This window comes from Trichosurus vulpecula, chromosome 4 (genome assembly GCF_011100635.1).
Source record: "Trichosurus vulpecula isolate mTriVul1 chromosome 4, mTriVul1.pri, whole genome shotgun sequence".
Taxonomy (NCBI): domain Eukaryota; kingdom Metazoa; phylum Chordata; class Mammalia; order Diprotodontia; family Phalangeridae; genus Trichosurus; species Trichosurus vulpecula.
The window spans coordinates 102,731,080-103,003,723 of NC_050576.1; the positions used below are offsets into that span (position 1 = coordinate 102,731,080).

General features: G+C 44.6%; 4 protein-coding genes across 11 annotated transcripts in view; 3 read left to right on the plus strand and 1 right to left on the minus strand.

The window, feature by feature from the left end:
- Positions 1-8,655: 8,655 nt before the first annotated feature.
- On the plus strand, positions 8,656-40,319 carry LOC118848052 (receptor-type tyrosine-protein phosphatase V-like). Its single transcript, XM_036756786.1, has 34 exons — positions 8,656-8,712; positions 9,040-9,091; positions 9,506-9,778; positions 9,988-10,257; positions 10,667-10,930; positions 11,329-11,583; positions 14,593-14,838; positions 15,249-15,521; positions 15,664-15,936; positions 16,142-16,414; positions 17,684-17,947; positions 18,557-18,823; positions 19,152-19,433; positions 20,326-20,466; positions 20,976-21,186; positions 21,492-21,559; positions 22,996-23,122; positions 23,319-23,366; positions 26,569-26,662; positions 26,813-26,903; positions 27,046-27,122; positions 27,696-27,830; positions 30,219-30,341; positions 33,110-33,270; positions 33,876-34,011; positions 34,666-34,733; positions 34,904-34,991; positions 35,128-35,206; positions 38,343-38,413; positions 38,617-38,745; positions 38,888-38,998; positions 39,191-39,354; positions 39,760-39,895; positions 40,234-40,319. The coding sequence occupies exons 1-34, from the start codon at positions 8,656-8,658 to the stop codon at positions 40,291-40,293; spliced, it is 5,367 nt and encodes a 1,788-aa protein (XP_036612681.1). The 3' UTR covers positions 40,294-40,319.
- Positions 40,320-50,899: 10,580 nt separating this feature from the next.
- Positions 50,900-210,502, plus strand: LGR6 (leucine rich repeat containing G protein-coupled receptor 6). The gene is made up of 18 exons (XM_036756744.1): positions 50,900-51,096; positions 97,130-97,201; positions 101,579-101,650; positions 119,998-120,069; positions 157,626-157,841; positions 162,087-162,158; positions 185,808-185,876; positions 187,565-187,636; positions 187,913-187,984; positions 190,885-190,953; positions 193,664-193,735; positions 194,607-194,672; positions 195,767-195,838; positions 196,594-196,665; positions 199,288-199,413; positions 201,409-201,569; positions 206,498-206,578; positions 209,262-210,502. Exons 1-18 carry the CDS (start codon positions 50,900-50,902, stop codon positions 210,500-210,502), a joined length of 2,874 nt encoding a protein of 957 aa, XP_036612639.1.
- Positions 210,503-224,745: 14,243 nt separating this feature from the next.
- On the minus strand, positions 224,746-228,774 carry UBE2T (ubiquitin conjugating enzyme E2 T). Its single transcript, XM_036757877.1, has 6 exons — positions 228,666-228,774; positions 227,926-227,995; positions 227,125-227,230; positions 226,941-227,039; positions 226,748-226,831; positions 224,746-225,013 (listed from the first exon to the last, which is right to left on the minus strand). The coding sequence occupies exons 1-6, from the start codon at positions 228,772-228,774 to the stop codon at positions 224,888-224,890; spliced, it is 594 nt and encodes a 197-aa protein (XP_036613772.1). The 3' UTR covers positions 224,746-224,887.
- Positions 228,775-258,558: 29,784 nt separating this feature from the next.
- PPP1R12B (protein phosphatase 1 regulatory subunit 12B) overlaps positions 258,559-272,644 on the plus strand; it is a 256,546-nt gene continuing 242,460 nt past the window's right edge. For all 8 annotated transcript variants that reach the window (XM_036757286.1, XM_036757291.1, XM_036757288.1 and 5 more), the window contains exon 1: positions 258,559-258,967. In XM_036757286.1, coding sequence (XP_036613181.1) covers positions 258,674-258,967 — 294 coding nt within the window. In that variant the 5' untranslated portion in view covers positions 258,559-258,673. The remainder of the gene's footprint in view (positions 258,968-272,644) is intronic.

Here is a 272,644-nt window from a genome sequence, read left to right on the forward strand (position 1 = left end):
GAGTCTATCTAATCTAGATGCTGTCACTCTGTGACCCATTTTATGGGAAAGGGAAGCACTGGCCCTCACAGGCTTCCCCAATTTCATAGGCTTTAGAGATCTCAGAGATAAGCTAGTCCAACTCTCTTGTTTAAAAAATGGGGAAATTGAGGGTCACAGTGGTGAAGTGACTTTCCCAGGGTCATACGAGGAGTAATAGCAGTGTTAGAATTCGATACCAGGTCTAATTACAAATCCTGGCTATTTCCACTGTACTTCAGTATGTTTTATCCAGCTCCTGAAGCATCTTTCCTCCCTGAAAGGCACTAATAACTTCCATTTACATGTGCTTAATAGTTTATAAAGATCTTCCCCTCTTCCTCCTTCCTGATCAATTTCATTTCTGGGCAGCGTGGACTGCACTGAACAGTCATATGACACATTTTAGCTGGACACTGCCACTCATGACCCCTCACCTTTGTCTTGCTTCCCCAACTACCCTGTTGTCTAGATCTCCCTCTGCTCACCCAGCACCCCTTGCGGGGAGCCTTCTCCCATGCATCTCTCACCCTTTCTGGCTTCCAGAATTCACAGACAACTAGAGGCCTTGTGAACTTCAGAGAGGATATGGGTTACCAGCTAAGAGTGGAACTATCTGGTCCCCTTGTTCTGCAGTTTCAAGGAGAAGACCCCAGAGTCTGGAGCAGCAAAACCTAACATAGCTTCACCAGGGTCTGAGCCTACCACAAAACTCTCCCTGACTCTCTCTCTCTCTCTCTAACCTGGAGACAGGCAATTCAGCTGATTAGCCGAAAAAGGAGAATGATCACAGGAGTGTCTTTCCCAGCCTTGCTTATGTTCCCCCCCACCCCACAACCCCTTCCCACCCCCACATACCATCTCAGAAGACTTATGGATCAAGGAAAACCTCTGGCCTGAGGGAAGGAGGTCAGCTAGCTCTCCAGTCTCCTGTCTACCCAGATGTCCAAATGGCTCCCTGAGAGTCAGACCCAGCTGTTTGTCTTCTTCCCTCCCCCCACCCAGCCCTGCCCCCACACACCTGGAGGTCTCCACCACCTTCCTGGTTCTTTTGCCGGTCAGCAGTGTAAACCTGTTCATGTTCGCTGTAGGTCTTTTTTACCTTATGCTGTCCCAGGCATCCTCCCTTCCTTCCCCAACCCTTCCTCCCGGTACCCCCACCCTCTCTTTCTTCCTCCCACTTCTCTGATTCAGCCATCAAACTGTGACAGCATCAAAGAACTGACTTACAATAGGCGCTGGAAGGGGGTGTGGGGACAACCGTGCTGGGGGGACTGCTTGGGGTTGGGAGCGATCATAAGCTCTTGGAGATAATCGTTCAGCTCCCTCATTTTACAGGAGAGGAAACTGAGTCTGAGAGAGGGGCTGCCGCCAGATAAAGATCTAGAGAAGAGAACAGAAACAGCCTTCAGAGCCAGGTGCTTTGCTTGCAAATCCAATGCTCTGTTCACAGGGACATTTAATTGTCCTTCCTTGGGACTTCCCCTTTGGAAGGACAATGTTTTCTTTACTATCTTTGTGACCTTGGGCAAGTCACTTCCCATTTAGAGATCTTCATTTCCTCATGTATAAAATGAAGGGGCTGAAAGAGGTTATCTCTGAGGTCCCTCCAGCTCTAACTGCTATGATCCCACATCTGGAGCATGGAGAAGGGCTCACCTTGGCCCGGGATTAGGTGGGAAAGAAGAGCCTCCTATCCCTGGAGGGCTGGATCTTAGGAGCCTCCCCTCCTCAAGTCTAGCTTCCTACTAGCCTGCTCCAGTCAGGCTTTTCAGAGTTGGGGAGGGGAAGGGGGAGTGGAGAAGGGGCCACCTCCTCAGGGTGCTGATTGTAATCAGGAACAGGAAGCTAGGATGCCACGGGGGGGGGGGGCGGGGAGGAGGAAGCGGCCAGTTCCCCCCATCCTCACCCCAAGGTCTCCCCTCCCCCCATGTTTCCATGGTGCTGAACCCCCAGCCTGGTCCTCACTGGCTCAGCTGGTCGGTGGTTTGTGCGTGGGCGGGCAGCTTCGGGTCCTGGGGCCTCCTGGGGAGATGGGGGCGGGATAGGTGGGAGGGAGGGAGCTGCTTAGGCAGAAGGAGAAGATCCACTCCATGCACCTGGTGTATCCTAGCTCCCTCCCCACCCCCACCCCGGGATTCTCCGTTTGTCCCTCCTGTTCCCACCCCTCAGCCTTCTTCATCCCTCCTGGGACACTTAGACACCTGGGCATGATAAATCTGCCCCTCTGTCTCTGTTGGGCTCGCCTTCCTAGGGTGGGACTTGGGTTCCAGTAGTCCTCAACTTAGAACAGTGGGGGTGGGAGCAGAGAACACTGAGCCTGGAATACTGAATAAAGTGAGTTTCAACCCCAGCACCACTATTTACTACTACTAGCAGCCTGACAGTCATGAAGTCACTTCATTTCTCGTGTCAGTTTGTTCATTGATAAAATGAAGCAAGGGTTGGATTAGATCAGGCGTCAGCAAGCTATGGCCCCTGGGCCAAATCTAGCCCACTTCTCCTTTGCTGTACAAAAACAGGCTGGATTTGGCCTAAGAGCCATAGTTTGCCTACCTTCACTTCAGGGAGTGAGTTGCCCATGGCACATTAATAAACCAGTGTTTATTAAGCACCTACTACCGTGCCCAGGCGTTGTGCTAGGCACTGGGGATACAAATGCTAAAAATGAAACAGTCCTTCCAAAGTTATCTGGGAATATTTCAGAGAGAAGAGAGTTAGAACTCTCAGTGCTCCTTGGTTCCATCTGGAGAATGGGTCTTTTAGCTCAGAAGAGATGCTCCTGGATTTGCCCAGACCAAGCTCTCTGCTTCAGAGGAGGACAGTACAGTTAGCACACAAATACTCACAAAACTCCTAGCCCTGTTGGGCCCTCAGGGGTGTGTTTCCAGAGGAGGGGATAGGCAAGGACACAGTTCCAAATCCTTGCCTGGTCTGGAGCTTGGAGGGGCTATGTCCTTTCACTCTGGCCTAGGTGAAGTTGACTCCTCCCTACCTTATCATTCCCCTTCCCCTTCCAAGGCCCTCTGGGGCTAAGACTCTCCAGTTCCCTTCCTAGGGGGTTGGAGATGGGGGGCAGGAGGATGAGAGCTTCTGCAGAGTTCCCATCATGCAAACCCCTGCTAGGATTCTGGGGCTGGGCAAGCACAGGGAGCTCTCTTTGCAGGCTGGCACCAGCCCCTCCATGAGATTGGAGGTGAGGTTAAGAAGGACAGCTCAGGGGCTGGCTCAGCTGTTGGGGCCCAGGACTGCTGGGTCCTGTATTTTTCCTCTCCCTTTCCCTTTCTGGTCCACCCCAGCCTCAATGTCTCCAATGTCTAGCTCCAGATGCCAAGAGTCCAGGCTTATTGCATCTGAACTGCACATCTACTCCCTGCTCCCTTCTCCTTCCACCAGGTCCCAGGGTGGAGAGGCTGGGCTAGCCTGGGCACAGCTGCTCCCACCCCCCTGTGCCTGCCCAGGCTTGTCTTGCCGGTATGATGGTTGGGGCAGGGAGGACCCAACCAAGCAGAGGTAGGGAGAGGACCCTCGGACAGGGACCGTGCATGTGGCTGGGCACTGGCTCATGGGGAGTTTGCTGTTCCCCAGGCCAGCTGGGCACCTCTCTGGGGCCACAGGAGGGGTGGGGTAACATGGGCCCCCAGAGGTGGGAGCTTAGGACCCCTTGGCTTGTGCTCCACACCTTCCTACGGCCGGGGGTGGTGGTGGTGTCATCTTCTCTTCTCCAAACCCCACCTCCCCTCATGGATTTGGGTATCCCCCTTCCCCCTCTTAGTGTCTGACCCTCCCCTGAACAGAGAGGGATCCTGCAAAACCAAGGGTCACCTGGGAGTTGGGCTTAGCCTAGCAGGGGCTGTGGGCAGTCTGTAGTTCTTTCCCCCCACTACTGGGCTGAGGCAGTGCCCAAGCTCTTTGGTACCCTCTGCTGGTCTTGTGTGACTCAGCTGGAGGGCTGAAGCAGGAGCAGCAGCAGCAACAGCCTCAGCATCCCCTCTTTTTTCCCCCTAAGGCTGAGACCCCTGACCCAGACAACACCATCATTCAGGCAAGCCTGTCATCTCCAGAATTTGGCACTTTATTATCCATGGCCTCAACACTTAGAGACATACATATACACACCTTGGAATCAGTCAGTCAGTCGGCAGCTGCTATTGGCCAGGTACTGGCCTATGTTCTGGGGATCCAAGACAAAAAATGAAATAGTCCCTACTCCCAAGAAGTTCCCATTCTAATAGGGAAGACAATATGTGCACATTCTAATAAGAACATAAAGAACACATGCGAAGTAGTTTGAGAGGGAGGGCCACTAACTGTTTTGGGGGTGGGTCAGGAAAGACTTCGGGTAGAAGGTAGTGCTGGAATTGAGTCCTGAAGGAATGAGGAGAGTCTGTGAAACAAGGGTGAGAAGGCAGGCCTTCCAGGATCAGAGATTGGCCAGGGCAAAGGGAGATGGAGGGAGGAACGCTGAAAAGGCCACTTGGGCTGGATTGTAGCGAGTGGGAAGAGGGGGGATGTGAAGCAAGGCTGGAAAGATCAGTTGGGACCATCTTGTGAAATGGAAGCATTTATATTTGATAAATATAAGGCAGTTATATAAATATAAGGAGGTGCTGGAGTTTATGGTGGAGGACAGTGGTAAAGGAAAGATTGGGATGGGGAGAGACTAGAGAGATGGGGGAACACTGAAGGAGGAGGCCATCAGAAGGGTTCAAATGGGGAGGGATGGGGGCTTGGACTAAGGGGGGGGCTGTCAAGGTTTGATGAGGACAGTGGGGAGAGGGATAATGCTGATATTCTGAGCCTGGCAGGCAGAAAGATGGGCCCTGCCTTCCATAGAAACAGAGAAGTTTGGTAGAGGGGTGGATTCTGGGGGGAAAGATTATGAGTTCTGTTTTGGACATGGTGAATTTGAGATAACTTTGGGACAGAAATGTCCGACACACGTATACAGTAATCTCACCTACACCATAAAACATATATTCACACTTATATGAGCATAGACTCATATTAGACCAACAAGCACTTATTAAGCACCTACTGGGTGCCAGGCACTGTACTAGGTGCTACGGCTGTAAGGACATGCAAAGAGCACACAGGGATATACTATGTACACGTAAAATGCAGAAAATCACAATGCTCAGTATATACATGCACATATCCATGCTTATAGACACGTACATTCAGTGTTGTCACATGCACACATTATCAGACATACGTACTGCACACTTATAGCATGTACATTCAATGCTCTCCTCACACATATAATACACACATATATAAATATGTATGCAAGCATAGCACAGGGATACACACAAATCTCAGGTCCCTTTTTCTCTCTAGCCCCAGGTCAAAGTGGCAACTTGAACCTTTCCTCCTCTCCTTTGCTAGAGGAAGAAGGCCCAGAGAGTATGGGACCTTGCTACTGCAAGCCCCTCTAGCCTTCTCACTCACTGTTCTCACCCTCTTCCTGTGTGTGTGCGGTGCCTGAATCACCAGATCAAGGATATGAGGAAGGACCCCTGGACAGACCTGCAAGAACCAAGGCTGGACAGCTGGTGGGGAGCGGTAAGGTCAGACTTGTGTTTGGGAGCCAGGACCCCTGGCTACCTAAGGAGCTAGACCCTATCCCTTACATGCTGGCTGTTTTTCATTGAAAGGTAGCTGGCAAAGTGCTTTGAGATCCTAGAAAGACTCATGGGAAAGATTCAAAGTTGAGGGGGATAGCTTCTGGTCCCTTAAGGACCTTGTTTGCTGAATGAATGGGAGGGGGTCTATTTTCTGTCTCTTGTCACCTTCTTTTTTGCTCTCTGTTGGGGTCTGGTCTCCTGAGGCTCACAGGCTGGCATTGGGTCCAGGCTCTGGCACCATTTCCCCCACCACCTCCCCCCACCATGAGGGCAGTGCTAGAGATACCAAGAGGGGCAGCAGGAACAGCACAATGAGCCAGGTGCCTATGTCAGGCAGGGAGAGAGAGATGGGGTGGGGGGAGAGAGAGAGGCAGAGAGACGAGAGAGAGAGAGAGAGGGAGGGAGGGAGGGAGGGAGAGAGAGATGTCACAGGATTTGGGCTTGGCATTTATTTATGCTGCCCCTCATCAGTCTCCTCTTTCCCTGCTCAGATGAGGGGCCTTTTCCAATGTGGCCTGGAGACCCCAGCCCTGGGTCCCATTCAAGCCTGCTCTTTTGTCCAAATACAGTTGCTGTCATCCTCTTTCCCCATTACTTTCCTTCTCTTTTTAAAGTCCTGTTTAAAAAAAAGGGTGAGAGAACCGAGGTCTGGCTGGGTATGGGGGCCCCAAGCACGGGATGAGGTTAGCAGGCTTCCTCTTTGGCCATTCGGCGGCCTCCCTGCCTGTCTCCCCCTTCACCAGCCCCATTCCCCTGAGCCCGGAGCCTGGAAAATCTGATGAGTCTGCAACTCCTAAGTTTCCAGGCCCTTATCCAGGGGCCTGGCGGCAGCGGCTCTGAGGTTTGGGGCCAGACTGGGGGGGAGGGAGCATCCCCCCAGCTTAGTTGGTAGTGGGAGGGGAGCCTGAAGGCCAAGGCAAAACCACTGTGGAGCTATCTCTAGTCTTCCTTTAGGATGCCCTGGTTCTTGCAGAATGTCCATGTCCCAGGGGATATGAATCTTGTTCCCTACCCCTTTCCTTTTCCTGTCCTCCCCTATCCCCGCTTTCCCCATCTCAAAGTCAATATATCCATCCCCTGGCACCCATTCCCACTTCGGCTGTTGGAGAGCTAACCCCACTTCTCCATGACCCCATCTTTCCCGTACACTGACATGCTTCTGGTTCCAGGGTGGGGTTGGGGCCCCCCCAGCTGTGTGTCACCCTGGTCTGGCCTCTGCTGGCGCCAGCCAGATGGGGGCTCTGTGTTGCAGGAAGAACCAGTTTGAGCAGCAGTGATGAGGGGAGGAGAATGTGTGAGAGGGTGCTGGGCCCCAGCAGGTCAAATACACTCCCTTTCTTGTGTAGCCTGTCCCCAAGTTGAAGGGCTCCTCAGTTCTGGAAGGGTGGAGAGCAAAGTGTACTGACTCCCCGGCTTCTTTTCAGTTCCCCCCACTAGGGAACATGCTGCTTCCCTTGATTTCCACACCAAATCAACTTAATTTTGTAACTGGTCTTCATTTCCTCAGCGCAGGAGTATACAGTGGAAACAAGCACTGACTTTGGAACCAGATATCTGTGTTCAAATCTTGCCTTTGTATCCACATCACCTTGGGCCAGTCATTTAACTTACACGGGCTTCAATTTCTTTTTCTGTAAAATGAAGAGGCGGACCAGATGGCCTCGAAGGTCCCATTCACCTCTATAATTATATTTATATTTATATTATAATTATAATTCTATGATTCTATGATCATAACCACAGCTATATAGCCTAGTGCATAGAGTTATAAGTCTGAAGTCAGGAAGACCTGAGTTCAAATCTAGCCTCAGATACTAGCCCAGGCAAACCACTTAACCTCTGTCTGCCTCAATTTCCATATCTGTAAAATGGGGATAATAATAGCACTTGTCTCTCCCAGGGTTGTTGTTCGGGTTAAAGGAGATAATTTTTGTAAAGCACTTAGCACAGGGCCTGGTATACAGTAGGTGCTTAATAAATGCTTGTTTCCTTCCCTGCCACACCTCGACCTAGATTCCAATCCCAGCCCTGCCACTTAACCTCGGTAAAATGAAGAAGTAAATTAGATGGCTTCTAAAAGAGTTACTTCTGTGACCCGATATTCCACCTGCCCACCGAAGCACGCGTGCACACACATACACACAGGCTGAAGCCTGTGCACATTCTGGACAATGAAGAGGAAAATGACAGCACGCCCTGCCGGTCTCCTCTGCCATCACTCGCCCACGTGGGACACTCACACTGTGCTCATGCATCTACATCCCCGTTGTTTCCACGATACACTAAGGTCAAAAGAGGGCCTTCCCCCCAACAGCTCTATGGAAAAGCCACGAGTTATCAGCCTGCTTTTAGCAATGACAAAGCGGAGGGTCACAGAGCCTGGCCTGCCCACAATCATCCCGCCAGTCACCTTTGGAACAGGGTCTTGAACTTAGGTTGTTTGACTCAGAGGATGCTAGATTGAGAACTGGAAGAGGCCTCAGAGGTCATAGAACCCATTTCACAGATGAGAAAACTGAGGCCTCCAGAGGCTAAATGACTGGCCTAGAGTAAGATTTCAGCCCAGGTCTTCCTAACTCTTATGTAGGCATCTCTTCTCCAGCTCTCCTCCACAGGGATGGAAAATTGCAAGCCTTTCCAGCAAGCTTACCCTACCCCACCGAGCGAAAGAGAGATAGGGAAAGGGAGGAGGAAGGAATTGGGGAAAGGGATGGGGTTGGCATTAGGGACGGACTTGGGGTTCAGGTTGGAAATGAGGCTAGACATGGGGGAGCTCAGGCCTGCCTGACCCCATTGGGTCCCACACCCTCTCCACCGTCCCGACCTCAGGCTGCAGCCCTGCTGCCCTCCTCTCAAAGCCAGGCCTTAGGTAGGCAAAGCTCCTCTGTTCCTGGCTCTTGCAGCCTCCTGATCTCGGCCAACAGGCTGGGCGGGGAGGCGGGTATGTGGGTGGATGGGAGGGGCGGGCTCCACCCCCACTGCCTCCTAACTATCCCTTTCAGGCTCGATTATGAGGCCCCTGCTCTTCTTCACTGTCCTCCTCTGGCTCAGGGGAACCTTAGAAGAGGTAAGGTGGGCATGGCTGGGGTGGCAGGGGTGGCTCGGACCATCGGGGCAATTCTGGACTTGCCTCCTTCCCTGCGGCCCCACAGCTGGTCTGCATTAGTTTAGCCCAGTCGATGTTCTGTGTTGGCTGCTGCCAGACCAGACCAGCCTTCCAATGCCTTTTTGCTGCCACCTTAGAATCCCTGGATGCTCCTTTGGGAGATGGAGTGATTGTGCTCAGGGGCATCAGAGACAACCGAGAGCTTCTTCCTTGCCTCTGGAGTTTCTCTTTTGCCCTTGAGAAGTCTGGGCACTGGGCCACTTGTCCCAATGATTCTCCTTCCTACAGGACGATGATGGATGCAACCAGGTAGAGGTGCCTGCAGAAAGTGAGCTCGGAGGTAGGTGCTCAGATAAGCCCCTGGAAAGGACCGTGAGACAGTTTCCCACATCGACTGCTATTCTCCATGTATTCTGGGCCCTCTACTCCACCTACCCTGTCCCACGATTGTATTTTCTCCCTCTTGGTTTCTTTCCTGCATGGACATTAGCCTCCCCTAGGCAGTGGGAGAAATGAGGCTGGAGGGGCACACCCCCTTTTTTTGCGCATAAAGGCAGGAAATCTGGGTTCCTCTGCCAGCAGCCATGTGATCCCAGGCAAATCAATTTTTTCCTCTGGGCCAGAGTTTTCTCTTGTGTAAAATGTGGGAGTGGGATGAGTTGACTTCTAAGGTTTCTTCTACCTCTGAATCCTATGGTGCCATGATCCTTCCTGCTCTAACATTCTGTGATCCTGTGGACCTATTCTCTCCTAGAACAGCCCCTGCAGGTGAACGTCAGTAATAAAGGTCAGCCTGCCAGCTTGGTCCTGAATTGGGGGACGCCAATCCCCGCTGGGCTGGGCTATGTTCTCCATCTTACCCAGCTGGGCCTCTCTGCCCCCCTTGAAAGATTGCGGCTCCAGGCTGGCCCCAATGCCAGTAGCTTCCAGTTCCAGGACCTGGTCCCTGGGAGCCACTACCAGCTTGAGGTGACAGTGCTGCTGCCCTGCTCCCAGAATTCCACTGTCACCCTCACAGTTCAGACAAGTGAGTAGCATCAGGCAAAAGGGTACCTTCATGTAAATTGGCAGAGGGTAGGAACTGGGCACAGGTGGGCAGTTTTTTAGGGATCAGATTCAGTAGGATGAAATAATTTAGGGTCTGGACAGAATTTTGGAAATTGAGGGGAGATGGTTACATTCCCCCTCACTCCCTTAGCTGCTCACTGGACATCTCCTTTTCTGTCCCTGGAACAGCCCCTTCACCTGTCCTCAACCTGAGACTCAACAACTCTGGGAGCCCATCCAGGCTAGAGGCCAATTGGGAGTCTGCTCCTGGGGAACAAGATGGCTACCAGCTTTGCCTTTACCACTTGGAGTCCCAGACATTGGCATGGAACATCTCGGTGGCTCCAGGAATTCTCTCCTACCATTTTGACAGTCTCCTGCCAGGCAGTGAATATGCCTTATGGATCACTACCTGGGCTGGTGCCCTCCATGCCAAGACCAGCATTCGCCAGTGGACAGGTAAATAGAGTATCCTGAGTTACCTTTGTTGGAGTTATGTTCTCAGGGACCTGGCACCCTGGAGGTTGGGGTGGGGAAAGGGCAGGTAGGGCACAACCTCATAGACGGGGTATTCAAGAGAGAGGCTAGTTTCTTGGTTCTCCCATGTTTAGCTACCCATCACGCCTAGTTCCGTGCTCCTTTCCTCACTTTCTAACCCTTAAAGCATCTAGGTGGCATAGTGGATAGAGTCCTGAATTTGAAATCACAAAGAACCAAGTTTGAATCCTGCTTCAGACGTTAGGTGTGTGATCCTGGGCCAGTCATTTAAAATCTCAGGACCTTAAGAGGGAATTGGACTTGCTAGCTGTGATGATACGGGATCCTCCGATCTTTCTTTAGATTAACCATTTTTCTCTCTGCCCCTCAGCTCCAATACCCCCAGAACATTTAGTATTGTTTGCCATGGGTACCAATGCCCTTCAAGCCTCTTGGAACAGGGCTGAGGGGGCAGCTTGGTTCCACCTGACCCTTTTGGACCTCTTGGATGGTACTATACTCACAGCCGTGGCCAAGCGGGGCAACACCAGCCACACCTTCTATCACCTCTCCCCGGGCACTCCCTACCAGCTGTCACTCAATGCTATTGCCGGCCTCTTGCAGATTGGAGGACCCAATGCCACTTCGCAGACTTGTGAGTACTGTTGGGGGAGCAGGGCAAGAAAGGCAAATTGGCAATTCTTCTCTGGGGAAGCATCTCTGGGGCAAGTTGCCAGGCTGTCTCTGGAAGTGGGCACCTAGGTACCCCACAATGAAAGGGCCTACAGTTGTATGGCCTCCCTTTCCATGTAACCAGGTATTCTTCACTTGCACTAGCAGTAAGAGCCAACTTCTTCTTCTCTAACATATGCCATGTGGTAACTGCCAACATCTGGAGGGGTCACTGGACATAGAAAGAATGGGGCACTCACGTGGGAGGTTAGCCAGTACCCCACCTAAAAGATAGTACCTGCCTTCTAGCCCTCTACCTCCCTTCCATCTCTTTCTCTTCCTCCATGCTTTTCCTTCTCCCCCTGTAATTTCTCCCAACAGATCCTTCTGTCCCTTTTGACTTGATGCTGACTCCTTGGCCCCCCGGGCTCTTGGCAAGCTGGCGGGCAGGGCCAGGGCACCGGGATGGTTACCTGTTGCAGCTGACTGGGCAAGCTGAGAGGAACAGTACCTTGGGACCTGAGGCTCTCAACACCACCTTCCCAGGCCCTCTTCCTGCTGGCCACTACACTTTGGAACTCACAGCCCTAGCTGGACCCCATGGTGCCTCAGCTCAGGCTCATACCTGGCTGGAGTGTAAGTTTATGTCTGTGGGCACAGGGTAGAGGTTGAGGCATGATTTCTTTCTAGGCACTGCTCATGGGCATTAGCATTACTATCTGGGGTTATCCGGGGCCTCTTGGGTCCCCACTCCCTGGGATCCTCTTGGCAAGGGGTGGAGAACCTGCAGCCTCGAGGCCACATGGGGCCTTCTAGGTCCTTGGGTGTAGTCTTCTGACTGAGTCCAAGTTTTACAGAACAAATCCTTTTATTAAGGGGATTTGTTCTGTGAGGTTTAGATTCAGTCCAAGGACTATGCTTGAGGACCTAGAGGGCCACTTGTGTCCTTGAGGCCACAGGTTTTCCATCACCCCTGCTCTTGGTCTATGCCTGTGGGTCATATATAGACAGGAAGGCTATAACCTGCCAGGTTCCTCCAGGAAGGAAAGGGGTAACAGCTGAACCCTGGATCATCTTCCCTGAGCTTTTCACCTTTCTGATAGAACCAGCACCTCAGACTGGACTGAACAATACTTGTCTCTTGTTAGATATGAAAATATGACAGTTCAAATCTTTGTAAATTAAATACCTAGAGGGGAGGGGTGGAGAGAGGGAAGGAAATTTACTAAACCATTGCTACGTGCCTGGCACCGTGCTAAACACTTTATAAGTATTATCTCATTTGATCCTCGCAACAACCCTGGGAAGTGGGTGCTATTATGATCTCCATTTTACAGATGAGGAAACTGAGGCAGACAGGAAGTGTTTGAGGCTGGATTTAAACTCGGGTCTCCATCCACTGTGCCCCTTCCCCCCATCCCCAGCTATCTAGAAGAAGCCTGGCGTAAAGCAAAGAGCTCATGTACTTGGAGCCAGAAGAGCTGAGTTCAAATTCTGTCAGTGTCACTAGCTAATCTCAGGTTCATTATTGGTACAAAAAAGATATCTTTGTCAATGTGGGAAACTGCAGGTGCAGAAATTCCCTTCACTAATTCAGAACTAGCCAGACTATGACTTAGTAGATAAGTCCTAGGGAGCTGCTTGAGGCTCAGAGAGCTCAGTGACTTACCAATTAGTGATTATGTGGGATGGGATTTTAACTCTGGTCTTCATGACTCCAAGCCCAGTATCCTTTCTATCCTAGAATGCTGCCTCTCCTTAAAAAAATATTGATACCTCTTTTTTTACATCCCCTTCATTTCCAAATATATTCTTCCCCCTCTTCCTAGAGGACCTTCCCCTTTAATAATTTTTTTTAAAAAGAGGGAAACAAAATTAACCAACACATCACTCCAATCTGAAAGCATATGCACTGTTCCATACCCATAGTCCCCCACCTCTGTGAAGAACAGGAGAAGAAACATGTTTTCATCTCTTCTTTGGGGCCAGACTTAGGCATTATAATTATGCAACTTTGTTTCTTCTTCTTCTATTTGTTATTTCTATTTGTACCATTTACAGACATTGTAGATTGATTTCCTGGTTCTGCTTGCCATCACTCTTCATCAGTTCATATAAGTCCTCCCATGCCAATCTGAATTCTTCATATTCATTTCTTACCAGACACTACTCTCCATTACATTCATATAGCACAATTTGTTTAACCATTCCCCAGTTGATGGGCATTCCTTTTGTTTCTAGTTCTTTACAAAGCCCCAAAGTACTGGCTCTACTTTTTCATCTGTGAAATAAGGAGATTACTTACCTCACTAGACAGTTTCAGTTTCCTCTTCTGTAAAATGGAGACTGTAATATTTGTGCTAGTTATCTCATAGGCTTGTAAGGAAAGCCTTTTGGACTATGAAACCCTGTGTGTGTATATACATATAATTTTTATTATTATTGCTGTTGGTCCCTCAGTCTTTGATTTGTCAAATAACTTTCAGAAAGAATCAATTGGGAAAAATTAGTCTATAATTTCCCCCTTAGACTCACAGAAGGGAGCAGACAACTTACTCCAAACTGTCACTTCTCTTTGGGCAGGGCAGACATTGGGGAGTAAGGGTTAAAAAGAGAGGGGCTTTGTCCCAAGGGTAGACAGCCAGACAAGAGTTAACTAATGAACAATTCTACCCCTTGTACTTAATTCTCTAGGGTTATATATTAATTTCCTAATTCAATTCAACATGTTTATTTAATGTTTCCTATGTCCAGGGCCCTCCTCTAGGCACTGGGGACACAAAAGATTGGGGGAGAAAAGTCGCTGTCTTCAGGGAACTTACTTTCTATTGTTTGGGGTGAGGGGAGGGATGGAAATGAAATGTTCACAGATAAGGAAAATCAAGTTGCTTTAAGGCTGGAGAGAGCACTAACAACTGAGAAGATTAGACAAGTTTTTCATTTGGTAAAGTTTTGTTGTTTTTAAACCAACTTCGTGTTGGTTTGGAGTGTGGGGGTTTTGGTTGGTCACCTAGGTAAGTTGTACTGGTGATACCCAGGTACCCCAAGAGAGCCAGGGAGGGACAGGGAGCCCCAACCCGGACAGTCTGGGATTCAGTGCCAGTAGATTGTAAAGTAACCACATGCTCTGCTTTTCTTCTGGACATTTCTTTGTATTTCCTGCGTGATACTCTCAAGCAGCATGGCACGGTATACAGAGCATTAGGTTTGGGGATGAGCAAACTTGGGTTCTATTTATGCCTCTTAATCACACTTAGCTGTGTGACTTTGAGCAGATCACTTCTTCTAAAACTCAAATTCATTGTCTGAAATAGGGATAAAATAGCTCACAGGGTCAGGTGGTTATAACCGTGAAATTGCTATGCAAGCATGAGCTGTTGTTTGCTGTTCTGGCCAAGGTATAGACAAGCCCTCTTTTTCCCTTAGTTCAGCAGAGACAAAGATGTTTTTCCACCAGAAAGGGCTTTGGTAAGTAGCTAAGGGAAAAGTGAAATGAAGCCAAATACTAAACTATAGGAACTCTACAGAGGGAAGAGATCTTATCCTGAATTTCATAGCTAGCCACAGCTTGGCTTGGCTGGCACTATATCCAGCCCACTACTTTTCTCCATCTTAACTCTGCCTGGGGGTTTTTTCTTAATGCAGCCTTTCCAGATTCCAAGACCAGGCCCCAGCCTGGGGTTCTCCAGCTAGCTGGGCTGCAGGCATCGAGGGAGCCAGGCCGCAGGGTACTGCTCTACCCCGAGGGCTCCCCAGATGTCATCGCCAATGTTTCTGTGCTGCCCAATGCCACCCATGTCACTTTCCGAGGGCTGGTGCCAGGTGCCCAATACCGAGTCGATATTATCTTACCCTCAGGGGCCACCACTCAGAGGCTGGTAGGGCATACCTGTGAGTATCAGGGTAAGGTGGGATCAGAGGGAAGGGTGGCATAATGTGATGGATTATGGTGACATCTGTGGACAAGGAAGGGTGGCTGCTCAGTTATGCTATGTTGTGGTAGAATAGAAATCAGGAACTCAGGGTTCAGGAATTTGCATTTAATCCTTTATCCTCAGAGGTCACCACTCAGCCTGGTGGGGCATACCTGTGAGTATCAGGATACAGTGGGATCAGAGGGAAGGGTGGCATAATGTGATGGATTGCAGTGACAAGAAAGGTTGGCTGCTCAGTTTTGCTGTGTTGTGGTAAGGCAGAGATCAGGAACCCAAGTTCCTGAGACGTGCAGGGTGAGATCTCAGTGGTTATGTGGCTAGGGGATGTGTCTCTAGTCTTCATCATTAGGTCTTCCATCTTTTCAGGGCCCCGGGCTCCACAGTCACTGCAAGTCACAGGCAGGGGCAGCTCCACCAACCTGGATGTCCGATGGGTATCTCCAGAAGGAAGGCGAGATGGGTACGGGGTTTCCTGGCAGGAAGAAGGGACCCAGAAGACCCTAGGTTTCCTTGGTGTGGGCAGCAAGCAAACTAATCTGACTCTTGAGGGACTCACCCCTGGTTCCTGCTTCATTGTGTCAGCTTGGGCCTGGGCTGGGCGCCTTAATTCTACCACCCAGAAGGCTCAGACTTGCACGTGTGAGTTTCTAGCTCTTCATTGTCCTGGTGTCTACTATAGGATTTCTAGTGTGTTCTCTTTATTGCCTGGTTTTCTGTCTGCTCTATAATAGTGGCCATGGCAAGGAGACATTCTGAATCTGTTTCATCTCTGTGTTGGTAGTTCCTGCTTCCCCTGTCAACCTGAGCCTGGGAAGTGAAGGCAACCCTTCTACCCTGACTGCCCACTGGAGCCCACCTCCTGGGGCCTTGGATGGTTACCGGTTACGGCTGCTCCACCTAGCACCCCTGAAACTGAAGGAAGAAGCAGTGCTGTCCTCTGAGATTCAGAGCTTCTCCTGGACCCAGCTACCCCCAGGCATGGAGTTCATGGTACAGCTGGTGGCCCTGCGAGGTGTAGATGAGAGTGACATTATAAATGCCACAGCCTGGACGTGTGAGTGAGCTTGGGTACCCCAGCTTCCCACCCCCACTCCAGCATTCTTTCTGGGTACCACATTCCCATCCTAACTACTCTTGATATACCTTCCTATACTTTCTTTGCCATCTGCAAGAGTCCCTGTGGGGCTTCCTGGGGATGTTGCATCATTCTTATTACAGGGCATTGTCCATGGACGCTCACCACACTGGTTATTTCCTAGATCCTGAGGCACCAGCTAACCTGACTCTCTTCAATGTGGGCAGTCCTGAGGCCTCAGCCCTGCTGGCATCCTGGAAACCAAGTGGAGCACAGAGTTTTGAGCTTACTTTGTACCAGCTGCCAATGGGCAACGCCACTCACCATGTTATCCTCATGGGCAATGTCACCAGCTATGCCTTCTGGGGGTTGGAGCCAGGGACAGCTTACAGTTTAAGGGCTGGTAGCATCGGGGGACCTTACCAGGCCTGGGCCCCCAACATTACTTCATGGACTTGTGAGTAGCCATATTTCTAGACCAATATACTCTGGGGTATATTGGGAAGTGGAGAGTAATTCTTATTGTGATGGCAGAGAGGCACTGAGGAGATGGAGAGAGTATCATAGAATTTTAGAGTTGGTGGGGGATTTCAGAGGTCATCCAGGCCATTCCCTGGGTTCTAAGTCCCTAGCCTGACTTAGACTGCTGTGGCAAGACTTTGGGTATAATACATGTACACACATACACATACACGCACACGTACACACACACGCACACACATGTACACACAATATGCACATGCACACAATACACACATATGTATACATGCACATATACATACACATGCAACACACATACACATATATGCTCATACACACATACATATACGCAATACACATATACATGCACACATATCCATGTAATACACATATACATACACATGCACATGCAATGCACACACATATGCACATACAATATACACACATACACACAGTCACACATACATATACACAGACACATATACACACATGCAAGGCACATGCACATACACATATACAATGCATAAACACACACGCACATATACATACATACACACAGACACATATACATACATATACACATGCACCTGCACATATACACACATACACATGCACACATATGCACATGCACATATAATATACACATATACACGCACACACAATGCACATATACACACATAATGCACACACATATACACAAACACATATACATACACATGTACACACATACACACATACACATATACACAGACACACAATGCAACATACATACACGTGCACAAACACATGCACACACATGCCCATGCACATCCACACAATACATATACACACACGCACATGCACACATATACACATACACATGCACACACACACACATGCACACATACACATACACATTCCCATGGCCTACTAGGGAGGAGGAGAACAGAGACAGTTCGTCAGCCCCACTGGGACTCTTGTCCCTTTCTGGACCAAATCTAAATCTTCCCTTGCCTGTGGGAGACTTTGATGACAGGAACAAAGATCTCTCTGCCTAATCTAGTTCTAGCCATGATGGGGAAAGAAGTGTAACAGACCTGATGATCACTCTCTTTGCTTGAGTTTCTTCTGACCTTAAGCTGATTTTTTTTTGAGGAGTGGGGAGAAGGGATAGGCTTTTGTGAAGGGGATCTAAGATCATTGCTTACAGCTTGAGTCTCCTTCCCTGCTCTCTGTGGCCTCTGACCCTATTCCGCTTTCTTCACAGTTCCCTTGACTCCAGCCATGGTAAATGTGACCAATAGGGACCCGACCAGGGTATGTGTATCCTGGGACCATGCATCCGGGAGCCAGGATGGCTACCGAGTCACCCTTCACCAGGAAGGCTCTACGGTGAGCACCACTGCTGTTGGACCTGAGGTGAACAATATAAGTTTTTCCAATCTGACTCCAGGCACCGAGTACTGGGTGGAGATTGTCTCTTTAGCTGGGCCCCACCATTCTGCGGCAGCCAACATCACCAGCTGGACCCGTGAGTGGAGGGAATCAGAGATTATGAAGGGGAGGAGGGGACCCAAGTCAAGTCCAGTCAACAAGCATTTATTAAGCGCTTACTGTATGCCAGGCAGTGTGCTGAGTATACTAAGAAAAGAAACCAAAAAGACAGTCCCTACCCTCAAGAACCTTAATGGGGGAGACAACATGTAAGCAATTAGGTAAACAAGATATAAGCAAAATGGATGGAAGACGCTCTGAGAGAAGGCAATAGCATCTCGGCCTTGCTGTGCCCAAAGGGCCCCCAGGATCATTCCTTCTTTGCCTAAATATTTGTCCATATCTTTGGTTCAGTGTGGGAAGTGACTACCACAAGTGATTCCAGTCTGGGTCAGAAAGGGCGGGTGGCTGAGGCAGAGATAGGATGCTTTTGTCTCATCTTAAAATTAGTTGTGGCTTTCTTTCTCTTTCTTGCTGGGCCTCCCAAGATTCCCTGGGGCTGGAGTGAGCCAGAGGCTGCAGTGGACGTTGGAGCTCTCAGGGTAGCCTGGTCCCAGGCTATGTTTGGATGACTTCTTCTCTCTCTCTGTTTCTCTCTCCCTGTCCCCATCCCTATCTCTGTCGCTCTCCCTCTCTCTCCCCACAGCCCCACTGGTGCCCAAGGAGCTGTCAGTGACCATGCAAGGGGACAATGCCATGGTGGCTTTGACTTGGGCTGCTGCCCCAAAGGGGCAGGGGAAATGCCAGGCCCAGCTCTTAGAGTCTGGGCAGTTACTCCGCAGGCAACCTGTGTCCTTGGGCCAAACCCGCCTCATCCTAAGAGGCCTGATTCCTGGGCATACCTTCTTCTTCTCTGTGCTGTGTCAAGCTGGACCTCTCCAAGCTTCCACCAGTCCAATAGCGCTGCTTGTCGGTAGGTTGTATTTCTTGGAGGCTGGGCAGGGGCAGCTGAGTATTAGTCCAAGTTAACACTGATGCCCACTCTGGGTCCTATGCAGGTTCATGCTAATGCCTCTCAGACTGGCATTGTCCTCTGTGCTCTTCAAGGTAGGCAGTGATGCCCAATTTAGAATTTTTTTCTCTTTGTGGGATGCACCTATTGATGTGGTAACAGGTATTTAATCTCTCTATTCCTTTTGATGGAAAGATCTATCACCCCCCTGTACATGGATATCCAGTTCTTTGGGGGATGCCACTTAGGCATCAGTGGCCACAAGATGATGAGCATCTGGTCCCTACAGAGCCCAGGCCAGTGGAAGATGTGCAGTGCCAACCTGAGGCCACCCATCTGGCGCTCAACTGGACAGTTCCTGTAGGAGAAGTGGGCACCTGTCTGGTAATGGCAGAGCAGCTGGAGACTGGAGGGAAAGCACAACCCATCTTCAGTGCCAACACCTCCAGGAATTCCCTCTGGCTCCCTGGCTTGACACCTGCCACTTCTTACCGCCTTAGCCTCACCTTGCTGGGGAGAAATGGGCTGTGGAGTCAGACGGTTACTCTGCTGTGTACCACCTCTCCAGAAGGTAAGCGTATGTTACCTGCACTACCCAGACTCCTCCTTGCCGCCTGCTCCCAGTGCCAGGCCATTGGACATCATCATAGAAATCAATGTGTATATACATACATACATACATATGTATATATACATATACATACATACATACATGTGTATATACATACATACATACACACACACACACAGAGTGCAGAAAGTGTTGGATTTGGAGTCAGAGGTTTAATTATCAGCTATTTTACTATAGCCTCCCTAGGCCTCAATTTCCTCATCTGTAAAATTAGGACCATGGCCAAAATTTTTTTCCTTTTAATATATTTTTATTTATTTCATTAAATATTTCCCAATTACACATAAAAAATTTTAACATTCATTTTTTAAAATTTTGAGTTTCAATTCTCTCCCTCCCTTCCACCCTTCCTTTCTCCTTGAGAAGGCAAGCAATTTGATATTGATTATACATGTGAAGTCATGCAAAACATACTTCCATATTAGCGTGGTCTAGTTTTTTTTTAAATTAAATTAATTTTATTTTCAAATGAAGATCCACTTCTTCTGCCTACTTCCTCCCTTCCCTTCCCCTCCCTCCCCCTATCCCCATTGAGAAAACAAGAAAAACAAAAGCCCTGTTACAAATATATATAGTCAAACAAAAAAATTTCTGGTCTAGATTTTGAAGATCCCTTATATCCATAGGGCCTGTGAACTCAAATTCTTTCCACTGGCTGTCTACCTTTTGTCTTAGGATCCAGCTTTTAAGACTCTTGCCAACGGTTTCCAAGTTAGGCACTGTCTTGGTGTTAGTATTCTGCCCCTTCCCCCACTGCCCTGCCCCGCACCCTCTCCCCCTCCCCCCCCACCACTGTGGTTGAGTTTTGACCCTTTCCCACTTTTGCCCTTAGCCTGGCGCCCCCCAGAGATGGCAGCTGCCCCTCACTTGGAGTCTGAGGCAGGCGCTGGGGTTGTGATTACAAGGGACATGTTTGGGGAGGATAATGGACAGATCCAATGGTATGGTGTTATTGCCACCACCAATGCCTCATGTGAGTGCCCGGGTATGAGGTGGAGCCCTGGAGACATTGTCTAAATTTGGGGGTGGGGTAGGGTCGGTGGGACTGTGATCCAAGGGCTGGGACATGCAGGATGGAAGGAAGGGACTATACAAGACCAGGGAACTTCATCTTTGGAATTAGCATTCAGTGGTGGGTACTAGCAGGCTTATACTAGGCTGAAGGACCTCAGAACCTCTTAAGGACAGGAAGAGAGGCAGACACCAAAGAAATGTGGACATAGCTATGGGAAAGAATATGAGATATGGGTTGAAGGAGAGCGTCTAAAACTCGTAGAGTTGGTCAGTCTAGCTACATGCTTGTCTCGTGTGCTTCTGGACACAGCATGGTGAGTTTCCTTTGGGTGGGTGGGGTAATAGGTTGAAAAAGGAAAGGAGGAGAGGGTCTAGGGAGAGGAAAACAACCCCTTTGTGGAAAGTAGTGTGTGTTCCTATGCATTGATCACTAGACTCCCTCTCTCTTCCTTCTTTTCCATTTCCCAGTGGTACAGCCATCCCGAGAAGCCATTTCCCACACTTGGTATGACCATTACTACAGAGGACTTGACTCTTATTTGGCTGTCTTGCTGCCCTCCCCCTTCCGCCCAGGCCCATGGGCAATGCCCCGCTCTTGGACAGTGCCTGTGGGCACTGAGGATTGTGGCCAGACCCAGCAGACCTGTAATGGGAAGCTCAAGCCAGATGCCCAGTATAGGTGAGGGCTGATGCTGAATGCGGCTGGGTGGTCATGGAGAGAGCCTGGTTTAGCCCATCAGGTTGGGCTGATTCACAAACACCACAGGTCTGCCTTTTTCTTTGGGCTCTGGGAGTTTGCTAGCTGCTCCTGCCCTCCTGGGAAGAGATGATGGAAACAAAGTTAGGGGGAAACCTGAGCCAAGAAAGCAGAGGACAGGTAGCATCCCGTGGCTCTGGGAAATCCTGAGTTCTCAGTATCTCCTAGTTCGAGACTCCTGGTTGGGTAATTTCAACTCTCCTCTTGAACCTTGAATGAATCCCCAGGTTCAGTGTTGCAGCCTTTACCAGCTCTGACCCGGTCAATCCTACTGTCTCCTTTACAGCCTTCTCAGGTAAGCAGCAAGTGAGAACATCTCATATGTTACAGCTGGATTTGGGAACTAGGAAAGGGAAGGAGGGTATCTGTAGATTCTCCTTACGTAGCTCATTTCTATCATGAGGGGATAATATTGAGATTAGAGGCTATGACGAACATTTCCCACATATGATTATTACCAATATATATTATTACATAGATGAAGGGATAAAAAGGAAGGGAGGAAGAGAGACAGACAGATAAGAGAATGAATGGAGGGAGAAAGAAAAAGAGGGAAAGATGAGGAAGAAGAAAGCAAAATGGAGAGAGTGAAAGAGAGAGACAGACAAGAGAGTGAATGGAAGGAGAGAAAAATGGAGGGAGAGAGAGGGAAAGAGGAGAAAGTGAAAAAGGGAGGGAGAGAGAAAGGGAGACAGACAAGAGAGTGAATGGAAGGAGAGAAAAAAAATAGAAGGAGAAAGAATAAATGGAGGAGAAAGGGAGAGGAATAAGGGAAGAAAGGAGGGAGGAGAAGAGAGACTAGTATTATATATATGTTTATATATATGTCTATATTATACACAAAAAGTCTTATTATAGTTTTACACTCTAATAGGTTAAGGGGAGGGAGAGATCAGGAAGGCATAGTTTCAAATCCTGTAAGTCTTTTTATAACTTTTCTGTGACTTAGTTTCCTCATCTGCAAAATAGTAAAATGGTGATGGTGGTGGGGGCTTGGACTTGATGGCCCTGAAGATCTATTCCAGCTCAAAATCTATGATCCAATGATCCCATGACTGTGGTCGCTCTCCCCTCTATGATCCAATGATCCCATGACTGTGGTTGCTCTCCCCTCTGTGATCCAATGATCCCATGGCTATGGTTGCTCTTCCCCCCATGATCCAATGATCCCATGACTGTGGTCACTCTTTCCACTATGATCCAATGATCCCATGACTGTGGTCGCTCTCCCCTCTATGATCCAATGATCCCATGACTGTGGTTGCTCTCCCTGCAACGATCCAATGATCCCATGATTATGGTCGCTCTCTCCCCCCCACCCCCCGCCCCATCCCTCCAGGTCTGAGTATTTCATGGTCTCTGAGTGTTCTAGAATCCCTGGCTCAGATGGGACTGTTTACCCTGTTACTTATTTTGTGGTTGGTTGCCAGTGGAGGAGAGGGCACATACCCACGAGTTGAGGACAGGACAGAAGTGAGCTCTTGAGCTCCCATTCAGTATGTCGTCTAGCCTCCACTGTAGAGAGGAAGACAGGAAGGAACCTTAGTAACTGAAGCTGGTAGGGTAGCCTGCTGATTTATTTAAAAGTTTCTGAGCTTCAGGTGTTGGCATGACTCCAGTAAGGGGACTGGGGGTAACCCACAGGGTGAGCTAATTGAAAATGCCTAGATTTTGGTGGTTGGCTGGGCACACTGTCTTAGGCAGCTCTGTTCTTTCCTTCATCCTCCCCAGAGCCTCGGGCCAGTGTCTCGGGGTCATCAATGCCACTCCTGGTGGCATCAGGCATTGTATCAGGTTGCCTCTTTACCCTGTGTGCCGTGCTAGGCCTGCTGTGCTGTAGACGTGTGCGCGTTGAAAGGTAGGCCTTGTGGCAGGGGGTGCGGAAGGGGAGACAGGGAGAGGGGCTCCCCGTGGACTCCAACTGTAGTTCCAGAGATTGAGGACTTTGTGATGGGTGTTGGGATCAGGTGATTGAAGAAGAATGAAATCTCCTTTGGTGGGGGTGGGGGTTACTCCAGCTATCTGGTCCTCTCTCAACTGACTTCCTTTTTTAGGTTAGAAAAGAATCATTTCTCCCAAGAGATGACACCCTACAAGGAAATGTAAGTGTTATTTCCAGGTCCCTTCCTTCCCGGGTGAGGCTGAGATTTCCAGATAAGTCTGCCTGGATAGATGAAGTATCTTATTTAATTCTTATGGAAAAGATGAGGAGATGTGGGATAGATCACAGGATCACAGCCTCAGAGCTGAGAGAGACCTTAGAGGTCCTTAAGTCCAATCTCCTCATTTGATAGATGACGAGACTCAGAGTAATTAAATGACAAGCCTGTGGTCACACAACTAGGAAGTAACAGAGTTGAGCTTTGAACTCAGATCTTTCCCAATGACAAGTCCAATGCGCTATCCACACTGCCTTTGGATGGAGTCATAACTGATTGGTTACTCAAGACTCAAAGAGTATTCATCAAGAGTTCCCTGTCAACTTAGAAGATCCACTGTGGAGTACACCATGGATGCATGTTAGAACTTTTCCTGCTCGTTTAGGCTTTCCATCGGTGACTTGGATAAAGACATGTAAGGGATCCTCATCTTATTTGCTGATGACACAAAGTTGGGAGAGATAGTTAACATGTTAGATGTTAGAGTTTAAAGATCCCCAAAGATCTTGGACTGAATCGAATAAGATGAAATTTAAAAGAGAAAAAGGTAAAGTCTTATATTTAGGTCCAAAAAAACCAACTTCACAAATACAAGATGGGAAAAGACAAGGTTAGATGTTAATTTATCTGAAATTGATTGAGAGTTTTATACTGTCAACTCAGTACAAGTTGGACAGTTTAGTAGGACAAAATGTTTGGTAGGACAGAAGAAAACGCATTAATGCAAAGCAAAAGATGTTTATTTCATCGTACAGCGGAGCAAGATAAGAGAGAAGAAAGACTCCTCCCGTGCACATGCAGGCATATCCTTTGCCACATCATAAGTAGGTGTGGGGACATAGACAGGGAATACACATGACCATCGAATATGCATAGAAGAACACAGATGGCCATTGAACATGGGTGCTTAGGATAATTCACAATTAAATTCTAAGAGGCTGCTTAATGTCCTCAACGTACCCCATCCATCAAACTGAATCCCTACTGAATGATTATTGCTCTCTGTTGCCATCTGCTGGTTCTTCAGCTTTGACTTGGAGAGAGGATTTTGGCAGCTCTTTTAACTTAAAATCCCAGTGTTTTCTTGCATCTTTTGTGATGTAGACCCCATTAAACTGTACCCATCCTTGACTTAGGGAAGTCCTTGGACATTTTTTCAGGTTTTTAATCTTAATTTTTTGTCACAAACTTGACACACATCAACAAAAGTGAACATTTATTTCCCTATGTAAAGAACGGAAAGGGTTGTATGTGTAACTGTGAATGTCTTTTATGTGCAACTTACTTAAAATTAGTTCTAAACCTATCCTGCTTGTTTTCATCCTTCTCTGATGCAAACTCTGTTCTCTTTAGTGCATTAAAATGCTTCGTTGACCCACTCTTTTTCTTTTTTGGCACCATTATTGTTAACCCTTCTCCCCTCCCACAACTCTTCTCCCTTCCCCTTCCCAAAGAAGCTCTCTTGTAAAAGTTAACATTGACAAGCAAAAGAAATCCACAGACTGGCCCACATTTGAAAATGTGTGTCTCACTCTATACCTCGAGTCCACCACTTCTGTCAAGAGGCGGGTAGCTTGCTTCATCTTTTCTCCTCTGAAGTCATTCTTAGTCACTGGATTGGGCAGAGTTCTTAAGTCTTAAAGTCTTAAGAGTTCTTAAGTCTTAAAGCTGTTTTTCTTTACAATGTCATAGTCATATAAATTGTTCTCCTAGTCCTGCTTACATCCCTCTGCATTAGTTCATATAAGTCTCCCCAGATTTCTCTAAATCCATCCCTTTAGTCATGTCTTATAGTACAATAATATTCTATTACATTCACATACCACAATTTGTCCAACCATCCCCTAATTAATAGTCAGTCCCTTAACTCCCAGTATTTTGCTATAACAAAAAGTTCTTCTATGGATATTTTTGTATATAGGTCCTGCCCTCTTTCTTTCATCTCTTTGGGGTATATTCCTGGTAGTGGTGTTACTGGGTCTAAGGGTACCCACAGTTGAGTGATTTCTTGAACATAGTTCTGGAGTGGTCCTACCCATTAGTGCCTACTCTCCCATATGCTCTCCCAAAACTGTTATTTTCCTTTTTCATCATCTTTGTCAATCTGATGGGTAAGAGGTGGAACCTCAGGCTTGTTTTAATTTGCAGTTCTTTTGTTAATGATTTAGAGAATTATTATATGATTCTTAAAAACTTGCGTGTCTTCTCTTGAGAAATGCTTGGTCATGTCCTTTGATCATTTATCTGTTGGTGAATGATCCTTGTTCTTATGTATCTGAATCAATTCTTTCTGTGTCTTGAATATCAGATCTTTATCAGAGAAATTTGATGCAAAGAATTTCCCAGTTTAATTTTTACTATATTGATTTTGTTTAAAAAACTTTTCAATTTTAAGTAATCAAACTTACCTAATTTATCTCCTGTGATCTTCTCTATCTCTTGGTTGATCAAGAACTCTTCCCTTAGAGAACTAGATAGTGTAATGGTTAGAGCACTGGGTCTGAAGTTAGGGAGACATGAGTTCAAGTTTGACCTCAGACTAGAGGCCAGAGTTATGTGGTCTTGTAAAAGTCATTTAACATCTGCCTATCTCAGTTTCCTCAATTGTAAAATAGTGATTATAATAGCACGTACATCCTAGGATTGTTGTGAGGTTCAACTTAGATACATTTTTAAAGTGCTAAGCATTGTTCCTGGCACATAGTAGGTGCTTAATAAATCCTTTCTTCCTTCCTTCCTTTTCTCCTCTCCTTCCTTCCTCCTCTCCATCCCTCCCTCCCTTCCTTCTTCCTCCTCCCTTTCCTTTCTTTGTTCCCTACTTCCTTCTTCCCTTCCTTCCTTCCTCCCCTGCCTCCCTCTTCTCCCTTTCTTCCTTCCCTCCCTCCCTCCTTTCCTTCCTCACTCTCTCCTTCCTTCCTTCCTTCCTTCCTTCCTTCCTTCCTTCCTTCCTTCCTTCCTTCCTTCCTTCCTTCCTTCCTTCCTTCCCTTCTCCTTCCTTTTCTCCTCTCCTTCCCTCTTTATCCATAAGATTGGGAGTGTTCTAACAATAAGGACCTTGCTTAGGATTCTAATCTTCCCCTAGTGTCCAAGACAGGACCTTGCAAGGTTGCCATGTGGTTGACTCACTGATTCCCTCTGCCCTCAGGAACATCCGCCGGCCAATTCTTAGTCGGAACTTCCAACAGAACTATGAGGCCAAGAAAGCCAATGCCCATCAGGCTTTCTTCCAGGAGTTTGAGGTAAGGCCCTTACTCTGCTCAGAGCCTATGGCAGCTCACAGTTCCAGGTGGAAGGACAGGTTTACCTCCTCCTTTTCCCAACAACCATTCTTCTGAAGGATGATGTCAGGTGATATCTGGTTCACCTCCTTGACCACCTGTTATCCACAGGAGCTAAAGGAAGTTGGCAAGGAGCTGTCCAAACTGGAGGCAGAGAACCCTGCCAATGCCATCAAGAATCGCTACCCACATGTGCTGCCCTGTGAGTGCCAGGCAGGCATTAGAAGTGGGCAAGGGGGAGAGGCTAAAAGGCTTGGGTTAGGGTCTGAAGTAGATGATGGTAAAGGGGCAAGATGGGTGTGCTCGTTGTCCTACCACTAAATGTCCAAAGTTTGTCCCTGTAGATGATCACTCTCGAGTGAGGTTGACTTATGTGGACGGTGAGCCTCATTCTGACTACATCAATGCCAACTTCATCCCGGTTAGTGCCTTCTGTAGGGGCTGTCTATCTATCTGTGTGGAAGGTCCATCTGTGAGGGCTTCTGTCCCTGCAGCATGCCTGCTTGACTGATCTTTGTTGAGATAGGCTTCTCTGCTCATGGGCGTTTGTGGACTATGTGTTTTGGTTGCCTGTGTTCAATTGAATATTTTTATCCATGTGGCACATTCATATGTTTGCCTGTATTATTTATGCATGTGTCCTTGCGGCATATATTTATATTCTGATTATCTGTGGGATACTCCTGTCCTTGCTATTACCCTCTCATGAATGATGCTCATTCTATCCCAGTGAGGTATAAAAATATGTATGTATGTGGGCAACTAGGTTTAAAAAATGGTTCTATGATGCTACCCTTCCATGTTTGAGTCTTGTGTCTTCATATGTATTATGTGTGTGTATACACACATATATCTATACATTTATGTCTTCACATATTCACACACATATACCTATAAATGTTATTGGGGGATACACATAGGGAAACCAGTGTTGTATTTATGGAAGGGTGCACCATAACAAAGGTGTTCATGTGGCCCTGTTCTCACCCCTCAGGGCTATACCAGATCAAAAGAGTTCATTGCCACTCAGGGCCCACTCAGGAAGACAATAGAAGATTTCTGGCGGCTGGTGTGGGAGCAGCAGATCCACACAATTGTCATGTTGACCGTAGGCATGGAGAATGGGCGGGTAAGAAGGCATACCTTGTAGTTGCCTGAAATCACCACTGGGTGTCAGTGCAGACACCTTTCTCTTAGGAAGCTTGACCTATATATCATGCCTGTGGATGGAAGTCCTCCACAGATCTTCCCTATAGCCAGAGTGGAAGACACGGGCACCTGGAGCAAGTCTCCCCATTTCATGGAATGGAAAGACTGAGGCTAAAAGAAGGGCAAGGTCTTTCCTGAAGCTGCCCAGAAGATCTGGAAGTAGGTCCCAGAGATCTTCATTTCCAGACTGATGCTCTCCACTCCCCTTTTACCTGTTCCCATGTTCTTTTTACCCATATCATCTCCACCTTTGGGCACAAAAGGGGCAGAGAAGGCATACAGGTCAGGAGAAATAGATTAGGTCAGGGGGAAGGATTGGTGTAGATAGAGTCGCTTATTCATTCTTAGAATTCTCGAGCGTCAAAGTCAGAAGCGGCCTTAGGGACCATTTAATTTCCCCCTGCTCCCACCATTTTAGAGGAGTAAACTGGGGGCTAGAGGCATGAAATAGCTTTTCTAAGGTCACCCAGATAGTTAATGGTGGAATCCAGGTCTCTTGCTTACGAGGCTGCCTCTCACTTAGTCAGTCAACAATGTAGAGAAGTCAGCCTTCATGTCTCGAAACCCTCAAGTTTTTCATTCTCCATACCAGACCCTCCTAATTCTTTTAACCAGTCCTGAATTTGAATCCCAGTCAGACAAGACAACAGACATTTATCAAGTGTATACCATGTACGAGGCACTATGCTAAACCCTGGGAACAGAAAGAAAGGCAAAACCAGGGTCCCTGCCCCCAGTGAGCTCATGTTCTAATGGGGTAAACGACATACAAAAACTTGAATGTGCAAGATCTATCCAGTGTAAATGGAAGGCCCCAGCAGTAGAGCACTGGTCAGGGGAGCTCCTACAGAAGAAGAGATTTGGTCTGAGTCTTGAAGGGAGCCAGGGAAGTCAGTAAGCAGAAGTGAGGAGAGAGAGCATTCCAGGCATGGAGAACAACCAGTAAAAAGGCAGAGAGGTGGAAGATGAAGTGTCATGGCCGAGGAATGGCAAGTAGGTCAATGGAGTGTCCAGTATGTGGAGGAAAGACTGGAAAAATAGGAAAGGTACAGTTTGTAAAGGACTTTAAAAGCCAAACAGGGGATTTTCTATTTGATCCTAGAGGTAACAGGGAGCCTTTGGCATTTGTTGAGTAGGGGAATGGCATGGTCAGAACTGTACTTTAAGAAAATCCTTTTGGCAGCTGAATGGAGACAAGGAGAGCATTGCACGCTGTTGCTATGGTCCAGGAGGGAGTTGATGAGGGGCTGCACCAGGGTGGTGGCAGTGTTGAAGAAGAGAAGGGGGCATATAGGAGTGATCTTGTGAAGGTAGAAATGCAAGATTTGGCAAAAGATTGGGTATCTGGGGTGAGTACAAGTAAGGAGTTGAGGTTGACACCCAAGTGTGTGACCCTGGCTAACTGGAAAAATGGTGCTTCCTTCCCCATGAGAGGGATGTTTGGAAGAGGGGAGGGATATTTTGGGAAGACTAAATCCTGTTTAGGACATTTTAAGCCTTAGGTATCTTATAGGTAGTTGGTAATACGAGACTGGAGCAGAGAGAAGTTAGTGTTGTCTATATAGATCTGGGTGGGAATCATCTATGTAGAAATGATTGGTCAACCCATGGGGTCCAATAATATCATTAATCAGGGTAGTGTAGAGGGAGAAGAAAAGAGGGCCCAAGACAGATCCTTGGGGAGCACCCAAAATTAATGGCCTTGACCCGGATGAAGAAACTGAGAAGGAGCAGTTGAATAAGAGGAAGGAGAAACAGAAGACAGTAATGTCATGAAAGCCCAGGGAGAAGAGGGCATCCAGGAGACAAGAGTGACAGGCATGTCAAAGGCTACCAAGAGGCCAAGAAGGATGCAAATTTAGAGAAGATCACTGGCTTTGGCATTAAGAGAGCAGCCCTGCCACTTCCTATTTGTGGTGTTGTGGGACTGTACGGTCAGATTACTTAAAATCCCTTAACCTCAGTTTCCTCATCAGTAAAATCATGGATATTGGATGCTTGGTTTTCTAGGGCCACTTTCTGGCTGAAATCTATCATCCTTTGGTCATAGGTATTTGATAGGTGGAAAAAAGATGAGGAAGGGCATTCTAGGAAAAAGACACAGCCTGGGCAAAGGTATGGAAGGTGGAAAAGAAGTGAGGAAGGGCATTCTAGGAAAAACACAGTGCCTGGGCAAAGGTGTGGAAGGCTAGTCCTTTTTGGCAAGAGTGATAGAGATCTGGGAGATTGGAGGTAGGGTGATAGGGGGGGAGTGACTGGGTTCTTACTGTCCCTTCACCTTCCTCCTCATGTCTTCTTTGTTCCTTAGGTCCTGTGTGAGCATTACTGGCCATTAGACTCCACCCCGGTCACTCATGGCCAGATCACCATCTGCCTCTTGGGAGAGGAGAAAGGGGAAGACTGGACAAGGAGGGAACTCCAGGTGCAATATGTGAGTGTCCCCCAGGGCAGGTTGTGTGAGGGGGGAGGGGAAGGTTTAGCTTTGAGACTCTCTAGGCCCTAATTATGAGGTGAATAGTTAGGGGTCCCCTCCTTTTAAGGATCTCAAAGCACCTTGCTGCTTTATGTTTGCCCCTTAGATCCCTGGGAGGGGAGCAGGAGGAGCAATGAGGCCCAACTTGACCTCATCTTCTTCTCTGAGTTGTGACATACTGGATAAAAAGTTGGACCAAGAGTCAGGAAGACCTGAGTTCAGAACCTGCCTCAGACACATATGAGCTGTGTGATCCTGGCACTTAATCTCTCACAAACTCAGTCTCTTCCTCTGTAAAAAGTGGATGATAATAGCACCTACCTCACAAGGCTGTTGTGAGAATCAAATGAGATAATGTTTGTAAAGTGCTTTCAAATTTTAAAGAATTATAATTCCATAAATGACGTGCTAGCTATTCTTAGAGATGCCCCTCTTCCCAAAGTGTTGACACTTTCTGGGTTCCACATGCAGGAGTGTTCAGAGCCCCGTGTTGAATACCGAATAGGACAGGAGCTAGATCAGACAGGAAATCAAAGGAATAACATTGAGTTTGCCCTCAGGGAGCTTCCCATCTAGTAGACAGCTCTCAGTCCCAGTTCCCAGTCTCCTGGGGAAAGATGTAAAGGATCATTGTTGGAATAGGTCCAGGGGGTTTGCCCTTGACCCCAGATTTTCTCCTTTTAGTCTCAAAGCCCAAGTAGATGCATTGAGACTCCTGACCTTCTTGGTCCCTGAGCCCCCTGGCTCCCTGGCTTTAGTGAACTACCAGATGCTTAATTACTGCTCTCACCTCCCAACCCCCCTCCCTAACCTCTTCTTCTCTCAATATCTTGGTTTTCAGTTCTAGCATCCATCCCTCACAGTGCCACAGGCACTTTTTCCTCCCGAGGAAAGAAAGGAGGAACTCTCCTAAAAGATATTTCTAGTTGAGCCTTATGCCCAGAAAAAAAAAGAATAATTCAACTGGACATCCTTAGTTTACTCACATACAGTTCACAAAAAACCATCTTTTTCAGCACAAGAGACTGGACCTTGGCAGGGGTGGGATGGGGTGGGATGGGGGGCCGTACTCTGCTTCCTCATCCATCTTCTTTCTCCTCCTCTGCCTCCTCCCTCACATTTGTCTAGCACCTTAATAATAATAGTCACCTGTATCAGCAAGGTGATAATCACAATGTAGATGATAACTGTCAAAATGCCTGGGTGGTTCTGTATCTCAAAGTCTACGAGACTCTCCACGTAGAAGGTAGAAGAGGTAAACCAGTTATTCAGACACCAGATCCTATAAACCATCTACCCAATCTATCACAACAGTAAAACATGCAATACACAATATCACAACGTTTAGGCTCGCCATCCCAAAACCTCTCCGACTCCCTGCTGGGGTCTTCCCCAAAACAAATTCACAATACAGCTAAGTCACTCTGTTAGGTTTCCTTTGACATAAGCAGGTCACGTGGCCTATAAATGGGTGGAAAAGATCTTCAAATCTAAATTGCTACTACATCGTCACTCTAAGTTTTGCAAAATGTTTAATAATAATAAAAACTAGCATTTATCTATGGCTTTAAGGTTTGCAAAACAGTAAAAAAAAAAGCTAGCATTTATCTAGCTCTAAGAGGGTGCGTCTAGGTGGTGCTGTAGATAGACTGCTGGGTCTGGAGTCAGGAAGACCTGAGTTCAAATATGCCCTTGGACACATTAGCCGTGTGACCCTGGGCAAGTCACTTAATCTTGTTTGCCTCAGTTTCCTCATCTGTAAAGCAAGCTGGAAATGGCCGACTGCTCCAATATTTTTACAAAGAAAACCCTGAATGGGATCATGAAGATTTGGACACAACAGAAATGACTGGACGACAACTACAACAACAACAAAATATCTTGTACATTTGTTATTGAATTTGATCCTCACAACAGTCTCGTGGAGTAGATGTTATTCTCACTTTATAGATAGGAAACTGAGGCAGATTTGTCCAGGGTTACACAGCTAATAAGTGTCCGAGGTTGGATTTGAACTCAGATCTTTCCGACTTCAAGTTCAGAGCTCTTACCCAATGAACCTTGCAGCTGCCATCTATTTTTACATATCTTACCTCTTTTGATCCTTACAACAACCGAGGGAGGGTAAATAAGATGAATGAAATTGGATGGAATTAGAGGTGAAATTTGAAAAACAGAGCTGAGAGAAGACATTTCTATGGGCTTGGATAGGTTTGAAAATTGGGCTCACTATGGATTACTGTTCACTAGAGACTTTGAGATCTCAGGATGGTGCCCATTATGCAAAATAAGTAACTACCAAAGAGAAGAATTTTCTGTCCTTTAAAATGTATGTAAAAGTCACATGGAGAAATGTCTGCGACTGTCCTTCCCTGGATATTGTGCCCTTGGCATCCGTCTGCCTTGCCCCCTGCCCCAAGTCCCGCCCTCACCCTGAGAGTCCCAGCTCTGATCATCAGTATTTAGGAAGGGTATAAAGGGAGACTCATTCACCCTTTCCAGCTGCTGCCTTTCTATCCTCATCTGTACAGGCAGGGGAAGTGACCTGGAAACAGCCAGCCACTGAAGGCTTCCCAGGTTTAGGCAAATGGCCCTACCGCCCAGTGAGAGGCAGGCTTTACCTTGGCTTCCAACTCAGGCCAAGTTCAGGTTTTAACCTTTCCCTGGGGAGCAGTAGGGAAAAGAGAGAGCTGTCCTCTCCAGACCTGACTCTCCCACCTGCTCAGGGCCCCCAGCAGGAGGAACGCAGGGTCCAGCAGCTGCACTTCACGGCCTGGCCAGACCACGGTGTTCCTGAGGCTCCCGGTTCCTTGGTCAAGTTTGCAGAGCTGGTACAGGAGGAAATAAAGGCTGCTCCCAGCACGGTACCCACCTTGGTGCACTGCAGGTGAGTGATGGAGAGAAGAGTCTGGATGCCTAGTGAGGGGAATGCTGGGGGCTGTTAGGAGAGCTCCAGGCGTATTCACTTCTGTCCTTTGCCCAGACCAGCCTCCTTGTCACCATCCCTGATCTCCCTCAGTGGCTCTCCAATGCCCCCTCCTCACCATGATGTCGTCCCAGTCCCCACCCCTGACCCTAGTATCCCCAGTTCCCCAACTCTTCCTCAGTGCCTCCTCATTTCCCATCCCAATTCCTCTAGTAGCCCCTCTTTCTGCCCCTCATCCCCACTGTCCCCCCACCAATCATTCCACAACTTCCTTTCTCCTGTTGTATATTGGAGACCATGATAGGTGCTGTGTGTTTGAGTGAATATTGTATGTGTGTATGGGAGGGGTTGTACAAATCAAATAAGACGCATCATCCCTGTCCTTTCCCTGGCACCCATTATTCTCCTCCAAGTGCCCTTTTCCTACTTGCCCCTTTTGCCCCTCCCCTGTCCTGTTGAGTCAGACTAGGACAGCCCAACCAAGAGAAATGATCGGGCCGGCCCCATTGGCTGGCCTAGGGCCCTGAGGAGGGATTGGGGCTCTGCTTACCTGGGACTCCCCTCAGCGCCGGTGTGGGTCGAACTGGAACCTTTGTGGCCCTGATTCGGCTCCTACGACAGCTACAAGAGGAACAGATGGTGGATGTGTTCTACACGGTGTATGCCCTGCGGCAGAATCGGCCCCTCATGATCCAGACCCTGGTGAGCACCAGGGCTGCAGAGAGAGGATAGGAAAGGAGGGTGAATGGGGATGGAGGGAAGGCAAATAGTTGGTGGAGTGGAGGGGCTTGAGGGTGCCCAAGTAACCACCCTGGGAAAGTCTTAGGGGATTTTGAGGTGGGCAGAATCATCTTCTTCTATTTAACTACTGGTAACTTTCAACAATTTTCCAGTATTAAAACAATTAAAATTTTTTTCAGATTAGCAATAATCCATTTAATCTTTTTCCTACCTCTCCTTCTTTGAAGAAAAAAGAAAACAAAACCCTTGTAACAATTATGCATAGACAAGCAAAATAAATTCCCCTGTTGATTGTATCCAAAAAAAATTGTCTCAACGTGCACCTTGAGTCTATCACTTCTCTGTCACAAAGTTTTCCAAATATTTGCTATAGGCCTGGTTCTACAAGAGCTCACTACAGTCCCCAGTATATAAAAACCCCAGGAGTCAGAAGGCCCACATTCTAATCCTACCTCTGACTACCAGCTCTGTGGCTTTGGCCCATAGGTCATTGATAATGTCCCCGAATCCCTTATCCCTCTACTTAGAGTTCTCCTTCCCTCCAATCCTGCTAGTTGTCCCACCTGGGAAAGCACTAGTTTGGACTCTCCTTGTCACCTGCTTCTTTCCCGCCAGGCTCAGTACATTTTTCTGCACAGCTGTCTGCTGGACAAGATTATGGAGGAGCCAGCTGAGTCTCTTGTGTAAGTCCTGACCCTTCTTCCTCTCTTAGTGTCCTCAGGCTTGGGGGGGAGATGTCCAGGGATGCCTTGGGACAGAGGAAGCTTCCCACTCTGTTCCTCCATTGGGCTGCCCTGCTCAGGGGCAAAGATGGCTCTAGCTGGCATCTTATTGTATCCCCCTCTCCCGCCAGCTCCTGGCCCATCATTGTGAGGAACTTCGCACAGAAGCATGCCAAGAGGTCAGCCCACACCAACGCTGGCTTCCTAAGGGAATACGAAGTGAGATCTGGATATCCCTGGCCCTCTCTTAGCCATGTGCTGGTGCCATTGCCCAAGAACATTTTACTGTCCATCCATTTTGGTGGATATGGCCCCACTGGTGACACACGCCTTTGCTCATTGCCTTTCTCCCCAGCTCCTTCTGCAAGCCATCAAGGACCAGGATAATTCTGCCCAACACCAGCTGGGCAGTGCCACCTCCCAGCTCCTTTCCTGTAAGTCAAAGGGGTCATGCCTCTGAGAAAAGGGGATCCATCTCTGACTGCAGGGTGTGAATTGTCCATGTTATTAGTGTGGCTATAAAGTGCTAGCCAAGAGGGGACCATTCCCTTCTGGTGGGGAACCCACCTCAAAATGACTCCTCACCTTGAGACCCCAAGGAACTGGGAGAGGCACCATCAACTGGGCCTGGAGAACTGTGATGTATTCATCAGACTCTAGTTAAGTATCAGTTTAACCTCAGCTTCAAATGTTCTGAGGCCTGCCCTTTGCCACACAGTAGCAGGAATTTGGTGGGAGATGCCAGGTGTTGCTGGGTGGGTGGGGCACCAATTTTGATCCCCACCTTGCAGAAAGGCAGTTTGTTTCTTCAGCTGGGGAGGGAACCATCCCAAAGGAGACAGCGGTGCTAAAAAAAACAGGGAGGCTGGGCCTCCTGGACTGGGTGTGACATGGCAGTGTAGTCTGTTCGACTGGGTTAGAATCACTTCATGCTGGGTCTGTGGAATGAAGACATTGCACAAGAGATGATCGAAGGCCCTTTCTACCTCTAACACTTTGTGAGCCTAGCTAACAGTGAAAGAGCCAAGGAACAGCCGGCCTTTCTACATTTGCTAAGCAGGATCCTTGAGCTAGGCTGTTGGAGAACATAACTCTGGAGCCAGAGGACAGATGTGTTGTTGCTGAATTGTTTCAGTCGTGTCTGACTCTTCATGGCCCCATTTGGGGTTTTCTTGGCAAAGATACTGGGGTGATTTTCTATTTCCTTCTCTAGTTCACTTTACAGATGAGGAAACTGAGGCAAACAAGGTAAAGTGACTTACTCAGGGTCACACAACTAGTAAGCCTCTGAGGTCACATTTGAATTCAGGACTTCCTTATTCCAGGCCTGGCAGGACTTTCTTAATGATAACATCTCCCACTTATACAGCTCTTTACACTTCATAAACTGCCTTACATTTATTACCTTTTTTGATCCTCTCAGCATAAGGCCTGAGATTTCATCTGCGTGGGTGTTTTCTCTGCTAATGCAGATAACAACCTTCTCCAGGGACAGGAATCATTTTGGCTAAAAATGTTCATCACTTGATAGTCAATCTACCTTGACCCAATCTGTCTTCCTTCCTCCTTCCCTCCCTTACCATTTCCCTTCCTCCCTCCCTCACTCCCTTATTTCCTTCCTCTCTCCCTCCCTTCCTCTTTCCTTCCTTCCTTCCTTCTTTCCTTCCTTCCTTTCTTCCTCCCTTCCTTCCTTCCTTCCTCCCTTCGTCCTTCCCTTCCTCCCTTCTTTCCTCCCTCCCTCCCTCATTTCCTTCCTCCCTCCTTCTCTCCCTCCCTTCCTTATTTCCTTCCTTCCTCCCTCCTTCCCTCATTCCCTCTCTCATTTCCTTCCTTCCTCCCTTACTGCCTTCCTTTCCTCCCTCCCTCCCTTCCTTGCTCCCTCCCTACCTCTTTCCTTCCCTCTTCCTCTCCTTCCCTGTCTGGAAGTATAGCAGCTGCTCACAGGTTTGCCCCCAATGCTGATCAGCCTGGAAGCTTTCACACCCACATTTCCAGCCTCTGCTAATTTGCCTGTCCTTCAATTATTGGCCTGTTGGTTCCCTGTTCCTGTGTTACTTATTGTGCTGGTGCCAGACTTCATACTGATTCCCAATGGGCTTAGCCTGGCATAACTCACACAGTCCATCAGCCTCAGCCTCCCCTAGTAGCAGGGATTACAGGCGTGTACCACCATGCCCAGCACCTTCGACTTTCTAAGCCTCAGTCTCCTCCTCTGTGAAATGGGTTCAGTAATATCTATAGTAAATACCCAGGAATATGGTGAAGTTAAAGGGGATAACTTATATAAAGCTCTTTGCAAATTCAGAATATAAATGTTAATTATTATGGCTTTTATTTTCTTCTTATTTTATATTTGTTGTCATTTACTAAGAGTCAGCCAGGGACAGATCAGTACTTTGCCATTTTGAGTTGAATATTTGCCAGATTATTTTGCAGGGGCAGAAATGATTGTTTTTTGTAATTGAGTGAGTCTGGGGATTAGACATTCATCTTCTGGGGACTCACTGAAAACATCTCTGAGACAGCTCTGTAGCATGGACAGGAGGACCGGGCTGACACGTCCTCGGTTCCTTTCCCACAGGCTCTTGACTTCAGCTGTGTTTCTATGTTTTGAGAGCTTTTCCTCCCCTATCAGTGGGAGATTAGGTGCATTTAAGATCTCAGTCTTTATTAAAAATGGTATTCTAAGTTCTTGTGCATTCCTGTTATCCAGGAGATTGTGGGTAGCAGTTTTGTCTGTCATGATGCTCCAGTTTTAGGACAGTTTATGGGGTGAGATCGAGGCAGCTAGATGGTTCAGTGGATAGAGCACTGGGCCTGGAGTCAGGAAGACCTGAGTTCAAATCCGGCCTCAGATACTCACTAGCTGTGTGACCCTGGGCAAGTCACTTAACCGCTGTTTGCCTTAATCTGCTAGAGAAAGAAATAGCAAGCCACTCGTATCTTTGCCAAGAAAAGCCCATATAGGGTCATGAAGAGTTAGACATAACAACGTGTGGTGAGATCTCAAAGATATTTTGGAGTTTGGGTCTGTAGTACGAGGATTTGACATCTATTAGTCCATGAAGGATAGGAAGCTTCTGGTGTGGAATTCTGACCACTTAGGTTACTTCTTTCTAGGTATTGTAGGCTCTCAGCTTTGCAACTTGGGATGATAGCATAGTTTGCATCATTTCTTTGTAAAATCTATTCTTGTTAGAATAGGTCATCAGATGACAAGACATCTCCCAGATCCTTGTTCTAAGGGGACTTGGTAGGACTAAGGACCAGGCTCCTGTTAGTACTTTGAGAACTGAGGGCTGCTTTCCCCACCACAATGAAGTATTGGGGGGAACTATTGGAGGAGTTCAGACTCTATAATTTTTATTTTACAGATGAGGAAACAGGCTTAGGAAGCAGTGATTTGTTTCAGTGAAGTCTCGTAGTTAGTAAATAGGAGAGCCAGGTATAGAGCCTGGCTCTTGTCTCTTGCGGATGCCACGTTAACTCAGCTTGGTTGAGTTTTCCCTGCTTTAGTGAGCTTGGGGAGATACAGGCTCCTAACCATTCTTTTCTCTTCCTTCTTCATAGATGATCGCTGGAAAATGAAGTTTTCTCTGGAAGAGAATCCCGCCAACTCTGTTCAGGCCTGGTTCTTTCCAGTGAGATGTTGTCCTGTGTCTTCCCTTACTCTTACCTCTTGCCCTTGTCACCCTTCCTCTCTCTTCGCTCCCATGGTGCATTGTCAAGATTCATGATTAAGGGTGGGAAGGCAAGGGTGCCAAGGTTGTTGGAGGTCTCTTGGTATAGGCTTGGCAATTTCTTGGGAGTTCCAGGGAATAGCCTCAGTCAGCTTCTCCCACAGGGGGGACTTTCTGTCCGAGACCAAGTAGCACTGGCAGGTCCTGCAGAGACAGAAGAGTTCTGGCAGTTGGTGTGGGAGCATGGTGTCCGAGTTCTAGTCTCCTTGTGCCCTCTGGGTACTCAGAATGAGGTGAGGGGCTTGGTGGGGAAAGCAGAAGGAAGGGTGGTAACGTGGTGGAGGTTGGGAGCAAGGGATTTAGTTTAGCAGGGGCCTGGGTAGTGGGCATTCGGCAGCCCCATGAGTGGGCACTGGGGTGGCACTATATATGCAGAAATGGTGGCCAGTGTTGGAGTATCCCATCCACATCGAGGCATTGACTGTCCGCTGGGTGGAACAGAAAGATGTGGCAGGGTGGCTTTGTCTTCACCTGAGAGTCAAACACGTAAGTGTCTGAACGGTGGGGTTGAGGTGAGGGTCAACCTTGAGGAGCAGGGAGGAGGAGGAAGCCCAGAACTGGGTCCCAAACTTGCCCTACAGTTACCCATAGTGGGGAAGGAGGGAAGGAGTGAGAGGCCTCTAGGCAGTGGTGGCCCATCACATTCTGCCTCCCTGCCCCATTCCCTTGGGTCCCCAGGAGAAGAAAGAAAAAGAACTCAAGGTGAAGCTGTTTCAGTTTCCGTGCTGGGAAAGTGGGCAGGAGCCTCCAGCCCAGGTCTTGTTGTCCTTTCTGGCAGCTGTGGGCCAGCACCACTCACGGATCAAGAAAAAGAAGCCAAAAACAGTGCTCATGTACTCCAGGTACCAAAGAGAAACAGGGTATACGGGGAGGGCTGGAGAGGGAGATGGCAGGTCTGTATTTCTATCCTGGGTCTTCTCCCTGATCTGGGACAAATGCCCTTAATCTCTCAGGGCCTCAATTATTCTCATCTCTTAGATGGGTCCCATGTACCCAGTGTCCCCTTCTTACCTATCAATCAACAAATGTTTGTTAAGTCCTTAGTATGTGCTCAGGACTGTCCTAGGTGCCATGATATAAGGACAAAGAATGAAATAGTCCTTACTCACCTGCCTCACAGGGATACTAGTCAGTCAAACACTTAGTAAGAGCCTACTATGTGTCAGGCACTGGGCATTTGAAACCAGACAGAGTGACCAGTTCAGGTGTCCAGATTAAGGGCTTCCTCCCCTGCACCCCCATCACAGCTCAGGAATCCCCCAGTTGGGGGTTCTCTTGGCCATGGATCGGCTGCTACAGCAGGCAAAGTTCCAGAGCTCAGTGGACATCTTTGGCGTGGTCTTGCAGTTGGCACGGGCCTGTGGCTCCATGACGCCGACGCTGGTGAGAGGTGGGAGTGGGTGGGCACAATCTCTGGGATGTGGGTAAGGGCAGAGGTTTGGGCAAGAGCGGCACCAGCAGCTGAATGTGAGCACCAGGTGGCGTTGCTGCCCACCTCTGCTGCTCTTCTGATGGTGCCTTTGGAGAGAGACGCTTCTGAGGCCTGAGGAAGACCTGATGGAGGCTTAAAGCCAGCAAGGGGTTTTTAGAAATCATAGCCCAACCCCTTTCATTTTACAGATTAAGAAACTGATAGCCCCAGAGCTCTTCACCTGACCCTGGACTTTGCCCACTTAGAGATAGTTCCTACTTAGACCCTTCGCTCTCTCCCTTCCCCCCAGGAACAGTACATTTACCTCTATGACTGTGTGGGCAGTGCCCTGGCCAATGGGCTAGCCTAAGGGAAGGGGTACAGCTGCCCAGGAGCCGAAGAGTCTTGGAGCCCTTCTGCTTTGGATTCATATTGGACTTGGCTCGGCCAGTGTGGATGAGTCTCAGGGGCTTGGCCTGGTCCCCTCCCACTGTGGGGGTGGGCTCCATGTCCATTCTCCAGGACTATGAAATTGTGGGCCTCTGGAAATAAATACAGATCATCAAAAGCTAAATCTGGGTGTATTCTGTCCTGTCCTCCTCACCTCCCCTTTTTTAGCTCACACTGGGGTTAGAAGAAGGGTCAGACCAGGAACTAGTCGAATGAAAAGACAATAGGAAGGGTCCCTTATGCTTCATTCTTATTTCTAAGTAAAGGGAGAGGGGAGGGAGCTGGGGAGGGCTGGGGAAATCAGAGATTCCAAATGGGATTGCTAAAGGGAAGAATTAGTGGCTACTTGAAGGTATATAGCAATTATAAGAAATAGTATGGCCTTCTAAGAGACAAGTATGATTTAATATTTTAATATTCAGTGTATCAGCAATCTCAAAGATGTGTTATTGACTTGTAATGATTCAGGTTGAAGCTACCCATACCTGCCCATCCTGGTCCATGTCCTCCCGTAAATCCTTGTGTGTGTGTGTGTGTGTGTGTGTGTGTGTGTGTGGTTCCATCTAATATGCTGGGGCCTTCCTCAAATCCTCTTGACATTTTATTCATACCAGTGGAGTCACTGGTTATTTAAATGTTTGCATGTATCAGGTATGATTGTGATGTCTATCTATGGGACAGCTGCCAGTCTATGGACAAGCGCTCCTCCAGGGGGCTTAGGCAGGCTCTCTCTCCTCATCCCTTTGGCCCTTCTCCTTCTTCTTTCCTGTTAGTGGCATATGGCACGTTTGAATACCATCAGTACCTTGTGTTTGTGGGCTCCCGTCTATGTTGGGCCAGGGCGCTATCTGTCTATAGATATGTCTCAGTTATGACATCTCTCACTATAGTGTGTCTGGGAGACCTCTGAACCAGGCCACTGAGATGCAGCTGTCTTGTGTTCCTGTGACATGCCTCTCCCTGAAGGGGGACATTGGGGTCGCCTTTTCTAATGCTTTCTTGTCACTTGGTATGGGAAGGTGGAGGCAGTGGGTGTTGGACTTAGGGCCTGTCCTAACCTGCTGACCCCTAAACCAGCTGGTGAAGCATATTTCTCCTCCTGCTATAGCAATCCTTTCTGGGGAGGTGGGGTAGCCCTGATTCCAGCACCTCAAGCAGGTTTTCCTAGGTCCTAGTCTCTTAGCCCTGCCCACCCCCCCACCCCAGTGTTCATAGGAAGCTTATCTCACATATCAATGACATCTCTCTGTAGTTAACAAGTTCCAGTTAGTCAATTAGTAATGATTACTAATGATCGCCCCATGATAAATCCAAGAATCCAACAGCAATTACTCAAGAGTTCAGTTTCAAACACAGGCTTTGATCTGTGATCTGGAAATTCAAACAATGATGGCTTCAAACATATAAAGAAAGTAAAGGTCATTGTCGTAATGCTGGGTGTTAGCACATTGCTCCAACTCCCGGAGGCAGCTGGTGGTGCAGTGGATAGAGCCCTGGGCAGTCAGGAGGACCTGAGTTCAAATCCAGTCTGAGACACTTCTCGCTGTGTGACCCTGGGCAAGTCACCCACCCTGTGCTCAACTATAAAATAGGCATAATGATACCACCTATCTCACACGGTTGTTGCGAGGCTCAAATCAGATTGCTTTTCTTTTTAAGCACTCAGTGCCTGGCACATAGCCGTTGTTATATAAACTCTTATTCCCTTCCTAGTCCCCTACTGCCTTAGCCCCCAATCAATTAATCTCCTACAGCCCTAGCGCTTTAGTATTAAGATCATAAGTTATAGACCTGGAAGGGATCTTCAAGATCATTTAGACTAGAGGTATCGAATTCTCCACTTGCTCAACTCCCTAGTGCAACCTGAACCAGATTAAAATGTAATTGGAAAATGTTTTAATGAAATAGATAAAAATGTAATACAACTTGCTGCTGCTGTTCAAGCATTTCAGTCGTACATGATTTTTTGGTGATCCCATACGGGGTTTTCTTGGCAGAGATACTGGAGTGGGTTGCCATTTCCTTCTCCAACTCATTTTACAGGTGAGGAAACGGATAGATAGGGTTAAATGACTTGCCTAGGGTGACACAGCTAGTAAGTGTCTGAGGAAGATGCAACTTCCTGACTCCAAGCTGGGTGCACTGCTCCACCTAGCTGCCCATGCAATACAGATAATGTTAATTTGTGGTTATCTAAGTCAATATGTGGCCCACAGAGATTCAATTCTATTTGAATTTGACACCACTCCTCTCATTTTTACAGGTAAGGAATTTGGGGCTCAGAGAAGGGAAATATTTTGCCTAAAGGTGACTCGGGTAGTGAGTAGCCCTGCTAGGTTTAGACTCCAAATCTAGTTCTCTTTCTGAGGTTAGAAGAAGGTTCAGGAGTATGCTGGTAAACATTTACCAACCATCTGTAAGAAAAAGCAGGATATACTTTTAAAATTTATTCTGTATTATTAACATTATCATTAATTAAGTCTAGACCAGTGGCATCAAACTCTAGTAGAAATTAGGCCACTGAAGCTGAGTATACAAGGATCCATGAAGGCTGCAGATCGACTTAGAAAACCAGAGATTAACATTACATACGTTCCCTGGTATCTTTATTTTGTTAAATATTTTCCAATTACAGTTTAATCTGGTTTGGGCCTCACTCCACCTACAAGCCGTGGGTTTGACAGTCAACAAAACAATAAATCAAACCCTGATTTGAAGTGGATTTCTGACAATTTAACAATTGGTTCTCAGAAGCTAGTTTGAGCTGACTCTGGCAGGCACACCCTTAGAGGTGTCTACATGCCTGAACTCCCCACCTTTCTCAACTTGGTAATTTGTTCCTTTCTGAGTCCCCATCTCTCTCCCTGTTTGGCCCCCATTTATTCTGTAGGAAAGCTGCTCCCTTTCCCTTTCCCCATCTCCCTCCATTCCTCCAGTTTCATCCATCCCTCAGTCTCAGTCCCCCTATATTGCCAGCCTTCCACCCTTAGTTTCCTATTTGGCCCATTTCCCCAAGATCCCAGACCCCTGGTCTCTTAGTCTTTAGTGTTTCCTATAGGCTAGCTGTATCCCAGTGGAAGCAGAGAGGGGTACCCTCCTTGTGGAATGGGGTTTTCCACCTCTCCACAGATGTTACCAGGGGCAGAGACAATGCAGTGTGCCTTATCTACCTGCTAACATCATTGGGGATCGCCCACGGCTGTAATCACTTATCCGGACCCTCTGTTCCCTTCTGGGAGAGCCTGGGTGGAAGGGGGAGAGTCTCGTGTTGTGGTGCGAGGTCAGGAGGTGGAGGCTTGTTGCTCCTATGGGAAGATTGAGATCAGGCCAAGCTGGCCGAGTTCTCCTGACTCCTGCCCTTCTTTACCACTCTCAGCAACAAGAGCCTAACACAGAGGATACTGGAAAGAGAAAGGATTGGAAACTGAAGCAGAAGGGAAAAGAGAAAGATAAGGAAAGTGGGGAGTGGGGGAAGAGAGAGTCTAGGACACACTTACATTTCAGTAGGTCTGTCTGTGTTTCCACAATGGGGTCTGGAAAACTGGACATCAGAAAGATCCTAGGGAGGCTATCACACAGAAGCATATGAAGGGTGAAGCCTTTCTATCTGCCCCATACTATGGATGACCTAGCTGTGGATATCTCATTGAAAGAATGAATGGAAATGAATTTATTAATCACTTACTGTGTTCCAGGCACTGCGCTAAGGGCTGGGGATAGGAATACAAGAAAGCAGAGTAGGCTTTGCCTCAAGAATTTTACAATTTAATGAGATGACGACATGTGTTGGGGCGGGGTGGCCAGGGACAAATGTTCTGGACAGGAAAGTCAGAGAGAATGGAGATTGGAGCCAGTGTACGTACCTTCCAGGACTGGAAGGTTTGATTTGGTTATTGTTTGTAGAGCTAGTATTGGAAAGAGGGGAGGGGAAGAGGGTGTGGAGACCTATGGTTTGTCAACTGTGAGCTCCTTGAGGGCAGGGACCAAGCCTTACATTGCTTTGGGACCCCCTGTAGAGCCCAGAACAGTGCTGGGCACATGTTAGTTGGACAGGCTGGGAGTGAAGGCTTTGAGAGGAAAGGGCATTGCAGAGTCATAGATTCCAAACTGGAAGGAGACCTCAGAGCATCTAGTCCAATCAGAAAGCCCAGCAGAGAGACAGAGAAAATGGAGGTAAGGCCCTCATGGGTTCCCTGCTTCTTAGCCTACTGGGGGGGTGGGTAGAGATGCAAGGTTGAGGATGTAGGACTTCTTCAAAGGAGCACAAAACAGATTTATGATTGTGAGCGCATGACCCCAGTTTGCCTGCTCTGGGACAGGAGAAAAAACACACACAATTCTCAGATAGGATATTGAAGTCAGTCAGTCAATAAGCATTTATTAAGCACCTACTACAGGCCTGCACAACCTGTGGACTACCAAAGGATTTCAGGTGGCACCCAAGTGAAATCCTTTGGTGTGCCCACGGGCCACAGGTTGTGTAGGCCTGATCTCTACTACATGCCAGGCACTGTGCTAAGTTCTGGGGATACAGAAAGAGGCAAAAGATGGTCTCTGCCCTCAAGGAGCTTATAGTCTAATGGGGACACACACACATGCGCACACACACACACACACACACAAATAGATACAAAACAAGTGATATGCAGATAGACTTAAGAGGGATTGAGAAAAAGGTCAGATTTTAGTAGAGACATGAAGGAAGCCAGGGAAACCAGGAGGTAGACATGAGTGGAGAGAGAATTCCAGGCATGGGGGACAGTCAGAGAAAATGTCTGGAGCAGAGAGATGGAGTGTCTTATTCTCAGAACAGCCAGCATCACTGCATTGAAAAGTATATATACACAGTAGGTATAAGAGGTTTGTTTGTTTGTTCATTGTTGTTCGTCCTTTATTCTTGAAGAGGACCATGACATCAGGGAGGTGATGCCATGACTTGCAGGTAAATTGGGTTTAAGCGAGGCAGGGCTGTGCAAAGTCACCAGCCTCACTTTCTCCTCCAGAGCCATCTGGGTCCTGTGGCCAGATACAGATCAGGACAACTGGCGATGGCCAGGTAGAAGAGGTAAGGAGACTAGAAAGGTGGGAGTAGTGGGGTTAGTTTATAAAGGACTTTGAATGCCAAATAGAGGATTTTGTATTTGATACTGGAGGTGAAAGGGAGCCACTGGAGTTTATTGAGTAGGGAGGGGAGGGACCGGCAGACCTGCATTTTAAGAAAATGACTAGTGACTGAGTGGAGGATGGACTGGAATGAGGAGAGATTAGGCAGGCAGACCCACCAGCAGGCTATTGCAGTAATCTAGGATGAGGTAATGAGGGCCTATACTAGAGTGATAGCAGTGTCAGAGGAAAGAAGAGGAATATGTTTGAGAGATGTTACAAAGGTGAAATCAATAGGCCTTGGCAAGCCAGATTGGATATAGGGGTGAAAGAGTGAGGAGTAGTGGATGACAATTAGGTTGTGAGCCTGAGAGACTGGAAGGATGGTGGCGTCTTCAGTGGTAAAAGGGAAGTTTGGAAGGGGGAGGGTTTAGGGAGAAGGAGGAGATCGGTTTCGGACAAGTTGAGTTTAAGATGTCTACTGGACATCCAGTTTTAGGTGTGTGAAAGGCCATTGGAGATGGGAGACTGGAGGTCAGCAGAGAGTTCAGGACTGGATAGGTAGATTTGAGAACCATGAGCATTAAATCCATAGCAGTTGATAAGATCACCAAATGAAATCATATAGAGGAAGAAGAGAAGAGGGCCCAGGATAGAGCCTCGTGGAACACCTGTGGTTAGTTGGCATGATCTGGATGAGGATCCAAGCAAAGGAGATTTAAAAGTAGCTGTCAGATGGGAGAACTAGGAAAGAGGGATGTTCCAAAAACCTAGAGAGAAGAGAATGATTGGTTGGTTGTTGGCCTTTGTTCTCAAAGAGGACCAAAATGACATCACCATGTTAGAGTCAAGTTACAATGCGTCTGGCTATGGCTGATCAGACCAATACAAGTTTGGAATGCTCTACCACAGGTCAGGCACAAAGAGTCTGTGTGACTATTTGGGCTGGATTCTCTAAATTTGTGCATCTCGAGGTTCAATTCTGCTTTGCTCATACAGTACAGCACCTTCTCCGATGAGAGCATGCCACGCTAGGAGGGCCTGTGCCAGTGTTTCCCATGTCTCAATCAATTCAAAAGTTCTTAAGAGACACCTTAAGAATGGCCTTGTATCGCTTTTTCTGAACACCATGCATGAGTCCTCCATAAAATAGTCTTTTTAGCAAGCATAATTTTGGCATTCAAACAACATGGCCAGCCCATTGAAATTGTGTACTCTGCAATAGAGTTTGAATGCTGGGCAGTTTAGTTTGAGAAAGGACCTCAGTGTCTGCTACCTTATCCTGCCAGGTAATCTTCAGAATCTTCCTAAGACAATTCCAGTGGAAGCGATTCAGTTTCCTGGCATGGCGCTGGTAGACTGCCCAGGTTTCACAGGCATACAACAATGAGGTCAGCACAATGGCTCTGTAGACCTTCAGTTTGGTTCTTTAGTCTGGGATGAAAAGGTTTGGAAGACCCACTGTGGATGGTGGGATAGTGAGTTAAGAAGGGAGATAGAGTAGAATTACCTAGCAAGAGTCAGGGCCCAGTTGAGGTTATGTAAAATAAATTCATAGTGGACCCAGTCAGAAGGGTGGTGAGATTTTCTTCACCTTTTTTGAGCATTTGTGTAGAAGGGAAGGCAATGGATGATGGGAGTGGTCCAAGGCTGAGGTTTGGCAGAGCACAATTAAGAATATAAGGGGGTCAAGGACTCAAGAGGACAGGTTAGTGTTGAACTGGTTCACCAGAGGGTCAAGATGGGGAAAAGAGAAGAAAATGCCTAGTGTGGCAGTAATAGCCTGAGAGAGAACTGAGAGACTGAGGGATTGGAGGTCTCAGTGTGGATGAAGAGTAGGGTTTGGTAGGGGAAGGCAGAAGGAGAGGCGGAAGCTTAGTGGATTATGGTTAGATAAGGGGGTTTTAGAATTCTTGAACATGGAGGTGGTGCATTTGTGGGTGATAGCAAGATCAAGGATGTGATTATCTTTGTGTATGGCTGAGGTGGGGTGGAGGAGTGGGTCTTGTGACCATCTCTGGGTTGCTGAGGTGGGGTGGGGGAGTAGGTCATGGGAAAGTAGTCGATTGAGGAACTAAGTGGTCAGGATGTTGCGTATCCTCCTCTCCAGTTCGGGTCTATAGATCTCCCTGGGGAAGCAGGGTCAGCTCATGCTTTCTAGCCCCTCCTTGGCTATGTTTTCCAGCTCTCTCTTCCTAGAGTTCTGGGCTGGAGCTCTGGAGCCTGGGTCAGATAGCATTCAACAGGCAGCCTGCTGTGTGGAGTGTGGACTTGGAATTATGGGGGACCTGGCTTCAAATCCTTCCTCAGACATTCCTTAGTTGAATGACTCTCTGTGCCCCAGTTTTCTTATCTATAAAATGAGGTGGTTGAACTCAATGATCTGAAAGGTCTCTTCTAGTTCCAAGATCCTATAATAAAAACTCTGGGTTGCTTCTCTTACCTAATCTTCCTTTCTTCACCTAGGGGCTGAGGGGCAGTGGATAGAACACTGGGCCTTCGAGTAAGGAAGTCCAGAGTTCAAATCCAGCCTCAGATACTTAGCCGAGTAACCCTGGATGCCACCTGATCTTTGCCTGCCTCAGGCTCCTTAACTGCAAAATAGGAATAGTTCTGGCCTCTACCTCCTCAGGGTTGTTGTGAGGATCAACAGCTTAGCACAGTGCCTGGCACTTGGTAGGTGCTTAATAAATGCTAGTTTCCTTTCTTCCTTCCCCTGGGAAGTAGAATGAATGATGGCACACGGTGGTGGGGAAGATGGCTATGGGGTGGGGTGATAGAGCGTGCCCCAGAGGTGTGAGAATAGGGAACGATCTTTCATTTCCCAGAGGATGGAGACAAAGGAGGTTGGAGAGACAGAAATCTGGGCCACAGCACAGGTAATATAAGAGATATCGTTTGTTTGCTTTACTCCTGAATATGTTGGAATTTGGGCCTTCTCCCCAACCCCCACTTCAACACTGAGGGTGAGCCTGACTACACTGGAAAGTGAGGACATCCACTAATCTCCTTTTTCCTCTCCATCCCATCAGCTGGGCCTGAGGGTCAGATAGCCCCTGAAAAGGAGGAGGAAGTGGAAAAGCCTCCCTGTGATTGAACTGGGAGGAGAACCTAGGAGTCAGAGACCCAGGCTCCTCCTCGCTTCCCTTACAGAAGTCCCTCAGCGGCTCTCTGCAAAAAAATAGAATCCATCATTCTTCAAACCAGGTTGTAGGGGAAGACCTGAGCCCCTAGGTGGAGCTCAACCAGCTTTTTGTTTTGTTTTGTTTTGTTTTTGTTTTTTTTGAGTTTAACTCAAATCAATCTGCCCAAGCTAACTGACATTCTACCCTGCTTGCTTCTCCTTAACCTTCTCCAAACCCCCTGAGCCCAGTGAATTTCAGGATTCTCCAGGAGCAAAGAAGGGGAATCTCTGTCTTTAAACACATAGTAGGTGCTAGGCAGCACAGTAAACAGAGTGCCAGGCCTGGAGTCAGGAAGATTCATCCTCCTGAGTTTAAATCTGGCCTGAGACACTTAACAAGCTACGTGACCCTGAGTTAGTCATTTCACCCTGTTTGCCTCAGTTTCTTCATGTATAAAATGAGCTAGAGAAGGAAATGGCACACTATTCCAGTATCTTTGCCAAGAAAACTCCAAAAAAGGGGTCATGAAGTCTCGGACATGACTGAATAGTGACAACAACAGGTGCTTAATAAATGCTTGTTTCCTTCCTTCCCTCCCCTGGGGGAGTAGAATAGTGACACAGGGTGGTAGGGAAGGTAGGAGGGGGTATGTAAAATGTAGCCCTGAGGTGGCAACTGGAAGGGATCTTTCGTTTCTTAGAGGTTGGGATGGGGAAAAGGGTATATGTAAGTGATTTGAAAAGCTGCACCATAGAGGACACCTCAGGGACACTGGAGCCCCAGATCTGGAGGCAGAGGATCTGGGTTCAAGTCCTGCCTCCGCTACTTACTATGTCATCTTAAGTCACCTAACCCTTCTGGGCCTCAGTTTTGTCATCTGTAAAACAGTTGAACTAAAAATGACTTCTGAGGTCCTTTTCCGCTCTAAACCTATGATTCTGTGGCTACTTCCGTTAGAGTCACAAGGAAAGGCACCCAGGTACAACTGAAGAAGCTCAGGGTTCGAATCTCTTCTGCCATTTTTTGTGTGACATAGGAAGTTGCCTCCCCAATCTGGACTTCCATTTCCTCATCTGTAAAAGGAAACAATTGGATTAAATTACCTCTGGATCCAAATTCAGTATTTGGCATCAGGGGTGTCTTCTTTATGAGAAGGGTTCTGTTCTTAGCCAGCTGCAGCCCCTCTGGAAATGGCAGCATTTGCCACAGATTTAGAATACTAGAAGTGGAAAGGACCATGTGGAAAGGTATCACCTAGGCCAACTCATTCACTTTTTTTTTCCATTTCATTTTTTTTAATGTACAAAAATCTATTTGTTTCAATGTAGAAAAATTTCTCCCTCCCAAAACCACCCATTTTACATTTTAAACAGGATTAGAAGAGAAGTGACTCCTTTCAGGGCTCCCCATCTCTAGAGAATCAGAACTTTCTCCCTTCCTCTCCAATTCAATGAATTTGGAGTCTGAGAACTCTGGCATTACCTGCGTGATCCTCGGTAAGTCACGCCCCTCTCTGGGCTTGAGTTTCCTCTTCCGTAAAATGGACTTCTTTCGGACACAAGGCAGGCAGTCTTTATCTGTACATACCTACTGTGTGCTGAGAGCACCGTGCTAGGCACTGGGGAAAAGCTAGATGTGAACTAAGCCAAAGTCAGTCCATGCGCTCACAGACGTAAAGCTGGGAAGCACCCCTTCATTTTACACTACAGAGGGGAAGTCATTCGCCCAAAGTTTCTGCCTAACATCCTGCACCTGGGTGCCCAATGCCCCCCACCCCCGCCAGCCCCTCCAATAGGCATCTGCCCGGCTGTCTGTGAGGTCCGCGCTCTGCCCCTCCCATCCCTGGATGACTGTTTCCAAACAAGTGCAGGTCCCTCAGACTCTGGGTTTCCTATGTGTTTCCCTTGGTTTTCTTTCTCGGGTTCTTTTTTTTTTCTTGAATGAAATTCCTGCCAGCTAGGAAGGAAGGAAGGAGAGGGGAGCGAGCCAGAGCGTAGAAACTTTCCTAGACTCCTCCTCCGCCTGTGTCTCCCTCCCTTGGCAAGCCCAGCCCGTGAAACTCCAGAACGAAGATCACTCAACAATGCCTTCCCCTCTCTGACTGCGCCGTCCCCACGCGCTGCGCCCTCCGAGCAGCCGCTGCCGCCGCTGCTGTCGCCGAGCCCGAGGCTGCGCCTGTTGCGACAAGTAGGGAGACGGCCCGGGGTCCGAAGGCTGGCTGCGCTCCGGAGAGGGAAAGGGCGAGGGAGCTTTGCCCGCCGTGCCCGCCAGGTGCCCTTCAACCTGCCGGGCGCCAAGATGCCCACCGTGGCCCCGCTCTGGGCGGTGTGGCTCTATGCTGTCGTGTGCCACGGCGGGGCCCCCCAGCCAGGGTCAGCGCCTGCCTGCCCGGCGCCGTGCCACTGTGAAGAAGACGGCATCATGCTGTCGGTAGACTGCTCCGAGATGGGACTTTCCACGGTGCCTGGGAACCTGAACCCTCTGACTGCGTACCTGTGAGTATCGGGCTCTCATTTCCTTCCTTTCTCCTTTGGCTCCGCCACTCCTGCCCTGGGGGCACTACCAGGCAGCCGCTTGCTCTCGGTGCCCCTGCCTGGGGCAAAGACTCCGCCACGTCGTCTCTGTCGTAGGGGTGCACCCTCAGGCATCCTTGCTGGACCACTCCTCTCTCTCCAAGTCACTTGCCGAACCCCAGCAGAATTCTCTGTTCCTCCTTTGCTTCTCAAGTTTGGCAAAGGTTAAGATAGCAAAAACAAGGTGTCCTTGCTCTCCTAAATTTTGATTTTTCCAGTTGGCTAAGGTTCAGAGTCATGGCCCTGGTCACCTGGATCCCATGAGCTTCGTCTCCCCAGAGGATAGTGCTGTGTAACAGAAAGAACGCTGGCCCAGGGTTCAACTCCCATCCCTAACACTTACTACCTGGGGGACCCTGGGCAAGTCACTCATTTCTCTGGGCTTTGGTTTTCCTTCCTATGAAAGAAGAATGGGAAGTGGGTATCAGGGAAAGTAGCATTGCTGTAGCTGCCAAGAGGACCCAGGTCTCTGGTGTGGAGGGGCATGAAAGTCACTGAGCCACTATTTTCATTTCTTGAGCACAACGTTTGAGGGGAAAGAGATAGAGAGTAACTCAGAGCAAGGCTGCTTGTCTCGAATGGGGTGTGGGTCTGATGAGTGAAGGACAAGGTAATCTGTTCAGATGTCCAAGGTAAGGAGACAGATTTTGTGGAGCTAACCTAGGATTGATTTAGGGGTACTAGGGCCTGGATGGTGAAGGCACATACTCAATCCCTGTTTCCTTGGTAGGGGGGCCCTCAGGGCACCCTCTGACCCTGGCCCTCCCTCTTCTCCCAAGGGCTTCTCTGAAGTTGTGTCCCCAGGGGAGGCCTCCTCAGAGACACTAATTTGTGGGCAGACAACGAGGTTGAAAGCCAGAGAACCATTTTTAGCATCTGAGTTGGGGTGAGCTAACTTGGGGAAGAGGGGGATGTGAAGGAGAGCCTGCTAAGGGTAACTCACCTCGGTCCAACTTCAAAGGACCCTACAACCTGGAGAGGAAAAGGGCTTTCCCCTCAAGCCTCCCTGCCTTTGGCTCTGGTGCCTAATGGTAAGTACAGAAGGGGAAAAGATTGGCTTTGTCCGGTAATGGGGCCAGGATGTTGTAGGGGTGAACGGCTAGAAGTCTGTCCCCCACTCTATATTCTTTCTGAAGTCCTGGGGAAATGATCCTCCTCTTCTCTCCAGAGAGCTCAAGCACTCTCCTTCCAGAGCAGGTAAAATTGGGAAAATCCAGGGTGTTGAGAGAAAAAGGACTCCTGGGAAGACTGGCTAAGGTTTGGGTAGCTCTGACATGGGGGTGTGGGTCTAGGCTTCCTCTATGGTTCCTCCTAGATGATAGGGGAAGTGGCTAGTAGAATAAATGCCATGGTACAGTGAAAGAGCACTGCATTGGAGTCAGAAGAGCTGGATTCAAATTCTGCCTCTGAGACTTACTTGTAGTGTGACTTTAGGCAAATCACTCAATACCGATGGGCCTCGATTTCCTGTAAAGTGAGGTGAATGGACTAGAAGACCTTTGAGCTCTAAATCTCCAATCCTCTGATCAAAAGAGATGCTTCCTTCTACTCCCAGATTGCCTTGGTCCTCAGGGCTTTGGAAAGGTCAGTGGAGCTGAGGTGCCCATGCTGGGCAGTTCTAGGAGGTGGACAGCAGGGGAAATGATCAGAGCCAGTCTCTAGAGAGGAGTAAATCTATCCATTGCCTCCCACTCTTTTGGGGAAGAGATTTGGAGAGCCCCCTGCCTCCAAGTTCTCCAGCCTGAGAGTTACAGGCTTCGAGAGCTCTCAGAGGCCCCAGGTTCAGTGCAGAAGCTAGTTGGGTTGCCAGCCTCCCATTCCAGGCCTCTAGCACCTTTCTTTGAGAGTTTCTGGCATTCTGCCTTTTCTCTCTCCCAGAGCTCCATTTGATCATTACCCTCCTCCAAAGAATCTAACTTAGCCCGCATGGGCAGGGGCCAGGTGTCTCTCCTTCTCTGTAAGAACACCGGGAATGGAAAGGCCAACGCTTCCACTTAGGGACTCGGGATCATTGGGATGCCTTTTTCTACTAACTCAAAACAATTTTCCCTAACTCCCCCCACCCCCACCCCAAATGATGTTAGTCCATAGTGCTCGGGGAAACTGGCTTTTCCTGAACTTTTTTCCTGTCTGGTCCCTGTTGACTTAGAGCTTCAGGACAGATTATCTCAGCTAGCTCCAGGCTGGATCCTAGAGTGGAGAAGTTCTCTCCCAAAGAGATGACAGATTCCAAGACAGTGCCTGGAATTTAACAGGAGCCCTCAGAATCCAGAAGAGAAAGGGGACACAGAATTATAGCTACATGTCTTCTCTGCCCTTGCTTGGGCTTGCTTGGAGGTATCAGATTTGGAGAATAGGACCCTTCTTTGTTTTAGTCCTCGTCAGATGAACAAATAGCAGCCCATTGGTGGTGGCAGGGAACGGGGCAGGATGCAGAGAGGATTGCCTAGTTTTGTTGAAAGATGTGGGCATCTAGAGTTGGGAGCGATGTTAGCTCATCCTATCCAGTTCCTTAATTTTAAAAAAGAAAAAAATTGAAGGTGAAATGACTTATCAAAAGTCCCTCAATGGCAGAGCTAGGTTTTGAACCTGGGTCTTTTGACTCCAAATCAAGTGTTCCTTCCCCAGCATCAACTGCATAGATGCAGCAGCATCAGACTTGGTGTAGGGGTGGAGAAAGCTGTGTTTCATTTTTTTTCTAAATGGTATCTAGAGGAGAGTTCTCAACTTTAAGGAAGCTAGGTTGCACAGTAGATAGAGCTCTGGGCCTGGAGTCAGGAAGAGCTGAGTTCAAATCCAGCCTTAGGCACTTACTTAGCTGTATGACCCTGGACAGGTCACTTAACCTCTGTCTGCTTCAGTTTCTTTAATGTAAAGTGGAGATAATATTAGCATGTACCTCGCCGGGTTGTTGTGAGGATCAAATGAGGTAATATCTGTAAAGTGTGTAGCATGGTGCCTGGCGCACAGTAGGTGCTTAATAAATGCTGGTTTCCTTCCTCCCTTTTTAGCTCTCACATTTGGGTTAAGTCCAAAGGGATGGGGAACCTGGCTCGAGGCCACGTGTGGCCCTCTGGGTCCTCAAGTGGGGCCCTTGGACTGAATCCAGACTTCACAGAACAAATCCCCTTAATAAAACGATTTGTTCTGTAAAACTTGGATTCAATCAAAAGGCCACACCTGGGGACCTAGAAGGCCACATGTGACCTTGAGGCCGCAGGTTCCCCTCCCTTGGAAGGTAACTAGCAGACCTACTTGTTGGGAAATTCTTCTAATGTCTTTCTTAAATTCTTGCAGTGATTTCAACCCATTTCCTCTCTTTGGCCAAACTTTGAATTTTAGAGCTGATAAGGATCTTAGAGATAGCCGTCTACTCCAGTCTCTTTATTATGCAGATGAGAAAACTGAAGACCAAAGAGACTGTGATTTGTTCAAGATTATCCATTTAGTAAACTGAAGAGAGATTCCCCCTCAACCCCCCCCCACCATAATTCCTGATGCTTCAAAGACACAACACTCTCTTAAATTTCTGGCTCAAAGGTAAAAACAATTGCTGTGCCATCCTTTGTGTTTGTATTTCCAGTGCCTAGCACAGCACTTGGCACAGAGTAGGTGCTCAATAAGTGTTGTTGCTTGGTTAAGGTGTCTCTTCGGTATACAGTAGGGGCACCAGGATGGATAGAAAAGCCACCTTGGCACAGGAGTAGGGCTGAATGAATGCTAAGTGAATTGAACCAGGGGGATGAAGCTTAATGTGGAAGAGAATTGGTTCCTGAGTCAGAGGTTCTGGCTTTGAATGCAGCCTCAGCAACCTATCACCTGCAAAGCCCTGGACGAGTTACTAGATTGTACAGCTCTAACCTCTCTCTGTTAAGTAAGGAGGTGGAATTTGATGACTTCAGAGTCTTTTCCAGAGAGAGAGAGAGAGAGAGCGAGAGAGAGAGAGAGAGAGAGAGAGAGAGAGAGAGAGAGAGAGAGAGAGAGAAAGATCTATGGGGAATGAGTTGTAGGGCATTTGTGTTAGTTCATACTTGATAAAATAATTCTGGGCTTATGGGTCCTTGAAGAAGGTGAGATACTAGAGGAAGCATTTTTGATAAGGGAGTTCAGTCCCTGATCATTGAGGCATTGAAATAACATTTCAAGGTTGACAAAGTGCTAACTTTACAAGAACCCTATGAAGAAGGTAGGGAGAAGGACTAAATCTATGATCTCACTGACATGGGGAACTTCCAAGCGAAGAAATTCCCTCTACTTGTGCAGATCAACACTTTCTCTGTAACTTGTAGTCCCAGAGGGTTGCTTAGACCACAAAGAGGTTAAGTCACTTGTCCAGGATCACACAGCCTTTGTGTGTCAAGTCCCAGAAGCAGGACTTGAACCCACGTCATCTTGGCTATCTACTATGCCCCTTTGCCTCGCAGTGTAAGCATGATTATCACCATTTCACAGATGAGGAAACCCAAGTTGCTCATGGGCAAAGTCCCTCTGCAGGGAAGTGACTTGTCCCTGGTCAAGTGTCAGAGTACAAGCAATTTATCTTCTGACTCCAAATGCAGCATTCTTCCCAGTATCGATGTGTGGCAGGGAAAGATACTTATGTGTATGTGTGAAGGGTAATCTTTTATTTCTCATCCCATAGAAGAGGTATTTTGTGATGAAATAAAATAAACCGGATGACCTTTGGAGAGCCTTTAGGAGAAGTCTCTCTGTAACCCCTGGAGGATCATACCATTCCCTAACAAGTTAGACTTTGAGGGGACTATTTTTTTTCCATCCATATTTAATCCAGCCTAGAGAGAAGAGGCTTTCTCCTATTTATCAAGATCTTAGGAGAACAAGATGCTACAGCATCTCCTTTGAACACTTTTTTCAGAAGTAAGAATCCTTCCTGTTAAGAAGTTCTGCCTTACATCTCACCTGACCTTTGCCACTCAGACCCAATAGATATGGGCACTTTGGGGCCCACTGTCTGTCCTGCTCCATCTGGATTGGGAAGACAGCTTAAATATCCACAGATCCTTAGCTTCTCCTTTTGTGTCCCCTCTGAATGTCCCATTCTCTAGGAGGACAGCATTTCTGAAGATGGATGTTTCTTCCCCACCCCAGTAAATAGAGCCCTGTCCTCGGTGCTAGGGCACCTGCAGAGTAAGTAGTCCTAAACTCTGAAAAGTCCAGTCACTTAATCAGTAAGTATCCATGAAGTGCCTACTGTGTGCCAAACTCTGTGCTGAGCATTAGTAATAGAAGGAGAAGTTTCCCTCTATCTCTCCCTTCCCCAGACACACTTCCAGTTGGATATCCCAGACCCTGGGGAGACCTTGGAGTCAGTTTCCTAGGCAGGAGAGGAAGGTGGCTGAGGGAATGTCACTCTTCTCAGCCTACCTCCTTAGTCCTGACCTGAGCACCCCTGGAGCCCTGTCCTAGATGCTCTGTGGGATTCAGGAGGAGAAGACACAAAACCTCAGGGAGTTTCTTGTCTGAAGGGGAAACTTTCCCTATCTGAAGGAGACCTCCTCCCTCTTCCACAGAAAAGGGTACCTAGTAAAGCATAAATGAATGTAAGACAAACCATACCAGAACCACTCTGATACTTACATCAGTTTGTTACTTATAACTTGTGTGACCTTGAATAAACCACTCCATGTCTTAGTTTCCTCCTCTATAAAATCAGTGGGTTGCATCAGATATTTTCCAAGGTTGCTTCCTGATCTAACAAGCTATGATCTTCTGATCTATCCCTAAGGTTAGATGTTTGCCTTGGGCCTCGCTGCCTCCACTCCCATTGGCTGGACAGTGACTCAGAGAGGCCTATCAGGGAAATCGAGGGAGCAGTTAGAAAGAGATGTCTAGGGGCACTGAAGAGAAGGGGCAAACAAGGGGGTGAGTTATTCCAAGAAATGGGGTCCCTGGGGGTATCTCCTGTGCCAGCCTCACTCCAAAGCAAGGCCTGGGGGCCCGGGCTCATCAGAGGGCAGACCCCAGGGGAGGGTTAGGGGTGGAGGAGGTTTGGGGAGGGGGGTGAGGAGGAGCCAACACCCTAGTTCAAAGGAAAGGCAGGGAACAAAGCCCTAGGCAAGAGAAAAAGGAAACCTCTTGGTTGGTTCTGGCATCAGGCATGGGGTGCGGTTGGGTGGGGTGTGGCTGGCGGAGGAGAAAAAAGCTTGCTTCAGAACAGAGTTGCCCCCCCCCTCCATTCCCCAGATTCCCACCCCAGGCCCCTTCCTCCACTATCCTATGAGCTTTCAACTTTGAGGCCCAGCTCACCTCCCCTCCCTCCCTCCATCCCCCTGTCCCCAGGTTGGCATCTTTGTTTTGGCATTGGCCCTTTTTCTCTCCTGGTTGGTGCTCATGGCTTGTCTACCCCAAAGGTGGGTGGGGGTGGGGCAGACAAGCTCTCCAGAAAGAACAGAGATGAAAGTAAAAAAAAAGAGCAAGAGCCCAGGTTTCAAAGCCAACTTTTCTGGGATCCCCCCACCCACTCTGGACTCTGCCTCCTCAGCATCTTCCTTCTGCTTCCTGGGAGATGTGTTAGGGAATAGGCTGGAGAGATCTCTTTGAGAGGGGGCTGACCCAGCTTCTAACTCCTTCCTCGGGTTGGGGGGGCACTGACCCCTCCCATCCTCCCATTAACCCTTCAGCTCCCTGGAAAAGAGAAGACTTTCAGGAGAGGTCTGCATCAGAGTTTCCCACGTTTAGGGACACTGAGATAAGAAAAGGACTAATTTTCTTCCCCTCTCTTCCCCCACCTTCCCCCTCAAGATGCCTAAGGACAAGGGGTCAGGGTTGGCACTGGGGAAGGCTGTCCCCTTGCCTTTTGGAAAGGAGACATTCTTCAGCCTGGAAAAGTCTGGCATTCTGTGTCAATGTATATATTTGTAGAATTCAGCTCTTCTCAAAAATTGGAAATCCTGAGAATTGTGGACCCCCTTTCCCCCACCTCTTGAAGCAGCTCAGAGGACTTTGAGTGTCATTCATAACTCCTGTCTCTTTCATGTTCTAGTACCTCCAGAGGGCAGTGTCTTCCTCTAAATTCTGCCCTCTAAAGCTGTGTGACCTTTGGACAATTACTCACCCTCTCTGTGTGGGGAGAACTAGGTTAGGGAGCAGGAGGGTGAGGACAAGGACAGGTGTACTTGAGTGCTTTGGGTTCCTTAAGGGGGATACGCAGGATGAATCTGAGAGGAGGGGGAGGCAATTTCCAAAATTTTTTTGCCCATTTTCTAAAAAAGCCTTTTTCAGTTGGCCCCACTTTAATGAAAAGGGGGTGTGCGATGCCCGTTCCCCTTCTGTGGTTTAGGCCTCTCCTCTCTGTCCTCCAGACATGAAAGCCTGGGCCCCAGGAGGAGAAAAACAGCAGAGAAGCCAAACTTGGTCAGTGAGAAGAGAGTTATTTTGGAAGCGGTGAGAGGGCATGGCAAGCAGGAGAGAGCTTTCAGAGAGCTATGGGGTTGGCACATCGCCCCTCCCCCCGGAGCTGTGCCAACCTGAGCAGCAGGCAGGGGCTGGGGCCAGCTGCTCAGGGACAGGGCACCTACAGAACCGAGGCTTCCTTTCATGTTCCCGCTCCCAGCCCCTTCACCCACTTTCTGCCTTCTTTTCCATCTTTCCCTTCAGGCTGCCTGGAGGAGGGGGTCTTTGAGAAGGACAAGGAATCTCCTCTTTGCCCATCCTGTGCCCTGACTTCTCTCTAGCCCACTGAAGACAGGTACCCCTTGTGACCAGCCTTTAGGCACAGAGCTGGGGCCTAGGGCCATAGGAGAGGCATTGTGATATAGTAGGATACATGTTTGCTATGGAATCAGGAGACCTGAGTTCTAATTCTGCTTCTTACCTGGGCAAGTCACTTAAACTCTCTTGGTCTCAGTTTTCCTATGTGTAAAGTGAAGGAATGGGACTAATCTCTAAGGTCCTTTTTAGCTCTAACTATATTATTCTGTGATCATAGGTGACAATCCTATCCCACTCTTCTTGAGGCATTCTCAGCATACCAATAAGGCTGGCTACCAGGTAGGTTCAGCCCCAGCCTCTGTGGTCAGTTTGCTTTGCTTCTCTTTGACCCAGAGGAGCCTGCCAGGTCCCTCCCACTAGATACATACCACCTTAGTAGTGTCCTAATGCCCATAACCTCAATTAACCCTTCCTCTGCCAAAGCCACAGGAATTCTGAGTTCCCCAAGGGATGGACAGGACTACAGGTATCTTAGTTTGTGTACTGTACCAGAGGCTCACTACAAGTTGGGAGGAGAGAGTACGTGTGGAGAAGATCCATAGTGTGTCCAACTTTGTCCCTCTATGACTTTGGCTTGTCCTCTAATCTAATAAACATTTATTAAGCACCTACTGTGTGCCAGGCACTGTGCTAAGCTCTGGGGATATAATTAATAAAAAGAGTGACAGTCCCTGTCCCTGCCCTCAAGGAACTTACAATCTGATAAGGGAAGACAAAAGGAGGCAGGGGAGCAGAGGGTGAGTACCCAGCAGAGGGAGTACCCAGCGCTGGGTCCCTGGCCTTGTGGAGTCCAAAAAAGGCAGAGCAGCAGATGCAAAGTGGAGGAGGCTACAAGTCCAGTTCTGCCCTCTATAAAGGAAGCCATTGGGAGGAGTGTAGTGCCCTGCCCTCCAGCCCTCCAGCCAGAGAGAAAGGAGGCCGAGGAGGGTCCTGCCAGGGCTTCTGACAAGTAGGGATGGAGCGCTCAAGGGAAGAAAGGTCCGGGCAGTCAGAAGGCACAATGAAGGCAGGAAAACCTGCAGCTGCAGCTGCCTCAGACACGAGCCGTGTGATTCTGAGTAAGTTGCTTCACTTCTCTCAGCCTGGCTTTCCAATTTGTAAAATAGAGATAAGAATAGCACCTACTTCACAGGGTTGTTGTGAGCAGATGATGACATGTAAAGTGCTTTGCAAACCTGAAGTGCTATATAAAGGCTTCTCCTCCTCCTTCTCTTCCTCCTCCTCTTTCTCCTTCTCCTCCTCCTTCTTCTCCTCCTCCTCCTCTTCTCCTTCTTCTCCTCCTTCTCCCTCTTCTCCTTCTTCTTCCTCCTCCTCCTCCTCCTCTTCCTTCTCCTCCTCCTTCTCCTTTTTTTCTTCTCCTTCTTCTCCTTCTTCTTCTTCTTCTTCTCCTTCTTCTTCTTCTTCTTCTTCTTCTTCTTCTTCTTCTTCTTCTTCTTCTTCTTCTTCTTCTTCTTCTTCCTCTTCTTCTTCTTCCTCTTCTTCCTCTTCTTCTTCTGCTTCTTCTTCTTCTGCTTCTTCCTCCTCCTCCTCTTTCTCCTTCCCCTCCTCCTCCTCCTCCTCCTTCTTCTTCATCTTCTGCTTCTTCCTCCTCCTCCTTCTCTTCCTTCTCCTCCTCCTTCTCCTTCTTCTTGTCTTCTCCTTCTCCTTCTCCTTCTTCTCCTTCTCCTCCTCCTCCTCCTCCTCCTCCTCCTCCTCCTTCTTCTTCTTCTTCTTCTTCTTCTTCTTCTTCTTCTTCTTCTTCTTCTTCTTCTTCTTCTTCTTCTTCTTCTTCTTCTTCTTCTTCTCCTCCTCCTCTTCCTCCTCCTCCTCCTCCTTCTAGCAAGGGAAGAGAGAATCAACATTATCCAAATGTTTATTAAGTAATTATAGGTCACTGTGCTAAGTGCTGGGGGTGGGGAACACAAAAATGGGTTCCTACAAACCTGCCCTCAAACAGCTTATTGTCTAGTTGGGTGGATGAGAAGAAATCTTTCTGGGCAGGATGTCCTTAGTGCCTTGTGAGGGACCCAGACAAGTGCAATGGACATTTAGGTAAGGGAGAGGGTTGGGGCAGTCAAGGAAGGCTTCAGAAAGGAGCTAGGCACTGGACTTTGACTAATGCAGATGGCTCAGATCTACTGGTCCAGTCCTCTCTCCCAATCTCCAGTCTCACATCTCCAACTGCCTACTAGGCATTTTGAACTAGATGGCCTGTAGACATCTTAAACTCAACACGTCTAAAACAGAATTGAGTATCTTCCTCCCCCCAACCCTTCCTTCTTCCCACCTTCCCTATTACTACCCACTCAGCTATCAAAGTGATCTTCCTAGAGGGCAGGTCTGACCTTGTCATCCCCCTCCTCCCATCCCCCCACCCATTCAATAAACTTCAGTGGATCTCTATTATTTCCAGGATCGTACATGAAATCTTCTGTTTGGCATTTAAAACCCTTCATAACCTGGCCTCTTCCTGTGTTTTCAGTCTTCTTATATCTTACTTGTCTCCACAGTGCCTGCCACACCAATCAGTCAATCAACATTTATTAAGCGCCTAATGCATATGTATTACATACATACTAGGTGCTTAATAAATGCTCATTGATTTGACTTAGCTGAGAGGAGGGATGAGTCCAGATATAAGTACGTCTGTGAGTAGCGATCAGGGCTGCACTTGTTTTCATTGGCATAGGGAACTCCCAGGTGAGATGCCTCCCTTTACTAATAGAAGTCACCACTCGACCTGCAATTTATAGTATTAGAAAGTTGTCTAATTGCATATGGACTTATTTTTAAAAGTTAATATTTTCCATGTTCTATTGAATTTCTGTTTATTTTGTTAAATATCTCCCAATTACATCTTAATGTGGTTCAGGGCCCACTCAGGAGTGTGGTGACCTGTGTTTGATGTCTCTGGTTAAGAGTGATAAGAAGGTAAAGGACTTGCCAGATCCCCCAGCCAGGATGCGTCCGAGGCAGGGCTTGAATCCCCATGTTCCTTATTTCCATGCTGACCGTCTTTCCACTGTGCCCCACAGCTTCTCATCTCTTGAAGTAGGAGCTCCAGGTATTAGCAATGGGGATTAAATCTTTGATTTCATTAGCATAAGAAACTCCCACTCTGTCCACCAATGTAGGTCACCACCTGTTCTGCAATGTACAGTTTTTTTTAATGTGTATTTTTTCCCCCAAATTACATGTTGGAAGAATTTTTTAACATTTGTTTTTATTTTAATGTTTTGAGTTACAAATTCTGTCTCCCCTCTCCCTGAGATGGCAAGCAATCAGATATAGGTTAATGTATGATCTTTTTTTAATTCAATTTTATTTTATTTTCACTTCCTCATTCTCTCCCCTTCTCTACCTACTGAGAAGGCAAGAAAAATAAAAACTGTTACAAATATGTATAGAAATTGCTGAGGAGTAGCCAAATGACAGTGTGCATGCGTGATAATGTATGAGAGAGGTGAGGCTGGAACCCAAGGCTTCTCGGTTCTGAGGCCAGCTCTCTACTCCTGCTCCAAGCTGCCCCTACAAGGTTGGGAGTCAAGGCCCAGAAATAAGGATGACATTGGGTCTCTTAAACTTCTCATACAAACAACCCTGCTCCTTTCTCAGTGATCCGTGACAACATTCCCTTTGGGAATGGTTTGGAAAGACATCGGAAGAAACTGAGGGTTGAAGAGCTGTTCCTTTTTCAAACAATGTGGATCCTTGCTGAGAGCAGGATCTCGGCATCCTAATTCCCCATTCCCATTCCCAGTTGCTTATTTGCTTTTGTCAGTAGGTGGGGAGTGGGGGGGTATTCTTGAGAGCGTCCAGGCTGAAGGAATGATGAGAGTCTTTGTGGGAATGCCAGGGATTTAGATGTGGTTCTTAGGCTGGAAGTCATTGCAACAGGAGGGCAGAGCTCCAGGGGAAGAAGGGCAGCTTTGTAGCCTGACCCCGAGAATCTGGTCACCCATCACCTGTCACCCCTATTGGGCAATGTTCCTATGTGCACATGGTGGGTGGTGGCCTGCTTAGAAATGGGGAGGGGTGGGATAAAATGACCCTGATCCTCCAAGGGTCACACAGAGAGCTGGGGACCTTGTAACCTAGATCCTATTCCCCCTCCTTCTGAGAAATGGGGGTTAGAAACCCTGCTAAATTAAGCTCCAATTTCACCTTGGTAATAGGGGATAAGGTGAGCAGGCACTGATGATCTTTCTTCTAGGATGACTTTGTAGAACCCATCAACATTACTACTCCCCATTCCTCATCCCTTGTGCATCCAGCTTCATCTGATTAAGAGCATGCCTCAGTTTCCACATCTGTCAAGTAGGGATAATCATGATCTCTGCTCTGCTTATCTCCTGGGGCTGTTGGGGAGGTCAAATGAAGTAATATCTAGAGAAGCCCTTTGAAAAGTTCAAACAGCTTCCACTCAATTTTATTACTTTTCGAGGGGGGATGTAGTCAATAGAGAACTGCCCTTGAAGCCAGAAGCATCTGGGCTCAAGTCTGGCTTCGGACACACACTGGCCGTGGGACCTTCCGCAAGTAACTCAGCCTCTCACTGGCATCTCTCAAAGATGAATACGACTGCCCATAAGGTGCCAAACCACATTGGTAGAGGGAGGGAGGTTCTCTCTAGCAATGAAATCAAGGTCAGGTGTCTATCCCTCTATGTTTCAACATCTGTATCCTGGAGGCATATCCCATCTTCTGCTGTAAAACTGTAGAACTTCATCATTATCATCATTATTCTCCTTTAGACTGGCAGCTCCTTAAGGGCAAGGACTAGAGCTCTTCCTCCCCCTTACCTGCATCTATCTTTGCTCACAGGGGACTCTGGGAGATATTCCTAGGTCTAGAGATGGAAGGGTCGCTCTGAGTCTCAGCCATTTAGTCAGTCAGTAAGCGTGTATTATGCACCTACTATGTACAGGTACTATATTAGGTGTAGACACATAAGTATATTCAAGCATATGTATGCACACACACATACATGTATGTACACACATACACACATATGAACAATAACTATAAGTTGGGGTTGGGGGGAAGGCTCTAGCAGCTGGGAGGAGGGGTCAGGAAAGGCCTATTGCAGGAGATGGTGCTCGAGCTGAGTTTAAAAGGAAGCTAGGGATTCTAAGGGGGCAGAAATGAGGAGGGAGGGCATTCCAAGCATGGGGGACAGCCAGGGCAAAGGCAGAGAAATAGGGGCTGGTATGTTGGGTGGGAGAAACAATGAGAAAGCCATTTTGACTGGACCATAGGGTAAGTAGAGGAGAGTGATATATAAGAAGCCCAGAAAGGTAGTTGGGGCCAGGATGAAAAGGGCTTCAGATACCAAACAAAGGACTTTGTATTTGTGCCTAGAGATATTAGAAAGCCCTTGATGGTTACTGAGCGAGGGAGTGGCATGATTAGATTTTTGTTTTAGGGCTATCAATTAGACTTGGGTTATAGTGGAAAACATGTAGTGAAACAACCTGAGTGAAAGATTGATTGAATAGGGAAGAGAAGGTTATTACAACAGAGGGAAAGGAAGGAAGGAAGCATTTACATAGTGCCCACTAGGTGCCAGGCACTGTGCTAAACACTACAACTATTATCTCATTTGAGCCTCACAGCAACCTGGAATGTAGGTGCTATTAACACCCCCACTTTATAGATGAGATAAATGAGGCAAACGGAGGTTAAGTGGCTTGCCTGGAGTTACACAGCTAGGAAATATCAGGCTAGATTTGAACAGAGGTCATCCTGACTCCAGGCCCAGTGCTCTATCCACTATGGCAGTCCAATGGAGAGGTTATGGGAGTGTGGTGGCCATGTCAGCCTACCACCACCCCATTTTCTGGATGAAGGAACCAAGATCCAGGAAGGCTAATTGGATTATCTGAGATTATGCAGGTAGGCATGGCAGAGAACAGCATCCAAGGTGGTGCCATGGTGGTGTCATGGTGGTGTCTCTGCCTCGCCCTATCCTGTCTGGGAATCTGTTCTCTTTTTCTCCCCCCCCCACCCAGGGCTCCCCAGAATCTGGGGCAGTCTCCAATTGGGGTGTGTATAGGGGGTTGGGGATGGGAAAGGATCAAGTGTCTGAGAATTGTGAGCATTGAGGCGGGAAGAGACGTAAACTAATCCCCTATCTTTGTGCTACAGGGTGGATGAGCAGGCTGGGATAAGAGGAGAGAGGAAGGCAGCTATTGTCCAGGACAAAAGTGGAGAATAAGAACAGGGCCAGAGACCCTGTGGGGGCCTAGCCCTACCCCAGCAAACACACACACACTCCCTCCCTTGGGTGGTCAGGAACAGTCCCCAATTCAGGACCCACTGGAGCCAAGAGAAACCTGTTGTCCCTTCTCCTGCCCCTTGGGGCTCTGACAGAGAAAAGGAGAGACTGTGAAGTGCTATCTTCTCTTTCCCAGTACCCTCTGTCCCTCCCCCAGCACCCCCACCCCCATTGACAGTAACATGGTTCTGAGAACTGTTGAACTGGGAGATGATGGAATTCAGGGAGGAAGGAGGGAAGGAAACTCTGTCCCTCGACAAGTTAAAAGACCAGGTGCTGCCTGTGTTGGGACTTTAAGAAACCAGGCAATGAGCTGAACAAGAAACTAGGCATTGGGCTTAAAAAGAAGCCGACTCTTCCCTCCAGCTGACTTGTGTTGGGTTTTCTTGAGCATCAGCGCTGATTGGCAGCCCATGGGAAGAGGGAGGGTGAGCCCATCTGGATCTTGGGTGGACGGGATGGGCGCTCAAACTGCTGAAGGGGTTGGTGGATTTGGGAATTTTCTAGACTTACAATTTTTCGAACTGCATATGTCCAGGCATGGACCTAGATGGAGCAAGTGGAGGCCAGGCCAGGAAGACGAGATGGATGGAGCTCTTGCTAGGATCTGGTTATCCAAGGTATCTCACTAGTCAGTAACAGGGGAGAATCCTGAGCAGGAAAGTGTAGGCCCTAGGGGCAGGTGTTCACATGTGGTATCTCATCTGATCCTCACAACAGCCCAGGGAGGTAGGTGCTGTTATCATGTTCATTTTACACATGAGGAAACTGAGGCACAGGGCCTGTTCCATTGCCTGGGCTCACACAGCCAGCAAGTAAATGAAGTAGGACTCGAACTCGGGTCTTCTTGTCTCCATCTCCAACCCTCTATGAACTGCATCATGGAGTTGCCTCTAAACAGAGCTTAGAATTCTGGTCACATCCCACTTGCTTCTCCCGCCGGCCTCAACCAGCACAGACTTTCCTCCTTGGGCTTTACTGTCCTTAATCTATGCCAGCTCAGGACCATTGCAGCTCTTGGGAAACAGCTTTGGCCTCCTGGAAACTTAATGTTAGAGCCTGAAGGGCATCTTTTGTGCACTAAAGGAAAGCCTGGGCTGGCATCAGAACTCTTAGGTTCCTTTAGGTGCGCCATGAGTCAGGTCCTTGGTTTAATGTCCCATCCTCTCTTCCCCCTTTCCCCATCCTTGTCCTTCAATTGACTGAAATATGGAGCCACTGGGTTAGAATTCTACCCCTGCCCCTGACTTGCTGGGTAACTTTGTTGGCTAACTTTTTAGGACCTTAGTTTCCTCTTTAAATGTATTTGTCCATGGGTAACGGGATGTTAAAGGGGAAAAAGTGACAAGAATTTGGTTCTGGGCTTGAAGATCCTAAGAAACCCGGAACTGAAGAGAAAGTCCACAGAATCATGGAAACTCAAGTGGTAAAGGACCTCAGAGCCATTTATTCTAACCCGTGTCTGAAGAGGTCTCCCCTTTCACTCTATCAGACAGGTGGCCATCTGGATTCCAGCGAGGGGGGCTCCTCTTCCTCCCAAGGCAGCTCTCAACGTTAAGAAATTTTTCCACGCACCACGCCTAAATTTGTCTCTCCACATTGCCCTTCGGTCAGCTCCTTGGGGGCCTTTCCATGTGACAGTCTTTCAAATACCTAAAGGCAGCTATCATGTGCCCCCTGAAGAAAAGGATACCATGGTGTCATGCCTTCTGGATTCCAAGTAGGCTCTTAGTGGAACTCTGGGGACCTTAGGGCCAGGCAGATGCAGATTCCCTGGGCAGTGCCCTCCCCACTCAGCTTCATAGCCTGTCCCCCTCCAGCACCTCCAAAGGGCTCCATGCCCAGTCCAGAACAAGGCCCCCCATTAACTATGTGCAGTGGGCGGAATGAGGAATGCCCACCTCCCCCCTGGCAGCCGACGCTACGCCAGCTCTCGTTTCCATGCCTGATCCCCATTCCTGAATGCAGAGGCCCGGGGTGCTCCTCTCCTCTCTCTGCTTATCTGGCCAGGACCTGCCAGAAAGCGTTAGCCCTAATGGGCCAGATTGGCACAGGAGCGGGGGAAGTGGCGGGGGAGGGGGAGTAAGAGGTCACTATTCCCTAGGGGAAATGGGGGCATGTTAGATCTATTGAGGGTCACTTATTCATCTTCACAGAGACAACTCTTGAGGAGGTGGGTGGGGAAAATACTTGGGTTAATTCTCTGCATGCTGAATCCTCCCCCCTCTCCCCAATTGAAAGCTCTTGAAACCTACAGATCTAACTGCTTGACCTGGGGGTGAAGAGTTTCCTAAGAGGCCTGGGTTTAGAAGTTTAGATTGCCAGAATTGTGATTAGAGCTAATCACTGAATATCAAATCTAAAAAGTCACTTGACCCCCTAATTTTACAGGTGAGGAAACAAGCCCAGAAAGGTGAAATAATACTCTAATTAATAAAAGAGTGTGTTTGGGGGGGGTGTGATGGAACCATTTTTCTGGACTCCCAGTTCTTTCTGCTATATACTTTACTGTCTGAGGGGGCCTTCTTAAAATCATTTTGTCCAGCCCCCTGCCTCCAGGCTAAGCTCAGGCTGGGACTGAGTTAATTCCAACAGTCACAACTTTTAGAACATTGTTCTAATTTTTATCACTGTGACACTGGGAAGTTCTGCCTGGTGTCTAAATAGAATCCCTTTGCTCCTGAGTCAAGAGATTTCCCCCTTGTTCTGGCTGGAATGGATGTCATGGAATCCTATCTTTAAATCCATCCTCTTCATTTTAGAGATAAGAAAACAGAGGCTCAGAGAGTCAGTGACTTGCCCCTGGTCACAAAGTAAATTACCAGCAAAGGCAAAGTTTAGCCTGTAGCTTCTTTATTCTGGGCCCAATCCTCTTTTTGTAGCAGCTGATTCCTGCCCTTCTCAGGAAGCTCTCTCCCAAATCTCCTTCTTCTTTTCTTTTCTGGGCTCTGTTCCTTTAATCTCTCTAGGTGATTCAGGATCTCTAGAGTCCTCAACCAGATTCTCATTCAGAGTCACATCTGATGTCACATCAGGGGTTCTGGCTCTAGCTCAGCTCAGCACCAGCCTGTCAAGCTGAGGGACAGTGACCATTAGTGGAGGAAAACTGAAGCAACATCTACTTGGGCTAAGTTCTGCTAGGCAGGGCCTCTCAAGACCTGTTTCCCTTCCCACTGGGAATAGGGCTAGGAGAGAGGATGGACCAGGGACCATCCCAAATTTCCTTCACTCACAGTCAAGGCAGCAAGGGCTTTTCCAAAAGAATCTCTGACTGTCAAGGGCTCTTACCAATTGCATCCTCCGCCAGCTACTTTTGTGTCCCCCTCCCCCCCCCCCCACTCAGACTCTCAAACTACAGCCCATTTCTCTGTGGTTCTGGTGTTTTCCCTCATTCCCCCAACTCTGTCTGGTCCAGTTCAGTCTTCACTTACTACAGGAAATCTCTGAACTCACCTGTCCCGAGCCATTCAGTCCTCCTAGTGTTTTCTCTCATATTTCTATCTTTAGCTCTGCCTGGTTATATTCGTTCGAACTTGTTTTTCTCTGTTATGTCTAATTCCTGTGGTTCTGTCTCATCAGTGGGAGCTCCTTGGGACCCGGGACTGTATCTTCTTCTTTCCCTTTTTTCCCTCCCTGGTTCTCTGTCCCTTCTCGTGTCTACTGTCAAATGAGATAATATTTGTAAAGCACTTAGTGCAATGCCAAGCACATAGTAGGTGCTTAATAAATGCTTCCTTTCCTCCCTCCTCCCTTTGTCCTTCTCCCCTCCCTCCCTCTCTCTTTCTTTCTTCTCTTTCTCTTTCCTCCCTCCCTTCTTTCCTTCTTTTCTCCCTCCTTTCTTTCTTTCTTTCTTTCTTTCTTTCTTTCTTTCTTTCTTTCTTTCTTTCTTTCTTTCTTTCTTCCTTCCTTCCTTCCTTCCTTCCTTTCTTTCTTTCTTTCTTTCTTTCTTTCTTTCTTTCTTTCTTTCTTTCTTTCTTTCTTTCTTTCTTTCTTTCTTTCTTCCTCCCTCCTTTCCTTCTTTCTTTCCTTTCTCCCTCACTCCTTCCACATGAGCTTTGTGCATAGAGGCACCTGTAATCAAGGGTGCCATGTGAACATTCCAACTTAGCTCTGGGCAAAGTGTTTGCTGTCTAGGCTCCTGACTATGCTCCATGGCCTCCAGGCAGGAGAGAGGCCTCTATGTGCTCTCCACTAAGCAACTCCTAGGGGGTTTTGTGTTTATCCTGGTCCCAGGTTTAACACAGGACAGAATGACTCTCAAAACACCAAAAACCTCTAGGAGAGAATGGGGACTTAGTTCAAGTCTTGAGTGATTCCCTGGAGAGGGCCACTGGGGGCATGAATGCTTGGCCTTTGGCTTATGGACACTGGCTGAAGATCAGAAGATCAGGAGATCAAAAGATGGGGAGATCAGTGGCACAGCAGGTGGTCACTTGGAGGCGCCAGAGGCTGCAGCTGCTGCCTCATCAGTCCTGGGACTGACCCAGGACTCCCTCCCCTCCTGTTCCCTTCTCCCCAGTCCTTTTTCAGCCAATCAGAAACCCAGACAGGCTCCCCTTCTGCCCACCAGGGGCTCCCAAGTTACACTGTTGTCCCAGATGCAGGCCAGGAGTGGAAATGGACGAGCTCTGACTGGCATCAGTGCCAACCTTTGGGGGCACAACTCAGGTCCACTGGGTACCCAGAAACAAATCGTATCCTCCAGACCAGTTCTACTGCCTATAGCCTGGCCCGGCAGTGCCGAAAGCCTGGGGATCCTATTTTCTATCTCAGGTGACTCTGACCTGGAATTTCTGGCTCCTATGGCAGTCTCCATTCACTCTTACTACATGCAGAGTGAAGGCTGTTAAACATCAGAAAGGGGTTTCTGATGGAGACTGAGGGTGACTGGCATTTGTTCCCCTAAATATTGGACAAAGAAGGAGGAGCCTTTAAGTAGGCAGGCAAGGGAGGGGAGGCTGAGTCCTACCTGGAGAAGCTGATGGCCAGAGTCATCTCTTATCCACAGGTCTATTGTAACCCGGGTACCAGTGCAGGGGGAGCAAAGGGCCAGGAGCTATTGCAGTCATCATAGCAGCTAACATGTACGTAGCACACTGGTTATTATTTTTCAGTCCTGTCTGACTCTTCTTGACCCCATTTGGGGTTTTCTTGGCAAAGATAATGGAGTGGTTTGCCAGGTTCTCCAGCTCGTTTTACAGATGAGGAAACTGTGGCAAAATTGAGGGGTTAGGTCATTTGCCCAGGATCTTGCAGCTAGTAAGTGTCCGAGGCTGGATTTGAACTCAGAAAGATGAGTCTTCCTGACTCAAGGCGCAGTGCTCTATCTAGCACACACTTTACAGAAATTATCCCATTTGCTCGTCTTCTATTGTACTCATTTTACAGATAAGAAAACTGAGTCACAGAGAAGTTCAATGACTTACCCACAGTCACACAATGATAAGATTTGGACTCAGGCTTTCTTAACTCTAAATCCAGCATTCTAGCTGCTCTACCACCTGGCTAAATTTACCTGGATTGAGACAGAAGTCATGCAGGGTAGCGGTTTGTGTTGATCAAATGAGATAATAATTATAAAACACTTAGCACAGGGCCTGGCACATGGTAAGCATTATAAAATGTTTATTATCATTATTGTGGATTATTATTGCCTTGTAGGTTCCATTTGGAGACTTTTTTTTTTCACAAGGTGGGCAATCCTGAATTCTTTTTAGCTACACAAATCACTTTACCTCTCAAGTGCTCTGGACAGCTCTTTTAAGATTTTATGTTGCAGAGAAGGTGCCAACCTGTATTGGTGGAGGAAGTTTCCTCAGCTGGGAGAGAGGAGGAATGAATGGATGAATGAAGTTACAGATCTATCTTTATCTCTACAATATCAATATGTTGGTGTCACTACAAATGTAGCAGGTACTAGTTAGTCAGCTACAGTGTTGAGGGAGGGGATATCACAGCAGTGATGAGATGTTAGAGGCACTGAGTGTGTGTGTCTGGATGAACGTGTGTGTCTGTGTGAGCATGCATGTCTGTGTGAGCATGCATGTCTGTGTGAGTGTGTGTTTGTGCATATGTGTGTGCATCTATGTAGATGTATATGGAGGTATATATTAAGGGGAGTGTTATTCTTTGGAAAGCCTGTGAGTGAGGAGAACCTGAAGATGGAGCAACAGATGGGGGACACCTCTGGAATGGAGCCTAATTTCCCTATAATTGCTCCCAAAGTTTCTGCCATCTTCTTGTCCTGGCACCTTTTAGCTTTTTACCTTTATCTTTCTATTGAGCGAGAGACTGAGGAGGAGAAGGGATGGCATAGAAGGATGAGGAGGAGAAAGGGATGGGTGCTTTGTGTTGTAGCTGTCAGATCAAACATGAAGCAAGTTGCTCTCTGAGATTCAGTTTACTCACCTCTAAAATGAGAGAACGTCTCTGGACTCCTCTTACAACTTTAATATTCCACAATTCTATTGTGGGGTGGGGTGACAAAGTGATAACTAGTTTTGCATATGACCCTACCTATGTCTTTCATAGGACATTCAGGGAAATTCCAGGTTCAGCCTACGATGGGTCAAATGAGCTAGCCCAATCTAGAAAAGATTGGGTTGGGATGTTCTATTAGGCTGCCCTGATAGGTGGGTCTATGTAGCTTGGTAAGTGAGGGTGAATTTGCTTTTTCCAAATCTAGAAACTGGGGCTAGAAAGAGAAGAGAAAAGAAGGGAGAAGAGGGACATACAGATGGGAGAGGGGGACCATCCATCTAGGACAGTAGGCACTGAACCATTCAATGAGGTGAGAGAGGAACCCTTCAGGAAAAAGTCCTTTCCCCATCCCCCCACTTTCTCCTTTAGACACACCCCTGTCTGTCTGTTTATCCAGTAAAGTAAAGACAGTAGGACTAGAAGCTTTAACTAAACAAAGAGTACAGCGGGTGCTGTGATCTCAGCACAAAGCTAAGATCCTACCTTCTGGGCTCCTCTGCTTTCTCTGGATGCCCTCACCTGCCCCACCTGTCTCCTTCCACCCCCCCCTCCTTGGGCTGGGGAGGCCGAGGAGGGTGGATTGCTGGATGTAATCATAATAATAGCTCACGTTTACATAATGCTTTGAGCTCACAAAGAGCCTATCCCTGCCACAACCCCGTAAGGGAGGTAGAAGCTTTGATGCATTTAAAGGATCTGTGATCTCATCAGTATGGGTTTTCCTTCTATGGGTGAAAAGCACAGCCCCTCATATTCATTCTTGTCTCTGTCTTTCCGTAGACCTTCCAAAGGTGATGCACCCAACTCACTCAGAGCCTTCCCTGAGGTTCTGCTGATATGATCGTAATGAACATTTATGTAGTGCCTTAAAGTTTTTAAGATGATTTCTTCATGCAGCAGGCAGGAAGACCATCATCTTCATTTTACCGAAGGCTAAGTGATTGGCTTAGAAGTACGTGACAACGGAGTGTCAGAGTTGGGTTTTGAATGCAAGTCTCCTGACTTCAAGACGTGGAGTCTCCTAATTTTTTCCATTACAGCAGGCCACAGCACTTGGGCTGAGCATCTGTTCTCTCTCCCTCTTGCTACATGACCGGCATGCTTCTTTTTCCAGCTCTCCATGTCCTCGCTGTCCTTCACGCTTCTGGCAATGAAGTCATTGGTGGTAACTTGCTACCACCTCCTTGTGCCCACCATGTGTCTTTCCATTGCCCTTTTTGGATTACTTGTACTTTTGATTCTTTGGAGATTACAGTGTTCCATGATTCTTATCTGCAGAGCAACTCTAGGAGAATACTGAGGTCAAAAAGTTGGGCATTTTCAGCACAAGGAAGTTTGAGATAGATGAAAATACTGTGATATGCCCCAAATGCAATAAAGTTTGAGCTCCTTTTTTTTCCTTACTAAATACTGGGCTTAGCTAATTTTCCATTTCCTTTTCCCAAAGCACATACATACATGTATATATACTGTGTATGTACACAACACACACCCACGTCCACATGTATATGTAATTCAATGGGTTGCTCATCCAACTTTATGTCCTAATCTGAGCAGTATGTTTTTCATCCACTTGCTTTTTCTAGTATAGATGGTTAGTTAAACCAATCTCTCTGTCATTGCTGTGGATTCCATGGAAAAGATCTGTAATGTAAAGGGTTCACTTCAATTAATGCAATGTCAACTCAAATAGGAGAACCTTGCGATCAGTAGAGAATCCTTTTGTTTGGATTTTATGAAGAGCCCCATTCATGATGCTGGTGAACAACTGAGGTGAATGTCTCTCTGTTTCACAGCCCTCTTTGATGTTAAGTCCTTGGCGATAGCAAAGTGGAAGCTGGGGCAAATTCTCTGGAGCTTCAAGTACAGGCTGGGAGACAGATTGTGTCTTTCTTATGGGAGGGTCTGCCTAGCTAAGTTCAGATAAGATCATTGCCAGATTGGCCATAGGGTAATGAGTTTCTCATCCGTACTGACTTTTGAAGGCTTTTTACTAAATCATAGAAAGCTTTTTATCTGCCTCCCTAGAAAGAATACCCGCACCAACAGAAATGTGGGTCCTTGAAGTGTTGATGTTAATACTTAGTAGTTTAGCATATTTCAGTCATATAATTTAAATATATGAATGGAAGATATTTTGTCTGAGAAGAGGCTTCCAGGCTTCATTTTTACTGAATCAAAATTTTTTTTTAAATCAGTGAATAAGCACAGAGTGAGATGACATGCTTTCTGTACCTCTCAATTGAGTGTGTAACCAAAATGTGGTCTCCTGTAGAAAGCCATTTGGGGAAGCCAGCCTGGTGGCTTCTCATATTTTCATCAAAGATTCTCAAGGACATTCAAGGATTTTATAGAGATCAGTAGTTTAATATCTTCTTAGTTGCATTTAAACTTGTTTTTAGTGTGGTGTAAGTAATTTCTGATCTTTTCCTTCCTTTTTGGAATCTTCTGATCCATTAAATAGCTTGAAAATTGATTCCTGAGTGCCTTTAAAACTGTGCCATCTCTAGCACAGATTTCTTCCGTGTCTTTGGTCAGATCCAGCTACTCTGCCAACTTCATCTTGAGTTCCTTTGCTATTTCCATACAATTCAATTAAACACCTACTGTGTACAGAGCACTGTGCTAATGCCTTAGTAGGAATACAAATTTCAGATAAGACATAGTTGTTGCCCTCACAGAACTTACAATCTATTAGGATACATTCTTTTTTTTTTTTTTTTTTTTTAATGCAATTTATTTATTTAACATATTTGGTTTTCAGCATTGATTTTCACAACAGTTTGAATTACAAATTTTCTCCCCATTTCTGCCCTCCCCCCCCACTCCAAGATGGCGTATATTCTGGTTGCCCTGTTCCCCAGTCATCCCTCCCCTCTATCACCCCCCTCCCCTCTCATCCCCTTTTCCCTTCCTTTCTTGTAGGGCAAGATAAATTTCTACGCCCCATTGTATTAGGATACATTCTAATAGGCTCCCAGTCTCCTGCATTGGCTACTATCCAATGTACTAGTACTATCCAGTATCTAAGAGGCTCCCAGTCGAGTACATTGGGTACTGAGACTAGTAGCATGCAAACATGTTGGCTGGCAGTTACTGTTACTAATGAAACAGACCACCATCAAAGACCCTGACCTATCTGTTTCATTTCCTCTCTGCTTGTTGTTCTTCAGAGTTTATCTATAAATGCTTTTGTGGATCGCACATTTAATTTCCAGTCCTCTACGGTCTCATTTTCTCCCCTGTTGGTGTTATTTCTATTTTGCAAGTGAACCTGAACATCCGATTGACGTTGCCCTGGGCTGCTGTGCCTCTGCCGTTGGCACAGAGATCGACAATTTGCCGGCTGAGTCAAGTTTCTGGATGCTTTCACCACCGTCACTGCGGTGACTACTCTGCACTAAGAAATAGCGATAGAGCCACCGTCTTTACTTTTTGCCCATTTCCCCTTTTTCTTTTCTTTTTTTTTAGTTGATAGCTTGTTTAAACAGGTGGGACTGGAGCAGCTGTAATCACATACTGTGTCTTCTTCTCCTCTCTCTCCTCTCTTCCAATGCGGTGTTTACTTTGACCTTTGTTCCACCACTCGATGATCTGACTGCACACAGACAGCTGATTCCGAAATGACTATCACATCTGTAAGCAATCATTTCCTGTCTGTTAATATATAGTCAGTTTCATTTTTTTTAAAAATGTTATCCAATGCTCCCCACGTCTAGTGAATTCCAGTTATCCTCTCTTTATGGTGCACAGGCACTATGAAGCTTCTGCATAAATGATAAGGCTCTGGTTTCTTTCCTTTCTTAATCCCAAGGTGGGTAGTACAAATATCATTATCCTTATTACAGCTAAGGAATCTGATCTTCAGAGATGTAAAGTGACTTACAGCTGGTAAGGGACAGAGCCATCACTTGAACCTGGGTCTTCTGACTCAAAGTCCCGTATTCTTTCCACCATTACCAGGGAGGTCAGTCACTTTTTTGGACTGATCAACCCAAATGGCAGAATCTTGTCTCAGGCTCTGACTAATGAAGTGGGAAGAAAAAGGGGGAAGAGAAGGCCAGGCTCTTATCCTTGGGGAGTTCCCCGAGGATGGGGGAGACACACAATCTGAGTTTGGGCATCTCTCCATGTGGTAGAGGAGGTATGACACTTATACTCAGGGAGCCCCCAGCCTGTCAGGGGAGACAAGACTCATCATAACCAGGATACCACCTGAAAGACAGAAGAACCGTAGCAAGTAATACATTTGAACGTAACTATAGACTGGAATAGCCATGGTAAGGGTTGTTGGAGGACTAGAAGAACTTGGTGGAGTTAAACAAGAAAGTCTTACTGGAGAAGTCCTTACTGGAGGGTCCCTACTGAAAGGACAGAAAGACACGGGCTATTGGGTGGTTTGGCAGGGAGCACTTCAGGCAAAGGTGTGGAAGGAGGAGACAGCTAGCTGTATATGAGAAATGAGGAGCAAATTTACCCAGATGGGAGAGAGAATTTGAACTAGGGAGAAATTAAAGATATGTTAGGGGAGATGGAATGGAGACTGTAATGGTTATATTCCTTATCATCCTTAAAATGCACTTGTGGTTGGAATGGGTGTATTATGAATACTTTTTAGTGTTTTTGTTCACCACATTTATTCTTCCATCCATGTAACCACCTGCATCAGTGTGTCTGCCTTGGAAGGTCATCCCCTCCCTCCAGTGGGTATTTTTTATATATATATATATATATATATATATATATATATATATATATATATATATATATATATATATACACACACACACACACACACACACACATACACATATACACACATATACATATATATACACACACATATATATATGTACACACACATATATGTACATATGTGTATATATATAATCTGTCAATATACATCTATTAAGCACCTACTATGTGCCAGGCACTGTGCTAACAAAAATACAACAAAATACAACACAACATAGATAATGTTAATTTGTGGTTTTCTAAGTCAATATGCTACCTTCCAGAAAGTGGCCCTTTCTGTTTGAGTTTGCTACTACTGATTTAGTCTGACACCATCATTTTCCAGATGAGGAAACTGAAGTTCAGAAAGGAAAAACAACCCCTACCCAGACACATAGGATTTGAACTCAGGTCCTGTGACTCTGCAAGTTTAATACTATGCTGTATTCCTCCTAGTCTAGAACTCTTTTCACTCTGACTACTGGATGACTTTGTCTCCCATCATGTCCTCCAATACTATCTAGGCAGGATTTCCCAAGGGTTTCCAACTATGCCCTGCCATCTGTCTTTCTATATATATGGAGGTGGCCAGGAGACTCTGTACTCAATTCTTTAACAGGGACAGTATTTGGAACTCCCTCTGGATCACACCCAGCACAGCCATGTGGGATTGAGCAATATGCCTTCCTAAGGGTGTTGAGTTTGGCTTAAGGAACAACTGGGGGGACACTGGGTTTCAACTCACTCTTCTGTGGTCCCTGCCCTCAAGGGGCTTACAATCTATTTTTCATTTACTTCCAATCTACCTTTCCAGAATGATTTAATGTTATTTCTACTCATGCAGCCTACTTTCTAACCTACCTGTCCTACTTGCTGTTCACTTTGTTAATGACATCTCCCACCTCTTTGTCTTTGGACAGGCTGTCCCATGTGCCCAGAATCTTCTTCTTCTTCAACTCTGTCTCTCAGCAGACTTAGCTTCTTTGAAGCCTCATGTCATGCATTTGCTACTTTCTCTACGAACTCTTTTTTCTTCATATTTTCATGCAAATATTTGCCTGACGTATTTATTCTTCCTTTAGAACATAAGCTCTTTGAGGGCATTTTGTTCATCTTTCATTTTGTTTTTGCATCTCTAGTCTCTTGAACAGAGTAGATGCTTCATAAATACCTGTTGGATTGTGCTGTATTATATATACATCATCCTTTAAGGTTTACAAAAGGCTTTCCTCATAACAATCCTGTGACATAGATACTAAATTTTAAAAATGTTTTAAAATATTTCCCCTGTCTTACAGATGTAGAAATTGAGGCATAAAGAGGTCACACAGCTAATAAGTGACTACATTTATCTTTTCCTAGCCTTGCCCTTCCATGAATTTGAGTCAAGATGAATTTTAGAGTGGCAATTTTAAACAGAAAGGCAAATGCCGTATGACCTGAAATTATGACAATGCTTGGCCTCAAAGAAAAAGACAGGAGAAGGTACTTCCCTCCCTTTGAAGAGGGGGGAGACCATGTGTGTGGAACTCTTTCAATGTTTCCTTGACTTTTGCTAAAATATCGTTCTCTATTTTACTCTTTCTTGTAAGGGATGGTTCTCTGAGAGGGGGAGGAAGAAAGTACATGTTAGAAAATGTAGGGGTAAAACCAAATGATGTTAGTAAACATTTTTTTAAAAAATGAGAGGCATACAGTTAAAAATATCTGCCCAGTGTATGAATGGACAACACTAATTTTCTAAGTTTGTTTTTCCCCTGAAACTTATTAATCATGGTATGCTCTGAGTCCAGCCCTAGCATAGTGGCTCCCCAAAGCCTTTCGGTGGGGAACCAGGTCAGCCTCCTGATATCTGGGTTTAACTTACTGGTTTATTTTAAAATTCATGTTATCATTAATTAGTAGATCAGGAGCGGCTACCAACATCTAGCTAGGTCTTGGCAGACCATTCACATACTTATGTGTGATCACTAATCGATGCCTAATGAATGAATCACCCAAGGAGAAATAGTAATCCCTCACCAATTATTCCCCCTTCCCAAACATTCACTAAATGTGCTCCATTCTTTAACAAGGGGTGATGAGAGTTGAGAGAAAAGACTGACTATAGTGGATTAAAGAGTTGGGGAAAGTTTAGCAAATCAGCTGGACTTGACCTGAGCCCTGATAGATGGGATTTGGCTAGGTACAGGAGGGTGTAGCAGAAAGGTCCTTGGATATAGAATCGTTGAGAGTGGCAGCTGGAAGTAGCTTTGAGGTCATCTGGTTCAATTGTTCCATTTTAGAGATGAGAAAACTAAGGCCTATTCGACAGAAGGCAATTCGCTGTCCTGCTCTGGGCCTCAGTTTCCTCTTCTGTAAGATGAAGGGGTTGTATAGGGTGAGTCTGAGGTCTCTTCCAGCTCTCCCAGTCTAGTTAGGAAAGAGGACTCCAGCTAAGAGCTCAGAATGTGGGAATGAGGTGAGACGAGAGTTCTCTGTTGGGGAGAGGCTAGGACAGACCAGCGTCTCCTTGTCCAGGTTCAGTGTGGGCTTCAGACCTTCCTACAGGCATTGCCCCACTCCCTTGGCAGGACTCCACTCTGACTACTGCCGAGGCCTAGGCCCACGAGGTAGGACCCAAGAGGCCTGGATCTCTTTAATTTCTCTGCCTGTGGGTGGCAGGGCTTGGCAAGGGAGAGAGAGGCATGGAAAAGAGATCGAGACACAGGTTACGCAATCTCTCTGCCACACTCGGCTTTTGTGAAACCCTAGCCAAGCCCCAGACACAGGCAAAGCGACAGCTCACACAGGGAGGACCCTTTTTCCTTCCTGATATCTGGCCTTGGAGTGTCATAAATAATCCCTCAGTGGGGAAAACAGAGAATACCATGTATACAGCAGCACCCTCTCATAATAAATAGCTCATGACTGTGGGTTTCAGACATACCACGGGTCAAATCCTGCCCACTCTCCCAACCCTCTCAAGATCAAATAGTTTCATGCAGGAACAGTCTGAAATAGCCCCATTAGTCTGTCCTTTAGGCAGGGGTCCCACTGGGGTTCAGAGCCAGCATGACTGCTTCCCTCCTTCAGAATGGAGTCCCTGATCCCTGCGCTCAGTCCCACCTTAGCTCATCACTATGGTCACGCCAACCACACCCTTGGCACAACTTGGTCTCCACGTTTCCTCTTTTCCAAATGAAAAGGCATAGGTGGAGCTGGGATTGGCCCTTTACCTGAAATTGCTTCCTGTGGCTCCAAAGGATAATTTCCCAAAGTCTGGCATTTCTGATCAGAAAGGACCTTCCTTCCTGTGGTCTGTCCATTCCCAGCCTTCAGGCAAATTTCCCTGAGTCACTTGATTCAGGGATTAAAAAAACCTTTTACATTTGGAAAGTTCCTTCTTCCCTCCCTTCTCTTCTCTCCTAAAAGTCTCCTCTTCCTTCCTTTCTTCTCTTCCTAGTCCTCTCTTCTAATCTTTTCCTTCCTTCCTACCTTCCTCCCTCCCTCTTTTCCTTCCTCCCTCCCTCCCTCCCTTCCTTCCTCCCTTCTTTCTTTCCTTCCTTCCTTTCTTCCTTCCTTCCTTCCTCCCTCCCTTCTCTCCTTCCTTTTTTCTTCTCTCCCTCCCTCCTTTCTTTCCTTCTTTCCTTCCTTCCTCCTCCCTTCCTTCCATCCTGCCTACCCTTCTTTCTCTCTCCCTCCCTCCATTCCTTCCTTCTAAACTTTTAAAATATGTATCTATTAATTCATCAAAAATAATAAGAAACTGTTACATGTTAATATAAGTAATGTTTTTAAAAAAGAAAAATATAGCTATGTTTTTTCAAAACAAAAATTAGTGGAGAGAATGGCATTGTTTCATATAATTTTGCAAATCTCTCTAATGTCTTGTTTAATAGAGGACAACTGGATTCTCCTATCTCCTTCTGCATTCAGTCTGTTGGGATATGTTGTTTTGGTTGAAGTATATGAAGAACATTAGGCCTCACACAGAAATGTAGTTGGACAAGGGAGGAATACCTTAGTAGACAAATAATGTTTCAGTATTGTTATGAAAATAATTTTGATCTTGTGGATTCCCTGAACAGGTTTTGGGAATCCCCCAGGGTTCTATGAATCGCACTTTGGGAATTACTGGTGATGGGTCTAATTCTCCTTGTCACTTGTTGACCTCTCTGCTCCTATACTTGAGATAGCACAAGGTATATGTAATCCATCACTGTCATCATAAATTACTTTCCGTATGCCTGGACTTACAACAGGGGCAGGTTGGCTGTCAGTATTTTTGTAATCTGAGGATTATATCTATAGCCTGGGAGCCATTAGGGTTCTAGTCGAGAAAGGAGTTGTCTTTAGAAACATCACTATTTACACCCATATGTGCCTTAGTCTTTGTACTAGTAGATGATATCTTTTGCTCAGTATCCAATAAAGTAAATGTCCATCCCTTCTCACCACTTGCTCATTAGAAAGTACAATTAACTCTTTTATGGACAATAAGTATGGGCAACTAGGTGGTGCAGTAGATAGAGTGAGGCTCTAGAGTCAGGAAGACTTATCTTCATGAGTTCAAATCCAGCTTCAGATACTTGCTTGCTGCATGACCCTGGCCAAGTCACTTAATCCTGTTTGCCTCGGTACCTCATCTGTAAAATGAGCTGGAGAAGGAAATGGTAAACCACTCCAGTATTTTTGCCAAGAAAATCCCAAATGGGGTCATGAAGAATCAGACAGAACTGAAAACTGAAATGACTGAACAATAAAAATAGGTACTAAGTTGCTATGGTGGATGGTCTTGATAGGGTCCCCTCCACTCTTTGGAGCTATTCTGTAAACAGGCATGTTGCCTAGTCTCTCTTTAACTTTGTACAGGTTGGCTCTCCATCAGTCAGCTAACGTGTGAATTCCAGGGTTGCTAAATAGAACTCTCTCTTTCCTTGTCGTGGGTATTAAGGATGTGCCCTAGCATTATATCATCTTTTGTTTTCATCACAGCTCTTCTGAAGTAAAGCCATGGCTGGTGGGTAGGCTTCTCTAAGCTTTCTCCCAACTAGAAGATGTAGTGAGTGTGGTTATTTGCATCCTTTCTTTCACCTGGAATTCCAAAGCATGAGTTTGGGCTCCCACCCAAACATAGGCAAGTATAGTTTAAAGAGTGTAGCATTAGTCGCGGCAGAACTGTATACATGAACTAGAAATGACACACGTTGTCTACGTGGAGCTTTTCTGGCTGGAGAGGTCCCAACATGTTCAATGACTTGTGGTTGAAACACTCAAGCTGTGGGTCTCTTTGTGGATGGTAAGGTGTAGTTCTTGACTTTTTAATCTCTGCCAAAGCCAGAGTTTTCTTGAGTCTTCTGTTCTCAGAGTCTCTGCCTTTATCAGAGGGGGACCTGTCAAAGAATATATAGATTGAAAAATCCTTTCCTCATGACACATTAGCCATTATGGATGCTTTTTGTTTTCTTGTTGAGTGTGCTGCTTATGCACACTTGGTGAAACCGTCTGTTGCTACTAAGATGTGACTTCCATTTTTACTCTCTCCTTCCAGAGATAGAATTTCAATACAACACAACCCAAAGCCTTGCTAGTACTTTTAATTTCCAACTATGCAGAATGAGTTGGTAATGCTTTGCTTTATATACACTGGCACCTGTGTCACATTTCTTGGTGACATCTTCTAACACTCTAGAATTTGTTTTGAGTCATTATTTTGTAGTTGTTTGCAGGGGAATTTGGGAGAGCTCAGGAGAGTCTCTGTATCAGTAAGGCAAGATTCAAAATATCGATGGTGACCATGAATGTGCCTGTATAGTTCAGTATTGCAAAATATAAGAGACTCTCTATATGGAAGGCACAAGAAGTAAAACATTTATTCAGATACCAGAGGACCAAATCCCAAAACTTGTTTCTGACCAGCTCTAGGGTCCTTTCTGGACTCATATGTTCAAAATCATTGTATAAGACACCAATGGCTATTGGGCATTATGCCCTGGGTTTTGTTAGTTGCTTCTTTATTCCATGCCTTGATCAATCAACATCCAACACAACACTCTATTGCATGGCTCCCACTTCTGTCATTGTCTTAGCCTTACTCTCTTGGGATAGTAAAGCTCTCAAATCTCCCCTGCTGGCATCCATGTGGAGAACAAAAGGTTTGCTTGGTTCTATGTAAAGCAGTATCATTGTATGGATAAGATAGTTGATTAAATATTTGTAGGCTTTTTCTATTTGTCTATTCATCTGTCTCCAAAAGGCTTTGTAGGTTTTAAGACAGTTTAACCTTTCATTCATTTTTGGTTTTGAATCTCTTTAATCACATATGCATGAGAAAGGTCATTAGCAATAGCAGTGCAGTTCTCCCCCCACACCAAGAAATCCTTTAAAAAAACTTTTATTTCATTAAATTTTAATATTCATTTTTGAAAAATTTGAGTTCTAAATTTTTTCCCTCCAGCCTCTCCCCCACCCCTTGAGAAGACAAGCAATATATTGATTATACATGTGAAGTTATGCCAAAAATATTTCCGTATTAGCCATGTTGCAAAAGAAAACACACAAAAAAGCCAAGAAAAAGAAAGTGTGAAAAAATATGCTTCAATAGCCACATAGTTCTTAAAAATTTTATGATAATGACCATCAAATCCCTAAAAAGATCTTAAAGCTCTGAGACCATGTGGGCGTCACTACTTCATATGGTCTTCTGCTTTCCAGATCTGTGCTCACACTTTATTGGCATATGATGTGGCCAACATATTTGACTTTTAACTTTATGTCAGAGTTGGGCTCTGCTCCTGGGGTAGAAGGGGAGTTGTCCCAAGCTTCACGTTTTTCATGCTGCTGTTTTCAGAGCTAATTCGGGAGGCCTGTAAGTTCTCAGTTCTTCCAAGGTGGTATGATTTAAAGAGACATTTGTTCCCTGCTCTCCTGGCCTGTGCTCTTGTCTGCGAGTGACCATAAGCACTCTGTTCTGCCCTGGAATTGTGAAGAGGGTTCTTGTGAGCTCTAGTGTGCTAGTGCTCCTCCTTGCCCTGAGACTTTGACCTGGGCCTGTGACCTGCATGGGCAATGCAACAGAGTCCTGTAACCAGTGCTAGCAAAGGGACCCTTGTAATCTCCTTCTGACCGGTTATCCAACCCCCTTACTATTTGTGGGCTGAGAGCTCCAGAAGCTGCTATTGCAGATTTAGTTGCCCCCAAGGCTTGCTGCTGGCTTACAGGAGCACCACTTGCTCTGCATTGTGCTCCATTCTCACCCCAGTGAAACAGACCTTTTCTGTTGACCTTCCAAGTTGTCTTGGGCTGGAAAATTGTTTCACCCTGTCCTTTTGTGGGTTCTACCACTCTGAAATTTGTTTTGAGGCATTATTTTATAGTTGTTTACAGGGGAATTTGAGAGAGCTCAGGAGAGTCCCTGTATCAGTAAGGCAAGATTCATGATATCAATGGTGACCATGAATATGCTTGTATAGTTAGATATCACAAAATATAAGAGATTCTCTATATAGAAGGCAGAAGAAGTAAAACATTTATTTAGATGCCAGAGCACCAAATCCCAAAACCAATAATTCCAATTCGACATAGCAGCAATTGTATCCCCAAACCAGTAAGTCCACTTCAATATAACAGCAAGGAAATTAAAACACAATATCATAGCAGGGAGCCAAGCCATCCCTTAACCTTCCTCTCTGCTGGGGCCTTTCAGTAAACACTTACTCATGAATACTAACTGTCTGCTTGCCTGTGTCCTCTCCTCCCGAAGTTCTGAGAGTATGCAGTTCTCTGAGGCCTTGCAGTTTTCTCTCGAAGTTCTCTCTCTGTCTCTCTCTCTCTGTCTCTCTCTGTCTCTCTCTCTCTCTCTCTTGCAGTTCTCTCTTTTGCAGTTCTCTCTCCCTCACAGTTATTTCTTCTGAACTTAACAGCTACCCTCATATATATGCCCTGTTTAGAGCTTGAGGGCTTCACACCTAATCAGCAAAAGTGTGTGGGCCTGGGGCCTCACACCTAGTTAGCAAAAGGATGTGGGCCTCCTTTAATCAAGTTTCCTTTAACTAGTTCCATCTGAGGCCTATGAAATAGATGAGGAAGATCTTTAATCACATTAACACCTCAGTCCCTGCCTTTTCTCCACTATCTTAGCTCTGCCTGTTGTGGCCAATGTAGTTAAAGAATTGGCACTTGTCAATTGGCAATTTCAAATCAGTTTCCCCAAGTCAATCTAACTTTCATCAGTCTTTTCCTTATATTCTTCCAATTCCTTCCAAACATAATGATGTCATCAAGGTACATCAAGACCTCCAGATATTTCATGCCGCCAATGATTTTCTCCATCAGCTGTTGGAAAGTGGTTGGTACACCCAAGATGCCTTGGGGCATGTGCTCAAACTGGTCAATCCAACTGGACAGATGCAAGCAGCCTTGTCTTTGTCTTCCTCAGACACAGGAATCTGATAGCATCCACTCCATAAATCCAGAACTGAAAACCACTGGCTGCCTACTAGACAATCCAGGGCATCTTTTGAACCCATGGCCTAGTGGACCAGCCTTACTTTTGGTTCCAAGTCCAGTATTCAGAGTCCTAGCCCACCTTATCAGAAGGTAGCCATTCCACGCTCAGAAATAACTCTTTTATCTCATGAAATGTGTCTGTCGGTGGTTTTCTGCATCTGCAGAAACCAGATAATCTCAGGCAGATCAGGGTTGGTGTCTACCTTGGTATACTTGCTGCAGCCTTCTGTGGTTCTGCTGCTCCTCTCTGCCCTAATCTCTGCAGGAGATCATCTGATCTGAGGAGAATGTTGGTAGGTTTTCTCCTTTATGCTGAATAGTAGTATTAATAAAGCTTGAGTATGCTTCTTGTAACATCTTGCCTCCCCATATTGAATCTCTAGCCTTTTCAAACAAATCTGCCCAATACAAGCCTCCCATTGCTGTTCTCCTGGGAGACATGGCTCTTTTCCAGAGAAGATGCCAACTTTCGGTCTACAGTATTTGTCTACCGCAAGGGGCAAGGCTTCAGTTTTCTTTACAGGCGAATAGATATCTCCATTCTTAAGGTGAAAATGTAATCCTAATATTAGGAGACTTTTAGTCTTTCAATTTTAAATGTTTGCCAATGGAACTCAAGTTCTGCTATATCCATCTTTTTTTAGAGATTGCACCATATGTGGCAACATCAATACTAAAATATTAATGCAAACAATAAATGTGCAGGACTATGGTAAATTAACCTGTTATGCATAGCAAAATTTCAAAGCAACACTTAGAAACTCAAAACCATGAATACAGTCTCAATAACTTTCTCATGTATCAATTTATAGGGAATAGCTATGCATACCGTAGGCATTCAAAACTGACTCATAAACACCTAGCACATTAATAAAATTCGGCCACAGACACATCACTTGACAAGAGCTTCATGATAACTTCAGGTAAGGTAGGAAGCCAAGCTAGTTTGGATGAGCTCTCTAAACTTTCAGAAAATAAAAGAAATATAAAAACAATGATATTGAAAGTAAACTGGACTTTCTGGAGTGATCAGTGAAAGAACAATTCCAGTATACACTAAGGAAATGAAACAAAGTTTTCTGTGCCTAAAAAAAAAAAATTAATTGCTCACTGTGGGGGAAAAAGCAACCAAAAATGTGATTTCCAGAATGGAAAGGTAAAAATCCTCTTCTGAGGCAAAGTAACCGAAGCAAAATAGGTTAAGACCAAAGAATATGCTAATAGGATTCATAACTGCTCTGCTGGGAAAATAATTGTACTGATGTATAATTATCAAACAAACCAGATTCCAGAAAAACAAGAAGTCTGATTCCACGGTCAGTTTAAATTCAAAACACCACCAAAGTTCCAAAATTAAAGATACAAAATTAGTGAAGAAACAAGCAGAGAAACATGAAGGGGGAAAAAAGTATCCCATTGACCAGCCCGCACATGGAATGGGGTTATGGCCTACTCCGAAGGTAATGGGGCTGATATGGTTTCCTTGCAGCAGAAGTAGATTGATTGCCAGGGATAGAGGGGCTCGGGGCGAAGCCAAGGCCACACAGTCCCTCTCCTGGCTTCTTTTCTCCAGTTCTCAATCTTGGGCTTATAAGGTTGGGCTCCTGTACATATAAGGGGAGGGGTGAATGCAAGTTCAAATATAACATTCTCTCTGGTCTTTATTTACTTCTCCAGTTTGTTACCTTTTGTGGCTTAAAATGTGGTGTCCTTTCCAACTCTTAAGTCCTTTGACTTAACAAGAATATGTTGGGTGTCTATTAATCCTCCCTTCTATCTAATCTCCCTGCATCTAACCTCCTGGTGTCACGTAAGAATGATTCTATCCTCTGGGGGAAATGAAGCATCTTTAGTCTATGCAGTCAGAGCCCAGATCTCCTACCATGTGCACATGGAGCCCTCCTGCTCCCTCTCCTCCCCCGCACTGTTGCCCAGTGTGGTGGGTCCAGCCTCGCCCATGCCCACACAGAGAGGAGCTGATAGCTACAGAAGGTTTTCATTGCAATCTACCAGGCGCTCCTCCAAAGAGGCATTGAGGCCAACCAGGCTGTTGGAATTGGCAAAAGAAGGCTAAGGGTAGACCTTGGGATCATCTGCATGTCTCTGAGGGATTCTTCAAAGGAGATCTTTAAGAATAGGGAAGATTCTTCCCCCTGTCTCCCTCTCCCCTATCGGTTTGGACAGAATGAAGTTATGTCTGAAGGCAGGGGGTCACAGGAGATGAACAGTGGAGAATATCTCTGAATGCAGATCGGGTCTCTTGCTGACTGCTTTGATGAGCAAACGGTGCCCAGAGTGGGGACAGACAAGAGATGGGGCTACCTTTCTTCAGTGTCAGATTTCTCCCTGCCTTAAAAGCCTCTTACTGGTCTCCCCCAGATTGCAGTGAGATAACCACCCTGGTGCAGGCTGGATGGAGGCCCAGGCCACTGTGGCTTCCTTTGCCTCTGGAAAAGGGCAAAAAAAAAAAGGTTTCCTAATAGGCTCAAGAACCAAACTGCCTTCTTGGGGAGACTCCCAGGCCCAGCTTCCCCAGGACTTACCCGGAGAGGTCTCAGTTCTGTGGTATTCCAGTGTTCCCAAACTCTCCCCCTGGCCCCCAGCATCCTCACTCTTATCAAACCTGTTCCCCATTGCTATGGTGACATGGCCTCACCCAGCTCCCTTGGGTGGTCCGGTTGCTTCATAGGACTGAAGCCCTGAGAACATTTTCCTAACATGCAGCCAGAAACTTCTCCTTCCTGCGCCTGGGGGCCGCCCCTCCCCTCCCCTCCCCTCCCTTCCCTTTCCCCTCCTGCCAGCCTTCCAGGCCCCCTTCCTGACTGTGGCTGACTGTGTGGCTCTGGTCTCTTCTAGGGAACATTTTGGTGCTCCAGAAACTGCTGGGAAAAATAAAAAAAAAGAAAAAAGATGGTCTTAAATTAGGTTTGAGACAGGCCTTGTAGGGATTGACCTTGGGTAGCCAGGCTTATGTTGAAGGTGTGGTCAGTGTGTGGCAACTGTCCCAGGTGAATTGAGGCACAGAGGCCTGAACTCCTTCCTCTCTCCCATTCCTCCATTGAAAACAATTTTAAATTGCCCCAGGAGCTGGGGTGGGGGCCTATGTACTGGATCGGTTTTGGAATGCATTCTGGCATTTCCTTCTCCCTTCCATCTCTTAGAATTCCTAGCTTCTTTCAAGGCTCTACTCAGGTGCCAACTTCTAGGCAAAGCCTTTCCTGATCCCCCCAGTTGTCAGGGCTCCCTCCTCAAGTTACCTTGTATTGGCTTCTCTCTGCACATGTTGTCTCTCCCGCCCCCCACCCCCCACCCCCAAGTAGAATGTCCCCTATTCATGTAAGAGGTCATAGATAACTCACTTTTGCCTTGTCTTTTCCAAACCCTCTTAATTCTGGTGCCTTCTCTATTGATTCTTTTCGTTTTATCCTGTTTGTAGCTGGTTTGTATAGATTGGTTTCCATGTTTTCTCCCCGCCTGAACTCCTGGAGAACAGGGACTGTCTTTTGTCTTCCTTTGTATGTCCAGCGCTTAGCACAGTTCCTAGCATATATAGTAGGTGCTAAATAAGTGCTTATTGACTGGCAGATGTAAAGAGCTGGTAATAAGTGCTCGTTGAATTGACTTTTGCTCAGAAATACACTCTAGCCAAGGATTCAGGAACACCACTGACCCCAGAGTTTCAGGTTTCTAGAAACAATCTGATCATTTTCTAGTGTATTTTGGAGTCAGGTCTTAAAAGGCCTCTGTGTCCCTGGGTTCCTTCTGGTCACTGTCCCTCTCCTCTAGTAATTCTTACCCTACTTTCTTCTCAGATTTTCCTCTTTCCTTTCACTAGGAAATAGAGCAAAGAGGAGCCCTAAATCTGGCCCAGACAAGGAAAATGTCTGGTAGAAGGTTCCATGCCCCCAGTTCCAACCCTGGAGTCCTGGCACTGCTTAGGGCGGTTACTAGCTCTGAGCTTCAGTTTCCCTCTTTGTGTCAGTCAATAATAAACATTTTGGTACCTGTTGTGTGCCAGGCTGGAGTGTGCTAGAGTGCTGGGCATGCAAAGATAAATGTGAGTTTACATTTTATTGGGGGATATGACATGTTCATACACAAGTGAATACAGCATGTATAAGCATATATGTGTGTGTGTGTGTGTGTGTGTGTGTGTGTGTGTGTGTGTATACATACACATATGAAAAATGTAATCAGGAAAGGTCTCTTAAAGGAAGTAGTTCTTGAACTGAGCTTTGAGGGAAAAGGAGTTTCAAGAGACAAGTGAAAAGAGAAAGCATTCCAGGATTGTTGAAAAGAATGGAGGAACATTTTGTATGAGGAATAGCAAGTGTAGCTAGAGTATGCAGGGGTGGGGAACCTGCGGCCTTGAGGCCACATGTGGTCCTCTAGGTCCTCGAGTGCAGTTCCTACCAGGCAGAAAGATAGGCTGGAGCTAGACTGGGAAGGACTTTAAATGTCAAATGAAGGAGCTGGTATTTAGTGCTAGGAGCCATAGGGAACCATTGCAGCTTCTTTAGCACAGGGTCAGAGCTACCTTTGAGGAATGTCAGTCTGGTAGCTCTGCAGAGCATGCTTTGGAGAAGCAGAAACTGGGTGCAAGAAGACCAATTAGGAGGTTTTTGCAATAGTCCATATGAGAGGTGATAAGGTCCTGGATGAGGTTAATTGTGGTGTGAATAGAGAGAACAGGATGGAAGGACATAGACAGGAGTGTGCTATGAAATGTTTAACAATACTTTAAGAAAAATGTAGGTGCATTTTTTCATTTCATCTGCATTATAAACTCCTTCCTGACTGTGGCTGACTATGCTGAGTTGCATGGTTCTGGTCTCTTCTGGGGAAGATTTTGGTCCTCCAAAATAGATAATCAATGAAATGATACCTCAAGCCCTGATGTATAGTTGCTTGCCAGTTTCTGAGTTATAAATGCTTACGCTGAAAATTTAACAATGGAGAGATGGTTGGAGCTGGCTCCAGCACACCCTGTGGATGTGAAAAATATTGAGAAGGCAGAATTGGAAAGACTTGGCCAATTAGATCAACTAATTAGATATAGAGAATGAGCGAGAGGAAGAGGTGAAGACAGCTAGGTTTCAGATCTGATTGTCTGCTGGTAACAGAAATAGGGAAGTTGGGAGGAGGGATGGCTTCAGGGGCAAAGACAAATTCTATTTTGGACGTGTTGAATATGAGATGGCTGTGAGACATGCAAGTGGAAATGTCCTGCAGGGAGGTAGTGATGGGGGCCTAGAATTTATGAGAGTGATGTGTTTAGAGAATTGGGAGTCCTCTGCCAAGAGATGATAAATGAAATTGATGAGATCAACAAGTGAGAAAATACATAGAGAGAGATTACTGCCTGTACAGAGAGGGCTGGACATTGGATGACGGGCCTGAAAAAGAGACTAGGAAATTGATAGGAAGAAAACCATAATGGAGCAGTGTAATCAAAACAAAACAAAAAATAACCCAGGAAGGAAGGAAGGAGAGAAAATATCTGTAAAAATGAGGAGTTGGATTAGATGGCTGTGGAGGACCTTTCCAGCTTTAAAGTGTGACCTTAACCTGTTTCCAGTCCTCATCCTTTTTTACCTTCCCTGTAGAATTTGAATAATCCCTTAATTTTACAGATAAGGAGATCTAGGCCTAGGTGGGTTAAGTGACTTGCCCAAGGTCACACATGTAGCAAATTTCAGAGGTGAGATTTGAGCTATAGCCTGTTGAGTCAGAACTGTTTATACTAAGCCACACAATAAAGGGACAATGCCTTACTGATACCAAAGAGAGAGAAATGTCTATAGACCAATTAGAAAGAAAGAAGCTTGTGAGGAGTAGAGGAATAGGAAGATGAGAAGGCTCTAGGAGTTTGTCTTTGAAAGGGAGAGGAGGTATAGAATTATAGGATCAAAGAGATCATTTAGTCCACTTCTTTCATTTCATAGGGAAGGAGACTGAGCTCAAAGGAAGCTAAGTGATGTGGCCAAAGTCACAGGTTGGAAGTGTCAGAGGCAGGAGGACAAAAAGCTGGAGGGGATGGTGCAGGTGGCTGAAAGGTTTTTGTTCTTTAAGAATGGGGAGCGCTTGGTGGGTGGAGGCAGCAGGGGAAGCGTTTGAGCAGGCTGCTTCAAGGAAGGTTAGGAAGGACCTCAGAAGACATCTGGCCAGAAACAAAGGCTCATCCAGTCTTTGTTTGAAGACCTCCACTATATACACAAGACCCACATCCGCATGAAGAGATACCCTAAAACACAAATACATCGATGGACAAGTGGAGCCGAATCCATAGATGTACACAAAGGCACCCTGGGGGAATGGGAGTCAAAGAAACTGGGCTTTACCAGTTATTACTCTCATTTTCCTCATCTGGAAAATAGGGATATTGGGCAAGCTAATCAAAAGATTGAGAGCTGGAATAGTGCGGAAAGAATACTGGGTTTGTAGTCAGAAGACCTGGGTTCAAATCCTGCCTCTGCTAATTACTCATTTTAAGCAAATCCCTTTGCCCCTGTTGTAAAATGAGGGGGTTGGACTAGATGATGGTCCCTTCCAGATTTAGAAACTATAAACAGGGGCCAGAATGCCTTCCTTCCACTGCAGGACACTGTCTGTCTTGGATGACCTCTGCGTTCTCTTTCTGCTGTGTCCCTTGCACACCCACGAGCCAAAAATGTTTGTCCCCGCCTACCCTCTTCACAGTGACCCTGGTTAGGGTCACAGGATTCAGAGATGAAAGGGACCCTGAGAAGCCCCCTGTAGTCCAACTCCCTCACTTTACAGATGAAGAAACTGAGGCCCCCCAGGGGAGTGGTCAGGGTTAGGTAATAAATGGCGGAGGTGGGATCCGAACCTAGGGATTCTGATTCGACGCAATCTCAGAAAGACGAGAATCGCCAGAAAGACTTCAAGAAGAAAGCAAGGCCCCATACTTTAGGACTTCCCAACTCTCTGCGCTTGGACGCAGCACTCTCTCCGGGTGCCCGCAGTCCTGACTTAACTATGTTCGGGAGGAAAGTGGGGAAAGGGGACGTGTGTGTGTGTGTGTGTGTGTGTGTGTGTGTGTGTGTGTGTGTGCGCGCGCGCGCGCTCATGCGGTGTAGGGCTTCAGCTTTGAGGAGCTTTGCTTTGAAACCTTCATTCCTAGCCCTCCCCACGGTCCCCTCCCAGACCTGCGAGTTCCTGTCCCCTCCCGTCTCCCCTTAGCCATAACCACAACCCTCACCCCGCTCCTGTCCTTTTGTGAAGCAGCCGGGACAGAATGGAGCTTCACCCCCGCCCCCTCCCCCATTTGAAATCCATTCTCCTCTGCTCCTCCCTTATAGACACTGAGCCCGGTATGTTGTCTTAGCACAGTATCTGATGGGCCGGTAGAGGGGGGGAGAAGGATGGGGAAGGGGGAGAGGAAAGAGAAGCACCATCTATTCTCCCTGCTCCCCCTCCTTGAAAAGAACAATGAGCGTGCTAATCAGGAAGGTAAGAACGGGGTTTGTGAAAGGGGCGCGACTTCAAAGCTTAGGAAGCAGCCCCTGGAGGGACAGGTGAGTTATGAACCCTGAGTCACATGCCCCGCGTTCCCCTTGAACTCGGGTTCCTGTGCCTGTGGATACAAGTTGAGAAATGCTCAGGGTAAATATTTAGAATTAATCGTTTTCACAGCACCTCCAACCTCCCTGTCGGGGTGAGGGGAACTCCGGGGGGAGTAGATGGAAAAGACCCCAGGCTTTCCATCTTGCGAACCTGAATTCCTGCAGTCCCACTACTCCAGCCCCCTCCCGTCCACGGAGTCTGCCCCACTCTTTCTTACACTTGAGCCACACCTGGGCTGACGCTGAATGGCGGCTCAGTTGACCAGTCTCAAAAACTTGGTAGTACCCCCTGCTTCCTTCCCTTTCTTTTTTCCCTCCAGGGGCTGTGTGTGTGTGTGTGTGTGTGTGTGTGTGTGTGTGTATGTGTAGTAGCGTACAGGTGGTACAATCACAACATCTGGAAGCCATGTGCGGATAGAGCGCTGGACTGGGCATCACAAAGATCTGAATTCAAATCACAAGCTTCAGATGCTTACTAGCTTTATGACCCTGGGCAAGTCATTTAACCTCTCTTCCTCATCCATAAAAAATGAGCACGCTAATGAGCATCATACAAGGTTGCTGTGAAGATCAAATGAGATAATGTCTCTTGGTTTAGCATCTATACCTCCCCCCACCCTTCAGATTCCAGCTGTATGAAATTTACTGGTAATAATCATTGGCCTGTACATACCTCATTCAATCCTTGAAGCAACCCTTGGAGCATATTTTTTTTTTTAAATCTGACCTGAGATTTCTGAGATGAAACAATTCCACCTACCAATATTGACTGGCCCTCGCTCTGAGCCATTGAGTGACTTGCCCAGGGTCCTGAAGTTAGTATGCTGTGGAGGTCAAACTTGAATCTAAGTCTTCCTCCAGAGCTATTTCTCAACCCACTATGCCATAACAACTACCGAGCAGTTATTATCTCCACTTTGCAGATAAGAAAACTGAGACTCAAAGAGTTCCATGACTTGTCCAGCTTCACACAGCCAGCTGGCATCTGAGGTGGGATGTGAATGCAGTACTCCCTCCCCTGCTATGTCAAGGACTCAATCCACCATGCCAAGCTACTGTCTCAAGTTTAGTCACTGTAACCTCAGACTTGTCACTAATACCTTTGAGCCTCAATTTCTTCGTCTATAAAATGAGGATAATAATGCTCTTCCAAACCTACCCCAAAGGGTTGTTCAAAAAAGTGTGTTGTGAATCTTGAAGCATTGTGTAAATGTGACTTGTTCTTATAGGCATCATCACCATCAAAAATACCTCTTTGATTCAGCTTTGTTCAAGTCAGGGAAAGAGCCAGCCACTGTGAAATAGGAAATATGGGTCCTGGTTCGGGCTCAAGAATTAATTTGCTGTGTGACCTTGGACAAGTCACTTAAAACAACCCAAGCCTTAGTTTTTCATCTATATGCTAAGGGGTTTGGATGAGATAATTTTTAAGGTTGCTTTCCAGCTCAAACATGCTATGATTCCCAGAATGGGGCCCCATCATGCCCCAAAGATGGCCATCTTGTTCCTGGTAGGGAGAGAGAATCTCAGACAAAGGAGTGTTTGGACTTCAGTGTTCAGATTTTCTTGATCGAACCTGCCCGGGCCTGGAACGCCTTCTTTAAAGGCCATTGAGATCGAGCCCGGGCCTTATCAAAGATAAAACATTTGAGACTAAACAGTCTTTTTATAGATCAGAGCTGGGCTCCAGAATGCATTCTCCCCCTTCTCTCCCCTACCCCCCGCCCTAGACCAACTCCAGCCTGCCTTTGTGAGCAACAAAAATAAACTTTACGCGGGGGGTTCTTGGGGAAAAGAACAAGGCCAGGATTCGGCAGCGAAAGTGGATTTCTGGGGAAGGGAGGCCAACTCAAGACATGCTGAGGAGACCAGTATAGTGGTGGTCTGGACTGGCTTCACATCTGTCCCCCTGGGGGAGGTGGGTGGGAGCAACAAAGGGTGGGCAACAGCTGGTGGGAGCTCGAAGCAGGGTTTCCTGGTAGCCAAATGTGTCAGGCACACGCACAGACACAAACATCAATTGCACACCCAGGCATTCACGGACAAACAACTGCTGACACATGGTTCAGACACAAAAACACTGATCAAATCTCCTCCCTCCATGTACATGGGATTTTGGCACTTCCGTGTGTGATGCCAAGGGGTACCCAGGTGTGTCATTGTAGGTGCTCAGGGATTGTTCCTCTAGGGAGGATTCTGCCAGGGAGAATATCAGTGGGCATTCTTGTACGATACTTTCTTTCCCTTCTTTCAAATACCCACCCAGTGTTCCCAGGTGCCCTATTTCTTAAATCAAAAAGAGCTTGAAATCTTCCCAGTTCCATAGGTTGATACTCTCCTCCTTATCAGCACCTTTCAGGATCCCAGTCTTCCTCTAAGGCTGAGCTTAGGTGCCTCTCCTGATCTACCCAAGCCAAAAAGGTTTCCTCCTCCTTCAGATGTTCCTGGTGCCTCTGTCCGGATTTCTTCTTTGCTCCCATACCTACGTACTTTGTGTTATAGCTGCCTACATGTGTATACAGCAAACCCTCTTCAGGAGAATGTAAACTCTTTGAAGGCAGGGACTGTTTAGTTTCTTCTCTAGCCCTTATACTAGATGCTTAAGAAATGTTTCTTGAATGGAATGGCACTCCAACAGTTACCTCCCCAGCTGTCCATCCCTACAAATGTGCTCCTCCTATGTGGAGGAACACTTGACTGGTTTAAGATATAAATACCTTTATTGTTCATGTTAAGTATTATCCTTGCATCTTGTGTATGGCCAGTCACATTAGCGTATCTGACTTCGATTGTAAACTCACTGAGGGCGGGGACCAGATGTTGGTCTAGAACAGAGCTCAAGCCAGGAGGCACCTAAAGGCTCTTGTAATATTGATGAACACATGGCAATGCTCACAGAGAGAAAACTACTCATACTTTATCTCATCCCCATAAATTGCCCCACTTTCCTGTTTCTGGTCTGTGTGAGGATGCAGCTTGCAGTGTAGGCAGATGTGAACCCCCATATCCCTAGGCGACTTAGAAGGTTGGAAAAACCACTCTTTTCCCAGACCCTCCCATCTGCTTTCTGCTGTCACCTGCATCTTTTTTGCCCCCTGCCCCCCAACTTCCCCCTGGAAACATACTAACTGGGAGAGGTAAGCAGAGGCTACAGGGAAAAGAGTGCTGGCTCTGGAGTCAGAGGACCTGAGTACGACTCTCGCTTCTGATGCTTACTGCCTATGTGACCTTGGAGCAAGTCACTTTATCTCTTTAGACTCCAGTTTCCTCATGTGTAAAGTGAGAGGGTTGAACTAGCTGGACTCTGAGGTCTGAGGTCCTTCCAACTCGAGATCTATGATCCTTGGATTGTTATAGCAGCAAGTCAAAGGGAAGGTGGTACTAACAGAGCCACATAGGCTGGGGCAGTTTGCCATCTTAGATAAGGGAGACAAGGCAGAGTGATTTCAGATGGAAGCCTCCTATAGAAACTGGTTCTCAAATTCTTCATCGCTGGAGCTTGCCCTGAGCTCTCTGGGGTTGGGGGTGGTGGTGGTGCAGGGTAGACATTCAGGACCTCTACTTTAATAAACATTAATGAGATAAAGAGAGACATAGAAGAACCTAGAAGGAGAAAGAGACAGGCTTGAATGACTTCTGAAGCCAGTAGTCTTTCTTCACCCCTATCCTCTGGCCCCTGAAGTGTTTTAGATAAAAAAGCCTTTTTTAAAAACCATTAGAGTGATTAGTTTGGAAATTTGCCCCTAATAGTCATGTCTTTTACAGGAGTATGTGCTGGACAGCAGAGTAATCATTGGTTTCTCTAGCCTGTTTCCTTTTAAGGAATTCAGATCCCTCTGCTGTCCCAGTCTCAACCAGCATCACAAGTACACAGTAGTGAGGAAAAAAGTGTTGGAAACCTGTGTTCTAGTTCTGGTTCTGCTACTAACAACTAGTTGTGTGACCTTGGGTGAATTACTTGACTTTTCTAAGCTTCAGCTTCTTCCTCTGTAGAATGAAGATTTTGACTAGGATAATCTCCATGGACCCTTCCAGATCTAAGATCTCATTCTTCTATGACCCTGAGGCAGATGGGTAAAGGGAATATGGGGAAATTGAGGCACAGAGAGGTCACAGCCTCAAAGGGAAAAAACATAGAAATGAGTCCAAGATATCCTGCCTCTTGATCCATTTTGGTCTCTGAAAGACACATGGCTTGGAATACCCAATTGGTGTTGAATATTTGAGGTGGTGATATTATAGGAGCTCATGTTGGGGCTCTCTGAACAAATAAATTTAAAAAATCATTGATTAAGTGCTTGCCAAGGGTCAGACACTGGGCTAAGCTCTGGGATAAAAATATGACCAATCAGGACAGTCCTTGCCCTCAGAAGGCTTACGTTCTACCAGAAGACTGCTCCTCTAGGGGAGAAGAATTGGAAGGGAGGAGAGGGGAAGCGACTGAAGGAAGCCTGGAGATGCCAAAGAAGAGGCATGATAAGCCTGGGACTAGGCAAAATCAGTGAAGACTCACCTATCAGTGGCCAGGGGCCGGAATCTGAGGAGGCCACCAAGGAGGCTGGAGTGCGGGTGGCATGGGTTTGGAGATGACCTCTGGGCATAGGGTTGTGGACTGGACAGAAACAGTGACCATGGCGCAATGATCTCACTTCCTTGTGCTTTCTTGCTTTCTTCTTAGGGATCTGAGCATGAATAACCTCACTGAGATCCAGCCTGGCCTCTTCCTTCACCTGCGCTTTCTGGAGGAGCTGTGAGTAGAAACCACTCTTTGCCATGGCTGGGGATGAGGGTGGACTGGAGGCAGGTAGAGCCTGGTGAAGTGGGGGCCCCAGGACTATGGCCTGGAAGAGGACATCCATGGGGAGCTGGCTCTGGGCTTCATCTGGGAAGGGGATCTGAGCTAGGGATTCCTAGGCAGGAGGAAAGAGGGGAAAGTTAAGGAGGGGCTGGGAGAGAAAGGAAATGCAGATGATACTGGGGACTGCATGTATTCCTTCATTCTGCTAGGTGCCACAGTGGATGGAGCTGAGAATTAGAAGGGCTAAGGGAAGGGAACAAGCATTTATTAAGTGCCTACTATGTGCTAGGCACTGTTCTATTCACTTACAAATGATCTCATTTGATCTTGGAATCGGAAAGACATGGGTTCAAATCCGGCCTCAGATAACTTATTAGCTGTTTAATCCTAGAAAAGTCACTTAACCTCTGTCTGCCTCAGTTTCCTCATATGTAAAATGGGGATAATAATAGCACCTATTTCCCAAGGTTGTTACAAGGCTCCAATGAGATAACTTATGTAGAGTGCTTTGTAAACATTAAAATTCTATATATCAGCTATTATTATTAATGCCAAGGCAGTATCTTTATTAAAATATATTATCTGCATTCTTCCAGAGAAAGTGATACATTATCCTGCAACATTAGAATTTGTATCCCTCTTATTGTTTTAGTCATTTTCAGTTGTGTCCCTTTGTGACCTCATTTGGGGTTTTCTTGGCAAAGATATGGAGTGGTTTGCTGTTTCCTTTTCCAGCTCATTTTACAGATGAGGAAACTGAGGCAAACAGGGTTCCGTGATTTGCACAGGGTCACACAGCTGGTAAGTGTCTGAGGCTGAATTTGAACTCAAGATTTCCTGACTGCAGGCCTGGAGCTTTCTCCACTGAGCCACCCAGCCATCCTCATCCCTACATTAGAGTCTCTCATTGAGTGCCTTGTCATGCATTGGTCTGCTTCAGGAGATGGTGGGTTCTCCCTCATTGGAGTCTTTGAGCTAAGTGTGGACAACCACTTAACGGGTTGGTTATAGTGAGAGTCTTCCTGAGACATGGGTTGGACTCATTTGTTGAGGTGTATTCCAGTTCTGAAATTCTATGATAATCCACTTGGAGAGGCTAGATCTACAAGAGAGAAACAGCTGGAAAATAATTTTGACATTGAGAAATAAGCCAGTGAATATTAAAGCGCAGATTATTAATTTCAGGTTTCCCTTGTCTATTCCACACCCACCACTTCTCTAGTATTCCTGTCCTTCTCTTCATTCCTGTGACTACTATGATGGCAGCTTGGGTGTTTGCCATTTTTTGCCCAGACTACTGTAGCAGATTCTTAGCTGGGCTCCCTGCTTCTAATCCCTTCCTCCATTCTGCTCTCTCCATAGCAGCCAAAGGGATATTCCTAAAGAGCAGGGCAGACCAAGGCATTCCCATGCTCAGGAAGCTCCAGGTCCTCCCCGATTTCTCTAGGTTAAAATACAAACTTATCTTTTTGGCCTCCAAATCACTTCATAGTCTGGCTCCAACCTGTCTTTCCAGATTCATTTTCTGTGTCTTCTTGTGCACTCTGCCTTCTAATGCAACTGGAACGCTTACTTTACTCATGCATGACATCTGATCTTGCAGCACTGTTTTTGTACAGGCCGCCCATCTCTCATGTCTGAAGTGCCCCCCTTCCTCAGCTCAACTTCTCGGATGCCCTCGGTCTCTTTGAAGATGAGCTCACCTCTCACGGGAAGCCTTTCCTGATTCCCCTAGTTAGTAGTACTCTCTCCAGAAATTATCTTGTGCTTATTTTGTATATATGTTTCACACTACACAATTATCTGTGTGTGTTTATCCTCCTCATAGACTGTAAGCTCTTTTAAAAATTATTTTTCTCTTTAATAAAAAACACTTTTTAAAAATGTTCCCTTCATTTCCAAATATGACCTTTCTTTTCTCCTCCCCTGACAGACATCTCTTACAAAAAAGAATAAAAAGAGCAAAAAAGAAAACAGAAAAAGAAATAGCCTCTCAGAACTATCGAATCCATCAGCTAATCTGACAGTATATGTAATATTATATACCCACAGTCCCCCGCTTTTCCAATGAAGGGAGGACATATTTTCATCTTTTCTTGGGCCAGGCTTGGTAGAATGTCCTTTCCTTACAGACAAGGGCCTTTTTTTGGTTTTGTTTCCCTGTCAGCTAGCCCAGTACCTTGCCTGTACTACTTGCTCAGTAAGTGTTTGCTGAGTGGAATTAAAGGAGATCTGGGGTAAAAGAGTGTGGCTGGAGGTTATCCAGTGAAAGCATCTTATCATATTATCAGAACTCTGGAACTAAGATGGTCCTTAAAAGTTATATATTCCAACCTCCTCATTTTGCAGCCAAGGAAACTGAGACCCAACAAGGTTAATAGACTTGGCCAAGGTCACATATGTACTAAGCGGCAGAGCAAGGGGTTGGTCCTCAGGTCTATAACTCCAGATTCAGCACTTTCTCACTGTACCTCTTAAAGAGAACAGTTTTAAACCGCCATCTTGAAGGAAGTCATGAAGATGCGAGGTCGTAAGAGGACATTTTGGGGCGGTGAACAAGAGTGAGCTGCAATGTTTGCCTCAGTTTACTCCTTTGTAAAAATGGGGATAATAATAATGAAAATGGGTTGTCGTGAAAGTAAAATCAGTTAATATTTGTAAAGCACTCAACACAGTGCCTAGCACATAGTATAAAATATAAAATATGCTATTTATTATATATAAATGCTATTTATTATAATCATCATCATCATTAATTATTACTATTATTATTAAAGTCACAGAACTTCCAAGATGGAAGCTACCCCAGTGGCCATTAGTGCAATTTGCACCTGAAACAGTAGTCTTTCTGTAACTTACCTAACGCTCTCATTACAAAACATGTTTAACTAATTGGAGAAGGCCAGACTAAGGAATGTGACATAGTTAGGGAATAGCAGAAGGCCTCATTTTCTACATTATTCATTCATTCATTCATTCATTCATTCATTCATTCATTCATTCAACCAACCAAATGGCAGTCATTTATTAAATGCCTGAGTGAAGTAAAGTAAGCGTTCTGGTTGCATTAGAAGGCAAAGTGCACAAGAAGACGATGAATCCTAAGAAGAGCAAGGAACATGCTACCTACATTTTGTATCTTTAGGCACCTAACCCGCTGCTCCGCACATAGTAGTTGGTTAATAAAATTATTGAATCGAGTTGATCCTAAGCTATGGTTCCTCCAAAGGTCACGTTCCTATCAAATTCTCATTTATTCAGAATCTTCACACCTGGGAGCTCAGATAACCAGATTACATTTTCCCCAACATAGCTCCCCTTTCCCCACCAATGTGGTTTTCAAGTCTCACTTCTGCTGCATATTGGCTGTGTGACCCTGGATAGATCACCTTACCTTCAAGGCTCCAGGCAATTCTTTAAATTTCAGATAATGTGTCAGTCTACATCAGTAGAGGAATTTCCTCACTTATAGCCTCCTACATCAATGAAATCACAAGGTCAGTTGGAAAAAAAATGTTTTCATGACAAATATCAAAATAAAGATGCTGTCATCAATTAATAAAACAACTTAAAAATAAACTCCTTTACCTTTTAAAGCAGTAAGAATTTACTTAGGCAAGCCATTTCCCTCCTCCAGACCTCAGTTCACACCACTGCAAAATGCAGGGTTTAGATTTCTTGATCTCTACAGTCTCTTATTCTCTATTCTCTATTATTCTGCGGTCACAGTAATCTCTCTGAGGCTCTGAAAGATCAATAAATGACTTCTGAATCATTAAAGATTAAATTATATTCAATGTAGTTTTCCCGTTGAGTGCATTTTTCTTTGTATTCTTTGAAAATTGGCACTCCCTGTGTGGCGAGTATGCTAACTCTCAATGAGTCAGAATGTTAAATTGACTAGAACAGCCCATTTCTCTGAGACCTCTGGATAAATGAGAGTTTACCATATTTGGTTTTGGAATGCCATGGGACACACACATACTCCCCCACTTACTTGCACACACATATACATATTGGCTTTGAGAATGCGAAAGGGGAAACACACATACCTAACATATATACTCACTCTCTGTCTGTCTCTTTCTGTCTCTGTCTATCTCTGTTTGTCTGTCTCTCTCTCTCTCTCCCAGACCCCCTATCCCTCACCCCTTTCTTTCTTGATATGTCAGTATCTTAGAACCAGGCTGAGTAGTCAGGGATAGGATGCTGTGGGTTATCCAAGACTATAATCCTTTCCCATATAATTGAGAATTGACTGTAATTACTGACAAAACCCACCCCTCCTTCCAGGTAACCCTTCATATTTTCCTTCCTTCTGTTTTACAGCCGTCTCTCCGGAAATCACCTCTCCCACATCCCAGGACAAGCATTTTCTGGTCTCTACAGCCTGAAAATCTTGTAAGTATAGGTGTATGCCACATTACACACAGACACGTGTTCCTGAACAAGCCATGGGTGGAACTTTGATATCAAAAGCCAACAGTGCCTCCCAAATCCTAGTTTCCCACTTGCTTACTTCACTATTATAGAGTTGCTTGGTCCACATTTTTATTTCACTTTTAATTGGCAGAGACGCCAAGTATTTGAATTTCTCTGATTCTACTTTGTTCTGTGCACATGAAGATTCAAAACCAAGAAAGAATCCGCGTCTTTAAGGAAAGGGCGTTCCACCAAGTTTGGCCTAAGGAAAGCTGGAAATATGTCTTCCTTCTGTTCTTTGGAAAAGTGGGGGGCTATGGGTACAGAGCAGTGCATATGCTGTCAGATTTGTTGATGGGTTCGGTATTTTTGAGGGGCTATTTTCCTTTTCTTTTTGTTTTTTAAAATTCTTTGTTACAAGAGATAGCTGTCAGGGGAGGGGAGGAGAAGAGGCATATTTTGAAATGAAAGGAACATTTTTAAAAAGATTGCTTTTTTAATGAGAAAAAAATAATTTTTAAAAGGAGTTCACAGTTTACAAACAGAATGGTTGTACCCATAGGTAAAGGGTGCACCCTGCAAGGGATTGTCATTCAGGTTGTTAATAAGCTATAAATTAATAAATTGGTGCATTGGGAGAGCTTGATATCCCAATACATTCCTTGGTAAAGGGAAGAATCCTCTTTCTTGTTACTCCACTGATTCCATGGTTTCACTGGATTCATGTCTTTTTGTAAATTAACCATAGAGGATTCAACCCACATAATGTCAGCTTCCTCTTCTTTTAATATCTCAGGACAATGACCCACCTTTCCCCCTCATACATGTCTTCCTCACTTTTGGGACTCAAATCAGTTTCAGAGCGTACAGTAGCAGACATGAATAACGCTCTCCTGACATCTTTGGAGAAGCTTAACTTTTTATAAATGAAGTTTTTTTAAAAGTCAGGTCTTTTAAAAAATATTTATTCACGTTCATTACACTTTTCCTCTCCCACCCCAACACCTGAACAGAACTCTCCCTTGTAACAAATAGAGTTAAGCAAAACAAGTCAACACAGTCATGTCTGAAAAGGTATTCCTTATTCTTCAACTATTGTCTACAACCACCTATCTGCTGAGAAGAGGGAGGCATGCTTCATCATCAGACCTTTGAAGTCATGATTGGGCAGAGCTATGAAGTCTTTGAATGTTGTTTTCTCTTGCATTATTGTGGTCATTCTGTAAATTGCTCTCCTGGTCCTGCTTACTTCAATCTGCACCAGTTCCTACAAGTTTTTCCAAGTTCTCAGAATTCTTCCTGTTCATCATGTCTTGCAGACATTATTACATTTGTAACCTGTGGCTCAGCCTTCCCAAGCATTCTAGGCTCATGTAGAAAGGGTCTGGTCTTGGGGGCTGATCCATGAGGGTCATTTTTTTTCCTTGATACCATGCCTCCATCTGGAGTACTTCAGAAATGTATCGAAATATGACACATGTCTTGGTTTCCCCAAATGAGCTTCTGGACAGGCACTCAGTTGTCTGAATACATACAGAGTATGGAAGAGCCTTTGTTTCAGTCCCCATAGAAAATGCAAAAGATGTGAAGGACCAAGAGAATCTATGAACAGATAAGAAATTCACTCAAATTACCTGGTAGCTCCTGCCAGATGGGATTGCTATTAGAGAAACACCCTGAAATACTGGTGATATCTTTCTCCCTTACAGGGTCCCTTCCAAATCCATAGTGCCACCCTGTGGCTCAGACTTCACTGGAAATTAAACATACTTTGGGGGCTACTGAAAAAGCAATCTTCTTCTAGACCTGCCACACTCTCTAAGTTTCTCACTGGCTTTGCTCTCCAAGTAGGACACTGTGCGAGAGCATTGTGCTGTATTTCCTTTTGGCTCCAAGGAATACACTGCTTTAGGAAATCTCTCCAGAAAATCTAATTCTAGAGCTCTAGAGTTGGGGAATACCCGTGAGACAATTCCCAAAACTGTTGCTGCCAGTAAATCTTTTCCTTCCCTGACTAGAAGGCTAGATTTTGGGATCATGTTCCATTAGTCCTAAGCATTTATTAGGCACCAGCTATGTTCCCGGCACTGTGCTAAGTGCTAGGGATGTAAAGAGGTAAAAGACACTCTCTTCTCTCAAGTCTAATGGAGGAGACAACATGAAAACAGCCATGCACAAATAAGATATATACAGGATAAATTGGTGATAATCAATAGAGGTAAGACAGTAGCGTTGAGGTGGACCAAGAAAGGATTCCCATAGAAGATGGATTTTTAGTTTGGACTTGAAGGAAGCCAGGGAAACAGGAGATGGAGATGAGGAGGGAGAGAATTCCAGACATGGGAACACCAATGAAAATGCTGTCCTTAGAATTCAAAATCCTCTTTCCTTGACATAGGAGGTCAGAATTCAGAACAGTATCCTTGAACTCCCCTCCTAGACCACATGGAAAACATATGTTTAACAATGCCTTGTCTTTCTATCTCGAGTCACCATCAACCGCTTCTGGACTTGTGAGAAGGGAGGTACCCTCTTTCCTTCCCCCTCCTCCCCAATTCATTACCCTGGAAGTAGGTGCAAAGAGGAAGTCCTGAAAAAGGGGATCGACCAGCATAGATCACACAAGGCAGTGAGTGGTTGGCTCTCAGTTGCTCACTCGATAGGAGACAGCCCTAGTTTCTGAAACCCAATCAGTATGAAATAGCAGCCCTGGTCACATTCTTTTAGGATGGGAATTCGTAACTTACAGTCCATGGATAGATTTCAGGGGGTCAGTGAACTTGGACAGGAAAAATTACATCTTTATTTTCACTAGCCTCTAACAGAAACTTAGCATTTCTTCAATAATAATGATAATAAAACAAAACAAAGCCCAACATGATTCTGAATAGAGGTCCATAGCTTCACCAGACTGCCCAAGGGATCTGAGACTCTTAAAAAGTTAAATGCCTCTGACATAGGAAGTATCCTTCAATTGCCTACAGGCAGCTGATTAAACCTTATAATCCTTTACACAGAAAACCCATTTCCTATGAGGGCTGAAATAAAGGCTCTTCCACACTCTCTATGCATTCAATCAGTAGCATTCCTGTTCAGGAGTTGGAAGCCCTGTTGCTCTCCTAGCATTGATTGGGAATTAATCAACAGACCAGTGATTACCGTAATCACTGCCCCACCCCACCTTACACATTCACATACTGTTATTTGGCCAGCTATTCCTCAAGCACTGAGAGAACTCATTTTCCTTCCAGTTCTTTCCCACTAAAAAAAGTGCTGCTAAAAATATTTCTGTGTATCTGGGAACCTTTCCCCACTATTTTTGTTCCCCTTAGGCTGTATGCTAAGTTGTGGTATTGCTAGTTAAAGGTGATAGGTCTTTTCATACTGGGGACCATCTTTGCACTTGTATCTTCTCACGTGTATCAGTGCTGAGCCCAGAAACAAACCTGGATTCTCTCAATTATACCTCATTCCCCTCCCCTCTAAAGAGGAGCTAGGAATGTTTCTGAACAGAAGGAATCTGGTTTGTTTTTCCTTCTTTCTTTCTTTCATCTGAGGTCTAACCTCAATGTCTTTAGCTATAATTTTAGCCCAATTACCCTGATTCTATTGTCAAAAGGAGAGGAAGTTCTCTGGGTTCCCATTCTTAGTATAATCAATCATGTCCTTTCTAAGTCTAGAAAAAAGCCTATTTGTGGGTTTCCTCTTAAGCCTTCTCCTCTCCAGGCTTGGTCATCCCAGTTACTTTCACCTTTCCTTTTAGGCATTACTTTTCAATAGGAAAGACATAATTGGCAAGAACATTCCTATTCCCTAGCCACACTGATTCCGTCTGATTTTTCCTTGCAACTGATCTGAATTTTAGATTTTAGATACTGTAAAACCAAGACATCTCTTTCTATTCCAACGTGTAACCTGCAAATGTCCCCCTCTCCCTTTCTCCCTCCTTCACCTCCCTCTCCCCTTTTTCCTTCTCCCTGTCCTCTTCCCCTTCTACTTCTCTCTTTTTCTGTCCCTCTTCCTCTTTCTCTACATTCAATTTGTTGCTAAATTTTGTCTACTTTGATACATGCATACCTCCCCTATTCTCTCTTGGTTCAGGCTTCCATCACTTCTAAGTTGGACTGTTGCAATTAGCCTCCTAATTGGTCTCCCTTTCTTCGAGTTTCTCCCCTATGCAATTCATCCTTCACACAGATGTCAAAGCAATCTTCCTAAAACCTGATCACGTCACTTCTCTTCTCAAAAATTTTCAGTGGAATACAAACTCTTTACTCTGGCATTTAAAGCACTTCATGATCTGGTTTCAGTCTATATTTCCCAACTTATGTCACATTAAACTTCTTCACACACTCTACATTCCTGCCAAATAGCTCTTCTTGGTATTTCCCAAACTTGGTATTCTATCTCAATGTCTTTGTATAGACTATCCCTACTCATGCCTGGAACATACCCCCTCCTCATCTCCAGCTCTAAGATTCATATCACTTCCTTCAAGGCTTAACTTGGGTGCTACCTCCTACATCAGGGGCTCAACAGGTTTTTTTTGTGTCCCTTCGGCAGTGTGCTAAAGGCTAAAAACCCCATCTCGGAATAATATTTTAAATGTATAAAATAAAATACACAGATTGCAAGAGAAATTAATTTTCATGAGCTCACTTATCCTAAACGAACAAGTTAATAGAGCCTCTGAAATCTATCCATGGACTAGATTTAAGATCCTCTGTCCTACATGAACCCTCTCCTGATCCCCCTGGTTGTTAGTCCTCTCTCCTTCCTTAAATGATTTTGCATTTCTTTATCTCTTCAACTTGTTGTATGCCCCCAGTAGAAAATAAGCTCCTTGAGGGCAGAAACTGGTTTTATTTTCTCTTCTCTCCTAAGTGCTTTATATAGAGCAAGCAGGTGAATTTTTATTGTTGCATCGAATTCTCTGCTCAGACTGCTTACCAGCCTGTCCCAATCTCATGGTTCTTGTGACAGACAAACGTGAAAGACGGCCATGCGTCCTCCAGGCTTGGGTGAGAGAGGCTCTCTGAGGAGGGGGAAGTTATCCTCCCGGGTAGAATTCTGCCAGGACAGTGAGGATGTTGGGGGATGATCACCAAAGAAGAGTAAGAGTCCTTAGGTCTTTCCCATAGTGGTATTTCTTCCCTCACCTACCCCTATGCACTGTTCCCTGCCTTAGTATCTTCTATTTCCATGTTCCCTGTCTACTTCCGCAGCCCACCCTCTCTTTCTTGTTGTGTTTCTATCAATGTCAGTTTCTGGCTAACTCAATCTCTGTCTCTTTTTCTTTCATTTTTTCTGTCTTTTAGTCTTTCTCTTTCTGTGTCTTGATTTCTCTCTGCTCCAGAGGCTCACTCTTGATGTCCCTTGCCCTCACTTTCTCCCTATCCCTATTCTCCATCTCCCCCCACCCCCACCCAGTGCTTTCATTTTTCTCTCTCTACATTTGTCTCTCAGTCATTGTTAGCCTTCCAGTCTCTGATTCGCAACTTCTCTGTGCCTCTGGAGAGCTGTCTGTTCCTCAGTGTGTCTGTTTAGAGAAAATGTAACGTCTTCTCTCCTTCAGTCTCCTGCTTCTGTCTGTCTCTGTCTCTCTCCCAATAAACATTCAGTGCCTGGGGGGGACATTTTGAACCCAACCGCAGCAGTGCAAACGGGAGGGTTGGCGAGGGTTGGCGGCAGGCTGAGGCCTGCACCCCGGGATTAGAGAGTGGGGCTCTTTTGGCTGGGCTTTTAGAAGATGTGAGGCTCAAGTCTCTTCCCTAAGTCTCCAGCTTAGAGATGAGCTGCCTTTCTTCTTCTCCTGAATTAGGCAATAAATCAAAGGCACTGAGCAAAACCGCAGCCTGCCCGCCCACCCCCTTTCCACAAGCAGAGCTCTTGGTGGAAGGAGCCGTGGGGCCGGGCGAGGTTCGGGGTGGGAGCGCTAGTTCCAGCATCCCGGTGGAATTTGGCTCTCTGGGGCCAATCCCATGATCCCACATCCCATCCTTTCCAGGGTTTGCCAGGCCCTCCAGAGCCCAACCTGTCCCAACCCCCCCTCCCCCCCCCTCCCCGGGCTCCAGGGATTCCCTTTAATCCAACCTAGAAGGATTAGGGAGTGGGATAAGGGAATTTATTCTCTTGCTTAAACTCTTTAGAAATGGAGATCTCATACTCACACTGTCCAAGTGCCTCTGAGGCACTGAAGAGTCAAAAATGGAGGTGAGACATAAGAATGAACTTTAATGCCCACTAGACAGTGAGCATTAAACAGGGAGGATATGAATTCGGGAAGACCTGAGTTCAAATTTGGCCTCAGACACTTACTAGCTGTGTGACCTTGGGCAAGTCACTTAACCTCTGTTTGCCTCAGTTTAATTCAACTGTAAAATGGGAAACTTACTAACAAACTTACATACTAGCCCCTACCTCCCAGGGTTGCTGTGGACAATCAAATGAGGTAATATTTGTAACTCCCTTAGGATAGTGCCAGGCACATAGTAGGTACTATATCCCTGCTAGCTTTTATTAATATTCGTGTTCTTGCCTGAGTTCACACAGGTAATAAATGTAAAAAGTAGTCTTCAAACCCAGGCCCACTGACTCCAGAGTCAGTGCTCTTTTGACTGAACCACACTGCCTCTTGGGTGAAAGGATAGAGTCCCCTATCCTCAATACTTTCTTCTTGTTGTTTAGTCATTTCAGTCATGCCTGACTCTCCATGACTCTCCAGTTTGCCATTTCTTTCTCCAGCTCATTTTTACAGATGAGGAAACTGAGGCAAGTTAAGTGACTTGCCCAAGGTCACACATCTAGGAAGTGTCTGAGGCCAGACTTTGAACTCAGGCAGATGAGTCTTCCTGACCCTAGGCTTGGCGTTCTATTCACTGCGCCACCTAGCCAACTCCAAGTTGGCCAAAACAGTGAAGGCCTGTATTTCCAATACATTTTGTTGGCGCTGCCTGCCCTATGGTAATGAGACCTGGAACAACATTCACCGACTCCAAAGAACTAAAGTTGAGCATTACTCAGAAAGCAATTGAGAGTCACACGGCAGGTCAATGAATGGTTTATCAGGCCCTTACCATGTTGCAAACACTGTGATGAGTGCTCGAGATACAAACAGAAAAGCAAGTCCTGCCCTTGGGGAGCTCATATTCTAATAGGGGGAATTCCAGGTGCATCCATTGCGCAGGTCCCACGGTCCTTAGGGTGCAAAACATTGTTTCCACTGATGAAACCACATCCATTTCTGATGTTGAAACATTTGACAGTGCCAAGGGTCCTTGTTAGCTATGGCTGCTGAGGAGCTAGGGTCTGTGAAGCAGCTGCCAGGTCACATCTTCAGAAACGTTGAGTTCCTGGCCGACGGCTTCAGGGAGCTGGTCCGGGAGCCCCGCTATTCTTGGGGCTCTTGATTCAAGGTCCTGGGCTGTCTCCACTGGAATCTGGGGGGGGTGGTAGTGGTCACCGTGGAAGCGATGGCTTGCCTGGTGCGTCCCGCCTCTTGTCTCTTCCTCTGAGCTCCTCACTCTTTTTCTGAGGCTGGTTCACCTACCCCGTGGGGGCAATTGATGGGAATCAGGTTGCAACATGTGACCAATGAGGAACTTCAAAGAACAGGAGTAAAGGACATCATCAAGTAATTGTATGAAAGAAAGAGGGACAGGGACAGCCCACTGGAGCACTCTCCTGATCCTCTCCCAATGTGGAGAGGAAGTGACAAAGGTCTCCGGCATGTTGGGCCGACCCCCTCGTGATGAATTTTTGAGTGGAGATGGATGAAGTGTATGCACGATGGGCAGGTGTGGATAGGTCAGAGATCTGAATTATGGGAACTCCCAGATTGATAAGATCACAGATTCATTTCACTATGTGAATATCTTTTCTTTTTATAGGAAGGAAAGAAACAAGCATTTATTAAGCACCTACTATATACCAAACACTGTGCTTATTATCTATCTCCTTTGCTCCTCCCAACAACCCTGGGAGGTAGGGGCTACTATCATCCCCATACTACAATTGAGAAGACTGAGGCCCCTATCCAAGGAGCCATTCCTTGGAACAAAGAAGGGGGAAAAAGCAATTCAGCAAAACAAACACATCAATAGAGACTGATGGTATGTGCAAATGTTCTTTAACCATAGTTCTCCACTTCTACAAAGCTGAGAGGGAGGTACCTTTTCTCATCTCTTTTTTGGGGACAAATTTGATGACTCTAATTACACAGTGCTCAGTTTTATTCATCATTCTATCTAAATTGCATCTTATCGTTGATTCGTGTAGCGCTTTATATTTATTTATTTACTCATTATCACCATTTCACAGGTGAGGGAACAGAGGCTCAGAGACAGAGAGTGACTTTCCTCTGGCCACACAGCCAGTAAGTGTCAGGGCTGGGATCTGAAGGCAGGTCAGGCCTCACCATCTCTATCTACTACTCTGTTACCCTGCTGCCGGTCAGATTGCAGCCTCCCTTCATCTCTTCCCCCTGTGCTGACGTCAGCCCGGGTGGCAGTATCATTCTTTAGAGGAAGAAGAAGGGACACAGCCAGCATTCCATCAGAAAGCATACAGAATGGAACAAAAACTGTCATTCAGTGAAACTTTGCTCTAGGCTTGCTTTAGATACCTAGACTTGGCCTCTTGGTTTTCATCACCATCTTGCCGGCTTCCCAGCTCCCAGGTCGATGTTGACTCCTGTGAAATGATGCTGACAGTGCCACAGACTCCAGCTGTCAGCTGCCCTCCTTGGGTGGTAACTTGGCTCTTTCTGGGTCCCAATTCCGACCATCATTGTGTGCGGTAATGTGCTAAGGATTTGCTTCTGCCTGGCTCCCTCCCCACCCTTGTGCAATGAACAGCTGCTGCTGTCTATAACGTATAGGTGTTCAGTCATTCATTGGTGTCTGACTCTTTGTGACCCCAGGGACCATACTGTCCATGGGGTTTTCTTTGTAAAGATACCGGTAGTGGTTTACTTCTCCTGTGGATTAAGGTAATCAAAGGTTAAGTGACTTGCCCAGGGTCACATAGCTAGAAAGGTTCTGAGCCTGGATTTGAACTCAGTGTCTTCCCGGCTCCAGGCCCAGCACTCTATCCACTGAGCTACCTAGCTGCCTCCTATCTCTAGTGCACCCTTATTTAATGCCTACCAACTGCCCTGTGTTATTACACCCTCTCAGGGGACAGAGTGCAATATTCCCAAACAAGTAGAAGTTCCCTCCTGATCCTTCCTAGGTCTAGATCTCTTCTTCTACCTCTGTCTGGGGCTCTGGGGTATACTTCCAGGCTCCTGCTCCTTTCTCCTGTTGGTGTTTCTGACCTATGCTACCTTCATATCAATACCTTACCCCATGGGCTAAGACCCTTGCCAAAGGATAATCTTTCTTCAGGGAAATACTAATTCTATAGCTTCTTCCTTCTTGAGAACACCTGAAGGCTCCATCTTCAACATGGCCACCACTTTCTCACTCTGACAGCCCTGTGAAAGGCAAACAGGGTAACAGATACCCAGGCACGCTGCCCTAAGACATCCCCATTCCATTAATAGCATTCCACCATTCTTAAGGGTCTCAGTGGCAGCTGGTTGCTCCTCATGAGGCTGTGAGTTATGCAGCCAAAGAACGACAGAGTGGAATCATGCACTGGTTGTACTTTCCTAGGATGTGTAGAAGGAATTCAGTAGGGGCCTCAGCTTTCTGCAGCTTTCCTGTTTGCCTCCCCAGGGGTGTAGACCTCAGGGTCAAGAGGCTGGGGCTGGTACGGAGGAGACCTAGATAGAAAAATGGGATCCATGGAACAGAGAATCCCTCTCTGTGGACTTGAGGATACAGGTTTTAAAGCCTCCCATCCCTTCTAAGGCAACTCCAACCAACTCCATTTCTGTCCAGTCCTAGATTTTTAGGAGAAAGGAAGTAGATACTTGACAGGGATCTGGAAGTTGGGAAAAACAGACCGGGGACCAACTCTGGACTTAGCCCCTCTATTCCTAGTATTCAGACCCTATTCCAGGTGACATTTTAAATTTTCATTGTGGTTATGGAGAGCTCAGAGGAAATACTACTATTACTGTTAGTAGACTGTTCCATGAGGGAGAGACAATGGCAAAATAGAAGAATGCTAGTGATTTAGGGAGATATACAATGGAGACTTCTCGTGTTGTGAAACTTTTATGGTAGATGTAGAAGACTGGAAAGAAATCCTAGAATGCTAGTGAATTAGGCTCTGGTGATATGGCTGATTGGGTCAGCATGCCAGTCAGTGGGATGCAACTGCCCCTAAGAGTCCAAGATGAGGAAGTATAGGTTTTGGGCTTGACTCTCTTCAAACCCATCACAATGATCATATTGACACAGAAGGTAACAAAGTGAGCGGTGCTCCTTTGTATTCGTAAGAAGGCAAGAAGAGATCAGAAATATGGATGTCCCACTAGCTGAAAATACTTCGGTACAGATGGCACTTACTACCAACTAAGGCCAACAAATTATAAACGTGCATGACATGGGCTGAAGACAGCAATATCTTCATTTTGTGCCAGTATTATATCAAAGCAAAATTGGAAACAGATGTTACCAGCTATAGGTAAGAGCTTCATGCTTGCTTTTCACCAAAGTGGTTTATCTCCACTCCAAGTCATTCAACAATGTATTGCTGGCCAGTGCGGAAATAACTTAATTCCTAAACCTAGACTTGTTGAAATAAAGGAGCTATTAAAATATAAGAGGGAAAAGTTAAAGAACTTGAGGCTATTGAAAATCTTCAATTAATGCAAACTCCAGAAATTATATCTAATAATGAAACATAACAAAACACAAAAAAATATATCCAATAATGAAATATGACAGAAATGTTTCAAATTATCTTAAAAAGGAGATGAGAATACTTAGACTGTAACTTCAGAAAGTCGCTATTGAGTTTCATGGCATGAATCCATCCAGTTTGCCAACTATACCAAAGCAATTTTTAAAAGCTGATATTTGCTACAACCATTATGAACAAATGTATCCTCCTACGATATTTGACAGAAAGTGCAAAAAACACTTTAGAACCAGCATGGAGTGTTTTTCCAATTATATCAAAATGTCATTTGCACTCAAGTATAAAATTTTCAATGTGTGCCAAGGAAACATAGAGACGAATGGCTTTGAGCATGAATCTGGACATCAAATTAACCAGTGGATGAAGGCAACACTTACAAATACCTTGGTCTCCTCTGAGCGAGACACACTGAACATAAATCTACCAAAGAGAAAGCCATGGCTGAATATGGTTTCTTTTAAAAAAACAAAACAAAAGAAATCTCAATCATCTATTTATTTTTTTTTAAACTTTTTTGAGTTCCAAATTCTTTCCTTCCCTCCAGCTCATCCACACCCATTGAGAAGGCAAGCAATATGATACTCATTATACATGTGAAGTCATGCAAAACCTATTTCTATATTAGCGTGGTTGAATATGTTAAGAGACTCATAGGTGTCCTGAAGTCAAAGTTCAGTGGGAAGAACGCAATCAAAGTAACTGAAATTTATGCAGTACCAGTCTTAATGAATTCTCTCAGAAGTATAAAATGGAGCATAACAGACCTGGAAAGTACCCTAACAAAAAACTGTATAAATATTAATGAAATCCCGGGCCCCTCCCCCTCAGAAAAACAAACATTTCCTCATCAAAAAAAGAGGAAGAAGGTTGATAGATATTATCAGACTACATGATAAATGATTTTTTTTAATCTGTAGAAATTCTTTTGAAATAAGCATACATCACTTCATTGAACAATGGTAAAGGCACACACCATTGGATCTGTCAGATGTAACCCAAAGTGGTTTACCTCCAGATGGAGCCTATGAAATTTCCAAGATCCAAGAGAGGAACCAAAATGTCTCTGTGGGAGATGTTCACATGAACCCAGCCAACAATACATCAATAAGTAAGCAGCAAACAAATATCTGAGTCATGTGGATTTGTTTATGGAAATGGAGGAGTTTGTGATGGCAATTTAGCACCAGCTCATCACAACCAGAAATTACTCAAGAGTCCTTTTTAAGGAGTCTGTACTTAGTGAAGGATGCAGATTGTGCAAAGATATAGTAGAAGCTGTAGTACATCGCTGCAGGGGATGCGCAAAAAAATTGAGCACCTACCGAGTATCTGGCAAGGTGGAACCTGGTGGCTAGAAATATACACAAGGTATCCCAAAAGTCTTAGTGACGCTTCTTAAAATCTTAAAATAGAACTAAGATTTTTGGGACACCTTGTGTAAGACTCCCACTTACTTTCATGAACTGACACAATTCTCTTCCAACTATGCAGATTGTAACCTTGTTCCCTAGAACCCAGCCATGCCTACCCATTTGTGCCTTTCTTGTCCATGTCCTCCCATGGATTTGCTAAAGGGGATCCACACAATGTGCTGGAGCCTTTTCTTATTTTCTCATGACGTTGCAAGTTGACCAGTGGAGAACTCCACTTGGCACCCCTCTCTCTGGCCACAGAACCAACCATCTCCCTTTCTTATCATACATTTTCTTGATGACGCCTTTTATTTCTGTTCTCCCTCAAAGGTCTCTGTTGCATCCAGCTCATACCCATCCTGTGCCTCTCCATTGCCCTCTCTGTGATGCTCGTTTTCCATTCCTCCAAGGCTGTTGTGTTCTATATCTCTGCTGTCATACAACAGCACCGGTATATTGATATTAAAAAGATGGGCCTTTGTTTCTAGGACAAGTTTGGGGTCATTAAAGGAACTTTTATAGTTTCTCAAAACATTTTAGCCCACTAATCTCCTCTTGTTTTGATTTTTTAAAAAAAAAGTTAAGCTGTCTTTTTGAAAAAATTATAAGCTCTATTATCTATAAAATAATTACGTAAAACATAATTATAAACATATAAAACAAGGGGTAAAAATCTCTCCAGAATCCTCCAGGCCATTAAAAAGGCACAAGCAAAAGAATCTACAAACAAGAAACAAGCAAATAAGATGTTTTTGTTCTGGGCTCCCTTCCAGGTCTAGCTCTGGCCATTTTCCTTCCATCTTTCTTTTCTTCTATGCTTAACAATATAGTCAATTTAGTCAATGTGCCTGTGCTGAGTCCCCTTTGTATCACTTTCATATATGTCTTTCCATATTTCTTTGTAGGTTCCATATTTTTGTGGCACCATAATATTCCATTTATTTAAATAGGCCATTATTTAGGCATTTGGCTTAATTAATGTAATTAATTTAACTTAATTAATTGAGGTAATTAAGGAGGGAGTTTTATCACACTGGAGTAGGTACAAAGCTTGGATGGCCGAGTTGACGAGGGCACAGAGTTGATTCATTTGAACTGGTCTCACCTCATTCGCTCATTAGCCTTTCTAGCAAGTGTAACCCGGCCTCTCTGGGAATGCCCACTTCTCACATGGAGATGGCCTTGTGAGGCTTTCTTGATCCTGGCCCTCCTGTAGTGATAGAAGAAGGAAATAGAATTTCTTTTTCCAAATCTCAATCAATATGTTTAAACGATGTTTCCTGTCTATTGACATTAGTTCATTTCTCGAGCTTGTTCTCCATTTGAAGGTAGGGTGGAAGGAAAGGGGAAGAGAATAAGAATTTATTAAACACCGATGACATGCCAGCTACTGCACTAAGCACTTTACAAATATTATTTCATTTGATCCTCAATAACCCTGGGGAGTAGGTGCTTGTATGATCCCCCTTTTACAGTTGAGGAACTTGAGGAAGACAGAGGTTAAATGACTTGCCCAGAGTCACACAGCCAGTAAGTGTCTGAGGCTGAATTTGGACTCAAGTCTTCCTGACTCCAGGCCCACTGCTCTATCCACTGTGTCACTAGCCAGAGAAATGAGAAGAGGCACATAGGATCAAGTGTTGAGTTAGAGCAAGCAGGCTTTCTCTGTGTTGCCTCTATCTATACCTCTAAGTACAATATTAGGTTGCACTAATAGAAAACAGAAGGAGGGAGGTGGTCATCACATCGTGATGTCTGCTCTGGTCAAAGCAGATCTGGAGTAGCATGTTCAAATGTGAGCACCACTTCTTAGAATGGACATTGACAAGACGGAGTAAGGCCATAGAAGTGAAACCAGAATGAAGAGGGGAAATGCAAGCATATCATTTATAGGAAGGAATTTTGGAGGTTTAATACCCCCCAAAAGAGGACATAAGGAGGATATGACAATTGTCTTCAAATTTTAAGAGTGGCCACATGGGAGAGTGATAGAGATAACAATGAAAACAGCACTTTAAGGTTTATATGCAACTTTAAAGACATCATCTCACTCCTTCGTTTATTCCCCTGCGTTTCTTTCTTAAATAACAAGTGGGTCTTGGTGGATGATCCCAGCTTTTTCAGACATTTGCCACCATCTACTGTATAAGAAATAAGGATAGATCCGACTTATTTAGGCTTACAAAGCACTTTGATCAAGACACTCTGAGGAAGCCAATACAGATGCTATCATCCCCATTTTTGAAATGAGGAAGCAGAAAGGTGTCTGTGGTGACACAGCTAGTAAATTTCTGAATTAAGAGTGAAGCTCAGTTCAACGAAGCCAGTATTTATGAAGGGTCAGATGCTGTACTAGGATGTTCTAGGGATGTGACAGAAATCATATCTCACAACCTTAAGTCCAAGACTTGTTCCCTACCAAGTTAGTGGGGCAGACGAGGATGATCAGTAGCATCAAAGGCTGCAGAGAGGTCAAGGAGAATGAGGATTGAGGAAAGATACGATGGTATCTGGATATTAAGAGATCATTGCTGTCTTGGAGAGAGCAGATGAGGGTGGAAGCCAGATTGTAAGGGATTAAGAAGAGAGCAAGAGGAAAGGAAGTGGAAACACCTATCGTAGATGACCTTTTCCAGAAGTTTGGCCACAAAGGATAGAAGGGATAGAGGATAATAGGATTGAAGGCTCTAGTGAGGGATTTCTCACCTATGTAGGTGGTGGGAGTTCTCCATGGTGACAATATAACAGATTCCTAACACATATTTGTATGTTCTAAGGAACTTTTTCTTTTGTTCTTCAGTCATATTTCATTTGTGTCCAATTCTTTGTGACCTCATTTTGGTAGATACTGGAGTGGTTTGCCATTTTCTTCTCCAGCTCATTTTACAGATGAGGAAACTGAGGCAAACAAGATTAAGTGACTTGCGCAGGGTTACAGAGCTAGTAAGTGCCTGAAGCGGAGTTGAACTGAGGAAATGGAGTCCTTCTGACCTCAAACTCAGCACTCTGACCGCTTTGTTACTTAGCTGTGCCTTAATTTTTCTTTATACTGAGTCAAAATCTATCACTCTGTAATTTTCATCCACAGATTCTAAATCTACCATTGATAACCAAACAGAATAACTTAATCCCTCTCCCACATGACAGTTCTTAAACATTTGAAGACAATTGTCTTATCCTCCTTGAGTCTTCTCTTTTGGGGGCTAACCCTCCAAAATTCCTTCATGTAGATGATACAGCTTCATTTGCTTTCATCGTTCTGCTTACCTGCTATGGCCTTATTCCATCTTGTCAATGTCCTTTCCAAGAAAACCCCAAATAGGGTCCCAAAGAGTTGAACACAGCTGAAATGACTGAACAACAACATGCTAGGAGGTATCCTGGGCACTGCAGATAAAAATGCAAAAGTGAAAACAGCGCTGAGCTTGAGAAGCTTACATTCTATTTAAAATTTTTTCTTTAAAAGAAAATGAACAGCAGCACAAAAACATTTTCATATATAAAGAACAAAAGAGGATAATTTTATGTGAAACTAGGGCTATTAAATACAGCTTGTTTTGTGCCTTCTTTCTGAGAATATCTTCAAATTATCACGTATATGTCTTGTTTGTATAGGGTTGTTTATACGTTGTCTTTCCTTTCATGCATCCCATTAGACTGTAAGCCCCTTGAGGGCAGGGACTATTTTTACCTTTCTTTGTATCCCAGCAGTTAGCATAGTGCCAGGCACATAGGAGCTGCTTAATAAATTCTTGTTGACTAGACTAGTAAGATGAAATTTAGCGGGTATATAAAATTCTACAGTTGAGAGTTTTTAAAAGATCAATTTCACAAATATAGAATGGGGAAAGGTATGGTCAGTCAGCAGTTTGTCAAAAGAAAAGAAAAGATCTACGATAGACTACAAACCCAAAGGAAGTTAACCATGTGACACGGCAGCCACAAAAGCTTAAGTAATCTCAGGCTGCATGACAAGTGTCCAGAACAAGAAAGATGATGCCTATAGCATCCTCACTCTGCCTTGGTCAGACCACATCTAGAATACTGTATCCAGTTCTTGGTGCCACATTTGAGGAAAGGCATTGACATGCTGGGACATTTCTGGGGGGTGGGGTGACCAGAATGGTAGGAGGGATGGAGACTCGGGCTATAAAGAACATTAGAAGGAATGGAGGTGTTCAGCCTGGAAAAGAAGATAGACATAAGAGGAACATGATTGCCATATTCAAATATTTGGAGGGCCATCATGGGATACAGAGATTCAATTTGTCCTGTTTGGCCCTAGAGGACAGAAACCAAAGGCAGTGTGTAGGAGGTGAAGAGAGTCTATCTTCCTCCAGGCCAAACTGAGACAAGGCTTCAAGAGTCCTAGTCTTCAGCCCACCCCACCTTATGGAGCATCTTTCCTGTTTCTAAGCACCCAACTCCAACTGCAACCTGGGGCCCCAGATATCCTTTATAGAGCTACACAGTATAAGAAAAGACTTCCTAATAATTAGAATTGTCTAAATGTAGAATGGTCTCCTTTAGGAGTTCACTTTCCTGGAGGATCTTCAAGTGGAAACCAGATGACCCCTTGTGAAGGATCATGTAGATGAGATTCCTGTCCAAATAGAAATTGTCCTCAATGACCTTCAAGGTCCCTTCCAACTCTGAGCTTCTGTGTTTCTCTAAATCCTTGGGGGAGTGATAGGCCCAGTTTCTCTCTCTTTTTTGGCTCACTTTCTTTTAAAATTTTCTGAAAAACACATGTTTAATTGATGGTTTTTTTTTTTTTTATCACATCACTGTCACTTCTCAAAGACTCCACCCTAATGGAAGTCGCCTTTGTAATGAATGAATGCAGCTTAAGCAAAACAAGCTAGCCCATTGGCTAGGTCTGACACACAAGGCCTTATTTTGTTCCCACCTCAATGCAGAGAAAAGGAAGGCTTATCTCACGCTCAGTCCTCTGAAGTCACTTTCAGTTACTGCATCCATCTGATTCTGGTTGATTGTGATATCTTTCCATGTTGCTTTCCTCACATTACTGTCGTCATGTTGATTGTCTTCCTGTTCCGCTTATTTCACTATGCATCAGTTCATACACATCTTTACAAGTTTCTCTGAGTTCTTCATATTTGTCTTTTCTTATGGAATAATAATATTCCATCGTAATTTTGTACCACAATTTGTTCTGACATTCCCAAATCGATGGGCACCCAATTTGTATCCAGTTCTTCGTTAAGACAAAAAGTGTTGCTATAAACATTCTGGTGTAGATGGTCTCTTTCCCTCCAACCCTGATTTTCTTGGGGGTATCTCTTGACTCATTTTCTCAATCATCACTTCTTATTTATCCCTTAGCTAGTCTTTTAGGAAGAAACCTAGTGTCAAAGGACTACTTCATTTTCATCTTATGTCTGTTGCTTACACTATACCCTCTCATTCTAGTTGCCCTAAAATATTAATTTCATCCAAGTATCTGGTCCCCTTAACTAGATAATGACTACCTTGAGGGTAGGAGGTTCCACCTTTCTCTGTGTCATCCCTTCCCTCATCTCCCATTCCTAGCACAGGGATCTGCACCCAGAGACCTCTCTCAGCAGCAGTGACCAAAGGTCTCCCAATAAGAATCTTTTACCCAGAGGTCTCATCTCTTCTCACTTCCTAGAAAGAAACTTCTTTCTCCTAGTTTTACCAAAGAGGAAGTTGAGCCTTTCTGAGGAAAACTGAAATCTATCTATCTTCCTCCAGGCCAAACTGAGACAAGGCTTCAAGAGTCCTAGTCTTCAGCCCACCCCACCTTACGGAGCATCTTTCCTGTTTCTAAGCACCCAACTCTAACCGCAACTTGGGGCCCCAGATATCCTTTATAGAGCTACACAGTGGGAGACTGTCTGCCGTTCTGCAGCCGCTCTGCTGGCCCCTCTTAACCTCATTATACCGTGGCTAATCTTTCTGCTTTATTGTCTTACAGCTAATGAGGAAGGGTATCCAGGCCTGAGGCTCCCTTATGGCCCTGAGGAGGAGACAGAAAGGACCTGGCCTAGGAAGGAGAACCCCATGATGCCATGTACCATGTATGTGTGTGTTTAAGACCCTTTTCTGTTCTAATTATAGGATGCTGCAGAATAACCATCTGAGTCGGATCCCTGCTGAGGCATTGTGGGAGCTACCCAACCTCCAGTCTCTGTAAGTCATTAGTGTGCCGACACTCAGAGTTCTGTAGACTCGGTCTCCTGGGGCCGTCAGCTTCCCCAGGCCTGAGTCACAGGCTTCGCCTTTGTTGCAGCTCTTGGGCCCCCCTCCTTTTCTTCCTCCTCTTTCCTCTTCCCCTCACCCCCCACCATGTGCTTCTTCTAGCTTTGGTTTCGGGGGGAGCGGGGGTTATTCTCAGTGAGTGTGGCTGTGTATGTGTGTGTCTTTTGGGGAAGGTATGAAACCCCCTGGAGGATTGTGGGAATGGGACCTCCTGATGTGGGGCCACCAGAGCAGAGGCTCCGGTCTGAGCCGGCAGTCTGCCATGGGAGCCTGGGGGTGCAGGGGGGCTTGGAGGGGTTGGTTTGGGTGGGGCAGGACGGCTGCCCCAAGGAAGAAGCAGGACTCACTGTCTCCTCAGCTTAGTCTGCTCTCCCTCCTCCCTACTCACCCCCTGGATCTGGGCTGAGAGCTCTGGACGTGCTCTTGCCTTGTCTCCTTCCTCACGTGTGTGTCAGGGGGAGACATTGGGTTACCCTCTGCACCAGGAGGGCACTTTCATTCTATCCTCGACTGGCCCCTTTTTCTGTCCATGGAAAACTTGAAATCATGTTCCTTTCTTTCCCCTCCCAGCTTCCTGCCACTGAAGCTCCATTCAGAGCTTCTGGAATAAGCCCAACCTGTCATTTTTCTAGGTTGGGCCAATTCCTGTGCAGACCCCACTGGGGCTGAAGTGTGAGAGGAGAGAGGAACCGGGCCAGATGAGCAGGGGCAAGAGGTGATTTGGGAGTATTTTGAGTCAGAATGGAATGACGCGCAGGAGTCATGTCAATTAACTAGTATTCTCTAGGAGACCAAAATCAGGGGATTTAAATGAAAGGCAGTAGGGTGCTAGTAAATGTTTAACAATAGGCTCCCAGAAAAAAATGTACCGCAACACACTTTTAAACTGCATTTTTAACATTTTCTCCATCACTTTCTTAAGTCTTCTAGACAATCAACAAAAGAGTAAATCAAGCCCTGATTTGTAGCATTTGCCAGTTTCTGAGGTGTAAACACTTACACGGAACATTTCACAATTGCCTGTGAGCTTGCTCCAGCATCCCCCTGCAAAGGAATCCCTGGTATTCAGAGCAAGGGAAACTGAGGCATATAGAATATATGGTAAGCCTGGTTCTCAATCTGCGAGGTTGCTTGCTAACCCAAGGCCCTCACTCAGAACCTGGGCAGGAATGCTAGGAGACAGAGATTATTCTCACCTGTTCTTTGGAGGTAAGAGTCAGGTAAGGCCAAAAGAAAGGGATTCTTCTCTGTGTGACTGCAGTTGGGGCCCTAGGATAACATGCATAGCTGACCCTGTCCAGCTATGGAAGCTCCAAACTGGCAGAAGGTAAGGCTGGTATTTTATGGGCATGGACTTCATGTTTCTGGGTGTGTCTGTGCCACACTCTTCAACTTTTATTCTAAAATTCAGGGGTTCTTAATCTGGGGTGAAGAATTTGAATAACTTATATTTAAATATTAAATTAAATTAAAATAATTTAATAATGATATTTCACTATAATTGGTTCCCTTTGTAGTCTTTTGTATTGTATTTTATGCATTTAAAATAATTGTTCTGAGAAAGGGTCCATAGGTTTCACTGGACTGACAAAGGGGTTCAGGATAGAAGAAAGATTAAGAACCCCTGACCTAGATCCTCAGTTCTACCTGAAACTAGCTTGTGTCTAAGCTGGATTTGAAGACAGAAGACCTCGGTTGGAAATCCAGATCTGCCACTCATTACCACTGGGACTTTAAAGTTACTCTCTTGGTCTTGTTTTCCTGATCTATAAAATAAGTGGCCAGACTCTGAGGTCCCTTCCAGCTCTAAACTGATGATGCTATGACCTGGCCCAGCTGTTGATGCTTCCTTCTCTTCTAGACGTGGAACCTTAGACGTCTCTTATCTCTCACCCTCAGTGCATTCCTCCTGCCAACTCTGAGTCACTAGCCATCAACACCACCCTCAGCCCTCACCATCTTTGTTCATGCCCAATATCATGTCACCTATTATTAAGTGACATCCCCAGAATTTGAGAGCCACCACCCCTCATGTAGTCAAAGTTAGGACAGGGCATGTGTCTGACACAGGACGGGGCATGGCATGCCGAGCTGGCATTCCAGGGAGCAGACGAGGGTCTGGGCTATTCTGTTTCCCTTTCTCTATGGGGAGGTAGAAGGAAGGATAATACTTAAACTCAGGACTTATCCTAACTCACAAGGCCTTGGACCTACTCACCTGCAGGAAGGACTTACTAGTTCTATGGAAAGAATCTGGGGTCATAGTGGTGTCATCAGCATCCTGCAGCTTTGAAGCAGCCTGGCTTAGTGGGTAGAGAGACTCAGAGTCAGGAAGACCTGAGTTCAAGACCTCAGATGCTTACTAGCTTGTGTGACCCTCAGCAGGTCATTTGTTCTTTTGTCTCAGTTTCCCCATGTGTAGGATGGAGATAATAATAACATCTGCCTCACAGGTAGCTGTGGGCAGTTAAGTGGCACGGTGGAAAGAGTGCCAGGCCTGGAGTCAGGAAGACTCAGTTTCATGAGTTCAAATCCAGCCTCAGATACTTCCTAGCTGTGTGACCCTGGGCAAGTCACTTAACCCTGTTTGCCTCAGTTTCTTCATCTGTGAAACGAGCTGGAGAAGGAAATGATAAACCACTCTAGGATCTCTGCTAAGAAAACCCCAAGTGGGGTCATGGAGAGTCGGACAGGACTCAACAACAACACCTCACAGGTGGGATCAAATGAGATAATATATGCAAAGTCTTCTGCAAATCTCAGAAGTACTAGGAAAGTATTATTATATGTGTGACCCTGGGCAAGTCATCCTACAGATGGCAAACACAAGCTGCGGGTCCAAGGGAAGATTTGGTCCGACCCAGAGGTCTCTGCCTGGAAGGAGGAAATGATTCGTGTTTCAGGACTCCAGCTCTCCCCCTGCCTTAGGGAATGAATGATCCTCATTCGGCCTAGTGGGTTGTGGTTGGCAGTGGTGATCAGGGTGTCGATAGGGTATCTGTGCTTTAGACTTAAAGCAGACCTTAGATCGTCCAGCCAATTTCTGCACTTTACAGAAAAGCAAACAGAGAGAAGAGACCCACCCAAGGTCATGTGGCTACTAAGTACTAGATCCAAGATTCAAACCCAGGTTCTCTGACTCCCCAAACCATCACTCTTCCCACTATGTCTTTCTACTTTTTCCTGACCCTCCCATTAAGAGATTCTGCTCCACTTGCCGTTACTCTAAATCGCAACCCTCTTTTGCCCCTTCTTGTATTCCCAGTGCTTAGCATAGTGCCTGGCACATAGTAGGCTCTTAAAAAAAGTTTGCTGACTGACCGTTAAATCCCCCAGGCTATTGTTGAGGGACTGGTAGGCTGCCTTGGAAGACAGCCCTGCCTGACCACTAGCTCAAATCCTTCGTGTTGTAATGTTGCCCGACTCTTTCTAGTCTCGGTAGAAGTATTAAACAGCCTTTCTCCATCCAACAGCTTTCCTGGGACTTCAGCACTACAGTAAAGTTGGCTCTGGTCTTCCCTTCTCCCTGTTGGATATTCCCACTATCTACAGTTTCCTTATCCTTAACTACTTAGGTTTCTACCTCTGCTCCTCTCACTTGTACTGCACCCAGCACCCTAAAAATCTTACACTGCCCCACAGGCTGCAGAGGGATGGAGGGGATGGGAAGGCCCACGGTGGGAAAAATGGCCCAAAATCCAGCATGGTCTGTGGAAAGGGTCTCAGGCATCCTTGATCCCTGGGTTATCCCCCAAAGCAGAGGGCCTTTCTTTGCTACCACCAGCTCCAGCTCTAGCTCCAGGAGGCATCGGAGTTCCTGGAATTGCTGCCTTCGAGGAACCTTCTGTGCCCAGCTCTACCTTGGTGGGGATGGCTTCAAACAAAATGCTAAATGGTTTTCTGAGAATCTCCCCCGCCTTCTCCCTTCATCCAAAGGGAATTGCTCTATAGCTTCCTGGGAGATGAGAACCCATAGGTGGAATAGGGAATTGTGGCTTCTCTCCCTCCCACTCTCTAATTGGGTCAGGGCCAGACCTCCCAGAGGTGCTGGAATCCTCATTAGCTGCTAGTTGTTGGTGTGAAAATGAAATAATTAGCCCCCCCCCCCACTCCGCCTACTTCCCTCCCTTCTACTTTACCCATTCCCCAAAAGGCCCCTAGTCAGGGCTGGGCTGGGCAGAGATAGGATGTGTTCCCCCTGAGGGGCTCTTCCCTTGTGTCCCCCATGCCAGAGAGCACAGAGATTGAATTGCTGTTTATTTAACTCAGAGGTGAGGTAAGACTTGGCAGGGGAGGAGTTGGGAAGGAGGGGCAAAGGGAAAGGGAGCACGCTCAGGAGTCATGCACACAGGCAGATGGATGGAATATGACTGCTCCTGTTGCCCTGACTAAGATGTGAGGGGCGCCATGGTATATAACGGGAAGAGTGCTCATCTTGGAGTCAAGGAAACCTGGGTTCAGATCTTGCCTCTGACACTCATGAGCTGCATGACCCTGGGCAAGGCACTTCACTATTCTGGGCCTCAGTTTACTAATCTGTCAAAGAACATAGATGGCCTCTAAGGTCTCTTCCAGGCAGCTAGGTGGTGCAGTGGATAGCTAGAGCACTGGAACTGGAGTCTGGAAGACCTGTAGCTGTGTGACCTTTAGCAATTCACTTAACCATTGGCTGCCTCAGTTTTCCTATCTGTAAAATGGGAAGAATATAGCACCTACTGCTCAGGATCCTACCTTGAGGATAAAATGAGATACATTTCTAGAGGGCTTTGTAAAAAATGAAAGTGCCCTATAAACACTAGCCATTATTATCCTGTGATCCTAGTGGTGCCCTTTTGTAGGCAATAGTGGGGGCCTTTATTCCTCCTTCCTAGAGGCTCACTTGATGGTCCAGCCATAAGTTACAGTTTTCTTACAACGCAGACCTTACTCATGTGACACCATGGAGATGGAGAGAGAGGACATTTAACGTATACTTCTTGGTTACCTATTAGGATGAGGCAGTCTGCCAGAGCTTTTCAGTCCTGTTCCCCAAAGGCCAGGCCATTAAGCAGAGTATATGGGACTAGGCTACTACTATTTCTACCCCCTCCCTTTCCTCACTCCCCAGGATCTAAGTCACTCTACAGGTTCCTGGCCAAGTGCCTAACTACGCTCAGGGGAGCCCAGCCCTGTAACTCACTTCCTTGGGCAAGACACTTACTTCCTCCTGAGGGAGTTGGATTCTATGATCTTCAAGGTCCCTTCCAATTATAAAGACTGGGATCCTGATGGCTTCTGTTAGGAGTTGGGTCTTGAACTTTGGGTAACAAAATGGCAAGAGGAATGGGTAGTTTCAGGCTGAAGGAAGGTCAGAGTAAGAGAGGGAGTCAGGCTGTTAGCCTACCATCATCAGTATGCCTACCATATGTTCAGTTGTATATGGGAGAAGGTCAATGGAGGAAACTGGGATTCTTACCTCAGGAAGTTTATAATCCAGTTGGAGAGATTGGATTCACCTCAGCACACTTATTAGCTGCGTGATCTTAGGCAAGTGACTCAGTGCCCTCATGTGTAATGCGATGGTCCTGGACCCAACTATCCCTGAGGACATTCCTAGTTCCAGTATTCTAGAATTCTATTCCCATCATCCCAGAGAAGAAGTAAAATCTGCAGTCAGGATTCAGAGCAGAGACAAAATGAAGCTGGGAGGGGAGGTGGGAAATGGCCAACCCGTTAGTCCTGGCCACTAAATGACCGGGGTTCTTGGTCCCAGTCTGACATTGCTTCCAGGTTGTTTGGGTTAGCGCCTGGACTGGCAGATCATAGGATCAGTGATGTAATGCTAGAAGTTACTTTGTTGTTCAGTCATTTCAGTCGTGTCTGACTCTTTGTGACCTTGTTAGGCGTTTTCTTGGCAAAGATAATGGAGTGGTTTGCCATTTTTTTTTCTCCAGCTCATTTTATAGATGTGGAGACTGAGGCAAACAGGGTTAAGCGACTCGCCCAGGATCATACAACTAGTAAGTGTGTGAGGCCACATTTGAACTCAGGTCTTCCTGACTCTGGGCCTGGTATTCTATCCACTGCACCACCTGACTGCCCCTAAAAGAAGCCATCAAGTCCAAACTCCTTATTTTACTGATGAGAAAAATGAGGCACAGAGAAATAAGACATTTGTAAGAGGTCTTATAGCCTATTAGTTGTATGAAGTGGGTTTTGAACCCAGCTCTTGCTGCCTCCAGGTCCAGTGGTTTATTTATTATATCGCCGCTTCTCATGATGCCCTGGTCCTTCTCCCTCGAGCACACACGTCTTCTGGAGCAGGAGGGAGGCAGCAGTAATACCATTCACAAGCCAAGAGAAACCAGGAGAACTCAGCGGAATCAGGTTGGACAAACAGCAGCGGGACAGAGGGGTCAGGCTGAGGGTGGGAGGAAAGGCAGGGAGCAAGACCACATGGGAAAGAGGAGTAAGAACTCCGAGAAAACTCAAAGCAGATACTTGGGGCTGGGGTCAGGGGGAGGAGCGCTGTTTATGTATGGAGGGGAAGGGTGGTAGTTGTGGACTAGCCAAGCCAGAAAGTCTCAGGGAAGGAACTGGAAAACACTGTGGCAGAATTGGGGGAAAACCAGCAGAACAGACCAATTCAGAGCACTTTGAAGGGGGAATGCATCATTGCAAAGGACAACCACATACATCCAGCAAATATTCTGCCTTGCTGGAGAAACGAATCGAGAACAGCTAGGGCTTCCAGTATAAAACTGAGTTAGAACCCCCAATGCTCCCCCCACCATCCTCACCCCAAATGGCAAATCTGAAACACATTGAGGACTGGCTTCTGAGAGGAAAGACCTGGGGGGACGTCTGCGGGGAGGGAGGGAGAAAAAGAGAGACAGATTAAGCCAGATATAGACACAGAGACAGAGCGTTGGCCTTTGGGGACAGAGTGTTGGATTTGGAGTGGGAAGGAGCTGGAAGGCAGGGTAATGATACTAGTGGGCGACAACACCAACAGCTAACATTTATTTTCCCCCCACTTCATAGCATTTTATTTTTTCCAATTACATATAAAGATAGTTTTCAACATTCACTTTTATAAGATGTTGAGTTTCAAATTTTTTCTCTCTTTCTCCGTCTTTACCCTCCCCAAGACAACAAGCAATTTGATACAGCTTATACACCTCAACATGGTTAATGTGGAAGTATGTTTATTTAATGCTTTAAGGTTTGGAAAGCTCTTTACAAATATCTCGTTTTCTCCTCACAACAATCCCGCATGGTGAGTGCTATGATCACACCCGTTTGATGAAGAAACTGAGGTAGGTAGAGGTTAAGTGACCTGCCCAGGGTCACCCAGCTTGTAAGTGTCCAAAGCTGGGTTTGAACCCTGGTCCACTATACCATCTAGCCACCACCAGGGTCAGTGTCAGATTCTGGCTCTGCCACTTACTTGTATGACCTTAGGAAAATGATTTCACTTTTCTCGGCCTCGGTTTCCTTGTTTGGAAGATGAGAGGGTGGGACTTAATGACCTCCAAGCTCCCTTTCAGGCTTCTATGATTCTGTGACCTTATGATCCTCTAAAAACTCAAGGTATTAGTAATAGCACTAAGCCTCTCCATCCTGCTGTGTGACCCTTGACAGGCAACTGAATCACTCTGGGCCTTCCTTCGTTTCTCCTCTGTACAATGGGAAAAGTCTTATCTGGCCCCATCCTCTTTCTGGCCACCTTGGAATGCAGTGAAGGGGGATGAAGTGGGAAATTAGAATTTGGTGATAAAACGACCAAGCCATGCCAGGGGCCTGTCCTGGTGATTTTGTCAAGTCAGGAACTGGAAGTCCCTAGGAAGCAGGTCTCATCCCTAGGGGGAAGCACAGGGGTTTCCTCCACTTCCCAGTTGGAAATCTGGAAGTTTGGGAACACTGACTCCTTTGAAAGGGAGAGAGGCAGATAGACCCTTACCTTCAAACCCAGGGAATTTCATGATCACAAGAGGACTCCCAAGGGGACTGAGTGGGAATCAGCTGCTTCCTGTAGTCCAAGCTCCAAACTGTATCGGCTAAGAGTAGGGGGCTGCTAAGGTAATATGATATATCTGTGAGTTTCCAGGAGCAAGATGGGACTTCTGAGTTTTTTCTGAGCATCCTGGCTCTTCCTAGACCCTCATAAACCCATCCTGGGGGTCAGACTATTGGAACGAATCTAGAGAGAACCTCCAGTATTGATCAGGACCTCTAGGAGCCCCAACTGACATCTAAAGTCAAGGTGCAAGGAAGCCTAAAAATAATCTATTACACATAAAAACATCTCTAATAGCACCATTCCGTCAACTAGCTCATCTGTTTTATTGATGTAGTGTCCCTGAGAGGAGAACATTCAATAGCCCCATTATGGAGAAAAGAAACCGAGAGTTTAAGTCTGAGGTTGCATGGCTTGTTAGAGATGGACCTGAGTGGTCTCTCTGGTCACCTGGCTCCATCCCAGGTATCCTAGCAGTCCAGTGCCATCTGCTACACCACCGCTTTCCGACTATATGAGGTGCCCAGTTGAAGACCTTGAAGCTAACAAGAGAAATCTCAGGGGAGCAGGGTGCTTTAGGAGATCTTCAAAGTTGATTCTCTGGAGAATCCTTCAGAACAATCCTTCAGTTTAAGGAGCCCAGCGAGAGCTGACCCCTCAGAGAGGAAAGAAGGAAAAGGGCTTCTTCTAGTTCAGCAGGGTTATGGGGACTGTGGAACAACAAGACCCTTAGAAGGAGCTCTGGAAGGAAAGAAAGGGATGGACCCCCGGTAGAACATCATCCCTTCAGGAAAGTGAAACATGGAAAGCCAACTCTAGAGAAAACTAAGCCTGCTTACTATAAGCTTAGCTCAACAAACATTTCTTGATGTCTCCTAAGAATATCCCCAATAATTGGTCAGCCTTCTTTGCTTATGTATTGAAGGCATATTTCCAAAATCGGAATGGGCTACCTCCAAAGGTAGTGGATTTCCCCCTTATTAGAGGTTTTCCAACAGAGAATGGAAAACATTTGTTGGGGATGCTGTGGAAATGAGCCCTATTAAAGAATGATTTGAACTCATTGACCTCTGGTGTCAGTGAGTCATTCAGTGGATAAGCATTTATTAAACACTTACGGTTTGCCAGGCACTTAGCTAAGTACTAAGTACACAAATACAAATAGACAGTCCCTGTCCTCAAGGCTGGTATGCCTTCCAGTTCTGAGATTCTGTTATAAAAGCAGAGCTCTTTCTTTTCTATCAATCGACAAGCATTTATTAGGCGCCTACCATGTACCAGGTCTTGTGCTCAGGACTAGGAATATAAAGACAAAAAGGAAACAGTTCTTTTCCCTCAAAGAACTTACATTTTATCAAGGTAGATGGCACACGCATAAGTGTATACAAAGCATATACAAAATTAAATATGAGACAGCTAGGTGGTGCAGTGGGTAGAGCACTGTGCCGGAGTCAGGAAGACCTGAGTTCAAATCCTGCTTCAGACACTTAACTAGCTGTGTGACTGTGGGCATACTTGACCTCTTGTCTGCCTCATCTGTAAAATAGGGATGATAACAGCCCCTGCCTTATAGGATTGTTGTGAAGACAAAATGAGACAGTACTTGTAAGACACTGTTCAAAGCTTAAAGCGGTAGATGACTGCTAGCTGTTGTAACTATTATTAATTTGGGAAGGGGACTCACAAGGAACTGGGAGGGCGAGGTGTGTGGAGCACTTTCCTAAGATGAATGAGACACCTTTCCTGCCCTCGGGGAGCTGAGAAACTGAGAAAAGAAGTCAGAGGAGGAATTGGAGAAATGTCTGAAGGTGGTAGGCTGGGGAAGCTGGCTATAAGGACCATTCTCCCCCAGACCACAGTTGATACCTCATCTCCCAAAGGCCCTGGAGAAAACTGTCGCTGTTCATACTTTTCTTTAGGGGTGAGGGAATAGGAAGCAGCAAGGGTCTCTGCTTCCAGATACTGTGCCGGGCCTCCTGTGTCTGTGCCTGAAATACTCTGGCTGTCCTGTTCTGTCCCAGGGTTTTGAAGGTGACCTGGTGGGAGTGGTAGATGCCATCTAGCCGGCTTGCTAGCCTGCACCCGTTAACCCCTGAGACAGATCCCTAAGCCCTACTCATGTTTTGGGGCTGGAGAAAGGGGCCCATGGCGGGGGATGGATTTGGGAGGTGGCGGGGTAGCAGGCTGTCCTCCCCAGCAGGGTTATTTTGGACTCCATGATTATAGGCTGCTTTATTTGGATCACCCCAGGGTTCCGGGAGTTGATTACTACATATGGTTGGGGCAGCAGCTCCTTCTGGGGCCCAGCAAGCTTGAGGGCAGCCCCCTGCAGCGGGTGGGAACCAGTACACAGGGTAATTTGGTTTCTTTGAGATGCCAAGAAAGTGTCCATAGTGGGCCAGGGCTCACATACCCGAATGGGTGTCTGTTTCGGCTCTGGACGTTGGTCTGGGAAGTTGTCAGTAGAGACCAGGCCACCCAGGAGCAGAGTGTTGACTCGGTCTCACTGGAGACACCCCAGCACTGATATGTAGGTCTTTTCAGCTTTTTCCTTAACCCTTACCCAGGTTGTTCTTGGTTCCATGGCTTAGAATAGGCCCCCAGATCCAGATTACTCTTCTATACTTGAACTACCCTCCTCCCCCACCCCTGGGGCCCACATGAAGCCCCAACAGGTCTGGGCCTGAGCAAGGTGGGAGGACCCTGGGGCTAGATATGTAGGGAGCTAACAAGCTCTGATTTGGCCACCATGCCAGAGTAGTCCTTTGGGCCCACATGGGCAGCTGTGCCCAGATGCAGAGCCAAAGGGTAGGTCTGCCACCTGGGGAGGGATGAAAGACAGATCCCAAACCTCCATTCCCCACCACTACCTGCCAGTGAACTCTTGAGCCACCCTGTGTGTGTGACCCTGTCTTAGGGACTCTGGAGATCCAAGAGGAGGAGACACAATCCCTTCTCCAGGAATTCCCAGTGTGATAGGGAAAGATTGATTCAGCAGTATATAGTTAAATTTTTAACAACTGGCTCTACTACAGAAAAAAATGGATATATAACACACTTTTAAGTTGTGTTGTTAATATTTTTACTGTTACTTTCTTAAGTCTAGACAATCAATGAAACAATAAATCAAGCCCAGATTTATAGCATTTTCTGATTTTTGAGACATACTGTATGAGTTGTCTCCAGTGCACCCACCCCGGGATATACACACACACACAGCTAGGCTGGGGGCTTGCCCTTACGAAAACTCCATCTGATGTGGGAACCATGGCGCTCTGGGGAGCTTCAATCCTGATGAGAAAGTGCAATTCTGCAGAAAGAATGATGAACTTAGAATCTGGTGACCTGGGTTCTCATTCTAGTTCTGCTACTTCTCTGTGTGAACTTAGGTAAGTCATTTCATCTTTTTTCATCTATAAAATGAAGCGATTGGAGTAGATTTCATCTAAGGTCCCTCCTATGAGTCTGTGATACAGCAGACACAATCCCTGCCTTGGCTTTAGCGGGAAATAGGATGTGCTCACTTGTGGGCTTGGACCCAAGACAAGGCCATAAGACAGTGGCTCCCTGGTGCAAGTGAATGTAGAGCCATCTACACGCAAAGACTGAAGGGATGCTGAGGGAACTGTTCACAGCCGGGTAGAGTTAAACAAGGAAAATTCCTAGAGGAGGCGGTGACTCTGTGTGTGTGTGTGTCTGTGTGTGTGTGTGTGTGTGTGTGTGTGTGTGTGTGTGTGTGTGAGAGAGAGAGAGAGAGAGAGAGACAGAGAGAGACAGAGAAAGAGATAGAGAGAAAGACAGAGAGAGAGACAGAGAGTGAGTGAGAAACAAAGAGAGACAGAGCCACAGAGATAGACAGACAGACACAGACACAGAGACACAGAGAGACCTTTTCCATTACCAGGACGGTCAGATTCTCTGATCCTGGAAGACATTCAGGCAAGTGTCCGATAGTCTGTGGGGTAGCTAGAGGCTGTGAGAAGCACTGGGATATAGTGAGGGGGGGCCTGAATTCTAGGCAAACCCTGCTGTGTGGTTAAGCCTTTTGAGTGGTTAAGGAAGTGCTTCCTCTCTGCCAATTGTTTTCTCATATAGATCCTCCCATCTGACCAAGTCTATTTACCTTTTAATATTTCTCTTGACTCTAGTGTTTTCATTTCAAAGGTCCCATTTAGTCTGGGCCTTTTTATTAGGATTTTCTCAGTTTCCCAATCTGTAAAATAGGGTTGAAAATATAGTAATGATTGGGGCAGCTAGATGATTTAGTGGATAAAGCGCTGTGCCTGGAGTCAGGAAGACCTGAGTTCAAATCCAGCCTCAGACACTTAGACCCTGAGCAAGTCACTTAACCTCTGTTTGCCTCAATCCCCCTGAGAAGGAAATGGCAAACCACTCCAGTATCTTTGCCAAGAAAACCCCAAAAGGGGTCATGAAGAGTTGGACACGACTGAACAACAACAATATAATTTTGGTTCCCATTTGTATGGCACTTTAAGGTTTGCTAAGCGTTTTACAATTATTATTTAATTTGATCCTCACAACAGCTCTAGGGAGAGTGAGCGCTATTATCATCCTCATTTCATAGCGGGGGAAACTGAGGCATACAGGTTAAGTGATTAGCCCAGGGTCATACAGCTAGTCTCTGAGGAAGGATTTGAACTCAGGTCTTCCCAATCTGATTCTAAGACCAGTACACCATCCACTGTGCTACCTAGAAACTATCCTGCCTTTCCCACCCCAATTGGTGCCTCAGCTCCTCCCACACCTATGCTATTGTGAGACTAAGCAAAGTGGTGTTAAGTGAAAGGCTTTAGATGCTACAAAAGCCACACGCAAGTGCTTTTATTTTATTTTAAATCATTTATTATTAATTTAACTTATTTCATCATATTTATTCTATTATTTATTATATTTATTAAATTTTATTAACATTAGCAGCAGCAGGCCCAAATTTTTAAAAACATGAACATGGGGAGCAGTTTTGTCCAGGTCTGTCCCCAGCTCAACCCTTAGGATATCCCCAAAGAAAAGTCCCCAATTCCTCAAAGTTCCTTTCTTTATCTCCAGGAGATCTTAAAAAATGTTTTGGATGTTGACCTGCCTGGAAACGGGGCTGGATCATGTAGGACTCCAGCCCCGGTGGCCTTTGGATTCTACATGGAGCATCGCCTCCATGATGAGAACAGCAGCTCCAGACTACAATAGCACAGTGGCAACTCATCCTTTCTCCTACTCTGACACCTCTGACTCCTCTAATCTATACTAGGGTGCTCAGGTCAGTGCTGGTGAGACTCTCCCTACTTCCCCCACCTCCTCTTACATAAACCATCTGGGAAGCAGGGGGACCTCTGCATTTCCTAGGTGGGACTGCGTACCTTAACATCCATCCCTCACAGCCCCTGGTTCCATTGTCCACTTCTCCTCCATCTCTGTGGAGTCCAGCAACCTCACTGAGCCTCACCCAAAGCTCCTGCTACTTCCGTGGATCCAAAAGGACTCTAGCACCTACCAGAGCTGGGGAGACCACCTACTCCAAACCTCTCCTCTTACAGGTCAGGAAACTGACATCCAGGGCAGACTTACTTACGAGCCTTCATCCAAAACTAGGACGTTGATGAAGCATCTGCCAACTGGATTCTTCTTTCTTCCAGCTCTAGTTTCCTGGCCTTATCTTATCCAGTCCTAAGAGAGAGTAAATTGTGGTATATAGAGAGACTGCCTTCAGAACCAGGAAGCTCTGGGTTCAAGTCCCATTTGTCATGTACTAGCTACATGATCCTGGACGTTACTTCTCAGTGCTCTAGGCAATTCTCCAAGACTTTTAGAGAAGGTGCTGACCTTCGTTAGTAGAGGGAGTTTGTCCATTTGGGAGTTCCCTATATAAATTAAATCAGAGGTCCAGACCCCGCCTCATCCATCTTGTTTGGCATGACTGTACGCAAAGGAGTCAAGTTTCTGTTGCCCCAAGAGGGGCCTTGGTAGAACTAGGGTAGAACTTCCTGATGTGTTAATGCTGCAGAGATTAGAACAGGTAATATCTGTCAGAAAGAGGCTATTGTATAACTCACACTCCTATGGCAATACTTTAATTCCAATTCTTTCCTATCCAACAAGCATTTATTAAGCCCTTGTACTGAGATAGATATTGGGGATACAGAGGCAAACGGGGGTGGGGAACCCCTGCCCTCAAGGAGACTACATTTGAGAGAATACAACATGCAAGATCTGATGCTTTCTACCTATTTGCCCTAGGACAAGTCACTTCAGTTTTCTGAGGAGGTTGTACTAAGTGGTGTTTTATTATTTTTAGTATTTACTGAATTAAGTTTTATATTTTTCATTTGAAATTTTTTAAAGTAGGCAAGTTGAACATGTTGTGTCTATAACCCTAAGGGGAAAAATAAATCTGAGAACTGGAGGTGAGGAGGGAATGTATTCCAGACATGGGGGATAGATAGCCTGTGCAAAAGTATGGAGGTGGGAAATGAAACCTAGAGTTCAGGGATGAGTGAATGTAGATCCATTTGGCCTTTCACGTTTCTATAGCACTTTAAGATCTCTTTCCTCATAACAACCCTGTAAAACTGAGCCATATTATCTCATCTGTTCTTGAGGGATTCTGCAAAGGTCCCAGGACAATATTTTCACTATTTTCTTCTAATTTTGTGATAAAATTATAATAAAGATAATTCCACGTATACATTAGAGATAGTTTTGATTGCTCACCCACCCTTAGAAATCACTGCGCAGGGGCAGCTAGGTAACATAGTGAAAAGAGCACCGGTCCTGGAGCCAGGAGGACCTGAGTTCAAATTCTGCCTCAGACACTTGACACACTTAGTAGCTGTGTGACCTTGGGCAAGTCACTTAACCCCAATTGCCCTACTTTCCCCCTTCTGAAAAAAAATCACTATACATACTTATTCAGGGCTTGGCACAATCCCTGCCACATAGTAGATGCTTAATAAATAATAAATCAGAATACAGAATACATGCTGTCCTGGGATGGGGGGAGGGGAGAGATGGGGAGGAATTCTGGAATTCAAAATCTTGTGGAAGTGAATGTTTAAAACTGAAAATAAATAATTAAAAAAAACAAAGTAAGAATTTAAAAATTGATTGATTCTCTGTACAAATGATCAAAGGGCTGATTTTTAAAAGGGGGCTTACCAGATCTTACAGTGCAAATATTGTTATACCCAATTTTACAGATGAGGAAACAGAATGATTTGCTCAGGATCACAAACCATTTGAGCGTTGGAACCAGGATAGGTGGTCTTCTTTGAGTCCACCTCCAATTGTCTGGGATGGTCTAGAGGAGGCAAGAGAATGCATGAGATAACCTTAGTCCAAGGCATCTCTGACTTTTTCTAAGGGAGAATAGAAATACCTAAGATTCCTTAGCTTTGAAGCCATTGAAAGGAAAAGAATGGAGAGGAGAGAAGATAGAAAGGGAAGGGGAAAGGCCTGATAGAGAGGCAAGGAAGAAGTAAAGGTAGCGTGTGTGTATGAGCGAGTGTGTGTGTGTGTGTGTAAAAGAAAATGGCTTTGCCAAGACTTCCCCGGCTGGCATGAGCAGAGACCCCTCACCCTCCTTCACATCATTTCCAGCTCCTCGGCCAGGCTCAAGGAAAGGAAAGCCAGGTCTGAAAGAGTGGAGGCGGATTTTTTTTTCATTGTCTACAAGTAATTTTCCACCAGTTTAGAGCACCAGCTGCTGCTAGCACATTAACTGAAGTATAGAATGGTCCCACAAGCCTGGGCCCAGAGGATTCGACCTCATGCTCTTTAGCGGCACGTGAAGCCCCAGCTGGCTGATGGGGATCATTGAGCCCATGAAGGTTGGGGCTAGAAGGGATTTTGGAGATTGCCTAATCCAACTCCCTTCTTTTACGGACAAGAAAACTGGGATCTAGAGGAAGGAAGGAAATAGAAGGTGAACAGCTAGTTAATGAAAATAGCTGGAAATAGAACCCAGGTTTCCTGACTTCCTGGCCAGAGCATCCCAAAAGGGAGATCTGTATATAAGCCTTTATATACACTTCACTTAGAACACCAAGGTTGACTAGTCTTCAAATACTGTTTTGAGGAATTGGCAAGATAGCCGGTTATCTCTTGTCCCTCCGAGGCTCCATCTCTGGACTCTAACACCAGAGTCTGCTCCCTAAGAGCTGCCGGGGTTGGGGAAGGGCTGAGCCGCTACCCTTCTCCTCCGTAGGCACTAAAAGAGAAGGAAAGGGTTGCTTTACCCATCTGATCTGGGCGAGGGTCAGGCACCCAGCAGATTGTGGGATTTGGTCACGATGCGCCCTCTCAGGGACTTCCAGAGGCATCTTCAGAAAGGAATTGGGGCAAAAACAAACGCTTTCGTGCTCAAGCATTGTCTTCCTTCCTCCCTCCCCCCATCTATATGCTCTGCCTCGCCCAGAGAAGCTCACCTTGTGTTTAGGGTCCTCCCACTGAGGGCTATTTTGGGATTCTCTAGACAGCTAAACATCTGGGCTTATCCGCTTCTGCGGCTTGTTTGCAATGGAACCACCTGGAGTGATTGAGGGTGGAGAAGGCTGTGGAGGTCATTCAGCCCTACGAGACCTGCCACTTGGTCTCTGGAAGCTAAGAAGGGGCCTGAACGGTACCTACACACTGGATACCCTTGATAGGCAGGGCTGAGAAATCTCAAGCTGAAGTACAGCAACAGGAAGGGAGGAGAAGAGATATCCATACTCTCATCTGCAACGGACAGAGGAAGCTGGGAGAAAGTGAGGGAATATGTTTGCACATTGAAGGGATGCACGTGTATGTGTCCTTGGTGCATGCAACAAATAGGGCGAAATATATTTAGAGCCGATAGGGACCTAAGAGGCCATCTACCGATTGTCTCATTTGGCAGATAAGAAAATTGAGGCAGGGAGACATTAAGAGACTGCCTCAGGGGCATGAAGGTAGTAAATACCGGAGATTGATCTGTTTTAAACAGAGATCCTAGGGCCGGTATCCCTTCCATCATGCAGTCAGTTAGGGTCGATTTAAAAACTCTGCACTAATTTAGGCAGCTGCCCAAATAAAATATAAAGAGGAAGGTGAATTTGCTATTGGATAAACAAAGAAGAAAATAAAATCCCCAAATCGATGTAATACAATCAAGAGCCAAAAAGGGAAATTTTGTTTTATTGACATTTTATTATCAACTTTTTAACGTACTTATTTAGTATTAATATTTCACTATTTTATTTTTATTATTTGATTTGATTTAGTTTTATTGGGCAGCTAGGTGACATTTAAGGAAGGGCATTTAAGGAACTCAGGAACACCTGAGTTCAAATCCTGCCTCACATACTTACAAACTGTGTGATCCTGGGCAAGTCAGAACCTCTCTTAGCTTTAATTTCCTTCTCTGTAAAATGGGGATAATAATAGCACATACCTCATAAATTTATCATGAGGATCAAATGAAATAATACGGAAAGCCCTTTGCAAATGTTGAAGCTCTATATAAAGTCTATTAATAATTTTAATTACTACCCCCTGCTTTCCTAACTTAGTATTTGGAAGAGAGTTCACTCTAGTTGACTCTACCATGAAAAAAAGGCAGGTTCCACTAAGGTCTTCCACTAAGGTCCTTGCCAGTTCCTTATGCTTTCTGAGAAGTGAACCTAGGATCTTTAAACTTTTTTTCCATTTTCCAAGTGGAAGGGTGAGAACTTGTCCCTCACTATTCAGTTATATCTTTAGCTTGTGTTCCCCAAAGGCACATCCTGTGTCCCTCTCCTTCCCTCCCTCCCTTCTCCCTGCTAGCAGAAAGAGATCCTTGTCCTCCCCATGGAATCACCCAGCCCTTTGGGTTCATGAAGCTTGTTCTGCAATGGCCTTGCCTATCCCCTAATCCCTGCCCTCTGACTCACAAAATCACAGAATCTCAAAGCTGGAAGGGACCCTGGAGGTCAGTTAGCCTTACATGTAACTGAACATCTCTCAGAAGTGGTCATCCAATCTCTGCTCAAAGGACTCCAGTGATTTTTGCTGTTGTTCAGTCTTTTCAGTTTCATGATCCCATTTGGGGTTTTCTTGGCAGAGATACTGGAGATGTTTGCCATTTCCTCCTCTAACTCATTTTACAGATGAGGAAACTGAAGCAAACAGGGTTAATTGACTTTTCAGGGTCACACATCTAGTAAGTGTCTGAGGCCAGATTTGAATTCATGAAAATGAGTCTTCCTGATTCCAAGCCCCATGCTCTATCCACTGGGCCACCTGCAGTGGTGGAGAACAACCATCCATCCTGAGTTTTGGGGAGAACTCCACTTATTAGGAAGATTTTCCTTAAATCAAGTAAAAATTTGCTTCCTTGAAACTTTCAGCTGTTGCTCCCTGTGTTCCCCTCTTGGGCTGAGCAGTACAAATCTAATCCCTTATCCATATGACAACCCTTGAGATGTCTGAAGACAGCTATCATCACTTACTAACTCTAAATATTCATTCTTCAGGTTAAAAATGCCCAGTTCTTTCAAAGATCCTGCTATGTCATGAGTTTGAGTTCCCCTTACCAGCCCGGTCACTCTGTATCTGCTCAGCTTTGGAATGTCTTTGCTCAAATGTGATACCGAAAACTCCAGATATGGGAAGAGTGTAATGGGACTAACACCTCCCTTTTGGCCCCGATGCCTCTTAATGCAGCCTAATATTTAATTAGATTTTCGTTGATATTTCGTATTGTTTACTTATATTGAGCTTACTATCCACAACTGACTACATCCTTACTACATCCTCTCATTGCAAAGTTGGGTTTTTTTGAGCCTTAGTATAAGATTTTATATTTATCCTGATTAAACTTCATCATATTAGAGTCAACTCATCATCCTCGCCTTTCCAGATCCTTTTGGATCTGTCTTTGTAATCCAATGCGTTAGCTCTCTCTTTCCCAGCTTTGTGTCACCTTCTGATCTGATTAGCGTACTATTAGATCCAAGTAATCGATAAAAATGTCGAACAGAACATGGGCAATGGCATATTCCTGGGACTGTGCATTAAGATAAATCTCCAAGCTGTCACTGATCCATTAGTCATTTCTCTTTGGGTCTAGGCATTCGACTAATTCCAACTCTACCTAATTGAATTAATAATAGCTCACATTTATGTAGCGCTGTGCACGTACTATCTCATTTAGTCCTGGCAACAACTCTATGAAGTTGTTGTTGTTATGGAGTAATTTGTCAATTGTCCCTGACTCTTTGTGACCCAACGGGGGTTTTCTTGGCAAAGATACTGGGGTGGTTTGCCATTTCCTTTTCCAGCTCATTTTTACAGATGAGGAAACCAAGGCAAACAGGGGTAAGTAATCATCCTTGCCCAGGGTCACACAGCTAGTAGGATTTGAACTCATGAAGATGTCTTCCTTATTCTAAGCCCAATGCTCTCTCTATTGTACCACCTAGCTTTCTTTTATCCTTATTTTACACATAAGGAATCTGATCTGAGAGGTTAAGTCATTTGGCCAGGATCATACAACTGGTAAGTATCCAAGACACCATTTGAACTCAGGTCTTTCCAATTTCCAAGCCCCGTGCTCTATCCACTGTCACCCAGTTACTTTTGTCATCTAGCTCACATATTTTTAAAATATCCACAATAATATGATGAGAAGTTTTTACAAATGTCTTGGCAAAATTCGACTGTACTGTATTTATTGCATCCCGATGACCTAGCAGTCTAGTAAGCCTAACAAAAAAAAGGAAATGAGGTTAACCTTATTCCTTGATAAACCCATGGTGGCTCTTAGTGATCACTGCTTTCCGGTCTAAGCACTCATTAGCCATCTCTTTAATAATACTTTCTAAAATTTTGCAAGGAATAAAAATCAATCTCATTGGCCTACATCCTGAAGAATTCTATTGTCTTATATATTTTTAAAAATTGGGACATATTCCTATCTTCAGGCCAATGACACATTGCCCAGATTTTTCAAAGATCAAAGACAGTGGTTAAATAATCCCAACCGCAAGTCCTTTCAGGAACTGTAAGTTGTAGTTAAGGAGCCTCATTGAGGGAAGCTAGGTGCTCTTTGATCATCTCCTCACTTACCTTCATTTTTAACTCCCAGTTAGTCATTTAGTTCTGTCCTTGCCAGTCTAAAGATCTTTCTCATTAGAAAAAACAAGCCAAAAAAAAGTGTTGGGTAGCTCTATCTTCTTTCTGTCATCTGTTGTCATGGCCCCATCAACACAGGGCAGTTCAGTCCTTTATTCGATCTTTCTCTTTTCCCCAACATAGCTTCAAAACAAAAGCCACCCTTTTTGTAGTTGTTGTTCAGTTGTATCCAACTCTTTGTGACCCCATTTTGGGTTTTCTTGGCCATAATACTGGAGTAGTTTGCCATTTCCTTCTCCAGCTCATTTTACAGATGAGGAAAATGAGGCAAAGAGGGTTAAGTGACTTGCCCAGGGTCACACAGCTAGTAAGTGTCTGAGGCCAGATTTGAACTGAGGTCTTCTGACTGAGTGCTCTATTCGCTGCCCCACCTAGCTTCCCTTTTTGTAGTACCCCTATTATAGTTTATAGGATTTAAATGTCAATAGGTATTTGGGCCACACTGGTAGTGAAATAGTAGTTATAGTGGGGGAAAGCACTGGTCTTAGCATTGGAAAATTTTGTTTCTAGATCCAGCTTACAATCTCTTGATTTCTCTAAGCTTCATTTTCCTCACATGCAAAAGCAGGGGAATCACTCACTTCACAGCATCAACCTCAGTGTGTTCTGAGTTTTGGGGCTCTTGACACTGTTCCCATAAGATTGTGGCCCACTCACTCATCCACTCTTCCTTCCACACTCTACATGTACATCTGAAATCTCTGGGCTGGTTGATAAGTTAGTTCCCTGTAGATCTAAATCAGTTCTTTGACACAATGCCCTTTTTCATTCTCGTCAGAATTACTGGTACTTGTATCATCAGCATTTCGAATATCTTGTCACTCTTGGTGTGACCTCATCTGAAAAGTTTTTGGTCATGGGATCCTGCCTATTCTTTCCCTGAACTTTTGGACATCATCTCTCCCCAAATTTTGCATGTTTGGGCTCGGCTTTGTCCTCTTTATTCATCCCTAACTCAAAGGTGGAGTTATCACTCCCTCCCAACATCCCTCTCCCTTATATTTTGATAAGTGGTTCTTTCTTATTGGGGAGCACTGCCACAGAATCAGGTCCAGAAAACCAGTTCCTCTTGCTACTGCCTCTGTATTTTAAAGAATAAAATGTTCATTAAAGTAAGTCAGGAATTTATCTGCTGCTCTGCTTGGAGCAGAGAAAGCTTCAGGAGATGTCTGAATAGTTCAGGAGATGTCTGCCATCACTATATAAGAGTGTGTGGAGGGCCTAGAATCAGGAAAACCTGAGTTCAAATCCTGCTTTGGACACTTACTAGCTAGCTGTGTTTGGCAATGTAAAATAATTAACAAGTGTCTCTCTGGAAAAGAAAGAAAGAAAGAGAAAGAAAGAAAGAAAGAGAGAAAGAATCATCCATTTCTTTCTTCTGTTCTGGTAGTTCATAGTACATTTCTACCATGAGATTGCTTCTGTTTCTTTCTCCGTTGACTGTCGTCCACCATCTTGAAACGAATGCTTCTTCTAGGTATATGATGTTGCTTTACTGCCTCTTTTATCTAGTCCATTCCTTACAAACACAGCACATGCTTCTGTAGCTGCGTTTCCCAATGAGTATTCCAACAAGTTCTGGGGTCAGTCTCCCACCTACTCTCTTCGTCCATTGGCCTTTCTCCAGTACCATTTTAACCCCATAGTACATAGTACATAGGGCTGACCACATGGTACAAGGGCAGTCAATATTGCTTAATTGTTTGACTGACAAATCTTAATTACGGAAATGAAAAACTGGTCAGAGCTAAGTGGGGGTAGTTTGGGAAGGCTTTTTGGAGAAAGGGAGTTTTGGAGTTTTAAGTGTGTTCTGGAAAAGGGGAGGGACAGGGTTTGGGAGTAAAGAAAGGAGAAAGGCATCTCATGATGGTGGAAATAACTTGAAGAAGAGGCGAAGAGGTGGGAGTGTGAAGATCGTCTGTTTAGGGTCAAGGAGGGTGGGAGGGAGGCACATATTGGCCTAGAAGGAAACAATGTGGGAGAGTCCTATAAAATTATTTTGATGAGATAGTAGGGGTTAGGAGAGAAAATACCAGGGAAGGGGCCTTTGTGCCAAATCTGACGGATCGGTAATTGATTTGGGAGTATACTTATAAACCAGAAGGTTGGGGGTGGGCAGGTTCAATGTAGAGGTAATGGAGTCTCACCTCTTTTTGTAGGAAGGAGATAGCAAAGGCCTATGGGAGGTCTAGTAGGGAATCTAACATCAAAGTCCAGGTAGGAAGGCAACTGTCCTACCAAGTTGCAGCTTACCAAGGGCCCAGACCCTTGGGGACCCCTGGGGGCAACTTGTGATGGAGAAGAGACTGGTCAAGAGTGGGATGTCTTATCTAGTGCTGAGAAGGTGGGTCAGAGATAGCAGTTCAGATATAGGAAACTCACTTCACCTTCTTCTAGTTTTTTCTCTTCCCTTGAATGCTCTCCCATGGACTTTTTTCAGGGCTCTTGTCAGGTATTGAATAAGTTACATGTAATATCTTTTAACCTGATGTCTAACACTAAAATGTTTGCTAGGACAAGGGATACAGTGCCAACATCTTGGCATTTTAATGACATTGGAATGTCACTTCCCATTTCCCAAGCCTCCTCATTTTGATTCTCTCTCCCAAGAGGCAGATTGGGAAACCCCCAAATTGCCTCCTCCTCCTCCAACCACAGTCATCCTTGGCCAGGGGCAGAAGTCCAGGCCCAAAGCAGCCACAGTCCCAACTCCAGCTGCTGTGCTAGTCCAGGTCAGACTGGTGTGAGGAGGGGTACCCCAGAAATGCTTTCAATATTTGAGATCCAAATGGAAACTCTCAACAGTTCCCCCAAACATTTAAGGCTGGGGGATGGATAATATGACCTGTTGCAGGCCCCTTCCCCCACCTCAGGATTCTTGGATCATTACCCACTCAGTTGGCCACCTTCCCAAATCATCAGATCTGGGTCTGAAGGGGAAGCTCATAAAGACTACATACTTAGCCTTTTCCCACAGGGTGGATAATTATTTTTATATATTGCCACCGATTAAAACACAAGAAATAGCTTGGAGGAATGCTCAGGTATTGGGCCTTTGATGTAGACAAAGGAAGACCTTTCTCTGCCTCACAGGGCTCTTGCACACACATTAATTCTTCTGACAGATGGAGGGGAGAAGGGTTGTTTGTGAATTAGCATAGCCTGGAGACCTAGTTGCAATTGCCCGCATTTTAATATCCCACCTTTGATCTGTTGAAAAGCTGACAGGGAGAGGGGAAGGACCTTATTAGGTGGCATAAATCATACCTGATGAAATCACTTTCCCCTGACAATTTAAGACCATCCCCTGTCTCTAGGAGGAAAGAAAAAAGAGAAGGTGGGAATGAGAGCAGAACAAGTATTGTCCTATCTAGAGTGCAGAAGAATAGATTTCTAGGCTCAGATTTAGAAGCCAGCAGTGTCAAACTCAGATAGATACAGGAGCCACTGAAGTGCACAAAAAGATCCCTGTGGGCTGCATGTTAACTTAGAAAACTGCCTGTTAATGTTATCTATGTTTTATTGTATTTTCATCTATTTTGTTAAATATTTCCCAACGACATTATAATCTGGTTCCGGCCTCACTGGCGAATGTTGCTGCCCACGTGTGGTTGCATTTCTGATACCACTGACCAAGACCAAATCCCTTACGAGCGAGGAAAGCCCAGAGAAGTTATACGATCTACACGATGCCATTAACAGGTAGAATTTTCTCAATTTGGATATGGATTACAAGAGCTAACTAATCTGCTTTTCACACTCGAAGCTGGGCCTTCGATCCCTGGCCACATAAACCACATTTTGTTTGTGAAGCCCAGACCATAGGACATGCTTTCTGGAAGCACAGGATGCTTTGTCTGGGAGACCCTGAGCCCTGGCCCTTCAGCCTGGCAACAAGGACCTTGCACGATTTGTTTTACATCTTTCCCAGGAGAGGAATCTAATGATGGGTTCCAGATGTGGTAAGGCACAGCTGGGACTTGAGCAATAGGTCCCAGATGTTGACTCTGGAGTGGGATACGCATTTGGAGAAGCTGGAAGGATTAAAGGTCAGCGCCAGAGAAGTGTGTGCTTGTTTGGAGACAGACCCAGAGAACTGAGACACAGAGACACACAGAGATAAGGTTTTGTCCCTCTGTGGAATCCTGGAAAGCTGGTCCTATAGGAATTGACAGTCTTGGGTTCATATCCCAGTTTTTGTCCCAAACTCATCGTATGGTGGGTCATCTGTTCTCTCTGCACTGCACTTGCTCTTCTGTAAAACGAAGGGGTTGGACTAGATCAGCGTTTCTTAAACTGGGTTGAGACCCTATATGGGGTCATGAAAAATCTGGCAACAGTAAAAGGTTTCTGAACCCGCGACGACCAAAACTTAATTAAAAATCAAATGCATAATGAATCTGAGGTGTTTCTGGCAGCGCTTGCCCACATGCCATTGCACAACTTCACTGCATGTAAACACACAGCCTGTGTGTTCTGAACACACAGCATGCGCACTTTGCACTGCACATACTGTCATGCCACTCAACGCCAATGAACGTTGCTGAAATATGGGGTCACAAGTGGAAAAAACTTTAAGAAGCCCTGGATTAGATGATACCTGAGATCCATTAAAACTCATATGACTTTCGTGACCTTGAACAATACCTCTCTGAACCTCTGTTTCTTTGTCAGTAAAATGAGACTTGGATTTGATGGCTTCTGAGGTCCCTTGCAGCTCTGGGATCTGTAATCCTATGAATCTATGATCTTACAAACTCCTTCCTGCTTTAACACTACAGAAGTCTCTCATAGAAGAAGATTCAGCAAATCCTGCAGCTTCCAAGGCCTTTCCCTAGCTCCCCTCTGCTGGAATCACCTGTGACTCAGTTATTCAGTAAACTGAGGGTTCGTTATGGGCGGAGATCTTTGCTAGGGCCAGATATTACAAGGTTAGAGCTACAGTTAACATTGGTGGTCATCCAGTTCAGTCCCGATCAGAGACATTAAGTGTCTTGTCCAAGGTAAGGCAGGTAGTAAGTGGAAGTCCCAAGTCCTGTGATGACAAATCCGGCACACTTTCTACTTCATCAGGGCCAGGAAAAGGAGGAAATTCCATCCCACCATTAGGGATTCCCAAGTCTTAGGGAGGACCTACATTTCCTGCCCTCCAGGAGCATCCAGTCTTATCACCTAGTTTGTGCTTGAGTGGTCTCCTACCCCCAACCTCTAGGGGAGATTCTTGTCCCATTGGGAGTAGGGGTGGTTAGGGGGAAGGGTGATGATGCAGTGGAGGCTGGAGGGAGGGAGGAATCTATCAAAGGAGCTAAAATGGTTCCCTGAAATATTCACATTTTAATGGGAGGGCTCTTGAGGACTTCAAGTCTTCAGATTCAAAGGAAAAAGCAACAATGGTAGAACTACAGGGAGGGAGGGAGGGAGAGAGAGAGGGAGAGAGAGAGCATGAGAGTGTTTGTAGAGCAGCTAGGTGGCACAGTGGATAGAACACTAGCCCTGGAGCCAGGAAGACCTGAGTTCAAATCCAACCCCAGACACTTACTAATTGTGTGACCTTGGGCAAGTCACTTAAGCCTGTTTGCCTCAGTTTCCTTATCTGTAAAAATGAACTGGAGAAGGAAATGGCAAATCACTCAAGTATCTTTGCCAAGAAAACCCCAAATGGGTGCTGATGAAGAGTAGGAAACAGCTGAACAACAAGGAGGATTTCCTGCCTTGACCATCTTTAATCAAACCACACACTTACATGGCTGGCCCTATGACGAGAACAACCAGTCTAATGGGTGGGTGACAGGACGTAGACCAAAGACCATTTAAAGAGGGTATGGAACTATAGAATGTTAGTGCTGTATGAGTTCTAAAAGATCATTTAGACACAGCTTGGTCCACTCAGAAAGCCCTGGGTTCAAATCCAACCTCAGAGACTTACTAGCTATGTGACGTTAGTCAAGGCCCTTTGCCTCTTCCTGCCTCGGTTTCCTCATCTGCAAAATGTGGACCTCCCAGGATGGCGTGAGGGTCAAATGAGTTAACACAGAAAGCATGTAGCAAGCTGTCAGGGGCCACACGAACGCTCATTATTTTTATCTAGTCTGGCCCTCTTGTTTTGTAGAAGAGGAAGCGGACCTTGGAAGGATTATAGATCCAAGGCCTAGAGAGGTAAAGCAAGTTACCCCAAGGTCACAGAAAAACTTAAGTGGCAGAGCCAGGATTTTTTCTTTGGGGGGGGGAGTAGAAAGGTAATCAGGTTTAAGTGATTTGCCCAGGGTCACACAGCTAGTAAGTGTCCGAGGCCAGATTTGAACTCAGGTCCTCCTGACTCCAGGGCTGTCTCTCTCCACTGTGTCACCCAGCTGCCCCCAGAGCCAGGATTTAAACCCAGTTCTCTTACTCCAAGTCCACTCTCCCACTCTGAATAGGGTCTCAAACATTTACTGAGTCCCTACCATGGTCAGGTACTAGGCTCCCTGAAGGGACTTGCCCAGGGCCATACATCTATATGAAAACAAGTATTAATAACACGCTAATAACAATTGATAGCACTTATATGGTGTTTTAATGTTTATGAAGAGTTTTATAAATAGTATTTATAAAATTTATATTTTATGTATCAAAGATTTATCAAATCTCCCCTCCAACGCTCTGCGTGTGACCCTGGGCAAGTGCTTAACTTCTGTAATCCTCAGTCCCCCTTCTGTAAAAAGGAGATAATAAAACCGGTAGTACCTACCTCACAGGATCATTTTGAGGATCAAAGGAGCTAATGTATATAAAGTATTTTATAGAACTTATAGGGTTATATAAATACCAGCTATTGTCATCATTGAAGATGATGTCATCCTCCGCTTAAGCTGCCACCCAGAATTCAGCCTTAGGATGAGAGGGAAGGAAAAATCCTTGATTTTTTTCAAGGATGAGTTCTGATTATAAAATAATTGCTTCCCTTCTGGGGAGTTGGGGAAAAACAAGGTGATGGCGACCAAGATGGGAGGGTACCTCAGTTTCCCTCAACCCCACCTCCACGCACAAACCCTCTTCTCATCATGACATGGGTCTTCAGTTCCAAGAAAGGGATAGAAGTGAGGAGACTTCGCTGAGTTGTCTGAAGATAAACAAAGTCAAGGAAAAGAAAGTTATTCTTTATAAATAGAGCTCTTAAGGTTTTTTTGTTTTGTTTTTTACCATTTTGGTAAGTTTTACCAATATAGTAAAAACCAACTTACAGAGCCCAGCATTGATGAGGAACAGAGCCCTGGAATCTTATCCTGTGGTAGCCTTCATTCAGTCGTAATTAGCTCCACTCTCATGCAACAGGACTCTTTCCTGTCACCTTGGGGAAATCCTGGTGTGGCCTGCTTTCTGCCTATAATCCAAACTTTTGCCCAATCAGCGTATGAGACAATGGCTGCAGAGCATTTTGTAAATATATGATGATGTAGATCATGAGTTATTTAAGAAAAAAATTCTATTCCTTTCCCTTCCCCAGCTCCTCCCACCCAGTTCAGGAGGCTAGAGGTTTATTCACAGGTGCCATTCATTCTTTACTTCCTCAAGGCCCTACCTGGGAGGTGTCACAAGTTTTAATCGCTCTGGGGAGAGCATCAATGGACTCATTCCCCAGTGTAATTCTTAACAATGGTAAGGGATTTTCCCTCATACATATACACATATGCAGTCATGGTGTCACAGGATATTAGTCGGAAGGGACCTTGGAGGCTAACTTCTCCAACTAAGTATCAAACCCTGTGTTCTACAGAATACTAGAATAGCGGTCATCCAGCTCTTACTGAAGACTCCGACGTGAAGGAAGGTGCAGCTAGGTGGTGCCGTGGATAGAGCACTGGGCTTGGAATCAGGAAGGCTCATCTTCAGCCTCAGATACTTACTACTAGCTGTGTGACCTTGAGCAAGTCACTTCACCCTGTTTGCCTCAGTTTCCTCATTTGTAAAATGAGCTGGAGAAGGAAATGGCAAATCACTCTAGTGTCTTTGCCAAGAAAATCCCAGATGGGATCACGAAGAGTCAGACACAACTGAAACAACTGAACAACAACAACAGAAAATGAAGGAAGTCCACTGTTTCCTTGGGGCGTAGCTCGACTTTTGGACAGCTCTAATTTCAGGAAGTGCCTCCTGACATGAAGCTTAAAGCTGCTTCTGTGCCAATTCTGCCCACTGCTCCTCTTAGTTCTGTCTGCTCTTCGGGGCCAAGCAGAACGGTGCTCATCATTTTTCCATATGATCGACCCTCAGATATCTGAAGACACTTTTCACATCTCTGTCCCCACAAAATCTTTCTTTCTCTAGATAAAATATTCCTACTTTCTGGGCAAGTCTCAGCCTCTGCTGGCCTTAGTTTCCTCAGCTTTAAATTGGGAATATCATTATCATTAACTACCTCCCAGGGTTGTTGCAAGGATCAAACAAGATAATATTTGTTTTTAAAAAAAATCACTTAGTACAGTGATGATACTAGGTGCATAGTAGGTGCTTAATAAATGTTCGCTCCCTTCACTTTCCCCCTTTAATCAGTCCTTGTATAGTATGAACTCGAGGTCTTTTTCTTCCTGGTCATCCTAATCTGGACCATCTCCAGCTGATGTGTGTTCTTTCTAGAACGCGGGTCCCAGAACTATAGACACGGTCTCACCTAGGCACAGTTCAGTCAGACGCCATCGTCATCATGATAGCTAACATTTACGTAGGACTTACTATGTGCAGGCACCTATGCTAAGCGCTTTGCTATCATCCTCACGTTTGAGCCTCCCACCAATCCTGGGGGGTAGGCGCTACTATTCTTTACATTTTAGAGTCCAGGAAACGGAGACCAGTGGAGATTAAGTGACTTGCCTGGTGTCACACAGCTAGTCTGAGGCCAGAACTGGACTAAGGTATTCCTGACTCCAGGCCCAGCTCTCTGTCGATTCTGTCATCTCCACGCCTCCCCTCCCTAACTCTGGACATCGCTACCTTTTTCTTTGCTTTTGTCACTCAGACCCATGATTTCTTTGTTGTAGTGAGCTCCCAGTGTAGATGCTCAATAGACCAACGAAGAATTGTCAACTCATCCGCAGGTTGTAGTCTTAAAGTGTGCTCTGAGACACCGAGAGGCACATGTAAACCCAGGTCCTCCTGACTTTAGGGCCAGCCCTCCATCTGCCCTGCCGTACTGGTTCTCTCTATGCTTGGCATGCCTGTGAAGTAAGTGCATCTTGTCTCCTTGGCATCTTCTCCGTTTCTTTATTTCTCCTTTCTATGTGCTGTAGGGCCTTAAATAAGTTACTTCTCTGCGCCTCAGTTTCCTCATTGGTAAAATGAGGCGACCGAACTACAAATCCGAGGAAGAGACTGTATCTTGTACCTAAACTGTTGGTTTTCCCCAGTGGTCATCACAGTGTTCTGCACAAAGGAAGGGTTCAATACATCTTTGTTGAATGAACAAATACAGTGATCAATCTCAAATAATAGTAAATGAATAGGCCCTAAATTTGTTTTCAGCTCTACTGCCCATGGCAGTCTGATCCATCAATTGCTTCAGGCAGCAGCATGGCCAGTGGGAGGCATGGGCCCCACCTGAAGATCATGTATTTACTGTAGGAGAAACGTAAGGATATTTTGTCCGTTTTGATGTCATTTAGTTTAGTTCCCTAACATTTAAAATGGAGTTAACCTTATCCTACGTACCTTACGAAGTTACTATGGAGATTGAATGGGGTGTTGTAGATGAAAGCACTTTGGGAACTGAAAATAAGAAATCCTTATTATCATTACATATTGTGCTATAGGGCTTTATGTTCAGAATGATCTAGGTAGAGCAGAGATGGGACTGGCTCAAGATGCAGAATGAGATACACGTTTTTGGACACGGTCAATGTGGAAATTTGTTTTGTTTTTCTTTTTTTCTCAGTGGGGGGGGGAGTTCAGATTGAGAGAAAATAAATGCTTGCTAATTGAAAATAATTAAATTTTAAAGTAAAAAAGAAAATCTAGGTTGAGGTCTAGCCACTGGTGGGGCTGTATGAACCCCAGGGTTCAAAACTCAAGAGACGTGTGAACGTTGATATTTGGTGGGTAGGTTGGGAGAAAGGGAGAACCTGCTGGTTCATCCCACAGTAAAGAGACAGGCAGGATTTGCTGTGTTGTGTCATGTCATGGCAAGAGGGCTGGATTTGGAGTCAGAGGAAGAACCTGGGTTCAAATCCCAGCACTACCTCTTACCACCTGTGTGATCTTGGGTAAGCCAAGCAGCATTTTCCTCCTCTGTACAGTGAGGGGCTTGGATTAGGTGAGCTTTCAGGTGCCTTCCAACTTTAAATCCAATGAGCTCTGGACAAGATGCCTCCCACCTCCTTAAGCACCTTCTTGGAAACCTCAGCAGCTCCAGTGCTGGGAGCTGGGCTTTGCTACAGAAGGCATTGGGGTGGGGTAGGGGGAAGGGGGCCCTTCTGCCCCTTTTAGAAGGCCCCCAGGATTCACTTCTTCTGATTTGCAGGTGCCAGCGTGCTCTCTGCCAGGAGCTGTCTCTCCACCTGGCAGACACTGGGTCAGAGCTGTTGGTCCCTTCAGGCAACCAACGGCTTTTACCTGGATTCTTTCCCTCCCTCACCCCCCCAAAAAAAAGAAAAAGAAAAGAAAAAAAAACAACCATTTTCACTTTGGCTGCTATTTTCCAGTTTCAACATTTCCCTCCCTCCCCTCCCCACCCTTACCTCCTACCTACCCCCACCTCACCTAAGTCAACAAGCGGTCTCCCTCCCTAGTACTCTATAACTTTTTTTTCCTTGTATTGGGAAATAAGGTGAGAGGGAGGAACGGGCTGCAGTTCTGGGTCCTCCTTCTAGAGCCTGGGAGATCCGAGTATTGGGGATCCATAGAAAGAAAGACAGCAAGACCAGTGGTGTGCGGAGAAAAGGAGACTGGACACTTGGGTCCTCAAATGAGGTTAGCTCCTCCCCTGGCCACGGGACCACGGCTTGGTTCCTTCCCCATCTGTGTCTTAGTTTCATGGAATCAAAGGAATCTTAAGAGTCCCCCCCACCCACCCATTTTTTAGATGAGGCAGAAAGAAGGGACGTGACTATGCCACAGTCCTGCAGGTAACAGGTAGCAGAACCAGAGTCAAACCAGGTCCGCTGACTCCAAATCCATTGTACCAGCCTGATTCTCATTCACTTTCTGAAATCAGCTTCACCTCTGAAGCTAGCAACCCTTGTCTACAGGGACATCTGGCGCAAAACTTGCCAAGGGCAAATGGCAAGAACCGATCCCATAATTCATTTTAGCCAGAGCAGGGGTGGCAGAGACGTTGCGCCACCCTGGGGCTTCTGCTGGGGAGGCCACTGAACGGGGGAGGCATTAGTTAGGAGAGGGCCAGGCCAAGAAGGAGTTGCCCAAGCTGGCCAATGGTGAGCCGAAGCATTCCATCGGGCCGCTTCCTGTTATAATTCATCATTCTGGCTAACCTGTGCTCGGTTGAGCGGTCTTCGCTCTGGTGAAGGACTGGGAGCGTCGTTGGTGTTCCCTAGATCTCAGTCTTCAGAATTTCCACCTTCATTACATCATGGCCACTCATACTGCCTTCTCATCCTGGAGGATTCACAGGGGCCAAGCAGAGATTGAAAGGGGGCATTGTAGAGTCTGAGGATGTCTTAGAACACCTTGTTATGAAATTTGAATCATTTAAACGATTGATGAGAAGTGCCCTGTGGATGTCTGCCAGGCTGGAGAGCAGATCTCTTTTCACTTTCCCTCAAGGATTCTTTTTCCGTTATTTTCTTCTGATTTATCCAGGCCACGTTATCTATCTTCTTCCAGTTATGGAGCCCAAAGCAAGATACTGGCTGAAAATTATGAGAGAACAATGGAGTAATTCCTCCTTGATATGGTCTGGTTGGTCTCCGTTGTCCTTTTATCCCATGGTACACTATGATGCAGTAGTCCACTATGACTGATTCAGGTGGTGGTTTATTATGAGCATGAGACCTTTTTCCTTCCTCATTTCAAATTTAAACACAGTATGGATGAAATTTTCCCTCTGGAAGCAACCTAGTACAGAATGTGTAAAGTAGAAGTACAATCTTGCCTAGTCACTGAGTCCCTTCAGTGTTGTTCCACATTGTCAATATTCCCCACCTACACATGAGGAATAATCATTTCACTCCATTTTAATCTACTAGTTTCTTACAAGAATCACACAACACAACACACGTAAAAGTGTTAGGTTGTTGAGTGGTTTTTCAGTTGTGCCCAGCTCTTCATGACCCCGTTTGTGGCTTTCTTGGCAAAGGTACCAGAAGTGCTTTGTCATTTCCTTCTCCAGCCCATTTTACAATGAAGAAACTGAGGCAAACAGGCTTAAGTGACTTGCCCGGGGTCACACAACTAGTAAGTCTGAGTAAGTCGGAGGCTGAATTTGAACTCAGGAAGAGGAGTCTTCCTGACTCCAGGCCTGGCACTCGATCCAATATTCCTATTATTATTGACTGAGATAATGACAATTCACGGCTTTGCTGGGCCAATCAACATCTAACACTAGATTTGCAATTCTAGGGGGAATGATTGGTGCTTTCATAATGAAATAATATATTTTTAAAAGAGCAGAAGGAGGAACTCACCAAAGATTGGAAGTCTGTCCTCCTTTCTCTAAGCAGATCAAGGCCAAATTCCTGTTATCCTAATCCTCCCATGAAGAAGACTGCCCCCACCCCTGGTCCAGCCCCTCCTCAAATATCTTAGGGTATGGAGTTTTCAAAGTAGAGTAAGCACTAAGCCTGGAGACAGGAAGAACTGAGTTCAAATCTGTCTTCAGACACTAGCTGTGTGACCTTGGGCAAGTCACTTAACATCTGTCTCCCTCAGTTACCTCTACTATAAAATGGGGATGGATAATAATAGCACCTACCTGGTAAGGTAAATTGTAAGGATTAAATGAGATAAGATTTGTAAAGTGCCTGGCACTTCTTTCTCTTGCTCATGGTCACCAAGTTTTTTCTTCTTGCTGTCTAGTCAGAATCCCTTCTGCCTCAGTTTGCCCTTCCCAGTTCCTCATTTGAGCTTTGGGGAGAATTCCCCTCTAACAAAGCGGCCCCCACCATTTCTGGCTTTCTTTGGTTCATGGGGCAGCCTTTATGTGGCAAGGTGATGTGATGGCAAGCTACTGCTTGGGGCTGAGAGGGGAGAGAGGGGCCCCCATATCCAGCGCTCCCTCCCTCCCTTTCTCCCTCCCTCAGGCCCAGGTTAAGGTATCACGAAGGAGGAGTCTGGCAGAACAGAGGTTAAAATGTTTCCCCGGGGCCTGAGCAAGCCAGCACTGGCCTGTGGGGTCCCTGCTAATCTGCCCAATTACCACAGGTAGGAATCATAATCAGGAATCACTTAAGGAGCAGGAGCCCACTTGGAAGAAAGAGAAGAGCTGTTGGGGCTGTTGACTTTTTTTTTTCAAGCTTTAATTGGCATAATTGTTCTCTTTTTCCTGCCAAGTGAGATTCTGTCTGGATAGACTCTCCTGCCTGGGGGGAGGAGCTCTTAGCGCAAGCCTTCCCGCTCCAGGGAGGCTGGCTCACCACTACTACCACCACCACCCTTCAAAAAAAAATTAAATTTAAAAAAAAAAAGGAGTCTAGGCCCCCGGTGCTGAGCTGAATCTAAGGCAAGATGTTCCCAAGGGGCCACAGGACAGGTGCCGAAAGTTTCCTTTTAGGAAATTTTCACTTCCTAACCTTTCTGCATCTCAGTCTTCTCATATGTAAAATGGGGATAATAACACCTACTTTTCAGGGTTGATGGGGAATCAAAAGAGACAACGCTTAAACCTTAATTAATGCTACATATAAATGCTAGCTATTGTTCCGCTTGTTGCACTTGACTCAAGGGACTGAGAGAGTTCTAGGGGAGGCACCCGCAGGTCACTGGGCCAGGTTATAGGTGTAGCCATCCTATGTCCTACATTTTCCAGGATAATCCCATACTTCATTGCCTTTCAGGATGGGGTGTGGGTGTGACCAAGGAGTACACTGTTAATACAGCTTTGTTGAGTGATGCATCTCAATTCTTGCTGCTGAAACTATGGTTACAGTACGGGGTGGGATGAAATTCCACATAGACAGAACAGTTGCTCAGGATGCCTGATGACTGTGCTAACCTTCTGATACTGGTGACTTCCCAGGTGTGGTGCCTAGAGACCTTGGTCTGGTGACACTGGTTCTTCAGTTGAGTTGAGTTCAATTCAATTCGACAAATATTCATTTCTAGCAGCTAGATGGCTCAGTGGATAGAGCTCTAGGCCTGGGGTCAGGAAGACCTGAGTTCAAATCTGGCCTTAGACACTTAACAGCTATGTGACTCCCGGTGAGTCAATTAACCCTGTTTGCCTCAGTTTCCTCATCCGTAAAATGCATTGGAGAAGGAAATGGCAAACCACTCCAGTATCTCTGCCGAGAAAACCCCAGAATGGGGTCACAAAGAGTCAGGCATGACTGAAGAATGAACAGACTACAACAGCAAATCTACAACTTTGGATCTCTAGCACTGCCCTAGGTGCGAGGAATACAAACACAGAAATGACAAAATAGCCCCTGCCCCTCAAGAAGGGTCCGTCTGAATGTTCAGTCAATAGATCACCCATCCTCCATTGCCCTCGAGGTAGTCCAGCCTCACAACTGGTTAGCAACCATCTCATCTTTGAAATAGCACAGCCACACCAGGGAGGAGAGAGGGTCCTCCTCTTTTTCCTCTCTCCTCTATTCCTGCTTCACCCCCTACTCTAAGCTGGTAGAGATCTGCCCTTAGGCGTCCTAGTGGCTACTATGTGATCTGTGAATGGGACAATTAGATCACACACATACACACACAATCTTTAGTGCTCATGTGACCGGCAACAAGCCTCTCAGGCTTTAAGCCTCTTATACTTGGATGATTTGGGGATCTCATCAATGAGGGAATTCCTTTCATTGGTGTGAGTTACAGGCCACCCATTCCCCTGTTCCCAGTGTGATTCTTGTCCACTTTATTCCACTCAATTCCCTCACTGAAGGTTTAACTCTGATTCATTTACTGTTTCATGGAGGTCGTCATAGTATCGGAAGTGCCCATCTGCAGTCTTTCACCTTTGCTATATGTCAGCCCACTTCCTTTTCTGATCTCACAGGCTGATGTCATTCATGCTACTTTTGGCACTCAAGTCAAAACCGATAACATGTCAAAGCTGACTACAGACCACTATGCATGAATGTTCCAAGATGTGGTGTTTCATGGTTCATAGCCAAATTATAAACCGCCAGGAGAATATTGGTGTTGAAAGGATAAGCTTTTGTGTCATTGAGTTGCTTGGGATTTTTTTTTAAAGTCCTGTGCAGTTTTCCCAATTTGATCTAGCCTGATCTCTTAATCCTATTCAAGTATGCGCCCATATTGTTATCCATCCATACCCTCTAACCAAGAGAGATGTACTGATGGAATAACTCAGTGAGTTGTCTCTGTTTGCATGCCACACCCTGGGTAATGTGGATCCTTCTTCTACTTGGTTTTCCCTCTGTAGATTGCTTGGCCAATATCTTTTGAGTGACTGTGGATTGTATTTAGTAAGCCCTAAATCATGACTTAATGGAATCAGCATAATGTCATCCAAAAACGGTGCATCTTTACAGCCTTTGTCAGTAAGGAATCCCTCTTCTGTTTGGGACATCAAGATACTACAAGTAATTTTCCCATCCCTTATCCCACACTCACTGGATCCAGGGAACAAGACAGGTGGAACATTGTCTGATGTTTCCCTCTCACCCACTCCCTCTTGGGATCACAGAAGATCATAATATTAATTGTTGTTCAGTTGTGCCTGACTCTTCATGACCCCATTTGGGGTTTTGTTGGCAGAGATACTGTAGTAGTTTGTTGTTTCCTTCTCTGGCTCATTTTACAGATGAGGAAACTGAGGCAAACAGGGTTAAATGACTTGCCCAGAGTCACACCGCTAGGAAGTGTCTGAATCCAGATTTGAACTCAGGAAGATGAGTCCTCCTGACCCCAGGCCTGATACTCTATCCACTGCACCACCAAGCTGCTTCCATAATAAGAATAGCTAACATTTATACATTAGATCGTATCTCTGCCAAGGAAACCCCAAATGAGGTCACAAAGAGTTGGACACCGCTGAAATGACTAGACAAAAACATTCATATAGGGCATACTGTGTGCCAGGCATGAAGCTATGTGCTAAGCGTTTTATGATTATTATCACATTTGGCTCTCATAACCCCGTGGAGTAGGCACTATTAGGACCCTCATTTTTGACGTGACAAAACTGAGGCAGACAGTTTAAGTGACTTTCCCAGGACCACACAGCTAGGAGTAGGAGTAGAAATCACAATAGCCCACTCTCTATAGCATTTACTAGGTGCCAGGCCCTGTCCTAAAGTGCTTTATAATTATTACCGTCATTTGTTCTTTACAACAACCCTGGGAGGTGAGTGTTACTATTATCATCCAAATTTTACAGAAAACTGAGGCAAAGGACTTGCCTAGATCTAGTCACACAGGTAGTAAGTATCTGAGGCTGGATTTAAACTCAGGTTTTGCTGGCTCCAAGCAATGCACCACAGGGCTGCCTCTATCAGCATGGAAAAGGGCCATCTCGTCCTGAAAAAGAATTCACCAAAAAGTGGCTCATTCAGCCTTTAAACCGAAGATCTCTAATAAGAGGAACCCCCTACCTCCCAAAGCAGCCCATCCCACTTTCCTGCCTTCTGTCAAGGCCCCACTGAAATCTCACCTTCTTTCCTGATCTGCCCTAATGCCAGCCTCCCCTCAGAGATCGCCTCCAACTAAGCCTGTCTATATCTTGTTTGTGCATAGTTATTTGCATATTGTCTCCCCCGTTTGGCTATGAGCTCCTTCAGAGCAGGGAATTAGTTTTTTGCCTTTATTTATACCCCCAGCACTTGGTACAATGCCTGGCATAGGGTAGGTATCTAATAGATACTTGCTGACTTTTGGAACAGGCTCTTTTTTTCTGCTTTGTTATCTTCTCAGCCAGCCCCTCTTCCCCCTCACTCTCACATAGGCTTTGCTCATTTTCCTCGAGTCCCCAGATAGAGGCTGCTGGAGAGAGATGAGGATACTTTCAGTTCGTATATCATGGGATGATAGTTGTTACAGCAGGCTGCATCCTCATCTTGGGAAGATGAGTTTCTTGTCTCTGATATTCTGCTGTATGTCTGCCTTAGGTTGGAAGTTCCTAGGAGGCATAAATTGGGTTTATCCAACTGGTGAAACTCAGAGCTTAACCTGCTACCCACTGTATGCTACCATGAGTTCGAGTTTTACTGATGCTGTTCCACCCTCTTCCTCTCAGGCGTCTGGATGCCAACCTCATCTCTGTGGTCCCCGAGAGGAGCTTCGAGGGGCTCTCCTCCCTCCGCCATCTGTGGCTCGATGACAACGCCCTCACGGAGATCCCTGTTAGGGCTCTCAACAACCTTCGCTCCCTGCAGGCCATGACCTTGGCCCTCAATCGCATCCGCTTAATTCCGGACTATGCCTTCCAGAACCTCACAAGCCTTGTGGTGCTGTAAGTTACTCCTTTCTCTCCTAGTGCCCTGGAGAACTGTTCTTGGGCTGGGCTATGTGAGCTTGCTGTAGAACAGGGCTTCTTAACTCCTTCTGTGTCATGGGCCCTTTGGCAGACTGGAAACGCTTATGCCCCCCCTTTTCAGGATAATGTTTTAAAATGCACAAAATAAAATATATGGGATGACAAACGAAATCAATTATATGGAAAATCATTATTGACATAAGTTTGAAAACCCACAACTCCCAGTTAAGAATCTGTTCTAGAGTCTAGTTATAATGTTGACCAGGCAGCAGACGTCTGGGTTCTAGCCCATTCAGGGCTCCACTGCTGCATCGTGGGCACCTTGGGTAAGTCAATTAAGCCATATGAGCCTCAGTTTCCCCTCAGTTAAATGGTGAAAATCATCCCCTTCTTGATCTATCTCCAGATTTTTATGAAGACAAATGAGAGGTTTTATGAGGAGGTTTTTTTTTATGAGGATAAATGAAAGGAAAGTTTTTAAAGTGCTTTGAGCTCGTTGAAAGACAAGAGTTACAGGAGCAGAAGGAGAGCATTACACTAACATTTGGCTGCCAGAGAGTCTAATTCAGTCACTGAGGAGAGAGAATAATCACACTAGACCGATTTGGGCATGAATTAAAAAGTGAAACCTGATGCCTCTCCCGTGCCTCAATCACTGGAAAGGTCCGAGCGGAGGCTGTTAGGGAAGGGGTGTGTGTGTGTGTGTGTGTGTGTGTGTGTGTGTGTGTGTGTATGTGTGTGTGTGTGTGTATATGTGTATGTGTGTATATGTGTGTATGTCTGTGTTTATGTGTCTGTGTATATGTGTGTATATATGTGTGTATGTGTGTATATACATGTGTCTGTGTTTATGTGTCTGCGTATATGTGTATATGTGTGTATATGTGTACATGTATGTGTATGTGTATATGTGTATGTATGTGTATATGTATGTGTGTATATGTCTGTGTTTATGTGTCTGTGTATATGTGTGTATGTATGTGTGTGTATGTGTCTGTGTTTATGTGTCTGTGTATATGTGTGTAAGTGTGTTTGTGTTTGTGTGTGTGTGTGTGTGTGTGTGTGTGTATGTGTAGAGGGTAGATTCCTACCTGGGATATGTAGTTGAACTATGAGATCTCTTCTCTGGAAGGGAGGAAGGAAGGAAGGAAGGAAGGAAGGAAGGAAGGAAGGAAGGAAGGAAAATAAGCATTTATTAAGTGCTAACCCTACTATGTGCAGCTAGGTGTCTCAGTGGATCCAGCCTCAGAAACTTTCTAACTGCGTGATCTTGTTCAAATCACTTAATCTCTGTCTGCTACTGGAGAAGGAAATGGCAAACTGCTCTAGTGTCTTTGACAAGAAAACCCAACGAACAGAGGTCCATGGTGTCATGAAGAATTGGACACGAGTGAAACAACTGAACAACAGCCCTACTATGGGTCAGGCACTATGCTAAACACTTTACAAATATTATGTAATTTAATCCTCACAACAACCCTGGAAAGTAGGTGTTATTATTATCCCTAATTTACAGTTGAGGAAGCTGAGACAGGATAAGTGGTTAACACAGCTATTAAGAATATGAGGCTGGATTTGAACTCAGATCTTCTTGACTCCAGGCTCCATGTTTTATCTGCTTCATCACCTAGGCCTCAAAGTGAGGCTTTATGGTGAAGGAAGGATTCCTTCTCTCCCAATAAAATACCATACCCCAAACAGTGTTTGGGTGAGAAATAAGGTTTTTCCAGGCTCCATCCTGGAGATCAGGCAAATTCATCTTCATCCTTCCTAATTGCACAGCAAAGCCCATCTGAGTAATTGCCTGGAGATAGCATCCCTGGCAGGAAGTGGGGACTCGGGGTTAATGCTGTCTCCTCAATGGCAACGTTAGAGTACAAATTAGTTTCCAACTAATTGCTCTGAGTGATTGGTAAGTTCACAGAGCAATTACTAAGGGCTTGGAGGTCATGGCTAATTGCTTTCCCACACACGCTAATTGCTGAAGGAACATGGCCCCAGAGCACTGCCATTAGTGGCTCTTAACGATGACCACACACTTCTGGTGGTACCTGGCTCAGAGGAGCCAATGTTTATGACCAAGCCCAAGACTGGGTCAGGGCCTGGGAGTGACAGTTGGATCTTGGGCCCATTTGAGAGATGGAAAATCTGAGGCACACAGTTGATGAGGCCAGAGCCTCTATACTAGAGGGAAAAAAGATGGTATTGCTGAGTGGAAGCGATACCACTTTGGGAAATGGGGAGTTAAGTTTTGGACATGTTGAGTTTGAGATGATGAAGGAAGATCTGAGTGAAGCGACAATGTCCTCGAGAGAGATGAAGAAAACAGGGCTGTACTGCGGGTAAAAGGTCAGGACTAGACTATAGATTCCTAAGTCATCCTCTTAGGGGGAAGAGGTGAAGTTGTGAGTGGACAAACAGGAGTGTGGAGAATGGGGAGGAGAGGATTGGGGACAGAGCCTTGCGGGACACTCCCATGTAGACAGCTGGAGAAGGAAGAGGAACCAGCAAAGCAATGGTTAGGGATAAGGGAAAAGATCATGGGATCATAGATTCAGAACTGAGAAGAATGTCAGGGACCATTTAGTCTGACACATATTTTATAGATGAGAAAACGGAGACCCAGAGGTTTTGGTGGTCCAGTCAATGTTGCACAGATAGTAGCTGGCAGAGCCAGGATTTGAACCTAGGTTCTCTGTGTCCAAAGCCAGTGTTCGTTCCATACACCATATTGCCTCTCCGGGCCTCCGTTTCCCTCTCTGTAAAATGTGGGAGCAGGCCATATATGATTTCTGAAGCCCTTTCCAGATCTAAATCTATGTTCCTATGATCTGCTGTCCATTGTGATGACAATGCTGAGAACAACCTAGAACATTTCAGCTTGAAAGCTAAATGAGTAAGTTTGAGAAGTGGGAGATCGTCAGTGCTTCAGAGAGGCCAAAGTAAGAAGAGGCTCTCTCTATGTGTGACCTTGACCCCAAACTAGAAGGCCAGAGACTGTCCCACCTATTAAGTTCTCAGTTCTCTAAGGCAAGCACCAGATCTTCCTTATTGGACTGAGAACTCCCCAAAGATAGAAGCAATATTTCCCCCTTCCTCTGAACCACCCTGTCCCCAACCTTCTCCAGGGTCCACATGCAGGGTTCTGTATACAGAAGGTACCACTCAGCCCTAGTGGCACAGTGCTGGAGCAGACCGGGGCTGGCCCCTTTCAATCAAGACCTTCTTTCAGGAATGAGCAAGGGCTCCAGTCTCCTCTATTATCTTGGTCAAAACAACCAAACTCAGACCACCGCCACCTTTTTTGTATAATTTCCTGCCTCTTGTCCTCAAGCTGATGCTTCAGACTTCTAGTTGGTCAATCAATAGACATTTATTAAACACCTACTATGTGCCAGGCACTGTGCTGAGCACTGGGCTACAGAGAATGGCAAAAGACAGTCCCTTCTCTTAAGGAGCTCACGGTCTAATGGAGGAGACATGTGTGCAGATAGGCTATATTCAGGATAAATAGTAGATAATCAACAGAGAGAAAGAGCTAGCACCAAGTCTGTGGAGATTAATGTCCTCCTTTCTTTCTCCCTTTGGGCCTGTACAGAACCTACCCATCTTTCAAGGCTCATTTCCAGAAGGTTTGCTCCAAGAACTGATCTCCTGCTTCCCTGAATTCCTGCAGAACTTACAGTCTGACCCACATAGCTTAACACTTAATTATAGAGTGTCTTGTATTGTTTTGTTGTTTCATTTGCGTAATCCTTGACTTTGGATGCGATGGGTACTGAGCAGGGAGGGCTGGTGGCTAGAGAGAATAGGCCTCCACAGAGGGAGCCTTCAGTTGTATTCTATCAGACATCTCACCTCTCTAAATGGACAACTGTGAGAGGGCCCCAGCTGGGGGCAGCAGGAGGGTGGACCTCTACTTTCTTTAGGAGGAAGTGTATTGTCAACCTGTAAGGCTGTCACTTTCAAGAGAATCCCTCCATCAAATGGGCTTGTTGAAAAATCACAAAGTCCTCTGTCTTGGTGTGTGGGGGAAGGTTATCTTATCTACACATAACCCCTCTCCCCCACCTCTGTCCTTCCTGTTTGGTACAGGTACAGGACAGGTCCTGATGTGTCCATCATACCATTTTCCCAACTTTTTATATTCTCTGGGCCTTGATCCTAGGCAAATGGGACCCCACACTTCATGTCGACCATCTTTTTCCTTCCTATTTATAGGCATCTTCACAACAATCAAATCCAGCATTTGGGTACCAACAGTTTTGAGGGACTGCACAATCTGGAGACACTGTGAGTACTTGGGCAGAGGCTGGGCTCCAGACAGTGTTGGGGGGAGTTGAGAGTGGGGAAAAGTGAGGAGCAGAGGTGAACTGAGTCAGCATTGGGCTCCACTCATGGACTGACTTTCCAAGCATCCTTGCCATTGCTACCTCTGGGAGGCCATTGAAAATAAGGATCTGGTTCCATCTTCAGATAGCATGGGAGTGGGCACTGGAAGCATGGTACACCTGGGCTTTTTTCCAGTTCCAGAAGAAGCCAACTGAAATAATGGAAATTATTTCTACTAAAGAAAGGGAGTGGCAAGGAGAAGCTACAGGAATTGGGATTATGTCTTGAGAGACTGGAGGGAGGAACTAGTCAACAACATAGTTTTCCAGCCTGGGAAGAGTTGGATTCAGCATGGCTGCTGGTGGTGGGGGAGGAATAACCATGCTGATGCTAAGAGAAAAGATAAAGTGATGAATGAAAAATGGCCCATTCAGTGCTATAAAAAGGCCCTGAGCTGTCAACTCTTAAAATAACTGTATTATTTGTACATCATCTGCATGGAATTCATTTAAGGTCAAAATAAACCCCAATCTTCCCATCCGTTCCTCTGGGTGTCCGCCAACCCCATGGAACCAGGCTGGGCTTGTCATGCTTAAAAGAAGTGGTTGGGTTTCTTTGAGCAGCTCCCCCACCTCATCTGGGTCTCTCATTTGTTCCCATGTGGGAGTCTGCATACCACCCCGCAACTAGAGATCTCCTGGTAGAAAGAGAAGGAGGGGAGGAGGGAGCCCTAGGTTCCCCTACACCAGGAGTGGGGATCTTGTGGCCTCAGGGCCTCATGTGACCTTCCAGGTCCTCAGGTGTAGCCTTTTGACTGAGTCCAAGTTTTACAGAACAAATCCTTTTATTAAGGGCATTTGTTCTGTGAAGTTTGGATTCAGTCCAAGGGCCATACTTGAGGACCTAGAGGGCCACATGTGGCCTCAAGGTGGCAGGTTCCCCACCCCTGCCCTACACTGAGTGTCCTGACACTGGACAGAGACCCAAAGTAATAATCATTCCTTCAACCTAGAGTGGTGTGGGTCAGCATCCTCCACCTAAGATACAAATTCAAGTTCCTTTCTCCCCCCTGATACTTGTGAAGTGAAGGGTTTTTCAGGGATTTCAAACAGCGAAGGCTGAAAGACAAGTTTCAACAAGTCAGAGAAGCTTGATTTTGGCCAGGCCTGATCTGTACTTCATCTATATCTGGAGTGATAGGGAAAAGACTAGGAGATTGAGACCAAATTTTGTGTGCCCCTGTCCTGCGGGTGGGACCAACGTTGGGCGTGGAAACGCAGGAGGGTGAAAATGGCCTTGGAGTCATGAGCCCTTAGTCATAATCCCAGTGTCGTTGCTTGCTTACAAGCGTGACCTTAGAGCATTCATTCAGTCTCTCTGGGTCTCAGCACCCTTATCTGGAAAATGAAGAGTGTGTTCAGTGACCTCCAAGGTCCTTTCCAACTTGAAATCTTGTGATTGTCTGAACCCTCGGGAGCTCAGCCCAAAGCTGGAGAGCCAGAAGAGGCTGCACCTATGTCTCCTTCCATCCCGGAGCCTTTAGGACTGAGCGGGCCCAGGGCAGCGGAGGAAAATGAGGCAGGAGTCAGTGGGACAGCTTCAGAGCTCCTCATTTCCCGCGGGACCTTGCCAAAGTCCTTGTGTTTCCATTTCCTTGTACTCCAATAGCCCCTCTGTCTCTCAGAACAGAATTCCTTAGAAAAAGTGTTCAGGGACCACTTGACATTAGACAAGTAGGAAAGATTCCAGTCCCAATTTCTCTGTTGTCCTGAGGATGGGGGGAGAGGTGGGAAGGAGGAGGGCCATATAAGGAGATATTGAATGAGGGACAGCAACTTCAGTAAGCCACCCACAGCAGCTGCTTCTTAACATCTGGGGCCCACTGCCTAATTCTCTCCCAATTAGCCTCTAGATTGCTGCTCCTAGTTGGCTAGTGCTAGTTTAATTACAGAGCAATCATCCCACTATTCCTTTCATCTGGGGCTCTGATGAGTCCTCTTTCCACCTCCATCACCCCCATAAAGCTCAAGTACTGAACCCACTTTTCAGATGGGGAGGTAGAGGCTCCATGAGGAGAATGGTGTTCTCTCCCATCCCTGATCCCGAACCTCCTCATCTCTTCTACCCTTCCTCTAAATCTTTCTATCCATCCCCCTCACTAAACCTCCTTTCCCCACCCCACCCTCCATCCCACACTGACTTAAGGGGCCAGTCTCTCTCCTGGCTTTGGAGGCTTCAGTGCTTTTGATCTCCCAGAAAAAAGGGAAAAGTTTTCTCCTTTTTCCGGGTTGCTTGGGGCATTTGCTGGGGCCCCCTGCAGCCCTAGCAGATGTGGAAAGGGAGCAGAAACGATGTTCACACTTTTTAATTGTTACCCAATTACCTCAATTCTCTTTTTCTCTCTCCTTCCCTCTTTCTCTCTCTTTCCTTCTCCCTCTATTTCTTCTCTCTCCTTCCCTCTTTCTCTCTCTTTCCTTCTCCCTCTATTTCTTCTCTCTCCCTCCCTCTTTCTCTCTCTTTCTCTCTCCCGTTATTTCTCCTTCTCTCTCCCTCTCTCTCTTTCCTCTTCTCTCCCTCCCTTCTCTGCTTCTCTCTTTCCCTCTCCCTTTATTTCTCCTTCTCTCTCCCTCTCTCCTTCCCTCTTTCCCTCTCTCTCTCCTTCTCTCCCTCCCTTCTCTCCCCCGCTCTTTCCCTCTCTCTCTATTTCTCCTTCTCTCTCCCTCCCTCCCTCTCTCTTTCCCTCTCTTTCTTCTTCTCTCCCTCCCTTCTCTGCCTCTCTCTTTCCCTCTCCCTCTATTTCTCCTTCTCTCTCCCTTCCTTCCTTTCTCTTTCTGTCTCTTCCTCCCTCCCTTTCTCTCCAGTTATCCCTCCTGAAGCTTTTCATGTGAGCACCTCTGTGCTTCTCCTCTGGCCCAGGCTCTAACATTTTTACCACTCACACATCTCTCACCCCAACTCCAAGAGGGGAGGATCAAACCCCTGAGGCCTGAGCTGCGGTTTGGCTTCCCTTCCAGCCCCCTCCTAGGAGCCAGGGAAGGCACCCACCAGCTATTCCACCTCAGGGTGGGGTGGAGGAGGCTGGAAGGGGTCCTCTGCTTGTGCACACAACCCTCCCATGCATACATACACTCAACCACCACCCCCTTCCACAAACCATACACGCCCAACACACACAGACTCCCAGAAACACATACCACACACATACCACAGACACATGCGTACCACATACCGCTCCATTCAAAGGACACCCACGTATAACACCATACATACAACATAGACACATATGCCCATCCCCACCCACCTTCCAACTGGGGCTAAGTACACTAATGTTTCTTCTATTCCTCTGACAATAGAAACAGCTTTGATTCCCCAAAGTATCTTAGATAGGAACACAATTGCCCCTTAAGGACATTGACCCCAGAGAGAAAGCCCTGGTGGACATCCTAGCTGTGGGGCTGGGGGATGAGCAATCACTTTCCCCAGAATCATTCCAGTCTGTCCCAAGAAATCTGTGCCAACCATTGGCCCAAGGGAAAATTTCGCCTCTTCTCTCAGCCTGAGGCAGGGTTAGGACCTGCTCAGTTTGAGAAATGACCCTAGAGAGGGGGTGATCAGACAGGAGACGCAACCCCTTTCTCCTGAAGGGAGGTGAGCTCCAGAACCTAGCTATGAGATAGATGGTAAGCTCTGTGAAAGCAGGTACCATATCTTATCTAAGTTTTTTTTTAATCTACATCAGCCTCCACCCTGCATATAGCTCTGCACACAGCAGGTGCTTAATAATTGTCAGATTCAAAAATTGTCAAAATTTTTAAAGAGAACCAAAAAAATCAGTAAATATCACCTCTCCCTCCTCACTCCTATTACCTCCTGGATGGCCCTTGGAAGGATACCCACCTCCATTTCTTCTGGGAATGGCTGGGAGTTATAGAGAAGGTCCTCCGGAAGACCAATGAGAAAAACAGGAGATGGAAAGAGGAGAGAGCAGTGAGGAGGTAAAAGGCTGCCAGTCTGGCTCTGTTCTTGACAAAAGCAGATAAAAATGCTAATTCCAGCTGTTTGCACCTTCCTCCCCCAGGGAAAGCAGCTCATCTACAAGGTGCAAACTTGTGGGCAAAGAACATGGAATCATATAGATCTTCTGGGAGGAATCCTAAGAGATCAATTGGTCCAGCCCCCTGATTCAAAGCAGACAAAATTACTACTCATAATAGCATTTATGATCATACATGTATAACCCATGTCAAGTTACTTACCATCTTGGGGCGGGGGGAGAGAGAGAATTTGGAACTCAAAATATTTTTAAAATGAATTTCAAAGTTGTCTTTATGTGTAATTGGGAAAAATGAAATATTATTAAAGTATTACTATTATTTAATATTAAATTAATTTAATCAATTATTGAATCAATAATAAATATTATTAAAATATTTTTAGAAAATAGCACTTACACAGTACCCACCACATACTAGGCTCTGTGCTAAGCTCTTTATAGACTTTGATCCTTAGGTCAACCCTGGGAGGTAGGTGCTATCATGATTCCCACTTTACAGATGAGGAAAGAGAAACAAACAGAGGTTAAATGACCTGACCAGGGTCACGCAGCCTGAAGTAGCTAAGGTCACATTTGAACTCAGGTCTTTCTGACTCCAAGCCCAGCACTCTATCCACTGAGCCACCTAGCTGCCTCTAGATGAGGAAACGGAGGCCTAGACACGTTAAACGATTCGCTCTATATTATATTACACAGCTAATCAGTGGTGGCATGGAGAATAAAAACCTGATCTCCTGCTTCTCCATATCGATCAATTATTATATTTTATATTTAATTGTATTTGTGCTATATTTTTACATATGTTTGTCTCCTCATTAGAATGTAAGCCCATTGGATATAGGGATTGTTTAATTCTTTGTACTTGCATCCCCAGCACCTAACACAGTGTCTGGTATATAGCCCACGCTTAATTAATATTTTTTGACTGATTGATTACTGGTAAGTGTAGTCTCCCCCCCCCCCATATGACATCTGTGGCCTTTTTGCACTTATTATGTAATATCATATATGAGAGTCATCTGTCTTATCTACCTACTTGGCTTTAAGACCCAGAGGGTAGGGTCCATATTTTATCTAAACCTTTCCCAGCACTTAGCACAGGTGCTCTGCATACAACAGGTGCTTACTAAGTGTTAAATGAATGAGTGATAATTATTAGGTTAGACCCGTGACTTCCCAGTGACCTACGTTGGGAAAAAGAGTGGTAAAGATTCTGGAGGCTTCCTTCCAGGAAGCTCTAGTCCAGCAAGGACTCTGTGGGCCCTGCCCCACTCCCAGTTAGTCCAGGTAGGACCTGTTCATCCTTCATTCTGAAAGAGGACCAATGACATCAGAAGGGTAATGTCTTGTCTTGAAAGCGAATTGGATTTAAGTGGGGCAGGGCTGTGCAAAGTCACCAGCCTCAGTCTCTCCTCCGGAGTCATCAATGTCCAGGGACAAGACATAGGTCAGGATGGTTGGAGATGGTTCCAGATGCAGTGGGAAATCTTGGCCTTTTTAAGCGAAGGTCTTTCCCAGGGTGCAGTTTGTCTGAGGCAACACCCATTCAGTGATTTAAGGCTAGGTAAGAAATGAGGCAAAGGATAGCCTAGTTTGCATACTCAAAAAAAAAAAATCAGTCTGAGAGGGGAAGACCCTCAGGGTTTCTGGCCAGAACAGAAACAATTGTTATTCACACTGTGTACAGAAGCAGGGGAATTAAGGAAATGGTCTCAGGATAGCTATTCCTGCCAAATGGTGCTGTTGCTCAATAATGTTGGCTTTCCCCAAAACTAGCTAATGTTGAGATCAGGACAAAAAGATCAGAACACAATCCCCAACCCGGTTCATCCTACCTCCATTCTCAGGGGCCCGTTCTTAGACCTCAGGGCTGGAAGCCTGGGATGGATGTCCGCGCAGCAGTGGCACACATCTATTTAATCAACCCTTCTTCCCTGGTCAGAGGGCCTTGTTATAGCCTTGTTAAACAAATCCAGCCCAATTGGAACCACATTGGCAGTGGGGCCTTCCCTGCTTAGAGAACGAACCCACAGCCCTAGTGAGAACAGAGGAAGCCTGGCCCCAACTCTCTTTCTAAATTGGGAGCAGTATTTGTGTGAGGGCACTGGGAAAGAAAGAATGGCTGTGCAGGAATTTATAGAATCCTCTCTTATAATATAATAATGTACATTTCATGTGAAACCTTCTCCCATGACACAAATACCACCCTCGTCACCCAGTGATCCATTTCCATGAAACCAAATGGCTCTGATGGGAACATTCCCTTCTCTCAGACTACTGATCCCACTAGGCTTCACCTTATGCAAACTCAACTGATTTCTCCCTTACTCTGTCTCTGCCCTGAAAACCATCTAGCAATGAGTGTGAGGATTTATAGATTGCTGGGGCTAGTGCTAGTTTAATTACAGAGCTATCATGGTGCCTTGTTGCTGTTGTTCAGTTGTGTCTCACTCTTTGTGACTCCATTTTGGGGTTTTCTTGGCAAAGATACTGGAGTGGTTGGCCATTTTCTTCTCCAGGTTATTTGACAGATAAGGAAACTGAGGCAAACAGGGTAAAGTGACTTGCCCAGGATCACACAGCTAGTAAGTGTCTGAGGCCAGATTTGAGTTCAGTAACAAGATTCTTCCTGACTCCAGACTGGATACTCTATCCACTGCACCAACAATCACTTCTTTTATCTGGGGCTTTAAAACCCCTAATCCCTCTGGGGTATTCCAGAGAGCTCAGGTACTGAACCCACTTTACAGATGGGGAATCAGAGGCCATGTGAAGAGAATTATGTTCCCTTCCATCCCTCCCAGTGCCTGAGCCTCATCACCTACTGTCCTCCACTCTTTCTCCAAATATTTGCTAGTCCCTCACCAACACTGAACCCTTGACCCCACATCCACACTTGAAAGGCCAGTCTGTCCCAACTTTTTATGCTTTAATATTTTTCTCTCCAAGGAAAAAGGGCAAAAATGCTCTTTTCCCCCAATTCCTTGGGAATACTTTCTGCCCTCTCCATACCCCACCCAACCCCTACCAGCAGCTCCATTGGATGTAGAAGGAGAAATAGTCTAAGAGAAAGGAACCATGTACAGACTTCTTAAGTGATGCACAATTGACCTGATCCACACTCTTCTAACAGAAATCTTAGCAAAACCCAAATAGCTCTGAACCCAATAAACTAAGCAGAACCTTATAAGACCAGGTCACCGAGATGGGCTTCCTAATTGGTGATAATCTTTGTGATGTCACATGACGGTGGGGCTAAGCATGTTAGGACACAGAGAGACTTCTAGAAAATAGATCATAGGCCCTTAGGATTGGAAATGGCAAGGTTACTTCTGCAGACATCTCTTTACAGATGTATTTCCTGCTCTTTGGGGTTTTTTCCTAAATAGAATCTCCTTTTACAGAAGGAGGAAAGTAAGACCAAGAAAGCTTCCGTGATTTTTCTCAAGATCACACAGGTAATGAGTAGCAGTGTCGGTACTGGAGTCCAGGCCCTCTGACTGCAGTCTCATTCTTTGGCGTTCCTCTTCTCCTTTCAAGTGAAGGGTGGCCTATTCCAGGAATTAAGTCATTGGGCAACTAACAACCATTTGCTTTTGTAATGAACTTTAAAACAATAACCTTCCTCAAATCCTTTTTTTTTTTCTTTCCCAACTGCAGTCACATATCTTGCCTCATATATCTTCTTAGCCATTTCCAGAGGAAGGCAGACTAGCGAATAGAAATCGAGTCTCCTGTCTCTTGATGCTAAGCTCGTTCCATCCCCTTACATCTGTGGCCTTTTTATTTGTAGGAACAGGGACTGATCCTATGATTTAATTTATATAGCAAACTCCTGGATTAGGGAACTCCCTCTACCCATCTAGGTTGGTATTTCTTTGTCATACTCTAGTAATAGAATTGCCTTGAGAATATTGAGCATTGAGAAGCTAAGTGACTTGACCACACCCAGTGTGGGGCAGAATTCAAGTCTTCCTGACTCCAAGGCCAACTCTCTATACACTACACCATGACACTACATTCATGCTTTTGTTGTTGTTCAGTTGTGTCCGACTCTTTGTGACCTGATTTGGGTTTTCTTAGCAAAGGTGATGGAGTGGTTTTGCCATTTCCTTCTCCAGCTCATTTTACAGATGAGAAAACTGAGGCAAACAGGGTTAAATGACCTGCCCAGGGTCACACAGTTAGTGTCTGAGGCTGGATTTGAACTCAGGAAGATGAATCTTCCTGACTGTAAGCACAGCACTCTATCCATTGCAGCACCCCCTAGCTGCCCTTATTCATGCTTTACCATATATATAAGGTACATATTAAATGAATATTTTTCTCCCTGATGATTGTCAGCTTTTGGTAATGTGTATATGTTAGAGCTGACTAAGTTCGGAAAAATATTTAGCAATCTAATTAAGACAGTGCCTTCTCCAACACATTTCCATTAAAATTTTCTCAAAATTAATTTCTGTTCCATGAGGTGCTTACATTTATTTCTAAACTGGATGTGTTAATTATCTGTAATTAATTGGAAATATCTGTAATCTGATCCTCTACTGCACATGATATATTATATCATAACTATCTGAGATTTTATCTTACGAATGAATAAAAAACATTTATGAAGTGTTTATTACATGTGAAGCACTATGTTAAGTTCTAGAGATACAAATGTTACAAATAGAAGAAAGTAAGATGTCTTCGGCTCTTAAGGAGCTCATATCCTAATGGGGGGTCCGAGTGGGTCAGAGAGGAGAGACAACACCTACAGGAGGTTTCCACTATAAGTCTTCTTACTAGTAGGACAGCTAGATGGTGCAGTGGATAGAGCACCCAGCCTGGAGCGGGGAAGACTCATCTTCCTGAATTCAAATCCAGCCTCAGAAACTTACTAGCTATGTGACCCTGGGCAAGTCTCTTAACCCTGTTTGCCTCAGTTTCCTCATCTGTAAAATGAGCTGGAGAAGGAAATGGCAAATCACTCCAGTATCTTTGTCAAGAGAATCTCTAAACGGGGTCACAAAGAGTTAGACACGATTGAACAACAAAATCCAAACTTGTTATTTGAATTCTCAATTTGCGAATAAATATGCTTGGGACAGAATATGTAACTGTTTATACAAGGTGATATAGCTTGTGGGAGAGCCATGATTAGAACTCACCCAAATCCCCTAGCTTCCGGCTGGAGTACTCAACCCTGCAGACCATGCTGCCTCTAGAGTCTAGCCCTCTGCTGAGACTGTAATCATGAGAAACTGTTTCCCCTCCACTTCCTAATCATCATGCCTTTGTGGCTTTATTAGCTGCAAATTTGTGGGGTTTTTGCGGCCTATGGAGGAATTTATTGTTCCATATAAAGGCTTTTTTTTCTGGCTTCCCCCAAGGAACCGCTAATGACTTTTAACAGGCAGAAAATTGAACCACCCATTGAGTTTGCCTTGTGCTTTGTGACCATGACGAGTTATTAATAGTTACACTCGGTATGACATTCCCTTTCTCATCGTGCTGGCGCCAGGGGGAGCCAAGGTCACCCCTGCCATGCCATTATCCCATCCTCCCCTACTGGCCAAAGGGTCTACAGCTTTCACTATTAACTCTCCAACCTCAAAGGCATCCTATCCAGCTGGTTCAGAGAAGAGAGGAAGTGGGGCTGAGAGGGAGGGAAGAGATAGCTAAGGACAGTTCCCTCAGGTACAGCCCTAAGGAAATGGATTTTTTAAAATGACAAGTTTATTTTCTGCCTTATTTGGCGGGACTCTTTTCAAACACACGGTCTCTATTCATATTTTTGTTTCTTCAAGACACTCAGCGGCATGGTGGAGATAAAGTAGGGAATGGACCTTTGATTTCATTGGTATTGGAAACCTACTACCAATGCAATTTACAGACTTAAAGATCTGCCTGGATGCTTGATCAATCAGTTACCTTGAGAGGTTAAGTGATTTTTTTTCCAGAGTCACACAGCTAGTATATGTCAAAAGTAGGATTTGAACTCAGGTCTTCTTGGCTTCAAAGTCAGCTCGCTAACCATCCACAACTCCATGTTGGTAGATACTGGGGATGCAAAGGCAAAAAATTGGTCTCGGCCCTCCAGGAGCCTCCTGGATTGTAAGTTGAGACACCAGAACTAGTTCCTACTCTGACAATTGTGACCTTGGACAAGTCTCTGAAATTCTCAATGTTCCAACTTTCTTCTTATCTGTAAAATGAGGAGGTTGGTTTAGATGCCTCCAGAGAGCCTTCCAACTCTAAAGTTCTACACTCTATAGTCGGTTTCTCTCTTTCCTTCCTCATCTATTTGTCCTGGCAAGTAATTTCTTTCTGGCTTTGGGATTTTGCTCTTTGCAGAATTTGTGAATTCCATAGTCTCTTCTTGCCCCACCGTATGTGTTGCGGGAGATTTTGCAACACTTGGTGCTAACCTACCCCAGGGAGCTTTTTCTCGCAACACTACACCAGAGACATGAATCCAAATGGATCCAAAGCAAGTTTACTCTGGCTTCAAGGCAGATTGTATTGAAGTTGTGAAGGGGGCCCTGCAGCTATACTCTCACTCACTCAATAAACATTTATTAAGCCTTTGTGACATACCAGGCACTGCATGAAGTGCTGTGGATACAAAAAGAGTCAAAAGTCAATCCCTGCCCTTAGGAAACTTACAATCTAATAGGGAAAACAGCATACAAACAAATACGTACAAAGTAACCTATATACTGGAGAAATAGGAAATAATTAATAGAGGGAAGGCACTAGAATTAAGAGGGGTTGGGAAGCCTTCCTGTAGAAGGTAAGATTTTAGCTAGGACTTTAAGAAAGCCAGGGAGATCAGTAGTCAGAGCAGAGGAGTGAGAGCATTCCAGGCCTGGGGGAACAGCCAGCCAGAATGCCCAGAGTCGTCTCCTCGTCATTGCTTCTTTACCACAAAATATTTAGTACTTAATAATAATAGCTTACATTATATAATGCTTTTATTGTTTAAAAGCCCTTTTCAACCGTTATCTCATTTGATCATCACCCTGTGAATTAGGTAGTGAAAGAAAATTTACAGAATTTTACAGACTCCAGCCCAAACCTGACCAGGGACCCTCTTTATTGAATATCTGGTTAGATCATCCAGCCTGTGCTTAAAGAATATCAGTGCCCTAAGTGCTCAAGCTTTGAGATAGCTCTAAGTGTTTGGAAGTTGTCTTTTACTTGAGCCACCTCCCTGAAGAGACCTAAATCTCTGCAGCTTCTGTGGAGTATTCCTAGCTCTGTCCTCGGAGGCTGAGCAAACATGTCAAATTCCTGTTCCAAAAGAGAGCCCTTCAGATACTTCAGGACAATCGTCAAGGCTTCACTTCCCCTAATTTAACATCCCCGGTTCTTTCTTCTGTTCTGGTATGGCATGGTGTGCAGTCAGGAGTATTCTACTAGCCTGGTTACTGTCCTCTGGAGGGCCTCGAGCTTGGCAATAACCTGTGTAAAATGTGGCATTCAGAACCGGACACAGTATTTCATAAAATCTAACCACAGTTGAAGAGAGAGTTTAGAGAAACCTTTATCATTCTGATATCCATGTCTCTTTCAGTGTCAATGCAGTTTTTGGTAACCTGGGAGTAGTGGGCTATAGGGGCAGCTAGGTGGTGCAGTGGGTAGAGTGCTAGACCTAGAGTCAGGAGGACCTGAGTTCAAATCCACCCTCAGATTCTTACTAGCTATGTGACCCTGGGCAAGTCACTTCACCCCGTTTGCCTCAGTTTCCTCATCTGTCAAATAACCTGGAGAAGAAAATGGCCAACCACTCCAGTATCTTTGCCAACAAAACCCCAAATGGAGTCACAAAGAATTGGATGTGACTGAAAAACAGCTGACAACAGCAGTGGTCCATATAGGTAATCCCTGCTGTTGGAGAGGCTGAGATTGATGAGTCACTCAAGCTCTGGAGTTCTGAGCTTGTAGTTCGTCAAGTTGGGCACCAACTTGGGTGGGGAACCTGCAGCCTCGAGGCCACGTGTGGTCCTCTAGTCTTCAAGTGTGGCCCTTTCACCAAATCCTAACTTCCCAGAACAAATCCCAGCATGTGACTTCAAGAATGCAGGTTCCCCACCCCTGTTCTAGCCTGTCAAGATCTTTCTTGCATCTTGACTCCGTCATCCAACATACTAGCTATCCTTATTATCTTGGCATGAAGTACAAATTCCCTAGGTATGCCATCTATGTCTTCATCCACATTTTATTATCCCTATTTTAGAGATGAGGAAAACTGAGATTTAGAAGGGTCTATCATCCTTTGTCCAGGGTCTAAGTGAGTAATTAGTGAAGCCTGGGATCAAACCAAGTCTTCTGACTACAAGTCCAAGGCACCTCCTACTTCATCACACTGTCTTGCATGTAGAGAGTGGAAGGGATGCTGGATCCAGAGTCAGAGGACCTAGGTTCGAATTCTGGTTTGGCAGTTTATGATCTGTAAGTCACTTTGGGCAAATTGTTGGACCTGGATCCTACTCTGAAAAACAAAAGGATTAGACTGAGATGAGTTTTTATCTTTCTCTGGTCATCTCCTTTTCTTCTGCCCTTTGATGCCTCAGATCAGAGCCTCTTCATAAACAGTGGCCCATCCTTAACTTGTGATGTGAATATTTTTCCTGTCAGGTATAATGCCAGCAGTCCTTATATAATTGTTCCATAGCCCTCATCAGTTATTTGATTTATAATTTCACAGTTATGACATTTAAAATTCTGAAAGCATTCATGCGTCGAGGAACCGACAAACCGCAATGTACTGCCGCCATCTTTAAATTAGTCCACGTTCTGCCTTCAAACCATTCTCTTAGTCCAGACTCTTCCCAAGCATTTTCTCTGGGGGTCTGTGTGTCTTCTCAAGCTGATTTTATCAGCGTTCTTACGCACATCTTCTTTTGTTTTGTCCTCTTCAGCAATCAAAATGTTCACACATGGGCAACGCCTTACAAATGGATTCTCTACGGTTATTTTGTTGGAAGATGGGGACAAGAGTAGCACAGAATGAGTAGGTGAGGATGGGTTGCTATGGTCAACAAACATTTTTGAGTACCTACTATATATATTCAAAAATATTTAAAATATAATATAATATAAAATATTTTAAAAATAACTAACACTTATATAGCAGGCACTGTGCTAAGCACTTTCCAATTATTATCTTATTTGATTGTCACAACAACCTTGAGAGGCAGGTGCTGCTATTATTCCCATTTAACAGATGGGGAAACTGAGGCAAACCAGAGGTTAAGTGATTTGTCCAGGGTGATACAGCCAATAAGGGTCTGATGATAGATTTGAACTCTAAGCCCAGTCCTAGGATACAAAGAGAGGTTGCCCTCAAGGAAATCACAATCTAATAAGATCATGGATCCATTGAAATTTTGGGGGGACAAGAAGAGGAGGGAAGCGATAAGCCCCCTACCCAAGGCTGAACACAGAATATTAACAGACAAGAGAGAAAACACAACTAATCAATTCTTACTTTGCTTCTTTCTCCTCTGTCAACTTTAACGATCTCCTGTCTAGAAAGGGCAGAACAGACATGAGTAAGAGAAAATAAAAACCTATGAGAGAGATGAAGAAATAATAAGAAAACTTCTGATTGCACTGAGTCTTCAGGCCCTGGTCAGTTACATCTCAGTGTTAGGAGAAGTTCATGGAACCAGTCTTGGGAGAAATCATGGAGAATGCTAGAGCTGTCGGTCAAACAAGAGAAAAGCAAAGATTGTACTGATTTTCAAAAGTAGGACAAAGGCGGGTCCTGGAAACTACAGACCAATAAACTCAGTATTGAACCCTAGGATGGGTTAATCATGGTAACCATTAGGAATCAGCATGACTTCACTAAGAAAAAAAAACCATGCCAAATTAATCTCATTTCTTTTTTAGATGGGGCAACTAAAAGAAATACAGTGGGGATTGCTGTAAACATGATGTAACTTGATTTCATCGAGGCATTTAATGAAAGTTTCTAATGATAATCTTGTAAAAAAGATGAAGAATCCTAAGCTGGGTGACTCAAAGCTGACTGAGAATAGGTGTTGATTAATAAAAGATTGATGCTAACCTGGGAGGGTAAGGAAGAAGTTCCTAGTGTTGTGCTACAGGGCCCTGTCCTTACCTGCTCAACAATTTTATTAATATCTCAAATAGAAATATTACTGGCAAGCTTGTGAGATTTTCAGAGGACACGAAGCTAGGAGGAATAAGTAGTACATTAAATGCCAGAATAAAGACCCAAAGGGATCTCAACAGGTAGGAACTATGGACCAAAACAAACAGGATGGGATTTAACAAGGATCTTTCTCTTCTCTCTAAATGATCATCTTTCTTTTGTGTTTCTATTCACTTACTCATATTTGTTCTACCATTTCTAGACTGAAGGTCATTCAGGTTAACAAAGACAGGAAAATATAAAACCCTGCACTTAGGTTGAAGTTATCAATTACACAAGTACAGGATAGAGGAGACATTGTTTAGTTCAATTTTGTTTAAATTGTCTTTGAATGCTTACTATGAATGTATAACAGAAGGTCATATTAAAAAAAAGTCTGAAGGCTTTAGTGGATTGTAAACTCAGTATGAACTAGCAGCGTGATGAGAGTATTGTTCAGTTGTGCCTGACTCTACATGACCCCATGGTCAAGTCAATGGGGTTTCCTTTTCAAAGATAGTGTATTGGTTTGCCATTTCCTTCTCCGCTATTACAGCAGAGGAATTGAGGCAAATAGAGGTTAAGTGACTTGCCCAGGGTCACACAGATAGTACTTGTCTCCAGCTGGATTTGAACTCAGGTCTTCCAGATCCAGGGCTAGACTCTATCCACTGTGCCACCTACTGTGTTATGGTTACTGACACATAAAACAAAGCAAATTTATGCTACATTTATAGAGCAGTGTTCAACTCAGGGGAGAAAATAGTCCTATTGTATTCTGCACTGATCAGACCTCATCTAATGTCCAATTATGGTAGCTACATTTTAAAATTTGTATTTTCCCTTTTCTCCTTTTAAGTAAATCCTAGAGAATACATTCTTGTGGTCTGGAGTACAGGAAGTCAGGGAGTAAAAGGGAAAGAGGGGTGGGTGCTGGAACCAAGCCCCTAGAGACAGTACTAGCAACAGAAGAAAAGGGACAGGTACAACAGATGGCGAAGTCCAACAGATGAGGAACTAGAAGGTCAAGGGGCTTTGAGGCTTAGGTTGGGAGTCAGACATGGTATAGTGCATGGTTCTCAAAGTGTGTTCCAGGGTTTCCAAGGCCCTTTGAGGAGATCTATGATTTAAAAACCATTTTCATAATAATAGTAAGATGTTTTGATTTCTAGTATGGTAGGCACTGATAGAGATAACTGACAGAAAGAAACAAAAACTTTTGGGGGGAGTCCTCAATAAAGGGGTCCAAAAACTTTGAGAACCAACTTATAAGATAGTAAGGCAGCTAAATGGTCCAGTGGATAGAGTGCCAGGCCTGAAGTCAGGAATCATCTTCCTGACTTCAAATCTGGCCTCAGACACTAGTTTTGTGATCCTGAGCAAGTCACTTAGCCCTGTTTGCCTCAGTTTCCTCACCTGTAAAATGAGCTAGAGAAAGAAATGGCAAATTGCTCTAGTGTCTTTGCCAAGCAAACCCCAAATAGGGTCAAGAAGAGTTGGATACAATGGAAATGACTGAACAAACCATTTATATAGTGCTTACTATGTGCCAGGCAGGTCACGAAGAGTCAGATGTGACTGAAAAAAAAAACAAAAATGACTAACAACAACAACGATGGATAAAATGTTGGATTTGGAGTAAAGAAGACCTGGATTTAAAGTCTGCCTCAGACAATGGATAGCTGTGCGACTCTAATCAGGTCACTTCACCTCTTAGATGTATTTACCTCATCTATAAAATGTGACTAATAAAATACCCACCCCACTGAAGTGGAGATCAAATAAGATAATGTATCTGAAGCCCGCTGCACCCCTTGAGGCGACACATAAATGTCTGCCGGTTATCACAATAATTCACATTTACAAGTGCTTTGAGATTTACAAAGCTCTTTCTTTACAACAGCCTTGTAAAGTAGAGCTCAGGAAAAATCTAGAATCTAGCACAAGGCGAAATCTCTAGGAATGATGGCAAAGACCGCCCCACCCCCCCACAGCCCCAAAACAGTTCTGAGAAGAAGCCAACCCCCTAGAAAGCAGAGTGAATTTTCTAAGGCTGCAATCGTCATATGGAAGAAGAAATAAATTCATTTTTTTTTTCCCCAGAAAGGGGAGAGAATTAAGATCAATGATTGAAATTTAAGGAAGGCAGATTTCCAATTTATTTTATTTTTTTATTCAGACCTGTGATTTCCTAAGGAATGAACTGTAGTGAACCCAGTAAGGAATTCCAATGCACATAGGCATTGCCTCTGCAGTGTGAAGTTTGAGAGAGGTGACCAGGAGCACTGAAGGGCTAAGTGAACTTCCTAGGCTCACACAGAACTTGAACCCAGATCTAACTGACTCTGAGGCCAGTTCTCTATCCTCTGGACTAGGCTTCCTCTCTTTAGTTCCACATCAGAAGTTTTTGTAATAGCTAGAACTGTCCAGCAGTTGAGTGACAACCTTGCAAAGGGAGCAGATGTTAGAGATGGAATGTTGGAGCAGAGCCTGAGTGGCTGCCTGTTCGAGATGTTGTTGTAGAGAAAGTTTCTTCCTGCCCTGGGAAAGTAGATGGACAAAATGACCCCTAAGGAAAGGGCAAGGTGAGAAGACCTGGATTCAGATCCTGCCTCTTGTACTTACTCCCTGTGTAGCCCTGGGCAAATCATTTAGCTTCTATGAACCTCTGTTTCTTCATCTATAAAATGAGGGGATTGAACTGTTTGGCCTCTGAGGTCTTTGCCAGCTCTTGATCTATGAGCCTGTTACCCCGGTAAACCGTCTTGGCAGATGGGCTAAACCAGGGGAGGGTAATTGACCCACCTCAAACCTGTCAATGAATTTGTTGTTGTTGTCGTTGGGTCATTTTCCATGTCCGACTCTTCGTGACCCCATTTGGGGTTTTCCTGGCAAAGACACTGGAGTGGTTTGCCGTTTCCTTCTTAGGGGGATGTCTACCACAAGCATGTGAAGACTTCCCCTGGCAGAATGGGTGAATGAGAACAATTTGTTCCTACGGCCACGAAGGCAGCTAAAGCAGGCCTTGTGGAGTGCTTACGAGCTTGGCCGGACATCGGAGACGCCAAAGTCATCCACCGCAATCTGGGCCATCACCAGCCGTCTTGACTTTTGTCCCGCCACTGGACTTCGATGACTCTGGAAGGGATAGTGAGGTTGATGAATGTGTGCACCTCTGCCTCACTTAAATCCCATTCCCTCACAAGTCAAGACATCACCATGATGTCACTGATACTCTTCAGAAATGAAGAATGACCAACACCATCTTCCATTCTAAGACTTCATGTTTCTAAATCCGTGTTTGAGGTAGAGTGGCAATTAACAGCCTTGCTTGTTATCAGATAGATGTAAATTAGCAGAACAGCACACAAGAGAATGAAAGTGGGACTTTGGGTCTCAATGTCAAACTGATACAAATATTATTAATTGCTATCCTTATCAATGAACCATCCCTGGGTAGACTATTTTGGAGTTTAATTAAAGGTGCCCGTCATAGTTTTCGTTCTAGTTCTGGCAAGGTGATATGGTTTGAACAAGGAAACAGGGGTAAGACATATTCCTATCTGTCTATCACAGAGAAGCACCATTAGTAAATTAATAAATTGTTTTGTTTACATTTTATTCTTAAAGCTAATTGTTTCTTAATTACTTATTTTTAAACAAATATTAGTAGCCTTATTTATCCACAAATCTATTGAAGTATCTTCAGTTTTGCAAGAGGGCAGCTAGGTGGTGCAGTGAATAGAGCGCCAAGCCTGGAGTCAGGAAAAGTCATCTCTGTGATTTCAAATCTGGCCTTGGACACTAACTAGCTGTGTAACCCTGGGCAAGTCACTTAACCCTATTTGCCTCAGTTTCCTCACCTGTAAAATGAGCTAGAGAAGGAAATGGCAAACCACTCTGGTATCTTTGCCAAGAAGACCCCAAATGGGGTCTGTGAAGTCAGACACAACTGAAAATGACTGAACAACAAGTTTTACAAATCATACTAAGAAACTTGACTTGCCTGTATTTTCTAGTACTGATACCACTGATCAAGGTACAACACAACTAATCAGCCAGGAGAATAGTAACACAAACAGAAGCCTAGGTCATAATTTCATAACTTGTTACTTGCTACATCTGAAAAAAATATGTGTGAACTTCTGGTTTTTTGCCTAAGTGAGGAGCAAAGCTATGAATAACATGAAAATAAGACTTCTTGTTCAGTCATTTCAGTCACATCCAGCTCTTCATGGCCCCATCTGGGGTTTTCTCCGCAAAGAGACTGGAGTGAGGAAACTGAGGCAAACAAGGTTAAGTACCCGTGGTCACATGGCTAGTAAGTGTCTGAGGCCAGACTGGAACTTATGAAAAAGAATCTTCTTGACCCCAGGCCCCACGGTGCCACCTACATGCCCATAAGTAAGACTAATGATCTTCAAACCTTATTTATATACTTGGTTCTGAAATACAGACAGAATGAGCTACATCTTAATTCCCATTATCCCACCATTTTCTCTTCACAGCTTCCTTCCTTACTTATGAACTTAAATGTTCATTCCCCTTCATATTCTACCATGAATTCCTCCTACTTCATAGACAGCCAAAACTCCAACTGAGAAGTGAAGAAAGGAAATTCTGCATGATGTAGTGAAATAATTCAGTGGATATAAGTTCTAATCCTGCTTCTCCCATCAACTTGCTGTGTAAGCTGAGGGAGTTGGATAGATGCCCATTCCAGCTCTGACATTCTGTGATTCTCTGAGTATCTACAAATAAACCACAGGACTTTAAGATAATCAGGTTCTGCAGACATGAGAGACAAGAGAGCTGGCCTTGGAAACAGGAAGCCCTGCCCACCAGCCCCATTTTTTTTTTATCACCCATTGGTTGTATGACCAATTACCTTCTCACTGTATCAGGCAACTTCGTAAGGCTATTAGGTACAGAATAGTCGCCAATCTGCATTACAAATAGGAGTTTCCTCACCAAGAGTTGATTCCTTAATTCCAATAGAATCATGGAATTTCTCTCTCTCTCTTTCTCTCTGTCTCTCTCTGTCTCTCTCTGTGTGTCTCTCTGTGTCTCTCTCTCTGTCTCTGTCTCTGTCTCTCTGTGTCTCTCTCTGTCTCTCGGTCTCTCTCTGTCTCTCGGTCTCTCTCTCGCTCTTCCTCCCTCTCTCTCTCTCTGTGTCTCTCTCTGTCTCTCTCTCTCTCGGTCTCTCTCTCTCTCTCTGTCTCTTTCTCTCTCAGCAATCGGGATTAAGTGTCTTGCCAAGATAGTAAGTGTCCAAGGCCAGATTTGAACTCAAGTCCTCCTGACTCCAGAGACAGTGCTCTGTTCATTACACCTAGCCACCCCACCCCACCCCCACAGCCAGTTTCTCCATAGGGGATGTGCATTTCTTTGCTGTGAGTATCAAAATGTAATTTGAACATATCCTCTCATTATTTTTTAGCACATTGGCTTAGGAATTATTTTGATTGTATGTGAGGCAAAATGGCCCCAAATACAACATCAAGGGTTAACAGCAAGTGGCCATGAGATGCAGGGGGTCAGTATGTTGGTTTCTCTCTATGCCCAGATTCTCCTTGCTTGGACCCTTTCCTGTTTGCACTGAGGTCTTAGGAATTGAGCAGAACGATTAGCTCCATGATCTTTGGGTTGATTCTGGGCTATTAAAGATAATAGACTATAAAATGGTGAATCAGTTTTCCAGTTGGCATTCAAGACATTGTAAAACATTCTGGAAGGAAAGCAAGCAGCCTCACCATTTGCCAAGAAGGGACAATCCCCCGGCTGCTTCCCATCCTGTGCTCTAGTTTCCCCCAAGAAAGGCAGCTCTGTTGAACCAAAGCTACCAACCAGAGGAGTCAAGGTGTCTCTGTTGGTGTTCCAAGCAGGTTCCACACAGCACTCTCTTTGGAAGGCAACTGTTTGCTCTCACCTATGACTCTGTGCTTGAGAGGAGCTACTCTGGCTGGGTAGAAAGATAGGGGAGAACCCTTAAACAAAGATGGCGTTATGTATTAGGAAATGCTGCTTGGAAAAACCAACTTAATCGAAAGTTATGCATATATAACACCAAGGTAAGGAGAGTGTTCAAGATTACCTAGGGCATTAAACCAGTGTAGATATTCGGAAGGACTAATTCAGGCTATCTCATTGATTTGTAGTTTGCAGTTCAATCACTCGATCCGATCCACAGACATTAAGCATGTACTATGTGCCAGGCACTGTGCAAGAGATACAAATACAAAGCATAAAATAATCCCTGTTCTCAAGAAGTTTAGAGTCTAAGGAAGGAGACAACAAATACCTATTAAAATGTATACAGAATAGATATAAAGAAAATAAACACAAGATAATAAAATAGAAGGTAGCCTCAGAGGGAAGGTACTGACAGGTGTGGGGATCAGCGGCTTTAGGTATTTGGTATTATGTATATAGGTGGTGCTCGAGTTGCTTGAAAGGAAAGATGCTATGAGGCCCAGGTGAGGAGGGAGTACATTCCAGACATGAGGGACAGCCGGCTTAATTCTTTGCAGATAATTTCCATGGTCTTAGTTTCTTATCTATATGCACAAACATCTTCCCACTGTGTGTTCTTTGTCCATCCCAACTCTTAGCTAAGTTGTTTCTTCAGTCTTCTCCTTCCCCCTCTAATCTATAAGATTACTTCTGGAAGGGCAGCTGGGTGGCACAGTGGATAGGGCGCCAGGCCTGGAATCAGGAAGACTCATCTTCCTGAGTTCGGATCTGGACTCAAGACACTTCCTAGCTGTGTGACCCTGGCCAAGTCACTTAGCCTTGTTTGTCTCAGTTTCCTCATCTGTAAAATGAGCTGGAGAAGGAAATAGCAAACCACTCCATTGTCTTTGCCAAGAAAACCCCAAATGGGTCAAGAAGAGTTAGACTTGACTGAAAACAACTGAAGAGCAACAACAAAGGGGTGAGGGAATTATCTAGTTTGGTTATTGTAGCAAGGATCAAAAGAAGTAACGAAGAGAAAGGAACACCAGCCTTGCCCCAGGGAGTAATTCCTATGGCCCCCCAACACTGGGCTCTGTCACCATATCAGTGCCAGAGCACAGGTTACAGGAGGACATAGCTTACAGGACATATTCATACAGGAGGTTATCTCTTTGGGGTCAGTTTCAATGATTTAGAGACAACCCTTCCAAACCATCTTAAATTCCCATTAAACATTATGAATCTGTCATCTGGGAATTTAACTAAGCCTTCTTTGAATTTATTTAGATTTCCAGGCTGTTGTGGGGGGCAATCACTTTTCTTACTTCATAATTTTTTTTCTTGTACCAGCTCTTCTTCCGTTGGTTCATTGTTTTTTGGGGTGAGTTTTAATTTTCTTGTCAGAATCTCCAGCAATTTTGTTCCTTTTTGTTCCATCTATCATTATTCTTAGGGGGAAATTATGAACAGCCATCTTTGCCAAAGTCTCTCTGGAAGCTGCTATTAAGTAGGATTTCCCTGGAGACTCAGGAATCAAAGAATCACAGGATTTCAGAGAACGGACCATAATAATCACTGACATTTACATAGTTCTTTATAAAGCACTTTCCTAACAACAAACTCATGAAGCTGTTGCAGAGAATGAGAGTTGTTATCCCCATTCTGAAGGGGGCCAGAAACTTGAGGCTCAGAGAATTGAATTAGCTTGCTCTTGACCTCACAACGAGCAGAGTGGAACTTGAATCCATGCCACCTGACTGCCAGTAATGTTCTCCTTCCCCATGCCTCTGTCTCCAGGTATACCAGTGTCTAAGAAAAGGGATTTCCTGTTCCTTCTCATCTCCCCCACCCCCGTAACCCAATAACCCAGTCTAGTCTCCAACCACCTGTGGTAGTGTGAAAAGTCCTTTTCTGTTGTCTAATATTAATCCCTCTGCTGCAATGAGAGCTTTTTCTTGAGGCTGAGGGTCAGAATGAGGTAATGGAAAAGACAGTGAATTTATTTCCCAGCCAGAGAATCTGTTTTTCTTATAGCTGGTGTGACCTTGGGACAGTCATTTAGCTTCTCTAGGTCTTAATTTCTTCATCGGTAAAATGAGTAAGTTGAATGGGATGACCTCTAAGGCCCCTTCTATCTCCGACTTTCTATGAGCCTGCCATCTTTTGCTGTACAGCGTCCCTTCCCCTTCTCAGACCATGGAATATTCTGCTTGGAAATTAAGTTTAGAACACAATGGAACAAGGAGCTGGTCTCAGTGGAGAACAGAGGCAGTGGAAGGGGTTATGCAATGCATATAGATGAATGGGAGGGGAGGGACTCTTGAAGGTAATAGATTAATTAGTGAGGGGGAAGTTAGGGGACAATGATGCAGCCATTGGCTGGCAGTCAGACTTTGTCTGGATTCTCTCAGCTCTGGTGCAGGGTTGCCACGAATTACCTGCAAGACTATTAAATGTAATGACCCAGCAATCTGGAGGAGTCTGTCATTATCGCCGTGTTAACATGGTATTTATACCCACAGAACCTGCTAAGGTGCCCTGTAATTAAAGGGCCTCCACGTGGTCCCATGCTCTAGCCTTTTTCTGGTTGTCAGGGTAGGTGTGGCTTTAGGAGGCTGACCTGAGAAGGTGAAGGATGGTGTCATCCCGAGGGCTCTAGACAGCCACTGGCGCTGACCCTCCTCCACCTCTCACCATTCATTACTCATTCCTGAGAGCCAGCTCTGAGCACCTGGACTCCACTGGGGACCTCTGACTCACCGTCTCCTGCACGAAGAGCTGGGTGAGGGGCGGGGAGTCTGGGGCTGGCTGGATGCTGGGTAGGAAAAGGGAGGGAGGAAAAGAAGTTGAACAGTCTAATTACTGAGGAGGCACCAGGGTAGGGACCTGAGCACAAAGGACCATAGATTAAGGACGCTGAGAAATGACAGGAACTGCACGCATATGAAGGCACGCATAAATCTTACAAACCTGCAACACGGTCTCTTTCTATAATAGGACTACAGCACACAGGCTGAGAATGCCAAGAGAAATTTCTAGCAGGAGCAATGGTCCTTCTGGACACGGTCGATCTGGCGACAGGGCATTAAAATGAAAGACCGTGGCCAACCCCTTCCCCATTTTTCCATCCCTAGGAATAATAGGTCAATGTCTGCTGGAGTCCAGCCTCTGATTTAGTGGCCATTTGGGGTGAAGTTAGTTCCTCTCAGTGAATCTCCTCTCCCCCCCCAAATGGTCTCTTTTTACAGGAAAAAAATGCATGCCTGGTGATTTGGGGAGCAGGATGGAGTGTGAATATTTTAAAATTTGTTTCCAGACGTTGGCAGCTGGATCCCCAAGGTTGGAAAACCCATCTCTCTGGTTGAACCCAGAGCCAAGTTTCCATTTCTCCAGGACCCTGACATGCCCTGTTAAGCCTCCCCCTAATAACTGCTCTGCCTTTGCCTTCCAGAGACCTGAATTATAATGAGTTGCTGGAGTTCCCTGTGGCCATCCGGACCCTTGGCAGACTCCAGGAATTGTAAGAGCCTCTGTAGGTTTCCATGGGTCTTCTCTTCTTAGGAGAGAGGTCAGCTGTCTCCGAGAGTTTGGGACAGAGGCAGAGGGAGCCCCTGCTTAAGGGTCTTCTTCATTGCCTCCCCATCCACATTCCTTTAAAGTCTCCTCTGTTCCCTTGAAGCTTAAGAATAAGTACTCACAGACCTCATTAGCCTGACTTGAAGCATTTCTACCGTGTTTGTCATCAAGAGAAATGACTCTTGGCCTTCCCTGGCCTTGGACTGCTTCTCTCCCCAGATACATGGCATGGTCTTTGCCTCAGGGCCCTCACCACAGCTGGACCTCATGCTGCCAGGAAGAGGAAGGAGTCAAAGATGAATCTGGATGATGATGAGAAGGTTCTGTTAGCAGAAATAGGGAAATCAAGAGGAAGGACTGATTTAGGAGAGGCAGGAAGTGAGACAATTAACCAACCAAGCCATCAGCTTTTATTTCATTTAGAGACACTCTGAATTTGAGCTGATGTCAGGGCATCCAGGTATCATAGGAGGTGAGGGAGCGACACAAGGTGGGGATGAAGATTTGGGGATCATTGCCTTAAAAATGAGAGTGTGCGCCGTAAGAGTTGATGAATTCTCTCTGGGGAGGAGTGTAGGCAGAAGTAAACTCAGGACAGTATCTGGGACATATGCATTTAGGAGGCAGAAAGAGGAAGAGGTCTCTGAAGGAGAAGGAAAAGGAATGGTTGTAGACATACAAGGAAAATTGGAGACAGTCACATCACCGAAGCCAGTGGAGAAGAGAATGTGTTTTGTTTTTAAGGAGAGGAAATATCTAAGCATATTTGTAGGCAGAAAGGAAGGAGCTATTAGAGAGGGAAGATGCAAGATAGAGGGGAGGACCAATGGAGCAAGGCCCTTTAAAAATGGAGTGGGGAGGTGGGATCAAAGGCACTGGTGAAGAGATTAGTTTTGGAAAACCAGAGGGACATTTCTTCCATTGATACATAAGCAAAGGAGGAAAAGGAAGGTGAAGGGATGAAAAGATTTTTAGGTGTCAAGGAAGGAAGCTGAGGGAGCCCATTTTGGATGGCCCCAAGCTCAGGGAATTAGCTACCTTGGTACCATGGACCTCATTTCTTCCACAGATCTATCCATAATCACATATGCAAATGATAACCTGGTTTACTCTTCTTCACAAAGGCACAGCTACCTAAGGGTCCTCAGACAGCCTTTTCAATCATTGTTAGAAAATCCCCTGGATAGTGGCCCTGATGCTATGTTTCCACTCTTTTTTTTTAACCTATGCATCCTTCGTGAAAAATCATCCTGCCCACCCAGATGTCCTATGTATTGAGAACCCCAGATATGGGAGCTGAACTCAGCATTCAGCCCCCAGTTCTGGAGAAGTCCTCATTGCCTATAAGTTCTTCAAAGACAGCCTAAGCTTTGAGGCACTTGAACTCTTCTTTTCTCGTACCTCCCAGGGAAAAGGAGAGGTGCTGGGTTTACCAAAGTTTACAAAAGTTCATCAAAGCTACCAAAGAAGAGCTTTAGGCAACATTTGAACTTCAGACCTTTAGGCTCAGAAACAGGTCAAAGGAAAGGGAATGCTCTGCTCCAGGAACACAAAGCTAAATGGACCGCCCATTTCTTTCATTGTGCTAATTCTCTCTCATTTCTTCACTGTCTTTGATTTATTCTCTCCTAGGGGTTTCCATAACAATAACATCAAGGCCATTCCTGAGAAGGCATTTGTGGGGAACCCATTACTGCAGACTATGTAAGAGCCAGCACTCTCCTGGGCAGTAAGGGATTTTTTTTTTCCTGGTAGTGGGAGTGGGGTGGGGGTTGGGGTGGACCTACCTTTCCAGAGATCCCAAAGAGAAACAAAGAGAAAGGTTGTGTCCTCACGGTCTCTCTGAACTCATTTCCCATTGGATTGGGAGAAACCAAGGAGAAAAAATTGGGAGAACCAAATTAGTACTGGGTAAAAGGGCTTGGGGAGACTTGGTGTAGCTGCATAGCTGAACTGGGAGTTTGGGTCTTCTCGTTCCAGCCACTTTTATGACAACCCAATCCAGTTTGTGGGACGGTCAGCTTTTCAGTACCTGCCAAAGCTTCATACACTGTAAGTTGGTCCAAGTGGACTGGAATAGCTAGGACTTCTTATTTCCACCCCCTCCCCCCAATTCACTTTCCAACCTCAGCTTTCCCTGATTTCCCTATTCTTCTTGACAAAGGTTCTGTTGATTAAATTAGCCCTTAGGCGACATGAGAATTTCCTTGCAAGATCCCACTCCAAGATGAGTCTTGACTTCCCAAGGGTCATTCTGCCTTTCGGAGCTTCCTTAGGTTTCCCCAGTTCTGAGAATGGGTGAAATGATCCCCTGTCTTCAAGAATAGGGAATACTTCCATTCAGAGGATTTTTCACCAGTTTTCATCAGAGTCCTGTTATGTAGGATGTGTCTGTGTATAACGGTATAAAGAAAGGAACTAGCCGATGTGGAGCAGCTAGGTTGTGCAGAGGATAGAGCACTGGGCCTGGAGTCAGGAAGACCTGAGTTCAAATCCAGCCGTAGACACCCACTAGCTTACTATATTGACTGTAGGCAAGGCACAATCTCTGTCTGCCTCAGTTTCCTCACCTATAAAATGGAGATTATAAAAGTCCCTGCCTCCCAGGTTGTGATGAGGACCAAATGAGATAGTATTTGCAAAGCACTGAGCACAGTGGCCGTACATAGTAAGTCAGTTATCCTCCCCCTTTTCTTAAGTCAGTTATCCTCCCCCTTTTCATTGTTACTGTTATCATTAACAAGAGCCTAGTTCTTAAAGCATGCTCGCGATTTGCTATTCCGGGTGGGTTGTAACAGGGGTGTGCTGGAACTAGTTCTCCCCAGTCACCAGAAATGATGTCAAATTTTCATCGTGAGCATTTGCACCTTAGAAATCAGTAACTACTACAAATCAGAGCTTGATTTCTTTGTTTTACTGATTGTCCAGAATTAAGAGATAGATAAAATAGTAATAACATTGGTTAAACTTAAAAGTATATTGTGCATATGTGGGTTTTTTTCTGAGACACAGTTGTTAAAACTTTACTGGCATGTCCCTGGTTATACAGAGGACACACAGATATAGTCCTTGCTTAGTTCCATGTGTTAAATTGGAATCAGGCAAGAAATAGCTTCCTCGGGGCCAAAGTCAATGATCATTGGAAGAAAGTTGGTCCTCTTCTCCTGACTTAGGTAGCCTTTGAATGGAAGGCATCCTGTAGAAGGCCAGTCTTGGCTTTATCCACATCCTTTCCCTAAGACTCAGCTCAGCTCCCCCTTCCTCTGTAAGTCTTTGCTCCACATGGCCTAGTCCGTCATGTTAGAGTCATCGCCAACAAACATCTATTGAACACTTGATCTATATACAGTGATACTGAGGGGGATGCGAAAAAGGATAAGACCTCACCCCTACTCTTTAAGAGCTTGTGGTTTGGGTGGGGAAACAGAGGCACACACTGCTCATGGAAAGAGACTCATGATTCCAGGCAGTGCACCACCATCCCAACTGCCTGAAGGCTCAGGAATCAGGTGGTCTGTTCTCCATGCCAGGGGAGCAGGATTCCCCAGGGATATCATGTAAGAGAAAAGACTGGTGCTCCTGAATTAGGTCTAGATGTTTAATGGGATTTTATAGCAGAGGCAGCTTCATTTAGTAGATAAGTGAGCCGGACTTGGAGTCAGGAGGACCTGGGCTCAGATCTCTCTTCAGACATACCTACTTGTTCCCGTCATCCTGGGCAAGCCACTTTATCTCTGTCAGCCTTAGTTTCTTTATCAGTAAAATAGGAGTGATAGTTGTGATGATCAAAGGAGATAACAGATAGAAAGTGCTTTACAAATCTTAAATTGACACATAAGTATTTATTATTATTGTGGTTGTCTTTATTATTATGTCAGGAAAGGGGGATGTACCTTGCAGATAATTACAGAAAACTTATTATCCTGATGAAATCTTGCACTGGACCTCCTTGGTTCCAAGTGATTCTAGAATCACAAAATAAACAAAACTCTAGAGTTCTTTTATGAATTCCTTGTCATAAATTATTAGTTATATTTTAATTAATCAACACACACCTAATAAGGTGTGCTAGGTGCCAGGTATTATGCTGAGGCTATGAATACAAAAGTGAGACATTGTCAATCTCACAGCTCTTTAGCTTTCTCTTATGGGATTTTACCACATTCTAGTTTGTATTATAGCTCTCTGTGGGCATGTCTTATCTTCCCATATGACATTATAAGCTCGCTGAGGGCCTGGACAATATCTATTTTTCGTTGTATGTCCCCCAAGCACTTAGTACAGTTATCCTGTGCTCAGTAGGTCTGTAATAAGTGTTCTTTGCATGAATGAATGAATACATAATCCCTGTCTGAATGCTGTAGACAGAACCTGGGCAGGGAGATACAAAAGTTCAGAGCAATTCTCAGAAAATCTGGCTTGGCTTAAATGAATACTTGTGCTCAGGATTCCCCGAACCCCCAGTTTGTACCAGGTACCTGGATAACTGCCTGTACAAGTCCGTTGTTCTTTATGCCAGTGTCGTAGCTTTTTGATCAACAGTGGTACCTGAGCTGTTGACTCTTTTTAGAAACAAATTCCCATTTTCATGTTGCTTGTTTAGCTTCTTTTCATGGCCAAAATGCACAGGAATTCCCCCAATATTTGCTGTCCTCCTGTTTGTTCCTCTTCTCCCTATCTTGGGTGGGGCGGGCTGACCCCAGCTGGGTATATTTTGTTCAGCTGTGGCAGGCTTCCCTCACAGCTAACTTTCTGGGTCCAACCCTACTGACTATGGTTGGCTTAGGAGAGATTGGACCTTAGAAGGTGGGGTCCCTGAAGGAAGAAAGCTAAGTTTTGAGGGATTGGCAAGGAAGATTCTCAGTCCTTTCCGTATCAGAGAACCCACTTTGACCCCTATCTGCGAGCCCGCCAAAACCATCTCCTTAGAGGTTTCTGCTCTTCATTCCTAGGTCACTGAACGGTGCAACTGATATCAGAGAGTTCCCTGATCTGAAAGGCACCACCAGCTTGGAGATCCTGTGAGTAGCAGTGTTCCCCCTCCCCCCTACTTTGAGGATCTTTATTATGTTCCCCAGGCCTGTCTCCCCACCATCACCACCCTCGGTCTGCTCAAAGGAGATCTCTCTCTTGAGGCATCAGGGTACAGAGGAAAGCATGTTACACTGGGAGTTCGAAGATGGGTTCAAATCCCAGCTTTGCAGCTTATTAGCTGTGTATTCTTGGGTGAATGACTTCCCCACTCTGGACCTGTTACACACATAACATGAAGGATTTGGACTAAAAGGTCTCTCAGGTCTCTTTGAGCTCTAAATCTCAGATTCTATAATGAAGTCACTCCCTGCCAGTTGCCCTGTGCTTGGCCCCTCTTTGGCCTAGACTCCTTTGACTTCTGGCCCTGACTCTGGCCATCCAGGTGGGCCTAGAGCCAGCTGAGTTGGAGGAAAGGTCTCTTCTTGGTGAGGCTTGGCTCCATGGGCTAGCACTTACACCTTTTGACATTCAGGGCTTCTCTAGGCGCTTGCCACTGTTGGCCACACGAAGCAGGATGTGGGACTAGGGCTTCTGTCCTGTTCTTTCGCTTAACTACATCTGACAAATTTTTCTAGTCTGATCCTTCAACTTACTTTGCTCAAAAGCCACGGGGAAGCTCTGGTGCCAGAGGAGGCAGATGGTTAGCCAGACTGCCTTCTTTATATTTCTGTAGGTCTTTTGCTTCTGCCAGCACTTAGCACAGTGCCTGGCATATAGTTGGTACTTAATAAATGTCTATGGATTGATCCATTGATTCTAATTTTCTTGCAATAGCCTTATAAAATTAGGAATGGCAAGCCTGATCCCTGTAATACAAGTAGGAAAAGTAAGACCCAGAAAGGTTGGACGACTTGTCCAAAGTCACCCAGCTTGTCTATGATAGGGCTGAGACTAAAACTGGCCATTTCAAAGATCTTTCTACAAGACTATCCTGCCTCTTCTTTCAATTAATAAATCAATAAACATTAATTTTTAATTTAATTAATAAAAATTAAATTAATTAATTTAATGATTAAGCACCTATAATGTGCCAGGCACTGTACTAAGCACTGAGGGACACAGAAAGAGATAAAGAGACAGTCCCTGCCCTCAAGGAGCTTATAACTTAACGGGAGAGACGACATGCAAACAAATACATACAAAGCAAGATATATATAGGATAAATAGGAAATAATTAACAAAGAAGGGTTGGAGAAGGCTTCTTATGCTCTATTCTCTACTTAAAAGCTTCCCAAATGGGAAACTGACATCAATTTCCCTGGTCTCAGTTCTCTACAAGAACATATAACATCCCTTATGCCAACACTCATTCTCCAGCCTAAGCCTACGTTTTACCCCAAGTTGCTCACTCCCTGTGCGTATAACCTTCTCCTTTTCCTATGTATGTGACTTTTCTCTTCTTCCTATGTGTGTAATCTTCTCTTCTTCCTACGCATGTAACCTTCTCTTCTGCCTCTTAACAATCCCTATTCTGATTCCCAAATCTCCTTCCATCCTTTGTCAAGCCAGCTGGGTATATTTTGTTCAGCTGTGTCAGGCTTCCCTCACAGCTAAGTTTCTGGGTCCAACCCTACTGACTATGGTTAGCTTAGGAGAGATTGAACCTTAGAAGGTGGGGTCCCTGAAGGAAGAAAGCTAAGTTTTGAGGGATTGGCAAGGAAGATTCTCAGCACTTTCCTTATCAGAGAACCCACTTGGACCCCTATCTGCCAGAATCTGTGAGCATTTATTAAGTTCCTACTATGTGCTAAATACTGTGCTAAGCACTGAGGACACAAAAATAAGCAATCCCACCCCCACCCCCCCAACAGTTCTTGCCCTCAAGGAACTTACTTTCTACTGGGAGAAGACCACACATAAAAGAAAATTGAAAAAGGGGAGGAGGGGGAATGTTGATGAAGTCTGGTAAGTGAGAAGCAGAGCCAGGAAAGGAATGAAAGATGGTGGGCCTGGGCCCTTCCTCAAAATGATGGTTCTAGGAGGAATATACCAATGAAGGAATGGGACTGTGAGGATGGGCAGATGCTCCAGGATGAGAAGGCCTTCACTGGAGCTTGGACATCAGTGCTCTCAACTGCCTCGCCAGGGAGAAGTAAAGCTCTGCCAAGGATGTGCATCTGTCTTCTGCTCTTGGGGAAGACCAGGCCCTGAGATAGGATAGGGCTAGGGGTAAATGTTCTCTGAGGTCCCTGGGTATTCAGGGACTATTCAACATGATCAAAGCATTGCATGCTCCCTCCTCTATGTCCTCTGGTCCCTGGCTTCCTGCCACCACCCCCACCCCAGCCTGCTCCGGGGGGTGAGAGGCAGGGGGAGGGGGACAAGACAAATACACACGTGGAATCTACAGAAATATTTAAATGCAATAAAAGAGAATGAGATGAGAGACAGGAAAAAACTATTCTATCGGCTGAGGAATGGGTGGGAAGACTTTCTTGAAGAACTTGGTTGGGAGCTAAACTTTGGATCATTCTTACCCCTTACCCAAACAAATATGTCTGTACTTTCTTCTCCCCCACAACCAGACCCCCAGACTTTTGTCTCTTTCTTGGTGCCTGTTCTATTGTTGGCTCTGTCCTCCCACATCAGCATCAGACCCAGAAATCCAGAGAGGGGAAGCTGTGGGGTAAAGTTGGTGGAAAAGGGGGGTCGTGGGCTCTAGGCTAAGTGCCAACACTATTTGTCTTCTCCCCCCAGGACCCTGACGAGAGCAGGCATCCGGTTGCTCCCCTTGGGGATGTGCCAACAGCTCCCCAGACTCCGAGTCCTGTGAGTAGCTCTTGGGCCTGCCCCAGCCCTGACCTCATAGTCCCCTTAGAAATGCCCATCTTACTCCTATCCCGCTAGGCTAGATGGTGCCCCTGACAGAGAGACAGATCCAGGCCCTGCTGAGAGCCTGTCAAAGAATAGCCTTCCTTCTTAGCTGGGTTTATACAGGGGAAATAAATCTCCCATGAGACCCTATGTAGCCCTGTTATCTGTGAAGCCAAAGGGAGTTTTGCTTCGTCCTTGTCTCTGGTTTTGGCTCTGAGGGCATTCATTTAGGTTCCCTATTACCAAAAATGCCTGAGCAGATGGCTTCAGAACCCTTAATTGGAAAGATGATGATGTGCATAAATCTGCATCAGTGGACATAAAGCTAATTCTGCTCAATCTCTCCCACCCTGGGTAGTCCCTGCCTCTGTTCACTATTCCCCTAGTTTCTTTCCCTCCATTTCTCAGTGCCTCTCCATCCTCTGCTCCCCTCCTAGGTTTTCTCTCCAGCCCCTATCCCCTCCCCTTATCTAGTGTTTCCCAGCCCCTAGTCAATAAAACTGGGCCAGGTCTCACAGGAGAAATGCCATGCTGGATTCTTTCCTGGCCAGGCTGTAAGGAATCTAGGTTAAGTACAGGTAAGAAGGGTGGAAGAGTCCTGTCAGTTTCCAGGAAGTGAAGGAGGAAATTGATGTCCAAGTGTTAGGTGTATGAGCAGTGGACCTGCCCCTGGGACCTCCTGACTTCCCCACTGAGTAGGAGAGACAGCAGCACCCCTCTGCTGCCCTTCGCCCAGATCAGCTTTCCCCATCACTACAATGCTGCTCCCCATACACATAACCTGCTGCTTTACCGCCTGTTTTGGTTTTTTCCTTCCTCCCTGCAGTGAAATCTCTCATAATCAAATCGAGGAGCTGCCCAGCCTACGCAGGTGTCAGAAACTGGAAGAAATGTGAGTCAAACGGAGGGAGGCTGGGGAATCCAAGCTGACTTCCCAGAGCCTGTTTGGAGGAACAGGGCAGAAAGGGCCAAAATCGAGTAGTGGCTTTCTGCTAAGGGGAGATTTACACCACCTATTTCCAGGCTTCTCAGAATTGTCCAAGCCCTGCAGAAATGGGAGGTATTATCGCCTTTGTCACTCCCTTCATAGGCATTTTGGTGCACACAGGGTTCGGAGCCCTGGAGGGCTCCAGGGTTCAGAGTAAGGAACAGGCATGGTCCCTATCCCCAGTGATCTGAGGGCTCAGTGGCAGTGGAGGATGATTTTTCCAATGACAACTGTACAGATACTGTGGCTATCCAGATTGGGATAGCTTCCCAGAAGGGCAAAGCCTGGGCCAGAAGAAGGAAGGTTGGTAGATTGTACCAAAGTAGAAAAGGGTAAGGTGGAAGAAGAGTGCTGGGCCACCATGGGTGAAGAACAGTCATAGTTATGTTGGAGACCAGCCTCACAATTGGCTCTCTAAGGAAGGGTGGGATGTAATTACACATCCCATGGGTTCATACCACGGCCCTGTTGAGGTCAGGCCACAGTCCCCCAGCACCCAATTTGTCTATGGGCCTATAGGATCTAACTGTTCTAGGAACCTAGGAATCACACAAATCCTTGAAACTAGGAAAGATTGCTGCTGATTCAGAGGGCATTTTAAGGGATCAATTAATCCAGGGAACCCTTACTTCAATGAAATCATGGGTGGGGTAGCCTAACTGATTCAGGTATCTGGGGAGGATGCCTCGTCCAGGGAGCACGAGGGTCTAGTGACAAAGAAGGGATGGGGCTGGGATCCAGACCCAGTGGGAGCTCTGAAAGCCGACTCCTCTGGGCCACACTGGTGGTTTTGTGGCTTTGTTTCTTGACCCACTTACCCAAGGCAACCGGATACCCGACTGCGCCACTTAATCCTGGTGACTTCCTCGGGCTGGGCCCTTTCTTCCTACGCCAGGCGAAACGGGGAGCTTCCTCCCTCCTCTTAGAGTAGGGAGCAGGGCCAGAGCCTCCCCATTGTCCCCTTTCTTTTCTCACCCTGTTTTCTCTTGTTGCCTTAGAGGCCTCCAGCACAATCATATGTGGGAAATCGGTGCTGACACCTTCAGCCAGCTGAGTGCCCTTCGAGCCCTGTGAGTATTAGATAGTTCCCTATACCTCATTGCAGCCTGGGATGTCCTGGGGAGCTCTCAGGGAGGGCAAAATGGTTCTGGTAAAAGGCACTGTACCATGCCCCACCCCAAGCAAGCATATAGTAAAAGCATGCATGCATACCCCTGTATACAGATACCATATAAACATGCAATATATATTTATGTTTATATATCCCTATATATAGATGTGTATGTCTGTGTATGCACACACATGTATGTAAATATATACATATACTCATTTCTATACAGACATGTGTACACATATGGATATACAGGCATTCAATACATATATGGGGACATGCATAGCTAGATAAAATCTATACACATGCAATACACGCCCATAGATGCATCTGTGCATATGCACACCTATATATAAGCATGTAATACACACATACCTTCTCTTGCTTCTAAAGACTGAAACAATTAGTTAGAGATTGCCTAACATGTTCTCCCACCCATATACCCCTCAGCTGCTGGCTGGTGCCAGCATTATAGATGATTCCTCAAACCATTTCTCATCCGAGCACCCAAGGGTCTATGGGACTTTGAGCCTCTTCTGTTCCTTGGGCGACCAGATATGAACTTGGGGGCAAGTGGTACCTTCCTACTTGAGTAGGTTGCAGTTAGTCTTATGAAGAGCCATGAGAATATTGGGTGAGGAAACTAAGTAAGTAGTGTAGCAGCTTCAATCCCTGTCCTAACTTCACCTCCACTATTCCCTTTGGATACTGTAGGGACCTGAGCTGGAATGTCATCCGATTCATCCACCCTGAAGCTTTTGTAACCCTTCACTCCCTGGTCAAGTTGTAAGTACCCAGCCTTCCCCTTTCTCTGGTTACCCAAGGTAGGAACTAAGACTGAAAGCCAGTCCACCTGGTCCAGGGAATGGGGGGATGCATGCCCCAGGGAGGGAGTACTTGGAAACATTTGATCGTGCATCATAGAGTGGTGTGCTCCTTGCCTGATTGTTCATGTGAACAGCTCCTCTGACAGGCAGTAGGGCAAGATAAATAGTGGGATGCCCTTCTGTGAAGCTGGGAACATCATCTGTTACTGTTTTTCCACATTTCCGTGGTACCAACCCTCAGTGTGCATATCTACCTTCTCCTACTAACCCTTCTCTGCCTTCCCCTCACCAAAAAGCCCTCAGTGCATTTAGGATCCCTCCTGCTGGGATTTCTTCATAGAGCTGGAAACATTTTTGCCTATATAGGAGCTCAGCCAAGGCATCCCAAAGAGGGACACTCCCTAGAGGCCCACTGGTTAGGACAGTAGCTTAGTACATGTCATTTTGGAAGACAACTGGAGGCCACCATTCTCATAAACTGCTTTAGGTTCTTTTTCTTTTTTTTTTTTTTGGAAGGCATATTTTTAATTAATTACACAGCATGTCCCAAAAGTCTTAGTGCAGATTTAATTTTTAATGATTTCAAAAGCGTAAATGCTAATAATTTAGCCCCCAAATAATTTGAAATTGTAATTGTTTATATTTCTTTATCACTTATTTGATTTTGTGAATTTTGAATAATATAATTTTCATTTTAACAAAACTGGACATGCTTCATTTTGCATTTGTAAACTGCTTTAAGTTCTAAAGAAGAAGGATCAATCAATCCATTCACAAACATTTATTAAGTGCACTATGTGCCCAGCACTGTGCTAGATAATGGGGAGACAAAGAGAGAAAATGAAATAATCCCTGCTTGTAAGGAATTTACCTTACAAAAGAACAAGAAAGGAGCTCAGAAGTTAGAGTTGAATTCAACTTCCCTACTTTATAGACAAGAAAACTAGGGCCCAGAGAGGTTAAAGGTTAAATAACTTATTTAGGATCACACAGCTCATTAGGATCCCAGATAGGATTTGAACCATGATCTTCCTGTTTCCAAAACCAGCATCTCTATCCACTATGCCCATATTGCTTCTCTCTCTCTCTCTCTCTCTCTCTCTCTTCCTCTCTCCTCTCTCTCCTCCTCTCTTGTCTCTCTCTCTCTCTCTCTCTCTCTCTCTCTCTCTCTCTGTCTCTCTCTCTCTCTCTCTCTCTCTCTCTCTCTCTCTCTCTCTCTCTCTCTCTCTCTCTCTCTCCCCTCTCTCTCCTCCTCTCTTGTCTCTTTCTCTCTCTCCTTTCCTCCCTCTCTTTCTCTCTCTTTGTCCCTCATTGTCTCATCTAGACCCAGACTTCATCTATGTAGGTGGCTCAGTGAGGAAATTCCCTCCATACTGCAGATCAGCAAACTTACAGCATTCCCCAGGGCACATAGTAGGCATTTAATAAATATTTATTGAGTGACTGACCAGAGTCATCCAGACATTGTGGGTTAGGGCCAGTACTTCCTAAAGCCAGGGCTGACCTGTCCACTGCACCACCCTGCCTCCATAGATGATCCATTACCCATAGAAGGGACCTTACTTACAAACAGAGGTGCTATCAGGCTGAGGTAAAGTGACTTTCTGAACCAAGGATGATAGCAATCTTTAAGTTTTAAGATGCTTTCTACTTTTCAAAGTGCTTTCCCAGGCCTCCTCCTATGTCACCTTCCCTCCTCTCTGTGAGGTGGCCATGTAGGTATTCCATCCTTTCTTGCTGCAGGTGAGGGGCTCAGGTTTAGAGACATAACGTGTCCAAAAACACACATGCCACAAATCAGTGGCGGCGGCAGGACCAAAGCCCAAGCCACCAGGCTCTTGAGTCTGGGGCTCTTCCCACAGTTCCAGCCGGCCTCTCAGACACAGTCTGTGGTTGTGGTGTTTGCTTTGGAGCTTTGGCCCCCTGGGTTTCTCCGGTAGAATAACATGGGTGTTCCTGGCCTCTAAAAATGGCTGCAGTGCACAAGGGTTCCCAGACCATTGACTCCGGATCAGGGCCTATGATGAGACTGCAGACAGTGGCCTCTTGTTCTGATGGAAGAACAAGAGGAGAGGCAGGATAATAGGATGGAAAAAGAAGACAGTCACCAGGGTGCTTCCGATTAACCTGGGCTCTCCTGGGAAGGACGGGAAACCTCCAAGCGGTGTCTGGACCCTGAGGACGAACGACTTATATCATTTAAGGATAGGAACCAGCTTGCTAAACAACCACATGCTACAGGCCCAAGGATTCTAGAGCTGTAGAAGGGACATATTCCCCAAACCCTTTGGCCCTCTCTGTCTAATCAGTGACTTCTTATTCTCCATCCCTGGATCCTCAATTCCTACTGAGCCTTTGTGGAGTCAGGGGGCATTTTAAATGGCTTTCAGTGAGGACAGCAGAATAACTCCTCACTCTCATTTCAGAGTCCTCTCCCCAGCATTTAACCTTGGGAGGGGGTCCTGCTAACTCTCCCTCAGCACAGCCCTGCTCCCCAGGCTCATTTCACAGCTGTCTTTCCGTCTTGCATCTGAAGGAGCTGTCCGGTCATACTGCTTGTCTTTCTTTCTGCCCACCATAGGGACCTGACGAACAACCAGCTGACCACACTCCCACTGGCGGGGCTCAGTGGGCTGGTCCATCTCAAACTCAAAGGGAACCCATCCCTTTCTGAGGCCTTCTCCAAGGACAGCTTCCCCAAGCTGAGGTGAGAGGCCTCGATTCTTTCCCCATCAGGCAGGGATTTCCACCAAGGACAGCCAGAATGCTCATTGAGAGTCAAAACTTCAGAACTGAAAGGATCCTTAGACATCAGCTAGTTCATTTTACAAGCCAGAAAACTGAGGCCTGTATGGGGGAAATGATTTGGTCAAAGTCACACAGTTAGATAGAGTCCACTCTTGAAGAGTTTCTTCCTGTCCAGATGTCTTTTATTATCTCACCCTTTTCCAGGGTTTGGAAGTTTCCTGGGGAGGACAGGGAACAACAGGGGCCTAAAGGATGCCTTTTGTTATTAATATTAATAATGTCTAGTTTTACATGATTACACCCATATAAACTATATTGGATTGCTTACTGTCTCAGGGAGGGGAGAGGGGAGGGAGGGAAGGATAAAATTTGAACTCAAAACTTTTTTTTTAAATGTTAAAAAGTTGTCTTAACACATAATTGGGGAAAAAATAAAATATTCTTTAAAATGTTAATAACATTTACATATTGTTTCAACCCTATGAGGTATGTAGTATAAATACTGTTAACATCATTTCTTAAGTGAAGAAACTGGAATTTAGAAGGGTTATGTGACTGAGTTAAGTAATTAAGTGATCTTGGTCACACCTTGGGTCTTGGTTGAGCCTGCATGGGGTGGAATGAGAGGGATCGGGAAATTTCTCCTAAAGACCTGCCACACATACATGGCCCTTTTTCCCTCCTCTCCTTCCTGTTTCCTTACCATCCTGCCCATTGGTTACCAGCTCAGGGATGATGGCACTCTTCCGTGTTGGGGAGGCCCAGAGCTGCCCTAATGGGGAATCCCAAGGGGCCTTCCCAATGTCTCATCAGCTTTGTGCTCCCATGCTTTCCATCCTCATCCTGGCCGCGGTTGAGCCCCTGGAATCAGGGTGAGAGCCTGGCGAACGGATGAGTGGAAAACATGCTGAAAGCCAGTCCCTCAGTGCTAATGACATCCAGGCCTCCTCCATTCAGGGTACGGCAGCCTGTGTGGCCTAGGTCTTGTCTGCTACAAATTAATGAGGTACCTGCAGGGTACTAATTAAACAGTGAAGCCAAACAATGCTGCTTGCAGAGGTCCAAGAGTCCAGTTCTGGGGTGCCCAGGAAAGCAGGGATGGAGAGCTAAGGTTCCTTGAAGGAGAAGGTAGAGAGGACCTGGGAGAATTCTATCCCCCTCCATCTACACCCTACCCAAATACCATGATGGAGTTTTAGACTGGGGGGTGGAGTGGTGAGAGTTCCTGAGGCCTCTTCCTAGTGGTACCACTGTGACCATTGGTAAATCACATCTCCCCTCTGGGCCTGTTTCTATGTATAATAATGAGAGTCAGCCTTGCCTCAGAGGAGCAGAAGGACCTTTGAGCTTTCCAGTTCCGCCAGACTACTGAGTTAGAATCGAAAGGGTTCTTAGAGGTCACATAGTCCAACCCTTTATTGTACAGATAAGAAACAAGGGGAAGTGATTCTCCCAAAGTCACACTGATAGTGACCAGCCAGGCTGGGCTTTGTGCTCAGGTCCTTCGATTCCAAATCCAGAGCTCTTTCTACTGTACTGGAAACTAATACCCTATAATGCCCGGAAGCTCAACTTCCATTTGATGTTTGTGATGTTCAGCAACTAATTATTTTTTTAAAGGGGTTTCATATATTTATTTATTTAAGAGGGGAGAAAGGCAAGGCAATTGGGGTTAAGTGACTCACCCAAGATCACACAGCTATTAAGTGTCAAATGTCTGAAGTCAGAATTGAACTCAGGTCCTCCTGACTCCAGGGCCAGTGCTCTATTCACTGTGCCACCTAGCTGCCCCAACGACTAATTATTAAACACATACCATGAGTAAGGCACTCTGAAGAGGGTTTAACTGTAGGTGGAGAGGGCCATGGCTGATGGGTGGTACGTCTCTGGGCTAGAAGTCACTGGATCCATACTTAGCCAAATGTTTTTAAGGTCCCCACTGTTTCCTCCTCAGGGTCCTGGAGGTGCCCTACGCCTACCAGTGCTGTGCTTATCGCACCTGTGCTGGCTACTTCAAGGGTCCTGGCCGGTGGGAGGCTGAGGACGGTCACACGGATGAGGAAGAGGCCATGAAGAGGCCCCCCGGTCTCCTTGGCAGTCATACAGAGAGCCACTGTGAGTGAGCTGGGGAGCTGGAGATGGGACTTGTGGGGAAATGGCTGTGGGAGAATGAGTCAGGGGACACACTGAAGGAAGGGAGGGAGGCTCTAGAATCTGGGGAGGAATTATTGGACTTTGTCCAGTTGAGGGAAGAATATCGGTGCCCCTCCCCTTCCTCACCCCAAAGGAGAAGAGCTGCATGATGGTCTCAGTTATCCACAAGTGGCTTAGCTGTTGCCAGTACTGCATGCCAGGGTGCCTTCCATTGAAAGGGGTTTTGTAGGATTCAGAGCTAGAAGAGACCTTAAAAACCCATTTACTTCAGGGATTCTTAACCTAGAGTCTTTAAGATTTTGATAACTATTTCAATATGATTAATTTCTTTTGTAATTCTTTGTATTTTATCGTATGCATTTAAAACATCATTCTGAGAAGAGGTCCATAAAGTTTCCTAGAGTGCCCAAGGAGTCCATGATATAAAAATGGTTAAGAAACCTTACTCTGGTCCATTTCCCTCATCTTACAAATGTGGAAGCAGGCCCAGGGAAGGTCACACAGGTAGTTGATAGCAGAGCCCATATTTGTACCCAGACCCCTTGATTCCAAACCTAGAGCTTTCCCCATCAGATCAGGCAAGACTCCTCTCCTATTCCCACCACTGTGGGTCTGCATACTTAAGGAAAACAGACTCATTATAGTCTCAGCCTGAGCCAAGTGAATTAAATTACATCTACTTCCCCCTCCTCCCAAAAAGTACAGAAAACCCAAACAACAAGCTCCTATCACATACAATATATTGCAGAGCCAAATAAGAAAAAAAAAGCCAATTGTTTGCTGTTTGCGATGATTTGTGTCCCTCCTTCCTGTTCCTTATCAAGCATCTTCTGGAGTTGATTTTACTGCATAGTAACTATTCTTATCGGAGATAATGGAGATAATGCAGTGGATGGTGATCACAGTGAGAGCCTTTTAGGGCAAGTCAGAACTCTGCCTTTGGAGTAGTTGGGATGAAAGGAAAAGTTGGGTGGGGCCAGGGAGCTCCGGAGAAGAGAATGGTTCAGAACCTTTTCATTGATTGGCCTCCGAGATCAAAGTCAGGCCTTTTCAGCCAGTTGTTCAATGACTTGAGAAAGTGTTCTCCCTCGGGAGGTAAGTGATGCTGCCAGGCAGGGAGCTTCAGGAGGGAGGGGAAATGGGACTTTCTCTCTTGAGTTTGGCTTTGTTTTGTTTCTGGACTTCTCTCCCCTCTCTTTGTGATAGCAAAAAAAAAAAAAAAAAAAAAAAATCAAGCTCGGCACAGAACAAATGCGGAGATAAGATGATTTAAGGAAGAGAAAAATGTCTTTTCATTGAAGAGCATGTACTGGTGCATAACATGATTGCGAAGATTGTTGAGAGAGGAGAGATGGGGGGAGAGAGGAGTGGAGAGAGGGAGAGAAAGGGGAGAGAGGAGAGAAGAGAAGAGAAGAGAAGAGAAGAGAAGAGAAGAGAAGAGAAGAGAAGAGAAGAGAAGAGAAGAGAAGAGAAGAGAAGAGGAGAGGAGAGAAGAGAAGAGAGAGGGCGGGAGGGAGACAGAGAGAGAGAGAGAGAGAGAGAGAGAGAGAGAGAGAGAGAGAGAGAGAGAGAGAGAGGGAGGGAGGGAGGAAGGGTGTGGAAAGCACTTTAAAATGTCCTTTGTTGTTAGTTCAGAGTTCCTCCCTGGGCAGTGTTGGAGGGAGGGAGGCAGGACCCTTGTCAGGCAGGAGCCCAGCCTCTCTGGCTCTAGTCCCAGCAGACGGCTGTCCACGGGAGGATTTTCCGGATGTCTGGTATACACTCCCTCGGGGGGCTGGAAAGAGGAGTGGAAACTTTCCTTCCCTAAGGGAAACTTTCCACCAGTTCTAAGCTCTGTAGTAGAACAACAGAGGTTCAAGCTCCCCGGCTCCTTGCTTCCTGTAACGGGAGCTGGGGTAGAGGCCTGGAGCTTCCTGGGAGAGCTAATGAGCCTCTGGAAGAAGGGCCCAGAGCTGTCACTCCAGCCAGATTGGATTTCCTTCCTGTTGGAGGAACCGTTACTTAACACCTAGGCTGTGACTTTCCCATTATACTCACTTGTGTTTCCTTCATGCCTTTGGCTTCCAAGGATTGCTGAGCCCATTGCAGGGGTGGGGAGGGGGGAAGGGTGGTGGTGGTGGGAAGACAGGAAAGGAGAAGAGAGAAAAATGAGTGTGGATAAGGACTCAGAACACACCTTTGGCCTGTACCTCCTAGACTCCCCAATAAAGAGAGAACTTTGGTGTCTCTTAGTGGGGTTATTAATAGACATATCAGAAGAGGAGACCAGGGCATAGGAATAACTGAAAATTCTTCCTTAACCTGAGACAGCTCCTTCTCCTTGGGTAGAAATGGGGAGGGGTGCTCCTTCGAATGGGAATAACCGGACCCACTTACATAGGAAAGAGATGTAAGACTCAGCTAGAGAGACAAAGACAAACACTTGTAACTTTCTGCACAGATGGGCAGGGCACCCTGCCATAGATAATCCACATTTCAGCTATTGATTTTTGAAAGCCCCTTTTCTTAAATACTCAAACACAATATACTCTGTTTTGTAGCTGACTTACGTTCCCGCTAATATTTTACATGGGCTGACAATATCATTCAATAGAACCCTACCCCTAAATTCATGCTGAGTCTTCAGAGTGGTGGGGCTGTGGGGGCCAACTTTCCACCTGCTGCAGAGGTCCCCTCCACAACATCGCTGACAAATGGCCATCTAGCCTGTGCGTGGACACTTTCAGTGACAGAAATAGCATTACTTTTCAAAATAGAATTTAAATTTTTCTGACAGCTTGAATTGTTAGAAAATTCTTCCTTAGACTGGGCTGAACTCTATCTCCCCAGAACTACCAGCCGCTGGTCTTGGTTTTGCCCTCTGAAACAACACAGAAAAATTCTGATCCTTCTTCCATTCAGCAGCCCTTCAAATATTTTTGGACAGTGGACCCCATCTCCACCCAGTCCTCTCTTCTCCAGGCCAAACATCCAGCTCCCTCAGTCATCCCTTACATGACATGGTTTGGAATGCCCTCTCCATTCTGATCGCTCTCCTTTACATACGCTCCAGTCTTCAGAGTTCCTCATAAAATGGGATATTCAAAGCCAAATATTCCAGATGTGGTCTGACCAACCCAAAGTCCAGAGACCATCACTTCTATTCTTAAAGGCAGACTTTATTCTCCCAAGGGCACTCTTCCACGGTGACTTCCAAGATTACTTCCCCGAATAGCTTGATGGGTTATAGAGTACTGAGCCTTTGCTGGATTCTGTGAACATCTCCCTAAGGACAGTGTAGAAGTGTGCAGATACTTCATTGAGACAAATAAGGATATCTCACGAATGAAGTTTGGTCAACTCATTTCCTCTCAACCAGAGACAGCTAAGTGGTACAATGTTGGACTAGGAGTCAGGAAGACCGAGTTCAAATCTTGCCTCGGATGCTTTCAAGTTGTGTGACCCTGGGCAAGTCACTCAACCACAATTTTCCCATCTGTAAAATGGAGATAGTAATAACACCTACCTTACAGAGTTTCCGCGAGAATAAAATGAGATGACCAATTTTGTAAACTTTAAAGTTCTGTGAAAAGTGTCTCCAAAGCCTAGGTGCTCTGATAACTTTAAACTACATGTAGGCTTTGGGGACATCTTGTATAAATGCTAGCTGTTATCATTATCATGATTTTTTAATCAGCAGTGGCATTGTGGGTAGGAAGGCCATAGTGGATAGCATCCAAAGTCCTAGCTACAAGTCTTGCCTCTGAAAAGCGGACATAAATGACTGGAAGCCACTTAACCTCTCAGTTCCTGGGCAACTCTAAGAATGTAAATTGCTGACTTATTTTGACAGAGGAAGTTTCCCACATCAATTAGCTCTTAGACCTAGACAACAGAAATTGTGCAAAGCATTGTAGTAGGCCCTGGGCATACAAAAACATACACAAAAATTAAATAAAACGTAATGTACAAAATAAATTAAAATGTTACAGAAATAAATAATATTAAAGTCTGTCTTCAGGGAGCTTATATTCTCCTGTTGGTATACAATATGACCCCAAATAAATGATAAATACAAAATCTATACTCCAAGTCATTTCAAGACTCAGCAAGAACTATTAACTGGGGATGGGAGTGGAGGTGAATGTTGAGTAAAGAAAAGATCCTGATTAGGAAGGACCACCTATATAAGGGCATGAAGGTGGGAATGGTATGTTTCCACAACAGCAACTGGGCCATTTTGACTGGAATGGAGAAGACCGCAAGAGAAGTAAGGTGAACTAAGACTAGACCAGTAGGTGAGAGCCAGAAGACACTTTCAATGTCAGGTTGAGGAGTTTGTGTTTCATCCTTGAGGCATTGGGGGCCATTGAAGATTCATGAGAAGGGGAGTAACCCGGTCAGATCTGTTTTAGGAATATTATTTTGGCAGCAATGTGGAGGATGGATTGGAGAAGGGAGGCAAGTTAGGGGACTCCAGGCAAAAGGTGATGAGAGCTTGAGCCAGTGTGGGGAAAAGGTGAGGGGTAGAAAGGAGGGATGAAAGTGAGAGGGCTGGAAGAAGAATCATTTGATGAATTGAATTAAGGGTCATTCGGCTGGAGGGCCGAGCAAATACTAAGGGATGGATAAAACTTGGCTGGGCTTAACACTTATTGAAAAGAACTCAGGAAGTAAATAGTTCAGTTAATTGAGAGATGTTGATATGCCTGAAGATAGAAATGAATGGGGGGAGTGGGCCGGGGGTTGCTAGAGTCACAGAGTAAGAAGTGTTGGATGGAATTAATCTGAGAAGACCTTATAGAGGTAAGTAGGGTTTGGAGCAACAGGGTTTGAAAGGGAAGAAGAGAAAAGGTTCAACTGATACCAGGACCTAGGGCTCTAACACACCGGCTCTTTTCCTATCCCAGATGACCTTGACCTGGATGAGTTCCAGCTGGAGATGGAAGACTCCAAAACACACTCGAGCATCCAATGCAATCCTAGCCCAGGTGAGACAAGAAACTTGTCATGGTAGTAGGAGCAGGGTGGGGGGTGGGGGTCAGAGGAAATTGTGTGTTCCTAATGTGTAATTAGGTTACATGTAAATGTGTAATGTGTAAGCTCCATTAGTATACAAAGTCTTTGAGAGCAAGGACTGTTTTTGCATTTTTGCCTTTCTTTATCTCTAGGGCATAATGGTGCCTGGCAGCATTTAATAAATGATTATTGATTGAATGATTAACCTTAGTCAGGCTTGCTTTCCTTGGCATATATTTTGCTCCATGCAGGCCCCTTATTTTATCATGTTAATATAAATAAATATAAATGTACAAACATATACATCTATCTATCTATCTATCTATCTATCTATCTATCTATCTATCTATCTATCTATCATCTATCCATACTTCTCTTAAGCATCTCCCAGAAAAACACTCAAAATTAAGTTAGTAGAGCACCAGCCTTGGAGTCAGAAGGAACTGAGTTCAAATGTGACCTCAGACACTTGACACACTTACTAGCTGTGTGATCTTGGGCAAGTCACTTAACCCCAATTGCCCTGCCTTCCCCCCTCCCAAAAAACCCCCAAGAAGCTCAATCTAATTGGGAAGACAAAAATTAAAAAAAAAAAGTTAAGTAGTCCATTTTTATCAGGTTGCGTCTTGAACCCTTGAACCCTTACCCTGAAGGATGGCAGAGAGTCCACAGTGACTCTTCTGGATTAACAAATCATTGGTTACTCACCCAAGGTGAGCAGAGATTATGCTTTGGGAGGAGTCCTAATTTCATTGGTTTAGGAGAGGAAGCCAAGTCACTTTTTTCATGATTACTCAGGCTCTCTTAGTTTAAGACCTTCCACTGGGGAGAGATAGAATGTCAACTACAGACTCATACAATATTCTTGGTCAGTCAAACATATATCGAGTATTTACTGTGTGCTAGGCACTGTGCTAAGTGCTGGAGTAGGCAAAGGAAGGCAAAAACAGCCCCATCCTCAAGGAGTGTGTATTTTAATGGAGGATTAACAGGTAAATAATTAGATACATTCAAGACCTGTACAAAGAAGATGAAAGGCAATCTGAAGGCACTTGGGGGACCAGGGAAGAAAGACTCCTGCAGAAGGTGGGCTAAAGCAAGAATCTTTGTCTATGTTTTAACTCAAAGAATCATGGGATTTTAAGAAACTTTTAAAATTTCATCAAGACCATTCCCTTACGTCCATGTTGTATGACATTCAAACTGTCCTGGAAAGATTTCAGTCAGCATCCTTCCTAAAGCTCTCCAGAGAAGACCCTACAAGATCTCTGGGTAACGCACAGTTACAAAGGATTCCAACCCGGAAGGACAATCATTAGTATGAATGACTCCCAAGTACAGCTTCCCTCTTTATACAGATGAGAAAACTGAGGTCCACAGAAGTTCCCAGACAATAAGTGGTAGCCAAACCCAGGTCTTCCATCTCTCAATCTAATGGTTTCCCACCATGCTGAATCTTCGGTTCTCCTTAATTCGATCCAAAATCATTCCTCCTGCAATTAAAGCCCATTTTTCTCAACCTCTGCCCACTGCAATTTTTAAATATGCACGGAGTAAAGAAAAGGTACCCAACCTTGGGAATAGACTACCAGTTACCCTACCCAGCTAAGCACATGATGTCTGGAGCTGGAGGTGCTGGATAATCTTTTAAATCCCAGACACCAGCCCATCCCCATCTTCCCATGCCTGCTCTTGCCCTCCCAGTCACAAGCTTCCTAAACCCCCTCCCCACGTGGTCATCTCCCTACTATCGCCCCAATACACCTGCCAGGTTAAGCTCCAGCTCCTGCCTTTAGAGCAAAGCTCCTAGGTTTTGGCAGCACAGCGCCTCCTAGTGCTGGTGTGGGGTCAGTACATGTATCCTAATGGAGAAGGGGAAAAGCAGCTGTTCTTTTTGGCTCCAGTGGCAATCTGAGGTTTCACACCCCTGCCACTTCAGTTTCCACCCTTGCCCCAGGTCGGAAGGAGAGGGGAAAAAGGGATGCCGAAGGACCAAATCCTATTTGCTATTTTAAAAATGCTCCCATAGTCCCATGGCACAGTAGAAAGAGGCCATGGAAACCATTGATGATGGTACCTAGCATTTATATAGTGCCTACTGTGTGCCAGGTTCTGGGCTAAGTGCTTTACAGATATTGTCTAATTTGATCCTGCTGTATAGGATGAAATACAATGCTATGTTTGGAGTGAGATGGCCTGGGTTCAAACCCTGCCTCTTAATACCTGTGTATTGGCCAAGTCATTTAATCTCACAGAACCTCATTTTGAGGATGGACTAGATTGACTTCTAAGGTACCTTCCAGTTCCAGATCTCTTATCCTAAGTCTTAGGTGTCCTTGAGGGCAGAGACTGACCTCTCTCTTCCCCCTGAAGACTAGGAGGGAAGGACCTGGGCTTCTCCCAGTTTAGACTGGGAACTCCCTGTGGGCAGGGACTGTTTCTCCTCTGTCATATTGGGAACTTCTTCCTCAGTGTTGCCCACCCCCCACCCCTGCACATCTATAGAAAGAGGGAAGTTGTACTTGGGAGTTATTTCTACTAAATGACTGCCTTAAGTAAACAGTGAGTGCTTAATAAATGCTTGTTGGATGACTGGCTGACTGATTGCATAATGAGGCTCAGGTCTAGAGGCTGACTGCTTGATTCTCCCTGCAGGCCCCTTCAAGCCGTGTGAACACCTGTTGGAGAGCTGGGGGATCCGCCTGGCTGTGTGGGCCATTGTCCTGCTCTCCGTGTTGTGCAATGGCTTGGTCCTTCTGGCCATCTTCGCAGGCGGACATGCCCCTCTTTCCCCTGTCAAGTTTGTGGTGGGAGCCATCGCTGGTGCCAACACCCTTACAGGCATTTCCTGTGGCCTCCTGGCTTGTGTGGACACTCTGACGTTTGGCCAGTTTGCCCAGTACGGGGCCCGGTGGGAGACAGGCCTGGGCTGCCGGGCCACAGGCTTCCTGGCCGTCTTTGCATCCGAGGCCTCCGTGCTGCTGCTCACTCTGGCTGCTGTCCAGTGCAGCATCTCCATTTCCTGTGTCCGAGCGTACGGGAAATCCCCCTCACTGGGTAGCGTCCAAGCTGGTGCCCTAGGCTGCTTAGTACTGGCAGGGCTGGCAGCAGCCTTGCCTCTGGCCTCAGTGGGTGAATATGGAGCCTCCCCCCTCTGCCTGCCCTACACCCCTCCTGAGGGCCGCCCAGCAGCCCTGGGCTTTTCTGTGGCCTTGGTCATGATGAACTCCCTTTGCTTCCTGGTGATCACGGGGGCCTATATTAAACTGTACTGTGACCTGCCCAGGGGAGACTATTTGGATGCCGTGTGGGACTGTGCCATGGTGCGGCATGTGGCCTGGCTCATCTTTGCCGACGGGCTCCTGTACTGCCCCGTGGCCTTCCTCAGCTTCGCCTCCATGCTCAGCCTCTTCCCGGTCACCCCAGAGGCTGTCAAGTCTGTCCTGCTTGTGGTGCTGCCCCTGCCCGCCTGCCTCAACCCTCTCCTCTACCTCCTCTTCAACCCCCACTTCAGGGAGGACCTGCGTCGCCTGCGCCCCCAGGGAGGGGTCCCCAGTCCTCTGGCTTATGGAGTCGCAGACGAGCTGGAGAAGAGCTCCTGTGATTCCACCCAGGCCCTGGTTGCCTTCTCTGATGTGGATCTTGTCTTGGAAGCCCCTGGGGTGGTCCACCCCCCGGTGCTGGAGGCCTACAGTTTTCCCAAAGCGACCCTTGTCTCCTGTCAGAGGCCAGGTGTCCCCAGGTTAGAGGGTGACCATTTCATAGGGCCTGAGAGTGGCCGGCTGGGAGGGCCTCAGGTCCACCCCACTGATGGAGAAGTACTGCTGGGGGCAGAGGGGGTCACGCCAGTGGGGGGCTTCCGGCCTCCTGTCCCAGCCTTTGCCTCACATCTATAACCACCCCATCCTCTTCCTCTTCTCTTCCCTCCTTGTTCCCCTCCCCACCACCTCTCCATGTACAATTGCTGCTTATTAAATAAATAAATAAATAAAAACCAACAAAGGTAAATTGTATGATCCATACCAGAGTGCCCCAGTCCTCAGCTTCCGGGATCTCTTCCCTGCCAATGGTTATCATTACCCATTGGTTCTCCTCTTAACCTGCCTGGGGCCATGAAGAAGAATCCCAGGGAAAGGGCAACTTGTCTGATGGGAAGAAATGAGGAGAGTGGAGATTGGGGAGAGGATGGATGGGTGAAAAGGTCAGAGGTTAGAGATGGGGCCAAAGGAATTCTTATATCCCACAGCATACAGTGACCTCCTAGGATCACAGGATTGGAGCTGGAAGGGCCTGTAAAATCAACTAGTCCAAGACTTTTTGGGTCATAGACCCTTTAGACAGTCTGGTGAAGCCTATGGACCTCTACCCAGAAGAATGTGTTTAAATGTGTAAAATCAAATGCATAGTATTACAAAGGAAGACAATTATATTGAAATGAAGATGAGACTTTTTTTCTACCCAAGTAAATGGACCCCTTAATATCTGTCCATGGACCAGGTTATGAACCCCTGATCTAGTCCAATCCCCTCCCCTTTTAAAGTCAACAAGCTTTTATTAAGCATTGTTTATGTGCCAATCACTGTGCTAAGTGCTGAGATACACAGAAAGGAAAAAAAAATAGGTGCTGCCCTCAAGGAGCTTACAATCTAATGGGGAAGACAACATGCAAGGAACTATCCCCTTTCCTTTTTAATTTGCCAGTGAGGAAACTGAGGCCTGGAGATGAAGTGACTTGTCTAAGGCCATACAGCTAGAAAGTAGCAGAAGGAGGGAGAGAGAGGAAAGGGAGAAGGAGAGGGAGACAGGGAGAGAAGGGGAGAGAAGGAAGGAAGGAGAGAGAGAGAGAGAGAGAGAGAGAGAGAGAGAGAGAGAGAGAAGGAGAAGAAGAAGAAGAAGAAGAAGAAGAAGAAGAAGAAGAAGAAGAAGAAGAAGAAGAAGAAGAAAAAGAAGGGCAGAGAGAAGAAGAGGGAGAAAGAGAGACAGAAAAGGGAGGGAGAGAGAGAGGGGGGAGAGGGAGGGAGAGGGAGAAGGAGGGAGGGAGAGGGGAGGGGGAGGGGGGAGAGGGAGAGAGAAAGGGAGAGGGAGAAAGAGACAGAGAAAGAGAGAGAGAGAGAGAGAGAGAGAGAGAGAGAGAGAGAGAGAGAGAGAGAGAGAGAGGGAGAGAGGGAAAGAGGGAGAGAGGGAGGGAGGAGAAAAGGAGGGGGGAGAGAAAGACAGAGAGGGGAGAGGGAGAGAGAGAAGGAGAGAAAAAGGGAGGAAGCATCGGACTTGGAGTCAGGAAGACCTTTATTCAGATTCCCTCTTAAAATAATGTTTTAAATGCATAAAATGCACAGAATTAGAAAGGAAACCAATGATTGAAATGCAGTTATCAAAATGTATATGTGTGTGTGTGTGTGTGTGTGTGTGTGTACATGTATTATGTATATTTTAATTCACAAGCCCCAGGTTAGGAAATCTTGCCCCAGGGCATCAGAGCTGAGACAGTAAATTCACATGTCCTGACTCCCAGATCTTCTGTGATGATTTCCTCCCTCTCATAGCTTCAGAGCTGGAAGAGATTTTAGGCTTCACCTGTTCCAACGTCTTCATTTACAAGCAAAGAAACTGCAGCCCAGAAAGGTTAAGTGATTTGCCCAAGACCACACAGGAAGTACGTGGCAGAATTTCCACCCACATTGCCTGACCTCTTCTTTCCTCTTTCCCTCATTTGATTTGATTCAACTTAATTCAATTCATAAAATTGCAGAATCTCAGGAGTTGGAAAGGGTGTCACAGGTCATTTAGTCCAGCCCCTTTACCCAGCGAATGAACAGCCTCTGTTTAAACACTTCAATTAGGAGGAACTTTTAAACTCCCTCGGCAGTTCATTCCAATTTCATTTAATTTGCTTAATAGACTAATAGGATGTTAGAGCTGTTAAGGAACTGTGGGGCTCATCAAGTTCAAAATCTCCATTTTGCAGATTAGGAAAGAAATACCTAGAGCTTTTAGGCGTAATAATACTAACAGCGAGCATTTATACGGCACTTAGCCAAATGTTTTATTAATAACAATAATGATAGTTAACATTTACGTAGTACTTACTACATGCCAGGCACTGCGCTAAGCACTTTCCATACATTACCTCATCTGGTCCTCACAACAATCCTGGGAGGCAGGTGCTATTATTATCTTCGTTTTACAACTGAGGAAACTGAGGCAGACAGAAGTTAAGTAACTTGCTGAGGATCACACAGCTGGTCAGTGTCTGAGGCTGTATTTGAACGCAAGCCTCGCCGAGTCTAGGCCCGGTGTTCTATCCACTGTGAGTCCCCTAGCTGCCAAGTCACGCAGGTAATGTGATTCCATTAAATTAGTCAATTATTAGAAGGATCTTGTGGGCCTAGCCTTTTCAGGCACTGACGAAGGGAATAGAGAAGACATAGAATGCTATTCAGACCAAGCTAACACATAGGTAGAAGAGGCAATCGCTGATATGTTCAATTTGAGGGTCCAGGAAGGGGTCCACAAAAGGGTCATCCTTTCACTACAAACAAACAAACCTCCGTCCTCACTCTTTCACAGTGCATAAAACTCCGCTATCAGAGGAAACTCACCTTCTTGGTGTTCCTCATGCATAGCCTCCCATTGGCCTTCACATTGGCTGCCCTATGCGCACTCTTTCTTCACCCCGGCCTCTTGGAATCCCTGGTTTTCTTCAAGGTTTCTTCCTGAGGCCTTTTCTGTTCCTCCCAGATGCTAGTGCCTTCCCCTCACATCAATTTGTGATTATATTGCATATACCTGTCCATCTATGTACATGTACGATATATGCGATTGGAACATGTAAATTCAAACACAGCCATCTCACAGGAGGGATCAATGGGTGTCTGGTTTGGGATCTGGCCCACCCCTCTCTAGGGACTAAGACTGTAATTTCCTTTTTTGTGGGAAGGAAGCAGAAGGAGGGCCGTAGCTGGGAGCTAACTCCTTCACTTACTCTTCCCCTAAAGGGGGTACTCGGCTAGAATTGGAATCTAAGGATATAATACTTTGGGGAGCACAGAATCAACACCACTGATTGCTCTCAAGGGGAGGATAGAACTTAGCTTGCATTTTCTGGCTGAGCTCTTTCCTTCCAAATACTAATTACACAAAAGACCATCACTGATGACTAATCTGGCTTTTTTTTTTTTTTGTAAAATAAGCAGTAAATGGAAATGGGGAAGTCATACAGATGAGACAAGATCAAAGTATATACAAGGGTAAATGGGCTATGTCCTGGAATGAGATGAGATCTCAGTTCAAAACCAGAGAGAGGAGGTCTCACTGAGGGGGAACCCTACTCTCAGCAGACTCTAGGGTTGCAAAGGACATGTTGGGGTTTGGCCTCCCACACCATTCAAAAGTCTGCCCTTGCTTTTCCCCACCATCTTCTTTGAAGTCCTCCTATGATCTCTGAAAAAATCCCTTCCTTCCCCACCCCACCTCCAAAGGTCTAGGCTCAACATTCTCTCAGCTAGTGAAGAGTCCCCTCCTCACCTATGTGCAGCACAAGGCTGTTCTGCAGGGCAGCACTCTTTGAGTGGGCAGAGGTGTTACACATATGTCCTAAATGCTTACTGATGAATGAACTTATTCTTTCTCTTTTCCATCTCAGCTTCTTTTAAAATGAAAATCTCCCTAAGAATGGTAGCTCTTCAAACTATTGTTATCGGCCTTTAATACCCTGCTGTGAATGAGTTTATTAGATTCTGCCCTTAGAAAACCAGAGTTTTGATTGGAGGGTGGAGGAAGATTAGAGATGATTTTGGAACTTTGATACCACAGTAGAATTGGGAGAAAGGAAAGCAGGCCTGGATAGAGTGACACAATAGATAGCAGACAATACAGGTGGGAGAACCTTGAAAACAAACTCCATTTACTCCCTCTCATATGTTATTGGGGAAAAGATAGACATATGAGAAGCAATTAGAAATGGTTACAAAGCAGACACGAGCTTAATCTCTAAGCCTGATGTTTGTGTAAAGGAGATAGCCGGTGAGTGGAAGACAATATGGCTTTCCATTAATTGAAAATAAAAATGGCTAGCTAGCATTTATATTTAAAGTTCTCAAAGGGCTTCACAAATATAATCTCATTTTATCCTCACAACAACCCCAGAGAGGCAGGTGCTATGATTATCCCCATTTTACAAATGAAGAAACTGAGGCAGGCAGAGGTTAAATGACTCATCTAGGGTCACACAGCAAATAAGCATCTGAGGCTAGCTTTAAACTAAGGTCTTCCTGGCTCCAGGTCCAGAGCACTGCACCAGGTAGCTACTCTTTTAAAAAAGTAAAATTAAATTTAAAAATGTTTAAATTTAAAAAAATTTTAAAAACAAAACAAAACTTCAAGCATGACCAAAGAGGGATGGTGAAAAGACACTACTTTATCTTGGTACTAAATATACATACATACATATATGTATATATATATATATATATATATATATATATATATATATATATATATATATTCAACATAATTGTCATTGTTACTGGGAATGAATGGGGAATTTTTAAAAATATGTTAAGTGCACAGGATTTAAAAGACACCTTTTATATTTTTAAATTATTATACATATGCAGTGTAATGACATAAAATTAAAAAAAGAAGTAAGGTAGCTGTCCCGTGCTGTGGACAGCCCAGCTCACTTAGTTCTGGGTTGCCATCACCATCCTAAGCAAGCATCTGTGGTATAGGAAGCCCTCCTTCTCAGACCCATTACCATATATATCTTTTGTCCAATGCCACATATGTCTGATGAACAACCCCTACCTGTCTTCTAAAGGTATTTGGAGTGTTTCTCACCGTGGGGCACAGGGTCTCTCTTCTCCTCACGGGTTGATGTTAAGTAGCATGTCAAAGGTCACACAGCACAGCCACTAAACGGCCATGCCAAGATTCAAATCACAATGTTAAAGCTGAGAGGGAAGTCATTTCCCTTTTCCCCCATCTTGTGGTAAGGGCCCAAGCTTCTTAAGAAGCCCAGAACTCAGATTAAAAGTTAATATTCAACAAGGGTGGGGAATAGGGTAGGTGCAGGGTAAAAGTTAAAAGGTGCCAGTCAGGACAGGGAGAAAATTCACCTGGGAGTGAGTGGCCTTTCTATGTTTCCAGGAAAAAGATGCCAAGCCAGCCCAGGCTTGCCTCGAGCCAGAACCAGCCCTAATTCAGATCCAGCCCAACCCATCCCAGATAACATATGCTATAGAGAAGAAGGGTAAGAAAGAACACTAGACCTAACATCATACGATTATGGAATGAAAGCTGGAAGAAATCTTAGAAATCATCTGATCCAACCCCCTCATTTAACAGAAAAAACAGAGGCCCAAATAGCAGTGAGCCGCCAAGCTGGGATTTGAACTCACATTCTGTGTGATAGAAGACTGTCAAATTAATATTCCTTGTGGAAATATGCTTAATATGATTGTACATTATAGCCTATCTATCTTGGGGAGAGGGGATGGGAAGGAGGGGGAAAAATTTGGAACTCAAAATCCTGTAAAAGTGAATGTTGAAAACTAAAAATAAATTTAAAAAAGAAAAAAATTAGTATTCCTGAAACACAAATCTGACCTTGATGCTCTCAATTCTTCCTATTTTTTTTAAAGAATAAGATACAAAATCTTCACCCTGGAATTTAAAGCACTTGACAATTCACCTGCCATCTACTTTTCCCAGACTTTCCATTCCAGTTGTACTGGCCTGCCGTCTACAAAGGTGCTGCCCCTTTTTATGGATTGCCTTTCTGCCTCATACGATCCCAAGCTTCCTTCAAAGTACAGGTCCCTAGCCCAACAGCAAGAGACAGAAAGAGAGATTCCATTTAAAATTACTGTAGACATTATAAAATATTTGGGAGTCTACTTGCTAAGACAAACCCAGGGACTATATAAACACAATTACAAAACACTTTTCGCACAAATAAAGTCAGGTCTAAATAATTAGAAAAACATCAGCTGCTTGTGGCTGGGCCGAGCTAATATAATAAAAATGACAATTTTACCTAAATTAATTTACTTGTTTAGTGCCATACCAATTAAACTACCAAAAAATTATTTTATGGAGTTAGAAAAAATAACCAAATTCATCTGGAAGAACAAAAGGTCCAGAATATCAAGGGAATTAATGAAAAGAAATGCTAGGGAAGGTGACCTAGCCATAGCAGATCTTAAACTGTATTATAAAGCAGCAGTCATTAAAACTACTTGGTACTGGCTGAGAAATAGAGTGGTGGATCAGTGGAATAGGTTAGGTACACAAAATGCAGTAGTCAATGCCTATAGTAATCTACTGTTTGATAAACCCAAAGACTCCAACTTCCGGGATAAAAACTCACTATTTGACAAAAACTGCTGGGAAAACTGAAAAATAGTATGGCAGAAACTAGGCATAGACCAATATCTCACACCACATATCAAAATAAAGTCAAAATGGGTTCATGATTTAGACATAAAGGCTGATACTATAAGCAATCTGGGAAAGCAAGGAATAGTTTACCTGTCAGATTTATGGAGAAGGGAAGAATTTATGACCAAACAAGAAATAGAGAGCATATTGAAATGCAAAATGGATAATTTTGATTACATTAAATTGAAAAGTTTTTGCACAAACAAAGCTAATGCAACTAAGATAAGGAGGGAAGCAGAAAATTGGGAAAGAATTTTTACAACCAGTATCTCTGATAAAGGCCTCACTTTTAAAATATACAGAGAACCAAGTCAAATTTACAATACAAGTCATTCCCCAATTGATAAATGGTCAAAGGATATGAACAGGCAGTTTTCAGAGGAAGAAATTAAACATATTTATAGTCATATAAAAAAATGCTCTAAATAACTATTGGTTAGAGAAATGCAAATAAGAACAACTCTTAGGTACTATATCTCACCTGTCATATTGGCTAACATGACAACACAGGAAAATCATAAATGCTGGAGAGGATGTGGGAAAACTGGAATACCAATGCATTGTTGGTGGAGTTGTGAACTGATCCAACCTTTCTGGAGAGCAATTTGGAACTTTGCCCAAAGGGCTATAAAAATGTGCTTACCCTTTGACCCAGCAATACCACTTCTAGGGCTGTGTCCAAGAGAAATCATACAAGTGGGAAAAGGACCTTTTTGTTCAAGAATATTTATAACAGCTCTTTTTGTGGTGGCAAAGAATTGGAAATCAAAGGGATGCCCATCAGTTGGGGAATGGCTAAACAAGCTGTGGTATATGAATGTAATGGAATACTATTGTGCTATAAGAAATGAGGAGCAGACGGACTTCATAATAACCTGGAAAGACTTACATGATCTGACGCTGAGTGAGGGGAGCAGAAACAGGAGAACACTGTACATGATTACAAACGCATGGTATCTGTGATGACTAACTTTGATAGACTTGGCTCTTGTCAACAATGCAAGATTCTAAGACAGCTCCAAAAGACTCCTGATGGAAGAATTACCGAGTCTGAATGCAGATTGAGGCCTACTATTTGTTCCCTTCTGTTTGTTTTTGTTTCTCTTTTTTTTCTCCTTTCTTGTAGTTCATTCCATTGGTTATAGTTCTTCTTTGCAACCTGACTGTTGTGAAAATATGCTTAGTGTGAAGGTATATGTAGGACCTATATTGGATTACATGACGTCTTGTGGGGCAAGGGGGACGAGAGGGAGGAAGAGAAAATCCGGAACCCCAAAACTTGAGGAACTCAATGTTGTAAACTAAAACTAAAAATAAATAAATTAATAATTTAAAAAAACAGAGTGCAGGTGCCTGGTACTATCTTCTGCTCCCCTCCACACCCTATCTCCCTCTTGAAATTACTTTGTATAATACTTTTTGTTTACTCATCCATGTGTATTGAATTCCTTCCATCATCCCCCCAGACGAATGTAAGCTCCTTAAAAGGCAGAGACTGATTGGTTACTTTGGAATCCCCAGGGTTAACACAGGGCCTTGTGCATGTTGTCGTTTGTTCAGCGATTTCAGTCCTGTCCAACTCTTTCTGACCCCATTTGGGTTTTCTTGGCAGAGATACTGGAGTCAGTTGGCATTTCGTTCTCTAGCTCATTTTACAGATGAGAAAACTGAGGTAAACAGGGTTAAGTGACTTGCCCAAAGTTACACAGCTAGTAAATAACTGAGGTCAGATTTGAGCCCAGGAAGATGTCATCCTGATTCCAAGCCTGGCACTCTATGCACTGTGGTGCCACCTAGCTGCCCCTGCCTTGTGCATAGAAGGGCTTAATGATTGAATTGAATTGAGTTTACATCCTTGTGCTACCACTTATTAATTAGTATCAGGTGATCCACTAGTAATTGTCAGCATGTCAAAAAGCTCCTCCGGACCTCAGTTTTGCCATCTGTAAAATGGGAGTCATAATACTTGCATCATCTATTTTAGAAGGGCTGTTCATAGGATCATAGATTTAGAACTGGAGGACACCTCAGGGGTTATTTTACAGAGAGGGAAACTGAGGTTAATCAACTTGACCAAGGCCACATGGGTAGTAAGCAGAACCAGAATTCAAGTCCAGGTCCTCTGGATACAGAAATGTGAGCTAGAACAGCTCTCCAGAGTCCAGGCCAGAGCTTAGCCCAACTCAGGAAGGGTAGAAGCTAGAGGCACCTCTACGTAAGGAATTCTGGGGACTCGCTGTGGAGCATCATGGGCTCATCAAGGCTTCTGATCCAAGAGGAGTGATGATGATGATGATGGTGATGATGATGATGGTGATGATGGTTATGATGATGGTGATGGTGGTGATGATGATGGTGACGATGATAGTGATGATGGTGATGCGATGATGATGGTGGTGATGATGTGATGATGATGATGTGATGATAATGATGGTTATGATAGTTATGATGATTGTGATGATGGCGATGATAATGACGGTGATGATGGTGATTATGGTGGTGATGATGATGGTGACGATGATAGTGATGATGGTGGTGTGATGATTATGATGATGATGATGATGATAAATAACATTTATGTAGCACTTACTGCATGCCAGGCACTGTTCTAAGTGCTTTGCAATCATCTCATTTGATCCTCACAACAACCTGGGAAGAGGAAGGAGGTGCAATTATGTACGAGCCCCAAGAGGAGAGGTCTCAAGAAGAGAAGTCTCAAGAAGGGAGATGGAAGAAATCTCATGTGTCAAGAAGTTCCAGGGAATAACAGGTCTCAGAGTAGCCCATTTGATTACTCTCTGTCCCCTTCTCATCCCCCATCCCCTTCCTCATTTCTATGCCTTTATTCTGGAGTTTCTCATGCCTACAATGGTCTCCCCTCTGCCCCCACAGGCTGAGTCACATTGAAGTCTTCTTCTTTATTCAAAGCTCACCTCAGACTCCACCTCCTCCTCCATAAAGACTTCCCTGACCTCTTGAGCTAATGTCTCCAACTCCACTATTCAGCTTTGTCCTATCACTCTGCCAGGACCTCTCCTTTTCATTTTTATAGTAGATGAAAGTGGATAAATCTTGGTGGGTTGATGTAGTAGCAATTTAGATTTGAAGATCTTTCCCATGTGACCTGCTTACAGTCACAGGAAGCCTGAGTCACATGTGGTGGGAGGAGCTTCCAGACAAGAAAAGGAAAATATGTCACAGGAAATGCTGAGAGAGAGAGAGAGAGAGCAGTTATGGCTGCTAATGGCTATTAATGGTCACCCTCATGATAGAGCTGAATAGTCTGTCTTAGCTGTACTGTGAGTTGGTCTTTGGGGAGACCTCAGCAGGGGGTCAGAGAGGTTTTCAGATGGTGAGGCTCCAGCCTGTGATATGGTGTTTTAAGTTCCTTGCTGTTATGATAGTGGGCTAACTGGCTGTGGGAGCTGGACATTTGGTTATAGGATGTGGTTCTCTGGTGTCTGAATAAATGTTATACTTCTTCTGTCTTCTACATGGAGAGTCTGTCATACGTTGCGATACAGAACTACATAGGCATATTCACTATCATTATTGATGTTGTGTTTATTGCCTTACTGATACAGTGGAAGAGGAGGAAATTCTATATAGCCCCTCACTCACATCAAAGGATCTCATGATCCAGCCCTGAGCCTTAGGCCTCACTGATATACAATGGTTTTCTTGGGGCTCTAATCCCTTTTCTCTAGCCAGACCTGACTTTGGGACCCTTTTTCATTCTTTACACCCCTTAATTACAACCCTAAACCACTGCCACCATTTACTCCCTCAGCTCCTACTCACTGCTGTGGAATGGAGCTCAGGAAAGTGTCAAAACCCTGGTGACTGCAAATTTCTGTAATCTCTCCTTTTACTCCTCCCTAACTCATTCTCTATTTGACTCACCATACTGGTTTTTCCAAATCTTTTCCTTCCTCAGGCTAGTCCCCCAACCTCTTAACTGAGGACCTTGACCCATATTTTACCAAGAAAACCAAGACTCTTTGACATAAGATCCTTCTCATTTCATCCCTCACTCTTCTTTATTCCAGTCTCTGATGAAGAGCTGGCGCTGCACCTTGAAAAGATCAACCCTTTGACGTTTACCTTGATTTTACCCCCCACATCGTTTCCAGAAGATTGCCCCCACCATCATACCTACTTTAATATTCAACACATTGCAGCCTACTGATTCCTTCTTTGCTGCCTACTAACAAATCCACATCGTTTAAAAAGCAAACTCAAACCTCACTAGATTCCACTGTGCTCACCAGCTCTCATCCTATAGCTCTTCTCTTCTCTGCTGAATTCCTTGAGAAAGCTAACTATATTTAGTGCCTCTTTATTCTTTTATCACACCTAAATCTACAATTTGACTTTTGATTTTGTCATTCAACTAAAATTGCTGTCTTCAAAGTTATCAGTGATCTCTTAATTGCCAAATCTTTGCCTCAGTTTCCTCATCTGTAAAATGATCTGGAGAAGGAGATGGCAAGCCACTCCAGCGTCTCTGCCAAGAAAATTCCCAATGGGGTCACAAAAAGTCAGACATGACTGAAACGACTGAACAATAACAATGAATAGGCCACTTTCACTTATTTATTAGAACAGAGGGTTCCACTGGGAGAGAGGCAAGTCACTGAGAGGTGATAATGATATAAAATGGGGAAAAACTAATAAAATACTTAAAAAGGAAAAAAAAAACCTCCTTCCCCATGGGATCTTCCAATTAGAATTATTCAGCCCAACATATAGATAACTCCTAAAATTCAGCTTAGACACTCCACTCCATCCCAGGACTTACAAGGGATAGATCCCAGCTTGTCGGAGGGCTGAGGAATTGGTGCGTGATGTTTCCAAGCCCCATGGAAAGCATGCATTCATTTTGGTTTCTCTCAGGGCTTCACCAAGAATCCTACTTGCAGTACCATCCTGGACTGGACTTTAAATGCTGTCAATTGCATCCTAGCCATAGTGGTGACCAAGTCCTCCAAGCCTCCCCACAATCCCTTCCTCTCCCCCTCTTCTCTCTCTCTCCCCACCTCCCTCAGGCTTCCCCAACCTAAACAAGCTAACCTGGGAGGGGGAGGGAGCATACTGGTGGAAAAATACACACTAGGGCTGGAAAAGGAGTTTTATTTGTGTGTGTTGAATTCTCTCAGCAGCTGAAGGATAAATAGCCAGTGCCCAGCCTTAGCTCAGTGACTGCCCACAAGGTGGGTGGTAAAGTCTGTTCTTATTTAGCTAGTTTAGGGGAGTGGAGAGGGAGGCAGTGAAGGGGGTGGGGCAGCTGGAGAGGGGAGCTTAGAATCCACAGTGTTTATAAGATCAGTCATGGATGTCATCTTTCCTCTTTAATTAGGGACTTTAGAGACGAGAAACTTTGCCCTAGGCTAGGAAACCCTCAGTTTACAGTTTAAGGGTAGTAGAACCAATTGACTACCGGGGAGGGAGATGAAGCAATTTTCTGGAGCCTTCCTATGGTTATTCCTTCCCTTCTCCTACCTCCCACCCCCCACCCCAGGTATGAGAACTAGGAGGTGACTACATTATTAGAGAGTGGGAAAGGTCTTCTTAGAGGTGCTGGCTGGACAGCTCCAGGGCTCAGATCGGAGGGATTGTTTTGTCTCAAGGCAGGGAGGGAAGGTATAGGAGGGGGTAGGGAGAAGGTTAACTCTTACCCTCTCTCTTCACTTTGCTACCCTTACTCCAACCCACTCCTCTGACCAGAAAGGGAAGGGCAAGGAAATAGGCCACCATCTTTTTTGTTTGTTTTAGAATAAATTTTTAGTGCCAATTTTTGCTTTTATATCATTCACTTTTCCCCTCCTCCCTCCCAGAGCCATCTGGGAGAAAAAAAAGAGAAAAAACGATTAACAAAATTAACCAATACATTGAAAAAGTATGACATTATATGCCCCTCCCAAGCAGATACATACTTTCTCTTCTTCTGTACTCTCGCTTTGTAACTCCAACAGAATTTAAGTGTCACAGAAGATAGGGTGGGAAAAATTCTCCGTTCAAATCCAGCATCGCTTACCAGCTGTGGACCCTGGGTGAATCAATCAATTAACTTCTTGGTACCTTGATCTCCTCATCTGTAAAATGGGAATAAAAGCCCTTACCTCCAAAGGTTGTTGTGAGGAGCAAAATATAGATTTGAAAAGTGCTTTGCAAACTTCCTATTATTAGTCATCTAAGTATGTCCTGAATCAAACTCTTAAACAGCAAATTTACATCAAGGAAGCAGAAAAACAGGAATAGAAGATTAAAATTGGTTTGGTGGGGATGCCCAACAACTGGAGAATGGCTGAACAAGTTATGGTATGTGATGGTGATGGAATACTATTGCACTGTAAGCCATGATGAGCAAGATGACTCCAGGAAAAAACTGGGAAGATTTATACGAAGTGAGCAGAGCGAGGAGAACATACACAAGTGGCAGCAATATTGTACAATGATCAAGTGTGAATGACTTAGCTATTCTGATAAATACAATGATCTGAGATGATTGGGAAGGATTCATGATGAGAAATGCCATCTACCTCCAGAAAGAGAACTGATGAAGTCTGAGTGCAGACTGAAGCATCATGGCTAACACGTAAATGTTTTGCATGATTTCACATGTATAATTGATAGCACATTGCTTGCCTTCTCAATGGGTGGGGGAGGGATGAAAGGGGGAGAATTTGGAGCTTTTTTTCATGAATGCTAAAGATAATACATTAAATTTTTAAAAATTAGTTTTGCTCTATCATCCCTTTCAGGTGTCCAAAACAAAACCCCGAAGTAAACTGTTACCTACATCTATATTTATACTCTAGTCCAGAGAGGTCCAGGCCACAGGCTAGCCTGCAACACTCCCTTGCTAACCAGATTAAAATGTAATTGGAAAATACTTTCAATACTAGTCCAAAACAACGAATCAATTAAGTTATTTAGGTGGTGGGAAAAAAAATTGAGTCCTTTCAGCAGATATACCTCAAGCTGATTCCATGATAGTTTGATCTGACTGATCTTATGGGGGAACAGCACAGCTGTTTTAAATGATTTTCATTTGTATTTTGAATTTATTATTTTTGTTGTTCAGTTGTTTTCATCTGTGTATGACTCTTCATGACCCCATCTGGGGTTTTCTTGGCAGAGATGGTAGAATGGCTTGCCATTTCTTTTTCCAGCTCATTTTAGAGATGAGGAAACTGAGGCCAATAGGGTTAAGTGACTTGCCCAGGGTCATACAACTAGCAAGTGTCTGAGGCCAGATTTGAACTCAGGAAGATGAATCTTCCTGACTCCAGGCCCAGCGCTCTATACACTATGGAGTCACCTAGCTGAACTTATTACTAGCTATGCAAAAAATCACTGAGAGGCTGAAGGACAAATAAGGAAGAAAATGTTCTAACATCACAATTCCCACATTATGCTGGATTCCAGATAACTGAACTGTTTGTAACAGCAATTCTATACCTATGTCACAGCTTCCTTGATGATGGTGGGAAGAGAGTAAAGTAGGAGGTAATAGCGCAATGCTAACTAATTTAACGTTCTGATTACATATTCTCTTCCACCAGCTCACTCCCAAATACACACACAGGGTAAACACAGGCCCAACGTTAAATGATTATTTATTTTTCAGGTTAAAAGGTTTCAAAATACATATGTACAAGATAAATACAACAAATTACATTCAGAGAATTAGTCTGCTGCAGTGTACATAAATATACAAGGCCTGTTTTATGAGAAAAAACTGTTCCACTCTCATCAAAGACCAAGAAAAACATTCAAACAGACGAGGCACGATCAGAAGCCATGACACAATGGGATGCTGTCGGCTCATGGGCTCCCTAAGCATCAGGACAAAGTCTCTTCTCCGGTCCCCCCACGTTGGAGCCCTTTCTTTTCTGTGGAGCTTCTACAAGTTTGGAGTTACTGGGTTCTGGCACATTCTCCACCTCCTCGTTCTCTTCAGCCTGAGAAAAAGCACAGGAGGGGTTAATAGCAGAGGAACGAGCAGCAACACTGGGGCAAACATAGGGCGGAGTGCCATGACTTGGGCTGCCTTCTTCCCCTTGCTTTCCTTTCCCCTTCAAGACCACCCAAACCCTCCGCAGGCAGGCCCAAATGCAGAAAAACCCTTCCCATCAGGATGCTCCCTCCCCTTGCATTCCCTTTAACTTCTCCCCCAAAGGGATGGAGACCCATCAGGGCCACCTGACAGTTCATACTACATGAATAAGACACCATCCAATGAGATGGAGATGACCGGGCTTAGCCATCTTCCCTGCTTCTATGCCCTGAAGCCTCTGGGCTCCTGTTGCCTGACCTACTAAGGTAACGGAAGGATTCCTGGGCTTTGTCATCCACCTTGGTGATGAATTTTCCTTTATGGGCTGTCTTCCTCAGTTATCCCCAGTGCTTAGCACAGTGTTTGACACAGAGAAAAGGCTTTTTTCATTCATTCACTCATTCCCCGACACCCCTATAATTAATAAAAACCCCAGCAGCCCAAATGTATGTCCTGCTCTATGGCAGACTGCCCTCACAACAAGCTTGTGAAGTAGGTCTAAAAACAGGCCATCATGAACTTTTATTCTGAAGGGCCCTGTAGTTCAGCAATTTGAATTTTGATGTGGTGAAAGAACTTTGTAGCTAATTAAAACCAACAGGGTGAATTTAGAGGATTCTGCCAGGGGTTCACGTCTCTCTTCTTTCATAAGAGACCTCTCGGTTAAGTTCTTAGACAGACTATCCCCAAAGAAGTCATCTGTCAAGCCCAAAAGAGTTTCCCTCCTCCACCTCTACTCCACTGGTGTCGGGGGAAACTGGAAGAAAAGACTCTTTACCCCACCCCCGAGCCACTCTGAAGAAGGCAGCATTCTGGTAAGCAGAGGCAGCCTGCCCTCTAGTGTCATCAATGGAGTGTGGCTGGCAGGTACCAGCTGAGCAAGGGTCTCAATAGTTGCCGATTAGTTAAAAGGCCATCTGGTCATTCCAGAGAGGGCACTGTGATGAGCACTCCATGAACAGCTTCCATTGATGAAGTCCAGTCCCCCTTTTTGGGAGGGGGCTCTTCCTTTTTGCTGACTCCCTAATCCTGCCCCATTCCACTAAACACACATGCAGATACCTGAGCTCAAAGGCATTTTGATTACATATTCCTCTTCCTCTAGCTCCCGGACATTGTGTTTGGAAGCAAGAAGACCTGGATTTGAATCCTGCTTCAGACATTCAACATCAGTGTGACTCTAGATAAGCTATACTGTGCCTCAGTTTCCTCATTTGTAAAATGAGGGGGTGGGATGGCCTCTAAGGTCCCTTCCAGCTTTGAATCTATGATTTTATCAAACTTGTATTCTCACCATGGGTCTAGAAAAGAGTGAGAACTAGGTCACATACACTTATTCCATGGGCCAGTGGAAAGTTTAACGGGTGACTCCCTTTGGTCAGTAGAGGGGCCCTCTCGTTCCTCAACAGAGTTGTTGTTCATCCTTCATTCTCGAATTGGACCATGACATCAGGAAGGATACAAAATGGTACGAGAATTGTAGTCTTTAAGGCAAGAAGCCCTTTCTCCTCTTTTACTTTGGATGAGGGACAAAATGTAGAACACAGAAAAGGCAAATATTTCACAAGCACAATTTACACTTGTCAGCTGAGATAAATCTGTTTTGGACAGAAACAGAGCAGGCCATTCAGAGCATTACCTCTTGCCTCTGACGAGCATGCTTCTCGGTCCACTCTCTGGCATTCTTGAGGAAGGCTGGTTTGTTGTACTTAAACTCTGAAGACTAGGAAGGAAGCAAAGAAGATGATGAAGGGGAGTGCCCTACCTCTGAAATCAGGTGCTTCAGCTTCAGGGTGAGGGTGGGATGCACCAGAGATGAGAGAGACACTTACTATGTCAGCCATGAGAGGGTCATCAGGGTTGGGCTCTGACATGAGCAGCTGGATAGAGGTCAAAACGGTGGAAATATTCAGGGACGGTCTCCAAGCACCCTATATGAAGTTGTAAAAGAAGGCACATTTCGATTACAAGGTCTCTGATGCAAAAGTAGGTGCTTCTTATATACCCTTCACTTACTTTTGGTGGCAGTTTTAGAACATCTAGACAGATCCTCCCTGCAGAGTCAATGTTAGGATGATAGATGGGAGTCAAAAAGCGTATCTTTGGAGGTTCAAATGGGTACCTTTGAAAGTACAGGACAAAAAGTTTAGTTACTTGTTGATGCTGTGATTTATAGCCTCATCCACACCTTTCACATCAACACCATCCCCAAACGATAGGACCATGGGCCCTTTGCGATCCCACAGTCCAACCCTCTCAGTTTTACAGATGTTGATTCCTGGAGAGGTGAAGTGACTTTTGCCCAAATTAACGCAGGTAAGAGTGTCTGTAGAAGGGTCCACATTTAATTCTGGCCCATAGGAACTTCTGAAAACACAGCCTTCCGAATGGAATCGACACACATCTTTGCTTCTTAGGCTATAATCTCACTAATGATGTAGCATGTGGTGAATCTCCTCTTCTCAGGATGTCAGCCAGAGTTTAAAGGTCTAGCTTGGTGAGATCCAGAATAACCATCTGGATACTGAGAACCCGCCCTCCAACATCCTGAATGCAAGGATCACAACTGTTATTGTTTATCTGATACAGCATTTAGGAGGCTCCCAGAGTTGGAATGAGCCTTGGAGGTGATCTGTTCTAACCTCATTTTTACAGGGGAAGAAATGAAACGCAGAGAAATGATGACTTTCTTAAGCCATACAGAGAATTAGTAGCAGGGCAGAGGCTAGAATTCAAGTTCTCCTGGCTCCCAGTCAAATGCCCTGCCACTACTCAGCATCCTCCCAAAAGGGCTCCTTACCCCAAATCTATACTGACCTCTCAGGAATGGAGACTTCCAGCTTGAAAATACCCTTTTCATAGGGTGTGTTGGTCCCACCCAAAATCTCTTAAAAGGAAAAAAACAAGGGCAAAGAGATGAGTTATATTGCTATTGTGCCACTCAGCACCATAGTTTCAAAGTCTCAAGAGTGGAGAAACTAGGTCTGGGCCTACAACTCTCTTCCCAAGGTTTTAAAATCAGGCCCTTCCTCAAAGCCCTCTTGCCATCCAATATGGCTATGTTGTGGATACCTGCAAGTTTTTTTATATGGGGTGTTAAAAGGTTTACGGGATCATAGATTTAGAGATGAAAGGGACCTCAGAAGCCATTGTGATCATCCTCCTCATTTTACAGATAAGGAAACTAAGGCACAGAGAGGAAAAGTGATCATATAGTTAGTAAGTGAATGAGGACTTAAGCTCCCTTTTCCTGACTCCAGGTTCAATGACCTATCTTTTATACTAAGCAGCCTCTCAATCAATCAATTTGTGCCGCAGAGATGATGCCCAAGTGTTTTTGTTAACTTCCTATTCACAAAGGGAAATGGGCAAAAGTTGTTGTTATCAAACCTGCCAAAACAGGAGAGAACATGGCATCCTTTTTATGAAAACAAACCCTTAGGATAGACGGGGACGAAAATGCTTGGTTCTTTCTCCCTAAACTTGAAGAGAAGAGACCAACTCCTGAAATTCAGCCTGGCCTCTCCAAGGCTCATACAGTGGGCAGGCATACTCACGAGCTCGGAGATCATCCATCTGGTTTGCGTTCTGCCAGCAGGTAATGCCTGGGGGTGGCTCCGTAGCTAACAGGTGCAGCTCCCGCTTTAGGCGTGAGGCTCTCTGCATGGTCTTCTGAAGAAGCTGGCACACCTTACAACAGACGTGTCGGGGGGAAGCGCTAAGGGGAGGGAAAAAGAAGAGGCAAGAAAGAGTCAGCGATCATTCCTGTGGGGTCTTCAGCATAAGAACGTATGGTACCAGATTCTCCAGTCCAACAAGTATTCATTAAGTGCCTGCTGCCATCCCAGGAACCATGCTGAATGCTGGGGCACAAAGACAAATGAAAATGCTGTCTGTCCTCAAAGAGCTTACAGACAATTGGAAGAAAACAGCATGTGCACAAATAACTAACTACAAAATGAATACAAAGTAGTTTCAGGGGAAGGGAGTACTACTAATAATTAGGGGGATCTGCAAAGGGCTCAGGGAGGAGGAGCCAAGCTTTGCAGGGAGACTGGGATACCAAGAGGCAGACTGGGTGAGGAGGGAGGGCATTTCAGGAACGGAGGCTTGGAGGTGGGAGACCAAATGCCATATACAGGGAACAGCAAGCAGGATAGTTTGACTGAAAAGCAGATTATATAAGAGGGTCTAATGTGAAAAAAAATTAATCTGAAAGAGATATTGAAGCTAGATTGTCATGGCTTAAATATCAACTGAGTTTGAATTTAATCCTGGAGGCAGTGGGGAGCCAGAGAAGCTTTTAAAGCAGGAGAGTGACAATCACATCTGTGCTTCAGGAACAATCTGGCAGCAGTGTGAAGGATGGAGTGGGAAGGGAAGAGAACCAGTTAGAGACACAGTGGCCACTCCAGAGAAGTACCTTGTGAGGAGAGAGATGGGGGTGGATGGGAAAGATGTGGCAGTGAAATCGAAGAGGTTAGCAAGTGACGAGATGGACAGAAGGCAAGAAATGAGTGAGGAGTTGAGGTGGCCTCCTAGGCTGTAAACCTGGGTGCCTGGAAGCAGAACAGTTTTTGTAGGAAAGATAATGGGCTCCATGTTAGAGATGGCGAGTTTGAGATGCTCATGAGGCATCCTGGTGGAGGGGTCTAGCAGGCAGCTGGCAATGCTGGGCTGGAACTTGGAAGAGATGAACTCCACACACATAGATCTGGGGGTCATCTGTGTAGAGTTGACAAGTGAATACATGGGAACTGATGAGACAACAGAGGCAGAGATGGAGGAGAGGGGAAGAAAGAGGTGGGGGAGGGAAAGAGAGGGGGAGGGAGGGGAGAGAGAGAGAGGGAGGGGGAGAGAGAGGAGGAGAATAGGAAGAGGAGGAAATGGAAAGAAGGCCCAGGATAAAGCCTTGGGGCACATTATTCCCATTTCCCCACTATTCTTCTAAAGGGAACAGAAGCTTTTTCACTTCTGGCTGAGTTTCATCAATGACTTAAACAAAGCATTCCTTTAATCCTAGCTAGGACCAGCAATTTCATCAGCATAGATATCTCCCCTGCAGACACAGATGATCAACCCTGCATACCCTCATAGATGCAAAGTGATCCTGAAGAAAGTCACAAAACTGGGCTGACTTTATCCACTAAAACTTTACGGTACACAATCTCACCTGAATCCTCATTCAGTCATCTCCATAATTTTTTTGTCCTTTTTTTGTCTCTTCTTACCCCAGCAATACTAATGTTCCCCACTTCCAACAGATGATCTAGCCTTCTGATGCCACTTAGGCCACTTCATGGAGAATGTGAGCCCCTTGAAGGCAAGGACCCATTTTGGTTTCTGTCTTTGTAGTCCCTCCACCTAGCTGTGCTTTGCACATGTTAGAATGCTGAATGAATTTTTGTTGTTCACTTGTTTCAGTCACGTCCATCTCATCTGAGGGTTTCTTAGCAAAAATACTAGCGTGATTTGCCATTTCCTTCTCCAAAGGAATGGAATATTGAATGGAGAGATGTGAGCTATGTCAGCTTCCCTCCTCCAGGCCTCAAATCATGCCAGGCCCTGTGCTAGGGATACAAAAACTAAAATGAAACAGTCCCTGCCCCCAAGGAGCTCATGTTCTACATAATTTATTGCCATTTTCACCAGTCTCTTAAGTAGAAGTGAAACCTCAGAGTTGTTTTGATTTGTACCTCTCATTGGTGATATGCAGCAATCTCTCATAAGTTTGCATTTCTCCTTTTGAGAACTGTTTGTTTATATCCTGATAACTTATACACTAGGAAAAGGTTCTTGGTATAATATATTTTTGTTAATTCCATATATATATTAGATATCAGATCTTTATTAGATATCTTGTTGGTAAGCCATTTTTCAGTCATGTCTAACTTTCTGTGACTCCATTTGGGGTTTTCTTGGCAGAGACACTGGAGTGGTTTGCTGTTTTCTTCTCCAGCTCATTTTACAGATGAGGAACTGATGCAAACAGGGCTAAGTGACTTGCCCACAGTCACACAGCTACTAAGGGTCTGAAGCTAGAGCTAAACTCAGGTCCTCTTGAATCCAGGCCCAGCACTCTATCCACTGAGCCACCTAGCTGCCTACCTTATTAGATATAGTTGATAAAAATTTTTTTCCAAAAAAAAAAAAAAGTTTTCATTCTTATCTTAGCTGCACTGGTTTTATTTGTGGAAAAGATTTATTTATGTAACTGCAATTATCTATTTTATATTTTGCCGTTGCTTGTATCACTTACTTCACTAAAAATTCTCCCCTTAGCTGTGAAAGGAGCATGATCTTGTTCTCAGAGTCTTAAAAAAAAGTGTTGTGACCTTCGATATTTATGTTGAATATCCACTTGAGCACATTATGCTATACGGTATAAAGCACTGGGCTACCCCTAATTTCTGATAAATTAGCCCTGTGATCAAATTTTCCCAGTACTTCTTAACTAAAAGGAGTCTTTGCCCCAGCAACTTATGCTTCTGGGATTTAGTAAGCATTGATCACCTGTTTTCCACCAATTATCTAATCCAATGGTCTTCACCCTTCTTGACATCTCTATAGCATTGCCCCTTCTTCCCTCCTATCCTACTCTCTACCCTACCCTGTTCTCCCTAAGGTTCAGAGACATCATCCTCTGCTGGTTCTCCTCAGGTCTCTGATAATTCCTTCATTGGCTTCTCATCCTCTTCACTGCCCGTTAGTGCAGACGCTCCATAAGGTTTATCCTCAGGCCCCTCCCAGTCTCTACCCTCTCTTCCTCAGTAATCTCATTCAATTCTATCACTTTGTTACTTCTCTTCTCTTAATGATTCTTACCCTGATCTTCTAAGCACCAGATCAGGGGTCTTAGCCATTTTTTGTGTTATGGGCCTCTTTGGTGGTCTGGTGAAGCTTATGGACTTTTCAGAATAACATTTTAAAATTCATGACATAAAATACAAATGATTACAAAGTAAATGAATCATATTTAAATGAGATACATATGATTACAAAGGAAACATTATATTGAAATAGTTATAATTTTTTTTTAAAATATGGTCACAGATCCCAGGGTAAGAGCAGGAGTTGGCTGTTCCAATCCCACCTAACACTGAACGTGTCTAAAATGGAATTCTTTATCATTCCCCATAAATCTGTTTCTCCTTCTGCCTTTACGATTTTTGTCAATGGATGCCCCGAATTCCGTATTTGTAACCCTCCCATGTCACATCTAGTCAGCAGCCTTGGCAGTCTCATTTCTAACATCTTCTGTATCCAGCCCTATCTATGCCCACCACAAGCAGTATGAGCCTCATGCCCAGCCACCTTGGCTCCTGCAATAACATCCTTCGAGGTCTTCCTACTTCTCATCCTCTCCCTCCAGTTCACACTGCCACCAGAGTAATCTTTCACACCCACAGATCTGGACATAGCACTCTTTTGCTCAGAAGTCTTGAGCTGCCACGATCTTAATGCTGAAATCCCTCTGCTGGCATTCTAGGACCTCCACAACCTGGCACTACCTACCTTCCTGGCCCAATCTCATATTACTCCTCTCTGCACGTTCCACATGCTAGTCAAACAGGAGGATTCTCAGGTTTCTACTCCTCACCCCCAACCCCAATATGCTTTCCTGCCTCCAATCCCTTGGCCACAGCCTTTTCCTCGGGCCTGGAATGTGCACCACATGACAGGATTGTACCTATCCTTTACAGCAAGTCTCAGGTGCAGCCTATGCCAGGATGTGTTCCTTTGGTCATTAGTTTTGTAATGCGCTACTTCACACATCATGTCATACCACGCATTACAGGCATCTTTATGGATGTCACCCCCTACTAGACTGCAAATTCCTTGGAGATAGGAACTGTGCCTCATCTAAATGTTAACTCTCTCCTGGAGCTTAACACAGTGTTGCCCATACAAATGTATTATCAAATTTTATGGTCTTTCATTTGGATTTGACCCTTCTCAAATCCATCACCTGGTGGAATCAACCATTCTAAACTCCGTTAGGCTGGACTTAAGATACCCATTATCCCTGAGTCCATACTCAGACTTTGTTAGGTCTCATAAGCAATCTATAATTCAAGAATGCATGAGCACGTTATTGGTGGGTATTTGCTCCACCAGCACAGAATCATCTACACTGGTTGTTTTCCACTTCCTCATCACTCATCCACTTCTAAATTCCTCACAATCTGACTTCTGGCTCTGCCACTCAAATTTTCTCCCAGGTTAGCACTGCTCTTCTGACTGTTAAATGCAACAGCTTTTTCTAAGTCTTGATTCTCCTTGACCTTTCTGATGCTTCTGACACTACTGATCATCTCCTCTTCCTGGATACTCATTTTTCCCTTGGCTTCCCTGACACTACTTTCTCCTAGTGATTCTCCTACCTGTTCACTCTTTTAAAACCTCCTTTGCTAGATCACCATAATTAAAAGCCTCAGCTTGGGCGCTCCCTGGAGAACTGTTTTTAGCTCTTTTCCCATTCTATAAAGGTCCTCTCATAAATCTCATCAGCTCCCATTGGTTCAAGTACCATCTCCATGAAGATGACTTCCAAATCTATTTATCCAGCTCTAATCTTGCTAGATATCTCCTTAAGGACATCCTCAGACTAATGTGTCCAAAACTGAACTGTCTCCTCCTCCCCCAAACCTGCCACTTGTCACTTTCCTATTCCTACTGAGGGGACTATTACCCTACCCAAATCTATAACCTTTGACATTCCTCGACCTCATTGCCCACCTTTAATCAGTTACTTGTCTCCCTGTACATCTTTCCTTTCAGCCTCCTTCTCCATCTGCAAAGCTACACCTGACTTGAGGCCTTCAACATCTCCTGCCTGCAGAGCCTTCTAATCTGTTTTTGGCTTCCAGCCTCTGCATCCTCCACAAAGCCGCCAAAACAAACTTCCTGAGGAGGCCTGACTTATATGTCACTCTCTTGTTCAAAAACCTTCATTTCAATTCATAGGGCATTTACTAAGGGCTTACTATATATATTGGCCATTATGCAGAATGCTGGGGATACAAAGGCAACCACCCCCCCAAACCCCGAGAGTCCTTGTCACCTTGGGGTTTACATTCCACTGGAAGAAAACATGTATGCAGCTAAGTATATTTCATACCTACATGTAACATACATATTTGGAGAATAAATATTAAGCAAATTGGGGATGGGGGGAGAACTTGGAAGATCATATGGGGATGGTCCCTGAGCTATGCTTTTAAGGAAACTAGGGATTCTGTGAGGTGGCAGTGAGGGGAGAGAGCATTCCAGTCATGGGGGAGGCATGATGTGCAAAGACAAGGAAGTGGGGATGGAACGTCAGGCACAGGGGGCAGCAAATAGATCAGTCTGGCTGGGAACGTATGGCGGGTGAGTAGCGAAAGATGTGGGACAAGTCTGGCAAGGCAGTTTGAAGTCAAGCTGTGAAGGGCTTTAAATGCCAGGCAAAATGGTGTTTTATCTCAGAAGCAATAGGGAGCCACGGAGGCTTCTTGAACAGGGGAGTGCCGTGATCAGACCTGCATTTTAAGGTCAGTTTCAGCAGCTCTCCATTGCCTAGGGCATAAGTCGCAAAGGCCTCCGAGGCCCTTTTAATTAATACCAAGAGAAAGTGCATACTGCTGGAAAAGAGGAAAATTATCCCCAAAGCTGCAAGTGCTAAGTAATATACACATTAGGAAATAAAAACAGAAGACTCCAGAGTGGGAGGACAAACAGGGAGGTTTTAGTTTCCTGGAGAAAGCTGAGTCTGTAGACAGACGCAAATAAATGCAACCAGAGCGGACCGGAGGGAGAAACCCAAGAGAGACGCGTCCGACCCCGTTCCTTCCCAAGTTTTGCCGCTCTGAACTCTAAGAACCTATGAATCTCAAGGCCACCCGCAGAGAGCCCAAGGCACGTCACTGATTGGTAAAAGCCATTGATTGACAACTTCCCCAACCAATACAGGCTTTCCTGAGACAATTCAAAAGGCACGGATGCCTACAAATTCACAGCTGTAACTTTTCCTTGGACCCGCCCCCTCCCCGAGAGAGCCCAAACTGCCCGGGAAAACGGCAGAAACGGCACTCTGGGTGGGCGAAAGAAGCGGACGCCCCCGCTTGCCCCCATCCTTCACATTGGCCACCTCCAGAGCTCATTCTCGCAAGGCTCGGAGGAGTAGGAACGGTCCGTTCGTCGGGGTCTTTCTCACCTGAACTACCGGTCGGAGGGACTGGAGCGCTTCTGGAAGGGGGGCGGGGCTCCAAGAGGGCGCCAGTTTGTAAAGCCAAGAGCGCCGCCCGGATTGGTCCTCCCTGAGCCGCCCCAGGAGGAGCGCGACTGGCTATTGGTCCGCGCTCTTGAGCCCGTCATCTGCGCAGCTGCAGCGGGAAACAGCACGCGCTGGGGCGGGGGGGGGGGGCGGGGCAAGATGGAGGGCGGGCCCGAGGAAGCCGGAGAAAGGGGCGGGGCTTCCGAAGGCGGTTACTATGGTTTCCCTCTAGAACAGCCCAGGTGACCCAGCCGGGTTGGGAGTGGTAAAGCCCAGTAAGCAGACAGCCCTCTTAATGATGGATCCAGTTCATTGGATCATCAATAAAATCCATGGCCTCACATCTTTTTGCGCAAGTATGGCTACTGAACAAAGTAAACGTGAGATCCTATTGCAAGGATGCAGATTGACCTCATTATGACCCGGTTTGATGAGGTTCATAATCATTAGACTATAACCAAGGATATAGGGATAGAAACAGAGGTGCGTTGCAGTAGCGTTGTATATTAACAGGTGTTCATATAAATAAATCCAGGAATTGGAGAGAACAGCATCTGGGTGCAGCAAAATGGAGGGAAGTATTGAAGTGATATTGACAAGGTACCAGCTAGGTATAGGTATAGGTGGGGCACTGAACAGAGCACTGGACCTGGCATCTGGAAGATCTGAGGGCAAATCCTGTCTTAGAAACTTACTAGCTGTGTGACCTGGGGCAAGTCACTTAACTTCTATCTGCCTCAATTTCCTCAACTGCAAAATAAGGATAATAGCAACCTACCTCTCAGGATGGTAAGATTCAAATGAAATAACATTTATAAAGCACTTAGCATAGTGCCTGGAACATAGTAGGCACTTAATAAGTGTCCTTCACCTCAAAATTTTTAAAATGAATGTTAAAAATTGCCTTTGCATGTAACTTGGGAAAAAATAAAATATTTTTTAAAAAAAAGAAAGAAAAGGAAATACCAAATTTTACTCTTCCTCAAAGAACAGAAATTTTTTTCCCCCAGGAAAAAAAGTTCTTTCTTCCTTGTTCCCTCCTTGCTTCCCTTCCTCCTTCCCTCCTTCTTTTCCTACCTTCTTTCCTTCCTTCCTTCCTTCCTTCCTTCCTTCCTTCCCTCTTTCCTTTCTTCCTTCCTTCCTCCCTTCCTTCCTCCCTTCCTTCCTTTCTTCCTTCCTTCCTCCTTTCATTACTTTTTTCCTTTTAGGGAGGTCTCTAGTGGAGTGTTTCCACAGATCTCTCCTTTGCTCCATGTTTTAAAATTTTTATCACAGACTTAGAGAAAGTCATAGATGAATTGCTTGTTGGATTTTGAGATGGCACAAAGCAAGGAGGCATAACTAACATATTGGATGACAGAGTCAGGATCCCAAAAGAACCTGACAAGCTTTAAAAAATGATCAGGGAAGCTGGGTGGTGTGTGAGGTAGTGAGAGAATAAAGTGTGAAGACGCCACAGGGTATATGTGTATATATATATATGTGTATATATATATATATATATATATATATATATATATATATATATATATATATATATATATATGTATTTATATCTAAAATGTTTGAGAATCAGTATTTAGAGAAGGGGGAAATGGAATAAGTTTGAGTCTGTGGGAGTCTGATTATTTAGCCTTTAGGAATGTCTTTCTCCCCCTTCTTCTTTAGATTTATAGATGTCACCTCAGCTGTGAATGGAATACAAGATTGTGAAAGCTTCCCTATGAATAACTCATGCAAGGCAATATTCAAATAGAGATAGTACAAATTTAGTTAGGATGTGACCCTCACCAGGCCTAAGTTTCGTTTTCCTGTAAATCATATGATTTCGGGGAAACCAGATGATATTCCCCTCTCCCCCTCCCCTAGCCTACTTACAAATGGCCATCTTAGCATTAAAGTTTCCCTATAAGGTAATGCTTGTATTGGGTAAAAACTTATTCCTGGTTAGATTGTGAGGCCACTCGTCTCCGCGAATGGGGACAGGGGTCCAGCCTCTGGGGTGGCATTTCTTAGAATTGTTTGTACAAGGGTATAGATCTCCCTGCTTGCCTTCCCCCCACCCCACCCTTGCCTCTCTTCACTGCTATCTCTGCCCTGGTAGTGAGAGATGCCCAATTCTCAAGACTTGATCAAATAAAGCTTCTGTTTTTTTTCTGCCTCGAGAAACGGAGACATCTCTGTTTTTTTTACTTGAACCAGTGGTCTTTTGTCCCACACAGTTATTGGTGAAGTGGATAGAGTACTGGCCCAGAAACCAAGAAGACCTAAATGCAAATCCAGCCTCAGACACTCACTAGCTGTGTGACCCTAAGCAAGGCACTTAACCCCGATTGCCTCAGAAAATTAAAAAAAAAAAAGGATGAGCCAAGTCTAGTTAAATCAAAGTTAATAGGTTTAAATGATAAATCCTGTACTTGGGTTAAAAATGTTAATGTCTCCAAGTACTGGGCTCTTATAGCAAGGCCATCATTTCTCCTCCCTAATCTCTTCCTATGGAGGCTATTCCAAACATCTCTCCTCAATCTTTGCATACCATCTCCTTTCTCTTTCCCCTTAGCTCCATCTTCTCTACTTCTCAAAATCATTTGACATCATCTCTAATTTTCTTTTCCTTCAATTCAGTCTCTGAATAAGAGGTGATTCTTTTCTTCTACAGGTCCAGCCCCTCTCCAGGTATCCTGATTCCATACCTCACATCTCCAGCAATTTGTCCCTACAGTTACCAACCCCTTTCCCAGTCTAATTGTCAGTCTCTTCCTCTCTACTAGCTCCTTCTCTGCTGTCAACAAAAATGCTCCAGTTTCCATAATTATTTTTAAAAAATCCTCACTACACCTCACCACCCTCTCAAGCTATGGCCCTATATTTCTCCTCATTTTTAGAAAAAGCTGCCTATACCCATTGAGTCAACCTCTCATTCTTAATTCTTTGTAACCTGACTTTTGACCTCATAGCTCCACAGAAACTACTCTTTCCAGAATTACCATTGATCTTTTTTTTTAAATAGTTTTATCCATATTTTTGTTTTTAAATCACCCAGTTTCCTAATGTGTCCTTCTCTTTGACCCTCCGTGAGAGCTATGCCCTAAAACAAAAAGAGAAAAGAAAAACAGCCTGGCGAAATGAACACATTGAAGAAACCTGACATTTTATGTAATGTTCCACACCTACAGTATACCACCTCTGTCAAAAAGTGAGAGAGATACCTTCTCATCTCTCTTCTGTGGAGCCAAACTCATACATTATAATTTCACATTATTCGGTTTTCATTGTTTTGCTATTTTGTTATGTTTCTATTCACATTTGGTATTTTATTTTCGTGCTTGCTTTACATCAGTTCATGTGTTTTCCCATGTTTCTCTGTATCTTATTCATCCTTTATAAAAGCCCAATCATATTCCATCATATTCACAGACCCCAACCTGCTTAGTCTTTCCCCAATCAAATTCTTTCCCCATTTTCAGTTCTTTACTACTACAAAAAGTATTGCTATAAGTAACTTGGTGTATATGACCAGTAAAGGATCTGTTAATTTCTGACTCTAATGGTCTTTTCTCAATCCTCATCCTTCTTGACTTCTCTGCAGCACTTGATACTATCGACTAGCCTTTCCCTGACCTACTTTCTCCTCTCTGTCCTTTATGACATTGCTTTCTCTTTGATTCTCCTCTGACTTGTTCAACTACTCCTCAGTCTCTTTTTTCTGGATCATTACCCCCCCTAACTATGTATGTACTCCAAGTCTCTGTCCCAGCCTCTTTTCTATTCACTCTTTATACTCTTTCACTTGGTAACCTTCTTAGCTCCTGTTGACTTAATTAGCAAATCTATGTAGATGACTATATTTATCCTACCTAGATAGGATACATATTTAAATTGAGTATATAATTTTATATATCCAGCCTGAATATTTTTTCTGGAGCTCCAATTCTGAATTTCCAATGGCCTATTGGATATTTCAAACCAAATGTTCAGCAGACCTTTCCCACTCAACCAGTCCAAAGTGGAATTCCCCCAAACCTAATCCTCTTCTGAATTTTCCTATTTTGGTAGAGGGTGCCACCATCCTTCTCATAACTCAGGTTTGCAATCTCGGTGTCATCTTTAAATCTTTTCTTTCTCTCACCAGATATATCCAATCAGCTGTCAAATCTTGTCATTTCACCTTTAAAACATCTCTCTCATCCATTTCTGTCTTTCTACCCAAATGTCTACCATCCTAGTTCAGGCCCTTTTTACCACTTATCTGAAATATTGCAATAGCCTACTAATTAGTCTCCCTGACTCAGATCTTAGCCTTCTCCATTCTATCCTCCACAGGGCCACAAGGTTGCTCAGTGGATAGAGTGCCAAGCCCGGAGTCAGGAAGACTGATCTTTGTGAGTTCAAAACTGGTCTCAGATACCTATTAGTTGTGTGACCCTGGCCAAGTCATTTTACCCTGTTTGCCTCAGTTTCCTCATCTATAAAATGAACTGGAGAAGGACATGGCTTCCTAATCCTTTAGGATCCCATATAAGCCTCTCTGTTTGGCTTTGAAAGCCCTTTTTCACCCTTATTTTGTGTTGCTCCCCTTCTTGGACTCTTCAGTTCAGCCCACCTGGCCTTCTTGCTGCTACTTCTAAATGCCACTCCCTCTCCTGTTTATACTTCTTTATACTGATCATCCCCTGTGCCTAGAAGGCAGCCCTTTCTCACTTCAACCTTTTAGAATCTTCCCTTTCCTTCAAAACTTTGCTCAAGAGTCACCTTCTATAAAATCCTTTCCCAATTCGCCCAAGCCACTTACTGGTTCATGTATTTGTTTTGTATTTAATCGTTATACTCACATACATGTTGCCCCTTGCCTAGAATGTAAGCTTTGTGGGGGCAGGCACTCTTTCATTTTTCACTTTGTATGCTCAGGGCGTATCATAGGCCCTTAATAAATATTGACTGATGCAGCTAGCCTTGAAAAGACCTGGGTGATTTTAGTGAGTCAGCAGTGTGTCATGCCAGCCAAAAAGGCTGATGTGATCTTAGGCAGGATTAGCAGTGGCACAGAGCCCAGGATAAGGCCATTTAGGGTCCTGCTCTTCTCTGCCCGGTCAGGAAGGAAGGAAACAAGCATTTATTAAGCACCTACTATGCACCAGGCACTCATTTGATTTAGCTTATTGGATTAATTAACTCATTTGATCCTCATAACCCTGTGACATAGGTGCTATTATTATCCCCCTTTTTATAGTTGAGAAAACTGAGGCAGGTATTATGTGAATGGCTTGCCTGGAGTCATGCAGTTAGTAAGTGTCTGAGGTGAGATTTGAACTCAGGTCTTTCCGACTCCAGGCCTGGTGCTATAGATGACTGTGTGCCACCAGCTGCTCCCATATCTACATGTTGGACCATATCTGGAATATTGTTACATTCTGGGCACTCCATTGGTAAAGAGCCTCACAATTATGTCATAAGATGATTGTGTTCAGCCTGGAGAGAAGAAGACTTAGGAAAGGACCAGAGATTTCTTCCAGTTGGCCCTGGAAGATAGAACTAGAAGCAATGGGGAGAAGCTGAAGAAAAGCAGGTTTAGGCTTTATATAAGGAAAAGAGAGAGAAAATAGTGTAATGGAAAGCCTGGGGGGTCCTATCCTTCCTCTGACATTTATTAAGTGGGCGACCCTGGACAAGGCACTCCTTTGGGGGTATGTGGGGTGTTCAGGGAGGGCTAGCACCCCTGATGTGAGGGCTTTCTGAGCCCTTTTCAGTGCAGTTCATCCATCTTTGGTGTCCAACCAGTCACTCAACTGTCACCTGTGGCTCCAAGAAACTGCCAAACCACAATAAACCATCTCAGCAGATGGACTAAACCAGATTGAGGGTAATCAATGCTTCAAACCTGTTGGTGAGTTAGGGGGTGTCTACCCCAGGCATGTGAAGACTTCCTCAGGCAGAATGGGCAACAGCCCATTGTTCCAACAGCCATGAAGGCACCTAAAGCAGCTGCTGTGGAGCGCTTAGAGCTTGGTCAGACGTTGAAGACACCAAGGTCATCCACTTCATCCTTGGCCATTGCCAGTTGACTTTTGTCTTGCCACTGGACTTCGATGACTGTGGAAGAGAGTGAGGTCGAAGACTTTCTGCAACTCTGCCACACTTATATCCAATTCACAAGCAAGCCAGGACATCACCCTGTGATGTCATCGGTCCTCTTCAAAAACAAAGGACAAACAAAAACAACTAAAGGAGAGACAGGTTGATTGCAATCTGTGGTGTTAGAAGGATTTCTTATCCCAAGTGTTCTTATCCCACACTGATGAAATAATGGATCCTTTGTATATTTACATGTAAGGAAAACTCCCTAATGATTAGAGCTATCCAGAAATAGAATGCACTACCTTGGGAGAACACTAGCAAATCTGTGGTAAGTAGGGAAGACTATTTCCCTCCAATTTACCCCCAATGACCACTTCTTGTGGGTCTTGTAGAAGGGATTCTTATTTATCTTGGAGTTGGATTAGATGGTTTCTGGCTTCTGGGATGGATGGGTAGTTGGATAGATGGATGGATAGGTGTGTGGGGGAATGGAGGGATGGATACGTAGGTGGATGGGTGGGTAGGTAGGTAGATAGATAGATAGATGAATGGGTGGATAGATAGAGGATTTATTGAGAGCTTACTATGTTCCAGGCACTGGACTAAGGGCTGGGCATACAAATGCAAGTAAACAAAGACAGTCTCTTCTCTCAAGAAGCTAACATTCTAACAGAAGATGACAAAACATAAAGAGGCGCTGGGAAATGGGAATAGGATGGATGGGGAAGTGTTAAGACTGTTGGTGAGGAGAATGGATTGAGTTGGGAGTGAAGTGAGCACGGCTATGGCCCTCCATGGAAATGCCAAGGACTCACCAATCGGGAGAGCAGGCCCTGGCATCAGGGCACCTGAGAATATCACTAGGCCTCCTCATTAGTCACCCACAGAGCACGGAAATGGAGCAAGTCTTCTGGGGATTTTGTTGTTACCCTTATTCTAATAATAGTAATAAAGAGTTTTATGATTACAATATGCTTATATGGTTCATCATTTTTATACTCAGAGTCTTGGGTGGTAGATAGTACAGGCATTTTCACTGAGGATCTTCAAGTCTGTGCAGCGTCAAAGGACTGAATCAGGTCCATCAGATGTCTTCCCCACTTTCTTCTTCCACTCCTTTCTCATATGAAGAGGTGGCCCTTTTCCTCACCGAGGCCAACTCCTCTACACACATCTGAGTGATCCCATTCCCTCTTCTCTAGCCAACTGCCTCCTCTATCATTCCCACTGTCTCATTAATCTTCACTTGCTTCCCTATTCTTACAGATATGCTCATATATCCCCCATCCTGAAGCCTTTCCTTGATCCTTCTAAATCACTGGCTGTTGTCCTATATTGCTCCTCCCTTTGGGGGCTAAACTACCAGAGAAAGCTATCTACAATTCTTTCTCTCACTTCCTTTCTTCTTACTCTCTTTCTAACTCTCTGAAAACCTGGTTTCTGATCATTCAACTGAAGCTGCTCTCTCCAAAGTCATTGGTGATTTCTTAATTTCCAAAACAAATGGATTTTTTTCCATCTCCATCATTCTTGACCTCCCTGCAGCTTTTGACATTGTCAATCACTCTTTGATATTTTCCTCTTTTGGGGTGTTGGTGACTCCACTGTTAGTTCTTCTGTCTATGGCACTGTCTCTTACCTACTTCTTAGTCTCTTTTGCTTGATCCTCACCCAGGCTGCTCTCTGGAGATGCCTCCTCAAGGCTCTGTCCTGGGCCATCTTTTCTTCTCCTTCCATACTATTTTATTTGGTGATTCCATCAGATCCCATTCAATTATCATTTCTATACAGCTGTTTCTTAGATCTGTTTATCCAGCCCTAAACTCTCTCCTGGCTTCTAATCTCACATCTCCAAACTATCTATTGAACATCTCAAAGTGTATGTCCCATAAATGTCTTAGACTCATTATCTTTTCCCTCTCTTCCCTTCCTAACTTCTCTTATTGAATGACTGATAAAGTTATAGAGAGATGAATTTCATTTAAATACAAGGGAGAAAATTTTCCCAGTTCAAGCTAATGGAACAGGTAAGCAGAATCCAGTCATTTTTCAGCCCTGACCAAGTCTTTGTGACCCCATTTGGTGTTTTTTTGGCAAAGGTACTGCAGTGGTCTGTCATTTCCTTCTTCAGCTCATTTTACAGATGAGAAAACTGAGGCAAACAGAGTGAAGTGACTTGCCTGGGGTTACACAGCTATTAAGTGTCTGAAGATGAGCCATCCTGACTCTGGCCTGGCACTCCATCCACAGAGCTACCTAGCAGCCCAATGGAAATGGAGTATCTTAGAAGCAGAGAGAATTTCTGTTGCCAAGAGTCTTCTAACAGAGGTTAGATGAGAATTGGGCAGGTGTGCTTATTGCAGAAGGGATTTTGCATTAGGTAGAAGCTGCAGAAAGGTCCTTTTCATCTTTGAAGTTCTCTAGGCCTTATTTTCCTTATCTCTAAAATTATAGATTAGAACAAGGCCCTTCCCAGCTCTAACACTGTGATTCTTCTGGTGCCTGAGCTGATTCATCTGGATGCTTTAAAGGCACCGCTGCTAAAGGAGAATACTCCAAGGGACAGCTCAGGGCAGGATCAGCACTGACCTGAACCAAAAAGAACTGGGCTGGCTTTTGGGAATTCAGTGGATATATTACCACCCTTTGAGATTCTTTCCACCTGTCTGATCTTCCACCATCATCTGATCCAAACTCTTGCTGCTGTAATCTATTGGCCTCAGGTCACTTTCCCTCTTTCCTTACAGAGTTCAGCATTTGACCCATAATCACTTTCCAGCCCAACTCCTATACTCATACTTGAGGACCTCAGTATCCTGATTATGCCCTCAAACATTCCGGACTCTCAGTTCATCAACCTCAGTGCCTTGTGACTATAGCTACCTTCAGCCTCAGCCTGCTGAGGGATGGTGGCTAGATCTCATCATTGCTAGAACCCCCTCTGTTCCCTATATCTTGGTCTCCCATCTCTCTGTCTACTTGACTCTAAACCTGTTTTTTATCTAGTCCTTCCATCTTCTTATCTCTCAGTTCACCACTTTTATTCTGACTTCACTTTCATCTCTCCAGAGTCCTGATCCTACAGTTGGCCAGCTCAACCATACACTATTTCATCCTTGGCTACGTTATCCCCTTGGTCTCCTGCCAATCAAATCCTGACAGTCCTCAACCTTGGATCACCCCCACGACCTACCTTCTTTAGTTATATTTCTGCACTCTTGAACATTTTTTTGGAGGGGAGGAAGGCAGGGCAATTGGGGTTAAGTGACTTGCCCAAGGTCACACAGCTAGTAAACATGTCAAGTATCTGAGGCTGGATTTGAATTCAGGTCCTCCTGACTCCAGGACTAGTACTGTACTCACTGTGCCACCTAGCTGCCCTTCTCCTGGACATTTTTGGAGGATGTAGCATCGCTGTACTCTGTGAATCCACTAAAGATTCATGCTATTTAATCTCAATTGAACTGTTGCTGCCACGCAGCAAATCTTTTGTTCTTCCTTGATTGACTCCATTCCATTTCCTTCTGCAGCTTTTCCAAACTTTTTCTTCTCTCCCCCAAACTCCTGTCCCTCTTTCTCTACTTCCCCTTTATCTCAGTAGATGTCTTTCGTACCTACAATTCATCCACTTATATCCTTGTTCCCTTCTCCATCTTCACTCGTCTCCTTTAGAGCCTCTTTCCCGGCTCTGAGGAAGAGGTGGCCTTTCTTCTTGCCAAGGCCAACTTTCCCTGCGCCACCCATCCCTTCCCCTCCCATCTCCAGGAATTCGTTCCAATAATGGTTCCCTCTCTCCTGTTCAGTCTCTCCCTATCTACGACTCCTTCCTCACTGACTGCAAACTTGCTCAGGTCCTCTCCATCCTTATTAAACACCATCTTGACCTTACCATCCCCTTGAACGACCGTCTTCTATCATCATTCTCCCTTTCACTGACAAACTGGGAGAAAAAATGCATGTGCTGCTGTTTCTACTCCATCGTCCTCTCCCCTCTAAATATTTTGAGATCTAGTTTTAGGCCCTACTGAAACTTCTCTCTCCAGGATTGTCACCAGTTAAGCCCACTGGCCTTTTCAAAGCCTTCATCCTCCTTGACCCTTCTCATATCTTCTTTTACTTGTTTCCTCACCTGTCTGACTACTTCTTTTCAGTCTTCTGTATCATCACCTATTGCTTGCTTGGAATGCCCGTCTTCCCCATCTCTATCTCTCAGAATCCTTGTCTCTCTTAGTGGCCCAGCTTGAGGGCCATGTCCTCTGTGAAGTCCTCCTGAATCCCCTCAGTTGTTAGCACTCTACCCCTATATCTAGATACTTGTTGTATCCCCCAGTAGACGATAAGCCCTTTAAAGAAAGGGACTTTTTGTTTCTATAGCCACAGGGCCTAGCATGGTGCTTTGTCCCATAGGAGGCATTTAACAAACATTTATTAAATGAAATATAAATTTATATTTAAATATTTATTTTATATATAAATTAATAATAAATTATAATAATAAATTAATAATAAAATTAATTTATTAAATTAAATCAAATGGTTTATTCCACGACTTTTAGTTTATCATGATATATCTGGGAAGGAAAAGAATTGGAGGAGTACAAATGCAGGTAGGCCGACTTTTCTTTTTCCAAGTTAGAAAATGGGTACCATGATGCCAGTGCAGGGGTAGCAACACAGTATTCCAGTTCTACTCCTTCATTTCTCTCCTGGCTGTGCTTCTTACACTACAGACTTTTCCACCATGATTCATCTGCTCTCTCACCCTGGAACTTTTCTCAGTGCTTGAGGCCTTCTCCCCATGCAACATCCCTCCACTTTCCTAGCCCCCTTCTTCCACTTTTGGAGCCTTCATTATGGCGATGGACCCAGGCCGGCCATGCTTCATTCCCCTACTGGCTACGCTTCTGACTCTAAGGATTTGGCCAAATGCTTCCAAGTATGTACCCCTTCCCAATACCCAGCTCCCTTTATGTGTTGTCTTCCCCATTAGAATGTAAGCTCTTTGAGAGGAAGTATTGTCTTTCTTGTTGCCTTTTTTTGTATGCTCAGCACTTGACACATTGTCTAGCCCATACTAATTGCTTAATAAATGCTTGTTGCCTGCCTGCCTATTGACTTTAGGCAGCAATCAGTTGCCTGTAATCTCTGACTGATGCAGAACCACATTATTGCCTCCCAATCTTCTTTTTAGAGGGGCATGTTCTCCTTAGGACTGTGCCCAGTGCTCCAAGATGGAGTACCTGCCAATCCTCACTGGCAAAAATGGGCCAACCCACTAGGGCAGGCAGGGAATTTAGGCCAGGAAGAAGTCTTGGAACTGGCTTAAGTCTTCTCAACAAGCTTGTGGTATAAATGCTTTTGTCGGCCTTTAGCCATCTGTGTTGAAATGCTTCCAGTTTATGGAAATTTGCTCCTGATCTCACATGTGATTTTCTCATTGCCTTTCCCCTATAATCCCCACCCCTCTCATTTTCCCACCTGTCTCATATCTTCTCTTCTCTTTCTTTTTTTTTTTTTCCTAATTAAACTGTTTTGGCTTCAGAAAGGAAATCGATCTTAACTGTGTGCTAGCACACTGCGTCGTAAAGTTTATTATTTCCTCCTGAAGCTGCAAGGAATGTATACAATTTGCCTGAAAACAAAGGTGTGACTCTAGACTTCACAAACTCTTCAGTGTCAACTAGGCTGATGGGATGGCAGAAACATCAATAAATTAGTAAATAGCATGTAAATTCCCCATTTATCCACCAGAGGTAGTTAGATACTGTGAATTAAACAGTAGGTATTGACAAGTCTAGCGGAAAAAGCATGGCTGGGAACTATCTTTCATTCATTCATCAATCATTTATCCCTTCTTCCCTTTTGCCTTCACTGTTCATGTCCTGCTAATGGTTAACCCTAGGATATCCCAACAATTTATTTCGTCTGCTCTTGCTCTCAACTGGGGAAAGTCATGACACCATGTAGACTACATTATAAATTCATATTATTTAACCTCATTTGGACCCTCACAGCTGTATAATAATCCCATTTATTTACCTGTGGTTGACCTCATCACACCCTCCACAGCACCTGTTCTCTCCTTAAGCTTCTATTTTTATTTTATTTATTTTTTTTGGAGGGGGGAAGGCAGGGCAATTGGAGTTAAGTGACTTGTCCAAGGTCACACAGCTAGTAAGTGTGTCAAGTGTCTGAGACTGGATCTGAACTCAGGTCCTCCTGACTCCAGGGCTGGTGCTTTACTCACTGTGCCACCTAGCTGCCCCTAAGCCCCTATTTTTATACAGATATTCTTTCCCCCTCTTTATCAACAGATGAGCTTGCCTGAAAAGGTAAACTCCCTGATCTCCCATTCTTTCTCCAACTCCAGCCATCTTCTCTTCTTTTGCTCCCCTCTTAGAAGACAGTTTCTTTTCCTTGTCAGAAGTAACCTTTCCAATCATTTCTTTGATCTTGGTTCCTTTTGAAATCTTGTCCTCTTGTTTGGCTTCATCTTCACTTTCCTCTCCACCGACACAATCCGCTAAAAACATCCCAGGTTACCACAGGACATTGCCATCCATCCAAGTGACTGTCATCTCTGTATTTTGTGCAGTGAACAGAGCACCAGATTTGGCGTTAGAGGACCTATGTTCAAATACCAGCTCTGCCATTTAAAATCTGTATGACCTTGGGCAAATCTTGTAAGCTCTCTGGGTCTCAACAGTTTCCCCATTTGTAACATGAGGGGTTTGGACTTGAGCTTTAAATCTATGAACGGCTAAAATTGTAGGAAAAAAAAGACTTTTTTCACTGCTTCTGTTTCCTCCCTACCCATTTTTCAACTCTTTGCAAGCTGGCTTCTGACCCTTTCATTCTATTGAAACAGGTCTCCAAATAGTACCCAGTGACCTCCTGATTGCTAAATAGACTATCTGTTCTCAGCCCTATTCTCTTTGATCTTTTTGTAGTACTTGATACCACTTTCTCATCCTGAATACTCTCCTTCCTTGGAGCTCTGTGACCTTGCTTTGACTCTGTTTTTTTCTTATCTACCACTCTTGCTTATTTCCTCCCCCTCTTCTTGTCCCTTACTAAGTGTAGATGTCCCTCCAAGCTCCATTTTATCTCTCTTTACTTGCTGTCTCTCTATGATCTCACTTCCTTATTTCTGTTGCTGGTACCAATATTTGCTTAGTCTTAAAAACTCCAGGTTAAAATCTTAGAGTCATCTTTGACTCTTCCTGCTCCCTCATTTACCAAGTCTGGTCGATTCTATGTCCGTGGTCAGAGCTGCTTCTTTCTCCTACTCTCCTCTCACAATGCCACGACAGCAGTTCAATCCCTCCTTTGTCTCTTTCCTATTGTAGCTATTATAACAACTGCCTAACTGATGTACACATCATAAAATTACGGAGCTAGGAGACACCTCAATGCCCACATTGTCTTATCCACATCAGAAAAGGATTCCCCCACACAGGAATAGATGTAAGTGGTCATCCTGTTTCTCTTGAAGACCTGAGATAGCCCATTTTGCTTTTGGATTTTGTTCTTATTGTTGACAAGATTTTTTTTTAAAAGAAAATTAATCTCATAGCTACTTCCCTGCAACTTTCACTTACTGGGACCAGATCTTTCTCTGGGGACCCAGCAAAACAAATCTAATCCTTTTTCTGTATGATAGCCTTTCAGTATTCTTGATGATAACTATCATGAGCTTTCTAAATTTCATGTCTTATTCATTTAACCCCTCTGGCATGTTTGCTATTATCCTCTCCAATTCAGCTTGTAAACAATTGCCAAAACAATCTTTATACTACCAGATCCAACTAGGAATTTGCAAAATAAACACATTAGGGAATCACTATTTGCTTTATAAAAGAGTTTTGCACTTTACAAAAGGACTCATAGTAGGTTCCTTTTGAAGATCCAGATCCCAAAGTGCATTTAAAATCACTACAAAAATGCCTTATTCTCAATTTGTTAGAATTTATACATCTGTTGTGAAAATAAAGAAAACAATGATACTTTTCTGAAGATGGAGTCTTTAGTTAATGGAATTTTAGCTAATGTAATTGCTTAAGGTGCTAATTATATGCTTTTTAAAAAATAAGTTTTTACTGATGCCTTCTATTTCTTATATCCCTATAGTTACCCTTTCCTTTCCAGAGAGACATCCCAAATAACAAATAGTATTTTTAAGAGGAAAAAAACTACAACTAATGATACATTGAAAAAGTATGAAAATATAACACCTATGGACTTTCCACCTTCACAAAGGAGTGGGTTGGGGGTGTCTTCTCATGTCTTTTTATTCAAGTCATGCTTGATCTTTATAATTTTGTTAACTTACTTTTGATTTTTTTGATGTGTGGTGGTTCTTTCCATTTACATTGTTGTAGTCATTGTATATATGATTTTCTTGGCTCTACTTACTTCACTCTGCATCAGTTCATATAGCTCTTTCCATGTTTCTCTGTATTCATCACACACATCACTTCTTATAGCATAGTGATAATCTATTACATTCATGTAACACAATTTGTTTTCTTTAGCCAGTCCCCAAACGATGGGCATCTACTTTGTTTCCAGTTCTTTGCTATCACAAAAAGTGCTGCTATACATATTTTGGTGTCTATGGGGACTTTTATTTTTATTGATGGCTTCCTTGGAATATGAGCCCAGCAATGGAGTCTCTGGTTCAGGGGTGTGGACATCTTATAATGATATGTTTTTTGTACTCTCAGAGATCTTAGAGAATCGGGACCACCAGAAGTGAATAAAATTTAGATTTTTATAAAAGCCAAATTTCTTATTTGCTCTTTGAGATTTTCAGTTGTCTCATCTGTAAAATGAAGGGGTTTGAGTCAATGAATGCCAAGATGCTTTCCAGCTCTAAAGCTCTAATCCTGCTAAAAATGAGAGGGGGTTGCTCCATTTGGGATGGTGTGGCTTGCAGCTTTGGTCTTGTTACTGTATGCTGGACTTGGCTAATTAAACTATGAGTATTGTTAAGTTGGAAGAGAACCTAAGAGATCATATTGGGGGGAACAGGAGAGAATAAGCATTTATATAGTGCCTACTGTGTTAAGTACTTTACAAATATCTCATTTGATTCTCACAACAACCCTGAGAAGTAGGTATGGATATTATCCCTATTTTATTCTTGGGGAAACTGAGGCAAAGACTAAGTGACTTCCTTAGAGTCACACAGCTAATGGGTGTCTGAGGTTGGATTTGAACTCGAGTCTTCCCCACTCCAGGCCCAGCATTCTGTCCACTACCTCACCTACCTGTCTCAATGTAGCCTAATCCCTAGGCAAGTCTACATTCAAATTATCTTTTAATGATTATCCAAATATAATAAAATTAAATATAGTAAGAATAAATATAAAGTCTTATATTTGGGATGGTAAAAGATTGGATAGAAGTTGGTGGGAGTTCCAACTAGAAACAGCTCCTATGGAAAAGATCTGTGGCAGCTAGGTGGCAAAAGGGGACAGTTGGGCCTGGAGTCAGGAAGATCTGAGTTCAAATCCAGCCTCAGACAATTACTAGCTATATGACCCCGGGCAGATCATTTAACCTCTCTGGGTATCAGTTTCCTCATCTATAAAATGGGGATAATAATAAGCTGTAGTAACTATTTCACAAGGTTGTTGTGAAGAGAAAATGAGATAATGTGTGTAAAGTACTTTGCAAGTTTTAAAGAGCCATATAGATGTCAATTATTACGATTAAGGCTTGGAGGACGCAATAACACTCTTCATATATTTTAAGGGTATCATGGGAAGAGGTGCTGGGCTTTCTCTGCTTCACCCCCAAAGACAAAGTCAAGAGCATTGGTGGCAGTTGCGGAGAAGCAGATCCAAGTTTGATGCAATTTCACATTTCCTAATCATTTTGAGTGGTTCCCCAAATGCAAAGGATGGCCTTGGGAAGAGGTGGTGCATTCCTCATAATGGGAGGTATTTGTGCAAAGGCTGGATGGTCATTGTGCAGGGTCATTGCAGAAGGGATTTTTGAACTCATCTTGGCTCGCCAGGCAGGAAAAATAACCAGCAAGGGCTCCCTCCTCTCTTGCTTCTCCTTCATTCAGCCAGGTTGAACCTTAACATCTAATTGTTAAAATTTCAATGTGAACCTTTACAACAGAAATCAGCAAAGGCTACAAATCAGGGTTTGATGTATTATTTTGTTTATTGTATAGATTTGAGAAAAGGATGGAGAAAATGTTAATGCTGCAGTTTAAACCTGAAAGTGTGTTGCATACATTTTTTTTTGCCAGTATACACCCGCTTTTATCCCTCCACTTATCTCTTCCCTTCCCACACTGTTCTCCTAGTTCCAGATCCTATCCCTTGAGCAGAGCAGGAAAAGCAACATGACTGTTCATATTACTTGGAATGAACTGGGAGTCACCAACTGTAAGCCTTCCAGAAGGATAGAGGACCACCGAGCTGTACCACTGCTAGGCCCTGTTGACTGTTCTGCTAGTGTACCCTAAGGACCATGGGCCTTGCCCTTTGCCCTACTATCACACCCTTCTTTGGGACTTCTTGGCCTTTCCATCTGCCATGCAGCTAAATTCTTTTATATGTGTTCTTTCCCCCAATCAGAGTGCGAGCTCTCTGAGTAACAGGGAATGGCTTGTTTTTTGTTTGTTTGTTTGTTTTTTTCCAATTTTCATCCCTAGCGCTTAGAGCACAGTAACACTTAATAAATGTTTTTTCATTCATTCATACATCAAATTAGGGGGTTGGGCTAGACGTGAAATGGCCCCTTCTTGTCTATCCATATTTTAACACAATATTCTCCTCCATGTAAATAGTCTAGCCATTACCGTTTCCCTCCTCAACTCTACCCGTTAGAATCCCTGGCATTCTTTAAGACTCATTTCAAGTGCTTCCTCTTCCAGGAGACTTTGCATGACCACTCAGCTGCTTTAAGGTTCCCTTTTGAGGTTTCCTTCTATTTTACTCTATATTTATCTTCTATACGCGTACATACACACACTGACTACAATAATGTATATGCACCAAATCCAATTACATAATGGACTCTGAGTGACTTGCTCTTAGACCTTCTTAGTATATATGCCCAGTAATGGGATTACTGGATCAATCTTGTCTTGTTTTAAAATCATCAGAACAAAGATTAAGAAGGATAAGATATAATCATGTAATTAAAATTTCTCATAAAAATATTTATCTTTAGAAGCATTTATTATCGCTTCCTCTCATTTTCCTGCTACTACTTGAATAATTTTAAAAACTGGGGGGAAAAGTCTTATAACATATATGTACCTTGGCTGGGTCCAAAAATGTATGTCTCTTTGTGCATTCTATTACCTCTCTGGCAAGATATGGGTGGTATGATTGGTTTTCAGTTTTCAGGACTCATGGTTTATCATTATATTAATCAGAGTTCTAAAGTCTTTCAAAAAAAATTTCTTCTCTGTAATGTTATATAAATAATTCTAATTCTGTTCGCTTTACTCCTTTTCAGTTCATTGAGGACTTCCCAGTTTCCTCTAAAACTGTTTATTTCATCATTTCTTATAGGACAATAAATTCTATTACATTCATCTACCGTAATTTATTTATCCATTCTCCAATAGAAAGATACCCCCATAGTTCCCAATTTGGGACCACTCTGAAAAGAATTATTATAAATATTTTTGTACAAATAGGTCTTTTTCATCTTTCTTCAGTCTTGGGGCATAAGTCTAGCAGTGGTACAGTCAATGGGCATATAGCTCTGCCAATAGTGTGCAAGTGTTCCTGTTTTCTTGTAGTCCCTCCAACATTCACCATTTTCCATTCTTATCATCTTGCCAAGCTAATGGATGTGAGGTGGAACTTCACAGTTGCTTTAATTTGCATTTCTCTATCAGTGCTTTGGAGCGTTTTTGTGCATAGTTCTTGATAGCCTGGATTTCTTCCTTTGAAAACTGCCTGTTCAAGTCCTTTGATCATTTGTCTATTGTGGAATGGCTTTTAATCTTCCAAATTTTAATTAGTTCCTTGTATGTCTTGGATATATCACTTTATCAGAGAAACTTACTGCAAATTATTTTCCCCCAAAGGAAATAATTTTTTAAAGTGGAAAGGAAGGGAGACAAATAGTATTAGATCTCAAACAATGGTACAAAGCAGTTATTGTTAAAACAATTTAGTACTCATTAAAGAGCAGAGAAGTTCATCATTGGAATGGATTAGGTGCCCAACATACAGAAATAAACTTAGAGACCCCAACTACTAGGTCAAGGACTTACTATTTGGCAAAATCTTCTAGAAAAACTGGAAAGTGATATAGCAGAAATTACGCTTATATCAACATCTTGCACACTATACCATGATAAATTTCAAATGGATGGCTTAGTTATAAAAGGTCTTATCACGAAACAAATTAGAGGATTAAGGAAGCCATATACCTACTGCAACTTGGGATAGGAGAAGAGTTCATAACCAAGCATGGATGAAAGGATCTTTCTTTAAACTCTTTGGGGGTATAGGTCTATTAGTAAAGTATAGCTGGGTCAAAGGGTATGAACAACTTAGTCACTTTTGGGGTATAGTTTCAAATTGTTTTTCAGAATGATTGAACAAATTCACAATTCTACCAGTAGTGCACAAATCTGCCTCTTTTCCCACAGCCCTTCTGGCATTTGTTATTTTTCTTTTTTGGTCATCTTTGCCAATCTGAAGGGGATGAGGCGGAACCCCCAGAGTTGTTTTAATTTGCATTTCTCTAATTATTAGTGATTTGGAGCATTTTTTCATTTAGCTTTTTTTTTTTAAAAAATGTTTTTACTGATATTTTCTGTTTCTCACATTACCATAGAATCCCATGTATCCTTTCTCTTCCATTCCCAGGGAACCATTCCACATAACAATACTTTTTCAGATAGGATGGAAAGTCAGCACAACTGACTGATATGCTGAAAAAGTCTAAAAACATGTGCAATACCTGTGGAGCTCCCACTTCCATGAAGGGGTAGGTTAGGGCTATCTACTTAAGTCTTTTTGAGTCCTACTTAATCTTTATAATTTTGTTACATCTATTTTTGATTTTTTGGAGCATTGTTCTTTCCATTTACATTGTTGTAGTTACTTTGTAGTTGTAGTTACTACAACTACTGTTGTAGTTATATTATTTTCCTAGCTTTGCTTACTTCACTCTGCATCAATTCATATAGATCTTTCTAAGCTTCTCTTTATTCATCACAAACATCACTTCTTACAGCGCTGTAATTTTCCATTACACTCATGTACCACAATTTGTTTAGCTATAGCCCAAACAATGAATAGCTACTTTGTTTCTAATTCTTAGCTATCACAAAAAGTGCTGCTATAAAAATTCTGGAATATATGAAGACCTTTTTCTTTTTGACAGTGTCCTTGAGGTATAAGCTCCTGGTTCAAAGGGTAGAGATATTTAACCACTTTATCTGGATAATTCCAAACTGCTTTCCAAAATGGTTATACCATTTCACAGCTCCAACAGCAATGTATTAGTGTGCCTATCTTTCCAGAACCCCTCCAATATTGACTATTGCCATCTTGCAGTGTATATGATGAAACCTCAGGGTCGTTTTGATTTGCATTTTTCTTAATTATTAGTGATTTGGATTTTTTAAATGTGGTTGTGAATATTTTGCATTTTTGGAACTGTTTGTTCATATTGGATATGGAGTTTTTTCCTAGAAAATTTATGTTTTCCACTTCATCAAATACTAAGTTATTGGATCCTATTGTTTCTCAAGCTCTCTTATCTAGGCTGTTCTATTGATTGTTCTCTCTAATCTTTAACCAGTTTTAATGACTGCTACTTTATAATATAGTTTAAGGTCAGGAAGTGTTATTCCCCCTTTATCCTTGACTCTTTTCAAAATTTCCCTTGATGTTCTAGATCCTTTATTTTTTTCCAAAGGAACTTTGTGTTATTTTATCAAGTTTTGTAAAGTATCCTCTTGGTAATTTGATAGGTATAGCCATAGGTGTTGATAGCTTGGTTTTCTTTCTTTGAAACTGCCCATTCATGTCCTTTGACCATTATTATTGGTTATTGATTGATTGCTACAATTGGTTATTGGGATAATGGCTCATATTATTTAAATTCCACAAAATTAATATATTTCTTTTACAAGTTTTTCTAATTCCATTATGTTTCATATATCCATTTAGTAATACCTACTTGTAAAGTATATGCATAGGGTAAAATATGTGCAAGATGGAGAAAATACTGATATACAAAATCAATCATAAGGAGAGCATACCAGTATCCAAAAGGCTTTAAAGGCTGGAAAACTGCCTTGGCAACTTGTAAAATTATCTTAAAATGATAGTATTGGACAAGATTCTGCACAATTTGCTATGTGGCTTTCATTTGGGAATCATCTGTAGGGAAGAAACAATTAGAAAGAAACTAATGGACCATTTCTGTGTATTTACCGGCGTGTAATCATGGGCTTGTGAATATGCAACATATTGAAATATAACATGGACACTGAGAGATAGCGTGGTGTAGTGCATAGAGGATTGCCCCTGTTTAGAGCTTCAAAGTATCTTAGATGCCACTGAACTTAGCTCCCCATTTTTTACAGATGAGATAACAGAGGGAGAGATTGAGTCCACACAGCTATGATTTACTCAAGTATGCTTCCTTTTAAAGATCATTTAATTTACATTGTTGTAGTCATCCTGTTTGTTGGTTTTCTGGTTTTTCTTATTTAATTTTGCATGAGTTCATAAAGATCTTACATTTCTCAAAATTCTTCACATTCAAATTTTCTTATTATACTATAATAATCCCTTGCATTCACATACCACATTTTATTTCAGCTATTTCCCAGTTGATGGATACCCACTTTATTTCCTTTTATTTGATATCACAAAAGTGCAGCTTTGAATATCTTTGTTTATTTTGAAATCTCGTTTCTGTCTTTGATCACCTTGGGATATATTGGACATATATCTTTAAAGTGTTTTTTTATTATTTTGAACTTAAGAAACATGGACATTTACATAAATAGAGAACAGAAGATGATTGTAAATGAAACCACAAATCTCTATTATGTGCATCTCATTTTAAAAAAGTAGAAAGTAAATTCAACATGGTTTCAGAGCTGTCCTTCTTATCTGTGTCTCCCTCTGAAACTTCTCTCCGTTCATTTGAAAATGCTTCAATGATGTTCTTTTCTTCTTCTTTTTTTTTAATTATTGCTATTTAAAGCTGGAAATTCTGTTTAGGTTCTCCTCGAGGAGACCATTCCTATGAACCAGAGATATAAAAAAGTGGAATGTGCTGTGTCTAGAGGTAGTAGGTCTCCCTCAATAGAAATCTTTAAGCAAAGGCTAGATAATGACTTTTAGGATATGCTGTGGATGGGATTCCTGTTCAAGAATGGGTTGGACCAGAGGGCCTCTGAGTTCCCTTCCAATTCTGAGATTTTATGTTTCTATGACAATTTAATCACTATTAAGATGCTGAGGTGGAATGATAGGAAGTGCTGTGTTGACAAAGTTATAAGGTAAGTGTTATAAAGAATTTTAATCATAATAATTAACTGACATGACAAACAAAACAATACATACAACATGGAGATACAAGGCTATGTAAAATGCATCTATAATAATGTATGCTCCTCATACTGATTATTATGCATATTTTTATTGATACTTGACCAAGATGCTGTAAAGGTTAATTAGTGTTTGTGAAGTAATAAAAATACCCGTGAAAAACACTTCGTAGACAGGTACATTATTAGATAAAATTAACATTTTGCATTCATATTATTACTTTTCAGGTGAGATCTTCATTTGATAATTCATTTAATGAGAGAGAGACAGACAGACTGACTGAATTAGATTATTACTTTATACTAGGGATAATGGAGTCATAAGGTGGCTTGTGAAAGGTCACATATCAAGTGAACAGTAAAGTCAAGAAAAGATTAAGTCTACTTTACTATCTGTCCAGTGCTCTAATCATTAGATGCTCTCTACCTCTATGCAAAACATTTAACTATAATAAAAGGACTAGGACCTTGGGGGCACTGTTTTTAAATAAATGAAATATACATAGACTTTCAAGTTTGCATAATATACTTTGTAACTAACACAATATGCGCCTGAAAATAGCCTTCCTTTTGGTTCACAGTGTTTATTTTGATACATATCTTCTACAGACTTCCAAAATATACTAAAGGATGTTATGTGTCCTCTTCTGTCTCGTTTCCAGTGTTCTTTATTTTTTTTTAAAGAACATCTACCATTGTATTGAAAATATACATTTATGTGTTATGATAAATGGATGAATGAGTGGATGGATAGATAGGTAGACAGATGGATAGCATGAGGGGCACTGTGGTATAGTCCATAGTGAGCTGCCCTCTCTTACGGAAGCCGGGAAGACCTGGGTTCAGATTCGGATTTGACACATACCTGGATCAAAGTCATCTAACCTCTCCGAGACACAGGAAACTCTACAAGACTGTGAACTGCAGAGACGGGGCTGACCTGCATTGGTAGAGGGAGCCTCCTCATCCAGCAGAGCCCAATGTCAATGTAATTACAGGTCCTATCCCTAAACATAGCCCTACCCCCACCCCCGCCCGGCGGTGGCCCCCCCCTTTCTTTCCCCCCTCCCCCCGCGCTTATTACGATGTCTATTGAATAATGTTAAAACATTAGTCTGTACACCTCTATTGTTTCACGTATTCCATGCCTTACTTTATAAAGGGGCAAATAATTGCTTCTTTCCCACTTCCAAGAGAGAATAGAAAAGTGATAGGATCTGTAGTAATATAACACTCATAAAAAACTACAACTCCCGAAACACCCCGAGGAAAAGGCTGACACCTTCTTGCCCCCCTCCCCACCTTCCTCCCATCAATCCCAGAGATGGTTGGAGTAATTGGAACACTTCGGGGCAGAGGTGACCCTGTTGGGTACCGAGGTTAGGAAAGGAGCCAACTGGTTACCGCCTCTTTTGCGATGCATGCTGGGATTTGTAGTTCTCTGTCGAGTTGCTAGCACTGCCTAGGGCAGCAGGGAATACTACATATTCCATGAGGATCCGCGGTCTGGGCAGCGCCTGCGTATTGAAGCTCGGGGGGGTGAGCGGGCGGCGCTGGCGGCGGGAGGAGTAAAGATGGCTGCGCGGGGGTCTCCGCCTTCTGCTCCCGGTTGAATCGCTGGGGGTGCGGCGGCGACCAGACTAGCAGCAGCGGCGGCAGCCGGGGCCGGGGCCATGGCGGAGCTGGAGCACCTGGGTGGGAAGCGGGCCGAGTCGGCGCGGGTGCGGCGGGCCGAGCAGCTGCGGCGCTGGCGGGGCTCGCTGACCGAGCAGGAGTCGGCGGAGCGGCGGGGCTCCGGGCGGCAGCTGCCGTCGTCCCGCCGCGGGGGGCCTCGGGTCCGCTTTGAGGACGGGGCCGTCTTCCTAGCAGCCTGCTCTAGCGGGGACACGGACGAAGTGAAGCGGCTGCTCTCCCGGGGAGCAGACATCAACACAGTCAATGTCGACGGGCTGACAGCCCTCCACCAGGTAACCCCGGGCACCTGCGAGCCGTCCGCCGGCCTCCCCCGCCGGGGCTCGCGCCACAGTCCAGCGGGGCAGGGAGGAGGGTCCCTTTGGGGCTGCTCCGGCTGTCTCATCTTTGAGCAGCCGCCTCTTGCCAACCAACGACCTCCCCAGCTCCCCATCCACCACCCTTGGGACCGGTGTCATTCACTGCCCAGGTGTTTCTCGTCATTGCTCGCTGCCCTGCGCCCCTCGACATCCCCCCGCGCTCCCTCCCACCCCCAGGTTGTCAGGGGCACCAGTGTTTCTGCCGGAGGCGCCACCCTTTTGCTGATTCCATTTCACTTCTGCTTGGTTACTGTTCCAAGCAGCTGTGTCACATAGGTGTCTAGTCAATGTCACTTGTCTGATGCCCATTATAGAAAAGCTTCCTGTCTGTGCTGCCCCCTATAGAATAGTGGAGATCATTTCAGAATAAGTCCCTCTGGACAGCCTTACCTGCCAGCAGCTCTGTTGAAGCCTCTCTTGTTTTGCTGACTCGTGTTGGGGTCAGCCACAGTGTCCTACCAGATTAGTAGCTCCTAGAACATCGCTGGGATCCGTAAGTCTCCTTTGGACATTGTCACCAAAACTTTATCTTGCATGGAGCCCTCTCTTTTCATCCCTTATCAGTGTTATCAATGCTTTGTTTCCTCCTTTACACAACCAGGGTGTGACCTGGGTGCTGTCCATTATGGAGATCTTACTCTGTCACTTGTGCCCTCTGTCACACATAAAATGACCTCTCTGCTTCTCATTTTACAAGCCCCAGCCTTCATAATATTGTATAAGGCCTACTGTAGAAATACTGTGGTCTCTATCTAGTTCTAGTTATGCGGAGTTTGTATGCTCTGACAGTTTGGTCCTTAGTAATAACACCTTTCCTTACTCCTGATTACGCAATGTTTCTTTATAATGCTAAGGATAACTAATTCCACCTTTCCAAATGTTACTTAACCAGTCAATTTGGCGAGCCAATAGCTCACCCATTATATCTTTCTCATTTTTCTTCCTCCCACCACCATCCACAATCTGGGCAAAGTGAATGTGGTTATCATGAATGTCTTACTTACTTACACATGATTCAACAAGTATTTATTATGGTAATACTGCTTTATATCACAATTCCCTGAATATTACTATCCACTAGCTTAAGTTCCTTGGTACTACCTTTTACTATGCATATAACTGTCATAGATTGATTAGAGGAATATACATTCACCTGTATTTATACCTACTAGTCCATATATGAGAGAATCAGTACCACTATACCATTGACCAGTGAAATTTGAAATGGGAATTCAGATTGGCAAATATGCTTTCATTTCACTTCTCTTTGGAACCCCTTGGGAGATATTTGGTATCAGAAAGATTCTTGTTTTGTAGATTTATTTGGGATGGGAAGGAGACATACCTGGCTAGTGGAAGGAATCACGCAGTGAGTCCTTGGTGGAAAGAGAAACCTCGCTAATTTCCTTTTCAACACATAATTGATTGAATCACAGTGCCCCAGAAAGTTTCCTCAGTGTAATATACTGTTTTTTGTAAAGTGACTACTAGTCTCATTGTCCCATACTTACATTATATTTAATTTTATAATAATGCACTAGGAATAGCCATCTTACTCATTGATTGTTACCCCATCCATAGCAGGTTCTCTTTGCCTGACAACTGCCCTATGATTGCGTCTTTACCTCTTTATAACCTCTGACTGTACACTCTGAAGTGCAGTCTCTCTCAGCATGGACAAATAGCTTTTGCCATTTAGTATCCTCTGGAAGTATGACTATAGTGGAATGAAGGGTGTGGGATTCTGTTTTCCTCACATCTGCTAATCTCAAAATGGGAATTTCTTTCATTATTAACAGGGCCAACAGTGAGCCCAACTAAGTAGGTAGTATCACCAATTTATATTGGAAAGGGCTCAGCTAATAAGTTAGGGTGGCTCCGAGCTTTGAGGTCAAAACAGCCTTCCATTGAGGAGGCCTTCTCTTTGTTAACATCTAGACAAGGGGCCTTTATTGGCATAGGAACCCTCAGTTTCTGGCAAAGTAACATTATGTCTCTCTGTGATCTGAATCACTTTCAAGGTAAACAGAAGATTATTTTCAAAAATCATGTCAATGGCAGCCAGAAATTGAACAGCCTGCTTTACAGACTGATCCTTTTCTGATAAAGAGGAAAATGGTGATAATTATCTGGATAAATCAATTTTAGAAAGTACTGTTTATTCATTGGTTGTGCAGCAGATTTGGCCTTGATTATCTAGATAATTGCTCCCCTTTGTACTTTTTTTTGCCTGAGAGGTCTAGCAACGTCTGTAGCCTCTCATCTTGGTGTATAAGAAGGAAGGCACCTTAAAGAATTGCTCTCCTTTGGAATTCCTTCCCTGTGTTTCCTCCTTGTCCCACAAGGTCACAGCAGGCTTTTTCATTCTACATGCTAGTAGTTTTTTTTTGTAGGTGTTGTCTTGGTACTTCTGACTTACTCTTCTTGGCAATCTTTACTAAGGCCACAAGGTGCCCCAGTCCAAGATAACAAGCACTAGGGAAACTATTAATATAATTTGAAATGGGTGGGAACAGAAAACACCTCAAAAGTTAAATACATTGTTATCAAAGCCTAGAAACTCAATGCTTTACCTAAGATGGTATGAATTGTCACTTATCTTTATATCTATAAAGGGTCTTTTAAAAAAATCGGGTTAAAAACTAGATTGTATGTATTTCAAATAACCACCTGCCTAAGTTAAGTAAATACTTCATTCTGGGTACATGCAAAAGAGTGTCTTTTTCATTAGTTAAATTACTTATGTGATTCCTGGGAGAGATTGGCTGATAATTTTTTGTGGGTTGGTAAATTTTGGATCCTATGTGGAAAACCTTCACATTGTGGCTTTTGGAGATACGGGTTTTGGGGTATTGGGATATAGTCCCTTGGAGACTGTATTTACTAAATTATTGGTCTGCTGTGACTGGGAAGGTGATTATGCTGGGAAAATAGTAAATACTACTGAATGCTAGTCTATGGTAAAGGTCAGAGTGCTTTCTTATTTCTAGAAGCGCTGGACCTGAGGGGAGTAGTTGGCTATCTGCAATAACTCACTCCCATCTGTAGAACTGCCAGAAGATTCAAGATATTTTTTTTCCTTAAAGGGCAGGTTTAGCCACATGACTCCTTTACTCAATTCCCAATAACTTCCTATTTCTTCTGGGATCAAATACAAACTCTTCTGGCTTTCAGAACCCTCACAACCTAGCCTCAGCCTATGTTTTTTAGTGTCATCATACATTATCTCCTTCTAGCACTTCTTACACTGACCTTCTCATATACAACAACATTCCATCAGCTATCTCTAAGCTAGCTCCCTCTCCTGGAATGCAGTCTCTTCTCACCTTCACCTCTTAGAATTCCTCTTTCTCTCCAAACTATGCTCAAGTGCCACTGTCGACAGGAAGTCTTTTCTGATCTTCCAATTGCTAGTGCCCTACCCCATGACCTTGTGTTTATTTTGTGTATATTCTTTATAGACTTATAGTTGTGAATGTTAGAACCCACTAGACTATAAGCTCCCTGAGGGTGGGGATAGTTTCTTTTCTTTCTTTCTCTTTCCCTCCCTCCTTTCTTTCCTCCCTCCCTTCCTTCTCTCCCTCTTTCTTTCCTTCCTTCCTTCCTTTCTTCTTCTTTCTTTTCTTTCTTTCCTAGCACCCAGCAAATGTTGGTACATAGTAAGCACTTGCTGAGTCCCTGCTGTTTCATTGATTTTTGAATTGACTCACTTTCAGATTGTTTCTAGTGGTCTAGCTTTCTAGTTTGAATTGAAATAATCAGGCCTTCAGTCAGCTCCACCTTCAAATGGACCCAGTTCCCTTTTCAATGCTCGGCATATTAGACTTGTTCTAATTTGAGCCCACAGCCCCCAGGTTCATAGGATTATTGATTTAGAGCTGCAAGGGACCTTAGAGATCGTCGAATACATATCCCCTTTCTATTTATTTATTTTGTTTTATTGGTGCCTTTTGATTTTACACCACAGTCACTTCCTGAAAACTCGCCACTCCCCATTGACCTCTTCATTGAAATAAACAAAAACAGTTCAGTAAAACTGACCAACCCAGAGCTGCCTGGTAGCATAGATAGCATTCTTAGCCCTCTACCTTTCTATCTAGAGTAGGGAAGTGAATTTCATCATCTGGTCTCCAGCACTAAGACTGATCATTATATTTAATCTGAGGTCAGCTGTCTTTTAAAGTTGTTTTCACTTACATTATTTTAGTGTTTATGCATATTATTCTTTTTAGTCAACAAGCAGTTATTATGTACTTATATTATGCATGACCCTAAAGAAAGACAGTTCTTGCCCTCAAGGAGCTTACATTGTCACAGGAGAAACCAGCATATAAAAGAACTGAAAATTTGGTTGTGGTGAGGAAGGAAGTACTCTTGGTATTGGGGCAGGTTGGTTGTTTGGATAATGAGGGTTGATTGGTCTAGGACCCTTGCCCAAAATGGAGATTCCAGGAAAAATTCATCATTGGGGAAAGGGGCTCCACAAGAATAGAGGCAGAAGGCAGGTTAGGTATGGCAATATAGTTTGGAGAACACTTAATTTTATAGCATATAGGAACTTGTTTATTCTGTTTTCTGGCATGTATAGGGTCTTTTCTTTATCTGAACTTTTCTTCATCTTTTTTTTTTTTTCTGGGAATGTAAGCCAGAGACCTTTTCTAGAAAGTTTCTCTTCACCATCATGTTGGGTAATTAATTTGTACTTTAGTTAGACAGAATCCCTCTTCTGGTTCTCCTTACTTCAGTAGAGCATCACCTCAGTTCATATAGGTCTTCCTGCATTACTCTAAACTCTTCCTATTTGTCACTTACAATGTTGCTTCCATTGCATTCATATACTAGCTTGCCTGGCCATTCTGCAGTTGATGAACAATCCCTTTTGTTTCCAACTTTTTGCTACTGCAAGAGTGCTACTATGAATGTTCTCACACACCTCCCCCACCTCCCCAGTAGCAGAATTGCTGGATCAAACAATATTTACAGATTACTCATTTTTCTTGTATATTTCCAAATGGTTTTTCTAGAAGATTGGACTAACAGCTCCCCCAACAGTACATTACTATGTATTAATTTTCCTATAGACCAGGGGTGCTTAAACATTTTTGCGACATGAATGTCTTTGGCAGTCTGGTGAAGCCTCTGGCTTGTCAGAACAATGTTTTTAAATGCATAATATAAAATACCTAAGATTACAAAAGAAATCAATTATATCAAAATACAGTTATCAAAGTATTTTCAAAAACAAGTTCATTGACTGAATCCCTGGGTCTGTAAGACCTTCCAGCGTAAACTATTTCCATCTTTTATCATTGCCAATTTGATGAGCATGGAAACAAAATTGTATTAATTTGAATTTTTATTATTAGGGATTTAGGGCAATTTTACATAATTGTTGTTAGTTAGCATTTCTTCTTTTGAAAATGGTTTATATTCTTTGACCATTCATGTATTGGGAAATGATCCTCATTATGCAAATGAGGAAACCTAGGCCAAGAGAGGTTTAAGTGATTTGCCCAGTGTCAGTGGCATATAGAGAGTGAATGTCAGAGCCAGTATTTGAACTCAGAGCTCTTTTCATTTCACACCATGCCACCCCTTAATTAATCTGAAACTGGATTGACCTTTGGCAATAGAAGGGAGATGAGCAAAGAGCCACATAAAATTGCAGTGCTAGGCCTGGAGTCAAGAAGACCTGAGTTTAAATCTAGCCTCAGACAATATCCAGCAGACACTAACCCTGGGCAAGTTACTTATGTTCTGTTTGCCTCAATTTCCTCAACTGTAAAATGAGAATAATATCATTACCTATCTCCCAGGGTTGTTGTGAGGATCAAATGAGATAGTATTTGTAAAGCGCCTAATATAGAGCCTGGCATATAGTAGGCACTATATAAATGCTTGTTTTCTTCCCCTTCTCTCAGTGAGGCCAAAGTCACTGTATACTTGAAGACCATCATGACTGTGTTCAGTCAAGTATAAGACAGTTAACTTGCATGTTGAAATGAAAATGTTTATTTCTGTCTCTTCTCCAGTGCCACTGTTAATCACAATCATATTAATTTACATAATGCTTTAAGTTTTACAACACATTTCTTTTCTTCATATTAATTCTGTTAACTAGTGCAGATATTACCTCCATTTTACATGTAAGCTTTGAGACTCTAAGAGTTAAGTGACTTGCTCCAGTTGCCTAGCTAAGTAAGTGACAGAGGAGAGATGCAAACTCAGGTCCTCAGATACCGTTTTTTTTTTTAATCAATTTTATTTTATTTTCAGTTTTAAATTTTCTCCCACCTCTTTCTTCCCACACTGAGAAAGCAAGAAAATTGAAACCCATTCCAAACATGTATAGTCAAGCAAAACAAATTCCTTCACTAGCCAGGCCTGGTATCCTTTCCCGTATATACCATGTTTTCATCTTGTAATCATATAATTGTAACTATGGTCAATTTTGCCTCACTGTGGCATTTTTTCTTAGTGTCAGGTACAGGAAAAATAGTTTGAGTGGAGATCCTTTTGGCTCCTTTTTTATGGGCCAGAAAAACCATTAATTCAGCATATTTCTCCACTTTGGTTTTTATGATTTTTGATAGCATAGTGGGCATCTGGCTCCTTTTTTGCTTGATGGCTAAACCCCATGTTTCCAGATTTTGGATTTTAGAGCAGAGCTAACATTGGATATAGGGCATTTTGTTTTTGAGAAGGTAACTATGAATGACTCTCTATGCCTGCATTTCCTTTCTAGCCAAATTCTTGCTCTCTATTAGTAAAATTCTGCCAAATAGCTGTGTATTACCACACTGGTTTGTGGAATTTTCTTTTTAAGATTCTTAAAAATAATCAACATGGTTTTTTTTGTAGCTTAATTGTAATTCTGATAGTCAGGGGATTGGGCTAGAATCAGAGCTTCTTAAACTTTTTCCACTCTGACCCCTTTTTGCCTTTTGGCCCCTTTCATTGCTGTTGGGTGGGTTGAAGGCACTTGAAGTGCAAAGTACACACGCTTTGAGTTCAGAACCAAGGCTGCAGTGAAGTTGCTCGATGCAACAAAGGTAAGCACTGTCAGAAACACCTTGGGTTCATTAAGCATTTGATTTTGAATTAATTTTTGGTCGTTGCATGTTCAGAAACCTTTTACTGTTGCCACAGTTTAAGAAGTGCTGGGCTAGGTGACTTTGCCAGGTTTCTTATAGTGGTTTGAGTTTAACTTGGGAACAGCTTTTCTTATTTAATCCTTAACAATAGAGATGAGATATTAGTTGTTTTTTTATGTTACTTAGAGTATATTTAATAATTGCTGTTTACTCTCTAATGATAAACTCTGGGTCCGGTTCAGGTCCTTTCAGTTTTTCTACTCTTGTTCATCCTCCCTAATGACACTACAGTTGCACTGTCTTCCTGATTCAGCCAGTCAGTCAATGAACATGTATTAAGGAGGAGGTGTGAGTTCAGAGTTGATGTGATCTTGCTGCAAGATTAGTTTCTAAAGACAATGATAGTGTCCAGGAAAGCACCTAAGATGGGAAATGATGCTGTTTGAGTTGTTTTCCCAGTTGTAATAATAGGTTGTGATGATCTGCTTTCATCCTGCCCCCTTTGTGACTAGTGCCACATAATGAGCAGACTGATCAGTACTTGTGGAATAGAATAAAGCTAACTGTCTGGGGATTGTTGACCAGCCATGAATTTCTGTGCTTGCTGCGGGACTGTGGATTTAAATTATTGTTAAACATTGTGCTACGATGCTTCCAGACTATTTTTTATTTTAATATTCATTCCTCTTTTATTTCAATTGACCACTTTTTCGACAAAGGCTTATTAAATACCTGCCTTGTGCACTTTGCTTAATGGTTGGTGCCTATCCAGAAAAGATAAGGAATGTCTTGGGAATCAAACCTTCTGGACTGTGAGTTACTTGAGATTTATGGCCTGGGTTTGATTCAAAGATGTGGAAATGTTTCTCTTTCCATATCCTATAGCCAGACGCCATTAGTTAAGAAGTGATAAAGTAGTGTTTATAGTCCATAATCAAACAAGCTTCTACTCTGTGTCCAAAAGGTGCTGGGTACTTTGGGGTTAGAAAATAAGTATGTAAATGGAGAAATCTTTGTTCTCACAAAACTTGCAATCTAAAAAGTGTGTGTGTGTGTGTGTGTGTGTGTGTGTGGTGGGAGGGAGGGAGGGACGGAGATGGGGGTGGGGGGGAAGAGAGAGAGAGAGAGAGAGAGAGAGAAGAATTAGATATCTATAACTAAAGACAGTGAACCATAACAATTGTGGGGTTAAACCATAGTACTGAAAGGATCCATAATGAACCCTTAGTGTTTTAATAGTGTTAAATGATACAGGAAAAAAGTTCTGATGATGTATTAATTTGTAACTTGAGAAATACAATTGAGACTGAATTGAAAGGATCCTTATTTTATTTGCTTTTGGCTGTAAATATGGTTTGTTTTATTTTATTTGCTTTTTTAATTTTTTTGTTTCTTAGATTAGCAGCAACTTGATCAATAGTAGATGGAAGACTTTTGTGGAGTTTTGTTAACAGGAATTTATGGTTTGCTTTTAGGTTTGTGAGACATTAGACTAAAAATTTTTAACATTTTAGGTCTAGCCATTTAAAATTGATATGTATGTTGACTTATTATTATACTACTTACAGTTGGATAAGGGTGTGCAGAATTTTGATGATAGTTGTATTCTCATTAGTAAGTTACATTTAAATATATAACACGACATAATACAAAATTTTGGAATCTCATAATTTAGGTTTGAGGAGATATCAGTAACAAGACCTTACATTTGCATATTGCATTACAGTTTTCACATCAGATAGTCAATAAACATTTATTAAATGCCTGCTATGTGCCAGGCACTGTGCTAAGTGCTATGGATACAAAAAGAGGCAAAAGACAGCCCCTGCCCTCAAGGTCCTTACAGACTCATAGATGTGACAATATGCAAACAAATATATACAAAGCAAGCTATATATAGGATAAATAGGAGATAATTAATAGAGGGAAAATGCTAGAATTAAGTAGGGTTGGGAAAGGCTTCCTGTAGAAGAGATGGGATCATATCACCGTGTCACTCTGTCCTGTCACTGACTTTGTGAGATAGAGGAGGTATTGTTATCCATATTACATCGAAGAGGAAACTAAGGCTTAGAGAGATTTTTAACTTTCCTAAGGGCTGTTAGGCAGACAGTGGCAGATCTGCATCTAGCGCTAGGGTTTTCAGACTCCTAATTTTATATTTTTTTTATTACACTATTTTCAAAGTACCTTCGTTTATCTGGTGCTTTCAAAGACATGACAGGAAGGCAATGTGAACAGTGGAAAAGAGTGGAGTCAGAAGTAGGTGCAAATCCTGGCTTCTGTCACTGACTTATTACTTGTGTGGTCTTGGACAGGTACATCACCTCTCTGGGGCTCAGTTTTCTTATCTGTAAAGAGATTGGCTTAGATAGTTCCTAAGTTCCTTTGAGATCTAAAATCTATGATCCTATGATCTCATTAGAAAGTGATGCTGTCTTATATACTGTCCATATTATTTTGAACTACACGTACATCCTTGGTTATGTAAGCCTGGTCATATAGTTGAAGTTGTAGTGAATTATTTTTTAATGACTTTTAATAAGGGATACCTACCCAATATTGTTAAATTGGTTGCATGAACATATGATGTTAGGTGAAGTGATATTATTGGGGACGGTTCCAGAACAGTGTTATAAATGGGTTGAGGAAGCTCAGTTATGGCTGAATGATTTTACAGTAAGATTTCACATATTTGTCTTGGAGTATGATTAAAATTATTTTTTTCATTTAATTTTAATTTCATTTCTCAGTTACACATAAGCACAAATTTTTAACATTCATTTTTTAAAATTTTGCCTTCCAAGTCCTCTTCCTCCCTCTTACACCTCTCCCCTCCTTAAGAAGGTAAACAGTTTAATATGGATGATGCATGTGTAGTCAGGCAAACCATTTCCACATTAACCATGTTGCAAAAGAAAACACAGACCGAAAAAAGGAATAATTGAAAAAGTATGCTTGAGTGTGCATTCATGTGCCATCACTCCTTTTTCTGGTGGTGGGGAGCATTTTTTGTCACCGTTCCTTCAGTATTGTCTGGGATCATTTTATTGCAGAGAATAGCTAAGTCATTCACAGCTGATCATTGTACAGTGTTCTCCTGGTTCTCCTCATTTCACTTTGCATATAATTAAATTATTAACAAGGTTATTATAAAATAATGCTGGCCAGTTTTTCCTTTTGTAGGTTAAGCCTTCTCACTAAATGTAAATATATTTCTCAGGGCCTCAGTTTAATAACTGTTTAATGCCAAGCCAAGTAAAGAAAAATCAGACATTTAGCCTGGTAAAAATTATAGTAGTCTAAATATGATTATAACCTCCTTGGTCCAGGACAAATTCCATTAAATGAATGTCATAAAGCTGAGTATCATTGTAAAGTTATTCTTCCTTTTAAAAGAAATTCAGCGAAGAAATTTTGAATTGAAGGAATTAAGTAGAGATTCATTCTAAGGAATAGTATCTTTCAAATGAAGGCCGGTAACTGTTAACACCAGCCATTTTTGATGTGCTGGAAACCCCTTGTTAGGGTTCTAGGCATCAATTATGCCTACTTTGGGAATAAAATATTTTACCTAGGGCATATTTTCCTAGCTTTTGCATAGCAGCATATGTCCCAGGCCTATAAATGTTCCATGATAGACTCTCAATAAATATTTATTGATAATTATGACAAAACTAGACTGGGACTTCTTTACCTAGCAGTTATATACACCTGTTGTCCTATTTAGGAGAATTATAAGAAATTGTAAAGGTGTCACTGAGTGAAGTTGTTGAATTTAAAGTTGGAAGGAATGTTTGGAAAGGGGCCACTAACTTAAAATGATGATAATCTTTGTGGTGGTACTTTCATCAGTGTGGTAACACCCAATGTGGAAGCTCCCTCCACCAAGTAGATGTGTAACATGTCTGCAACTTATAGTATTAGAGTGGCATGGGGATAAGGTTAAGTGATTTGGCTAGGATAAAAGAGATAATGTCTTAGGTAGAGTATAAACCTAAATCTTTCTGACTCTTAATGAATAAATGGTACTGTCTCCACTACAGCATGCACCTCTTGATGAAATATGTGTGTATGTATGTATGTAAATATATGTATATATAACATTTGAAGAAAAAAGCATTGTTTTAGTTATAAAACCACTGTTTGCCACCGCTGTTGTTTAAGACTACATGTGAGATAAAATAATCTTATTACCAACATTTTAATTATCGTTTTAAGCATTTTAAATTGTGTTTCCTATACAGTATCACTATTAAAGTTCAAGTTGGAAGGTCTTCAGTTACATTCAACATTTTTATCAGTGATTTAGATGAAGACTTAAATGGCATGTTTATTAGATTTGTTCATAACATAAAGTTGGAAGGAGTGGCCCATACATTGAATGACAGAATCAGCATCCAGAAATATTCTGACGTGCCAAGTCTGGGAGAAAATTGTGTGTGTGTGTGTGTGTGTGTGTGTATGTATGTGTACACATGTGTATGCATCCATCTGTCTGTCCTCAGCAATAAAATTATTGCCTTCTGACGTTTATATTCAAATGCATAAAATATGTCTAATGAGATAGAATAAAGTAGTGCCCAATAAGCAGTGTAGAGCAGTGGAAAAAACTCTGGCTTTTGATTTTGAAAAACTGGGACCAGATCCTACTTTTGACACTCAGTACCTGTATGACATTGGGCAAATTCCTTAAGCTCTCTAGACCTCAGTTTCCTAGCTTTAAAATGAAGAGATGGACTTGAGGGCCTCTGAGGTCCCTTCTTGGTCTAGATGTGTGATCTTGTGACAATCAGTGTGGGGTAGCAACAGTAACAAGGCAACAAGATGTCCCTGCAGTCAGTCCTCACTAGATAGTCATCCAGATGGGCTTCCGGGCTGACTCCCTTTCTGGGGCTACGTTTCTAGACTAGGTGTTTGTGGTGCAAAGGAGCAAGGAGGAGGGGTAATGTTTTGGTTCCTTTGAGGACTTTAATTACAATCACTTGGGCATGGTCTGACATACAATACGCTCTAGGTTTTTGAGAGAGCAGATTTCACAGGGTTCAGAGAAAGGATAGGTAGGATCTAGTGGCTTAAAATTCTACAGAGAAAAGCAGCCTGTAAAGAATAAGAAGAATGAAACTTTGAAGAAACAACAATTTGGATGAAAAAGAAAAGAGACCCAATGTCAATGTACAGGGACCTCACCAAAAATCTAATATTTTTAAAAGGCATATCTCAGATTGAAGGTAACTGAAGATATGTTCAAAAATCTGATATGTTGCTGTAAGAAAATCATCAGAAGTTCCAAAATCATGCTAAAGTTCAAAATCCCCTGAGGGCTTTGGAAGCTGATGGCAACAAAAAGTATTTTTCACTTTTTGTTGTTGTTCTGGACATATAATTTCATTGGTATAAGGAACTTCAGTGAGTAAACTCTTACCAATATAGATTAAACCTATGCTTTAACTTTAAACTTTGTTGCCTCAGAGGGGCTAAGAAATGGTGATTGGCCCAGGTTCACATAGCAGTTATGTATCACAGACAGAACTTGAACCCAGTTCTTGTCTCCAACTTCAGCTTTTAAAGCTGTCTTTGGGAAAATATAGGATGGGACTGCAGTTTTGTCCAAAGGGATGATGATGATAATGAATAATGGAGAAAGGCAGAACTATACAATTGTAGTTTTGCTTCTTTTTTCCTCTGTCAAAGGGAATGATCTTTGGAGAGAACAAAAATGTTTGATAAAAAGTGGACAGTCATGATAAGTAAGGAGCTAGAAAGAGAATACGAAGCTGTCTGTGATAGGCTCATTTTGTAGCTAAGAGAGAGTGATATGGATTAGATGCTAGTACAATTGAAGTAGGCACAGAGCTGCTTGAACAGCTGAGCCCAAACAGTAGTCATTAATGCGCTGGTATCAATACGTGGAGAGCTCTCTAGTGGAGTGCTCTTGGGAGCTGTCCTTGGCTTTATGCGGTTTCACATTTTTATCAGTTGATTTGGATGAAGACATAGAAGGCGGGCTTGTCAAATTTACAGTTGATACAAGGCTACAAGAGAAAGCTGATATGTTGGATTACAGAGTCAGGATGCAAAAAAATCTTGATAGATTAGAATGATGTACTGAGCCTAATAATGTTAAATGTAATTCGGCTAAAGGCAGACTTCTGCACTTGTGTTTAAACATGCATCAGTTCCTCAGTAGAACACGGGGAAGGCATAATTAGGACAAGTTTATGTGAAAAAGATTTGGGGGTTTTAGCGGATTGTGAGGTTAATTGGAGTCAGCAGTGTAATGTCACAGCCAAAAAAGTCAGTGACATGTTAGACTGCTTTAAGTGAGTTGTAGTGTCCACAATGAGAGAGGGGATAGTTCTCTTGATAGTCCCTGAGCAGACCACATCCGTGGTATTGTGTTCAAATCAGGGAATCACATGTTGGGAAGGATGGGTTTGGCTAGAGTGTTTGAAGAGGGTGATTAGGAATTGAAGGGCCTTGAGACTAACCCGTTTTC

Coding starts and splice junctions, on each gene's coding strand:
- LOC118848052 (XM_036756786.1), top strand. CDS start 8,656: ATGAGGCCCCTGCTCTTCTTCACTGTCCTCCTCTGGCTCAGGGGAACC. Junction 23,123..23,318: donor AGACGTGTGCGCGTTGAAAG/GTAGGCCTTGTG, acceptor TTCCTTTTTTAG/GTTAGAAAAGAATCATTTCT. Junction 27,831..30,218: donor TAGGCATGGAGAATGGGCGG/GTAAGAAGGCAT, acceptor TTTGTTCCTTAG/GTCCTGTGTGAGCATTACTG.
- LGR6 (XM_036756744.1), top strand. CDS start 50,900: ATGCCCACCGTGGCCCCGCTCTGGGCGGTGTGGCTCTATGCTGTCGTG. Junction 101,651..119,997: donor CTCTACAGCCTGAAAATCTT/GTAAGTATAGGT, acceptor TTCTAATTATAG/GATGCTGCAGAATAACCATC. Junction 187,637..187,912: donor AACCCATTACTGCAGACTAT/GTAAGAGCCAGC, acceptor TTCTCGTTCCAG/CCACTTTTATGACAACCCAA.
- UBE2T (XM_036757877.1), bottom strand. CDS start 228,774: ATGCAGAGAGCCTCACGCCTAAAGCGGGAGCTGCACCTGTTAGCTACG. Junction 227,996..228,665: donor GATGGATGATCTCCGAGCTC/GTGAGTATGCCT, acceptor TTTCCTTTTAAG/AGATTTTGGGTGGGACCAAC. Junction 225,014..226,747: donor ATGCTCGTCAGAGGCAAGAG/GTAATGCTCTGA, acceptor GCTTTTTCTCAG/GCTGAAGAGAACGAGGAGGT.